The sequence below is a fragment of the Macrosteles quadrilineatus genome, unplaced genomic scaffold (assembly GCF_028750875.1).
Source record: "Macrosteles quadrilineatus isolate MER2022 unplaced genomic scaffold, UCM_ALF_1.0 Scaffold_9__3_contigs__length_116548681, whole genome shotgun sequence".
Lineage (NCBI taxonomy): Eukaryota > Metazoa > Arthropoda > Insecta > Hemiptera > Cicadellidae > Macrosteles > Macrosteles quadrilineatus.
In genome coordinates, this window is record NW_026542602.1 from 90,444,455 (window position 1) to 90,732,812 (window position 288,358).

Sequence of the window (288,358 nt, forward strand, 5' to 3'; positions counted from 1 at the left end):
ACTGTATAGTGCTTCGTTTCAGTGATGGTGTTCCTTGGTAGTTGTTATTGTTATTCTTAAGTTCTTATATTCCTCGGTAGCTATTTTGGTTTAGTTCTGATGTTCCTTGGTAGGTGTTTTGGTTCATTTATGCCGTTTCTTAGTAGCTTTTTCACACTCCTGGTGTTCCTTGGGAGTTGTTTTGGTTTAGTTCTGGTGTTCCTTTTTTGGTTCACTCCTCATGTTCCATAGTCATGGTAGCAGTTTTGATTATACCTCCCGTATTGGAAGTCAATGAGAAGTATGATTGCTTATTATTATCTTTATCGTGATGTCTCAGCGCTGGAAGAAAAGCAAAGCAATTCATCGACGTCGCTTCGGAGTATTTTATACCAATTAATTTTATAGCATACAAATTTATTTTGATTTACATGTTGTGTTAAACGTTCGTGCTGTACCATTTTTGTATCCTTAAACCTAATTATCTAGCTAAATATATTAAAATATTTAAAATCGTATGTAATTTTACGGATTCAAAAAAGACAATTAAAATATTAGACTTTGGTAAAAATTCTGCTACCCATTAGGCCGGGGTAGCGGAATTCTACCCCCGGAAATTTACCCCCATGAAAAAATGCCTACGTCATTTTGACGTCACGAGGGTCGGGACCTATGCACGGTCGAGAAACAGCCCGAGACTGGAAATTTACCAGCAATATATTATTAAATAATCAACATGTAATTGTTTGCTCATAAAGTGATTTGCCATACCACGGGATTATACCCCCGGGGTCGGATACGCTAGGTATTGACCAAGATTCATTGATTATATTAATTGGTTTATGTAAATGAACAGCTCTTCGGTTAATCCTTCTAATATCCAATATTAGTTTGGGCTAGGTTAGGAGACCTGTGACGTCAAAATGACGTAGGCGTTTTTTCATGGGGGTAAATTTCCGGGGGCAGAATTCTGGCGACAATTCTAATATTTTTATCTAACGTTTAACCTCTGAAAAATTATGTACATACATACAGCGTATAAACACTATAAACACTTACAACTTATTAGGCAAACTACCTGATTGGCTTTAAAAGTTTTTTTGTATATTTTATAATGATTTCAAATAGCAAAAGCTTTAGTAAATTCAGCCGTCTAAAAAATTTTTGCACTCCAATAAAAGTAAAGTTACAAATCCACTACAGTACTTAAATCTTGTAGAGCGTTACAACTACTGTATTGTGAACGAAGAATGCAGTTTTGAATATGGATGTAGTTATTACCGAATGCATTAAATTTCCTTTTGTATTATTGTAAATTGTGTGTATTGATCAAACTTAAACTGGTGGTTTGACGAAATTAATTATTCAAAAATAGATCAAATTCTGCCATTTCCCTAAATTTTTTAGTAAAAAAATATTATTTTGGTTTGTTTTTTATATGTAACATTATTTTTTAAGAATTACACTAATAATCCATTATTAACATTTTTGTTACAAAATTCTTCGCTGCGGACAGGATTTGAACCTGTGCGGGCAAAGCCCATTGGATTTCGAGTCCAACTCCTTAACCACTCGGACACCGCAGCTTCTGGTGTGAGTGTAATAGGTCCTGGATGAGTCTGTAATATACTTGAGCTACCAGTTTCTTTAATCCAATGTTTAATCTAGAATGTAGGCCAGGCCTTGTGGGGTACTAACATTCATTGAGCAAACACAAGTCATGTAAAAATTCAACGTGTAACAAACAATACCATTTATGAATCTACTGTATTAAGGATGGGATTTAATTTAGTGTAGAAAACTCTCCAAAGAGTGTGAATAGCATTGTGCAAGTATTTGGCATTCAGTGGAATATGCTTGTTAACAGAAGAGTAGCTCGAATGGTACGAATTTATCAATCTTGCAATAACGTCCTTCAGGGGGTTTAAAATATCATCAGAACTAGATGATATACAGTTGTTAAGAATCCTGTTTGCTATATAGTAAAAAAACACGTTTTTTTATCGTCAATCATGTTAACGCAAACTGCCAAACATTTAACATTGATGCTCTAAAAAAGTGTAAAGATCATTTTTATGTTTTTTTTTGTTGCGTTGAGTTTAAATATGTGTAGACGTATACGAGATGAACAAGCTGTTAGCATTGTTAAATGGTCAATTGACAGAGTTTGCAGAACTTTAGATATAAAATTACTTTTTACCGGCTTTGGAATTATTTTACCCCTTATTTATGTTACTGTTATCGTTCATGTGATATGGAAAAGTAGAGGCTAAAATTTACAATAAATTGACGATTCAGTCTGGGTTCGTATACATCATTGCATCTCATCGGTGGGTTAATTCAATTGCGTTCATTTTCATTCTAAAGCCGGCCACAGCTTTAAGTCATGGAATAAGTTAAATCCATGATCAAGGATTGTAGTTAGTTGCTCATTAAAAAATACACTCCTCATAATAAAATAAGAAAGAAACACCTAACTCGTTTTTGGGCTGTATACGTCTCTTTACATTATGGTATCCTCTGAATCCCTGATGGGTAGCAGGATATAATATATTCCTATAATTCGAACTTATTCTTATTGGACAAAATCCAGGTAAGACTTATTTCATTATTAGTGAATAGCCCTATCAAAGGATTTATTTTCCAAACGTAAATCTCTTCAAGTCCGTGGCAAACCGAATCCTTACGAAGTCAATACTCCCAGGATCACGATCGTTGCTTCCTTATCTTCACTTCCATCCCGGTACGACGTCCATAGTCCAGTCACATCCTTGCCGGAAATAAAGGGCGGAGAAGACACCGGAAGTACTACCGTTGCAGATGATAAACACCTCTAGTAGTTTCCCTTTTACACCCCAGATTGCCGATTGCGCCACCATAAGCAGATTGCAGAGCCATAAAGAGCTTGCTGAAGCGTACACTTTCAAACTTAACTACCGTTCTACTTGTCGCTGAAGAGAAACTTGGACTTTCTTGTCACACAAAGTAACTGCTCGCTCATAATGCATACCAAAACTTCGAGTAGATATTTCACTTTCTGGATTTGAACATAGTGTTTTCGGCGAGAAGCATCAGTGTTAAAATAAGAAGTGTTTCTTATACTCGGTCACGGCAACTAAAATTCAAACAATAAATAAACCTCAATTCCTCTCGAAAGGACTCAACAATCATAAGAAATAAGTGGATGTGCAAACGACAATTCGTTTATGACAATACTTATAAATGTCCCGAATTTTAACTTTTTAATCAACAAAAAACTGATTCAACAATCATAAGAAATAAGTGGATGTGCAAGCGACAATTCGTTTATGACAATACTTATAAATGTCCCGAATTTTAAGTAACTTAAATCAACAGAAACAAATTACATAGTATTTTTTATCGTCCCGTTCATATTGCATTCGTAAGTTCCCTTTGAAAGATAGCTGTCACTATTGTTGTAACTCAGGTTTGAAACAATCATCCTGAACGGAAGTATCAATGTACGTCTCAATGGAGGATACCAATGGGGGGCAGGGGAGGGGGTAATTATTGTAAAACACACAAGTGCGTTCCACCTGAGTATACGGGGATGCATATGTGTGACTCCAGGGCCAAACTTGAACCCATGGTGGTCCCCGCAGTAGGTTGGTACTTGAACTTTCTGCGAGTTCCTTGTGTAGATCACAGAGAAAAGGGAAGCTATTAATTGTCGTGTCAAATGCAACTTTTAGAACACTCGTTAAGTTTTCGTATGCTATTTACACAATAAAACAAAGTTTTAACCAATAAGTCCTGGTTGACAGGATAACGTTCGTACACAGATAATTGTTAATTTTATTACGTTTTATGTCATCAAGTCGTGCACACATCGCAAAAGCTAGGTTTAGTCTGATTTTATTAACTTAATTGTTTATTAGTGTATTCAGGGAGCCGTTTTCCTTCACATGTACTTGAATTTCCTTTGACAGCGAAAACTAGTGATTTTATTACAAATATTAAGCACGATTACTAGTAAAGAGTAGATTAGGTTTTTCTAGAATTCGTGATATCAAGTAAATGATTGTAAACCGGAATATGAATCTGGAACTTGAAACGTATCCGAAAAGCTGGGAGAGTATTTGAAATCTAGTCAATTGTGAAACCTTACTTAACGTTTCGATTCGGTACATCACAAATTCAATAAATAATTGATCGATTCTATGATAGTGTTCTATAAAACATAATATTGACCGTTTTCGTAAATACTTTTGCTTATGATAAATAATCAAATTATACATACTGTAATAATTTGAAGAAGGTAAGAACAATTTGAGTTCTTGTGATATGAAAGACTACATACCACGAAAGCTAGGCCTACAACGATGGGACAAAGAATAGTAAAACACATAGGACATTATGAACGTCCCTGTTGTCACCATTCATCAGTGCCCATATGGCCCGGTACCGTACTCTAACGAAGGCCCGCTCCCACATTTCATGGTACTTTATGCGGTGATTTTTCGAAAGTAATGAAATCGTGTTCTCTGTCTGTCGCGCCGATCGTAATTTGAATTCGGGAATTTTTAAGCGGCAAATAAATAACAGGGTTAGTTAAAAAGCCGCCGGTGTGAGTAGTTCCTTCGATCAAATGTGTGTTTTGTCCATGGTTTTGTCCAGGGTTGGTTATTCGGCCTAGCCAATCAAAATATCACGAATTGCTATGGGTAAACCACGATGTTCAATTTTTATTTTCTCTACGATATAGATAATATTTATGGTAAGCTAGATTTTTGGTGAATTAAGGTGTAAGTTTATTGATATCGTTTAAAAAAAAAAATGAATTGGGTACACTATGTAAAATACATAATCATCGATATTCGCGAAAATCTCGGGAGGAAGACCACCTTATAATAAACCCCTTGACCCCTTACTCCAAAAATTGGTTTACTATTACTGAGTTGTTGTTTTGTGCAAAATTAATCTAACAAACATTGGTCTTGCTTGTTCATTATACACTTTTCCCAATTCTGTATCCATCCTGGTCCCTGGATATGACAGGGATCGGTGTTCAGATTAAATCACGTAAAATATTATTTATCTCCGTATTCGATGTTTTCACATTTAGTCATTATTCGTGGTATAACATAATAGAGTATCCTTGACGTAATTTTACACCTTATTTGTATACCTTACTTTTATACCTTTTACCTTATATTTTATTCGGGAATGTTTCAGAAAGTGTTACGAAGCGAAATGGATTTGTATCCTTGTACCGGATCCTCCTTAGAGGATTCAAATTACGATCCTCCTTAGAGGATCCGGTGTGTTCTATCAGATCTTTGACATAACATGATGTTCAAGATTGTACAGTAATAATTGAACTATTAATCAGCAGCAAAGAATGTTCAACTTTAAATTCTCCATCGTCAGACCAGAGCCCATTGTTCTACTCAGTGTGACATTGGAGTTTTTATTGACAGATAAATCTCCGTCTTTTATAAATACAGCTATCTCAAATGATTTTTAAGTTCAGGAATTCGTTGCGTTTTTATCTTAATTCGCTTTCAAATATGTGGTCAAGGAGATCCATCACCGTGCTCCATTCTCTGTTTAATTCAAGGGCTTGTTGGCGTGGTGACTTTGAAGTTACTCACTGATCGACAAATATCCTATGTCATGAAATAAATCTTGCCTTCTCAATTCTCTGTTCAGCCGGTTGCTGTAGATGTGGTGATCGGCGCTGACTTATCTAGTTTTAATAATCTATCTATATATTTAATACGCGACATAAAACTTTGTGAACAATAAGGCTTTTTTATTTTAAGATTTAACCCCACATATTATATACCAAAATGTTCGGCTAGGTGTGTAGATGTGCTAACTGGCTTTATATTTTCGAAATATATCTTTTTAAGGGCGTGGGCTACCCTCAAAGTTCCTTCCATAAGGATGACATTGTGATTGATTTGAATGTTATTATATTCTGAAACAGATGTCAATACATTAGTTTAAAAAAATCCCAGCTGTTTTGTTTGGTTTTAAAGTGTAAACAGTTTGCAGGTTTTTAAAAATAATTAGAAACCCGGCAAATAAGTTTTACCAATAGGACACCACAGGAGAATGGGTAGTTTTACTTTTTTTTACATGCCAAGGACCCGACGACAAATAAATATTGCTGGTCGGACACGGCGAGTCAACATAGGGCAAGCAATGCAAAACGTAAGGAGCCCAGACGAGGAGCTGGAACAGTTAGTGGCAACGTGTACTTACAAAATTACACTGACAAATATCAGAATTCATCAGCATTCACTTGGCGAGATGGCATTAAAATGTCAGAAATGTGATGCGCTACATTTTAAAGAAGAACAAAGAGGACGAGGCGAAGGATTTTCATCCTGCTGCCATAAAGGAAAAGTGAATCTACCACCATACCGAGAAAGCTATTTATATCCAGAGCCTATACTTAATGGAGCAAACCATTTGAGCAGAAACTACAAAGAGAACATTAGATCGTATAACTCTGCGCTCGCAATGGTCAGCCCTCGGACTAAAATTGAAGAACATAACGGTGGAGGGCCTTTCGTGTTTAAGGTGCACGAAACAATTCATCACTCAATTGGCTTCAACCGTCAGAAGGGAAGCATCCCACATATGCCCAAATGTATATCTACGACGTCGAAACCGCTGTTCAAGAAAGAATGCCAAACAAAGCTAATGGCTCTTGCAGCACTGAACTCATGCACATTTTGACTCAATATTTGGTTGATGATACGCGCAGGTTTTCAGCATGATGAGCTCCGTCCTCCAAAATACTCCTACTGAACAGCAAAAAGAACTTAAATGCATATAGCCAACGGTCGAGCTCAAGACCAACGTCGATACAACGACGCAACTTCTAATGACGTTGCTATAATATCCTAACTTATTATTCGTGCGAAATCGCACGGGTTCACCTAGTTTAATAAAAATGTCGAAATAACTGATCAGTTTAGTCCATCATACAAGTCTTCATTCAAAATCAGCGTTCATGCAAGTTAGAATTACTCGTTGTTCTTGTATTTGGTCTTGGTGACATTGAAGCCTTCATTTGTCAACAAATGTTCGTCAACAAAAGAAGTATAGCCAATCTCTGTTTAGTTCCAAGAGTCGAATCTCCTGGTATTTGGTCATCATGGAGTACTGGATTTTTAGCTTATTGATAAAACAATGTTTTATGAAAAAAAAAACTCCTAAATTATCTGTTCGGTTTTTGGCCTTAGGGACATTTTAAGCATACACGCATTGATAAACCTTCCTAGGTAAAGTATATTCATCCCAATTATTTGTTCAGTTTAAGAATATATTTGTCTGACATTCATTTCTTGCGATCGTGTGATCATAAGTATTAATAAATGGCAAACCTATGTTCCATGAAATATGAGCAGGTACTCTCTACAGTGCTCTTTTCAGTGTAGAAGCCCATCTTTGAGAATCTTTCCTTGAATGTTTTTGGCTTTTTTGGACCCAGGGACTTCGGCTGTCTTAACATAAGTTAAGGTGGACTACCATTTTAGAGTCTTCGTTCTCAGACAATTCAGTGTTTAAGGTCCTCCTCTTTTCGACTCATTGTTCATTTCAGCTCATCAGTCTGCTGGCCAGTCTTGTTACTACTGCGGTATTTGTCTCCTCCTATCCTATGTGTTGAACTTCGGCCATCTTCAACATTTTATGGCCATTCTCGCCAGACTGTCTGCTCGGCTGACTGTTGACCTCATCCCAGGAGCCGGACAGTCGTGGTCGGCAGACGGGAACCTCGACCTAGCCTAAGCTGCAAATTGGCGCTATTAATGAGCGACGCCGGAACCATGGCCCGTGCCTCTGCGTAATTGAGCTAAGCTGGGATTAGAGCCCACCATCAACCGGTAGCATCCTTACCGTATTTTGCCCACTTCAGTGACGGCTGGAATAAACTTACGTTTCCACTTTGAAAATTTTGTTCAATCTCAAGACAGTAATCCTCCCTATGAGATACCATCTTCTTGTCTGGATAATAACTTTCCGAACCTGGGTATTTGATGACAATATTCAAGAATGTTGACACCAACTGTGATTTTAATCACCTTTAATCAGCCTGCAACCAATCAGAGTTTCCAGTTCTAGCATTGTGCTACAAAGATGTAAGGAGACCCGAGAATACCTATGCGAATTTACCCTACATCTACAAATAATCCTTTTTAACCAGCGTGTGTTACCTTAATAAATCCTGCTCCTGATCCTGTATGCACATCACTTATTCTCTTACAACCTTTCTGAATAAGTATACAATCGCGATTTGTACAACATATTGTATGCTGTATATCCACGTGGGATGACTTTAACACATCAGAACCATTGCACTGCTAACTCTGCACACTCATAACTCTTGATTTTCATGCAAGATTCTGCAAGTTCTAACAAACTATCCCTTGGACTAAAAATCATAATCTTTCAGGATTTGCTTCAGCGAATCGTGGCAAAGGATAGATAACTTATTCCTACATTAATACTGTTGAGGTTTGTTATAAGTTAAATTGGATAACGTTTATAAATTCCCTTTCTCCGCAAGCCTTCTCTGCTTCATGGTAGATATGAATTAAGTAATTTATGTTCGTCCCTTTTATTTCTACTGATTGTTTTGACTATGAGAAGACCTCGTGCGGGTGTTATTTTTCGTCAATATGTAGGTTTTTACACGTTTTCAGTTATGATTCTCTAAATGATTATTTCCTCAATGCAAAGCAACGATCATGTGATCGTTGGTGCAAAGCAATAGAGCGCGGACAGTATTCCTGTGCACGGCTGGCGTCTGCGTCGAAGCCTCGTTTCGCTACTGCGCATGCGCACGCACTCCCGAGAAGTGGCGTGGCGCTGATATCTCTTATCTCTTCTGATAACTGTGAGTTATTGTCCTCATGATTACCAACATTCCAAAGCGACTTTCCCACATTATCCCGGCTACACTCCATTACCAGTATCGTGTCTCTACAAGCGGTCCAAATATTATCTGGCACGTTTGTTTATTTGTTAAATAGCAACAAACAGCGGAACTAAACAGAATCTAATGGACACTGTCACTGGGAAATAGATGCTTCTTTGCGTCTTCAAACGGCTTTAATGCAGTCGAGTTTTGTGAATAGAACGAGCATTGTTCCTGAAGTAAAGCTGTTGAACCACATTAGAGGAGGCTGTGGTTGAACGCATTGTGTTGTTACTACTGTACTGTATCTTGGTTCTAAACAGAATACTTTTGAAGAGGACTTTGTCTTGAGTTTACGTTAAGGATCTCATCATTACAACCCTTTAGCAGTTCTTTATTTTTCTTTTGTTAAAAAATATTCTAAATTAGAAATTAAACTCGGGAAAAGTACTTAGTTGGAAAATACAGCTATTCTAAACCTAATCCCCAATTACTTAAACAAACACAACACTAAGACCTAAGAACTAAAGCTCTTTCATTTCTGAAGGATTACATCTTCACCGACAACAAAATCGACATTTGCTCATGTTTCTACCGATGTCGTACTACGGGTACGCTTACGACTGGAGTGTGGAGAGCGACAGAGACGGAGATAGTGCGTATAGTTGGGTGAATGAATGGTTGCTATGTGAATGGAGCCTTCTCCCCTCTTTCTCTTCTCTCTCACGCCCTCGTCACATTCCAGCAGTCATAGTCGTGCCTCTCGTTCGCGCCGACGTCGACTCTGCTCTCCCTCTCACTCCCTCTCGCTCTCTCCGGTGAGTATACCTCCCTCGCTCTCTCTCTGTTGCATTCCAGGACGGGTGAATGACCTTGAACCATGCGGCAACTGGCCGGACGGTCAACAATTCCGATCGTCCAATTACCGGCATATTTCACTTGTGCATGATTTTTTTAGAAAATAGTCAACATTTGTTAGATTTTGGTGTAGGAAAGTGTTTTGGATATTATTTTCGATTTAGGTTTACATGCTTGTTCATTCGGTAGTGAAGGGTCGAATGGTGGTTGTGTCATAAAACATTGGTTTTTTATAACTATATCAATAAAATTACAGTATTGTTTTGTCTGCACATAGCGTAGAATCATAAGGTTTTTGCTTATTTTTACGCGTTATATCCTGAAATCCGAAACTAGTCTTATCTTAATTTCTGTATGTTTGTCTGTCTGTCACACTTTTTATGTTAAAGATTCGATTTATGGGGTTTCACGTCATACCCCTTAATTCTGCTCTTTACAGTGGGGGGTTTCTACTATTTATTCTGTGGTAATATTGCGTGGAATATTTACTGTTCTTATGAATTTGTAATGTCTCATTCTTCTGTAGTTCATCGTTGACTCTTGATGTTGATGTACAGTATATCATCCAATGTTGAATAGGAATTGTTTGCTATGTGCATATATCGGCACAGAAGACATACTACTAAACCTATAACTAAACTAAGGCAATAGTAGTATGTTTTCTGTAATATCGATGACATTTGCTCGTATTTTACTAGTTAATCGGTCAGATAATCGAATGATGATCATAGTGTGTAACATTTAAAAGTGTTTAATCCAAAATGTGTTACATCAAGTTACAAGATCAATACACTGTATCGCAATTCATTTTCACAATGAGAAAAAACATCTTGCGTCTGCCCACGCTAGAGTTCGTTGTTTATCGTGGTTTATCTTCCTCTTCATGTTCTCCTTGGAATGTAGACTTTACATTATCATCAGAGGATGTATCTGGCTCCAATTGTACCACGATGTTGCTTATACCCTTTAGCAACATCGGAGTTCTTCTGAACACATGCATTTCACCTGACGTTCAGTCAGGGCACAGACTATAGAATACTGCAATGTTTCTATAGTCTGTGGTCAAAGCACTCTAAACTCCAATGTTGCTAAGAGTATAGAACAGAAACTGTATGGATCATGAGCATAAACAAACGACGTCACTGGACCGAATCTTACACTAATAACAATAAAATGGTTTGGACGTTTTTCACAAGGTCCATTTACACAATAGTACAACAGACATGTTTACTTTCGTGCCAGTGAGGTGACTATACGATATGTACCAGTTTCTGTTCTTATATTGGTGATTTGTACTGATACTTAACTGTTGGAAAGTCAAGCGGTCTCAGTTCTGCCATAGATGAAGTCTATGGCTCTGCCAACTGAGGGGAGCGAACAAAGATCTATTTAGGGTTTAGGTTAATAATGTATTTTGTACAAAACTAGCTTCAATTTAAACGCAGTAGTATCGCTTATGAATGAAATGCTGAAAGTATATGGAAAATATTTACGATTTTCTATTCTAATTTATTTTACTCTGCAACTAACACCGAATAACACACATGTAAAATATAGCTTACACATAATTTAAAAATTCCACCATTCCACGTGTAATATAGCAATGCCACATGTAATACTGTATAGCAATCCCACGTGTAATATAGTAATGCCACATGTAATACTGTATAGCAATCCCACGTGTAATAACACAATTCTACTTGTTATATAACAAATCCACGTGTAATATAACAATTCATTCCACTTGCTATATGATAATCCCACATTGAAAATGTGAATTGAAAAATATTCATACAACAATTCAAATTATGAATATACCAATTCTTCATGGAGCAATTCAGTGTCACTGAAGCTACGTTTCCATTCCTACAAATTTGTGCCGGGCAAATGTGCCCGCCGTGTGCCCGGCACAAATCTCCGAATTTGTAGGAATGGAAACAGCCTGGCACAAGTCGCGGCACAAGTGCCCGGCACAAATTTGTGCCCGCCGAGTGCGCGACAAAACATGTGCCCGAGTCGCGGGCACATGTGCCCAGTTGGAATGGAAACGGCCGGGCACATGTGCCTGCAACTCGCGCATGCGCAGTTCCTCCGAACTACCGCATGTTCATAGATAACAGGTAATCATAACTTCGAATTTCGTTGGAGGAAATTATGATGCCACTTTGTACGCGCAAATCTCTCATTAATGAATTAAATGCGCCTTCCAATGGTCATTTAGCCAAAAAATTCTTATCCACCATCTAGGTAGTTTTCGTCTTTTTCTTCTAAGTTCATTGTATCATTGTATGCACCAGCCATAAATAAAAAAAGCAGAGGCTGTTATGTCACCCATGGTGATTTGTAGAACACAATATAATCAAAATCAGCTACCGAACCTCACCACATCACAAAAAGAGAGCAACTACCTTGTCTGCCAGTTGTAGTCGCGGGACTTGTGCCTGGAATGGAAACGGCATGACAAACTACGTGCGACATGTGCCGCAACATGGTATTGACATGTGCCATGACTTGTGCCTGCGACTTGTAGGAATGGAAACGTAGCTTGATAATTCGGGTGACCGTGTAGGTTACATTAATAATATACAGGGTGTCTTGCAACCAAATGTGTCACTTTATTCAGAATGTCAAAAGAAACAAAAAATGTAATATAACATGTGTCCTATCTCATTCCGTTTTCGGTCTATCTGTCTGTATGTTGACGTACGATGATTAATCATCTAGAATGAAAACCTATCAATATATTTCCTTATAAGTTTGCCAAAAGACTGTTTAATAATTAATATATAAACAGTCATATGCTTTTCAATTGTTTTGTTAAAAAACAGTAAATAGTTTAGTGTGTTGTTTGGTTGAATGAAATAAAGAAGACAGGTTTTTTTGTTAACATTTATTTTGTCATTTCTAATGTTTCATATTAAGTAATCGTCCGTGACATCAAAGTATTGAATCACGCACAGTGATGACTTCAATGTATGTGCTTTTTACAAAAAAATGTTAACTCCTTAACTGTTTGAGCTACAGCGTTGAAATTCTGTAAACATGTTAATCTTATTGACCACTAAGTTTGTATAAAATATGGATACAAACCCTTGAAACATTTATATGTTATGCTAAATTCCGTGGAAACCGTTAATTTTACAAAATATTTGCAGGACATGTAAAATCTAGTAAATTTCATGCAGATTACAACGATATCTTATAAGCTTAGTTTGGACAAATAATAACTGAGAAAATAATTTTTGTCTTGCCATACCTTCAGTTTTCATTATTAAACAATAGGAATTTGGCATAACATACTTTAAAAAGCCGCCATTTTTAAACGGTTCAAGAATTTTGATTCATATTTTCATTGACTATACACCTTTTTGCACAAACATAGTGGTCAATAAGATAAATATTTTTACAGAATTTCATCGCTGTGTCTAAAACACTTAAGGAGTTATGAATGTTAAAAGTAGTAGTAGTAAGTACATTTGTTGATAATTGTCGTCACATTTTAAAACATGAAGACAACATAAAATGCACAATTCGTGATCAAAGTATCTTTTTTTAACTCGATAACATCGATTCAGGCTCGCCACTTTGCTCAGTAGTTGTACGTATGAATATTTAAACACACATTGCAAAATTTATAATTAAGTCTTTTTCAAAACTTGTCGAGTAAAGTTTAAATGGCAGTTCAAAACACGAGCATTTAAACAGGTTTGGAGCCCTCGTTTGCGCCCTTTGACACCCATTTCGTGGCACTGGCAGTCGCAATTCGTTGCGTCACCGCCATCCCCTGTATTGCACAGCGCCCCTGTCGTGGGGTGCCTAGCCCTTCTTGTTATTCCCACATAAAAGCAGTTGCTTAGCCAATTCCATGGCCTCATTTCGTGAAATGTAACTCGGCCGATTATTTGTACTAATTTGAACTTTTCTACTCTATATACTAATGATTGTTTGGTAAATTACCTAATAATAAGTAGGTATTTTTTCTTGTGATGTATTGATTAACAGTGCAATACATGACAAGAAAAAATCTGTACTCCTCTTTAAAAATTAAACCTGTTAAAATAGAGATACAAAATTGTAGTGATCACAATTTGAGAATCGTAGTGGTTATCATTTGAAAAACCAAAATCCGTGGTTTTTTACATTTTAAATGAAAAATTCTACTAATTACAATTTTAACATGTTCAACATAGTCGAAGCGATTTATATTTACAATGCTAAACAAATTTTCAATGTTTTTTATGTTGAAATATATTTAGGGATATTTTAGACCTATCATCTGAAAAAGCGATCAAAATCAACAATTACAAATAACTAAGAAATAAATGCACAGCCTGGAAAAAGAATATCTTTCTTCTTTTAATCATTTAGTAGCCTCTAGAATTGCCAAATAAATAATCAAAATGACATTTCTTCAATGGATTGAAGGTAATTCACTCCTGGAGGTAATTCCTGTTTTTAGTACAATGACTATGTATTTCGGTATTATAATACTACACCAGGTCTTAAAAAACTTGATACTTCGTCACTTGGGCTTACAACACATACATAAAAACATTTAAACATCAACTTGTACTACACAAAAAAACTTAAAAAAAATACAGGTTAAACGACGATTCTGTGACGATGATGTTCGTGTCTTTGAAGACCTGGCGATAGAATTATAATCTTAAAATATAAGGTACATAGTAATTTTACTAAAACAGGAATTGCTTGATTATTAAAATTATTGCTATTGATATTAGGCTATATATTGATTAAAACAGTTATAACAGTTATTATATGCAACTTCATTATTTATGTTTTTCTGTTCAGTTTACTTTTACAATTTTCATTTCCGTATAGAAAGACTCTATTTCATACTCTATGTTCCACTTAGACCAGATTTTGTAACAGATCTATTTATTTTTTCCATTATTTACTTGAACAATATATTCAAACTGATATTGAAAACTATTTACTTACATCACAGAGCACACCTGTTTAAAAACTAAACTTAGATAATAAAACCAAACGATTTCCACAATGTAAAGAAATACGATTGAAATTTTTCATTTAGATAAAAAAACCGTTAGTTATTACAATTATTATTATTTATATTGGAATTATTTAAAATATACACCTTATTCTGTATTCAACATTGGAGTGTATTGACTCGTTAGTATGGTAGTAAGACTATGATGTAAGGGTTGATGTTGGGGTGAAGGTGAGCAGGGCAGCTGCAACGAGGGGGGCGAGGTCCTGATCTCACCTGCTTATTCTGAGTGTCCTTAGTAGATCCTGGGGTGATTCTTATCCTTCTAACCTCGAAGTAGCATTCATAGTTATGTAGTTAGGTAGGTTCATTAAAAACATTACTTTTAGCCTTCATTGTGTGTGTATTTTATCAATTTCAAAACTAACACAACTGTATTTACCATCTATTATTAGCCATAATCCTTAACTTTTAGAGATAACAAACGTGTAAATCTATGTTTATTCTAACTGGTTCGTAAGCTAGAATGATTGGACAATAGGAACGGGGATTCATGGGGTTAAAATTGTATTTACCCATTTTGACCTTTATTAATAAAATTTTGCAATTATTTCCAAACAATTTGTGGAGCTTAAAAAATTTTATTTTGAAGCGTTGCTGCGCATGAGAAAATTAAAATAATATTGAACAATTAAATCCTCTTGTTTTTCTTATGGAGAAACATTAACTGTTGCAGTTTGTTTGTTAAGAGATATAGGGTATTTGTATTGATTTAATACCTAGCTATTGACATTTAACTAAAAAAATAAACGGTATTACCTTCCATGTATCAGCAAACCTAAGTATTCATTAAACCTAATGCTATTTGAATATGGAATACATCTGACATCATTAAGGAAAAATGTAATTAAAATCCAACAGACAAACGGAAATTTGCTTAGTCTACAGGTTTGCTGCAGCGGGGGTATTTTTATAGTTTGCCAAAGTGTGGAATCGTTATACGAAGCCTCAAAGTTCAATAGATGATAAGACAAAGATAGATCAAACTAAGAAGACTTCTATTGGCTGAATCCCTCGTCCAATGCGCGTCCTGATGGCGTGTTGTATCATTGTTGTCACCATGGGCGAGTGACATTGCTAAATCAATCGTTGCGCAGTTCAGTGGTCTGCTCGACTTTCCGTTAGAATTTGCACATTTTCGGAAGATTCTATTCTCAGTGAGGACAGCTGCTTGGCGCGTGCCGAGGCAGATGCTAGCGTCTCACCTGCCTCCAGACACCCGGGACATCTGTTGAGGGCAGAAGGAGAGCGGAGGATCTGACAGAAGAACAGAAATAAAAACTAAATCTTACTGGAGTATAGGTTTAGGAGGGACAACCCGTCCCAGAAAACCTGCAATACCCTGTATATTTGCTTAAGAGTTAAGTTAAATTCCATTTGACTAAATTCATAGATTTGTCGAGATATAAGTATGCCAGTATGTGGTCCAGCTATATTTTTTATTAAAAAAAAAAAAAAAACACATAGTTGAACGAGCCATTCATAGACTTAACACAAGTAGACTGCTCAGTCCATTGTAAAATCTGAAGCTTTTTTTTTCGTTTTTCATGTCTAGTTCATGTTGGTGACACTGTGCGCTGGTGTCGACAAAGTTTTGTTTCTATTATTTTAGGGTTAATTTAATGATTCGGAATTAACTATTCGGTTACATTACTAGGGGACGAGTTATTATTTATGGCTGTATAGTTTTATTTGGTTAAACAAGAGGTAAATAACAGTAAAATAACAATAAACAAATAGTAAACAAAAACACGATCCTAGCCGCACCGGAGGTAACTAAAATAAAATTTTCCTCACCTGATCCATAAGATGACAAAATCTACTTCGTGAGTGTGATAAATCTGTATGTTTAATCTATGGTATGTAATATGTATATAATCTAATGGTGCTGTTCAACGTTTTCCCATAGTGTTTGGGAAATAGGCCTAGTGATTTACGAAACGTTCTCAGAATAATCCAGACTGAACGTTACGTAAAACTGTTTTTAGCTGATCGACAATGCATATATCTACGAGGATAATGCTTAATGTATGGCTTTGCTCTACAATGTATACACAATGGAATGTCAACTAAAATTTATACCCAAATTTGTCAAATTATAGAATTTATATCACAAAAATAAATTTATCATGACTTATCAGTTTTATCAAGTTAACACAAATTCCAAAAAACAATTATTTGAAACTATATAGGCAAGATATTTTACATCATAAAATTTCAGAAGGTAAATAATATTGAAGAAAATCTTAACATCATTGACTTCCAATAATACAATTGACCTTCTCATACCATTTAAACCGTAAAGCATGTTTTAACGTATACTGTACATAAATATTGTAAAATGTACATGGATTTGATAAATTTGTGAAATAGGCCTAACAAGAAGTAAATTACAAAATATTTAATGTTTGCATTTACAATCAGGCGTTTGTTGTATTGTTGCCAGCAGTGTGCTGTTATTTAGCCATATCTTTTGCTGAAATATTATGGCCTACAGAAGGCAGTCATGAGACGTCTATAGCGGAGATTTCAACAGTCGGGAGAGCTAAAGTCGCATGCCTGAAATTGAATTGATAGACAGAACGCTAAATTATTTAAAGTATTTTGGATTTTTATTAGAAATACGACCCTTGCAACAATATAAATCATGCAATTGTTGGATTGAAATGTAGCTTAAGAGTTTGGTTTACATCTGGATACTTTCAAATCATCATCATTCATGTTCATTGTGTAAAAAGTTTTTAACAGTTACCTTTCTTGGCTTTCAGACGAATTCTTCCAAGTTGGTTTGATTGGAATACATAGCACCCTCCTTGATCCGGAAACCTGAACTATGCGTAAGTAACCAACTTCAGTATTGTTGTGTTTCCCTATACATGTTATGTTTATAATTCTTCCATAATCTTATGTATTGACCAAATACAAACATGTATTGATATTTAAGTGTTTATTTGCATGCATTAAACATTTCGAATTTTATATACTAAAATCATTAAAAATATTTAATGAAATTATAAAATAATGGTTTTGAATATGTAATTTAGTACGTGGTGACCTGTGTGCAAATCGCACATTTTAATAGAATCCAAAACTTGTTTGCAAGGTATAAAGAAAAATACGTCTTATTTACCTTTCAAAGCTTAATTCTCTTGTACTAATACTAATTTAAAAATGATATAACCCAACGTTTCTTAAAAATATGTGAATCATTAATAAATTTTAAAAAACCATGGGTTTTGTATATCTATCTCAAATAGCTTGTTAATTCAACAGGTCATATTTTTTATTTTGATCAGTTTGAATAAACCTAAATCAATGTAGGTTGAAATTATAATTTCTTATGGATCTTTACTTATTTTGTAAATTTATCAGTGACTTTCATTGCAACACATATAAGTTAAAGTCATCAACCCTTCCCTAAAATTATGCATCCCAAAAATAAATAACGATAAAATACATCTGTGAAAAGTTTGAACATTTATGAACTAATATAACAATGCAACACAGTTTTACTATCCGCAAAATTAAAAAACAAACTACAGAATGTTTTTGATTGAACAATAACACGATTATCATTACAACTTTAAGTTTTCTAGGCTTGCACGGTTTAGATATCCAAGCATTGTATTTTTCTACCCCATTGTTAAACATCATTACCCTTGATATGCTAGGAGACGACTCTGAACACTATCAATTGATTCCTGAACAAAATCAAGTTTTCTTTTAGCCGACCTGTAAGATTTTGATATCTCGTGTGTTTTTCTACCCTAATTTCACCGGGCCAGAACACAGGACGCAGGATGTGAGTGTGGTACAATAGAGCATCTGCTTACCTAGACTTGCTCAACATCTGCCCTCAGAGCAGCTGGTGAAAAACCACGTGCTGCTCTGAAACTTGTTCGAAGGAGTTTTAGTTTGTAAAACAAGCCGGATCAGCAATCTGACTCACTTTCTCATATTAGCCTGACTATAATTGAACGCCCACTACTTTTATAAGGAAATATTCCGTCGGGAGTAACTATGGGTTTTATGAATAAATTCATTGCAATAACTTTTGAACCGTAATTTTTACGGCATTGCGGACAGTGTCATTTTTTTCAGAGTTGGAAGTACTAAATTATAATAAATTTTCTTCAATCACTCGAGCCATTTTTGTAAAAAATCAGATTTTTCCGTTCCTACGGGGTTTTATAGAAAAATAAATATTAAAAATTGAAATTCAAAAATAACAGAAAAACCTGGGTATATCATGGTTTAGTACCCGAACACACAATTTCATCAAAATCGGACCACACTTGTAGTCTGTAGCTCGGTGCACATCCACCCACACAGAACACCATTTAGAAAACCTCTATTTTTGTTCAGGAGGGGACGAGTATTTCCAACCAAAACCCAAACTCGAAAATGTTGACGAAAACAATACTTTCTACATACATTATGTATAGGGTGAGGTTCAGTGAGCACAAATCAAACAGGGTGGCCAAAAATAAGGTCTCATCTAAATTGCTGCTTATAATTTTATAATTTTAGTGGACATCACTACACAACAATGTTCAGGAATTGTTGAAAACATGCAAAGACGAATGGAATATGTAATAAACAATTAATTGTGGAAAACATCATACTAACTACTATCATACTACACAGAAAAATTGGTACATTTTAAACTCATAACACAATATATTTAGGACATAACATAAATTATAATATTAAATATTTCAGAAAATAAAATAGGCCGTTGCATTTAGCTGTTTATTTCATCAGCAGACTAAAGTGCACGGTAGAAGTACATTACGTTTTTACGTTACTTAACCGTGTGTAGGCACGGAAAAGGGCAACTTTCCAGCCTATTAATACGAGTGGAAAAGTACCTGTTGCTGTGTATTACGATGTAAAGATATTTTACAGTATCAATTACAAAGAATGTATCAGACAATTAATCATATTACATTACAGATTTACATGTATTACCTGTCAAAGTTTTCTTGATCAATATCTTGTCACTTTTACTATCAAAGGGTTGCGTAGTACAAAATGATTATTTAAACTACCTCCGATATCCACCTTAAATAATCCACCTTATCCACCTTAAACCTTTAATCTATCCAGTAATAATAACTTATACCTTTTCTTCTATTAGCCATCATATTATTATATTAATAGTCTCTTAGATTAAACAAAAGATACGTAGATAAATTATTACAAAATCAATTGCTTTAAAAGTATTTAAATTTTTAAACAAATCTAATTTCATGAAATTATTTTTTTAGTCAGAATTCTTAAAACCTTACTGGACATATTTTAAATTACTACGTCTTTTTAGGGCTGGAATTCCTAAATATACATATTATTGTTCCAAACATCTATATATCCTTGGAATTGTACGTTTGACACCCAGTTAGGACGTTCCCGGTTATAATAATTAAGCAATTGACGTAACAACACCGCCCCTATACTCTCAGCGGGGTTCTAGGGGAGAAAACAACAGGGGTATCTGATAATTTACCAGTTAAGGAGTCGTTTGGTACTCCATAACAGTGGTAGTGTTCAATAATTGAATATAGTGTTGTTTCTTACGTTGAAGTGAATCATAAAAATATAGAGTTTTAGGCGATATTTCTTTCAACCAATAGAAGAAAACCTGTCTAGTGAATTGTGACTGAGTTTAAGTGCCAACTGTTACTAAACACAATGCTTCTCCCATTTGATATTTAAAATGTAAGTGATTTTCCTTTTTATGGAAATTAAGTAACTGTTGTAGTTTGCTTGCTTATGAATATATGTTGATCAAATTTATTTATTTCACCCTTTACTGTTAACACGAATATTACTTATTACCTTCCCCATAACAACCTAAACCTAAGTACCAGTTAAATCTAATGTCATTTCAATGGCAAATAAATACGTCTCGTTTATGGATTATTCTAGTATGAATCCAATTAGATCAATTGAAAATCCCTCTGCAGGTTTACTCGGGGGTATTTTAATTTAAAGATTCATTCTTGTAATTTATGATGGCATCCTTAAAAGCCGGGTTTACACTATGTAGCAAAAACTGCTATATAACTATTGCTATATAACATTGTTATATAACTTTTGCTATATAACATTGCTATATAACTTTTACTATACAAAAAAGTTACAGACAATTTTGTGATTCCGGTGCCCGTGCTATATGTTATATGTAGCACAACCTCATTTACATTCTGTATCGAAAATGTCGAGCCGAAGAGACATTGTTCGAGGCAGCTATCACGGTGATCGGAAGTCAGAAGCGGAAGCGATCCATAATTAAAACGCGAAATAAGGCGGTGGTAGATTCAAAAACGTTTTACGTATGACCACAACGCCGGTTGTCCACGGAACAGTTCAATTAAAGTTTATAATAGCATCCCGATCCCACGCACTGTCGCTTTAGTCCTTCCATTGTAAACAAAGATCCCCGAGCAAAAACGTCCGTACACAGGAGGCTACAACTGTGAACTTTTGTGAACTGTTGACACTAAATGCTACATATAGCAGATGCTAGACGAAAAAGATTTGTATAACATTGCTACATATAGCAATGTTAGATATAGCACGCATTTCTTTTGATCTTTACCGACTCCTGATGGATAGCACAATTTTTGCTATATATAGCAGAATCTGCTACATATAGCAGTGTTATATAGCACTTTTGAAAAGTGACTTTTTCTACTTCTAGCAAATGTTATATAACATTGCTAGATGTTACACAAATCTGCTATATAGCAGGTTTTGCTACATAGTGTAAACCCGGCTAACAGTTATTCCCAAAGGCAAAGCGTTTAGTAAGCCGTCACAGCATTATTGCTATCTCTTTCCCTATATCCTTGAGGGTGTCAAAACCACTACCACATCTGGAAAGGATTCTCCCTCCCCCTTAGCTCGTGCTAGACCGGAAGTTGTGGGGCAATCACCCCCCCCCCTTACTATTTCCGGAACATCTTTCAACAGAAGGGTTGGGACCGCGTTTCACAATAATTCCGAAATAGGAGCTGCTACATCCTAGAACTAAACTAAATTTAACACAATGTTCAGCTCTTTGTATTTTCATTGTTGTAGAATGTATTCTAATTAGAAAAGGTGTCTAATGAGGGTGGATATCTTTTTCCATATACGTAAAATTTAATTTAATTTTGAATAGTTCGATTTACAAAATTTCAATAAAAGTTTATATTTATCACTATCATCACAAGTACACCTTCATGTTTGGAATTCCTTTTACGAACATGCATTTAATGGAAGAAAAAGGCTGGAAAAATTAAATAGATGTTTTATTTCTATTTAATTGGTTTAATTGTAACGATATTTATTATTAACCCAACTGAAGTTTTCAAATGAAAAAGTATTTTGAAAAACGCAAATGCGCATAATAGTTGACGAATTTGCAAAATGCACTTTATTACTCAGGAAAATTACATAGGAAAATTACATAACAATTTTACCTTAAAAACATTAAAAATGTAAGTTTACCATAAATAAAGTAAACGCGGCCCTATAATCACGGCAAACTAGCTAATAACTTATAGCATCTTTCTATTTGCGTAACTTTAAGCTTCACTGTGACAAGTCAGTGTATTTATAAATTAAATGAAGTTCCTAGAATTCCTTAAACCGTGTTGAAAAAAATACTAACGAGGAGACCCGTGCGAAAATTACGCTTTTTAATAGGGTTCGATTTCAAGACAAAACGAAAAATGCAATACCGAATTACTTTTAAAACAGTATGTTTATTTTTTTTAGTTATTAGGCGAATAAAGTTATTAATTTACGATAATTTAAATTTGCTGTTTTTAGATCTACAACATGAAGATGGATTTATCTACCACAATAAGGTTACAGTTATAAAAAAATAGCCTATTTTAAATCCATCTTCATAAAATGTATTGTCTTTTGTTTGCAATCTGACTGTGCTTAAACATTCAAATGAAAGAGCAGCTATTTACATACCATTATAAATATAGTTGGACAGTTTTACTGATTTTTTAAAACCCTCTAGTGGGGTAAAGCCCTGAAGGAAATGATCTTTTTCGGTATTTTTAGTCACTCCACTAGATCATAAGCTTTACAATGACATTTTTACAATGGTAAAAATCTGTTTTGTAGGACAGCTGAAAAGGGGATGTTACAGAAAAAACCCTTATTGTATTAAGTATAGATTTCCGAGTAAGATGATCTAACTCAATTTCAAATAATGAAATTTGCAAAGTGTTATCTATTATATTATTAAAGTGATACAATCAAATTTTATGTAAACGGTTAAGGTCATTTACCAAATAAAAATATAGGCATATGGCACATCAAAATGATACTTAGAGTGTGTAGATTTGCCGAAAAGTATTGATATGGACGGATATACTTAGGGCTCTGCCCCACCGGCTGATTCCCAAAGGGCTACGTCTGGCCTTAATTAAATTAAATAGAATTAAATTAAATCCAATATTTAAGTGATTTAATTTAATTTAGTTAAAGAAACATGCTGTTCAGTTCAGTACAATGAACTGGTGATTGTTTATTTACTCGAAAATATGTTTGTGACACTTTATGTAGATTGAGGAGGGTTATGTTTGGGTTTAAAGTGAGGTTGTATACGTTTTGTAAAGTATTGCTCAAAGTTTCATATTTTAATTTATATTTAGCTACATGTGAAGACGCTTGACTAAAATTGAAGAATTGTGGTAAAACATGTAATTCATGAAGCATCAATAGGAATCGATGCTCTTACTACACTAAGGTATGTTGTCATATTCTTACGGATTTATTAACTTCAAAAGAAGAGGGTTGAAAGTAGTAGGTAGGTTTACGCTTTTAAATCAGGTTAGCCTATATTTTCAAACTAAATCATAGAGTTGCTGTATTTTAAAACACACATCAGCGCCAATTTAATAGCTCTTTAGGTCACATTTTATTCCAGTTGCAAAGCACGGGTATAGCAGCTTGTTTAAGTTTATTCCCTAACAAGGTCTATTCTAGCTATATGATTAAACCCAAGGCCCCAATAAAATACACATGTTTACGAAAATACAAATAAAAACGATGGGATGGTAAAACAGTGCATCAAGAACATAATATATAACTCTGTGTACAAAGTATCTAAAACTGAGAATTGACGTTCATAGATAGGAAAGGTAAAAAACAGTTCCGACCCGTTATAATCCAATGCAATATCATCGAGGTTGCAATATCCGATTCATATAGTGTAGCTAAAAAAGTATCAAAACATATATAAATAAATACTTTTAGCTATTTCAGAAACAAAAAATGAGAATATGTCTTGCGTCTTCATGGCCTAGCTAACAGAAAGAAGGATGAACGATAATTTTGTATACTTTTTCCTGGAGTTCATGCGAATTTCAGCGGTGGGTGGCTTTTAAATTGAAATCAGATCACAATGCAGAACACGGCAATTTAAATCACATCAGCTGCAGCCACAGAAAATCATGACCTAGCGCAACACAACACGAGAAAATGTGAATGTTGCATGTTGAATATCGTTTAATGAACAGAAGATGTCTTCTGTAAGGGAATCTATATATTAATTTGAAACTGTTTTTCTATGTCACAGCTATTTTAAAAGAACGGCTGGGCATAGAAACTCGGTAGAGGTGTCTAAAGAAAGGTCTTGGTCTGTAGATGAGCCATCAAAAGAGAAACATGGTGAATTCCCTTGGGGCTCTGCCCCCGTGGCCTTTAAATTCCTATCCCATGTTATTCTTATGGAGGAAAACGGGGTTTTTGTCACAGCTAATTTGAGAGAACGGCTGGGCGGAGAAACTTGGTAGGGGTCTCTAAACAAAGGTCTTGGTCTGTAGATGAGCCATCAAAAGAGGAAAGAGGTAAATTCCCTTGGGGTTCTGCCCCAGAAGCCTTTAAAGTTGCCTCTTCAGATTTGTTTACATTACGACCATATGCATAATTCTACACTACTTTTTAATGCAACAGCTGTTAATATTTAAATTGTGATTGACTGAATTTGTCAAAATGAAGTACAGTATTTGCAATCGATTTTTCTGATTTTAAAATTGATTTTCTTCTGCATCGTGTCATGTTTTGCAATATAATGTTCTATTACCAAATCAGTGAAAAATCCTAACATCACAGTAACTTTTAAAATTATTTCTTATGTAGTTAACTTATATCTATTGTGTGGGTTGGTTTCTGCCTTTTTTACCACTTCTTGGAGATTGTACGTGGGTGATATTCTTTGGCATATTGCATCTGTAGACGAAACTTGGGTTGGTGTAATAATTACAATGGAAAAGAGTGAGAACTCCTGGACAATTTGATATAGGCTCAAAATAAAAAATTGCTCGAATTCGAGCAACAGGTACACTAGTTTCTCACATTAATCTATTATTTTAGCAACTATTACCGTTGGTTTTATGATAATACCAAGACCCGAGACAAATTTGTTTGTCCCCAGAGACAAAAAAACCATCCGTTCAATTTCACACACGCGTAGCGTTATTGATGAATCGATACCGATAGATAGATAGGTATAAAACAATCTGTGAATTATTACATAAACTAAAATGATATCTATATATAAAGCCAAAAGTACCCATGAACTTTTGAGAAAACTAAAAGTCACACCCCCATAAACCATATACTTAAAATGTTCGTCATGACGAGAAACCTATCTCAAAACCATTATTATTATCCATTATTTCATAAATTTCCCTTTAAGGTCGTAATTCCTTTCTAAAGAGAACTTTCCACATACCTAATGTTGAAAATATCCCGGCTGTACTTATTTGTTTGTATTACTGTATTCTATTTTGTTTAGTTCAGCAACTCAACCAATCAATAATTGTATTAATTTATGAAGTCAAACGGGGTGAAGCCCATGGGTAACAGCTAGTTTTTGTAAAGTGTAGTTTTATTTAGAAAGTAATGGTTAGATAATGGCTTTGACTATTGATACAACTATGACACTTTAGTAGATTTTCCATTAGTCAATGATAATTAATAGTAAACCTATTTTAAAATAAGAATTTTATCCAGTAAAGTAGGTTATTTTAGTGTTTGTTAGGGTGTTACTTATAGTAGTTAAACCAAAACCGTTTGTAGTTTTGTGGAACAATGTAAAACTGTTGCGGAAGAGTGGACCTTTGGTCTAAGCCAGGGCAGGATAAATAAAGGAATTATCATATGTTTATCTTTTAATGAACAACTTAATTGTTGCAGTTTTTTTTTATTTGTGGGTTTTATTTATTTAATTCATAGTAAGTTATTGAAATTTCATTAGGACACTTATCTTGTTGTTGCAGAAAAGTTAAGTAACTACTGTTTAGCAATACGTTATTTAAATTAGTAATAAATCGGCTTTGTTTGAAAATGTTTTAATTAAAAACCTAATAAGACGATGACAATTGGCAGGATTGCTTTCGGCCAGTGGTAATAATTATTTTCACATTTTATCTGTACAATATAAATCGCATTTCGCTGCACTTTAGTAAATATTGCTGGGTAGCTCAATGGTAATAGTGCCTGGTAATGCAAAGGTCGCCGGTTCGATCCTGAGTAAAGTGTAGCTATTTGATGGTTCGAAACTGGACCCAGCTGTCCTTGATAATTATTGAGCTTTCATTAAATGGCCCTGACTAATGAAATAGCTGGTTTTAGCCAGTAACAAGACATGACACTCCGTTCTACACTCATCCTTCACTCATATTTGGGTTAAAATACGAACATAGATGGCGTCCCCATCTCAAATGAATATGAATATGAATATGTGTGTTTACAAACCAAGAACTCAAAAAGCTTCAGCAAACCAATCCAGAGCATACTGCACTGGTGTTACAAACCTCGAACACAAAGAACTACAGCCAACAAAACCAAGAACTCACAGCAGCTTGCATTAGGCTGAACTTTTAGTGTGTTCACAAACCAAGATCTCACAGCATACTGCACTTTATCACAAACCGAGAACTCTCTCAACTGTAGCCTACCTAACTAAATTCACACAACTGTAGCCAACCAAACCATGAACCCGCAGCAGGCTGCACCTTGCAGGAAGGCCAAATTGGCGGCACGAGTCCCCTAATTAATGTAGATGATTGTGAAGATGGCCCGACATCCGATGTGGTGTGTGTGGTGGTGTGCAGAGCAGGTGAGGTAGTTGCCATCTGCTGATGTCTGACTACCTACTACAGGTGTGATGGGTCAACTACCCCGTGCTACGTACTACATCTGCACACTAATGATGGGTTCAAGCTTGATGGAAAACCGAGGTTTTTAATGCCTTGGCATGTCGAGGTTACCACAATAGTGTTTTGGGTCTTTACCAAAATACTATCAATGTATAGAAGTCACTTACGTTTCCTCGCTGTTTGGTGCAGTATTTCAATTTATGAATCAAACTATTACGATTCCTGGTCATCATTGGGGTAGCTGAGTGGTTTGCTCGCCTGGTAATCAAAAGGTTCCCGGGTCGATCTTGAGAAAAGTCAGTAGAGTTTTGATGATTCGAAACTGGACCCAGCTGTTCCTGATCAAATAAAATGATCCTGATTGATGAAACAGCTGATCTTAGTCAGTAACTGCCAGTACCTACACAAATCATTATTACATTCCATTCTACACTCATCCTTCTTTCATATTGGGTTACGCACATACTGTAGTTGGCGTCCCCATCATAATAATTGATAATTGAAATTGAAAAGAGAAGTTCGTCAAGTTTGGTAGAAAACCAAGATTTTCAATGCAAGAGAGGCTAAGTTTCTAGTTTTTTCATACGTGGTTTTACCTCATGGATAAAACTAATGTCAACCATGGTTGGTCAAAGGAGTAGACAATTGTCAAAAAGAAACTTAGCGAGTTCACGTTTGATAGAAAACTAAAGATTTCAATGCTAGAATCACAAGTCCCATAGACTTCTCGTGTTTGTGCAGCATTTCAAGCTATGAACAAAGAATGTCAAACCTAGGCAGCCGTCAAAGGAGTATTGTCAAGGGTTTACATAATTTTGTCATGGAATACATTATCTAGAATCAGGGGTACATTTTTTTCATATTTGACAGCATTTGCTCTACGAACGTCTAATAAACTCTCATTCACTTTTCCCAAAGACACAACATTATAAGTGTCAAATAGCAATTTTTTACGTTTTCAAAAGAGAAATCTGTATCATTTTCTGGCAAGTCTCTAATGAGGGTTGTACTTCTAAACTAAATAAAACATATACCAATTACCGAGGTGGTGTTGGAACGCAGTGTAGTTTTATTCAACATCAGGCCTCTCCCGTGCAGGTATTCTGGTTTGGAGTCTGCGTCGGGCAAAAAACCAAAACGGATTCTCGGAGCGCCTCTTTTGAGGAGCCGCGCATTCCTAAGGGTGATTCCGAGAAGGGTAAGCGCCATCTCGCCCCGTAGTTCTCACGCCCCAACCCCCTTCCCTTATATATCTTCTCTGAGTTAACAAGACGATATGTTGTGGTGGATAAACTGACGAATAGGTCAACCGAAGTTTGTCTTTGGTATTCAGCTTAAAGCTACAGTTTCAAGAACTGACATGAATACACTTTTTTATTAAAATTATATCTGTGTTTGTAGTAGATAATAATTGTCAATTTAATTTATTTTACTAATTGGATTACACATATTTATGTTGGTTCCGATGGTTAAAGATTTACTTTGAAAAATGTAGCTGTTACACTACTACGAAGTGCGTCATCGATACGGAAAGTTAACTTTTTACCAATGTATTCTACACTGAATGTGTAATGCATGTTTGGCCAAAACACTTTTATGACCAAGCCAACAGTCAATTTTGCATTAGATAATTTTCAAGTTCTTTATAATACGATTCAAATATTTCTTTTGTTTTTTAGTGTTTCTACACGAGGCTCACTCAGATGAGCTAAACGAGCACCAAGTTAATGTTTTTTAGCAACAAGATTATATTTCAGGTAAGGGAATTTGGAAATAGATTTTCATGATGTCGACACTTTTCATTCCATTGTAAATGTGGTACTGTAAAATTGAAATTACGTAAACTAGCTGTTACCCACGGGCTTCACCCCGTTTGACTTCATAAGTATTAATAAAACTATTGATTGGTTAAGTTAAGAAGCTGAAATAAACAAAACAGAATACAGTAATAAAAACAAATAATCACGCCAAACTGATTTTAATAAGGTAATGGCATAGATAAGTAACATTGAAAGAATATAAAACAAATAAGTAGGCTACAGCTGTGGTATTTTTGACATTGGGTGTTAAGTTCCCTTTATAAAGGCATTACGACCTTAAAGGGTAAAATTTATTACATAATGGATGGTTTTGCGCAAGGTTTCTCATCATGACGAACATTTTAAGTATATGGTTTATGGGGGTGTGACTTGTAGTTTTCTCAAAAGTTCATGGATACTTTGGGATTTATTACTAAACAGGTGTTTCGATGCATAATAGACGAAATAGTATATTTCGTACCTAGGGCCGAAAATGAGGTTTTGCCGGCTCGAGATAGTTTTTAAGTTCGAGACGAAGTCGAGAACTTAAATCGATCGAGAGCCGCAAAACCATTTCGGTCCGTGGTACGAACGCTATTTTTCACCACACTATACCCTATTACCACTATTCACCACAATAATAATGCACACTGATAGTCAACACAACTACAACTTTAAGGTTATGTGAAGAAATAATTTGAGGAATCAGCAAAAATAAAAATATATAGTTGCTAGGCAACGGTGACAATAACACAATTCTATTGAAATGCTATGGATTTTGATTATGTATTTAAAATGCATTCATGTTTTAAGTAAGTAAGCGGACAGCTGATTTCGCGGCCCCGGCCTGTAAAAACCTGCTCGGTCCCCAAATTATGGACAGCTGGCATCGCCAGCAAAACGTAACTTTCGGCCACCAATTAACGTATGTAATACAGCCAAAAACATGATAGTGTGGTGAAAACAATTTTTAACATTCTCACCACCAACACTGATAAATTGGAATCCAAGTTTAATGTACATTGCTGTCCACCTTCAGTCATTTTAAATATTCAGTGAATTGGTGAATTACAAGTTTTGTGTAGTTGCATGCTATATGAGAGTTCCCTACATTGTTGTATCAGGTATCATTACTTTAATGGTCAACTAGCTTTTCTCTTGTTTATATTGATTTGATATACACTTTTGTTAACTACATTTTGTAACCTGTATTTTTGGCTATTTGATATACACTTATTGCTATCCCTTTTCTATTTTGAACACCATAACTTTTACATTATACTGACCTATTTTGTTTCGGTTATTATTTAAAACTGATTAAAAGTTCAGTTAAAACCAGATTAAAACCAACGAAATTATAATGCCGTACATTATAGATTATGTGAATTTCACGACTGTTGGGATTTTTCGTGGGATTTTCGTGCGGAGGGAGGGATTTATTCCCCGGATGTGGCTGTGCGGTGTGTGGGGCTGCCACCCAGAGGCCCCGCGGCCCCTGTGGGCCCCCCAGTCACTGACCTCGCTCTACCAGCGCCTTACCCACTAACATATATTGTACATACACCATCTCCCGAAACTCAACTCTACACCACTCCACCATACGAACCTGGGATAAACTTGTAGAAATAATTAGATATTTTACGCAAGTGTGAAATAAACTCTGTGATTTACTGTAATTCCAAAGTAAATTTCAAACTTGTATACATGCACCATCTTCTGAATCTCAACTCTACACCACTTCACCACACAAACCTGGGATAAACTTGTAGAAATAATCAGATTTTTTAACGTAAGAGTGAAATTACAGTAGACCCTGTGGATAGTGACAGCAAGCGATATTTACTACAATTCCTAAGTAAATTTCAAATAATACATAAACATTCTTCTAAAACTCAAATTCTATGCCTCAAGTCTGAACCAAAAGTAGAAATTACTTGATTCTTTATGCAAGTATGAAATAAACTCTGTGAGTTACTGTAATTCCCTAGTAAATTGCGAACTGATTTTATATAAACCATCTTCTGAAACCCAAATCTACGCCTCTCAAACCGGGGCAAAACTTGCACAAAAATTTGGTTTTGTCGTTATTAGTTAATTAAAATTTGTGTACAACTGTGTATAGAGACAACACTGTTAGTTGTATAAATTAAACACATTTTACAAAGTTTTTTTTTACTTGTAAAAAATGGTCTGATTGATACGTTGCGTGTGAATAAAACGTAAAAGTTACCTCAAATAATAAAAATATTTTAGTAAAGCATAGGTGATATTTTACGAAGAATTATGTTTTGTCTATTATGTTTTGCACCCATTTCACAACTAAATACAAACCAAGTGGCATAATACATTCTATTTATATTATATTATATTAATATTCTCATTTATAGCCGTAGAAGTTAGTAAAAGTTTGTATTTAAAGAAATTTATTTGTAAGGTTTTTATCTCTCACAGAAAACACAGCACTGCATTGAAGTCTGCGTCACTTTGGCATACGGCGTCCCCTGGGAAAGAATAAAACAGATTTTATTTAACTTTTATATCAAACAACGTTTTCAATATTTTAACACACCATTTGCAAGCTAAGCGATAAAGTACATGTATAATATTACAGAGTGAAATGCCAAAAGTGCATTTCAGTTCAAGTTACAAGTAAAAACTAAAGTACATAAAATATATTTATTATATGTTATGTATATATCTACCAAAAAGGTGTATTTTATCTATCACGAGTATATGAGCTATAAAATGTACGTATTTAAATAATCTAAATAAAATTTTCATTTAGATATTTGAAAGCGTTTTTACACAATCTTTAACTCAGATTAATTCACACTAATTTAGTTTTATAAAGTCTGTGCAAGAATTAATCTTTTTCTCTGAAGTCACACATTTAATTTATGTTGAGAATATAGCAAAAAATAATGAATTAACACCATAAAAGACATTTACTCACGTATTTAATCCAGCACCCTGCTTATATTTCTTCCTAGAGATTTTTCGCGCGGATTAATCGATTCTTTGACAATCCAAAGCATATTCTTACAATACAATACGTATTACTTTATACTCATATACTTTTTATATTAATACTTACTTTTAAGAGTTTTCGCAGGCTGAAGAGGATATGGTCCTGGAACATCCTCAGTTCGGTCGGTTTCAGCTCCCTGGACTACAAAATTACGAAACTAAAATTTTACAATTGAGTACCTAGTATTTTCGTATACCACTTTATATGTCAGCCTCCATTTTTGTTTTAATAAATGCTATAGATATTTTAGAACAGTAAACTCAGTTAAATTCGGTATTCAAAATTAAAAACAGGATTTTTAATAAAGTAGCACTAAAATTACATTGTAAAATCAAACGTTCAAATGTAAAATCAAATTATTTATATTACTTCTGTGTGGTGTTACTGTCAAAATGTGCACAACCTGAAGACCCCAGCTTGGCCTTGAGACAAGAGAGGGACCTGATAAGGTGACATTGGTGCTGATAAGAGGCGAGGTCAATGACCTCGTATGTCTAAAACACATGTGTGACTAACGCATGTTCATGCAGCCTATACGTGCACGATTGATACCTGATACAACAATGTAGGGAACTCTCATATAGCATGCAACTACACAAAACTTGTAATTCACCAATTCACTGAATATTTAAAATGACTGAAGGTGGACAGCAATGTACATTAAACTTGGATTCCAATTTATCAGTGTTGGTGGCGAGAATGTTAAAAATTGTTTATGTCTATTATGCATCGAAACACCTGTTTAGTAAACTTTAATGGTCAACTAGCTTTTCTCTTGTTTATATTTATTTGATATACACTTTTGTTAACTAAATTTTGTAGCCTGTATTTTTGGCTATTTGATATACACTTATTGCTCTTCCTTTTCTATTTTGATCACCATAACGTTTGCTTATACTGACCTATTTTGTTTCAATTATTGTTTAAAACTAATTAAAAGATCTGTTAAAACCAGATTAATAATTTCGTTGGTTATTTTTTATTATTATTTTTCAACGCCAGTGGCATTTCACGAGAGAGTCACGAGAGAATAAATGTTTTTAAATGTTTTAAATAAATAAACAAAAACGTTAAATCAATAAATGTTTTTTTTATTAATCAATTGACGGTCTTATTGACGGTAAATAAATATGCTCTTGTTTAAATGTCAATAAATTGGTTAAGTTTAGCTTGTGTGTATTTAAACAGAGTTAAATCAATAAGTTTTAGTGTTCAATTTATCACCAATAATAATTTTTGTGAAACATAAAAAGCTCAATACCGATAATATAATTCCATTGATTGAAATGAAATGAAATGAAATGAAAAATGTCTTTATTTAAGAGGCGAAGTTAGGACTAGCAAGTCCTCTCTACCACTTAACCTCTAAAAACATAAATAAACTATCCACTTTGATTGGCTTTGATCCACTATTGATTCGAATTCGTCCATTGACATTATTGTAGAATTAATTTGAAAACTGTCTCAATCAACTTTACACATTAAATAAAGCAGTTGTCATAATGAGCACAAAATTTCAATCTATTTTAAACCATTGTATAATCAGAAATAGACTGCGATAGCATGACCGCGATTCTCGAACACGCTTTGAGGAGATGTGCATTTTTTTAGCTCATTAGCCATAAATACCGCCGAAGGAGAGGAATCCGAGAGATATGACGTCACACCACGACTGATCCATGGGGTCAACATGTAGCGAGAAACACATTGGTATCAGGTCCTTATCAGGTGAATCATTTCAGGGTGATTCATCATGTGAAAAACGGGAACTTTGGTAGTGAAAACAACATTTACGATTTCTTAGAAAAATCAATGTAGTTAAACATTTGATTCAACTAAACTTTTATACTTTCTAAAACAGTTTTCTATGTTTTTGGTTTGAAAAGAAGAACGTCTTACAGTCAATACTTTACTTCATCACAAATAATTTGTACATTTCCCTCAATATACATTTTTGATTCTCACTAAAAAGAACCTACACCAATGTCAATCTTCACCTACTCATTAATATACACTACGTAACAATTCACATCTTAAATTGCCATCTGACTAAACAAAAGAGACACTTCCATTACAACAGCACCACCCTTCAGCTGGAGTCGGACTTGAACCGCTTAAAAACGAAATACAGTAAAAAGATACTCTTGGTCGAGGGTTACTACAGTGTTCGAGATCGTGTCGCTGATGGGCTTAGTTATTATAGTTACTGTAGTTTTTTTAAGAAGTAAAATTGGTATAGTTTTATTAAACACCATAGTTTATTTTTTATTTTTTATTTTAGTTGTTGATATTAATTTACATGACTAATGCAATTTTTTTATTTGTTATTTTGGTTCAATAAATGAGTTATTGAGTTATGTAACTTGACTAGGATTACATTTTAGTGGAAATTGCCGTTTTGAATTATGAGTAGTCAGAAAATTCAAACGAAATTTCTCATTTGATTTGTTGTCTTAAAAACTAAATACTGTAATCAACGGTGAAACTATTAATAGATATTAAGTTTGAAATTAAATAAGTTGCATAGATGGACCTGGTTATAATAAAATGGACCTGGTTATAGTAGGCCTACAGTAGTTGCGCAAAATATAAGCCTACTAGAGTACAATAACATACTGGATACAGTAGTAGTGTAAGAAAACAAAATACTAATGCAATACATAAGTATATCTTAGAGTATATTGTAATGCAATAAAAATTCTACAAATCTAGGCTTACAATAAAACACATTGTAGCGTAAAACAATGCAACTTAATAAAACCATGAATAACCTACAAGGTCTAAATATCAATTACGTTTAGGAGGAAAATATTATTGACAAATTGTTAACGCTGGCGCTGGCACTTCTCGCGAAATAATATAATTGCCTACAATGCAATAAAATTAAACTGAAAACCAATGCAATCTAGTACAAAAAATATTGTTAACTTTGGTACCGAAGTAGATATCCCATATTCAGTACAGTATACGGAAAAAACTTACGGATTTTTTCTTCAGCACACTTGTAAACTACTGTTAATTTAACTATCGTGGGAATGTCATGTCTGGCTCTTATCATATAGTAATAATAGTCTTTTTTGTATATGCACATAGCAAATCAGTTCCGAAAACTCTTTGCAGATTTAACTTATTACTAGTTGCTCTGCCCATGCTTCGCTACGGGGTGAGAACGCAGAAAAGAATAATTCGGTTTTACTTTAAAAGATACTATAATCTACTATGATACAGTTACAACACACTTACCAGGAAACATATAGGCAAAGGCTCAATCGTGCTTATTGATTATGAAGATCTCTTAATGTATTACAGTACCGGTACTATAATTTTATATAGTGTATAGCATTTAAAATATATTTAAAAGTATAATTTATTGACCACATTGAACCGAGAAACATTTTTCCTTGTAAATAAATTAAATACAGAACAACATTTCTGACAACAGCTGGAGTTTAGAAACAATATTTGTTTCCCATGTTAATATTATGGAGAAATATGAAACTTTGAAGGGCCCCAGGGCCTCACTCTCTAATTATTTCCCTAAAAAGAAAGTTTCCTGCACAACTTTACGTTACGCTATTTCCAATGACACCAAAAACATGTCAATCGGTTCAGTAGTTTTGGAGGAGTAATTGTCACAAAAAACCTGCTTGCGTATTAAATAAGTAAATAGATTTTAAACTCCAACATGTTAAACGGCCCCACTTAATCCTACTGTTGCAACAGTTTTTCTTCGCACTTTTGCTAAAAAAATAGTGTTATGTAAATGTACGGTTGCGATGTCGGGGCGGTAGACCGCAGCGTGTGGTTGCGGACACGGCCGACCGCGTCTGTCTGGCCGCCGTCTAGACTGGCTGTCGACGATCATTATGATTTATCCGAAAATACTACTTTCTGACAAGAAACACATGAAAAGTAAAATATCTGAGCACGTCATTGTGTCCCCTCCAAAAATAATTCTTAATAAAATAATACAGTACATGGAAATTACCAAATGAGCATGGCTATTGTGTTTTCTCCAAAAATTCTGCTGAAATAATAAGTGAAGCTACCTGAAGTGTAACCGTTTGTCCGTTTATCCAGAAGTACTACTTGCCTGAATATCACAAAATACCCAATTATCTGAAGGATGTATTTAAACTATGTTTTTCATAGTTATAGATTTTCGTGATTTTTTATGTAAAATAGTTAAGTCTTGTTAACTTTTGTACATCAGGAATTGAAATATATTGGCGACGGATGGCTAAGCGTAGTTTTATTTATTGTAATGCAGCGTTTGTGATTTTATTTCATTTTAAGTTTGCGTTTTTTAAAACAAAAAACACCGGGTTAAAATAATTAAAGTTTATTAGTTCATTTTGAGTAGCATAATTGAATAGTACAGTAAAGGGACATTACACAATCAATTGGACACTTAAGCCTATTGACGATCATCATGTTTTCACAAAAATATGCTACAGTACTAATAAAATAACACGTGAAAAACCAACTACTGTATCGTAATAAGTATACAAACCGAAACAGGCTGTCGACGGTATTTAGTTTTTTTCTACAATAGTGTATACTACCATTGACTATATATACCTACAGGCATATATACTGCAGGTTATATATACCTATAGGTATATATAGTCAATGATACTACTTATTAAACTGTTCACCAAATGGAACAAGCCGTCGACGATCGTTATGTTTCTCCCTAAAAAAAACTGATTAAAAATACTATTACTTTTTCATTCTGACAAATCAAACAAAATGGGCAAGCAACAAAATTATAACAAAATCTAACAAAAAAAAATGTGATTTAGCCACTAATGGATTATAGTGTAAATAGGTGTTTTGAATCAAATTAATTTTATTTATGATTTACTACTATCTTATATAATTTAAATGCTTTAATTCTGTTTACTTATGTAAAAATATAAAGATTTAAATTTAAGTTGTTTTTAAAATAAAAATAGGCCTACTCTTAAAAAAAGCATAGTTTTTTTATTACTATATTCGCCCTTTTGTTCTGGTTGGTCGAAATCAAATGGGACTCGCTGTGTCTGCTACATTAGTTTTAGTAAATACAATGACATAATATGCAAGTTGATAAATACTTTTTATATTAAGAACGACAAATACGTACCAAAGAATATTACCATATTGATATATTACATTATTGATATATTCACTTGTTTGAATTGTGCAAATAAAATGACACATAAATGCGTAGCTTTATTGCGAGTTTCGTAAACAAGTTATTTTATAGTGTATAGGCAATTGTTTGGAATTTACCATATTAAACCGTTTAAATCTCACGCTGCAATCTTATTGCATTGTAAAATATTAAACCGTTTGTTGGTGTTCAAACCCAGAAGTAACACTGTATATTATGTTCACTGTATATTCTTCAGTTATAAGGCGCGTTGAACAATAAATTATTTTCTACCACTGCATGGAAACGATCCCATTGCCATGCCTGTAAACTGTACGGTACGCAAAGTAGCTCATTGCAACCATGCAACTCAAGAGCGGGATGTCGTTTCTAGACCAATCACAGCCACAGATCCGGAACTGTAAACCGGCAAGCAAATAACATAACCTTAAAAAAGCAAACATAAACTAAATACATCCAAAAAGTTAATTTGTAATATGTTAATTATGGTGGTTGGAAAAATCTTCGCGCTCTTAATAAACATGTCTAATGGTGTACAGTTGGTGAAATAAATACAAAGACATCAACACACCTGCTTCACCAGACATAAATAAATCATAATTTCGTCTTCAGTCACTAAGATGACTAAATCGATTAGACACCATTTTTAATACGTACAAGTACTAAACTGTGCTATACGTACTATTTTGTGCTATATTGTCGATGTATTTAGAATGTAGTTTACTAGCTTTTAAGTGCTTCTCCAATCCCAAACAGGAAGTACGTGGGTGGGCTGTTAATATATGTTTATATTTAAATCACCTCAGAGGAAACTTTCGTACCAGGATTCCTGAAATTCTCGAGAATCTTAAATGAGGGCGATAACGTCTTTGGGCGCATTCCTTGTCTGGTAAACAGAAACACAGAGGAAGCGGTTAGAACAGACTGGTCTAGTGGTAGAGCGCGGGGCTTCGGTGCCCGAATTCCCTGGTTCAAATCATGCCAATCACCAATGGATTTTACCTAGGTTTGTGCAAGAACCTTGCGTCCTAGGATGTGAATGTGGGACATAAAAAAGTAAACAAATTTAATTTTACTCCAAACACTTATTTGTCTAAGAGGTAATAAAAATGTTGATCTATTAGTTTGGGAATGGTTATTAATGAAATATTTAGTTAAGACCCATATAACTGTCACTACTTACACATATTTAGTATCAAATACAATTTTATACGTTTCTTTATTGAGTTAGATAAAAATTCACACTCAAGGTTTCACTATTTTGTCTTCCAACGTCCTCATATTAATTGATACGAATTTGTTTTTAATGGAAATAAAACTGAAATGTCAAATTATTTTTAAAGAAAAATAAGTAGTATACATATTCATGTTTCCATTGTTAATAAACATACATATTATCATTGATTTTAAAACATTATATTGATAGCGTAACTTGATATGATCGTCTCCAATAGGTTATACAGTATCATTATTCAATAAGCAAACATACTCTGCTTGATGTCAAACACTTTTTCAACAGACTATAAGCAAGCTTAATTTTAAAACGTTATATCATCGGCAAGCAAAATTCTATGCTCGATTTTATATACGATACTAATAAGCATATTCTTTGCTCGGTTTAAAAATATTATATCAATGAACTAAATACAATACCCAATCTTAAAACAGTATGTCGTCAATCATCAACATGGTATGCTTAATTTTAAAACACGATATAAAAAAGCTCGTATCCTTTGCTTGGTTTTAAAACATTGTATCAACATCAACACGGTATACACTATTATGAACAATTTTAAAAACATTATATCGAAAACAAAATACAATGCTTGGTTTTAAAACACAATATCAATTATCTCACATTCTCTGCTAGATTTTAAAACATATCAACAAATTAACATACTACGCTTAAATTTAAAACATACCGATACGTTAACACACCGTACTCGATTTCGAGTTACAGATTGACTCGTGAGAATATAAACGAGCGATAAATTTTCGTTATTAATTAACAGCTGTTAGAATCGTAACAAGCGTTGGTCGGCCACGGCCTGGGTGTTCGCTGCTAACTAGAGGCAAGAGAGCTGCCCAAGTGCATTCCTTTGGCGGCACCCCCCCCCCTCCCCTCCCTACCCCTGATGCTGCATTCCTGCATCCTCCTCTGTCCCGGTCCCGACTGCAACGGTGGGAAACGGGAAACCTTTGCTGGTGTGAAATGACGATCCAATGATACCGTTTTCTCTTTGGCAATTTATAAACCTGAGATTTCCACCTCCGGCACACATTTAAAGTCGTCACCAGTTTCAGAATACAGTGATGTATCTAGTTTAATCAAGCCGATGGCGCTTAAGTTTGTTTTATTACTTAGAATACAACTATTTTTAAGGAGAGAATATAGCTTTAGACTGAAGCGTCCGCTGAGTGGCTTATCCAATTATGTTTTGTTTTTTTCTTCAATTAAAAGGCTACAAATGGTACACATACAGTGGAACCTCTCTGACAAGAATGTCAAGGGGATTATGAAATAAGGCTTGTTATCAAGGTTGACTTCTAATCGAGGTTTGCAATAACATTTCGATCAGGATAAAATAAATTCAAGGACATTTGAAAACTACACTAAAAATCGATTACATTAAAATTGAAATTCCACTGATATATACATGGAATGCTCCTTGTTCATTTGAGGTAGTATTAAAAATAGGTAAATAACAATAATCAAACAGTAAACAACAAAGTTAATTACTGTAACAACAAACAGTAAACAAAAACGCCCTATCAAACCAATCAGATTGTGTTCACCCTTAAACCTTTAAATTGTAGTCAGCTGAGCCAAGAATTATGATTCTATAAGGCAAATTTACTATTGTATATGTATGTTATTCTACAAGGCAGTATCATGGTTCTACTTACGTCATAAATGTGTTCAAGACTCATATAGCCTCATCATTATCATATTGTGATTTCAATCCCATCGGGAATTACTGTACTTTGTTTTTCCATATTCTCACTTATTACGTGTGAGAAATTCATCAGTTTTTTTAAGTTTAAACGTTACTATTAAATCGCTTCAAAATTGTGCGTGTTCTTTCAATGTGTAAGCAGAAACGATTTCAAAACGTATTCAGTTTAAACGAGATTCAAAAGTTTTTTCACACACTATTTATATATAACACAGTTTTCGTACTGTTTTAGCAGAACAGTTTATATTACGCTCAATCATTAATTTCTAGCAATTTAAAGAGAGGTTGGTATCAATAAATTTAGACCGTGTACAATCAGGTGATCGTATGACTATACATTTATTGATTATACATTGAAAAAAATGGGTAAAGTTTACACTTACAATTAAACAACAATAGGTACTAAAATTAATGTATTCATAGCGTTTGGATGGCGTTACCTCTTTACTCTAACATGGTTTAAAAATCAATAAATCATTTATATTCATTATTTTTCAATTTGTGTCGGTTCAGTATGAAACATATTTAAGTTTTGATTTGATACGATAACACATTGAACGGTGTATTTTTTCACTTTCCGTTGCTATTAATTCATAAAACGAAATTTCTGATGAAACAAATGTAATTACGTTTTCTAAATTAGCGTACGAGCTACGACTGTTAAGTAGAATTAAAATATTTGGTTTTGTTAAAAAAATAGCTTTTTAGAAACGTGAACAATGTAACTTAACACAAAACTAAAATTATCTTTTAGTAGTTGTTAATATACCATAATTACTTTTTTAATTATTAGCTAAAAGGTCGGTCACTACATCGTTTTAATATACACAATATTTTGCTAAAGTTCATCACAAGAAATTGGTTTTATATTTGCCTCTCCCAACGCGCGATAACAATTGTTAAAATTTTAAGTTATATCTGGTCTAAAATAGTTTTTTTCTACATACATTTTTTATTTTCCATACAATTGTACAGAATTTGCATTGAATTTGAAACAAAAACCTTAGAGTGTGTAATTTAGCGATGCATTTTGTATAATTGTTTATTTTTAATTGATTTGAGCATGAAAACAACACAATTAAACATGAAGAAACATTTTTCAATACAATTTACGCATTACATCGACATAAAAATGTGTTGAAACATTTCACGGCTCACTGCCGCCATTTTAGGCGGCCTCGACGCGCGCGCCTCTAGCGGACGACAGACGCACTAGTGACAACTTCGCAAATTAATATTGCACTTGAATTTGCCAACACTAAAATATGGCGGCTTGCCGTAGAATATCTGCGAAAATCGGCGAATCGAGGACGAAATTCGGAATGTTTGGTGATAATATCGATTTAGGAGTTGTTTCTACGTCGTTTTATACAAAAAAGGTTACTGGCACTAAACGCCCTTCGTCGTTTTCGAGTTATTTATAATTAAGTCCCACAATTGGGGTTGTGTGAGGGTAGTTATAGTCTTGTGCATTTCAGTATTGCCTTCCGCTTTATTAAAAGGTATAAATGTTAGAAATTTTTATTTTGTTTACTTAGCATAGCTGTTAAATCATTTGCAAATGTTGCCAATAAGCAGCTAAATGGAAATTAACGCAAATATTGAATAAATTGATTAAAGTGAATCTTTACAATTTATTACCAAGCGGAAAGTGGTAATACTGATTTTTATTTGAAAAATAATTAAATAATTTGATACTTTACTTAGTTATGTTTAGTTAAATGATTATTGGATAAAAATTTCGTTACGTACCGATGAGGATACACAAATACTAGTTTTATAGAAAATGTAAGTGTGAAAATAATTAATATGAAATGAATACTTATCACTAAGTGTGAAAATATTGTTACTAGTAAGGTTTTTTAATAGTACAAGATGTTTGGGTTGTAGTAAAACGTTGCCTAAATTGAAGACCTAATTGTTTTTTTTTATTAATCAAATGTTACTGAATCTAATGTTAACCAATTTATAAGTTAAAGGTTTAAAGAACTTACTACTGGTCAAATTAATTTTCACCATTTTCTGGAGTCAATCATTCAGAGCAAGGATAAATCATTATTCGATAACAGTAGGCAACACGGTAACACGCATCGTAATCTCTATGTATGAAATGCGTTTTTAGAATTATTTACTATTTTTTTACTTCAATTTAATTTTAAATCACATTTATGCTAATACAGTAGGATATTAAAAATGAGTTTGTTTGATGTCAATCCTCAAATATATTGTACAGAAATATGGGATGCGGGTTCTTTACTGATGGGGTACTGCCGGGCCTCTTAAGTTTGTTATCGTGAAGAAGAAAAATCTAAAGGGAGAATTTAAAACATATTTTTAAACATCCAAATTAAAATTACGTCATCAAATAATCGTTGTTATGATAAAATATAACAAAATGTTATCAGTAAACCACAATTTGGAGCAGATATTTCGTTCCTATGTCAAACATTTCTCAACAATTATTATGATTGTAAAATGTTATGTAATATGGGAAATAAATTCATTTATTCATTTATTCATTCATTTTATTCAAGTCGAAGTCATTTTTATAATATAAAAACTTGCATTGTTTTAAAGGATACTTATTTTATTTTAAGTTGAAATCGTTTGACCTTTCCCATCGTTACACATTAATATACGTTTTGACACATTAGTAACAAAAAAAAAATATTAATGTATAGACCAACACAACTTGGAGGCATGGTTAATTATAGTTGTCACTATTCTTTGGTGTTTTATCACCATTGTTATGGTGTATTGTGTTTGTTGTTATTAATATGAAAAAGTGCAGTTAAAGGTAGGTCAATTGAATAGAAATGGAGGGTTAGAATTAAAATAGCGTCACTTGAAAACTGAAGGAGTTTCCTTACCCCTCGAAATGTGCATACAAATATACCAGGATTGTATTTATAGCAGTGAAAACCAGTTGAGCGGAGTGATAACGATTAATGGTTTTTAATAAAGCAATAAAATAAAATTATAGATATAATACAAAACACAAATATTTCATCTATTTAACTTATAAGTTTCGCTCAGAACTATCAACATAAACAAAAGTTTCATAAGCAAAGTAAGTCCTGCATGGATCCAGACGATTAGAAGATGTAAATTTTTAAAGACTTGCCTGCTTTTATTTGAGAGAATTTGCACAAATAGTTGTCACCATGCCTTATGAGGTTTTGTTTCCTTAAATTTTGTACATTTAACGTAATTAATTATGAAAAGCATTGCTTTCGAGCAAGTTTTCCACATTCAACTATCTCAAAACATTGCCAGAAGTAGTTGTTCGTGCGTTTCGGGTATTTATTGTTCGTCTTCATTTTCTACATCAGGCAGTTTTTGAGAATTCATTAAGAAATTTTCCTGAGAATTTTTTCTGAAATATGACACCCTAATGGGAAGGTATTTTCTTGTAAAACGAAAACACAAAAAATACTCTATCCTTCTTGGGCAATAATAGTTTTGCTTATACAAGAAATGATTCGTCTTAACATTAATTCATGGATTAATCAGGCCTTACTCAATAACTAGTACCAATAAACCATTACACGTGATGTATAGAAATTAATATAAATAATACAGTTTTATCTTAAACTGTATAAAACCGTACTGAAGACAAGGCAGGCCTCAAGGACATGCTATGTAGCCTGATGCGCCCGCGGTCGCTGTAGTTGCATAGCTGCATACAGAAACCGGTTACAGGTGTTTTCTTGGTAAAGCATTTGCTTGGTATTTCTATTTATATCTCTGTTGTTTTCCGCTTTCCTGCCAGCAGTTTCTGTTACGTATTATCATGCATATCCTTCTTTTCCATGTGAAGTAGATCATTATAATTCAAAGCAATCATACGTGTTAAACCTAAATAACTGAGCAGAAGAAATTAGTCTGTGTAAATTTTAACTTTATTGAAATTACCAAACGCAGATTCATTGCATGCCATTTTGTTAGACGGATACGTACATTTTTCTTACACTGTATTGTACTTTTAGCAAAGTAACACGTTTAAGCCATTTATATCGATTTGGTGCCTTTTTAGAAAGTTTTGAAACTTAAAACTTGCAATACTCGTAACAACGCGTAATTTCATTATTAACACCAAATAATTATTAAAAATTGCAATACTATTGATTTTAAACAAGTATATATAATTGTATTGGTTTTTATGAACTCTTGTTTTGTATGCTGCTGAAGTTTAGCATTCTGAGGAGTTATTAAATGTAACATATTAGTATAATTTCGTGCAGTATGAGTTGGCGATTTGGCATCGTTCGTGTTGTTGTTAAATTATCCACGAATCACTAAAATAAAAAATACACAGACTATTTTTATCATGCTAATTTACTACGTTTCTAGTGTTTTATTAATGCCATGAAGAAACGTGCGATGGGTTATTTTACGTTTTCAAGGTTTTACGTATTAACTTCCCAGAAACACAGCACAGACAATGGAATAAACCTAAATGAAATTAACATTTAAGTATTATATTGTCTGTGAACACAGTTATAAACTAACCAATACACATTTAAAACGAGTGATGGAATCAAAGTGACTTGGTCTACAGAGAATAGTTATGAGTTGACTAAAGCCAACAGAACAATAACGATGATGAGAAGTTTCACAGTCAGTTGGTGATGCAAGGAAAATAAGGAAAAGTTGGTATTGGTTTTGATTTCGCATCCGAGATCTTTACCAATACACTAACAAATTATAGGTCTTTAGACATTTCAGGTAACTTGTTACAAGTGAAACATTTGAACAAAGGGCTGATTCACACAGCATCACCTCAATTCCCTTAAATTTTGCAACGTAGCGGAAATGCTTCAGCAATTAAACAATCTCCTCAATTGCCGCCTTCCCAGCGCCGGAAATGCATTTTTCCCGCCCGTTGCATTGTGGGACCGGATGCAGTGACACTGGCGCTGCGCTTTGTTGCAGTAACGAGTCATTTAATGTCTAGGGGACATACAATCATATCCCAAACAATTGCACAAGCTCAACGTGACTACAGTATGCGAAAGGGTTAAGAGGTTGCTGTTTGGGATTTTAAAAGTAACGACGGCTTAAGTCCATATACCAAACTACTGTATACCAAAGCTCTCGAATGAAATGGAATGAAGTCTGTCCTCGTCCTCGAACCTCTGCTGTTGTGTTCCTGCCTGTGTCAGTGTATGGCGTATGCTATATCTGAATTTGCTTGTCGTTATTTATTTACTGAAAATATACAATTAGTTTCTATAACATTTAACATTCTACTGTAAATATTATGTTAGGTAATCACATTAAGTTTATTATTTATCTTAAATGTCCAAATAGGGTTAAGCGTAGGAATGAGCCATCCCAATATGTCCCATTACATGTTAAAATGTAGAATGTGTTATTTCAAAGTTCTCCTGATTCGTTCGTCTAAAAGCGCAGATTCTCAGTAGATTAAACTCATATTTTCATTTTAATTGGTGTACATGACGCAAAAATGTATTCCATATTTCTTGGAAAATGAATCAAATAAACTGCATCAGCAATATGACAAATATTTTCTCCCATTAGCTTGTCACTAACCTTTTATCATAGCGGTGGGAGTAACTATGACAATATATGTAGCATATCACAACAGTTGCAATAACTTAAACTGTCAATTTGACGGTAATGGGCGTTGTACCATTTTGTTTACAATTATAAGGATTAATGACTAAATCTTAATGAAGATTGGTCGAACCTTTTTTTGAATTTGGATTTTTGCTATTTTATGGGTATTTATGGGAAATCCCCATTTTTGTGTTGGGGTGGAAAGTAAAAATTATATCTACCCATTAGTAAAAAAATGAGCACATATATTATTTTATCTATTCTTAATTCGTTCTTCAAGTTTTATAGTTAGTAATTTCAAATACGATCCAGATAAGGTAAATGCCTTTTCATACAACTGGGACAGTGACAGTGACACCATTTAGTTAGTGATAAACACCCTGTAAGTCCCACTAATTTACGACGAGGGACATTCCGGATGCTATCGTGTCGCTACCGGAAGTTGCGGCAGGAGCTGGTGCGCGTGATCTGATAAGGTGATAACAGAGGGTGTGGCGACTGGGACATGTAGTGCGGAGTTGTGCAACAATCAACTTGCATTGTTGATAATCTTTTTTGCGCTAAATAAATAGTCTAGTAAAATTATAATTTGACCTGGGCAAAATTGCTTCATAAGCCATTGAAGTGGTATTCGACTCAACAAATGTTACTTTACAACATATCCAAAATCCGACAAAATCCGACCATGGGAAAGTGTCTAAAAGCTAGTTTGTGTATTCATTGCTAAAAGTAAACTTTAAAATGGCGGCTATTTTTCTTAAGAGCCATTTATTTTAAAACACCAATAGTCAGATAAATATGGGATATGGCCTTTAAGGCAAGAAATCATTGTACGGTTTTATTTGGTATAGTGTTAGGTGCGCAGAGTGACGTACTAAAAGTTGCCAAAAATCGGTCTACAGGAAACCCCCTCTAATGACGATTAAAAATGGCAGTTATCCCCAACATTGGACACATTAAAAAATATATCACATGCATTTTCATGCATATTTTTGAGATGTTCACTTATTTGTTATTTTGTTATTTATTAATTGAGATTACACCGATATTTATTGTGTGGTTAGTCTTTTAATATGATAGGGAACGCATTTTGGCCGCCATCTTGGATCTGCCATATTGGTTCCGCCATATTGGATATAAATATATATTTTTAAACGTAATGATAGTGTTGTGACACATCATTATAAATTAGATTTTCACGCTGATTTCAATGCTAAAATCCGTTTTTAAATATATTTTTTTCGTTTTGAAGATATATTCAAACGAAAATTCTCCCTTATCCATTTCTTATGGACGTTACGTAGTTTGAACATTTTTTAAGATAATTTTTCTTATATCTCTAGTTTTTACTAACGCTTGCAGTTTGTTCTAGCCTTAAAATAAAAATATTCGGTGATAAAAGTGTTTTCATTTGATCTATTGATCATTAAAATCTGACGTGTTATAGACGAGCTACAAACCCTAACACAATATTAAATTTAACTTTTTAAAAATATTTTTTTATAAAAAGATGTATATCTCGGGTTGCTAATATGTCACCAAGTTCTTTCTTGTCTCAAATTACTCAGTGGATGTTTAGCTTTAATTTTATGTATCACTTAATAAAATCCGACAAATTTAAAATGAGTCATGAATCTTTATTTAACAATAAATTATTTATTTAAAAAAAATTGTCTTTAGTTTAGGGCATTTATCCCCAATTCTAATAACTCCCAATAAGTAATCCATAGCTAAAACAAAAATCAATAATGTTACTATGTATTTAAGACCTTAAAGATTTTTCGAAGTTATTTAGAATTGGGGATATGTGTCTGAAACTAAAGACAAATTTTGAAAAACAAATAATCTACTGTTAAATAAAGATTCGTGACTCAATTAAAATTCATCAGATTTTAATAAATTGTTAATAAAATTAAAGCCAAAGATTCACTGAGTAATTTGAGACCAGAATGAACTTGGTGACATATTAACAACCCGAGATATACATCTTTTAATACAAATGTATATATAAAAAGTTAAATTTAATATTGTTATAGGGTTCGTAGCTCGTTTCTAAATCATCCGATTTTAATGATCAATAGCTCAAATGTAAACCCTTTTATCACAGAATATTTTAAGGCTAGAACAAACTGCAAGCGTTAGTGAAAACTGGAGATATAAGAAAAATTATCTAAAAAAATGTTCAAATTACGAAACGTCCATAAGAAATGTATGGGGTACGACTTTTTGTTTTGTTGTCTTTTTGCATTGCCTGTTTTGATATGTTTTATGTTTCATACTATAGTATTCATGTTTACTGTTTCCTATAATAGTTATTTTTTCACATATTTGTTCAAACGTCTGCGAATAATGTCCTTCTTGGTGCAAAAACTCGTACTGCCGTACAGTATCTGAAATACCGCCAACCCTAGAGTGATTATTGAAACTGGTCCATTCTTCTTTTATAACCCATTGCGCAACTGTGGATGTAAACATTATGGCCTGTATTGTTCTGCTTTTTGAGAGGAGTGCCAGATCAATGAATGTAAGATTAAGAACATTGAAACAAAATGATAACAGTTATTTAAATGAATAGTTTGTCCAAGAAAACCTATTAAATTTAGTTCTTTTTAAGTAACTATGGAAACTAAAATGTACATACAAATATGCCCTTGTCGTTTTAATAAAGTCTATTCTTGTAAATATTTGATATTTCAACATCCATTCTGATATTTAATTTATGTATCTGTGCTTTCCGTCATCCCATACCGCCAAAAGTCCTAAAACAAATATCACAAAAATATGAAATTTTGCCGCCATTTTGAATTTGATTTTTTAGTAATTTCCCATGGTCGGATTTTGTCGGATTTTGGATATGTTATAAAGCATTATTTTCTGTGTTGAATACCACTTCAATCGCTTGTGAAGCAATTTTGCCCAGGTTTAAGGGTAATTTGTCGTATTTTTCCTGGACTAAAAACATTACAGACGACTATGGTTTAAATAAGCAAATACTACGTAAAGACATAAATATCGGACAAATCAACAAACAAAATATATTAACAGCACTGGTGATCTTCTTTGGTAAACAACAATATTTCCTAGCTTACAGTATAAAGTTAATTCTTCTGTTCAACATATGGTTTTATAATACCTGTTGGTATTGTTTTTAAACAAATATTTGCACATTGTTGTAACAAAATGTGTATTCGTTATGTTGGCGTGCGAAGTTCATTCAACGTTAAAGATATTGTTCAAAATATGGTTTGATGTATTTCCTGTTAGTATTAATGTGAAATAAATTGTTGTACTAAAATTGATTATTGTTTTTGTTGTTTCCGCTTATAGTTGAAATTCTTAATAATGTCAACATATGGTTTTATATTATCCGTTAGTATGGTTGTGAAATAAGTTGTTGCGCATTCTTGCACAATCAATACTACGCTCGTCGTTTAAATTTGAACACCAACCAACATTGATTGGTAAAACTCGGAACATTAAATATTTACAATAAAATGTTCCATTATTGGCAGATAAAGGCATTACGCCATAAACTGTTTTATATCAATCACACATTTTGTATTTAGAATTATTGTAATGCCGTAGTTTTTCTTAATTATACCTTAAGCCTAGAGACAATATTTACTCAAAAGCTAATCAACACTCACTACCGACTGACTAATAATTTTACTTCAGTCAGGACTTAACGCACACGTGAAAACTTGCATTCACATTAACTCGAGTTATGCAAGAAAGGGGGACTTCAAGGAATCTATTGAAACCGTTCAATTAGGTAACATTCAAAATAACAATAATTTTGAAAATTCTAAATAGCGTTTGTGTTTAAAATATAAGAAGCTCTGTAAGTATTAACTCGCCATCACCAACAATGAACTTCAAACAAAGACCTCTGTAAGTATGTTTTCATTACTAGAAGATCATAATACTAGTAATATTTAGTTACATTAATTATTACTACGTTTAGAACATTTAAAAACAATAAAAACGACGCGTATGTGAAGAAACCCGTTAAGAACCCCCCAAAAAATGTTGGACCTTGGTAATGACGTAAGAAATAACACATTCTACCCAACCTGTGTAAATGCATAGACAAAATGTTGTCTATGGTAAATGTACTGACATTGTTTGTACACTATGTTTTTCATAATTTCGAGCAATGTTCCCTGGGGAATTAGTTTACAGTGTATATTGTCAGAATTAATTCGCTAAATAGCGTACAATACAGAAACTACCACAATTTCAGATACATCAATGAATTAGATGTATTGTTATGGGAAAACCTAAAGAGGTGGGATTAGGAAGTACTGTATAGCGTTTATCCTGCTACTTACCGCTTTCTAATTCTGCTATGATGGAAAATCTGTGGATGTATGAATTATCATCAGTGAGAAAAAAAAACACAACCGTGCAATAAGGGTAAACTTACTTCCTAAATAATCAATTAATTATAGTCTATATTTATGATTTTAAAATGGCCTAAGAGCCGAAACTTATTAAGTTTTTATTAAATAATTTTATACTTAAATGCCCCTGCTGCGAAAAACCTGCAGGCTAAGCAAAATTGATATTGCCTGATTGGTTTTTCACCAAGATACGCCCTTCGAATAGTCAGATTTTTTCCCTATTTTAAAAACATTGGGTTTAACGAGTACTAAGGTTTGCTGCTACAGGAACGGTACAACAAGTACACCAAAACAGAGTACCTATTCCTTGGGAATAACACAAGAATTTTAATTAAATATGAACTTTTTTCGGGGTTTCCCCCTATCCATTAAGTGCCCAATAAAGCTTCAATATACTAAAGTATTTGTTATTTCAATCTCTACAACATGGTTTCGAAAGGAATTGCAAACTTTTATATTTTGAGGGTCGAAAATGGAAAACACGAATTTTTATCCTATAAACAAATTTGTTTGAATTAACGTTTTTACAATTTTTTTCCAAATTTAATTAGAATCTCATGTTTGGTCTAGTTATCGTGCAGATAGACATCTGAAAATGAATTTGAACGCATTTTTTTCTGAGTACATTGGATGGAAACAGTAAATCGGTCCCGGGTCCAGGCCTACAATGATACTGCAATAGATTATTCCCTATACAGTACGTTAAATTCGCCTAAAATAGTACTCAGTTCTTCGATGTTTTTATTCATATATTGTAGCCCATTGCTCTATTATTTATATTATGGCTATTTAATAATTTACCATCAACTGGTGCCAAATGTCTATTAGTTCTATTAAGACACGAAAACAACTAGGTTTATATTGGATATATATTCAGCTAGAATATTATTAACTTTTTCATAAACATTAATGTTGATCAAGAGGTTATAAGAAAGTAATATGTATTCTATGTTACAGGGCATTGATGGTAATAGACTTTGTGAAACTACGTTTCCATGCGGTATTTGGTAAGTATTGTATTTCATGTGTAAATTTATTTGTTGTTTCGTTCTATTGATACTAATAACATGTGTAAAAAACTTCAACAAAGTAGTTGTTAGCCAATTACTTATTCTGTAACTTTACAAAGCAATAGGCTTACAAATTGATAGCTACTTTTGTTGACTATATGAGTATAGTAAAGTAGTATAATATATCTATAAAATAATATTGATTTCTTCGAGAACTTGTTATTTTAATACACCCCTTTTCGTCGTCGAAATACGCGATTCAATTATTTAATATTTTACTAGCAGAGGACCCGTCCTTCGTCCGGGGTTGATGTATGTTAAAATGGTGCTTTTTGAAATCTGCCATGAAAAAAATAGTAAAATAAGATTAAATTCCAATAAATGTACCTATCAAAAACTTTTAACTTACTAATTGCATAAAAAACATTTTCAAACAATAAAACAAATAAAAAATCTTAACTTTATTTCTTACTTAAAACAACACTCAAAATGTTTATGTTTTGATTTAGTACTGGCCTCTTGATATTCTATACATATAATTTTAATCATACTAATAATTATTGAGAAAAGTTGGATGCTTTTGATTGTGTTTTATTTTCAGCAAGAGCATTAGTTTTTGTGAGCTATTTATAAATAGCGTTGTGTATAAATATTGAAAGGTAGTATACGTTTTGTAAACGTTTTCTTATAGTTGCCTGTGAAATTTTTTTATCGAGCTACAGGTAATGGGGATTGAGTATAATTGAAGAATTAGGGTACAATATCTTTATCTAATAAAACATCAATATTTAGTATTGATTTTATTGCCATACTAAGATATGTTGTTACTTTCTCTTGGATCTCTTGACTTTTATAAGCAGTGTTCAAAAGTAAGGGAGTCCACACTTTTAAATAAGTTTATTTTATCAAAATAAATGGAATATTGTCTATAGTTATAGCATTTTAAAACGCGCATTGGCGCACACATAAGTTGTAATCAGTAGTTATATTATAGCGTTTAAAATGTTTAAAACATTTACTCAATTTTATAGAAAATGAATTTTACTTCACTAAGTAGTAAAATAAATCTAGGATATATGAGTAACTACTGTAAGGACACCATTGATTGTCGCACCCTCTTCCTGTTGCGAAGCACAAGATATAGCAGCGTAGCAGCTTTGATATAAATTAATAATCAGGAAATAGCTCACGCACAATACCAAGAAAGCTTGTGAATATACAAAAATAAATTAGGTTGTCCAATGTGCTTGAATTTTAGCATTTACAATAAACTCAGCTCCACGACAAAACCTAAACATTTGGGAGGTGTTTCAGTCTTAGTCACATAAACTCAGTGTATCAAATGATCATATGTAATTTAAAAACATAAAGTATATACAATGGACAGTAAATAATACGTTCAGTATACTAAAGTATGCAGTATAAACACCAAAATTACCAAATTACATTTAATTTCTTTCTTTTATTAAAGCTGTATTGCGCTAAGAGACAAATTTTAAATAAACAATTATTTCCTCTCCGCTATCGACGACTGTGACGTCACGTCACTGTCGCTTGTCGCTGGTCGCTAGCGGTTGGCTGGCGGAGTGAGCTAAGTAGGCCAGGAGGGGCCTATATTAGGTTAGCGGCCTATTATCCTAAACACCTTGTAAGTCACGTGACATTCTAGCGCATGTGCCGCTCTAGTTTCACAGTCGGCCGCCGCACGACCCTGGCGCTAGTGTCGCCGTCGACACAATGTAACTACGCGACGGCGACGTGTTTTGTTTGCATTTTGTCTGATGTTGAAGATGTTAAGCACAATCTTGCATCACGTCGGTGTTGCTGATTTTTATGCAGATTGCTGAAAATCATAAGAAGACGTTTGAATGGAAATACAGTACCTAATTAATTAAAGAGGTGTATATATATTTTTGGTAAACGCAATTACAGAAAAAAATGTACTAAGATGATGGTTCAGAATATTACATGCATATTCAATTGAACTACTAGTCAAATGTGTTGAAGACAAATTAAAATTATTGTCGTTGTAGAAAACATTTAACATCAAAAACTTGTTCATTCCATTTTATTATTGAGAATAAACTTTGTTATATTTTAAATTTTAACCATCAACAATGTTACGGATGAATAATATTCTTGTTTATATTTACAATAAATGCTATTTCAAAACTTCAAAACTGGACGTATACAATTTTATTCAAACTTATAAGCTAGCCGTTAGCGACTCCTACACGTACGTCGCCACTCCACCAATGCTGATGTATATCATGTACCAAGTTATAACAAGTTGCCGTCAACAGTAGTCAGTGCCTGGTGTCACCCCTGGTAGCCCCTCAGTGTAGAGATAACAGTGATAAGCCTCAGCCACTCGTACGTCTCCACTCCACCAATGCTGATGTACATCATGTACCAAGTTATAACCAGTCGACAGTAGTCAGTGCCTGGTGTCACCCCTGGTAGCCCCTCAGTGTAGAGATAACAGTGATAAGCCTCAGCCACTCGTACGTCTCCACTCTACCAATGCTGATGTACATCATGTACCAAGTTATAACAAATCGACAGTAGTCAGTGCCTGGTGTCACCCCGGGTAGCCCCTCAGTGTAGAGATAACAGTGATAAGCCTCAGCCACTCGTACGTCGCCACTCCACCAATTCTGATGTACATCATGTACCAAGTTATAACAAGTCGACAGTAGTCAGTGCCTGGTGTCACCCCGGGTAGCCCCTCAGTGTAGAGATAACAGTGATAAGCCTCAGCCACTCGTACCTCGCCACTCCACCAATGCTGATGTACATCATGTACCAAGTTATAACAAGTCGACAGTAGTCAGTGCCTGGTGTCACCCCGGGTAGCCCATCAGTGTAGAGATAACAGTGATAAGCCTCAGCCACTCGTACGTCGCCACTCCACCAATGCTGATGTACATCATGTACCAAGTTATAACAAGTCGACAGTAGTCAGTGCTTGGTGTCACCCCGGGTAGCCCCTCAGTGTAGAGATAACAGTGATAAGCCTCAGCCACTCGTACCTCGCCACTCCACCAATGCTGATGTACATCATGTACCAAGTTATAACAAGTCGACAGTAGTCAGTGCCTGGTGTCACCCCGGGTAGCCCCTCAGTGTAGAGATAACAGTGATAAGCCTCAGCCACTCGTACCTCGCCACTCCACCAATGCTGATGTACATCATGTACCAAGTTATAACAAGTCGACAGTAGTCAGTGCCTGGTGTCACCCCCGGTAGCCCCTCAGTGTAGAGATAACAGTGATAAGCCTCAGCCACTCGTACCTCGCCACTCCACCAATGCTGATGTACATCTACCAAGTTATAACAAGTCGACAGTAGTCAGTGCCTGGTGTCACCCCTGGTAGCCCCTCAGTGTAGAGATAACAGTGATAAGCCTCAGCCACTCGTACGTCGCCACTCCACCAATGCTGATGTACATCATGTACCAAGTTATAACAAGTTGCCGTCAACAGTAGTCAGTGCCTGGTGTCACCCCTGGTAGCCCCTCAGTGTAGAGATAACAGTGATAAGCCTCAGCCACTCGTACGTCGCCACTCCACCAATGCTGATGTACCTACATCATGTACCAAGTTAAAACAATTCGACAGTAGTCAGTGCCTGGTGTCACCCCGGATAACAGTGATAAGCCTCAGCCACTCGTACGTCGCCACTCCACCAATGCTGATGTACCTACATCATGTACCAAGTTAAAACAATTCGACAGTAGTCAGTGCCTGGTGTCACCCCGGGTAGCCCCTCAGTGTAGAGATAACAGTGATAAGCCTCAGCCACTCGTACGTCGCCACTCCACCAATGCTGATGTACCTACATCATGTACCAAGTTAAAACAATTCGACAGTAGTCAGTGCCTTGTGTCACCCCGGGTAGCCCCTCAGTTTAGAGATAACAGTGATAAGTCTCAGCCACTCGTACGTCTCCACTCCACCAATCCTGATAGCATGCGCCATCTCCACCATTTTGGATAACAATGCTGATTTTATAAACAAACTAGCTAACCACTAATACTAAGCCTATAAACCTACTTAAGTTTGTGTTTTACTGGGTGCTCATTTTTTGTTTTTAAATAGTCCGTTGCCAATGTTAACCTTACTTTACATTTAGAAAAATACTACTGTATTTCACTTTCAAGTAATAATTTTTTCTACAGTTACCTAACAATGTACATGTTCTCTCACTGATTTGAGAAAGCAAAGTCCAGATTTGCATCAGTGAGACAATGTTAACATTGACTCACTCTAATTACTTTGTTTCACTCCAGATTTGCAACGTGAAGGCACGTTTCTTTACCAATTTATCTGTTTTATGGTAACCGTAGGAAAAATATAATGTGCAACTCGAGTGCAAAGTGCAATTGCCTCACTCGAGAGAAATCCTTACTCACGAGCCGTCACTAGTTGCACAAATAACTATACTTCGCTCTAGAGGATTTAAAAATTGTTTAATAACTTTACGTACTGCATTTTTTGCTTGTTTTGACCTCTCGAAAGTCAGTCCAAGTCGAACCTGGACAGCCTGTATAATTGCATTTTTTTCATTGTCTAAGTATGCAATGATTGTTATAATGGCCTTGATATGCTGCAAACTTAAATTCATGGCAATGTTAAAGCGTTAAAGTTAAATATCGTTAAATTATAAAGTTGATATCTATAATTTGTTGAAATGATATCGATGCATTATTGAACCCATACAGTTATTATATGCAGTTATTATATTCGCCAAGGAGTAAAAAGAATTGCAGGTACAGTACTTTATATTAAAGACTTTTCAATACAGGTTCTAGTGCAAAGTTACCTGGATTAAATTATTGTTTACAAAGCGTGCACACATTTATAAAGAAAAGGACACTAATTGCTTTAACGTCGTGAAAACCATTTTTTCTTTTTTCAGGATTAGGAAAACTAATGCCCCTAGATAAAAGCAATTTTTATTCGCTACAAATTCAATGTTTTAATAAATAAAACAGGGGGATATATTGTAAAAGGGAAGCTATTTTGCTACACTTGAATTAGAATGCTCATGCAGCCTACGAACCTCATTCACACCTACATCATGCATGATTCACTGTCAAGACTTATATGACTATCATGCAAGTGTACCAGTGACGCGGATGTGCTGTCATATTCGTCTCACTAGTACAGTATATTCTAACACTATTCCGCTCTAAAATAACAACAAAAACCCGTAAGTTAGGCGATTTAAACTTCTTTCGCTACTTCTTTTCTTCACTTATTGTTTATCTTATGTACACGATAGATTTTCTAAACGAATAACACTTTAACAGAAGTTTGAAGTAGGTTTCGGGATTAGAAAAACACATTCGGTCTTTGTGATGAATTATATTTTCGTCATACTGTACCATTCATTAGGCTAGATAATTCACATAACATAAATTTCATTTTTTACCTTCTTTAGCTTTTAAAATTGTATCTTTCCTATTTTGATAGCTTTACGAACCGTTAGGATGCACGTATTACTCGGCCAGCTTAAAAAAACCCCTATGAAAATTATTGACATTCTTATATATTAAACATGTTTAACTGTCGATAAAGGGGTATATTTTGTATAGGGAGATCTACAATGTAACAATGAGCCTAACAATACCATTGTTCATCGATCATTACTATTTTCTTCCATAAAACCACCCCAACGGAAAATCTTAAGCTATAAAAAGTCTTGTTGATGTACTTAATTACACTTGATTAATTTTTTACCTAGATGAAAACAACTACACACTTTAACGCCGCAACGCATACATTGAAAATTAAACGCTGGAGAACAACGAAAACTGTTCTGGGAAAGTCCCAAATTATTATTTTTTGTATAGTCACGTTAAGTTAGTTTCCCAACCGTTTTCCGAACTTATTCGTCCACCCCCCCACCCCCCCCCCCCCCCCCCATTACAGGAGTGGGACAGATCTAGTTAGGCAAATCAACTCGTAAAACTTGTTCAAAACTATGGAGGTCCACTCTGAGGACCAGGTCTAGGGCTAAACATTTACAAAATCGTAAAGGAGCAACATCACTGAAATTTACAAACCTACATAATATTATAAAAAACATATAACGTTGCAAATTGAAATAGAACTTATGTGGTTGAGGTTTATTTAATTTTTACTTCTAGATAATAATTTTCCACAGCATGTTGTGAGTAAGTCTATGGTTATACACTATATACACATCAGATGGATCTATTGTATATGTATAAAAGAGATGCTATCTATACACAGGATACAGGTTTTCTCTGGTCCATTTTTCTGCAGTCAAACTATACACCAATCTTGACTATTGAGGTGTAATTGTAGTGATCTAGCGAAGCCAATGAATACACAAACTATATATAGTAACTATATATACTATATAGTTTGTGTATTCATTGGCGAAGCGGAGTGAGACTGGCGAATGGTAACTAAAAAACTATTTCCTTTAGGGCTTCGCCTCCCTACACTCAGATTCTTTAGAGCTTTCAAAGATTCAGTGATGCTGATCAACTTTCTTTACAGCGGTTTAAATATGAAAAGCTGATCTTCCAGTTGAATTTTAACTAACATTCACATAGTAAACAAGAGACAAAACTATTTATGAAAATGGATTATAAACAGACTATTTGTTCATAATTGTAACCGGATTGAAGCAGGCAAATCACTCTTCATGTGGTAGATCTAAAAGCAACATTTAGTTCGTTGTAAATTCGTAGTTTTTCACATAAACATTTTCTCAAACAAATATAATCTTTGAAAAGTAAAAGGGTTCTGTATTGCATTATTCGTTTTGCCTTGGAATCGGACCCTTTAAAATGCGTGATTTTATATTTCCAATAATAAACAGTCGGTCTAAAGATAGCAACATTTATTGCCTAAATATATTACCATTAATGTAATAAGTACATAATGTAGGTAATACAGTGTTTGTTGTGAGACGGAATCCATAGTGGGGAAAAGTCACGATAACTGTGTAAGCTTCATTGTCATTAAAGATTAGTTATTCAAACCGTGTACTGTCAGTACCTTTAATGTGTAAAAAATGTAAATTTAACTATTGACTTTAAAATATTGCAAGTAGACTTCCCATCCTATAGTAAAATTTGCAGCCTGTTTTATTCTAAAGTTATATTTTAATTTGTTATATTCTGTTTAGTTATAATTCGATAAGACAAGCTAGTGTTTATATTGCAGAGTTGTGAATTTGTTATATAATAATTAAAAAAAACCCATTCCGTAAAATTGACGGAAATAAACTTAAAAACAGTTAGTATGGGTGATAAATCTATGGAATAGTATGGTTTAACCGAGCCATTTAAAAGTTCACAATTCGTAATTTGGATACTTGAGAGCACCAAATTGTGTGCAAAATAATTACGCTACCTAAACTAAGCAACTACATGTCAAAAAGGTTTGTATACATTCGTGAAACCGTTGTTTCACTAATTTAAATTCAGATGGATCGAACCAAGATGAAACCCTAGAGTTTAATTTGGCCATTCACCACTGAAAGGTGCTCCTTACAGGTGCTAATGAAAACTTTATTGGACACAAATTATTTGATTTATTATATGGATTGGAGCATACCGTAACTTATCATATTCCTTGACCATTAAAATTACAAATTACTTAAATCTTATTCAACCGACAGAAAGATTAGAAAAATTGTACAAGTCGGGTTCAAGTTCTGGTCCAAGTCTTCAAACTATCAGTTGACATACACGTATCCGGTGGTTAAAATAAAGCAGTTTAACCAACAAGGGGTTAGCGTGTTCTGTCACTGTACAATTGCATAATACCGAGCAAGTAACTCGTCATTATAATGATCTAATGACAGATGTAGAACTACATCGCGTGTCTTTGGTGTATATAGAGTTCGCGTTGTTCTTTTAACTGTTTTGGTGTTTATGCTTGTGAACATGGTAGTTTGACATTGACAGTTTTCAGAGTCGAGTTGCAAAGCTATTTAGGAATTGCATTTGAATAAAGTTAGAGGACTCGAGTTGAATAGTGGTTTGTAAAGGGTTATAATGTGTGTTCTGTTAATTTTAGTTTATTTAGGGGGAAATTGCTTTAATTGTATACTTAATAAAGCATCCTTGTAAATTATAAGGTTGAACAAGTAGATATAGTCACTCTAAAAGTAACTGTTTTGAATTTACTATTGAGCCACTCGACACCCTATAAATTAACCCTGGATCTTTTCCCACGTCGCAAGTTTCCCAGGAAGGCTGTAACCATAACTGGTCCACCGGGCAGGATTTCGGGGGCGGCGAGCCTACACGGCTGTATACATACATGGTGTACTACACACTCACCTGCCAGTCGCCCACCACCTGGTGACGTCACACCACTACGTCTTATATAGCAACATACACACCCAGCTGTACCACTACGTCACAACGTACACACCTATGATTGCAGCTGCACCGACCAGGTGACGTCACTGTATACTTGTGGACGTGGTTCTGTATAAACTCAAATACAACTGGTTTTATGACGTTACCTTTTGGGTCACACACAGTTCCTTCGTCCATAAAGAGCTTGGACCAACCTTCTACCCTATATGCAAATGTTTGTTCAGATCCTGATAAAATCAGGGAATGTTACGATTCCTGACCAGGGTAAACTAGGGAGTTCAAGGATCGGTCCAATTCTTGACTCAGGACTGAATCAGAATCAAATCAGAAGCTGATTCAGAAATTGATTGTTCTTTTTTCTGATTCCGATTCTGAATCAGGACTGAGTATATTATAAATTGATTAGAAACCACGAGAAGGTTACAATTCTATGGGATATTGTTTGTTAAAGGTACCTATTGTTATAGAAAGATACTGTATCATTGTTTCGACTATATTTCATAATGTCCAAGCCTAATTTCCAACACTACAGTTCGTACTAAAATAATAAACTAAAGAAGGTACTATATAGCGTACCAAATAATCTCGTAATGACCAATACCACAGAAAACATATTACACTAGTAGTATGTTTTCTGTGCCAATACCAAATCAGTAATAAGTCTCATAAAGTCCAAGACTAAAGCGAGATTGTTTTGCAATGTCCAATTGTCGTAGCCAGTAATGTTCAGGCTTGGTAAGTTTGATGTTGATTTGTAAACACTTTTCAACATATTCAGCATCTAGAACTTGTTAAAATACATAAGTCTTAGCTGTACTGTTTACCTAACATAAGATGTTTCATTTAGTTCGTAAACCAAATGATTTGGTAAAATATATAAAGCATTTTTCTCCATCGTCATTTGACAGAAATATCGCGTACGCCGCGCCGCGCCGTCGTGAGGTGTCGGGACGCAGCGCCTGGCGTCGTGTTGGGGCGTAGCGACCACAATAGCAACGCCGACGCTATTCCTGGGCCGCGACGCCGCTATTTTGGCCGCAGCGTGTGGGATAGGTCAGCCAAACTGACACGTGGCTAAGGTTTCATGGTACTAGTTAGCATGTGAAAGGTATAATGGAGTTAAGTTGTTAAATTACGGAAATCACACATAACTAAAGAAAGCAGTTCGATTGGGCCATAGATAAGTGGGGTGTCTAAATCTCCATCAAGCCATATCTAAATTTAACATCAAAGCAGAAATTGCATAGATATCATTTCCATCTAAAGGCAAATTATACAGTTAAATAGGGCCATAAATAAATGTAGTGACTAGAACATTATAACCCACATTACTAATTTTAAGTTAAAACCCATCGTATCCTATGTTCTAGCGCACTTTACGTAATTAACTATATTGTTAACCTAATAGTAATAAGCCCACCAGTGCACATTTAGACACATTTAATCTCGGTGGGGTTCCATCAATGCAATAATTACTGTTTTCTGTTGAATTTTGGACAAATTAACGTCCAGCTTTGTCAAAGACCTTCAATATCACCAATAGAAATGCAGCACAAAACAGCGTTTGCTATTTGGCTGATTGGTGGCTATGGTACGTGTAAGAATTACAATAGATTATCTAGCATTAATTGCATTATCTAATTAAATTTTACGTTTTACAAGGACTTAGGGACTAAAAGGTATTTTGTATTTGAACTCTTTGGCTATGCATAGCTAAGCATAGGCTACTACCATTGACTATACCACTACTCTACTCTTTAATTTACAAATTGGATTTGTAATTTATATGTTGTGTGCTTATATCTATTTATATATTCCTGTAAATTTTATTAGTTCAAGATTACCAAGACAACCAAGGCCCGTATTGCCGTGGCATTGCTATCTTATACCTAGTTACCTTGGTTATTTACAAAAAAATAAATGTAAATACGAAACATAGTCATCTTTCCAATATATTCTTTTTCCTACAGTCACCTGACAAAGTGGCCTTGCTTGCACTGATTATAGCACAGAAAGTTGCTAATTGCTGCATTTACTTACTTTTGCCGCACACTTTTTACTTTTGCCGCACACCAGTATTCCAACCAAAAAACACAAAACAGCGTGCTTTTATTAGGCGCGTAATACGTGTACGCTTGAAAATAAGTTGGCAACACTTGGGGACTTTGTGACATTACGTTACGACTACGATCCCAGTTATTGGTGCAGCGTTTCCCATTTCTTTCAATGTTTGGATTTAACCCTAACCTAAAAACGTGTTGTACAGTGTATGAATGACTAATTATTTGTATGTATTATAGTAACTGTAGGAAATAGTTATTTGTGTAACTAGTGGTGAAAGTGGCACTTTGCTGCACACGAGAGCAATGTTTACGCACGAGCCGCAGGCGAGTGTGGAATGATCTCGAGTGCAGCAAAGGCCTTTTTCACTCGTGTTACACATTATATTTTTCCTACAGTCACTATAAAGCATATAAATAATTAGTCTTTCAAACACTAGGCAACACGTTTTTAGGTTCAGCTGGCAACACAAATGGTGCCCTAGAGAAAGTAGTACCCGCGGTCCATATCACTCCGCTATTTTTCCTCGGCAAGAAATGTGCTCCGCGTTTTGATAATATAGTTCCGTATGTTTTTGTAATTTGAAGTGGTTTCCGCGCCTAAAAAAATGCTTAAAAGCTAATTTCTTGTTTATTAAGATCGTAGGAAGGTTTTAAAAACGTTTAGAAAAGTCCAGAAAGTTCAGAAATACCGAAACGGTAACTATAAACACGAAATGACAGGTTAAATCGTAGTTATAATAGTCAATCAGCTGCTCATAGTATAATTATCTTTAAGTGTTGCCAACCTATTTCCAAGCGTACACGGATTACGTGCATAATGGAACCACGCTGTTTTGTGTTGTTTCGTTGGAATCCTGATGTGCGGCAAAGTATAAACCGTACGGCAAAGTATAAATATGCAGCAATTAGCAGCTTTCTGTACTATAAACAGTACAAGGAAGCCAACTTTGTCGGGTGACTGTAGGAAAAATATAATGTGTAACGCAAACTGCCTTTGCTGCACTCGAGAAACTCTTAAACATTTCTCTCGTGTGCAGCAAAGTGCCTCTTCCTTCGCCCACTAGTTACACAAGTAAATATTTCGTCATACTACAGCAAAAACAGCTGTTTTTATACATGCGTTGTAGGTCTTAAGTATCATTAAAAGCCCCTTTTTAGTCCCTATAAAGGGACCCGTAAACGGATATTCTTGTCGACATATCGATGGTATAATTTACAGTAACACAAATCATAATAGACTAATTGACTGAATCACTTATTAAACAGTTGAATATTTACATTAGCAGAATTGAAAACAAGTCGTTTTGAGAGCTTAGGCCTACTTGAAAAGTATTTTCCTTTACGAGCGACTACGACGAAAAATGCAGTTTATCACGCGGGCAAAAAAGTGTCTTTTCAACCTTCGTTTACATTCCGACCTCGGCTTCTTCTTGATCTTAAAACTTGACCTCGGGTCGAAAAGAGTCACTTTACGCCCAATTGATGAAATATACTATTTCAATGCATTTGACATTACTATCGGCCGATAAGACAGTTTGCCAGTCGTATAAATAACACGGAAACCTACCAGGACAGGCACCTGATTGTAGTGTTAAATAAAAACTTTATCGCAGTCGTTACAGATTCAAGTCCATTTCCTGTATGGGTTTATAGTTTTTGCTTTTGTAACACTATTGAGATAAGGCAACCTATTGTTATTATCAAACACAACACTGTACTAGTCTACCGCACACGAGAGACTTTTTGTATCGGTGTTTTTTAGTACTTCTTCTTTGTTGCCTGTTGTTGGCTGTAGTTGTTGTTTGTCTTGTTGTTTAAGTTTTATTTAATACTTCAACCAGCTATTTTGGTAAAAAACAATAGTCCATTACTCTACTACTTTTACTTATTTGTTTAACCTATAAAATGTAACACGAAGACACAACAACATTCTACCGAGAGCCCAAATTAGCTTTCTGCAATATTGTCCCTTCAAAGAACTTGCAGGAAACATGAGTCGAGTATAACATTATGACATCATCGATTCATCGAATGATGAAAACATAATATGTCATGATCAAAAATATCAATGATGTCACGGATTGAGTATTTGAAATGTTCTGATGAATTCCATAAAACAGAAATACATACATATAGTTTTATAACTCTTTAATATAGCCCAGATTAACTTTAGGCCTACTCCTGGATCGAAATGTAATGTTCGGTTCATAATTTGGACGAGTTAAAGTGATCCTACTTTGCGTTGTTGGCCCGAGCCAAAACCATTGGCCAGTCCCCAGGTAGACGGTCATGAGACAGGTTTCACCATACAGTGTATACAAACTTCAAGGAGATATATGTACGTAGACTCCTTGTACTGCTATTGTATCTGCTAGTAGACTTTATAATTTCATATGATTGCCGAGCTATTTTGGCTCACCAGTAATTGTAATGCTAGAAAATCTCTGCATATTACTTTGATAACCGAGCTACGCTACACTATATTCTACACGAAAGCTATGCACTGCTGAGAATTTGCAATATTACAGTATTCTTTCTAGTAAATTTGCTAAAGCATTTCTTGTATAATCTCCATATACTGTAGATCCGATATTGCCTGGCTAGGCTAATCTACATAGACCGATCCAATATCAGACGCTGAAATCCTGTAAGACACCAGAATTGCGCACATGGTGGGAGAAACCAAGTGCACCTGAGTTCAGGGAGCATCGTCTACACAAAGTGTGCAATTCCGGTGTGCGCTGTATCGTCACATGTGGTAATGGTAATGAGACATTCCAGGGGACCTGGCTCTGTTATGGTGGGCCAGGTGCGCAATCCCGGTGAGTGTATATAAGGATTAGCACCAAGTGCGCAATTTCTACCTACCAGCCTATAGACAACCCCTGTGCTACTGGAGCCGGGAGCGTACAGTATGTTGTCTGGTGAGTCTGCCAAAGTTATTCTCGCGCGCCAGACATGTTATATATAGTAACTGGCACAACGTCTCCGCACGTGGACCCCCTTGGGCTTGGCGACCCCGAGCCAGAAATATTTTGTGAAATCCCTCGAAAAAGCTACGGTGCCGCAGCATCCTCTCGCCTCCTGGGACATCGACCCTGCTGGCTGCTGCACCGAGCCGACGCCGACGCCGGTGACGAGGATCAGGTTACACAAGAGAAATATGATAAATTTGCATCAAAGTCATCGGCTTCAATATTGCATTCGAATGTCTACATATGCCTTGTTTCGATTTATTACTTTCTCCTCCTCCTCCGCCTATACGCAATATATGGTGAAAGTATTGTTTTCATCATTGTTTTTGAGTTTGAGTTTTGGCTGGATTTATCAGTTTTGGGTGCCCCAGACCCCCAAAAAATTGTTTCCAAAGTGATATATTTAATATATATATGTAGGATATATGATATATATGTATGCGTGTGTGGATGTGAACAGAGCTACAGACCACACCTATCGGAAACAATCGTGTGGTCCGATTTTGATGAAATTTTGTATCTGGGTAGTGATGTTTTCTGTGGTAGTGGTTAGGCGTCTCCAGGCATTACCGTGGCTTCCCCAGGCGTTGTTTTTATTTTTTTCAAATTTTTATTTTTAATGGTTAGTTACTTACCTATAAACACTCATAAAAAATTTAAAATCGGATTTTGAAAACCACTCAAACGATTTTGTTTTGTATTTAGTATGTTGTAGCTCTCTTCATTCGAAACAAAACTGCACAACTCCACCAAAAAAGCTATTGAAACTTCTTTTCCTATACTGCCCATAAAATAACGTGTCATACGGATTTTCACAAAAACGGCTTCACCGATTTTGATTACAAGTAAGCTATGTTATAGTCCTTTAACTCCAAACAAAATGGTATACCCCCCATTGGTGTAAAAATTAATAATAAAAGTTATTGCAACTTTTGTGATTCGCCTTAAAAAAATATTTTTACTCCCAGCTTACCCGTCATAAGAGAAGCAAATGGGAGAAAGTATGTGTCAGATTGTTGACACCGTTTATTCAGTATAGATTTAAGAAACTAAATGTTTTTTAGGTTGCGTTTTTTATTTCTTTCGTTCAAATTTTTGTATCTTTTGGCAGAAACATTAGAGTTCTTTTTACTTTAGTTTGAGGGTAAATTGACATAAAGTTTATGCAATTCAATATAAAAAATAACAATGATTATTATTGGCATTTTGTAATGTATATGTGATAGAATGAGAATTGATACTTCGTCATGTTAGTCAAAACTGTTGATTCCCGTGGGTGTTATCGGTGTTAATATAATTGGTCAAACTAAATTCAAACAATATAAGATCGTAGACCTATTTCGTAAACGTTTTTTTAAACATAATTAATTGAATCATCATAAATTATTACATGTTGTGAGTTGTAATACTTTTTCCTTTTTATCTGGAATGTTTTTTTTTTCACTCAAAGCCTTTATTTTACCCAGGGGACCAACTGTTTGTTGCGATAGCATGTACAATTCTACAACTGAATTACAACAAAGTTAACCGATAATTCTATCAGGAACAGGGGCGATTTGGTACTACCATAGATGAAAGGAGTAGATTCTATATGTCTATACTGCTTTTATCTATGGTACTACTGTACCTTGGTCATGCAATGCAATGCAACTCGGGATAGATCAAGAACAAACCTGATCCAGTTTTGAGGGTTTGCGAACAATCGTGCTCGGAGACCTGTTTTGGGCACCTGCCCCCCCTCCCCCTCCCCTCCATCGGTGTGAGAATTTTGAGTCTTGAGTTCCCACCAATCTCTCCCACAACATACAACCCCTAGCAAAGCGAAAAACAGATCTGGAGGACCAAAACACGTGTCGAGATTATCATAAATAGGAAATGAGATCGTTCTAACATAGGACTTTAAAAACCTCTGACGCAAAAAAAATCATTATATGAATATGTCACCATATATTTTTTCACGTGAAAATCCCGAATAATTAATTCAAATCAATTGTTAAATATGTTTCGAAATTTGATTATTTTTTAGTAACGATTGATTATAGGCCTACTCTTGCCTAACATCACTCCTTAACCTACTGTATTAAATTATATTATAGAATTAACTGTTGAATGACAAATGAAATTTCATTTACATAAGAAATAGCGGTTCACCTACCATATTTTTCCAGCTTCGCTTATAACATTTCGTTATAACATTCGTAATAACAGATTTTTTTTTCTGGGCTCCATCTTGTGTTAAAGATTTCCCACTACTCCACAGCAGCGTTGACCATGCTCCACAATCCCCAATTCCCCAAGTCCAGTGTGTTCCTGTGTTCCTCGTCCACGTGGAGACTCGCGCGCGTGTGTGGGTCGGTTTACCGCCATCCGGGACTTTATGCTTGCCCGGCTTCCGGGAAGGCGTCCACGGCGCTTTTGCGGCGACTTGGTCACATAAATCACCGAATAACGGGGTTATTGTCTGACCGGTGTCGCAACAACCGTGTTTGGGCTCCACGTAAACAATGGGCCTGCCTAATGGAATCCTTCCGCGGCCACTTGAAAATCTCACAGCGCTTTTGTGAAGAGGACCAAGACGTAAAGAAAAGGAAACATGAAATCGTGTCATTTACGGTGGGAGATATGAAAGATGTCCAGAAGTATTGACATTTTGTTGCTGCTTAGGACCTTCTTTTTCTCATAACACCGGGACAAGAGTCCAATCGTTGACTTTTAGTAGAATACATAAGTAGCCATTTAAAAAATGGACGAACTATTGTTGAATTGACGGACTATTACATACTTTAGCATAAAAACTAAAGAAGGGAATCTAATTTTTATAGAAGCCAAGGAAAAGTAATAGAAACACAGTATGTGAGTGGATAATTTACGTACTGTATGTTTTTATTGAATGAAAGATGAAAGCTGCCACTCGTGGATGGGATGTCTACGTCAGTATCCGAAATTCAATCGTCCAAAACAAAAAAAATAGAAATACTGCTTCCAGCTTATGAAGGACCTTATCCAAACTTCGTGCATGTCCTCATTATTCAAGCTCCTTATACATTCACAACCATCGTAAAGCCCATGTCACTAATTCGCGATAGCCGTAAAAAGCTAACGTTGGCCTTTGTACAAGGAAAGTATCAGGGAAGCCCACAATCGAGTGGGTTTATTACACTCGTGGTTGGGACTTAGCATTCAAATTCTGAGAACAATCAAGTCGGACTAAGTCACGGATTGAGTCAGTTCCAAGTCATATGACTCATTCTGGTTGTTCTCTGAGTCATAAATACCAGTGCCAAAGAAATAAAAAAGACAAACAAATCAAGGTTGTAATGTGATTTTAACACGTTCAACAGCCGTCTGGTTCTCTGGATGGCTGGTTCGGTGCTTCCTGCTTGGACGTCAAAACTTGGTTTTGCTTGTGTGTAAATACGACGACAGAAAAACAAATGATTTTCGTGTTCTGTTTCATTGGAACTGTTCAGCGTTTTATTTTAATATAAACTAAGCAAGCATCAAAGTTGATATTTGAAGTGACAAGACCTTAGTAAAGAATTTTACTTTTTGTTAGCCCTATCTTCTGGAACCCCTTGTTCCCGGAGTTGCTCTGATAAAAATAAAATTTATACAATATTTTGTACCATTGTTGTACCTTTTTGTACAGCAAAAAAATTGTACCAATTTGGCGTAAGCCGCCAAAACACAAAACAAAGGGCGGGGAAAAGTGTTGCACCTGACATCGATATTTTCAAAATCGAATTATACCATATTTTTGTAAAAATGTTTAACCCTTTTTGTACCGCAGACTAAAAATGTTGTACCACTTCCTTTCACTGACAAAACACGCGTCACTTGATGGGGATACAAAATGTTTCCGTTGCCCCCAAAATAATTTTTTTGGGGTTTTCGGATGAAATTGGGATACCAACAAAAATGCACTATTATGTGATATAGAGGTGTGCAGAGTTTGGCTCTCCTAGTGTAACCCATTAAAAAGTTTACACTGTACTGGGGTGTGCATACTTTTGCCCAACCCTGTATAGTGACTTTATGGAGATCAAGAGAGATTTAAAATGTTTAGTTTGCACTAAAAATAGGTTCAAAAATTGTCAATAATGAAATTAAATATAATTGGATTTTAAATTATCAGTGTTGGGTGCAAGTGTCCATTTGTTACCCGCACTTTATTTTGTGTTTTGCCAGCGAAAGGAAGTTGTACAAAATTTTTAGTTTGTGGTACAAAAAGGTACAAAAATATTACAAATATATAATATTATAAATAATTTATTTATAAAAAAATTTAGAACCTAAAGATTACAAAGTCGTGCTATAAATGCACACGAATTGAGAACACACTCCTGTTAACGTATAACTATGTGTAATCCCTGTTAACATGCATGAACTGAAATATCCATAGGAGTGCATCAGTGACTGCAATGTAGCCTACAAAACTTTACTCAAATTTAAAAGAAAATCGGGGTTCTCTGTAATGTGATAAAATTGGCTATGAAATCATTTTCTCCGTAATTACATCTTGAACTCAGTCCTATTAATATTGACGAATGTAGCCAGAAAGTGAGCTTAAGATAGTGTTTTGGACCACAGTTCTGGGAAACCTGTAGGAGTCGCGGTCTGTTATCTAGTGAGGTCAGACTTCCTGTCTTATCAGTTACTGATAAGAGTCCATTCATCACGGGTTTGCCTACTACAGAGAGACTTGGCGACGAGAAACATGAATGAAAGGTCCAACCACTACGACACATGCATTGGGATAGAGAATCTTGGTATACAATACTGTAGTGAGAATGAAATGTTGATGAAGTGACTGTCCTTGGTAAAGTAGTTGTTATAGCATTGTAGGGGAATTCACTCCACTGTTTTGTTTAGCCAACCAACATTTTAATGCTGGTGATAATTTGCACATATTTGGGAAAAGAAAACTGTGTTAGATCCATAAAACTATCATAAAGGCTACCAACTAATTACAGTATAAAACTAAATTACTGTAGAATGTAGTAAAATGTTGAATTATTTCCCTATGTATATGGTTTGTTCATTCCCGATATTCTATGATCAAGGATTCATCACATTCCTAAGGTTATTAATAAATCTACTGTAAACAATAAACTCTGAAGAAATTTGTTTTGACTACTTCGTGAGGAATTTGTTGTTGATTACTGAGCCAAGTTCGAATGACTCATGCTAATAATACGTATTATTGAGTCACAATAGAAAGTCTCTATTCAAATATATAAAATAGAGTGTTAGACTATTACCAAATTACAAAAACATTCATTATCATCTCTCCTGTAGCAGTAAACCTTAGTACTCGTTTAACCTAATGTTGTTTGAATAGGGAATGAACAGGACATAATTAAGGGACTTCATAAACTACTATGAGGCAAATGGAAATTCGAATTATCCACAGGTTTGCTGCGAGGGGGGTTATATAGGTTTACTAATATTTGCCTAGGAATTAATTCTTATGCTATTTTCAGATTTGCGTGTCTGTTTGTAAGATTTTCACACTGGCTATTTTTAAACGTGTAATTGCTTGGAGCTCAATGAATGAATCATTAATTAACTGCAAGTCCAAGTTCATTTGGTTGACGTAACCGTCAAGTTGAGTCACTGTAATTGCACAAACTGTTGCAATAGTGAGTAGTGGAATCTTAGCCATCTTCTGCCTAGTATCATTAGTATGTTGTCAACAGTTTTACACGGGTTGATTTCTATTGAAAAATGTGTTATCTAAAAATTAATTATCAACACTAAACAATGAAGACGACAATGCAACAATACCAGCTGATCAGTAATTAAGTAAAGGAAGCAGCTGTAAACAGTGACTCTCTGTGCCTTGTAATTTTAAGTTGCGCTGTATAAAAAAACACCCTTTATAGTGGGTCAGTAAATGTTATCAGTGTGCCTTATTATTCATTTGTCCTGACGATATCTATTGCATTTGATGCCTAAGAGAAAATAAAGCATTTTTAAACCGAAAATGTAGTAGGCCTAGATCATAATTGAATTCCTTATTTTTCAACAAATCATGAGTTGAATTGGTTCACGATTATTGCTAAGGTACATTATATTAGTGTGTCGTTCTAGCGTTGTGCTCGCTAGTAATTTGCAATATGCAAGTTGCAAGGTGCATCAGAGGGGAATCTCAAAGGGATTTTCTGTCCGGGATATTAATAGCCGGCATGTTGGCAGCACTTGTACTGACGTCATGGACTTTTATAGTTAAAAGCCGCCGCGGCGTCTCTTGTGTTGCGAAACAGTTTCCCAGTATTGTGCTGCGGGGCCCGAGGCAGCGAGCCTCTCTTGGCGCCATGAGCATAAAGCGATAGTAACCATCATATAGTAAGTCCATTGCGGAGTGAGGATAGGATAGCCAAAGCTTACAGAAATGTTGACTATACTAGGTTGGTAGTCCCTCGTGCCATACCCTGTCGAACGCCTTGCTGACATCGATCAGGATGGAGGTAGCGTGGAACTTCTTCTGAAGGGCGTCAGAGATGTGGTTAATGACTCTGCGGAGTTGGAGTGTGGTCGAGTGTCCCCTTCTGAAGCCGTACTGCTCCACCCTGATCGAAGTGAAGAAGTCCTCGGGGAACCTCGCTAAGACGATCCTTTCAAAGATCTTCGAGAAGACTGGCAGCAGGGAGATGGGCCGATGATTTTCCGGGAACAGAGGATCCTTGCCAGGTTTGGGAATCATGATGACCGTCGCCTTCTTCCAGATGGCCGGGAAGTGTGAGAGTCGGAGACAGGATGTCATGACAGCGGCAATGTAGACTACTACCCAAGCTGGCAGGTTCTTCATGGCAGGGGTCCCAAGGGAGTCCGGGCCGGGAGCCTTCCGTGGTCGAAGGGCCCTTATTCGTTCAGCAACTTCCTCGGTCGTGACAGGGTTGACTTCATCCTCTTCTACTTCCGGGTCATGGCTGTCCAGAAAGTTCTCGACGGTCTCGCAGTGGTCCTCGTCATAGGTGTCAGCGTGCGGGGTGAATTGATCTTCCATCGTGTCGGCAAAGGCCTCCGCTCGGGCCTGTGGGGAATACACAAGTCCTCTTTGGCCGTGCAGTGGACGTATGGACCTCTTCTCTCCTCGTAGGGACTTGGCAATTTTCCATACTCCATTGGGCTCGCCGGCACTTTCTTCCACGAAGCCTTCCCAACTCGCAGTTCTGTGCTCCGCCAGAAGTCGAGAGCAGCGTCTGGCTTGTCGTTGGAAGACGGCCTTCGCACGCGGGCATCGAGATCTTTGGTATTCTCTTCTCAATCTGCGTCGCAGAAGAACTTCCTGGCGCAGCTCTGCAGGTAGAGGTTGAACTCGGTCCGCCTTGGAGGGTGGGGATGACGAGGCTGTGATGGCATCCTGGAGGAATGTCGTCAGCTCCTCAACTTGTTGGTCAAGCTGATCAGTTGTCTCAGCCTGCGGAGGGGGCGGGCGGCAGTGGTCTGCTAGATAGTTTGAGTACCGAATCCAGTTGATTCTCTGGGCCCTTCTCGGGGGGTATGTTGGGGCTCTGTCGTCCGGGAAATCAAAGACGACGGGGATGTGGTCTGAGGACAGGTCTGTCACAGCGAAGATCTCTACACGGCATCCCAGAGCACTAGTGAGACCAATGTCCAGGATGTCTGGAAGGTCGCCTCTTGTGGGCCAGTGGGTGGGCTCCACAGGAGCCAGGAGCTGGACGTGAGGGCGGGTCCCGATGAAGTTGCGAAGCCGCCGGCCTGAGGCATTGGTGACTCGGCAACCCCAGTCTTGGTGTTTTGCATTTAGATCCCCAGCGACCAGGGCAGGTGAGTGGGGCGTCAGCAGCACATCTAGTGATTGAGGCTGGAGTACTAGTCCTCTTGCAGGCTTCCTGTAGGCAGAGGTTACGTGAAGTTCTGCACCTCCGTAGTGTACAGCCACCGTTGTAGTTTCGAGTCCAGGTAATTGGTTTACAGGCACCGGTCTGTGTGGAACTCTGCGGTGAACAAAGATCGCCGTTCCGCCACTGGGCCGAGCTGCACCTTGTCTGTCCGTGCGGTAGCCTTGGTAGTTGGTGAGGTTGAATGGTGCTCCAGGACGAAGGTGTGTCTCTTGGATTAGAGCCAGGTCTGCGTTAAGGTCTTGTAGAAGTTGTGTGATTTCATACTTCTTGTCAGCTACCCCGTTGGCGTTGAGTGAAACGACTCGAAGCTTACCCATGGTGTTGTGTAAGTGACTCGACCAGGCGTTCCACGACGGACACCATGCTCCTCAGGGTGGAGAGTAGTTCGGAGAGCTCTGTGGCACATGCTGGTCGCTTGGTGGACTGGACTGAGGTGGACTCCTTGGTGGACTCACACTGTGGCTGAGCAGGTCTGCTTGAGTGCCGGGCAGGGCCGCTTGGCTGCTGGGCAGGGCCGCTTGGCTGCTGGGCAGGGCTGCTTGGCTGCTGGGCAGGGCTGGTTTGATTTTGAGATGGGACCTCAATGCGTTGGCGAGGAGTCATCCTCACCCTCGGGTTAGGAGTCTCGATAGCTGGTTGTTCAGTCTCGATAGCTGGTTGTTCAGTAGTAGCTGGGACTTGAGACCTGGGGCCGGGTAGTCTGCCCCGGTTTGCCGGGTTCCTTGGTGCTCGTTGTCTCCTCCTTCTCTGGGTTTGAAACCCCTCTTCATCATTTGCATGAGTGGTAGCATCTTCGTGATCTGGCTGGGTCTCTGCTGGAGTTGAGGATGGTCCAGGGTTGACGGCTGCCTGTTTGGTCGTTGGGGTAGCTCTTGTAGCTGCTGCGTAGGACATCTTTTGCGCCTTGAAGGATGCGCAGCCTCTGTAGTTTGCCGTGTGGCCTTCACCACAGTTGCAACACTTGGCTTTGGCAGTTGGCTCTTTGAAGCAGAGTGCAGTTGGATGTGATTCTCCGCAGCGGACGCATCTGTGTTGTCGGTGGCACTGGCCGGAACCGTGGCCAAAGCCCTGGCACCGGTGACATTGAATTGGTCCATCTGGGCGTTTGTATCTGCGAATTTCCACCTTGCAGTAGAATAATCTTCGGATGCCGTAGACTTCTTCTACTTTGGCAGAACCCTCTGAGTTCTTGACGGTTAGCAGCCATAGATTCGTCTGATTTCCTCGGCGGGTCTTCAATTGTTTAACTTCCACAACTGAGAAATCGCTGAACTCCGCTGCAATTTCCGCTGGTGTGAGAGTAGAAGGTAGGCCTTTTATCACTACTTTCAGTAGCCGCTCATTCTTCAGTGCGAATGTGTGAAAGGCGATATGCTCGTCCTGGAGGTACTTTTGCACTGCTCTGAAGTGTCGGATTGTGTCGACTCTAATCTTGAGCGTCCTTCCGGTACAGGCGGCGTTCAGTTTGCCTCCAACAAGCTGTCCTAGGGCCACGCAGTGCATTGGCCAGCTTTTTGGTATGTCGAGCAGGATGGGTGGGGGTCTCGGCTCTCTGCGAGGCGTGTCGGAGTCTTCTTCCATAGAATTGTCTGCTTGGTCTACATCAGAGGGTGTTGTCACCGTGGTATGTGAGGAACATCGTTATCAGGGCCGCTGCAAAAGTCCCCACCATCAGGGAGTACGTAGACGGGCTGACGGAGACCTTCGAGCTAACGTCAGAGAAGACGCAGTGGGAACACGTCAGAGACCTCCTCCAGCAACCAGTCCCACAACTGCGACGCAGAATGGCAGACTGAACTCGGCGAAACTCCAACAACACCATGACAGGCAACTAACCAGTTGCCAGGGCTAAAGGCCCACAGTTGTCCTGAAGCCATGACCCCAGGAGGGATCGACACTTCAACAAAGTCGTAGAGGAAAACTACAGTCACAAAATTGGTTGGTTGGTTACTAGGTTGGTATACTTGGTAAATCAGCTGATAGCTGGCGCAGTACAAGTGGCGATCTTTGTTATGATTTTGAGGAGCAGCCTTACGTCATTCCTAAACTACTAATAGAGATGTATTTAGAAAACAAAAATTGACGTCGAAGAACGTTTATATTTTCAAATCATATACAGTATTTTGAATGTTTATAAGAATTGAAATACATGAGAAGAGCGAAGCTCTGATCAAATTGATCTTTTTATAACAAAAATGAGCGATGTGAATGCAATTTCAGCTGTTTAGTAGATAAGGAGATGGAAGAATGTAGAGTTTGTGATAGTTGTCAACGTAAATGGAATGATCACCTAAGCTTCTAAAGAGTAGATCGAATACGGTCACATGAAAGTTGAATCAATGCTATAAAATTTATATTGGACTAAACAAATTCCAGATATTAAATTTATATTAAAATTAAAATAATTGCGCTTTCTTTTGTCCCCCTAAGTAGCTAAGTAGGTAATTGTTTAATCATTTTGTTAATAACTTTGTTAATCCTTCAGCTGAATAAACGAATTTGAATTGAGGTACGCCTGGGTATTACTGAATAGTCCGTGGTTGTTTAGCTTTGCTCGAAGTCAGTGTACAAAGTAGTGGTTGGCTCAGCACCCAGCAGTGGCGCTGACGAAGGTCACGTGGTCTATCACCGATCACGTGCCCACGAGACGCTGACGCCGTGGAATGTGCTGAGACAGGAAACGGAAGCTGAATTACTCTTCTTGTTCTTCGAACCAGACTCTTTTTGAGTTGATGAGACATGATTGTGAATGTTGACGAGTTGATAAATCAAAAAACTAGTATACACTGTACAGTATTCAATAAGTACTGTAATAATAAGTGCAGTGCATTTTGTATAAGCTATGTTCTTATAATATTGAAAGGAATACAATACCCCAATCTCCATACGGTGTTCGTAACTATGTATTGTAGCTTTTTGAAATTGCTACAATTTGAGATACTGCGAGGACTTTAACGCTATTGCAACATTACAATCGAAATACGCTGATTTCGATTACTTTCTAATATCACAGTGCGCCAAACTCTTTTGCATTACGTGCATAGACAAGTAACGGTTTACAAATCATGTAATTTGTTCTAAGTGTACTTGAACATTACAGTACTTGAATCATTCTTTGCAAAATTGTTCAAATTGACCAAAAGTAGGTGGACCAGGGTTGAAGTCACAATAAAATTATGGAATAACATAAAGCTGCCAAAATTCTCATAGGGATTCACATATTTTTAACAGACTCCATCAGAGAAATAATAATTGTTACATGTAATTGTTACATCTCAACGAATATACATCAAAACGGTACCGACTCATTTATCCAACTTGACAGGAATTTCGTCACATATTCGCCACCTGAATCAGAAGCCAACAGTAGCCACCGCTGTACAATGTCCGGCGCACTGACCGGATACGCTGCTATCAGCTGATAAGGTTACCGGAAGTCCCTCTCTTCTACGCCGTTCATTCACGTACTCACTCTCTCATTCATGCAACATCCAACTGTACTTTGGTCCGAGTTGTCAGTTTGTGAAGACTAGCGTTACATCGTAGTTGGTCAACGGTTATTTAGGGGAAAAACGTAATAAAAATTAATTGCAAACGAGCTCGATTTGATAACTATGTGCGACTTAGATTCTTTCCTTAAAGCTTATAAAAAGCCAAAAATAACTTACACATTTATAACATGGAATAATCTTTCATTTTTTCTATTAAATCTATGATTCGTTTACTGTCGTATGCCTACATATTTAATAAATAATAGCTGTTATAGTTATTTTTTATTAACTATTTTATTTACAATATGTTCAGCTTTTTGAACATTCGTCCAATAGCCAATGACTGCAAATGCAATTAAAGTTAATAAAACGTTAGTTCTCTATCCATCGACAGATCTAAAGAGAGGCGCAGTGTAGTGGCAATGGCTTATTAGATAGATACTAATACCAAAGACTGGATACATCGGATCATCCTATAGATAAGTCGAGTTTTTAGTGAGTGGCGCAGTGTAGTACAATGACTGAGATAGATACTATAGTAATACCACAGAATAAAGATTGTAGATACATCGGATCATCCGATAGATAAGTCGAGTGTCTAGTTTTGAGTGGCGCAGTGTAGTGCAATGACTTAGATAGATACTAATACCACAGAATAAAGATTGTAAATACATCGGATCATCCGATAGATAAGTCGAGTTTTTAGTGAGTGGCGCAGTGTAGTACAATGACTGAGATAGATACTACAGTAATACCACAGAATAAAGATTGTAGATACATCGGATCATCCGATAGATAAGTCGAGTGTCTAGTTTTGAGTGGCGCAGTGTAGTGCAATGACTGAGATAGATACTAATACCACAGAATAAAGATTGTAAATACATCGGATCATCCGATAGATAAGTCGAGTGTCTAGTTTCGAGTGTAGTGCAATGACTGAGATAGATACTAATATGTACCACAGAATAAAGACTGTAGATACATCGGATCATCCGATAGATAAGTCGAGTGTCTAGTTTTGAGTGGCGCAGTGTAGTGCAATGACTTAGATAGATACTAATACCACAGAATAAAGATTGTAAATACATCGGATCATCCGATAGATAAGTCGAGTTTTTAGTGAGTGGCGCAGTGTAGTACAATGACTGAGATAGATACTACAGTAATACCACAGAATAAAGATTGTAGATACATCGGATCATCCGATAGATAAGTCGAGTGTCTAGTTTTGAGTGGCGCAGTGTAGTGCAATGACTGAGATAGATACTAATACCACAGAATAAAGATTGTAAATACATCGGATCATCCGATAGATAAGTCGAGTGTCTAGTTTCGAGTGTAGTGCAATGACTGAGATAGATACTAATATGTACCACAGAATAAAGACTGTAGATACATCGGATCATCCGATAGATATGTCGAGTACTCGAGTGTCTAGTTTCGAGTGGCGCAGTGTAGTGCAATGACTTAGATAGATACTAATACCACAGAATAAAGATTGTAAATACATCGGATCATCCGATAGATAAGTCGAGTTTTTAGTGAGTGGCGCAGTGTAGTACAAAGACTGAGATAGATACTATAGTAATACCACAGAATAAAGATTGTAGATACATCGGATCATCCGATAGATAAGTCGAGTGTCTAGTTTCGAGTGGCGCAGTGTAGTGCAATGACTTAGATAGATACTAATACCACAGAATAAAGATTGTAAATACATCGGATCATCCGATAGATAAGTCGAGTTTTTAGTGAGTGGCGCAGTGTAGTACAATGACTGAGATAGATACTACAGTAATACCACAGAATAAAGATTGTAGATACATCGGATCATCCGATAGATAAGTCGAGTGTCTAGTTTTGAGTGGCGCAGTGTAGTGCAATGACTGAGATAGATACTAATACCACAGAATAAAGATTGTAGATACATCGGATCATCCGATAGATAAGTCGAGTTTTTAGTGAGTGGCGCAGTGTAGTGCAATGACTGAGATAGATACTATAGTAATACCACAGAATAAAGATTGTAGATACATCGGATCATCCGATAGATAAGTCGAGTTTTTAGTGAGTGGCGCAGTGTAGTACAATGACTGAGATAGATACTACAGTAATACCACAGAATAAAGATTGTAGATACATCGGATCATCCGATAGATAAGTCGAGTGTCTAGTTTTGAGTGGCGCAGTGTAGTGCAATGACTGAGATAGATACTAATACCACAGAATAAAGATTGTAGATACATCGGATCATCCGATAGATAAGTCGAGTTTTTAGTGAGTGGCGCAGTGTAGTGCAATGACTGAGATAGATACTAATACCACAGAATAAAGATTGTAGATACATCGGATCATTCGATGGATAAGTCGAGTGTCTAGTTTCGAGTGTAGTGCAATGACTGAGATAGATACTAATATGTACCACAGAATAAAGACTGTAGATACATCGGATCATCCGATAGATATGTCGAGTACTCGAGTGTCTAGTTTCGAGTGGCGCAGTGTAGTGTAGTGAGTGTGGGACTATGAATGAGTGCAGTTTTTGCGGGGTCGTGGGATCGTACTGAGTGAAAAAGTCGCACGCTTGCCTCGCCGCCGCGTGGTGTTGGTGTGTCGAGGCTCAATTGGAACTGTACAGTGTCTACTGTTGTAGACGAAACTTACATATTGTGTCAAAGTAGTCACTTAGACGTATTACTTAATCACTACCGGTACTGTATTTCATACATACTCGGTTCCAACGTTCCGTGCTTAATAATTTAACTGCATACTACAGACAGTTTACGCAACGCGTCTAATTATAAAACTATCCAAAGATTTGTTATATTCTACAAATCTTTCGTACGTATGATATAATTGTCCAACAACAATAGTTTTGGCGTTGAAAGCAAATTTTATATTTATTTAAGTTACAGTAGTCCCGAAAAATAGAGATGTGGATCCAACATGGATGATTGTGTGGAGAGAACTGAAGACATCTCATTGTGTACATTATTGTGGACTGCCTTTGTACCGTATTACCAATAATGTCGAAATACTGTTAAAAATGGAGCTATACTGCAGTTACAATTACACTTTCTATAGTAATGGTATTTCGTGAGTTATGTTTCAAACAGTACTGTACATAAAACAATTCAGCGAATTACGAATGCTAACTCGTAAAATGTAATGTTAAAATTGGAAATCAGAGGATCTATATTTTTCCAGAAAAATATTCCTAGTTCAAAAAAAACGTCACCTGTATCACACAATTGTTTAATGTAATCCATAGAGTGTGTACGTGTACTCAATCAGTATGGTAGTATGCTTAATCAATGTTCCATAAATAAATAATAGTGCAATAAAAAATTCATTTCTCGGCCGTGTTTTTGTATTTCTTCAAAAATCTGTAAAAGTCTAAGTTAACATTTTACACAGTGTTTCAACACACTATCTTACATTACACATTGATTGAGTGACTTTTACAGATTGTCACCAGATTGGTCCTAACCAAAATGTGTGCATATCTCTTTTATGTATCCGTGAGTTAGCGAGCTCAACGATATAAACTCTTTACATCGTTGAGCGAGCTATCCTGCTCGTTTAGAGAATAGTAGACACGTTGACTCTATTTTAGTATGAACCTGAACAATACCAAAGTTTACACTGTAATTTTGATATTCTGTATTATCGAATTCTCATTCCACAACTGAAGTACAGTTGTAGTGTTATTGCAGTATATATGCCCATATAAGGTCGCCAATACTTCCTTATGAGAGAATCCCACCCTAACCTTGACGTGACAGTCACTATGTAACTATGCGAGTTTAATCAGCTATTTCTTCGACTTCATTCATTTCTAGTCAACCGTCTCCATAAAAGGCTTTACCTCGTTATGAATGGTTCAGGGTCACACCTATATGAGTGACTACTGCATTGTTGACTACATATTGAACTTCGGATGTTCATTACATAACCACGTGATTTATGTAACCTTTCGCAATTTTAACTTTGGATTCATATTTTTCAACCTTTTTCACTAATAGTCCCGAAAGTGACCTTTTTCCGAGCAAGATAGTATCGTAGTTTACGAGCGAAGCGTAAGCCAGTGCGGATAATGAATGACGAGAAGTGAACAATAATTTTCACCACGATAGAAATAATCGCATAAAAGCTTCTTGGCTTTAGATAATAAAACAATATTTCATAAACCAACAATTCTTTCAAAAACTTATTGAAACATTGTTTTACAATAATTGATTTAAAAGTCAACTATTAAACCAGATTAATAAGAACACACGCATTAGTGCTCCTGTTGGGCTATAATCTGGAACATAATTTGTTTAGGACAGACAAAATCATATGTTTTCATGGAATGGAAAACGACGATTTTCGTAAAGCTCAGTTGCACGTAACAACTATTTTCTTATAATATTACTTATAACTAATTTAATAATATTTGTGTCTGTAGATTGGTCAAATTGTCCTCTTTTATATCTACGATTTGTCTTAAAGCTTTGCTACTAAATATTCCACAAAAATCAAACAATAAGTGGGCATTTTTAGGTATGTAGCTTTTTACTCGATCAATCAGCTAGTTATCCTCGACGGCTGTGTCTTGTAGCATGCAGTTGTGCAAGTCAAGAAGACATTGCAGCGGAGAAGAAGAACTGAGGAGAGGGCCTTCGAAGGTCGAATTCCTCAGGAGCAGGAGCGGGAGCGGGAGCGGATGAATCAGCAGGGAGCGGCTTCCTGTTGGACTTGGTCCAAGTCCAGAAGTCGGAGGCAGGAATGCTGATGGGGGAGTGGACTGTTAGAATGTCATCGGTGACTCCGAGTCCGAGTTGAACATGTTTAGTAAGATTTTGAACACATGGATTCTTATGTATGCGAAGTCTTATTCGTAGCTAGAGGAGGTTTGGTAGTGGGTTGATGTGAGTGCAAGACCCCGCTAAAGTGGGGTATTTGCGTGGCGAGTAGGTTTGGGCCAAATTTCTAGACAAGGAGAACTCCGTGGATGAACTAGAGTGGGTACTGTCCACTGGGTAGTACTGGTACAGTGAGTAATGAGTAGTGTGGTGTCCATAGCTCTGGGACAGAGACAGGGATAATTCCCCCGGATGCTTGTGTGTGGCGAGTAGTGAGTAGTGCGGGGTCGTAGCCCTTACCTACTGTGCTAACACTAACCATTTCCTCATCAACTCGCTCTACTACCGCTACCACTACTCCACTAGCGCCATTCATAAACTCAACCATTCATTTTCAGCTAACTACACCACACAGTTCGTACTTTTGTGTAAAGATACTAAAATGTTAAATTATTTACACTTTAATCCACCGGGAATAATAACTTCATTCACTTTTTAACTTTTTGATAACCATACATTTTCAACACGTAAAATATATCCGGATAATTCAAGGATATTTAGAAAGAAATTAAAGTAAACTTTACTTTATTAATAATTTAGATGTGTCTGTATAAAGAGGTTTTACAGTTTGTTTTATACATAGTACGTGATTATGCATATATACAACAATCAGACTTACTTATAATTGATTTGTTGTTTTTATTTTTAGTTAAATTCAGTGTCATTATTAAGATGTAGTGTAAAACATATATTTAATTGCATAAGATTATTTCCAAAACAAAATTTCACTGACTTCTTAGTTTACTTTCCGTCTGAACTCATAGATGTATTAAGTACACACTAATTGGAGGAACTAATAAAAACCTATGTTATCAACAAAAAATTATTGATACAGTACAGGATCGCGTTATTTAAGGAACGTCTCAAAATGCTCTCCATCCCCAAATAACTCTTCTTAGATGTTTATTACAAAAATAGGTAATAGGAACGAAGTGGCGATTTAACGAGCAATATAAAAATTACACAAATCACTAGGGAAGCTGAGTATGAAATAAGGGAGACTCAATACTCGATTACGTCTTTGCACAGAATAGAGAGAGTTGTCTAGGTTCTGTGGTCATAGGTACTAGTTAGATTTGTCGCAGAAAGTAGAATTTGAAAATCCACAAAAATTAACCTCCAAGATCTTATCAAAGTTCAGAAGGAACCCGACAAGAGAACAAAATTTCCTCCGCCGGATGTAGCTGCTCCCACAGGAACTTCTCCGCGTCACTTCCGGTCTGCAGCAGGAATAGAAAACGCTTCACACGTCGGCAGGAACACCGAGGAACACTGCAGAATACGCGGGATGCTGTCTCTGAATTGGCCTAGACTTTCAAATACATCATAGCACACAATACCTGGAGCTAGAAGATTGCATTGTGAACTACGTTGGTGCATTACTACAGTAGGCCTACTTACGCTCTGTGTCCAACAGAACATAGGAGAGGGGTTTTTAAAGAGTAGTCTGATAAGCTCAAGGGTCTCACACTACAGGCTGGACACCTGTGTGCGTAAAAGCATTTTACCAGCTCTCTCTCTCAAAAAAAAAAAAAAAAAAAAAAAAAAAAAAAAACACCACTGCTGTACTTCTGAAGGAGAAAACGTTTGGACACTCGAGTTCGGAGCTCTACCTACTTTGGTAACAAAACTACTCAGAAAAACGCAGTTCACCAACATTTTTCCATCGTTAAATTACAGACCTTTTAAAAGAGCTTAAAAACAAATAATTTAGTATATCAAAATGTTTTTGTACGGTAAATGGTTACGGAGAAAATTCAAAAAAATGTTAATTTAAAATTCTTATGGGGAATATTGTAAAATGTTGTAGTTCCACCCTGTATATAAGTATGTTTGGGACATTTAAAATCCATCGAAAGTGAAAACCCAATGCAAAAAAAAACAATTGTCGTTACAATAGTCCTATATGCCCAAATTTCAACTTTTGGAATCGTGAATGAAACCAATCTACAACTTAATACTTCGGACGATAAGGTACAAGTTTTTTTTTATTCTCGTATGAAATGAAACAATAAATAAGACTGCTATATGGGTGTTTTAATAACCTTTTTCATTTCAAGGTTTAGTGGCTACGCCTTTGTTCACCCACATCGCAGGCCCCACAAAAAGGAAGATTGGGGGGGGGGGGGGGAGAGAAGGGGGTTCAAAAACGACCGGAAGACAGGCCAAAGTTCTGTGATTGCGATAAAACAGTCGAAAACAAAAACACCGCGCCTGCCCCAGTTAGCCAGCGCGCTCTTTATTTCTTGTGTGGGCAAAACTTATATACAGTAGAACCTCGATAGCAAGACTCATAGGGATTTTTTGTAAAGACTTGTTATCAAGGTTTACTTCTTTATCGAGGTTTGCAATTGCATGTGATTAGGGGAAAAAATCAAGTGGGTTTGAAAATCAACACTTGTTATAAAGGGTGCCTGTTAATCGAGGTTCCACTGTATCAGTATATTTTGAGGTTATATTTATTATGTTTATTGAGTGGTTTAAGCTAATAATCGAAGTCTCATTACGGTGTGATTTATAATATGGAAACATTACATTTAAAATTCATCTTAAGTAATCTTTCAGAAATTCAATTTACAAAACTGTTCTAGCCCCCATTATGTTCATCATCGATGTAAATAGTCTTATATACATCGATTATGTACATAGAGCATTTTTTACATTAGTATATTAGAAAATTTCTCCTATAGGGATGAAGTTAGTATGGTAGGTTTTTTACAAACACCTAGACCCAGGGCTGATTTTTTTTATTTTGATAGCCCCAGAGGCAAAAACTCTATTCGTTAAAACGTTATTTATAACTTAACTTTATGTGTGTCCTTGAACACGATAACGGGTAACTTTGGTCCCATTTAATGAAATTTGTCACTGGATGGACTGGAGTGAGTTCGAAAACCAAATTGGGCCAAAGGGACGAGGTGTAATCGAGTTTTGTTTTTTGGTTTTTTTCAATTGGGGGTTTTTCATTAATTTAGTGTTTTTAAGCGCTGTTGTACGGTTATGGAGTAAATTCCCAAAATAAGAATATTTAAAATTTCCACACGGTTGTAGTTTATGGATGTATTTCGTACAAATTTGGCTAATTCATACCACAGACAATATAATGGCCATACTATGCTATTAACATTGTAGACTACCGAGAAAAAAAAACCCACTTTTCCCCGTATCAGAAAACCTTAGTAATACCTCAGAGTAATTAGAACATGGTAAAATGCATCTTTAATTTAATTAAGAATCCGAAAAAGTCTAATTTTTTTGTTTTTTGGTCTTGTAAAACAGTAGAAAAATGAATAATGATGTTTGGTGGCAAATCTATGCGTGCATATCTTTATATAAGACCAAAATTATGAAAACCGGTTGGGTAGAAGAGCCAAACGAATTCGGAAAAGAAAAACCAATATTTTTGAATAAATAGATGTGATTTTTGAAAGGTATCCACGCTTATCATGATAAAATCTTGCGTTTTGTCCAATTATGTCAAATGTTTACTATTTTGTTGATTCTAGTAACGATATCTTAATATGATACACGTTTATCAACAATTTTGTATCTAGTCTGGGTCCCAGAGAAGTTTATTTGTTCTTGGGCGAAACAAAAGTTCGCCCAAGACTTGGCACCGCCCTCTTGGTTTTAAATAGAAAACAGTTAGACCTAGACGTAGACTCTATTTTGGCCATTGCGAAATGTAATGTGGAGATGTGTTTGGTACTTTGGGGCGTTCGAATTGACTTTGAAATTGGTTTTGTGAGTTAAAATTTACCTTAAATTTGCCTGTGAGTTAACTTATCTGGAGGTATTTTTTTTCAAAACACTCATATCGTGTAAGCCCAGGAAACACATAAAGTGAGATTTAGCTATGGATTCAAAGAGTTTTGATATGTAAAATTATATATTTTTACGTTACAACGAGTCAACGATTTTATAACTACATTTCATATTAAATTGCTGTAAAATCTTTATTCACATCGTACAATAGTTTATGAAGTACCTGTATTTTATGTCCTCAATAATTGTTTGCGGGGCACAGCTCAACTTATCAATATAGACGATTTCACTGTATAGACGGGGCTTTGCTAATTTGTCCATTTTCATTCGATATCATAGATGTTTCCTAAAACATTGTTTTTCTTTGGTAATTCCTTAACGTTATTTCTGCTTGCGAATATAACACGAACATAAATCTCATTGTACCAGAACCTAGTGGACACCATTGTAGAACTTGTATAATAGCTATCAAATAAGCAAATTTCTTGCAGTTTGATTTATGTCATTCTTTAAATTTTTATTTTTGTCGTTTCTATTTTTTTATAATTGTTTTAAGTAAACTTACCCTATTGTAGTATGTTATAGTCCTTTATATTCTGAACAAAATGGTACAAATCCCATTTCTGTAAAAATTACGGTTCAAAAGTTATTGTAAATGATGTTATTTTCCCATAAAATAACTGGAAAATCGGATTTTCACAAAAATGGCCCGAATGATTTTGATAAAAATTTAGTATGTTATAGTCCATTAAATTCTGATCAAAATTGTACTAATCCCATTTCCGTATATTTACTCTCACCGCTTACACATAATAAAGGTTGTTGACAAACTTATTGGAGAAAGTGTGTGTCAGAATGCTGATACCGTTTATTTTATAATTGTTGAAAGTAAACTCACCCTATTGAAAAAACGACGCCTGCTTTAATTTGTGTTTCATTTGGATACGTTTGAATGTGATGATGTCCGACATTTCTTATTCATTTCAGAGTATATTTTACGTTTTGTTCTTTACTCTTTCTATATGCGAAATGTATGAGTATTTATAGGTTATTGTTTACAGGTATTATTATTTTTCTTAAACTACCCTTTGATTTCTAGGAGTAGAAGAAAAAACATCTGAAACCAAAACGAGTCAAATTCTTAAGAAACTAAAATTTGTTACCATTAACGTTTTAATGGAACTATATACTGCATTTACTGCACAACAAATATCTATCGATGCACCAAATTCGTCTGTGGTTTGAAGACTTCGTAGATTCGTCATAGAGTGGGCGATGCCATAAAGGGATTCTGCGGCCTGCGTGGGATTGTTTGTTTTCTATTTTGGCATCACTGTCAGAACGGAAATACGTAATCGGGATCCTGTGGGAGCGATATCCGGGATTCAGGCCTGATGCTGATTACATGGAACTGTTCAGTTTTTGGGAAACCCGCTAGATAAAGATTATTTATGCGTTGCTCAAGTCACTGTTCTTGAACGAATCCGTGTAAAAAGTATAAGATTTTTACTCTTTAGTAGGCTTATCCATAAAATAAATAACAAAAGTCATCAATAATTGATTTAAAACAATTTTACCCATACGTACTATTAGAGCCTTGTGTTAAAACTTGTTTCTGAAAAAATACTACAATGATTTCAAATATTAAAATGTTAGATATACAATTAATTAGAGAATATAATAGAAATGTCAATTAACCCCGAACGTATTACTGATATAACTACAGTACTGATAATACTAAAACAACTGATTATCTAATAGCGACCAACTCCAATAATCGGTTAGCAATCTAAAGCATTTTGTGTCACATAAATATATATTTTCGCACATAACTTACTGGTATTAACTCCATGTAGTTGTCTGTACAATAGGTTAGTGTATTTTATTCGCTCGTATAAACCTGTAAATGTTGAATAACAAATTAATAATTTATAGTAACTGTCTGTTAATCATTATTCATATCATATAATATGCTTTAATTATTGCAAGTGTAATTTATAAATACTATACAAAGTATTATTTTTCACATGTATTTTAAGATAATGTTTTACGCTTTGTTCTGTTTGGAAATATTGAATAAATTTAATTAAGTTGAACATTCTTCCGAATTACATACAATCATTGAGTATACAATATACATTTCTTCTTTATTAAAATCGATGAAAATGTGCATCTTTATAGCCACCCCCATTAACATTAACACCTATAGAATTTATCCTCGTCGATAAAATTATGATAACAATCAGAAATATAAAATGTCGTAGTATTTTTGTATTATTTCAGGACAAGGATCATTTTCGGTATACAGTGAGTGACGGTGCCGAGTAGTGCCGAGTGCGAGACACGTTTGGTTCTATTTGAGAGTCGGCGTCAGACCGGAAGTGACGTCAAAACGTTCCTGTGGGACCCAGCTACTTCCGGTGCCCTCCCCCTCACTGACACATGACATGAGTCACTAGTGATAACAGGCTCGGATGTGCTGATAACGGAGAAACAGCTGGAAAATTACGTGGAAAACTAGACTTTATCAGATTTGATTGCTATGGTTATACGAACTGTGACGTATGTATCGTCATCTGCTACTTCTGTCCATTGTAAACAATTTGTAAAAAATGTCTGTTGAATTATAGATTTGGTTACAGCATCTTTCTATTAATTAAATGTTTGAAAATAGCAATAAAAATACCCCCACCACAGCAAACCTGGCGGGATCGTTAACTTCCATCTTCTTTTCAATCCTGCTAATTATGCAGAGCTACAGAGTTAAAATACAAAAGAAATCAAATAAAAATATTACCTTTTAGTCCCTACAACTCTCTACCATGCTTTATATCATTGAGCTTTTTGTGACCCTAGTCTTTGTAAAACTTAAAATTTAATTACATAATGTAAAAAATATTGTAGTTCTTACACGTACCATAGGAACCAAACAGCCGAATAGGTAACGTAATTTTGTGCCGAATTTCTATTGGTAATATTGAAGATCTTTGACAAAGCTGGAAACCCAAAAAATCTTCCTTCGTTATGCAAAATTCAACAGAAAACAGCAATTATTGCCATTGACTATACACCTCTACATTGACGGAGCCCCACCGTGATTAAATATCTCCAAACATAACAATTGTACATTAGACTGGCAGGCTAATTATTATTAGGTTAACAATATAAATACCCCTCCACAGCATACCTGCAGATTAAGAGAATTTCCATTTATCTGATTGCATTTTGACTAAAACATTTCTGTAGAATTGTCAGACTCCCTTTTAAAATAACGGATTTCGAATAATTACGTTTGCTGCTACAAAGAAGGAAGCGTTTTTATTTATTTTGTAATTTTGCAATAATAGTGCGCAATGAGATAAATGAATTCGTCAAATTTGGTCAAAATATATTCATACATTCAATTTTATTTACAAAATTTTCTTGCCGGCCTCCCGTTTTTCCATTTGAATAGCATGGGAATTTTAATGAAAGCCTACTGTACAGTTTTTGGATCTTCCTCCGTAACTTTTAATCCTACATAGCTTCAGGCTTTAATACAAAATTGTTTGTTTTTAAAGCTCTACACGGTCATTGTAATTGAAATGGGGCATTTTTATGTTATAAAGAGTAAAAATTAGAAAACGCCCTTTTAATTTCAAAACTTTATAACACTTTGTGCCCATGACCTGATCTTGTTTGTTCACAAACTCATTCAAGGATACAGCCCAGCCTAGGACGTTCACGCTTTTAGACAGACGTCTGTTTAGGCTATAAATGTTTGTTTCCTTCAATGGAAGCAATATCATACTCGATTTAATTGTTAGTGTTCCTATTTAAATTGTAGTACTGAACCGGTCTATCATTGGACATGATTGATGTCTCGAACATTTTCATAGAATGCGAGTGTATTTGTTGCGAATACCCGAGTGTATTGATTGAGTGGCACACGTCAACCTCAGAAAAGCAGCAAAATAGTGAACTTTTCATACAGTATTGACTAAAGTTCTATACAAGCATCAATAAAGTAGGTTTTCATCATACTTCTCCATTAGGAATATTCTCTTTTATGAGAGTTTCTATTTTCGCACAACGCTAACATACGGAGCGTACTGCTCCATACAAAGTTAACACTGGAACACTCGGCCATTTAAACTTTAAACATCTGAAGAGGTTCGCTTATCACCACAGCCTCTTATCACTGCTTGGCTAGCGTTTACAACGTACTTGACTAGCGCCTACAGTCTGCGCACGCAAATACAGCATTGGCAACGTTGTTGTAAACTGTTGAATTTATAAAGTACCCTTTCGTTGTGTTTAAAATGTTTTAATAACGTGATGTTTTCCATTGATACAACCAGCTGTGTTGCCAAATCGTACCTGCACGTACTCTGGCACGAAAAACGACATCGCTCAGAATATATGATGTTTTGTCTGCGGCGAGTCCTGAATAACCAGCGATCTACACATAATTAGGATGAGAACCTTCGCGTATGAATAAATTGTAATAACATGAATGAACGTGCACGTGTTGTGATGTATGTTTAAACAAATAGGAAATATGAATGAGCCAGGAGTTGCCTTCAGTTTGAGCGAATTTCCCCTGTAGAGAGTAGACGCACGGTGTCCAAGTTATGTATAATATTATATAGAGTATCTATGAATGCGATAACTTGAGCAGATTTGGTCAAATATTTATTGAATGTGGATTAAAAGTGTATTGGGCTAGATAAATTTAAATAAGTTCGCGAATCAACAAGATCGGGTAATGGGACTGGGGGTTTATGGGGTGTTAAACATTTAAAAAATACTGGTTTATACATACGTACGTTTAAGGTTACGTTGAAAATTACAAAAAACTCAGTGCATTTAACACTGAGACGACAGTGCATTTAATGAGTGATGCTTGACTAGTTATTCGAATAACCACAGACTGTAGAACCAATTAATTAATTAATTAGAACCATTTAATAATGGTCTATTTTCTGTGCTGAAACCAAAAACACATCCCTTGTGTTGGCTTTGTATCATACAACTCCTCAGCATCACAGAAAACGTACAGTACGTTTTCTGTGTCAGCATGTACTCGGTGTGAGAAGATACTGTCTTCATTTTGCATTTAAAAATATTTAGACCACAATCTTTTAACAACAGGTAGAAATAAATGTGTTACTATACACTTTTAATCATTATCTCATCCTACTGAACTACAATCTTTTACCCTATATATGTTAATTTATTTTGTTGAGAGTACATTTATTATCATTACTGTACTTATTGTTACTTTGACATTTGTATTGTTTCTTTTTTTGGCACAACACATTGGGATACAACACAAGAAACAATATTTTTTATTATTATTTCGCAATCTTTTAAAAACCCTCGACATTATTACTATCGATTCAACTTTTCCCTTAGAAAACTCTCAGACTAAAAAATACCTTAAACCCTATTTTAGTAGATTATTTATACCTTGCTTTTACCATTTTTCTCATTTTGAGGCGTTCATTCACGAATTTTCACTGTTAGCCTATAACTGATTTCTAGATATTATAAACTGCCTAAAAATCTAATCCAACGTTTTCTCCTCAAGGTTTTCTCGTTCCACCCTACTGTACACTGTTCAGACAACAGACAGTCCTCTCAATTTCCGAAGGTAAAACCTTCTACCTTCACCTTCCCGTTTTTGGAATCCGCATTTCGGATCGGCACGCCCCCCTCTCCAAGGCACATACCTTCACGTTGGAGGTCGTCGACCGAGAGAGGAATGCGTCTGTCCGACGGTGGCGGCGGAATCCAAGGGAATTGTGGGGGAATTCCTCGTTTCGCAACTGTTTTGGGGATGTTTCCAGCCCCAGGGGTGGAGAGAAACTACAGTTATTCCGACAGGTGGGGGTTGTGTCTTGAGTGAGTCAGTGTTTGGGAATTTCGTAAACGTAAACAAGGAAAACTGTTGGTAGAGATTAATTGGTGTTATTTTTAGGGGTGTTGGTACGTAATATTAATAAAGTGGAACCTCGATAGCAACACTCTGGATAACGAATCGCCTTTGATAACAAGTGGCATTTTTAAGTACCATAGAATTTATTTTACCCCTAATCACATTTTATTGCAAACCTCGATAACTCAACCTTGATAATCCCCATTAGTCTTATTATTGAGGTTCTACCGTATTTCGATTCGAACTCGCAAAATGCAATAGAATAGAGATTTGTATTGTCATTGAATTTTTATTAACTGGTTATGGAAAAGTAAGCTGTATTTTTGTAAATTTTTATACCTCACCTATTTATCAACCAATTTCAACAACTGTTTTGTTTTGCTGCAAAATAACATTTAATGTTAATGGTGTTCGTGGAGTAGTTATGCACTGTAATGGTCGATTTCGATAGACATATCTATTCGTATTTATGAACACTTACTGCGGACATTGTAGGCCTACAGTTTAAACTTCCGAATAGCATAGCTAACTTCAGTTTGTACAACAATGTGCGCCGTTCGAATCAAGCAGTTGCTCTAAACTTATAATTTGAAATGCAATTGATTATAAACGGAAATTATCACAAATTTCATTGTATAGTATTCACAAATAATAAACAAGGCATATCTTTTTCATTGTTATGAGAATGAAATTCATTTTTACCTTGTCAATGAAAAAGGTACCTACATTGTCAAAGTATCATTTTCAACCGTTTACATTTTACTTTGTTAAATTGAAAAAAATACGTTTATCATATTGCAATATTGCTTATCTACTAGACATCGCAGAAGCAACCCTGTTGTTAAACATTACTGTGGATTATTTTCACCCCTCCCCCGGACACCAGCAACACCCCCGAACTGTCCGGACGACACCCGGATGCGGCGGCGACGGCCTCGGCCCGTACCGTTGCTCGAATGCACCAATTTTCGTTATTCGGCGTGGAATTCCACCCCCCAAATCATCTAGGTCAACGTCGGGAGGGCGTCGGGGAGGGGGGAGAGAATGAGTGACGTCACCGCAGTGTCAATGAAGCGCCGGTGGTGGAGGGGTGGGGGAAGCGGCGGAATGCCCCCTCCCCGTCCCCCTGCCTCTTCCCGTCTTCACTTCAGTCGCTCGCCAGTTCTCGCCAGTTGTACCGCGTTCGCGAATCCTTCGACGGTGATGATTTAATTGAGTTGCGATTACGCGTTAGTGTTGCGAGGTGCGACCGTCGTGTCGAGTGTACGAGGATGTCGAACAGTCGTGGATTGTGTCGGTGTCGTGTCGACTGGCGACTCAGTGACAGTGTCAGGTGTTGTGCGTGTGTGGGGCCCCTGGGATATGTGGGTAACCTACCAGACACTCACCGCAACAGTGTACAAATATCCATCACAGAAGACTGCAGAGTGCAGGTCCGCGACAGTGGACAGTGTCGTGTGCCGACTGCAGAGTCGCGAGTGACCGTGGGAAAGGAATGTGCCCAGCCTACGCCGAGACCAGCCCTTTTTTGGAAATCTAATTTCTACTCCTACGTTTTACTCCAGCGAGTCCTAAAAGTGCGTAGATTCGTCGATCAAAAGTACTCAGCCGAAACACACCCCGAAATCCCACTTGCGTATCGACATTTCGAGCCGAATTCCTGTGGGAAGCGGCCGTGTGAAAATGCCTTCCTTTTGCTCTTGCATTAATAAAGTGAGTGGTTGGCGGTTTTGCCGCTAGGCGGTAGCACCGCTCGACTCTCGGGCGGCCACGGTTTTTGCACGGGTTTTCATTTCCTTCGCCCTTTGCCCTTACTCTGGTTAACTCTTGTCATTTAACCCGATGATAACTTATTTTTACATTTTACACGAGTACTTTGCCCCTCAGTTGTAATGCGGTGGAGTTGTGCTGGGTTTTAACTCGGTTAAATGCCGTTATCGCAGTTTAAATGCCCGATACCATTTAATTTTTAAATACCCGCGCTCTTATCGCGCTTGTGTAATTTGCGTGTATCTCTTTAGGTATTTAACCATTTCCTTTTAAATTTGTAAAATAAAATGTTTTATTTTACGAGTATGTATTTTTCGTGTTACATATTACTAAAAATAAACTTTTGAAGTTGAACTATAAACTTAATAATTGCATTTGGAATATAATATATTTTCCAAACAAAACTATCCAATGTTCTATTAACGTTTGTATACATTAAAAACTGGTGTAGGAAATCGGGCTGATTTAACTTATAATGTGATGAGGAGATGCTTTATATCAAGAGTCAGAAGTTTTTTTTATAAAAAAGTAAGCTCCAATGATTTTCCAGTGGTTTTCCAATAAGAAGTTATTGTTGGACCAATAAATTGTAAGTACAATACATTCCATTAAAATGCTCTAAAATTTACTTTGTATTCTCATAGACCTATTTTGTTTGTACACGTAAAGGATTGTTTATTAAATTTGCCACGGTTTCCTATAGGCCTAATAATTTTACCCTCTTGTAAAGAAGAAGAAGATGTTGTTTTACATTGATGAACAACTGTATTTGTGTTAGTAGTGTCGAAGAATTTGATTAATTTATCTTTCTTAAAATATGTATCAAAGATTTTGCCAACTAGATTGTAGAACCAACCGAAGTGCTTGACACAATAAAATTAAAGGCAGAAGGAATGTATGATAAATTAAAATATTTTTACAATAACTATATGATAGGTGTTCGTCAACGAATTAATGTACTTATCTAGTTAATTACTATAGTATTTACTTTGCAAATGTACGTAATGGTATTTTTGTCCAAAACAGAATTATTATAATTGAATCACAGAAATGCTCTACTGTACGTAGGTATATTTAGTTTAAGGTATTAACATTAAGGTTAGTTAAATGTGTTTCTCATTGCTCTAAGCTGGGTTTCCTCAAAGTTTAGTTGAATATAATAACATTTACTTTATATTCATTTCGCTGTAAGAAAAAAAATTGTAGCCAACGATTTACATACCGGTAACAGTGTTTGAAATTAGCAGTACTAGATACGTTTATTTATGTTTTTCAAATGCATCGCATCTAAATAACATGTAATTTACATACGAAATTAACGATTTCCTATTTTTACAATAAGCTATCCGAATGACTAAAAATGATTAAGTATCAGCCGTCAGAGATTATTCAAGCAAAAAACTATTTAAACCCTCTCAGTGCAATTTACTAGTGTTAATTTGTCTTAAACAAAGCATCATATAAATAAGAAGGCTGTCTCTTTATGTTAAAGTTAAATAAAAGGTGCCATTTATTGTCTAGTTTTTCCATGCTCGGAAGACTGGGCAATCATATATAAATCCATTTAGAGGTCAATCATCTACAATGTGATTCATGTCAAATCATTCCCCATTTCAACCTTGAGTATTCGGGCTACTTTTTCCACCCTTAAAGCAAAATGAAAACATTTGAGCAAAGTCCACTTTTATGGTTCTTCCTACATACACCCAACGACAGATCAGGTATCAAGATGTTCTGGAAAATCTTTAAGGAGAAAAATAATCGTCTAGAGGAAAATTCAGTGTTCTGTTGTGAGTTTGTTTACTAAAGTGGTTTTCGATACTTGAAATTATCAATTATCTTTGGTCAAGATTATTATGAATTATAAATGCGTGGATACAGTATTCGTTGCAATACAGTGCCTCTACACGTTGTGTGGTTGTGTGCAATTGTTTGCTCAAAACCCGGAAGTCGCCGGCTGTTCCATCACACTTGTGATACCCCCGTTGTCAGCTTGCCTCACAGAATCAAGAGTTTAAAACAAAGTTTTTGCGTATGTTTTGAATTAAGCAATTTAAATGTCCAAGGTTACTGATCGAAATTATGTAACGGTAAAAGTATAGTTAAGCAAGTTTTTTAAGCAATTTATTTTTTAGATTTTAACTATATTGCGGCATGTTATAGTGTTAGTATAAAGCTATATTATAAGCCAAAAGAAATACACCATCATTCAGTACGTAATGCTATATAACGTGAGGAACAAAATTAAAACCACTTGTTGACTACAAAAAGTGGGTTACAAATAAAGGTTCGTGAAAACCAGGAATTGTTCCTTGCCATTATGATAATCATGGAATAATTATGTTTCTGGCAAACATAACCTCTTAGTGTGTCCTTTTTACCTGTAGTTTCTTTTAGCGAATTTCCCATATAGGGAATAAGCTATTTTATTACTACTTTGGGTTATTCCAATACTCCATGGTTTATAATACCAAAATCTTAAGTTCCTAAGTGAAATTTTAATTGAGTTAGGGTATAAGTACGTAAGTACCTGTGAACAATTAAAATATTTAGGTGCTTCTAACGCTGTATTACATTTTAATATATCTAAAAATAAGAGTCATAGTTTAGATAAGTTATGCTATACTAAACTGAGGCCGCAAGATATGATGTCCAGATTCCGAAGCAGGACTTCCTCCCATGAGTGTACAACTGCCTCGGCGAGCCTTCTCTTGAAACGCAGAACTGGTTTTCATTGTGATCTTCCAGAGTTATTTAAAATCTGAGATCATAATGAAAGCTAATTTTGTTATCAGTTCTTCAAGAACTTCACGTCTTCGTTTCTACAACACGTCTACGGCAATTTTAGTTCCTTGAATTACCTTTATTCATTAGACTAGGCCCTAGTTAGTTTTATAAATATTTATTGCAAAGTTTCAACTTAAGTTTGTGGTATAGCATATTTAAAAGTTATTGGTGTTATACAATCAGTACCGATAGCTGTTATTTTATTTTAATTAGTATAATAATGGTTGTTTAGTGTTTTATATGTTATATAGCCCATATATGAGTCCTTACTCGTCTGGAAAATCGTAATTGCAATTTATATGAAAATTATCTATTTATGGTTTCAGTAAATATATTACTCTTATTGACCATTAAAAAAATAATTAAACATGTTTAAAATAACGTGTGTGTTAAAAGAACACTACACCGAATTTCGAGTTTGATTTTTATCGTTCAACTTTCAAAAACGTGTTATTCCAAATCCAAAGAAAGTGAAGAATGTATGTAGTTTTGATTTTTTTAGTCCTAAATGATTTTATAGCCTAATTGTTTAATGTTTAGAACCTTTGAAATCAATTTTACATTTTTATTCATGCTAGTTAAATATCGATTGCTAGTTAAGCAGTCAATAATTTGTTTGCCTATTACTTTGGAAAGTGTAATTCAATAGTCAACGCCTTTATGTTTAACAGTTCACTGTGCAGTATCTTTGTGTATTTAATTTGTTTAGTAATGTAATGCACACTTATAGTTGACTTGTAAATGATTTATTTGTACACGTCTTATTTACGTTCAAGTTATAATAAACATAAGTTTGTTTTAAGTTCTAGTTTGGATTTTAGTGTGGAGTGTCAAATGTGCATAAATAATAATTACTGCATTAGCTTTCGAATTAAATTCATACATTTTGTGAATATGTGATTGGAACTCTGTTGTAAAATAATACAGGACTTGACATTTGAAAGGAGTTGTTTAAATTATTTCTGCCGTGTGCAAAAAAATAACTAAGTTTGGTTCTGGTTGCATAAAGACGTGTTTCAAATTTCCGTTGTTGTAACCAACTACTCTACTGTATTATTTTCATTTAAATCTTCATGACATGACAAATGTTAGTTATCATAACATGTACCTTTCTTGTAACAAAATAAAGGATTCAATTTTTTTTTGTATTCTTGTAAACGAACAAGTTATTTTTATACGTAATTATTCTTGGTGGGATGAATTAGATCGAAAATTAAAATTAACTACATGTATCGACTAACTACATATCTAATATATACTTGCATATCTGAGTTTGAAAATTAGGGCCTATAGTTTTTATAAATTAAATTTTTGCATCTCGGTCATATACTTAACACAAATTCAATACACAAAAACAACATTTAATACATTCCAGGCCACACAGCGTTATAAGGTTACGTTAGATTACGTTATGTTAGAAGGATTTTTATTTCTTATATTATACGAAATAAAAATCCTTTTTGAAAACAAACTTTGATGTTGCAAATTAGCCAATATTAAATATTCCACTCGTAATACCAATTAGAGATCTGTGCATTTTCTTGTAGAATTGTGCTTAGGAATAATAAATGATAAAGTCAGGAGCCCTCCAAGTTGATTAAATTTTCTGCTTGAATACATTTTTTTTTCTAAATTAAGTATATATTTTTTAACTAATTTTTTATAAGCTTTACTCGTTTGGTAAATGATTATTGGTAAGCCTACCTAATTTTCCGCATGAATTTGTACCTACTTATTTAAGAGTTAAATTAATCGTTAACTAAGTTGCAAACGTGTAAGTTAAGTGATAAATTTGTCGAAACATCATAACGGGTAATTACATTACTGTACGAGACATCTTATCACCTAGTCTAGCCTACTAGACCGTTATCTAAAGGACAAAATAAATAGTGTGGAATTCCTGAAGTAAATAAAACAGGCGCCGTTAGATATGTGCAAGTCAGTAGTTGGAGGTTATCTAGGCGCCAGACGCGTTCAAACCGCTTACCATTAACAATAACTATTAATTTAGTTAATGTTCGGCATATAATAGGGGTTATCTATGTCTGGCCAATGCTCAGTTGCTGCTGTTGTCTGATAGTACCTCTATTTGCAGCTGCTAAACGAGAGCGCTAGTTTAGCAGTTCTTGGTAGTGCGACTACTTGCCGCCATTAAACGAGAGAGCTAGTGTAGCAGTTCCTGATAGTACCACTACTTGCTGCTGCTAAACGAGAGCGCTAGTGGAGCAGTTCATGCTAGTACCACTATTTGCAGCCGCTAAACGGGAGCGCTAGTGTGGTTGGTAGTTCTTGGGTTCTCCGCTGGCTGTAGGAGCAGCACGGTACGGGACCCAGTTTGCGATAGAAACCTGTGTTTAGAATATGGATGTATCGTGCAATTAATTGATATTTGAATTATAGGAACATTATATCACAAACCTCCATCATATTTCGTATGTGTTTAATGTCATATTAATGTAATATTGATTCATCGGGAAAGGGAATATCGAATATAAATATTCATAAGTGAAATACACCACTAACAACAAACAAAATAGTGCTTTATTCTCATTATTAGTATACTGTCTATGGTCACACTTATGTCACTTACTAGTCCTGTAAATAGGCGTTTACAAACATTTAAACATTATGGATAATGTTTTATAGTCAAATAAGAATAAATGGGAACACGTTTGAAAAATAAATGTTATCAGACAGTAGAAGATTAATTTCATGATTTTTCGTGTTACTGTATTATGTTCACCTCATTTAGTATTACAAATCAGAAATGTAGAGGCTCCTTTGTAAAGTAGAAACCATTTATTGGTTAACTAGATTTAATCTATATATATAAAAGGCAAAGCCCTCACTGACTCACTCACTCACTCACTCATCACTAATTCTCCCACTTCCCATTTACCTAGAAGGCTGAAATTCGGTACACCGATTCTTTGGGCATTAAATAGGAAAACTAAGTAGTTTTTATTCTGATCGAGCTTTCGGGCTCCGCCCAAGTGGCTCTGGATTTTCTCATGTTAACCTTATGAGTACTCATATTTAAATGGAATTAAAGAATCTTAACAGCTGTTTCAAATAAACAAGTTGGTTCTGTTCTTTGATGTTCAATAGCATTAAAGTTACAAGGATTACCAACAGGGTGCAGCACTATTATTTCTTTTACATTTATGACAACAGCTAATTTGCAACCAAAAGGTGAGTGAGCATAGCGAACGAACTTCAACCTGGAGGCAAGTGAGCGCAGCGAACGAGCTCCAACCTAAAGGTGAGTGAGCGTAGCGAACGAACTTCAACCAGGACGTGATCAAGCCATGCGAACGAGCTCATCTTGAAAATTAAGAAGTTAAACGGGGCAAAGCCCGCGGGTACAGCTAGTATATTATATACATGCTAGATTTAATATATAGCTAAAGCTACTACAACTACATAGTACACTGGTAGTCTCCTATAGCGCATATTGCCTTGTGCCTGTCTCATTTTGGGTTACCTCTATATCATACTCTCAAGCTTGACATACTGAATTTGCTACAAAAAAAAAACAATTTAAAGCGGATCAGCATTTTGTCTAGGTTGAACCTTTTGCTATAGGGTTTGTGGCACTGTGTTTTTTTTCCCAATAGAGACCTTTTAATTTAAGTATGGTTGTATGGTTAATAATTTTGTACCTATGTGATACGCCACCATCGGTCTATGCTCTCATTTAAGATTTTCCTTACAACAGTATGCAAGAGGAGTCTTGCTTGGACTGTCCCCAGCATGACGGAAAACGTGTATTCCTAATCTATTTGTATAAAAAATAGATTTTTAGGTTTGTTACTTATCTGAAAAGCTTTTTTGCGCTATCTGCAATGGTCCTAAAAAAATTAAATACATTCCCATAGCGTTTTTGTTGGAACTATATTATGTTTAAGTTCTGTTCTAAATTCAATTTTTACATGTTTTCATAGTTCGTACCTCATTGAATTAAGCAAACCATAATCAATGGTTTTCTTTGCATTGAGTTGTGGAATTCATTACAGAGAGAAAGAGATTGTAACTTCAAATAAACTATAATTCCGTGTTCTCGATTTAAGAAAAAAGGGTTTATACAGGTTTTAAAGTTATCTACCAGTGTTTTTTAAAGTTCCAGTGAAAAATTTAAGTATTCTTGGTTCTTTGTTATTACCACAATATATATTATGTGATTTAAGACAGATAACTTAGGTAGGTACTGATTTATAGATTTTTTGTCAAATCTGTTTCCATGCAGTACTTATGTCAAACTAAGTATCCATGCATTGGAATGTTTTAGGGAACATTTATAATTTATCTAAGTCAAACTTATATTAAGGGATAAACAACAAGAGCTTAAACTGTCCTTAGAAATCACCACTACATTTTTCAAAGCTCATATGAAGACATGAAACATCCTATAAAAGTTAGGAGCGGTTCTTTCTTAAATGACCAAAGATACATTGTTTCTTATCACTAAAATCAATCAGCTGAATGCTTCAATTAACTTGAAGTAAACAAATACTGCATAGGATTATTAAACCAGACTTATATTTAGCTTGGAATGCGGTGGTTAATATTTTATTACTTTATTTATACATGTAATCACTACGATCAGAAAACATTTCGAGGCCGACTGAAAATAAAGTCTCGTGCCAAAATTTGTTTGTATTTCATCAGACTTGCTGTTTGATGTCAGAAACAAGGTTGTTTGATATAACACTACTGTATATGAATAAATTGTTATACCAAGGAAAAACACACGTGATATGTTTTGTCTAAAATTTAATGTTAATGGTACCCGGTACGGTTCTATAAAAATTGTTTGGCCTGTTAAAAAAAAATAATTTTTTGTTTGTAAAAATAGCTTGTTTGAAGTTAGTTTTTGGCGAAGGTGAGTTTTTTATGTTTTTTCAAGGATTATTGCAGACATTTTACATCACAATTAGTAAAAAATTGTGATGGTAAATGTATGTTTCGGTCAGAGATTTAGTAGTACCTATTTAGTACCTGAAGTAACATATTTCATTCATAATATCATTTAAAATTAACTGACCCAGCATTGACAAAATGTGCAATGTAAAATACCGTGTTTCCCACACACACCAACTTATTAACCAAGCCAACCCGAAAGGGCTTCTTGTATATAATATTTTTTTGCATAACTATTTGAACATTAAAATTAAAAAAGGGGAATAAACTACAATATAACACATTTGATTATAAAAGGTAATTAAGTAAAATAATTCTTCTTGAGTCTAGAGAACTGGTTGTAAATTGTAATTAGTCCATATAAATGGGATGTGTTTTTCAGTATACTAGTCAATGGCAAGCATTATTCATTTTGTAATTTATAAGAGTCGAAAAATATTATTTTATTCACTCAAAAACATTTGATATGTCCCACTTCTTAAACATAAACAATGCATGTTGAAAATTCAAAAGTAAAAAGAATAATATATCAAATTCACATTTTAACAAATTTTAATAAGATTAATACCCCGCAATAAAGATCAGTTTTCCAGTCAATAAATTTGTCACATACAATTATTTGATAAGGATTACAACATTCTCTTAAACTGTTTAGGATGCTTGATCAACGTTATTACATAGGTACCTCAAAGCAAGTAAAAAGCTACAGAGCTTCTACAATTAAATGAGAGAGTGTAATATTTATTATGATTTCATTATAATATTGAAAAGGGGCTTATTACTTAAAAGAGTTTAAGCAAGCATATACTATAACAAATTGCTTTCTTCACTAGCATATTCAGGATTTAACCAAGAACCGAAACCATGATAACTGTTATTGCTGGATCCTGGATGGAAAAGAACTTTATAATGTTTATACAGGTGTTCCACATTCATTCTTCTAAGGGTTCTACAGTAGATGAATAATACAAGCCAGAGGTTAGAAAACTCCCAAATCTGTGGGTATTGGAGTCATCACAACTTCGCAAATCTGAAACACAAACATTTTTAATTTAGTTACAGAAGCTTTTTGAATAAAAATATCTGCTAACACGAATAAAAGAGTAATTTACCGATTTTGTATGGTATAAAACTCTACATTCTAGTGTGCAAAGGTAGCTGTAACTTTTTAAACAAATTAATGTTTAACTGTAGTTGAAGAGTGCCTTCCTTCAAAATCAAAGTTTGCCAGTCCAATCCTGGATGTATCGTTCTTAGACTCAGTCACACAATTTCTTTTAGGCTATGAATCAATGATGCTTTGTTTCCGATGATAGGTCGACTTAATATATAACAACAACAGGGTCTCAACCCTTCCATAAAAAAAAACAATAAAAAAAACATTATATCTTGTCTTGGAAGTTCTGAGATGTTTATTTTCATTTAACTTCAGAAACTTGATGTATTCACACTGAATGTTAAATGGTTTGTTATTTTCTCTTACCATGAAAACTTATATTTGCACATGGCTAAAAAGTTGAGGTTTTACTTTTGTTATATTTGGCTTTATTTGATCTCAAACCATATTTAAATAGAGACTGGGTAGGGAGAGGCAAGAGTTACTTCGTCGGGTTTTTAAAGCTAGAGAGGTTTAGATAGCGATATGAACTAACCTGGGCGACAGAAGAAGCGGAGAGAGAATCTTCAACCACTTTGGCCACATCCTTACTCTTCAATATAGGGATCTTGTTCTCCAGCCCTTCCCACTGAGTTCCATTGAATATTTCTGTTTCCACTGGTCCAGGACTTATGCTCTGGAAATATTGCATAATCGAGATAAAGATGATACATATACCGGTAGTAGAATAGTTATAGAATCAGTAAAATGGCTCTTGTTGAAAAAAATCATTGTATTTGGTCTTTGAAAGCTACGATTACCACGGTACTATACCTTCAGACAATTTATCAATTAAATTGAAGGTGGGCACCTTAGTAAGTGAAAATTTTATTGTTTGGTTTTTGATTGTTTATTTTTATTGTACTCATCATGAAGGTTTATTTTGAGTCTAAAATTAAAATTAACAATATAGCTATTTATTGATGTCAGCATTCTACCTTTGCCCCACTACCGCATGTGCTTCATCCTATTCACGGTACAAGCAACAATGCTGTTTCATCTAATCTAAAAAGGCCGATCAAGGTCCCTACATGCATTTCATCCAGAGTTTTTTTTTCACACCCCAAGTAGTATAGTTTTCCTCGTACACTGTTCATATTCAGGCACCTGATAAATAACTACAATCTACTGATCAACTCTTCCTCAGGCAGACGACTTTTTTTTTAGCACTCCATAAAGTAGTTCTCATTGAGCTACTGTATAAGCAGCAAAACAGCAGACACTTTAGCAGTCTCGCTTCACACCTACCACATTCCCTGTGCAACAGATCTCCATTATGCAGATGTGCTTCTGATGCTTTCTGATCTGTTCATGTCCAGTGATTAATTCTAGCACTAATAAGGTTTATGTTACCTGGCTTCTGTCTCCGATCCACGGTAGTTTTAAGAAACTACAGCTGTTTCATGCCTTCTACTGGCACATCCTCAGGTTTGGTGAACGCCAGCTTTTCTATAAAATATCCCTCGGTGTTGAGATCGTCATGGTTTTACGAAGTACATGTAGACATTTACACACACGAAAACACGCACAAAACATTTAAACACTAATTAAGGAACAACTGCGAAACGATGTGCCAGTAGAAGGCACGAAACAGCTGTAGTTTCTTAAAACTACCGTGGATCGGAGACAGAAGCCAGGTAACATAAATCTTATTAGTGCTAATTTTAACGATCCAGTGGCCAACCATCATGAGATTAATTCTATCATCCGTCTGTATCCAAGAGACAGACCCAACACTTAAGTAACCCATACACACAAATCATACACTTGAGCTTGAGTATCCAACCTCTAGATGTCCAAACTAAGCTGTTTGGACACTGAGTAAATGATAAGGATGCTCTCTTCACAGAGAAGTAAGATACAGAGGAAGCTCGCGTATGGTACGACCATGCGGTTTCAGCTCTAATGTTGTGTCAGAAATATATTTGAAACGAGCAAGGAAGAGCCCGATCGGCAAGCACTGTGCGGAAATTCCTATCACACAGGACCACAGAAAACATATTACTATAACCCAGAATGCCAACCGCATGGTAAAAAGCATTAAGTGTTTTGAGAGAGCTTTGCCTGTCAATCGTAGGCAGCGCCACCAGCGTTGCCATGCACTCAGCTTTTTACCATGCGGTTGGCATTCTGGGTTATAGTAGTATGTAGTATGTTTTCTGTGCACAGTACACAGGGTCTTCCTCCATCGTGCGCGTTGTAGTACATCAGAGCAAGGGGACGGTGTTGGACTTTTCCCTAGACACCACATAGGTGTACCATTGGATGTTTCCTCTGTACTATATCTCTGTAAAGAGGACCTTATCATTTACTTAGTGTCCAAACAGTACACTGTGTTTAATGGAATTACTTCAGTCCCACTCCTGTGGTCTTCCTTGGTTCAAGACATGATGGAACTTACATGACATGATGGTATACTTACATTGAATCCCACAAAAAGGATGGGGACCAAACGGTGTCGTTGGCTATTAGAAAGTCTGTCAGCAGTTTCCAGGCACCTGAAAGAGTGTTTAGATTTCTCCTTCTCAACTGTGACATGGAGGTAAAGCAACCATAGATGAGCTTAGAGTTCAAGTCTTGAATTTAGAACCTTCAAAGTTGCCTGTTTGTCAACACTCTACAGATACGGTACCTTCTACCTCTGATCAGTCCGATCCATCTGTGGTTTTCACAGGAACATACCAAAACTGCAATGACTACTGCTCCATCAAGTGTGCTCCTGTTAGAAGGCTGAGGCCAGCATCTTCTGGTCCCCAATGTACCTCAAAGTCTATGGTGTCCGGTCTTATCTATGGTTCGTTACAAGCAGTTCATGTCAGCGATGGGGCGAGATCTCTTTACATCAAGCCATTCATGTCTTGTTGGTATACTATACTTTAAATGATTCGCCAAAGGAGTATTTTAAGGACACACAGTACAATGTCCATCATGTTTTAAATCAAACTTACAGTAACTTTGATTGTGCTCTTCTTGTCAGCCAGCTCACGTCGTAGGCACATGGTCATGCCTTTGACTGCGTGTTTGGTCGCTACGTACATTTGGAGTTTTGGGTATTCTGTAAGATGACCTGCAACACTGGCATATAACGCATGTCATCACTTATGTAACAATAAAAAAACTGAAGCAAACCACAGAGAAGTAAGGTACCACTCAATGGTACACTTAAGTGTTGTCTAGCTATCAAACAGCTTGAGCGCAAGCTTTTCTTAGAGAACCTGGTCCCCCTCCTCAAGTCCAGAGCCTACTACTCCTTAAATGAATTTTTTGATGACAATTTGCCAAAATTTTTTTACTGACCCGCCTCCACATGCCAAAGCTTTAAATGTATGTTTTGTATTTATGTGAGTTTGTTTTAAATGTATGAAATTTGTGTAATTTGAAAGTTTTAACGCCATCAATACCTTTTGGGTAAAAGATGAAGATATGGTAATAGGTAATGAATGAATGAATGAATGATTTATTCCATTAAAATCAGTCATTCATTAATAGGCAATAGTCCCTGGTGTCTAAGGCAAAGTCCAACACCACCCCTCTCGCTCTCATGCACTACAAACTACAACGCTCACGGGGGAGGAAGACTCTGTGTCCCAAGGGATAGGAGTTTTGACACAGTGCTCTCCGCTTGGACTCGTTCTTGCTTGTAACAAGTATATTTTTGGCACAACAAACTAGACATGAAAGCGCACGGTCGTCCCGTAAGTATGAGTTTACCATAAGGATAAGCTAGGATTTTTGTACTGCCACAACATAGTGGCCTGAACAAAGTGACTGATTTGAAAGAATCAGTTTAATTTCAAACACTTACATACTACAACACACATACAGTACTACACTTTTTTAAGCTAAGTATCAGGCAATCTGTCAGTTACTGACTAACTTCAGAGACAGGAAAAGGAATGTAGAGTTTGGGCAATAATACCCTATTATGTGTTTCAATTTTAAAAATTAAATATATTAATGCATTTTCTAAATCATCCTAGTTACTAGATGACTACCAGTGCCATCTGTAGATGAAGCTACATAGCTCATTAATCCCACTTTTTTACTTCCTTGGTCTCATATCACCTTGGTTAAGCCTGGTACCTGTTGATCATAAAAATATGTCCCCTCTGGTTGCCCCTCTTCTCCATTGACCTCAGGTATTCTCGGGTACAGAATGAGACAGCAAGAACGTTCACATCGAACATGGCTCGCCACCGATCTGTCTCGCCCTCTAAAAATATATAGGTACAGTATTATGTATGTTTTTGAGAAGCAATGCTGGCTTAGTGTTTTTATATATATTTGTGTTTTTATATCTTTTATTGATACCGTATTTGTTTCTTTAGACGTAAACTCTCCTCAATTTGAAGTCGTGTTTGATAATGGGTCGAATTATAATCCAAAAATATAGTACATGGTAGCAGCGGTAAGCTATAGAGGCTAGTGTATATGTCTTGATAATTTATACTTTGACTTTGTATGGTTAAAATTAGAAAAATCGTCTCTATCTATAAAAGAAGAAGTATGTATGTATGTATGTGTTGAAGACTTCTTTCTTGATAATTTAAATTTTTTTACATTTCCCAATCCAACAGTATATGTATATACCCTATGGACTCCAAAACCGCTCGACAGATTGTAATCAAACTTTCAGAAATTATTACGCATTATACAAGGATGGGTTGTGTGAATTTTGGTGCATATCTGTTAAAAGGGCTTCGCCCCAGAGGGTTTTAAGGGCTCCAATGTCAGACTTTTCGAACTATAATGTTTACAAATAAATATAACTAGCAGTTACCCGCCGCATGTTGCTGCGCTAACAACTATTATTTTAAATGGTAATTTGTTATTTACAATCTATATCTTTATATTAGGTGCATAAATATATAAGTTATTACTTAGATAAAGGTTTTTACGTTTTTTTAGTTGGCTGGGTAGCTGAGTGGTTATAGTGCTCGCCTGGTAATCAAAAGGTCGCCGCTTCGATCCTGAGAAAAGTCAATACCGGTAGTTTTTTGATGGTTCGAAACTGGACCCAGCTGTTCCTGATCATTGGGCTTTGAATAAATGATCCTGACTAATGGAAACGCTGATCTTAGTCAGTAACAAAGCTACACAGGTCATCACACACCATTCTACACTCATCCTTCACTCATATTTGGGTTAAAATACGCACCTAGGTGGCGTCCCCATCTCAATGATTGATAATTGATACGTTTTATGTAAGACACAAGGACAATCCCTGACTATCGCCGGTTAAAATTTAGAAAATACATATTTTTCACACGCTGTATGTTGCGTGCTCACGTGGTGGTAGGTACGCCTAAAAACTTATACAGTATACTTATACACCTAATGAAAAAACAAAAAAAACTTTTTTTATCCACAGCAATTAAGTAAAATAAATATTCTATTTTTGTTTTTGGTATATTTTTATTATTTATCGTAAAGAAAAAAATACCATTTAAAATAATAGTTGTTAGCGCAGCAACGCATGCCGGGTAACTGCTATTAGTACCTAAAAATTAAAGAAAAAAGTGAAAAGTGAAGCACTGTTATGCTGATCTTTTTAGGACTATTGAGTCCCTGAGTCTGCCATTTGAAATACTGTACATGGCTTACGGATACTTCATACTGCACCATGAGCGTGGAATGGAGCTCAGGTTTGTATAATGAACACCTGGACATTACAATAAGAATTAGCACTGTGCCATAATCACCAGGTTAGTGAGTTGTACGCAACTCACTCACATGTTATGTAACTCACTAAATAATACCGCAATTATTTGTCTAATCTGTAGATTACAAAGGATGTATTAAATGATATATAATTAAATACATCTTTTGTGGTTTTTAAATATTATCTTGCTTAGGCCTACACTTTAAGTTGCAAAAAATTTAAAATAACGTATTAAATGCATTAAGCATTACAAAATATACTGTATTACAGTAGTTTTAGCATTTAGTACCTGTTTGACAATAATTTTACAATAATTTATTATAATTATTTCATTATTTGATAAAGATGCTGCCAACCTGACATGCTACTCTCGTAGAAGATGCCAGCATTGTTGACAAGGATGTCAGCCCCCCCTAGAGATTCAACCCAAGCAAACGCCTCCAAGATCGCATCTTCACTCCTGAGGTCTACTTGCCGAGCGTACAGCTGTCCTGGTTCTCCAGAGGTGGACAGCTCTTCAGCCAGTTGCTACAAGTTGATTGGATGTTTTATTAGTCGGATTGTTATTTGAGGTATTTATGTTGGTCTCAGATTTATTGTATTTGCGTTGTTAATTTTGTATCACCACATCGGTATTTGTTCCTGTTCGCTAAGATTATCTTTTCTTGTGGCATACTGTTATATTTTTAATGATTTTCCATAATCTTTCAGGGTTATTATGTATTTTAAAACAAATTATGTCAATCAACACTTTTATTTCATGATAAATGACAAATAATTTTCAGAATATATAAATTGATGAATTAGTCGCTGAAGAAGGTGCCAAAGATATATTATTACAGAACAGAACAAAGTATTCCTCATATTGCACACGTAAAAAGTAATAAAACTGTTTGACATTAGTTGAGTTTAAAAATGCTAATACTACACATACTACTACTATGCACACGTGTGCAGCTGTATAAGGCTAGAGCCTCATGGGCAATTTTTTCACGCACAAACGCAATATGAAAACACGCGAAAAATTAGAATAGCATTGAAACGAATAGGCGCCACTGCGGGAAAATTACATTTAATGCTTCTCATATTTTTTGTGTGTTTTCACGCTGCTCTTGTGCGTGAAAAAACGCTCGTGTGGCCGCAGCCTGATAAAAAGGTAATTTATGTGTAAGTTGGGTTATGCTCAATATTGGGAGAGAAGAGAGGGCTTAAGCCATTTCTGCTCCAGGGTGCTTCAAACCTGGCTACGACACTGTGTATATTTGAACAAAGTTTTGTCAATATTCACGGGGTTGAGTTCAAAAGATAATATGTGTTCTTTAATTTTTTTTTATCTTGTATTGAGCGTACTTTTGCAAAATGTGTAAAAGATTTAAAAAAAGTTTGGCAAAAGGAGATGTGGAAGGGTATAAAAGATGAAGATAATAATTAACGGGTCCCAAACAAAACATTTTTTAAAGAACTTTTAAGTGGTTATAAAACTCTGAAAAGTACATCACAGTAAGCTTCAAGAAATTGTATTGCAAAAATCAATTAGACAGTTCAATAGTGATATCAAATATTTATGGTGACAATGATATGATTACTTAAATCCAAGTTAGAGAGAGGAAATACAAAATTAGAGATACCGTACTATACAAAAATATTAATCTGTGTATAGTCAATGGTTATACTTAGTTTATATGACATTTCAAAGCCGTTCTAGATTGTTGATTCATAATGGATTACATTAATAGGCGTTTACATTGATAAATGGGGATTTTCCTAAATGCAGTTTTTGGTTAATTATGATTCTTTAATACAAACACGTTGTTTTAAAATCAACATTATCAAAGAATATTTAAGACTTTCGGAAGGCATTCAACCCACTTTTGGTCAGTTGCCCTTGAGGTAATCACTTCAAATTAGTTAATCACTGGCCAATAAAGAAGTTGACATTCAAGGGCTATCTGAAGCTTATCTGTGTTTGTATGATTCTTCTAAAAAACTCCAAACAATAATGCAATAACAAAAATGCAGAAAATTATCTTAAAATAAGAATATTACTTTCTAAATACATCAAAGTCAGTTATTCATCCAGTGACAAAGCTTGTACTTACAAGCTTGACCTTGGAGTAGTTTCAAGTTAAATTATTGTTTAAAAACTGCAAATTAATGAGACAAATAAAACTAAAAATTAATTAAATCGTTTCCGTACCTGAACCTTGTCCACTCTTCTAGCCAGACCCACAACTTTGAGTCCATGGTGGACCAGAGTCCTGGCAATGGCTGCCCCTATACCAGAGCTAGCTCCTGTCACTACAGCTACCTTACCTGCCCAGCTGTCCATGGCTAACTAAAGCCAACAGCTGATGTACAAGGTTGCCACATTGCACAACAAAAAGTCCTTCAACAGTTATCAGATCCAACAATGAGTCCTCTATTATCTCCTTTGCAAAAATTACAGTACTGTTGTGATCAGTGTAAAACGTATCTAGAAACTTGAGGAGATTAAATGAATTCCTTGTGTTGAATTGTTTGAGAATTTGCTCGTCTGTACTCCCTCAACATCACTTTTATGACAAATTTGTAAATATATTTGGAATTATTGGGGTTCAATGATAAGGTAAAAATCCAAACTCAAACGAGTCACACACACACCACATTTTTATTTCAAAAGTACAAATCACTAGAGACAAAGGCAACCATTACAATTTTTATCTTGTGATGGAGAAAGTTGAAGGAGATTAACATTTTAAGTGATTACTCAAGTGTTAAATTTTGAAGTGCTTCCAGGTGAGATTGAATGGTTACAGTTGAGCTAAGGTTCTGGTGGTATTTCGTCTTGCATTCTTGTCAGAACGATGTTCCGATCAGTTTGGGTAGAAGGTTCTGCTCTTCCTCCGGTTGACAATCTAGCTCTGAGGTCCAAACATCTCAGATCTGTTGTTAATGCTTGGTTTTTGTTGTACAACTCTCTGTCAATCACCATCAATTGATCTTCCAACATGTTGTAGGTTGCCCTGTAATTCAGGTTTGTAAATGTTTTGCCATAACTAAATACTCAATGAAGTAGATTAAAAAGTATGTATAAATTTAATTCAATGAAACATATTCCTGCCAAGGAATTTTATCGAAAGTTCATGCAAACTCCTAAAAAATAAGATTTCATCAAACATGTTTGGTAAAAAGTGATAAAAAGTCTAACAAAGATTAACATTTCTAGTTAAGTTGATAAACTCGACTAATATTGACTAGGGCTGCTTAAAACATTGTATATTTGATTTGTTTGCACAGTCACAATTTTCTCCAACTTAATTTAATTTGGAGAAAACCTTTTTGTAAGCAATCGGACATGTAATTTAATGTTTTTTTTGACATGTTTTATTCTCAAATTTTTAAATTAACAAAATTGGGAAATTTTTCTAATTTTGTCAAGAGTATACATTTTTTGTATGGGGAACATATAACTCACTTGGCCGCATCAATTTTGTTCTGAAGGTCCTGCTGGGTTTTGCGCAGTTGACACACCTCATCATGCAGACCCAGCATAGGCTCGTCCCGGCACAGCTCTGCGCCAGGCCGGTACAACCGGTTCTCACACCTCGTCTCTGCAAGCTTCAACGCGTTTGTCTTGTCCAACAAAGCCTGCTCCAGGTTGTCAATTTCCTTCATCAGTCTGTCCATATATGGTAGTATCTATCGACAGGAAACCATGAATCAGTAATAGCTTAGATTGAGCACCCTCCTAAACAAAAAAGAAGACAACAACAGCTCTACAATTTTTGTATACAACATTGAAACTAAAACTAGAAAGACAGCGACAAACTGTCAACGGTACAGAGATCAAACACATCGTAAACCAGGAATGTCCAATCCACCACGTGTCCAAAGTCACATTTTCCGATAGACTCTACCACAATATACTAGTGACTGTGTGCGTGTGTAAATACAGTATAGACATATAGTGTTAGTGATAAGAAGACCCCTGAAAATGCCACACAAACTGACAAAATGCATAAAGGTGACATAACATCAAGATCTTCAGACTACAACAACGAAGATAATCTAATAAAATTAATAATAGCATTGGATCTTTATGGTTGGATTAGACAGATAGATTCACACATCAAAGTGGCTATATTATATAACTAAAGCTGGCCATCTTACGTTGAATCTCTGCCAGTCCAGTTCGTTCTTGATACGTTGAGTCTCGTAGATTCTTTTCCTCAAGGCGAAGTTTGTCGCATCGTTCTGGGCTTTCATGTCGTTCTGGGCTCTCTCTCTTGGGACGTACATGGATTCTCTCAGCTTTTGAGCCGCAGCCAACTCATTGTCTGCCCTCAACTTGAGGTACTTACAGTGCTCGAGCCAGGACTCGTAAGATATCAGTCTGAGAAAAATTCATAAAGCGTGAAAAAAATTGATTGTTTGGTTTTTTCTAGGCTATGTTTAGAAAACACTTATCTTGCTTTAATAGCAATCTTTATCTTTAAAAACTATACGATATACTACCTAAACGTTTATTGTTAATTAGCACACCTGGATCTGAAGGTGTTTTAAAAAGAATATTACAAATACTGCTTTTGCAGGGTTCCAAATAAAATAAGTGAGCAATGCTATAATAAGTAGAGTAGTTCCGAATGAAATGTAATCGGTAATAAGCAAGTTTTTCATTTGGTACAAGTAAATATTCTCACATTTTTCATAATTCTGTTCATATTCAAGGTTTTGTCTACCAATCAGTTCAGGCGAGCCTCAGAAATAAGAGAAATGTTTTTACCACAGCTTGCCTCTTACCTTCTCTTGTCTTACCGTTCCCTCTGTTACTGGATAGAAAGATATGATAACATGGCTTTAGTCAGTCTTCTGTTATTTCAGGCTAGACACATTTAGCTGCAATAAAGTGACAAGTTGAGTACTTTACTCGGTACGTTAGGTATTGAGACAAGCGGGGTATCGAGTTGATTTTATACTTATTATTATTTATAACAACGATACTCAAGTTCTGCAATTGGTCGTTAGTTTTTGAATTTGTGGTCACACTATGCCTTGCGCTGCAATTAAAAACGTCAAGTGTTCAAGTTTTTGTATTGAATATTTGTTATTATAGTTTCAGAGTTTCCACTACTGGTTAACAGCGCTGAATACCATACAATACAAAATCAAGTAGGAATAATACCCCAAGTTTCCACTAAGAGTCAACCGCGCCACTAGTGAGTAGATAACTGTTGAAGTAAAATTGAATACATTTTACTCAACTTGACCACAGAGAAGTAATGTACAGAGTAAACACACTATGGGACAATGTGCGCTCTCAGCTCTGGAATTTTGTGCCAAAAATATAATTGTAACGAGCAAGGGAGAGCCCAAACTGCCGGCACTGTTCGAAAAATGTCTATCACATAGGATCTTTTCTTCCTCCATCCTTGTAGTACACAACAGCAAGGGGGGGAGGCGGTGTTGGACTGTATCCTAGACACCACTTAAGTGTACCATGGAGTGTGTCCTCTGTTCCTTACTTTTTTGTGACTTGACTAAAAACTGGACTCGCCAAATAAGTTGTAATATTGCCACTGACTTGTTGGGCAGCCGAAGCGGGTTTGGCTTGTAGCTGATATTAGCGCAGTTCTTGTCCAGCCCGAGACTGTTGCGGCAGATCTCCAGAGCCTCGTCTTTGTCCAGCAGATCCTGCTGCAGCTGGAACCTCACCTCCTCCAGACGGTTAATCTGCTCCCACGCTGCGGCTGCCTTGTCCGTCAGCATCTTCTTGAGCGACTCCAGCGTGCTCAACTCCTGTCACCACAAACTGCTTGGTTAAAAAAGCACATGATTTTTTGTGGGTTTTGGCACCATTTGAATGTTTTACGCTTTTTGTAAGGAAACAGATAAAAACCTGTATTTTTTACTTCTGAACATCAACATTTTGTTAGAATAAAGCATCATCAATTGCCTATAATGAAAAATGGTGCCTGGGCCGAGGCTCAACTTTGCTTGGGATCAAACTTTTTCGAGGGTTTGGATAAAAGTTAGACTGTTCATTCAAGTAACTCAACGACCTTTGGAGGGTTTATACAATTTAAGTTAAATTTGTTTGTGTCATTCGACAACTTTTGCTCAATAAAGGATGGTATTCAAGTAATGTAGGTTTGGTAACTTTTATTGAAAAGGGTTTCTGAAGCAAGTATTCTAATACGCCCTAACACTAATTTAATTTAAACTTTTTGTTATTTTCTTTTGCATCTGCGTATGCTATTTTGTAAGTCAAGTAATCTAAGTAATTATATAAAATTATACATTTATACCTATTAATTTATTTAGATAAGTGACCGTCACCGTGGATAAAGAATAATACTCATCCCTTAGTAGATTTCTCATCCTTATGGAACAGCTGAAACCAATTTTGTTGTTAGTTATGTCCGGTGCACTGTAGAGGTCGTGTTTTGTTTACAGTTTGTTTCTTTTTATTTCAGTAATTTAAAACCCCGTATAAAAAAAACAAAAAAAAAACAAAACAATCTAATCATAAACAATAACTCATTCCCTAGCTATATACAGTAAACCACAAATCATTAAAACAACCCTAAAAAATATAGAAACAAAATTTCTTCGACATTAGCGATCAGTGTAACCCGGACATAAACTAGACACAAAAAATAAGCTTCAAAATTTACAATGGGGTGAGAAGTCTACTTTTGTTGGTTAGTCTATCCTGTTACTTGATAAAAGAGTACTGCAAAGCCATACGGTACTCAATTTTTTGTTAAACCATTAACTTTTAGTGACTGAAGTCACAGATTGTGCTAATGTCTAACATTCTATTTTAGACCATATTTTTTACCAAGATAGATGATGTGACATAACATGCTATAACAATATAACTTGTTGTATCAATTTGACTTAGACATAAATCAGTAGCCTACGTCTTTATAGTTCTATCACTGCTAAGTTAAAGGTTAAACAAAAAGTACAGTTGTTAACTTAGGTGTCGGGAGTGTTTCTAAAGAATTGTAGGTGAGGGTAAAATATAGTTTTTAATATGCAGTGCTCGATTTGTAAAAAACGAGGTGCCCAAACTGTAATCTATTTAATGTGATTAGTAGCTATATTTATGCAAATATTTTTTTCTTTAAATAAGGGAGGTACCGGGTTGCTGTTCCGCCGCAAACCGAGCACTGGTAATATTTAGTAATATTTAACCTCTATCTCACATGTTTCAGTTCCGCCTCCCCCTCGTCCCTACACAGGTCGGCTCCTCCCCTCTGGTCTCGCATGCTTAGACACTCGTTGACAACCGTGAAGTTCAAGTTCAACCTCTCTATCTCTGTCTCGGTAATCTCCTTCTCCGATGACAACTCAGCGATTTCCTTCTCAATGGCTTTGAGACAACTTTCAATGAGTTCTCTCCAGCGAGAGACCTCTGTGATTCTGTAAAAAAGATAAATTCAGCACAGTAGTTAGTTTTTTATATATATATATGCACATAGGTTCCAGTACCATTCACCCTTTGTGATTTTGTAAAATTGTGAATAAATGTTGCAAAATAGTTGACAGGAACACTATTTTTAAGAGGATTGGCGGTGTTTTTAAATCCTGTATTTTATTTGTCCACATAGGCTAGACGGACCTGAAAATAAAGGACTCCCCCAACAAATAATCTCAAGCTACTGAGTATTTTACCAACATTTTTTTGCAAACTTGAATCCAGTGTGGTATTTACTCTCTATTAATATCTGAAAATGAAACAAATTTAAATCTCACCAGCCAAGGCTAGCTGGCTACATCGTTTTTTTGTATTCATAAATACAATCTTTAGGTATCTTATTCTTGAATGACACTCAAAATCCTATCTAGGTATTTCCCTATCTGCTTATCTTACTCCCAACTTACCGATCAGCCAGTCGAACGTTGTTGTGATACGTGTCCCACTGAGTTTTGCAGTTGGTTTCATTCCGCAGCTGTCTAGCTTCATTCCAAAGACTGAACGCATCGGCTCTCCGAGAGTCGCAAGTCTGTCGTAGCTCTGCTACCTTGCCGTGCCAATCCGGCAGCGCTACTTTGGATATGGGCTTCTCAAACGTTACTACCGACATCATCTTGAACTGCAGCTAAGAGTTCACTTGAGGAGGCTAGACTGTAGAACTTAAATTTTATTTGACAAGTGTATTAAATACCGTACAATTATTTTTATGAAATTTGGGATTAAAGTTCATGAATTTAATTCAATCAGACGTTTATATTTAGTTAAAAAACAAACTCATTATTTATCTTCTTTGGTAAAAATAAACATTAAACCAACTGTCTTATATAGATTTATGATCATTGGATCAGCTGAAGACTATTTTAAAGTTAGGTTCCTTCCGGTTTATACAGGTCTTTTCCCCAATAGTCAATGGTTTTAGCTATTTATCTATCTTTAAAACACTGGACCGAGGCCAAATAAAACTATCTGATTGTGAACAGATTATAGGTACGTTAACCAAACAAAAGCACAAAATGTAAAATCTATCCTGAAATAAAATAAAAACATTTAATCCATATCAGCATACTGCACAATACAAAACATGAAATACATAAAAATAGGCTTTAAATTTTAGAGTAGTATAAGAAAAGTCTATTGGTACTATAAAAATAATCAGTTTTATTGCTGATCACAGCAGCAAAAATTTTATTAAGGTTATCAATAAAATTATTAACAAAACATAAGTACAGAACTTGTTTATTGTAACATCAATCATCACATTGTATTAAGCCCCCTCTTCAAAATTTTACCCAACAAACTATATCAAACATGAAATTAGATAATAATGTTCAATACAAAACATATTAGACCTATTAAGCCAATGTTAAAATACCACGACATTAGGTATTGTATTTTAATCGGATTAAGACATTTAATATTAAAAACTGAAGGGTATAAGATATCTGTTACCAGTGCCTATAAGTTTTATTTTCATGATTGATAAAGAATGAATATGAAGACCATAAATGGCATAAATAATGTGTACCAAGCTATCCAAAGCTTTACTGTGGACGTCTTAATTAACATGGGATGTTTTTATTTCTACAAATAGGCCTGTAAAATCTTCAATTTTTGCTCTGCAATCTTTTCCTCTTTGTCATCTACCTCAAATAGGCAAACCACTTGTTAAAATTAATGTTAGTAAAATTTTGTTCATATAAGTTACATTTTATGCACATACAATATAATGGTAATTCGGTACGGTATGTGTACAAAAAATCTAACTGGTAAAGTAGCAATTTTCGAAGCTGTTCAAGTTGATGATTTACCAAGGTATGGTTAAATATTGAATAGTAAGACCTATTTAAGTTTCAAGAAGCATAAAATTAATATTTTTAACAATGAATAAATTTAGCAGTAGCTTAAATTATCTCGGATTAATGAGATTAACTGAAAACCCCCCCAAAAAATCACTTTTGTAAAATACCTTTAGTAAGGCATGTCTAAAAGATTCTTGGCAACAGTAACATAGAAACAACAAAAGAAGAACATTAAAATATAGTTCCTAATATTCTAGAATAAACTCCATAATTGATATTTTTAGTGTGGAAAGAAATAATTATGGTTTTAAAATTACAGCTAGGCTCAAAAAAGTACCAAAAATAAAAATATGGCTGAATGATGTGTACTTCACCGGTCACTCAACTTTTCTTGGTGCAATCTGAATGCACAAGATGTGTCAATAATGAGCAGGGCATTTAAATGGTTGCTAAGCAACAGCCATTGTTGTTCCCATAGAGACCAAATGCCAATGGATAAAACTACATTCATTTACTCTCCCATCCACATACCACCCATCCACATAATAAGATTTTGTATTAGGTAGCTGTTCACAAATCGTAACAATATTAGTCCAATAGGCCTTATTACTGAATAATAAATTTTTAAAGATCAAAAATTTAATCTTTTTTAACAGTCTGATAAGACTATTCAAACTGTTAACAAAAATGTCTTATTTTGCTTCAGATAAAAAAAATATATTCTTAAACATGTTTCCTCAGTTTTGATCCATAAGGAATAAAAATCTTTAACAAAGAGTACATTTTATTTACAAAATTAATTTATTTTGCTCAATCCATGATTGTTTCTTATTCCCCTTCCCCTCTTCCACGGCCGCCTTTAACTCTAGGCCGCGGCCTTCGAACTGGCAACGTCGCAAGTGGTGTTGTAACAGATGATTTTTTTGGAAGCAACTAATGGTATTTATGTATTTATGAAAGGTTGATTACTGGACTATGACAATATTGACTCCGCTTAAAAATGTACAGATATAGATTTTACTTCATATTGTTTCAATTTTCAATTATGTATGTTTTATTTTCAATATTTTAATAAATTTATGTTCATAAATTAAAAATTAAATCAATAAAGTGCGATTTAATGAGCTGATGTCACCTGTCTGCCATGTTATCTTATGGGACGTCTGTCACTGAACAACACCACTTGCGATGTTGCCAATTCTACCAGGCCGCGGCCTGTAGTTAAAGGCGGCCGTGCCTCTTCCCAATACAATTCTTATATTTAATGATAGTTTTACATTATCCTTTTAATCAAGCCTCACTCAATGCTTACAAAAAACAGCTGTGCACCATTGGTCGACAGACAGACAAAATGTCAACATCAACAAACAACACAATCAGCTGGTTGGTATCGGTGTTTTGTAAATAAAACCAAAGAGTATTTGTTTAGTTTTGACTTAAAACTATGTGTTGAATAATTTCAGATTTAACCAAATAAATTAGATTAAGACAATGGATTTGAGAAAAGTTTTAATCCAGTCAAGGTAAGGATTTTCGACCTAGCCTAATTTAATCAATCTGTGAAAAATAATGTTAGGTTAGTGTTCCAGCTTACTTTTTCTTAAAGCATTACAATCTAAGGCTCCATTTAGGTTAATAATATTTTTTAGGCTTTATGGTACATAAATTTACCAATAATCTCTGAACCTCACTGTATAGGCCTAGACATAACCTCTGAAGAGCTCTGTAGTTATAGGCCTTCTTGTGCACATTCAAAAGGTTACTTAGTGCAAAAAAATAAGTTCACATCAATCAAATTTCCTTAAATCATATTTGCAAAAGCATTTAAACCCTACCATGTATGTCTTAATTTGTTGATTAACTTTGCTTTTCCATAAGTTACTTAGGTACAGTAAGTTACAACCAAAGATTGTTTTTCATGTAAAACAATTTGCGTGGCTGGTGATCTTACAGGAAACTTCCTGCCCAGGACGTGGAAAGATTGTGGGAAAGCATATACAAACATAATGTGAAAGCAGAGATTCTTAGCTCTATCTTAGCCTTTTACCAACATCACAGAGTGTACCCGCCACCTGTACAGAGGGCGTTTGACTCTCTTCTTATTGCGTTCACTGGCGCAAAGGTGCCTCGTAAGCTACGGACACTGCTCTTCCAAACAGTAAGTTGTATTCTAAATCTACAATTACACCAATCGCCCAAAAACTGTTTATGAACTTGTCAGACTAGCCGGGAATTGCTTAACTTATAAGGCATATAAGTTATAAGTCACTGTAAGCTTTATCTCTATAAGATAACATTTCAAATGTACTGCTACTTTGTTTGAAATAGGAGTATAAATGTAAATGATAATACTTATATACATTGTTTGAAATGGGTATACAAATTTAAAAGTTTGTAAACTATATTGATTTCAAATAAGTTAGATTATTTAAAAGGAATAACTATAAACTTTATGTGCAAACATCTAATATATAAAATTTTCGTGTCACAGTGTTTGTCTGCAAACTCCTCCGGAACGACTTCACCGATCGTTATGAAATTTGGTGTGTAAATTCTGTAGGTATGCGAATCGGACGTAAACTATTTCCCGTTTCGAAATTCTTAAAAGGGCTCCGCCCCAGTGGCTCTGGAGTTTCCCATGTTAACCTTATGAGAAATGGAATTAATGAATCTTAACAGCTGTTTCAATTAAACCTGTTCTATGATGTTCAATAGCATTAAAGTTACAAGGATTACCAACAGGGTGCAGCACTATTATTTCTTTTACATTTATGACAACAGCTAATTTGCAACCAAAAGGTGAGTGAGCGTAGCGAACGAACTTCAACCTGGAGGCAAGTGAGCGTAGCGAACGAGCTAACCTGAAGGCAAGTGAGCGCAGCGAACGAGCTCCAACCTAAAGGTGAGTGAGCGTAGCGAACGAGCTCCAACCCAAAGGTGAGTGAGCGTAGCGAACGAACTTCAACCAGGACGTGATTGAGCGATGCGAACGAGAGAGGCGAGTGAGCGTAGCGAACGAGCTAACCTGAAGGCAAGTGAGCGCAGCGAACGAGCTCCAACCTAAAGGTGAGTGAGCGTAGCGAACGAGCTCCAACCCAAAGGTGAGTGAGCGTAGCGAACGAACTTCAACCAGGACGTGATTGAGCGATGCGAACGAGATCATCTTGAAAATTAAACGTTACGGTACTTTCTTTCCATCGGTCTGTCTTAGGGGAAACCTATAACTTAGGCGATACGAAGTTCGCCGGGTCAGCTAGTTTATTTATAAATACTTGTTAGGTGTTATAGAAATGCATTAAACAACAACAACAACATTAAATTACACAAAATTAGGTTGCACAGATGTGAAAATAGGCCTAACATTATATTGGCAACAAGCAGTGTTCTTTTTCATTCTGCATAGTGATAAAAAAAAAAAAAAACTAGCCTTAAACATGTTGGCCTACAGTTTTTATGTACTTTCTTTTTTTAAATTAAAAGTATGATATTCGTGCACAATATTGTACAAGTGTAGTAGCTAGGCCTACCTCTTCCATTCGGACTGGACCGGACCGAAACTGGCAAGTGTAGCCACTGCTTTACTCTCTGTGGATTTTTTCACTCTGTTGTTCGGTAAAATTGTGTAACCTCAGGCAAGAATATTTCTTACAAATTGTCTTCTCAAGTTCATCAAAATGATTTTCACCAGGATTTTGACTTTAAAAAATTACTAACCCTATCTGGGGCAGTAGGAATAGACAGGCCCTGATACTTCCTTCACCACTGTAGGCCCTGCCACAACTAGCGGCTTCAATTCGCAACCTACATTGCCAGTTGTTTCTTAGTCACTGGTGTCTACTTATGTGGAATTAATTTGACTTAAGAAGTATGACAATTTTTGTTAGTCATTACATTTTACAAAATACACACCTCTTTTTTAACCGTCTAAAACCAATTTCCAATATTAACATTTAAATAATCTTAGGTTTTAAGGATAATAAGCTAGATAAGATAAAATCATAAGCAAAACTGTGTACTGTTAATATTGATCAACAATATACAAAATGTAATCAGGTGGAGGAGATGTGTCATTGGCTTAGTCCCTCTTGTGTCAAGGACACAGTAAAGCTGTCAATGAGTCCTAGCGTTGTGGCCGGCTTGTTGCCGTGTTTCCTCATCAACAAGGACATTCCTCTACCCTCACACAATGCTTACGAGTGGTTGATTGGGTAAGTATTGGTAACAGTAACCACATGTAAATTGTAGTTGGAGATTATTTGCTCCTGATAATGTTTATTTTTTTTTGTTTATTTAAGTTTCCAAAATAACTTCTTGATTGACATCGTACGTGTTATTAAATTACCTGAAAGTACAAAAATATGTCAAATAACACTTGTAATAGTATATTTACACTTATACTATTCACGCTAAAGACACACATAAAAGATGGTAAGTGGTGATCGCTTTGCCTATTGGGTATGATGATTGGAGTGTCCAATCAAAATCGATCACCACTTACCATCTTTTTTATTTAAGCCTATATATGTATTTACCATCTTGTGAGAAAACAGTTTAAATATATTACTAGTGTACCGGTTGCTCGAATTCGAGCAATTGCTAAGTATTACAGGCGTTATTTTAAAACGAATAACAGTCATGATTTCTGATGACATTAAAAGATTCGACTCAAAGATTATGGAAATACTCAAGATGTACATAACAGTTCGATACAAAAGTTGATCTTGTTTTTAGTGTTTTAGTTTTTATATGTCCGTAAATTTTTATAGCAAACTGTCAAATTAGCAAACTTATTGACTGTTTACAATTAACATATGTTCTTCTTCTCACGTTTAATTTCTGACAACAGCTGGAGTTTCATTACAATGTTTGTTTGCCATGTTAATCTTATGGAGAAATACAAAACTTTAAATGGCCCCAGGGCCTCACTCTCTAATTATTTCCCTAAAAAGAAAGTTTCCTGCACAACTTCACGTCAAGCTCTTTCCAAAGACACCAAAAACATGTCAATCGGTTCAGTAGTTTCGGAGGAGTAATTGTCACAAAAATCCTGCTTGCGTATTAAATAAGTTTAGATTACAAGTGTTATTTGACATATTTTTCTACTTTCAGGTAGAGTTTTCAAGAGATCATTTTAGTACCAAAGTGAGATACTTAAAATTCTGTATACTGTATTGTTAATGTATTGTTTTTCTCAAAAGTGATAATTACTTAAAAAAAAAAAAAAAAAAAAAAAAAAAAAAACTGAAGAAATCAATTGTTAATGATTGTATCTACAAGAATTTTAACCCGTAGCCATTGTAGTGGACCAGATAGCTCTACAAAATGGTTTGGGGCGAAATTTCAAAACTTAATGTTTGAGGGTCAAAAATGCAAAAAGAATTTTTTAAATACCGTACTGTTAACTGATCTGATAGTCCCTGTTTATTCTAGCTCTCTGACAAGTCCAGGATTGTGTTTAGAAGACAGAGCTAGAGTGTTGAGATTTCTAATGACAACACTACCAGGTGATCTGACCCCTTCACTCAATAAACAGCTGATCTTGTGGCTCTCCTATTCCCGTTCACCGCAGACGACAAGTGGGCTGTTCAGATCAGCTGATGTCACTGAGCTGGATGGTTCTTCTGCTGTGGGCATATGCACAGCTTTCACCTTAGGTAATTTGTTAAATTACAAAACAATTTAAATTCAGACCTATTATACAAGTTTGAGTTGTAGCCTTTAATTGTAAATATTTGCTGTGTGTTTCTGATGAGCATCTATAGAATCATTAGCATTGACTAGCCAGCAACTGTAAGGTGGCATCGCTCCATATGTTGCTACGAAGAAAAATTACAAACATCTACCTACTTCTTACAGATGTGCAAAATGTTCCTTGACTTTAAAGGTTACAATTAGCATAGCAAATAAGTAACCTTATCAGTTTCTTTTCCTCAGCATTCTCTGAAGCCTCCAGAACCTTAAGACTTCAACCTTAAATGCTTATAAAATTGGACACATTAAAGATAATCCGGGATAAAACTTTAACTTTGGTAGGCAATTATTCTCAGACATTAGAAAACCACTAGAAAACTTAAAACCCATAAACATGTAAAAACTCAGTATGAATTTTGCTCCGTCCAAAGCAACCAATCAAACTAGATTCATCTTATGCAGTTCAAATGAACGAAAATGTTTATCCAATTTAAATAACTAATTAAAAAAGACAATTTTAAATTAACCCATTTATACTTATGAAAGCAAATAAAAAGGTTATATTTAAGAAACACTAAATCATTACATCGTTAATCAGGTTTATCCTAAAAAATAAATGGAGTAAATGAACCAAAAACCACGCCTATTTTATGTAATGTTTTAATACTTCGCCAAAAATAATCTTTTAACATTCCACTTAACAACTGATGTGCTACCTTTTACCAGCTACTAAGCAAAAACTGATACTACAATTTTTATTTTTCCTAAATTATCCTTATCAGTCAGCAGATCAGTTAACAAGTGTGTAATAGTTTCCAGTATCAGTGAACTGCACTATCTGAGCCTAGTGGCGTTTTCTGGCATTAGAAAATACCTGCGTCGTACCAGGGACTCGGTTGATACAGCCCTGGTCAATGCTGTGTGCAGTTACTGCAGCACGCTGTTGGCACAAGCTGGCAAGCGGCCTACCCAACCACACGACAAGCTGGTAGTGGCAGCGGTAAGTTGCATTATGCAGTGTAAAATATATAACTAACTACAATAATAATATAGTAAATTTATTCCTGATTGCAGTTGGTACCACCTGTTTCTTTGTGGAAAAAAATATCACTCGTTTAGGATTTTTTGAAACGTACCGTGTTTGGCAGTTTTGTGACGCGTACATGGTGCAACTGACTTTGCTTGAAATTTTTGTTCACTTTAGTGCTCAATTACAGTCATACCTTTGTGAAATAAAGTTCATCTTTGAAACAAAGTGTAAGATTAGAATCTTTATCTTTCTAACGGTGTAAAAATTATTCCATTCTACAATAGTTTTTAACCATTTATTTGGAGTTAACCAAAACCTTGCAAAACGTGATTATGCCAGTTAGAGGGTTAAAATGCATTTCGTATACCTAGGCCTATAATCGGATGAAAGAAATAGGTGGTCACATGATATTTGTTTATAAGATTATTTTTCCTATTAAAACTGCCAGAATGTTTCTGTATGCTTGTAAACTAGCTGTTTTATATTCAGTTTTAATCAACTACTGGATTCCTGTACGTAGGACAGGCCAACAGCTAGTATATTGTTAAAACATGTAGCTACCTCCATATATCAGAGATTCTCGGTAACTGAGGTAGTCTTGGTCCCAACCAGGGCCATCACGTGGTGTATTCGCACCCAGGGCGGGATGTTGTTAGGCTCCCCCCTTTCCCCAAACACACAAGGTTGGGTTGTAGGTTGGGTGCGGGATCAGGTGACTAGGAAGCTGCTGCCTCCTTCACATCCCCTAGCAGGTCATGGTGGTTGCCTTCCTTGAATGCCTTGGTTCATGCGCTCTCCCAACCAGCCTCCTTCCTCCCATCTGGCAACAGACCGGTGTGCCTCCTGATAGGGCCTATGAGAACAATGCTGCTAGGAAATATGGAAAAGAAAGACAACCAGAAATAATAGGCAGTGCCAGAACAAAAGATAGGAGGAACAGTGCAAAGGAAAAGAGAAAGTACCTTTGAGAATGTACAATTAATTGTCTCAGAGAAAGGAGAGTTTCCCTCAAAGAAGGAGAAGTGTTCTTGAGATAGAAGAATCATCCATAAGTGATGGTCATTTGTGAAAGATAATCATTAAAGAAAATAGGTTTGCCCAGAAAATAAAGCCCATGAAGAGATAAAAAAGTGCCTCTGAAATTACCTTTCTGGATCCTGAGATGAACTGCTCGAGCGTGAAGGAAACAACAAAGCAACCTCCACACATGGAGAAAGAAATTAATGCAGAGATTAACCAACAGAACAGACTGGAAAATCTGCACGAATCTTGTGTCAAGTAATTGAAAAAAACATTGACTGAAGAGGGGCTTTTTTGTCAAGCAATTCCTAGGTGAACTTGATTATTTTGCCTACTTCCATCAGAACTGTGTCAACCAGTTGATCTACAGAAATTAATAGCCAACACAGTAGTCTTGCAACCCCAGGTCTACTCCCTTAATATTCTGGAGTGTTCTATTTCACTCACTGGCGTACAAACCTCTCATACATTGAGGCATGAGATGGAGAACCCTTGATTATGTGATAAAATGGGATTTCTTATCAATGAATGAATGAAATTCCTTCTTTATTGAAGCGAACTTAGTACTTCATGGTCCTTTCTTACAGTCAACCTCTAAAAAACGAATAATAACAACAAAATAATAACAAAAAATACAATTAAGTTTGTAACATAACTAGTAATAAAATAGCATAAATTTGTTCATCTTCCCTAACATACAGTTACACACACATACACCCTCTGCTGTATCTAGGCCTAACGCATGCTATCAGTAGAGGAATAGAAAGGAAACGGTAAAGAAATAATATCAGTTAACATTAAATTATTGCAAGAGTATTGGATGTTGTGTCTATTGTTATTTTTTTAATAAAGATCATTGTATTTTTTAGTGAAAGTTGATAATGTAGGTTGTATAATGGTAACGTTTAAATGTGTTTGTCTTTTTCAAGGGTAGATTTTATTTATTTTTTTTTTTTACTTGTTATAAAACTGGAGGACAAGCAAGAGCATACTGATGTATTGTTATGTTTATATAAATTAGTCCTCAGTGGATACAATCTTTGAGTATTGAGGAATTGGTCATTCCACAATATTAAAGTTGTCACCAGTTTTTTAATCAAAATTAAATTAGTTGAATCGAGCTACCGACAGGGTGTGCTAATTTAAGTTACTGATTTCTGTAAATTATACCAACTTTTCAACCACGTCAAACATACAGGATAACTTGTAAGCTGCATCTTTTTAATAGTTAAGTTGCTATACAACTTTATACCTACGTAACAATTTTCTCTTAATGTGTAATAACCTTTTTGTAAATAAAATAGATAATATTAGTTTATATTTGATAATATAACACACAACCAATTTTCCCAAATGGTTGGCCCCTCTGTTAATAAATAAATTTAATAAACATAATTTATAGGTGAGTTAACAAAGAACAGTTTTTGCACCACTGTCCATTTTATTAATAAAATAAGTAATACTAATTTATATATGATGATGTAACTCTTCTTCAGTTATTCTAGTTCTGTTCCCATTTATTAATAGATAAACCAGAACCACTTCACCAGAGGTACTTCAGTACCTCTTCATGCAATACTAATATAGGCTATAGTCAATTATTTAACTACATAATTCATGAACAGTTTCTCCTAGTAATGTCCCTTATTATATGCTATAAATAAAATATATAATTTTAGCATTTAGTTAATCATTTAACATTTTAACATTTTCTTTATACACTTTATTAATTTATAGTTGATGATGTAACACGGCTTGACAGTTATGATAGTTGCTCGACAGTCAGCAGTGACACAGTACCAGGAAAGGCAGGTGCAGGTGCAGACATGCTAGCTCAGCACAGTTGCTATCTTACTCGCGACACTGTGTGACTCAGTCAGTGTCAGCTATTCAGTGGTCGCAGTCAGTCGCGAGTCACTTCACTAGCAACATGATCACTTCTGTTACTAACAAGCTGCACCAGCTGTACTACACGTCTGTTCCAAAAGTGTATTTCGGATTTCTCTATGCTATCTACTTTCATTTACCTTTCCTATTTTTAATGTTGTGCTCTGTTCTATTCGCCACTGAATGTATGTACCCACCGATACTTTGCATCTCGGATGTAGACGACAAGTCCCAGAAGGCAAAAGTGACTTTTTGCTACACTCAGGGAAAGTTGACGCATGAAATGGAAATACCGGAGCTGCTGACTGTGTACCAGATTGGAAAGGACGATGCTATGATGCTTCACGAACACTATGTTTGGGTCAGTCTCATCATGTTTGAGGCTTTCCTCTTCAGTTCTTCCGGCCAGTTGGTTTACTACTACTTCGGTGGACATTATCTGGATCAGATTATCAGAGCTGCGAAATGGGCCGAGAACTTGAAGAAAGAGAAGAGTCTGAACGGTAAACGAATGGCAAAGTCTGAAAGAAACGTTGTGAACGAACTGTTGTCTCTGCCACGGCTACATGCAGAAGCTCATCGTTGGGCTTTCAGTTTTGTAATGTATGAAATAGCAAACTGGTGTATTCCATATGTGTTGTTCAGTATGCTGGATTTCATCATGAAGGGTAGATTCCAATCCTTGGGCACTTACTTTTACAATGAAATAGAGTTGGAAACTATTTTTCCAACAATGGCTAAGTGCTATTTCCACAGGTATAGTCCATCGGGAATGCTTGAAAATCGAGACACTTTTTGTTTTCTTCCGAGAAACATGGTGAATAAGTGGATATTCCTTCTGGCTTGGTGGTGCTTGGCTCTTTTGATGATCATTTCCCTGATTGCCTTCTTGAGAAGAATCACTTCACTCTGTCTTTACAAAAGTGAATATTTCAATTCCTTGTTGTGGAAGTTGTCTCACTGCACTGCTCCGAGAGAAAGTAAAATGCTTTTTATGAAACTTTTGAAACACATTTCATACTCGGAATGGCTTTACTTGGTTAATGTAAAATACAACTTGGACTCGGCGGTTTTGCACTGGTGGCTGAAAAATTTGTGTAAAAGTTTTGAACTGATAAGTGTTAATGAGGATGAGATTGAATTGGTAGTCATAGACAGCGATGAGAGCAACGGTGCTTAAACTCAACACGCTGAAGAACCTTATATCACAGCTATAACATTCTCTGTACCATAAATCTAGTGAGTTTTTTAATAATCTGTTTTATCAAACATAACTGAAGAAAATAAGTACGGCGTTTTGTGTTGATAAATTAAGAGTCCTGTCACCATTTGACATCCTGTCTTTTCCCGACCATTTGTTACACTCCTAGATAAGTGAGGTTTGGCTAGGATCTAGTATTGGTAGTAGATTTGTAAACACTTTATACAGCCCAAACATTATGTTATAGTGATACTGTTGCACTTATTACTAAAACAGGCTTGTTACAAATTGATTTGATAGTTTATTTTCACATTTTTGAAGTTTAAAATATTTAAATAAATGATAAAAAAAATTAATTAAACTATATGTAGCCCACATAAAACAACACAACCTTATTCACGTTGATTGGAAAACCTAGCTTACATAAAAAATATATGTTCTATAAATGCGCATCACCAGTGCTCGATTTAAAGGGGGACGCGGCGGAACGGAGCTTTGATACCTCTCTTAATAGAAAAGATAAAATATTGGCATAAATAGGTACTAATCACTTTAAATAGGTTACAGTTCCGGCACCTCATTTTTTACAAATGGAGCACTACGCATCACTGATTATTTAATTTGAACCTTTATGAAATCACTTAAACATCACGCAAGTTTGCCTTTATCCTAGCTTTTGACTGCAACCACCCTCATTTTTAATGGCAAAAGGTTAAGTTCATTCTGTGCCATGTGCCCAACAAAATATTTAACAACATTACAAAGATTTTGGTATGAAAAACTGTATTTTTTTACTACTTTTTAAATTAGTTAAAGCATTAATTATTTTAGTTCAAAGAAAAATGTTTTAGAGTAAAGTCAGTTTTTTTCTAAAACCCTAGGTTTACCTTTGTTTTCCGTCGTAAGTGAGAGTAATTTTAAATATATTGTAATTACTCCATATTGCCTAAACCTTATTTTATCTCTTTATCATCAATAAATCTTTTTAAAATTTCAAAAATTTTATTACTTTAGACCTAAATATCTTCTTTTCCTACAGTCACCCAACAAAGTTGGCTTCCTTGTACTGATTATAGTACAGAAAGCTGCCAAATGCTGCATTTACTTACTTTGTCGCACCGTTTATAGTTTATACTTTGTCGCACGATTTATACTTTGGTGGACACTAGGATTCCAACCAAACAACACTAAAAAGAGTGGTTTTATTATGCACTTAATCTGTGTACACTTGGAAATAGGTTGGCAACACTTAAAGATACTACAACTATGATCAGCTGAACAACTACTTCTGGCAATGTTTTGAGATAATTGAATGTAGAACACTTTGCTTGAAAACAATGCTTTCCATATGTTAAATGTACAAAATTTAAGAAAACAGATCTTATAAGGTATAGTGAAAAATATTGGTGAAAATCTCTCAAAACAGACAAGTCATTAAAAAATTAAATTTTCCTACCATGGATCCATGCAGGATTATTTGCCTGAATTGCCAAATCTGGCCAAGCTTGAGAAAATGTTGATTGGTGGGGTACTGATTACCTCCTCTTCGTCTTTGACCAGCCAGGGATGGACAGCGTCAAACTGTTGGTTCTACATACCAAAACTGATGGTTCACCAGATGAAATTACCAAGCAAACATTAAAAAAATACCGATAAACGATATCAAACTTATATAATGTTCACATCTCTAACATATACAACTTGTTATAGATGTTGACAAGTTAATTTGATGAAATAGTTGTATTATATCTATAAACATTGTTTTAATTTATCGCTTTACTAAAAATCATGAAACATAATCGCACCGCTCAACTGTCTTTCAATACTATGAAAGCAATCCTAGTTAAATTGACCTCCACCTAAAGAAAGATATGAGTAACAGAGGAGTGGATCTTATTATTCTTTAAATAAGTAGTAGAAACTTTGGGGATCCAATGAAACCAGGAGCTGTCAAAGACAGTTTTTAATAAAAAATGCATAAATAACACTATTATTTGGACACTCTCATAAACTTTACACTATTCATGGACGGAGTGAAGTATAGATAGAGCAATAATTATTGTAGAAGTAACTTTTACAACAGATCGTGGCAATGTTTAGCTGATAATTTAAAAGGTCAGCTTTATAGGCGACCTATAGATCTCAAGTCACTTACAAATACTGTGGATTTTATTAGTATTTTATATCTTAACATATTGGAAATTATTTTAGTATTGATCGAGTCCACAATATTTGGCTAGTCCATTATTCAAGTAAAAAGATGAAACCCTGGATTTTGCAACTGTCAGTTTGAACGATCCAGTCAAGTCAAAAAGTGCCACTTCGTATAACTAACTATAGATACTTTGTCAGTTTTATTTTGCTCAAGCGTCGTTCACACAAAGCCAGTAGGAAGGCAGGTTACCTGGCTCTAGAGTATTTCAAGCTATTTTAGGTTGGTAACGGCTTTGCACAAGGCCAGTAGCACAAGCAGGCAATATAAAATGTTAAAAAACCATCTGTTTTAGATAATTCAAGTGAACAAAATGTCTCTTGGTATAACAACTATAGGCATAAATACTTTATCAGTTGGCTGTGTTAGCTGTGATGTTATTGCACAGACGTTGGAGGAGGTGGTGATGGTGTTGGCTGCAGTAGGACAAGTAGACCCGAGTAGCTCTGGGAAGTGTCAGCTGATGACGGGGAGACTGCTACACCTGGCGGATCAGCTGAAACTCACATCGCTGCTTGTCACTGTTTGGCAATACCAGATAGAACAAGGTGCTGGACATTTGTTTCCACAAAACCAAATAAAACTCCGCTGGTAATCTTTAAGTAATCTTTTTTGATCCTGCATGAATGTCACGAAAATTCTGTTTTATCTTCCCCTTCCTAGAAGGAGCAGGCCAAAGCCTCTAGAATCTTCATCCAGAGAAAAATCTTATTTTATCTGCCATGAATTAAATTTAAAATCCGGTTCTATAACAAACAATCTTTTTGACTTATCAGCATTTTGTTATAGTCCCTATGAAAAGTTTTTGACTTAATTTAATATGGATTTGTGTAGGTAAGGAGAGCACTCTGACAGATAGAATATTGGGAAACACCGTCAAATCAGAGTTCAGCCAAGGTCATATAAGCCACAGAATAGCCACAGTGTTGGCCAGATTCGGCCATGATGTGCGTCTAGCCAGCCAGGTCGCTCGCTACTTGCCCAACATCCTCAAACTGCTGGCTACTCACCCGTCAACACTGGTCGAAGAGTTCATGGTCATCGTCTCTTGTGCTACATCAGATATCAATCTTATAACCGAGGTATGTTTTGTCGAGTCAAAGACCATACTTTGAGGAACTTCCCATACTGAGACTATACTATAGACTATTGGTCTGTGGTATGATATAAAGACAGTAAAATAACATGAGTCGTATGATGGGTGACGGTAGAAATAAGATAATGCATGCAGTTAGTCATTAACCAGCAATGTCTGACTTATCAGTCCAAGAGGCTACTATTAAGCTTTACTTCAAGCCTTGTTTGTTAGCTCAATACCTAACTACTCTTTTTGTGTTTTATAGGCCTACTATTGGATTCACACATTGAATTAAACTACAGATTTAATAAATCCCATTGCACATGAGAGTTTTTGCAATGTAAACTTCTTACCCAATTATAATGTTAAATTCCATTCTTTGTAAATCTTTAATAACATTTGAACAAAAGAAGTACTTTTTCATTTAAAAATTAAAGTAAATTAATCATCTTGTGAATATAAACAATGAGTCTCTTGACTACTTGTGGACGGATTTAATACTGAAGTTAAATATTTTTTTTCTGGTAATAACGTTTTTTTTTGGAACTAAATAAAGAGCAAATTTAATTCTTCAAGAAAAATGGTAGGAACCCCATGCTTCCTTTGGCGCCTTAAGTTTGAAACAAGTCAAGAATCTTTAAACTCTTTGGCCACTTGGAACTTTTGTTGAGCTCTTTCATCTCTGCTGTTCCCAGACACTTCATTCTCTGCTTGATCTGCCGGCACTCTCCGCCTCAGTATGTCTCCACGAGAGTTCTCTCAACATGTTGGTGCAGGCAGGGTTCAAAGTTCCGGTGCTGGTCTCTGCTAGACAACAGGTGGAGTCTGATTCTAACCTCAATTCTGTCTACATTCACATGATGAGAACAGAAGCAAAAACAGGGGAAACTTCAGATCTGCTCAAGTTGTAAGTTATATTTAAAAAAAAAATTGTAAATTGATACATTATTACTTATTCTATCAATTTTGTATTTCACTTAATGAATTTATATAAATTTTGTATTTTTCACTTAATGAATTTATTCTAATGAAGTTCATAGCATGACTTAATAAATTTGCTCGATTTCACCATTATTTATTTACTTATCATAGAGTTGAAAGTAATTGTATATTTTATATAATAATATCAATGTCTCTGTTTTTTAGGTATCCTAACTATTGGTCTGTGTTGAGAACGTTGTTTTCTTTGGGGTTGGTCGACGTATGTTCGCAAGTTTCTCATCTTCTGCTTCAGGTGTTCTTGGAATCTGTTTACAAAAACAAGGAAGCCAACAAGCTAATTTTCCCTGTATTGTTGTCAAGAATTCCCCTCTTGTGTCCAATTCCTGCTTATCAGAAGTCTGTTTATGGGTAAGTCATGTTTTCATTTGATCTTTATCTATAGTTTTTTGGCAATTATTTTTCATTGCTTCCTCTTATAGTTGTGCCACAGAATGGAAGTAGGATTGGGTTAAATCAATATTTTCCTGCATTATTATGTCATTTTTACTATAGTTTTTATGTTGTATAATGCAGTGTTGGTACTGCCATTCTACCTGAAATATCAGTTTTATGTGTTGTATTAATCTCCTGGGACTCTTTATTCAGGCGAGTTAGTCCCAATAATCTACTCTAGGAGATAGTTAGGAGAATCTTTCCTTTCTCCTTAATAACAACTCTAAAGTCAAGTTTGTTTGTTTCCCTTTAAAAACTACTTATTTCAACCTTTTATTGATTTACAATAGCATAACAACCTGATCCTATCTTCACCATGCAAAGTTGTGTTAATATTTCTTACAGTAGGCCTACTTATCAAATGTACGTTGATTATTTTCAGTGTTTTGTCCCAGTATGTATCGAAGGTATCGTCACTACAGCCTGAACTGATGGAACTAAGCTGCATTAGTCAGTTTCTATCAGTGTCAAATTATTGTCAACTTTGTCCACAACTGTTTGGATCGTTGGTTGAAGCTGTCGGTAAACATGTTAACACGTAAGTGAGATTTTGAAATTTAAATCTCTAGAAACTGTATATCCATCCCAATTTAAATAATCCAACTAAAATATATAGTGTTTTAAAAGTGGGATACTCTCTGCTATTTCCCTTAAAATATAAGAAGAATTGTCATAAATGTTGTCTCATTATGGTTCTTACTACATTTTCATAACACATATTTCCACAAACAATTTTATAGTTTTAAAGCTTTTAAACGTTAAACAGTTTTGACTAAATATCAAGCATTCTAGTCTGTACTTTGACTTTTTACTGTTTTTATCCACACCATTGGCATTTATTGCGTTTTGATTGGGATCGGTCTACACCTTGGTGTTGTTACTATCTAACGATAATAATACAATGCCAAATGGCATATAGGCAACGCTTTAAAACCGAACTAGCGACCTCCAGATCTGCGAGCACTATAACTACTCGGCTATTTAGACGATTGACTTAACTTAAAAACTAAACCAGAGTTAATTATAACGGTGCCTATAATGCCTACTTTAGTTTAGGCATTGTCTGTAGATTTGGCTTAGCATAGACATGCTCAATGCTCATATTTGATGACAAATTCCTGTCTGGCAACATCAGAGTGTCCTGCAGTCAACAAAATATTGCTCTCTTGTTTGGTAAAAGCATAGATTTTACATTTAATGCAATAGTTTTGAGATTTAACCTTAGACTATGACTATTTTATTTATCCTTGCAGGCAGAAAGTCCTCTCAAAGTTAATATATCTATATGTGTATCATCCTTTTCAAACATATTAAATACCATACAAAATTCATTACAGGGGACAAAATGTCAGTGAATGTTTTGAAACTCTAGAGGCTATCTTACATGAGTTCTTGCAAGAAAAGGCTACTAAGGATTTGAAGCTGGAGACTTCCTTATGTGACTCCCTTGCTATGGTAAGCTCTTGGAATCGTACACAGTTTTGTTTATTATGCTTGGATTATAGTGTGAATTTAGATTTAAGGGGTTGTATTATTAATTTTTGTAGATTATACCATAGTCAATCAACTACTAGAGTGATCTAAATGCCACAACTTTTTAATATTTTTTACAGGATATTGGTAATTAACTGAGTAATGAAATATATTTTCATTCAATCACAACATTCAATTTAGAGAAAATGTCTCTCCAACTTTCAATCCCTTTTGAAATGTATTGGTGTGTATGGATCAAAATGTTTAGATTTTTAAAAATATGCTTTAGTAGCGTGAGGAGTTTGCAGAAGCCTTACACATGTGCACGACAAAGCTAGCTCCTCTATCAGCTTGGAAATCTCTTGTCACACCGTGATCTGCATGCCCAATGTACCTCTTGCCTAAAATAAAACTAACGGATTCATAACATTTTGCTTATTTCGGGTATTTGATCTCATCTAAGTGTTTAAATATTTCTGATATAACATAACCCTTTTTACAGTTGACTTGCAGAAGTCCAGGATTGATCCCTAGAGCAATTATTGCCTTCGAAAAACTTATAAAAAAGCAAGAAATTACTCCTGGAGAAGACGAAGACACTTTTTTACAACACACCAAAGAACTCATTAGGATTTTAAAAAGTCCAAGGTAATAATAACCTGTGTAGCCTAGTACAGGTTGGTGATTTAAATGTAGAAGTTCTTTTCATCAATGCTAGTGCTTAAATTAAAGTAGCCTTTAAACAACATAAGAACTTTCAATTTTACTGTTAATTTCAGTTTTTGGCGATAATGGAAAAAATGACAAAAAAACAGTGATACAGTAGACTCCCTCTTATCCGGATTCCTCGGGACCAAGGCCAGTCCAGATAGCGGGTTTTCCGGTTAAACCGACGTCCCCAAAAACTCGTTAAAACGGACCGTTTACTGTGATATTCTACTTAAATTCAGGAGAGCATTGTATTTAGACACGTGATCACTGGTCTCAAATCTTTCCCACAAGAACAGTCGTTTCAGTACCGCCGACTTCCTGCCGATCTAGTCCGGTTAAACCAATGTGCTGATAAAAATTGTCCGGTTAAAGAGATGTCATTTCCGCCGAGTGTAGTCCGGTTAAAAGGTGTCCGGATAAGACGGAGTCTACTGTAGCAGTTTTACCATGTATAAACTACTTTTTATGACATGAAAATGATTATTATTCCCATTTAAAATATAATTTTTATGAAGTGTTTCTTTGTTACAGGTTAGCTCACTTAGTGTTGACTCCATCATGCAAAGAAGACAGCACAATCGCATCTCTAGTCAAGGTCTTGCTTCAGTTCACAGAATAGATATTAAGTATATACTGTGATAAAACTATTCCTTCTCATCTAAATATTTTAAGCCCTTGATACCCGACAATGTTGGCTTCCTTGTACTGTTTATAGTACAGAAAGCTGCTAATTGCTGCATATTTATACTTTGTCGTATGGTTTATACTTTGGCGCATATCAAGATTCCAACGAAACAACACAAAACAGCGTGATTCTATTATGCACGTAATCCGTGTACGCTTGGAAATAGGTTGGCAACACTTAAAGATAATAATACTATGAGCAGCTGATTGACTATTATAACTACGATTTAACCTGTCATTTTGTGTTTATAGTTAACGTTCTCTTTTCGTTTCGGTATTTCTGAACTTTCTGGACTTTTCTTTTAAACGTTTTTAAAACATTCCTACGATCTTAATAAACAAGAAAATACCTTTAAAGCAATTTTTTAGGCGCGGAAACCACTGCAAATTAAAAAAATATACGGAACTATTTTGTCAAGTCGCGGAGCACATTGCTTGCCGAGGAAAAAATAGCGGAGTGATACGGACCGGGGACTACTTTCTCTAGGGCACCTATTTGTGTTGCCAGCTGAACCTAAAAACGTGTTGTATAGTGTTTGAAATACTAATTATTTTACATGCTTTATAGTGACTGTAGGAAAAATATAATGTGTAACACGAGTGCAAAAGGCCTTTGCTGCACTCGAGATCATTCCGCATATAGGTAAACGTTGCTCTCGAGTGCAGCAAAGTGCCCACTAGTTACACAAATAACTATTTCTATTGTCAATGATGTGCCTTAAACTTTTAAGAACCATGTATTGTGACAAAGTCAGCAAATGTGAATGTAGGAGTTGTTCTAATAAGTTGCAACATCTCAGAGCTAGCAGCATGGTAATTGAGAATAAAATGGACAAGGACAAGAGTGTACTTGCCATGTAAAATTTTGATCAACTGTCAACTTAGTTGAGTTTGTGTACAACATGAAGTACTATGCTGTCACCAATAAAGCTTGTTCATAAAACTAATTGTACAAAATTAATTCTATTATTTTTACAATTTGCTTAACCAATAGCCAAAAAGTACTATTAGATTTTTAAACAGTTTTTTAAGATAATATATTTTTCAATATATATTCTATTTTCAAGAGTTGAACTGTGGTCTACATATCCTAAAGGTGTAGCGGTGTAGCTCATAATTTCATACCTTTTGGTCTTTAAGAAAGTTTTTCTATGATGATATAGTATTTAAGACTGATATGTTAAAAAATAAGTTATTCTATCTTTGCATTTCTACTTTGTTTGTGTGTTTACTAAATTTAGTAGACTGCAATTATAATATTTTATTGTTACTATTCTAAATTTTTTATATTTTTATTACACAACATTTATTATATATTGTTAATTATGAAATATATAATATATTTGTTCTGATAAATATTAATTTTCCTTTTTTCTGTCTACCTTCTCGTTCTATCCTACCTCTAGCCCAGGACTGTTTTACTAAATGCTGCAAGCTAGGCTAAAATAGTTTCTGCATCATCACGCTGATAAAAATGTATCGGTGATAGGCGAGATTTGAACCTGGGACCTCAGAAAAACGAAGTCCTGCACTCTACCACTAGACTAGCTCACTCTCGCGTCACGATGATTAGGCTTTCTTTTATTCTGCCTTTAAAATGCATGAAAATTAGCCATAGTTTTTACAGAGAAACCCCTGTTGACCCTTATCCCGTCAAATAAGTTACTCATGTGTTTAGATTTTTAACGAGAAATCCTATCAATTTTACGAGTAAGGTTCGCACGCAAAATGATCTCAAAAAGAGATCTGATTTCTTCTAAATTGTTAGAATATTAATATAAAAATGGGATTCATGCTAGGCTGTTCTGGAATAAATAATTTGTAATTTGTCAATCTTAAAATTACTTTTTTAGGCCTTATGAGTTCCCAGGTAACCGTTATCATTGACTTTATATCTCCATTATGGTTATGATGAATTAGCAAGGAAAACGTAAAAAAAATAATTATAAGATTATGGACATGGTTATAACAAACCATCTACAATATAATAGCAAATTACAAAATACAGTACGGTACAAAAGAAAAGGACATTCGGACAAATACCATTGAGCATACATCTTTTTTGGAAAAGGATATGTAGAAAAGTACAATGTTGGTGTGCAGAACATTTTATTAAATGTTCAAATTACAAAATGAAAAAAAAACACCGGTTGATAAGTAAAAGTAAGGCTAATAATATTAAGCTTAAATTAAAGTTACAGTATTTCCATGATTCCTAGTGATATCCAAGTTACAAGAATGAGCAGATATTTTTGCAATCTTGTTACTTGGTAAAATTTACTTTATATTTTGCCACTTAGGTTTGACACTGTCTTGGTGAAATTGTAACATCTGATGAATATATTGTTAGTTTATTGAGTGGCGGATTACTTACACATGTGACTGAAAAGTTAACCATTTACCTACCCAATTGTACTGAATTTAAACTGGGATGCTCCCTTGTTTAGAATAGTGAGAGCTTTTTTTACAGGAATAAAAGTAAAGAGTATACAGAGAGTAGTACAGAGAGAACAATTCAATTTCTTTACCACATACCCAAACCCCAAAAAACCAACATGTAACTAAGATGTCTCAAATTATTAACAATTTAGAATGGATTGCAAGGTTTATTTATATCTTAAATTATTATCAGACAATTATAGACAAATATTTCAAAGTTCTTTCAGATTTAACGCCTTTCAAGATCATTTGAAAAATAAAGAATTGTGTAATATGTTAACAAGTTTATCTTACAGTTTAGAAATTTTGCATGTCTTTTAGACTATTCTGTATCCTTAAAACCATTCTTTATCCTACATCACAGTCCTTTAATCAGTTCCTACACATGTTATCACATTTTATAACCATACCATGGGCGTTTCCTACATGAATTCTCCTTTGGCGAGCAAGTTTACCTGCGGTGAAATTGAGCTAATGAGATAAAACGATTCAACATTATGTTGAGTTGTACACACTGTTCCCGAACCTAAGCCTAACTAACTGATGGTCCATTTTTTACAACAGATATTTGTGAGAATGTACATACTTATACCAACTATAGAAGGTAGTGGTGATATAAGTGATTAATATAATTATTAAACCACTAATAATATATCTACAATTAAAATGTTCGAGGACTTTCAAAAATATCTATTTTATTGTGTTTTTGTGATTTTTACTGTTTCATCCCCAGCTAAATTTCACCTTGGGTACCTGCACCTGATGTTCATAGCAGTGCTCAAAAAATTCACAGTTATAATAAAAACCCTCCGTAAAAATTAGAAATGCCCAAATGTATCACATTAAAAAATCACATTTTAAAAAGATCACACAAAATATTTGGTATCGCTCAATAACATTTTCTTTAATCTTAAAAATTTAATAGAACTTTCAACAAATTTAGTATATCCAAGGAAGGGTGTTCCATACACCAATCAATCCTGTGAGATACTTTCATTACTTTTTTGGATACCTTTCTTAAAAATAATTGAATAGTATTACTAAGTGATATGACAATAAAATTACTTCCTTTTCATCACAGCCTCAGCAATCAATTTTTCTCCCTCTTCTTTACTGCAACAGTCTCAATCTAAGGCATTGAGAGTCTATTCATTTCATACAACATTCAGATCTCTCGACTCATTTCACAATCATAGAGCCATCGTTTTACAAATCAAACCTCCTAACAGTAATGGTACATTCATTTTACATAACTAAGTTTACATATCAGAAGTTGATGTAAATTATCACTTCTGTTAACAGAACTCAGCTTAATCTGAGATAGTTTAAGTGGACGTCACTAAGTGTGTAAACCTGGGCCATTGAAACAACAATTTCCTTTAGTTTCCATTAGGGGTGTGCATGAATACTCAAGTTGTGGAGTATTTCAGTACTCAACTCAAACTTTTAAGAAAATTCGTGAGAGTCGAGTTTGCTGAAAGGATTTATACTTATTTGTATGACAGAATCAAAGCACGATCTCTACTCTATCGCAAATTAATATATTTTTTGTCATACTAAAATAAACCAGCCGTTTTTAATGCATGTGTTGTGGGTATGAAGTAGCATTTTTCACTCCCTATCGTTTTTAGCCCCTAGGGAGTAAAAATCAGCTGTTGTCAACTCAGTTGTAAATTTTGATTGTAAACAATTGCATATGTATTGAAAGTACGTATCAATTGATTAATTGAGAAGTACTATAGTCGAATCAGGCATCACTTATTACAAACATTACACTACAATCAGCGGATGTATTAAATCAATAATATAAAATACTTTATTATATTTTAAGGGTGTAGTTTACTACTCAAAGGCTACTGAGGTTTTAGAAGGTGAAAATAACATTAGTGTGGCCTAATTGTAGAGAAAGTTTAAAATTAGGGATGGTCAAGTCTCGAAATTTCGGGAAATTTTTGGGAAATTTTACATCTCGTTACACGAGACGAGATTTCTTTTTGGCCGAGATTTTTATCGAGACGAGAATAAAAAAAAAAAAATTAAAAAAGCCTAGAGAAAGTCAATGCAATACCCGCAATACAGGAGCGTGTTGTAGTTGCGTTTCCTTTAGCAAAGGCGTTCTTATTTAATTAATTCTTTAAATGTAAATATTATTTTAATTATTTCAATAATATTACTTTTATAACATTTGAGAAGTTTTGTTAAGTGTAAGCAGAGTGAGGAATGTGTTATTACTATAAAAAGTCAAAACAAGTAACTATTTTATAAAAATTAATATTGCTTTTATTTTATGATTTATTTTATTTTAGGATAAGTTGAACTCTATCCTAACTGATATCACTATGTTTCCTAATCTTAGGAATTTTTAATAAGTTAGGCGTGATTAATAAAAAAATTTTATGCTGATGCTTTTTAATAAAAGGTTGTAAATATTCTTGCCTATTATCATTATTTTTGTATTTAAACAGTCATCTAACAATGTTACAAAATCAGGTAAAAATTTTGAACGTGCATTTCCCGTTGTGTATGAGAAGGGAAATCCCGTCTCGATCTCGTCTCGAAATTTTATGAGAAATAAAAAATCTTGTCTCGTCTCGTCTCGAACTAAAAATCCAATCTCGTCCATCCCTATTTAAAATAAAGTATTATAGCAGAGCACTGTATTTGTCTAAAAAAAATTTGATCCGTAAGTTTTATTTTAGATTTTTATACCATGAAGTGCCTGCCCATTTCATCATTTTGGAAAGCTTTATTTTAATATTTTGAAGCATGAATGTCACTTCACAATAGAAAAACTTAACTTGACAAAGCTCAATGCTAACAAGTTTTTTGTAAACTCGACTCAACTCATGAAATTCACGACTTGCACACCCCTGATTTTCAGTCATAAATGTAAATAACCATAATAGAGATAAGGAAATTATTGCGATCATGGAAAAAAAAACAAACCAATTAAATAACTATAATACTTAGCACAATACTACTGAGTATGCAATACTCAAAACATACTTTGGTTCTTAGATTCTCTCACAAAATAAAAGGAACATTGTCTCACTATCGCTTGGTAGAAAAAAACCCAACATAAAACCAAAAATAAATCCAACAAAAAAAAAACTTTCTCTTATGAAAAATTTGTATTTTTTCATAAAAATTAATTTTAACACTACTACTAACAACAAAATCACATAAAATTTAAATCACAAAACAAAAATTAGAAAACTTAACAGTGCTGTAAACCCTAGGAACATCAAACACTTTTGATGAAAGTCTTAAAAACTCCACCGAAACTTGACCTAAACTTTTCATCACAGAGTGAAATTTCAGTAAACAGAAATACTGAGTGAAGCGATTAGAAAATCACAGACAATCTCTACTTCTTTGGTAAAACAAAAGTTTTAAGTCAAGGCAGAAACAAAGTCTAGTAGGCAGGGCCGGAGTATGGTGGTGGTGGGGGAGGTGGTCTGCTGAAGTTGAAGTTTGGATACTGTTGTCTCGGGACATTGTTGTAACTGTTAAAGTTTCCTCCGCCACCTCCACCGCCTCCAACTCCTCCACGTCCCAGGTTTCCTCTTCCCCTTCCTCCTCGCATATCCCCGCCTTTTCCTCTGTTTCCTTGACCTCTAAACTTATTTCCTCCACCTCCAAACTTATTGGGTAGCCCTAAAATTGGAAGCGCAGATTAAAATAGTATACAGTAAAACAAGTTTGATATAAAACTTAACTAATAATATTTTAACCATGGATAACAAATTATCAATCTAAGTATAGCCCGTCACCGTATATAGTCGTACTGCTAACCCAGTGGCCCTCAAGTAGTACATCGAATCTAACTTACAGGTGCTAGTGTTGTCGTGTGCTTATACTGATGAGTGTAGTGTTGAGGTCTTTCTTTCTAGGTATGCGTGGGTTCGAATCCCGTAAATTTGTGATCCATATCTAGCCTCCTAATGTGTGGGTCCACCTTAAATAAATGATGTCCAGCTTAGGGTTTAACACCATAAGAGAGTTTAGTAAGAATTGCACACGACACATGTTTTACTTCTTTTTACATTGAGAGGACACAGATTTTTCTTCTTAGGCTTTTATTATATGGACGTACGTGTCTTGTTAAAATACATATACAGTAGACCCCCTCTTAAACGACCTCGCATTAACCGATAATCGGATTATCCGCACTCAATCGCAAAATGTTCATGCTCGGCGATGAAAACCATACGCTTATCTCCACAGGATGTGACTAAGAATAAGTTATTTTGTAATATAATCTAGAATTATCTTATCGCTAGAGTAGACAAACAATACAACTTGTAGGGTGGGCAGGGGATGGGGGTTAATTACTCTAAGAACATGATAGTTTTTTTGACTCTGGCCTCCAGTGACAGGCTATAAATAACCATCCTGTCTCGTAACAAAATGGTTGCTTGTATCTTTCATTTCGACAAAAATTTCTGTACTGTAATACAATAGATTTGGAAAGCATCAATTTAAGGTATTTTTTAAGATAACATTGTAACAACCTAATATCCCTCGAGGGGTAAAAATCTGTTTTTTTTTAAGATTTATTTACCTTTTGTTATAACATGCTTACCTAAATAATTAGTACATTTCACTATTTCTGGCAGCATTTTCAACTAAGGAAGGTAAAAGTTGAAGAGAAAGTTTCTGCTGTCAGAGACATCAAAATATTTTCTCCATTCAGGTAAGCCTGATATCCTCACAAACAATCTGTTAATTTTAGTTTCTACAACTTCAACTTACCATTTCGAGCCATCGTAGCCATCTCAGCCAACTTGGGGTTGATGGTTTGATTGGCTTCTGTTAACACACTGACCAGGTCCCCGGCATGTCGTGCGTTGCTGGGGGTGAAGAACGCGTACGCTGTGCCTGTCTGGTGTGACCGCCCGGTGCGGCCGATGCGGTGGATATAGTCTTCCGACGACTGCGGATAGTCAAAGTTGATCACAAACTTCACATCTTCCACATCTAATGAAAATACATTACATATTAATAACAAATCTCGCAGATCATAAAAAAACCAAAAAAATGTCTTTAAAATGTAGCTAATAGATGAATCAAAACCTTGAAAAACATTAACACATTGTAATTATATTAAAAATGCATTCTTGATTTTTAATTTTGTGTTTGTTTTAGTAAAAAAAATGTTTTAAATGGTACAACTATGAAATTTGGTGCGTTTTAACAAATTTTTGTTTAAAAGAGTTCAATATACTTCCAGTTGTTTATCAAGTTGACGTAAAGGATCTATTTGATGGTAAAACTTACCTAGACCACGGGCAGCAACATCTGTAGCAACCAGAATAGAAGCTCGACCACTTCGGAACTCTGTTAAATAGCAAATTGTTATTATTTGCAAATTTTTAAGAATGCTCATCTAATGCTAACCTTATGTTCCTCAATGGAACTTCTGTAAAACTGTTTTACTATATTTTTGTGAAATCTTATGGCTAGCAGCAATTATTATGACTTATTGAGGGATTAAGGGAGAAAAAAACATACCTTGTAGTACATGATCTCTTTCAGTCTGATTTTTATCTCCATGAATACTTAAGGCTGACCAGCTGAAAAAAAGAACACGATTTTTTACAAGTAGTAAAAAAATTGCCTAAACTATCATGAATAATCCAAGTGTATTTTAACATTATAAATACTGTAAGTATATTTATTTAGCTAAACAACTCAAACGTAGAACAGAGAAAGGAAATGCAGTAGTTTTTGCCTGATTACATAAGTACCAATACTGTATACACTAAATGCTCAATCAACACATGTGATGGGTGCAAATTTGACAAACGGTAGAATGGTTTCAAAACTAAAGCGTAGAGCACAGCACAGTCCAACAATCTGCATTACCAAAATGGAGGTTACAATAATTTTGAAAATTGACCGCTAGGAGCGTCCTAGTAAAGCACTTCCCTTGAGGTAGGGATATAGAGAGCCCACGAGGAGTCGCACGAGGAAGCTCAAGTTAACGATAGTCAACGGAAATCAACGTGATGTTGGTAAAACACCGTAGTTCGAGTGCATACTACTCATCAACTGTCTTCTATCGACCTATGTGGAAGACATTGATCCACTTGTAATCGGCTCGTGATATAATGTTGGTATAATACTTAAGTGACTGTAGTTCGAGTAGCTTACACCCCGAGTCACCAATTGTTTCCTGTCGGCGTGAGTGGACGAGAAAGGACCACGTATAATACTTCGACCAATCAATCTATTTCTCCGTCGGTCAGTAGACAGACTTCTTTGGTGAAGAAATAATATGTTCATCATCGGCATCCACTTTCAAGGTCACGAGGACTTATTCGGAGGGCGGGACTCTGGTTCTTCGGCGGCCATGTTCCAGTTCACGAGACATCAAATGAGTAAATAAATTAGATCAAAACTCTCATCAGAACACTATTCAAGTAGGATAGGCTATTTCTATTTGTATTATTTGCTTATAAACTCAAACAGTTAGGTTAGGTAGAATACCTTATTTAGATAAAAAAAACATGGATTTTTGAATTTGATTTTTAAATAATAAAAGAAAAGTGTTATAAAATTATTTAGTTTTATGATTTTTCACATCCCATTAAAGTGATCAAAATAATATATTACAACTTTAAAGAAATTGGCTAAAAAGTAAATAGTACAAATCATAAAGAAGGTCACAAAAATTACCCATCTCTCCTGATGCATCTTGTAATATCATCCACTTTCCGCTTGGTCTCGACAAATATTATTGTTTTGTTCTCCTTTTCAGATCCAATGTCTTGCAACAGGCGTCGTAATCTGAAAATTACTTATTTTAAAATCAAACCATAGACCTTCTAATTGCCAAGCAAATCCTAGAAAATTAGCTAAATAAAAACAAACATAGAAATTTGGCTTGGAAAATTAAACCTTTTGCGTAGCTATACACCAGTGGTTTTAGTAAACATTTCTTCTAAGGGTATGATCCAAACTCTAGTTATTACCTGCACAGAGAAGTAAGATACAAACATTCAATGTTACACTTAGGTGGTGTCTATCACCAGTTGCTGGTGTCTAGGGTGAATTCTATTTGTCGTACCCTTCTGCTCTCCTTTACCCATTGCCAGCACGTACTACAGCAATGACGCTGTAGGAAGACCCTGTGCGCTACAACTGCTGTAAAACATGCTACATGGCCATCACCGTTCGAGTTCTTCCTTGCTCGTTATGAGTACATATCCTTCTCAGCATACCAGTGCTAAATTTTTTTTTATTTTTTTTTTTTTTTTAAAGAGGTTGGCGGCCGCTTTTAACCTTGCATTTGCCCGTCCACATAGACTAAGCGCCCGTGCGTGGATCGTTTACAGCAAAGCAAGGAGTGAGCCAGTACAGTACAAAGGTGAACCGTACTGAACCGTGAAATGTGCGTCTTGCTTCTCTATGCTACCTGGTATATCTGGTATAGTATAATTAACAGCCTGAAAACTGACACTGGTTGCAGAATGGATACTTCTTAGGAAAAGTTCTTTGGCACACGTTGGCAAATTAAATGTAGACCTCCACAAACACTAAACTGAAGGACCATTTTTGACTGGTATAAATTGTTGTATGGTTAGAGTAAAAAAATCAGAAAAGCAACAAATTAATTTACAGTGAGGCAAAGACAATACAGTACAGTACTTACAAGTAACTGAATATTTATTAAACTATTGATTATACACAGAATAGTCAATGATTGAACTGAAAGACGTCGAAGGGCATTCCGAAGAGTCAATAACTGGTCACATACGGAAAGTTCTACTGAGCCATTAATTCTCAAAGTGCCACAAAACCAGGTATTATCCAGGTAAAAAATCAAGTTTATGGATGAAAAAAATTCACAAAAGCTTACTTTTGCTCCTTCTCATGCTCTTGGCAAACGTCTACAATCTGCAGAATGTTGTGGTTGGCAGCCAGAGTGAGGGAGCCGATGTTCAGTTGTATGTAATCCATGAGGAAGTCCTCAGCTAGGGCCTGCACCTCCTTGGGCCAGGTAGCAGACCACATCAGTACCTGTCTGTCAGGCTGTAACACCACAAATCATACATCACTATCTGTTGTAGTTAGTTCAAAATATTGCTGAACACATAGCACACATTTCATGATCAAAACGCAAATAGGATAGTAAAAACTGAACATTAACATTTTGCAGGGAAAGGTGTAAAGCACATCATTAGGCCTACATGTGTACTACTATCTCTTTCATGTAATAATAATTTGGATTATATCTGCTGTGTTGAATTTAAGAAAATTTCTTAAATACCAAGAAAAGTCAGACAATGAAAATAATACTTTACTTAACAAGAGTAAAATATCAGAAAAATGTGAATAGTATGGCATATAAAACCATCACCCATTCACATTACATTGGGCGTATTCTACAATCATTAAAGGACTGACCCTGATTTGTCCAATGATTTTCCTGATCTGTGGCTCAAAGCCCATGTCCAACATGCGGTCAGCCTCGTCCAACACCAGGTAAGTGCATCGTCGCAGGTTGGTCTGGCCTCGCTCCAAGAAGTCTATTAGTCGGCCGGGTGTTGCTATCAACACCTCCACTCCTGACAAAACATATTTTTGCATAATGGACAAGCGTAGAATATTAGGACATTTGTGAGATACACACAAAAAATACCTTACCCCTCTTATGGGACGTCCAACCTTAAAGGAATTTGGTTTACCTACAAAGCAATCAGAATCCCAGCACTCAACATTATTAAATTCCCACATTTGAATGGGAATCAAAACTCAACCTACTTAAGGAAGTTGTAGTTGTTTTTGTAAGTCACTAAAAGAGCCAAAAATAGGAATTCCTGTGTGTCATCAGGTGAACCAATTTCGACATGCCAATGGGTCAAGAAAAAAACCAATCTTGATAATTGGCATTTATGGTAATACCACACTCTCCAACCCCTTTACCCTTTTGGATTGTCAAGGTACATACATATATGTTGTTCTTATTTTATCAAACTATTTGTGCTTTCAGCTTAAGACATCTATATTTAAATATTTGCAGACTATTCACCTTGCATTAGGGCGTGTGCCTGAGGCCCCTTGGGAGCCCCACCATACACCACCGCGTGGCGAGCCCGTCCCGGCGTCGTAGCAGCAAATTCAGCCACCACCTGCTGTATCTGCTGAGCCAGCTCTCTGGTAGGAGCCAACACCAGGGCTATAGGCCCCTCGCCTGGCGACACTCTCGGCTGGTTACTCACATGTACTATGGCTGGCAGGATATACTGCGAGGAATACAAAAATAAAAATATATGAAATAATGTTTAAACCATTATTTTGTAGACTGTATTTACATTATAAAAACTCACGCCGAATGAAAATAGTGTTTAACAACTGCTGAACAAAGAATAACAATTAAAGCTCATGCTATGAATTACATTGTTTACTGGGCAAGCCTAAATGCTACACACACATTTCACTCTGTCAGTAATCTCTTACCATTTTGGCACTTTTCTAAAAAACTTGAGCTGAACCATAGTCTACAAAGTAATTGACATTCATAAGGATAGTTAACATTTACATATTTAGGCCCGGTTTCCCCAACTCATTTAAACTTAGTTTTAAGTTAAACGGTGATTTAAACGTAGTTTAACTTTGATTTGTGTTTCCCCAAATTTAAACTAGGTATTAATCTAAGTTCAAACTAAACCACCTCTCGACTTGGTTTAACTACTGGGGATAAATAAACTGAGTTCAAATTAGTAAATTACAACAGTAACATAACCTCAAATCAAAACAAAAAGTAGGTGTTAAAACAACAATAATTGAAGCAACTACAAATTCATTTGGACGAAAATAGGCTTGGTTTAGGGCTAGCTTATAAGTTAAGTTTTATTTATAATTTATTGTTTTTATTGAGTTCTTTTTTTTTGTACATTTGATTTTATTTCAAGTTAGGCTACTGTTAATTGCAGTATTTGACCCTTAACTGAAACGGAAGAGTTTAATAGACATTTTCGAAGATGAAGATTATGACACTTTAGTACCTAGAACAAGAGGGCCTACTAAAATAAGGGACAGAATTGACCATTTCAATAAATGGAATGAATCTGAATTTGACAACAACTTATAATAACTTGATTTGATAACATAACCTTAAACGATGCTATTCTAGCTGCATTCGCACTTTCCTGTTCTACTGAGTTGTAGCGCAGCGTTGTGGTGGTCGTAGGAAACACTAGCCCAAAGCCCACCGAAAATTCCTTACAAATACACATTCAGGATTGCCAACCGCTCGAATTGCCGTTTATCTTAAACGAAGCCAGAAAAATGTTGGAGAAACCGAACACACATTTTAAACGGAGTTTAAAAATAAACTAGTTTATTATAAACGTAGTTTACACCATTTTGGGGAAACCGGGCCTAACTAATTCACAATTATTTAATTCTTTAAAAATTATAATTAATTCTTAAAGCTACAGAAACAGTCATAAGTTATATGATAGGCTTGACCTAAATTTCAAACTAGATTTCAAGAAACAATAACTCTTCATAATTTGCTACAATACAAACACAAAATATGTTCTTCTACGGTCAACCTAACAGTCTATAATATAAATTATATGAGCTGAGTATACAAAGATATAGGTAGTAGAAGCGCGAATAAGTAAGTCGGTACGCGACTCCTCCATTCACTATAATGGTAAGACGATCGCGCGCCAAGACACAAATGCGACGTTGCCAGTTTTCGTTCGCCGCAGCCTTGTGTACCTACTAGAGAAGGCTATGGTTAGCCACTTAGTGTCACAATAAACACTAAACTATTGTAATCAGTTTGAGTGATATGAGACTAATGTAGGTACTCACCGCCAAAGTTTTCCCAGAGCCAGTCTTGGCTATCCCCACCATATCACTGCCGCTGAGGGCTATAGGCCAGCCTTGTGCCTGGATAGGAGTGGGGGTGGAAAATCCTTGTCTCCTACACAGCAATTGCAATTTCATTTCAATCAACTTAAAAACATAGTTACCCTATAACTATTGATTTATGAATTAACAAAAATGATTACTAACTAGGCCTATATAGTGATAATACAATAGAGTACATTGCATAAATGCTGCATAAACCCCGGAAATCAGGTCCAGAAAGAAGCATAGTTTGTGGAATACATCTAGGCTATCAATAAATGAGAAAAAAATTACATGGCCTATTAATTTTTATACTTTTAACATTTGATCCCTTAGTTATATATTATATTCATCATTAACAAAATATACCTTAAATTTAAAATCATTTTATTACAAGATACGTACCATAAGGTTAATTGGTAAGTACTATAACTTCTGTGAAACTTTTGAGAAATATTTCTGGTTACAAGTACCTAATTTACTTTTCTACTGAGGTGGCTGCTCAGCTAAACATGTCTGCTAAACTGCTGGCTTGGAAAGTAAGAGATCACAATTATGTCGGTAAGAAAACACAATCCTGTCAAAAATATAGGTCTAAACTGTTCAGGATTGAATTCAAATTCAAATTCAAATTCAAATAGTTAATTGCCATTAAGTATACATGTCATACAATAGGCCAGGTCAATGGAGATAATATACAATTCAAAGTACAATGTACAGAGTCAAGTGTAAATAGATGAACATGCTATACTAATAAACTAATAATACTGGGTTTTTGTACAAAAGTATTTGAGATGTATTGATAATGATGATAATAATACTGTTTATAGTTAAGCAAACAAGTTGGGTAAGTGCCTATAACAAAATAATTACAAGGCTAAAATTGGCAGAGAGATACAGCTTAAAACTAAATAACAATAAATTTTTAAATAAAGTTCACAGAAATAACATTATTATGAAAGACTATTATATCACAGTTCATGAAACCATTATTACATACTTTAGAAACAATACCCTACTTAACAATTAGAATTTTACAGAAAATCATCATGTTTGAAAGATAAAAATTCCTCGATAGAGTAGATAACCTTTCTGTTCAAAAAATCGGTCAATACATTTTTCAGTGACTTAATAGGCAAGTTGCGTACATTTTCAGGGAGGGCATTGAAAAGTTTAAGTTGTAAATATTTATAGCTGCGCTGTGTTGAGGCCAGTCTTAAGGATGGTAACTCTAAATTATTCCTTAGTCTGGTGTAATGATTGTGAGTTAATGAGCGAGATGAGAATTGTTCAATATTTGTTTTTACAAAAATGATATTCTGCAAAATGTACACACTTGGTAAAGTGAGAATTTTGTATTCAGGAAAAAAGGTCTTACAACTAACTCTACTTTTTATGCCAGCTAGGATACGGATTGCTTTTTTCTGTTTTTTAAAAACGTTAACTGCCCCGCTACTACTGCCCCACAAAATTACCCCATAAACTAAGTGACAATGAAAGAATGCATAATAAACATTAATTAACATACTTAAACTAACATGATTTTTCAACCTCCTGAGCAGAAACAAAGAGTTACTTAACCTTGCAACAACCATTTCAGTATGACTACGCCAAGATAACTTACAGTCTAATATGATTCCTAGCAGTTTAGCATTTGATACTTCAGATACAAGATTTGTCTGTGAAAAAATAATTGAAACAGTTTTGTCATTGTTTACTGAAAATTTATTTGCCTTAAACCAACTATCGGCTGCTATTTTCATCTCCTCAGTTTTAATTTTTACCTCTTGCAAAGATTTGCTTGAGACTATTAAGGAGGTGTCATCTGCATACAGTACTGATTTTGAAGGAAGATTAGATGGAAGATCATTTATTGCAATTAAAAACAAAAAAGGGCCAAGTACAGAACCCTGGGGTACTCCTGCTGTGACTTCTTTCCACTGAGAGGTTTTATTGTTGGCTGATACCATCTGATATCTATTTCCTAAATATGATTTAAATAGATCTAAAGTTTTATCTTTTACACCATAGTAACTTAACTTATCAATCAACAGGCTATGAGAAACACAATCAAATGCTTTACTTAAATCTACTAAAGTTAACTCTAAAAAGGTGTGTGATTCAAAAGCATTCAGAATGTCATCAACAACTGACTTACAAGCATCGATAGTTGATAAACCGGCTCTGAAGCCAAACTGGGAGTTGCTTAGAAAATTATGATTACTAAAAAAGGCACTTATTTGGTTATAAATACAACACTCAATAACCTTAGCAAATACCGGGACAAGCGCAATCGGTCTGTAATTTGATGGACATGAAGTGTCGCCTTTCTTGTGAATAGGCACAACTTTTGTAAGCTTAAGATTATTTGGAAAAACACCATTTTGTAAAACTAAATTGATAATGAATGTCAGAGGAGGAACAAGAGCATACTTGAGTTTTTTTACAATGTTTGTTGTTAAACCATAACAATCCTTGCTGGTGGAGTTTTTCAGATTATTGATGATTAAGTCTATATCTTGTGGAAATACATGCTCCCACATGAAGTTAAGATTTTCAGTATAACATTGCTTTGGATGATTATTAAGTAAATCAAAAGAACTAGGCCTATTTGAGTTGCAGAGTGCATTGTTGTTTGAACCATCAAAATTTGCTACATTGACAAAAAAGTCATTGAAGTTGTCAACATCTATAATAGGGTTGGATTTATTTTTTATTAAAACTACCAGATTCAGACTTTATAATATTCCAGGCCTCCTTACTTTTGTTATCACAAGTATTGAGTTTATGGTCATTAAACTTCAGCTTTGCCTCTTTGATTTTGCTTTTGTACATTTTTTTGCACCTAACATAAAACTCTCTATTTCTATTTATATCACCTTCTACCATTAATCTGTTGTGAAAAATTGTCAAAAACTCCCTTATCTTTGCAAGTTCAGGTGTAAACCATTGTTTCAGGAATTGTTTCAGGAGTACTGTGTAGATGTTGGAAAGTTGCCTTAACCTTGAAGCTAAGTAAATAAATAAAATATATATAAGATACTAGCTGACCCGGCGAACTTCGTATCGCCTAAGTTATAGGTTTCCCCTAAGACAGACCGATGTAAAGAAAGTACCGTTACGTTTAATTTTCAAGATGATCTCGTTCGCATCGCTCAATCACGTCCTGGTTGAAGTTAGTTCGCTACGCTCACTCACCTTTGGGTTGGAGCTCGTTCGCTACGCTCACTCACCTTTGGGTTGGAGCTCGTTTGCTACGCTCACTCACCTTTAGGTTGGAGCTCGTTCGCTGCGCTCACTTGCCTTCAGGTTAGCTCGTTCGCTACGCTCACTCGCCTCCAGGTTGAAGTTCGTTCGCTACGCTCACTCACCTTTTGGTTGCAAATTAGCTGTTGTCATAAATGTAAAAGAAATAATAGTGCTGCACCCTGTTGGTAATCCTTGTAACTTTAATGCTATTGAACATCATAGAACAGAACCAACTTGTTTAATTGAGACAGCTGTTAAGATTCATTAATTCCATTTCTCATAAGGTTAACATGGGAAACTCCAGAGCCACTGGGGCGGAGCCGTTTAAGAATTTCGAAACGGGAAATAGTTTACGTCCGATTCGCATACCTACAGAATTTACACACCAAATTTCATAACGATCGGTGAAGTCGTTCCGGAGGAGTTTGCAGACAAACACTGTGACACGAGAATTTTATATATTAGATTTAAAACTTTATGTTCATCCTAATTTTTTACAAGGTTCCTAAGGTTTGCTCAATGTGTTTCTAGCTCAACCAAGATCAGGTACCGGTACCTAAAAAACTTTTTCATGTCAAAAACTAAATAATTATGTTACTTGGAGAGCTAAAAAGTAAAATAATGTTTCAAATTGTCTGTAAATATATAATATATATTGAAAAAAAAAACACATTTAACTCAATGTTATGCAGGCCCACCTTATACTATCCATCACATAAGGAGGAAAATTTCCTTCTTCAAAATGCTCAATAGGATAAGGAACACTGTTGCCCTTGATGGTCATCTCATTGCGTGATCGGAAAGACATCACATCATTAAATGATCTGAAAAGGGTATACAACAAAATTAATCAATTGCCCAAATAAAAAAAAAACCCTGAGTTAGAGTGTGCAAAGTCACTTCAAACCCAGTGTTATTATTTCTTGCAGTAAAACACATTACAGTATATTTTTCTGTAATCTTAAAAGCTTAAAATATTGTGACGACAATTTAGTCACAGCTGTGAATCAGCTGCCTTTGATCTTTACTTTGTTTTTATTATGTAACAGCTGTTGCTGGATTGTTAAAATGTTTAGTTTTATTTATGTCATAATTTACCGGAGTTTAAGATTTGTTAGTAGGCCTAAATAAAATGTTCAAAATATGTTCATATAGTGGTGCAATTATTTCATACAGATTAAACATCACTATAGATTGGTTACCCCAAACAACGACAACAACTACATTCCTTCCTCGATATTATCAATGTCGCTAGTATAAAATGAAAGCTCAATTGGCGAACCTACGAGGGAAACAAAATAAACTCTCCACCAATGTTCAGCAACGCAACGATTCTGGTATGAATAATTGCACGATTATATGAACAAATATTTAGAGAACATTTTATTTACATGCAAATCTTTAACTCTGGTAAATTTTGACTTATCAAAAGAAAACTCTTAACAATCCAGCAAAAGCTGTTACATAATAAATATTCAAATAATGTAAAGATAAAAGGTACTGTAATTGATTCAAAGCTGTGGCTAAGTTGACACAAAAATATTTATATAATTTAATTAAGTGTGATGAGCCTACCTGTTAGTGACGTTACTATGAGGTGTGTAGAAATCCTTGCGGAAGGATGGTAAGTTGTCCCACCGAGGAGCTCGGAGCTGACTGCCTGGCTGCTTATTCTTGAAGGAATTGTTGCCAAATGTTCCTCCACGACCACCTCTTGGGCTACCCCTTCCCCTGTCTCTGAAGCCACCTCGGCCCATACCTCTACTGCCTGTTCTGTCTCGGTACCTATAACAAGAGTTTGTTTCATTTGAGTTATAACGGCAACTCTTATGTATATACAACTAAGCTGGATGTGTAACTGGTAAAGTACCTATACAAATGTTTACCCACTTATTGGTTAGCTAGAAATCTGAAATTGTTGACAATTATAGGTAGGTATCGGTCCTAAACCACCACGAAAATTGCTATAACTGATAAACGGCAAGAGCTAGCAAAGATTTGAATCTTCATGGTCAGGAAGAAAATCTCACAGCTTCACTTTCAAAAATCATCCTACTTCTAAAATTTGTAAATTTTCTTGGTATTTTAACGTAGGCCTACAGTATTTTTAGTTCTAAAAATTACTTTTTAGAATAGCTACACGGGGTTGAAACTGGGGACCATTCTAGGTCTTGGTCTCAAATCACCAGGAAAATTTCCAAAAGTGACATTTTCAAATCTCCAACTCCTAAAAAAATGTATATAGGCTAATGGGGGATTTTTTTTAATTATAAAAAAGGTGACTTTCAAAACACCTATTGCGGCTTAACCCCTGGTCTAATCGAGAATGCAGAGCACTTTCCGCGATTACATTTAGACGGGCTAAAACTTTGTATTATAAAGTTTTTTCCTATCTCAATTCCTTCTCCCTTATATATCGCTCTAAACTTCAAATGTTGCGATTTTTCCCTAGAATTTCTTTGTTTAAACGTCTGTCACAGCTTGACCGTCCGTCTGATCGAAAAAAAGAGAGGACTTACAGTCACTACTTTTAATGATCTACAACTTTGTAATTTAACATTTTTCCCCATCCCCCAAATTTAGGCTTAAACTTGAAATTTGTCCTGTTTCAAAAGTGGGGGGATGATTTAAAATAAAATCAAAAGTCCTATTTTTGAATATTCCCTTATTTAAAAGTACATAAACGTAAGACTATATGACATTATAGAAATGTTTTGTACAGGCCCTACTACTTTTTAAAGTGCACATTTTGTTCTATTACGTCTTTCACCTATCTTGACTCCAACCCCCTTCATAAAACCCCATTTTGATTGTTGTATCTTTGGGATTTGGGGATATACCCATAAACATTAGAGCTAGAAATTTGAAATCTTGTAGAGGGATGGTGATCTTCAGTACCTTAAAGAGTTTACGAATCGCCATTTTCCCAATTAAACCCCCTCCATGAGTTAAAAATATCAACCCTTTAACCCTTAGAGGTCAAATTTTTTCCCCATTTTTCAGCGAGTATAGTTTACCATTCGAGCAGTCGGGAAAATGGTGCCCGGCGACCTATAATCGCCATTCCGGAATTAGCCAAAATCCGTCAACTTATGATCTTAGTACATGATCGCTTCAAAAGTTCTCCTGATGAAGATCAAAAAACTCGTCTCCTCCATCTTTACTGTAACATTAAGAAGGACTACAGTTCTAAAGTTAAAAGAGCAAGGAAAGATTATAACGCTAGCTTCATCATGAGGTCCTCAAACACCTGTAAGGCTGCTTGGGGAATTGTAAATGAGCATAGGAAATCTAACGCCATCCCCCCCATTGTGGCTACGCCGGATGATTTTAACGACTATTTTGCAAAAGTAGCTGATGACATAATTAAAAGTATGCCTCTGTTACAGCACATGGACCCACTGGACACTATAGCAGACATCTCACACATACACAACCTTACACACTGGAAAGAGGTGAGTGACAGTCAGATTCTTAGCATAGTTAGGGGTTTTAAGGATTCAAACAGCCAAGATGTAAACGGTGTCTCTTGCTCCATCTTAAAGAGCACAATTGAGTTTATACTAAAGCCTCTGACTCGGCTGGTAAATCTTTGTCTTAAGTGTGGGGTTTTCCTGACTCCCTAAAGGTAGCAAAAACTATACCTATATTTAAGAAGGGAGACCCATCGTTGTTATCAAACTTTCGTCCTATTTCTATACTCCCAGTCTTCTCTAAGGTGCTGGAGACGGTCATGAAAAGACAACTCATGGCCTATCTTGAGACAAACAACATTCTCTCGAGTGCACAGCATGGATTTAGAGGGGGTAGATCTACAACCACCGCACTGTTGAGTCTTGTTGAGACAATTACTGACGCCTTTGAACATAATGAGTCAATCCTCCTCAGACTTTGCGATCTGAGCAAGGCGTTTGATGTGGTGTCCCATAAGCTACTGATAGGCAAACTAGCAAAGTATGGTGTGGGCGGAACTGTGCTGAAGTCCCTGTCCTGTTATTTGGCAAATCGCAGGCAAGTAGTTGTGATAAATGGGGCCTTCTCCTGCGTTAGGAGTATCTCACATGGAGTGCCACAGGGCTCGGTGCTCGGCCCTCTCCTTTTTAGTGTAGCGGTGAACGATTTGAGGCTAAATGGCACCACCCTCCTATTCGCTGACGACACCACTCTGATATCTAGAGGAAGCGACATTGAGCAACTGCATATTGAAGCTGACCATCTTTTGGAGCTGGCCAAGAACTGGTTTACAGCAAAACGCCTGAAATTAAATGCAGCTAAGACTCAGTCCTTGCTCTGCACACTGAAGCCACTAACCGAAAGAGATGAGGCGGTTAAACTTCTAGGTTTCTGGTTGGATCCCAAACTAAGCTCGAGCTCACATATTGATAGGGTATGCGCACGGCTATCTAGGGTTATTTGCCTCCTAAGGAAACTTCGGAACATCATCCCGAAGCAATTCTTGATAACTGTGTACCATGCTCTGTTTCATAGCCATCTTATGTACGGCTTGGTACTTTGGGGTCATTCACCAGCAGCACAGGACATACTATTGCTCCAGAAAAAAGCTGTAAGAATCATAATGTCAGCCGACTACAACGAACATTGTAGGCCCCTTTTTAAAGATCTGGGCATTCTTACAGTCTTCAGTCAATATGTATTGAACATCCTAATACTCCTGAAAGAGAATGTCCATCTGTTTGACCGAAGAGAAGTTCACCACCGCTATGACACCCGGCAAGCACTACACCTTGACATGCCGCGTTGTCGTCTCACCCGCACCCTCAAGAGCTATCCCCGCTATGCCATACAGCTTTTTAATACCTTGCCGGATAAGGTGCGGGATATGGAAATCACCTCCTTCAAAGCTGCCATCAGAGGTAGCTTGGTGGATAGGCCACTGTACTCACTGGAGGAGCTGAGTAAAGAACCCCTAAAAGTCACATAAAAGCCTTCATTACAAATGGGGAAAACGTTTTATTTACCGCCACAGCCTGTTTAAGTTGTTTTGTATATGTATGTAAATAGTAGTGTTTATTTTTAAATGTATATAATAACGCAGTCTATCCGACATTGTCGGTCAACGACGCAGCACACAAGTATCAAGTATCAAGTATCAAGTATTCGACCGCAAAGGGTTAATCTTATGGTGAATAAGCGTTCGGAGAATAAAATGCTGTTTCAAGCATATTAAGGTCTTGGTAAACATAAGTTGGTCATGTTCGTATATGATAAAAAAAGTTAAATAGAGACCAATCCCATCTTAAGCCCTCCCCCTACAAAATCCCTCCTTTAGAAAATTGATGTTTAACTTTTTCTAGATGTTCTAGTTATTTTGAATTTTTGTTGGTTTGATTGTCTGAAACGGTAATTTTTAAATTACAACCATTTTGAAATACAGTACCCGTATATGTTAATCCCTAATATTTTAACCCCCCTCACTCTAGTGGAAATGAAACAAGTGGCAATAAAAATATCATTTCTAATATGTGTATGTGTGTTAGTTGTATGTGTAATATCTTTTCTTTTTTCATCACAACACCAGCGTGGTGTGTTCTTCCTACCAATGATGTCAACCCACACCCCCGAATGGGATCTAAGATAATTAAAGATATAACCTCCACCTAACTCCTAAGGCTTTAACTTTATTGCTATAATTATTGAGCTAAAGGAAGTTTTGGAGTTAATGACTCAGTGAATTTCAATAATTAGAGCACCAACCACTCATTGGGACTCTAACATGTTCGGACTTGTTTGCTATCCCCCACAAACAACCTCCCTGTGAAATAATTTGGAACTGCAAAGTTATCGTTGATATTTAACACATAATAAAAATTCCACAACAACATCCTCTCCCCCGTGACCATATCTCATCATCGGGAAACAGTAGAGCATTGGTTTCCACAGCGTCTACCAGATCATTAATGAAGATGTTAAGTAGCCATGGGCCTAATATGGAGCCCTGAGGGACGCCAGAAGATTGAGCAAATTGTCCAAATTTTGTTGCCAATTTTGACTACCAGGGAGCAATTGGACAAGTAATCCAGGAAAACAGGGGGTCCGTAATTCTGTACACTCTTAATTTGGACACTAAGATGTTATGATAAATTTTTTCAAATACTTATTTAAGTTTGTCAGGAAGTGTAAGAGAGGGCCATGTGGCCCCTTACTTTCGCCTGGTTAAATAAAGAATTTTTCATTTCATTTCAATGTTTTGGCTATGTCTATTTAGGTCATATCAATTTGATTATCGTAGCGGAAGGCAGAGTGTACAGATTCTTGAAACAGTAGCAAGCTGGAGACTGTTGACTTCCCAGGTACGAAATCATGCTGAGCAGGATGAATGCAGTGCTCGATTTGGGGGGAATGCGGTGGAATGGAGTTCCTTTACCTCTCTTTCAGAAAGATAAAACAAATATTGGCATGAATAGGTTTAGTAGCCTATACATAAATAGGTTCTAATCACATTAAATAGGTTACAGTCCCAGCCCCAGCACCTCATTTTTTACAAATTGAGCACTGGATGAATGATTCCTGAAAAATGGTATCTAAGTCTATCAGTAACAATGTTTTCAAATATTTTTCCAACAGCGGATAGGGTAGTGATTGGGCAGTAATTTTTACATCATTCGGGTCTCCTTTTTTGGGATGGTATTATCATAGACAATACCCCCGCCGCAGCAAACCTGCAGACTAAGCGAATTTCAACTTGCCTGATTACATTTTTACTAAAATATTTCCATATCCTAAAACATAAGTTATATATTTCCAATTTAAATAACATTAGATTTAACGAGTGCTTAGGTTTGCTGCTACGGGGAAGGTAAAGTATTTTTTGACAATATGTCAATAGTATAGGATGAAATAAATAAATTTGCCAAATTTTATCAACATTATATCCATAAACAAGTAAATTACAACAGTTTTCATTTTCTCCATAAGAATAACATGGGAATTTTAAATTACACTTTTTTTTTTATTTTCTCTGTGACCGTTAGGTATACAACAGCGCTTCAATATACTAAATTATTTCTTTACGCTCTAGCCTACAAAATGGTTGAGAAAGAAAATACAAAATTTTTTGTTTTTAGGTTAAAAAATGGGAAAACCCCATTTTTACCCCATAAAACCCCCCATAAACCCGTTCCCATGGTCCGATTATGCTGGTTCGCGAACTCGTTCGAACAAAACGTAGGTTTACACGTTTGTACCAAATTTCATCAAAATCGGATCATTTTTGCTCGAGTTATCGCACTAACGGACACATAGGGGCCTATATAAATATATATACAGGGTGTCCCGGAACTCTCTACCAATATTTTAGGGCATTGCTCCTGGGTAAGAACCATACCTAAATATCATATTTAAATTGTCCGGAAGTCCTTAGTTACTCACACAGCCGCCATTTTGTTTTTTTCAGTTATTAATTTTTTTCTAAAGAATGGTTAAACATATGAAATTGAAACTTTGCACAAACATTTAGGACAACTAGACAAAGCTACAAAAAAATTATGACGATTTTTCAAATTCATAAAACAAAATGGCGGCCATTTAAAATTTTTATAAAATCAACGGTTTTTGAGTTATTTAACACATTGGGTGCGGCGGTATCCATATGGATACCTGGAGTCCATCACGTAGAGGCGGCGGTATCCATATGGATACTTGGGTCCTCCTGAACTTCAATATTTTCCTGTGGCTCAGCCGTTTGATATTTCGAACTAATACTTTGTAGCCACCTGCGTTGACACAGTTGAATGACCGTGGTGACCTTGGTTTCTATTTTTGTCGCGTTATCAGTAGGGGGGGCGGGATGGGGGTGGGCGAGCGTGCCACTTGCGTTTGTTTACGACCCTTTGCAGAATGTTTCCACGTAAGCGTGTAGTGGGTGACTTGCTTTTTGTTGTGTTGTAGGTTGGTAGTAAAATTTCCCCATAAAATCCCCGTCTGGCAAACTTAAAAATCAACTTTTTGTCCCGTCTTTCTCCCTCCAATTGTTAATACGATGGGACCGGCTACGTTCCAAGCAGTGCTGCTATATGTGAGTGTTTAGCGAACTACGTCGACTCTTGTTATAAAACAGGACATCACCGCACGTTATTTGCTATTCGTCATACCGAAATATGAGAGCCAATCACCCGGCAATCGGGTTTGTTCGACGCTGCGGGCTGCGCCGCACTGGGGCTACGCCTGCTGTTTGATGGCCCGCAGCGAACGTGTTAAGAAACAAAATTTTAAATGACCACCATTTTGTTTTATGAATTTGAAAAATCGTCATAATTTTTTTGTAGCTTTGTCTAGTTGTCCTAAATGTTTGTGCAAAGTTTCAATTTCATATGTTTAACCATTCTTTAGAAAAAAATTAATAACTGAAAAAAACAAAATGGCGACTGTGTGAGTAACTAAGGACTTCCGGACAATTTAAATATGATATTTAAGTATGTTTCTTACCCAGGAGCAATGCCCTAAAATATTGGTAGAGAGTTCCGGGACACCCTGTATATATATAGGCTATATATGAATTTGAACGGATGGTGTTTTTGGCCTCTGGGGACCTCAAAACGAAAAAGTAAATCGGTCCCGGGTCTAGGTCTTACCATGAGACCTACGGTAATAGCTTATTCCCTATATGGGAAATTTGCTAAAAAGAATTAAATATAGACCGACAGCAGTGCTGGGTCAATCCATTTCAAATCATCCAGCAAAAAAAGAAAATGACACCCATGTTCTCAGATTCTAATGATTTTTTTTTCATGTGTTCCTTTTGCTATTCTAATTATGAATACCAAATTTCATTTTGATATCTTGAATACTTTTTTAGTAATGAATTTTCAAAAATTGCTAAAAATAAGCGTTTTCCCGTTCCCGCCGATTATTTGGAGTACGAAATTGTTTTAGTAAAAAAATCATTACTCAGTCAGTATTTATCATATCACAATGGGACTTTCACTAAAATGTTCAGAAAATCTTGTAGAATTAAGGAAAAATATGTTTATGGGGGTGGTCATTTTATGTTCCATCCAGTAATCCATCCAACTTTAATTTTGGTCTACTCTTTAGCAAAAAAACACAAAATTTTGAAAAATTTGTGAAAATTATAGGCACTATGTAAACCAAAGGTGTTTTATCATATTTATGTTCCTAAGGACATATACTAACAGGTTATTAAAGAAAAACACTGGGATTTTCACTGCTTTTTAATTTATAACTCATTAAACAGAAAAATATAATTTTCATAAAAAAGGCAGAGTGGGGACAGTTAAACCTGTACTAAGAATCAATAGCTACTTCAGAAAGTGTTATTAAAAAATTATCAAGACCCATTTATAATAAAGTAGAATTATAATTTTGAAAGACAGTAAAACTGAATTTTAAAAGCACTGACCCAAATTGGTAGGCCTACAATGTCAAGCTTAGTACAAAAAAGACGCTTGAAAAAATATGTACAGTATTAAGAAAATATGAAAACTTCTTACCACTAATCCTTAATGAATACAATTTTTGGAGATACTCAATCTGCTTTTTACATGAAGCACTTAATTTTGTACTTGGTTTTTTGTCAACATTCAAGTTTCTGAACCTAAAACCGCCCAGACCCCAATTTTTAAGGACCTCGGTCGTCCGTAATGACGTTTTTTAAATGGCGGCCGTAAGAGGATGCTGGGTCCCCATGAATTGGCTATAACGACCGAATGCCTTAATAGATTTTCATCAAATTTGGCACACAAGTGCTTGAATACATTATCTCGGTCTGGGTTGAAAATGCTCAAGTTTCATCAAGTCATTTCAAAATGGCGGCTGTTCAAAACTAAAAAAAATATGAGGAAAATAATTGTGAATTGTTTTATACAGGGTGAGTTTTAAATGAGTTCCCCCCCCCCCCCCACTTTTTTATACATTTCTTAAGATATCAACTCTGAACCACGTCAGATCATTGTAGAGTAGCAAGTGCTTCATTTTGACTGGGTTTAAATTTTTGGCCGCCATCTTGGATCCGCCATATTGGATACGAAGTTATTTTTTCAAATGTAAAGGTAGGGTTGTGACCCACCGTTTCAAACAAGACTTTTACGCTGAATACGATGCTGCAATTCGTTTAAAAAAATGTTGATCCATTCTAAAGTAATGAGAACTTTTTATAAATTAATTTTTAGTCCATTAACATTGTGCATTTACAAACTAAGGTCATAATCTCAAAATAGTGCTAGACAAAGATAAGTGGACACCACCATTCATTGTTGACCTATTTTCACTCGGTTATGACGGATGTATTTTTTTCAGCCGCCATCTTGGATCCGCCATTTTGAAATGTGATCAATTATTTTATAAGTTTTTTGTTATCAAGCTTTCTTGATAAAATATTACAATTATTTTGATTTAAAATGTCAATATTTAAAAAACCAAATATTACAATAAAAAACGGATTGCGGCATTGAATTCAGCATAAAAAAGTAATTTAAAATGATGGGTCACAACACCACCTTCATATTTAAAATAATTAATTTAAAATAATAATAAGGTCTGGGCGGTTTTAGATTCAGAAACTTGTATACTATAACCACCTAAAATTGCAGCCTCTCTGCCAGAACTGAAATATTTTCCTGCTACCCAACCTGACTAAATGTATTATTTCCCGAAAAAAGAAATGGATTTAATTGAAAAACAGTGCCAAAACATGTTGACAAAAAACCAAGTACAAAATTAAGTGCTTCATGTAAAAAGCAGATTGAGTATCTCCAAAAATTGTATTCATTAAGGATTAGTGGTAAGAAGTTTTCATATTTTCTTAATACTGACATATTTTTTCAAGCGTCTTTTTTGTACTAAGCTTGACATTGTAGGCCTACCAACTTGGGTCAGTGCTTTTAAACTTCAGTTTTATTGCCTTTCAAAATTATAATTCTACTTTATTATAAATGGGTCTTGATAATTTTTTAATAACACTTTCTGAAGTAGCTATTGATTCTTAGTACAGGTTTAACTGTCCCCACTCTGCCTTTTTTATGAAAATTATATTTTTCTGTTTATTGAGGTACAAACTAAAAGGCAGTGAAAATCCCAGTGTTTTTCTTTAAGAACCTGTTAGTATATGTCCTTAGGAATATAAATATGATAAAATACCTTTGGTTTACATAGTGCCTATAATTTTCATCAATTTTTCAAAATTTCGTGTTTTTTGCTAAAGATTAGACCAAAATTAAAGTTGGATGGATTACTGGATGGAACATAAAATGACCACCCCCATAAACATATTTTTCCTTAATTCTACAAGAGTTTCTGAACATTTTAGTGAAAGTCCCATTGTGATATGATAAATACTGACTGAGTAATGATTCTTTTACTAAAACAATTTTGTACTCCCAATAATCGGCGGAAACGGGAAAACGCTTATTTTTAGCAATTTTTGAAAATTCATAACTAAAAAAGTATTCAAGATATCTTAATGAAATTTGGTATTCATAATTAGAATAGCAAAAGGAACACATGAAAAAAAAATCATTAGAATCTGAGAACATGGGTGTCATGCCCTGGATGACTTGATATGGATTGACCCTGCTGCGGTTAGCATATGTTCTGGCATCCATCTTGAGTTTTATGTAGTTACGGCGCACACCGCTGCAGCATCTGCTGGTAGCAAACGGCAAGGAGACGACGACGGCAGCGAATCAAACACCGAGTACGCTCTAGCAGCATATCCTGGAACCTTCCTCTGACAGTCTATACCTATTTATTAATGGCTGTTAGAAGTTGGCCGTCATAGAATAAGAAACTATTTCGTCTCCATGTACATATAGCTGCTAATATTATATAATGAACGACTGCAGTATGTCTATACCGTTTGCGTGATTGTCTGTTGTGTGCATTATGTGTGACAACGAATGAAAATTGGAATGCTCTCACTGCCTCACCCTGTACAACAAAAGAACGCAGCATTAACTGCGTGTCAAAAATTGAAAAAGAGCTGTTTACAGTTATGACGTTAACTGTGTAGGTAGACCCTAAGCGGTAGAAACATTAAATCAAATACGGGTCAAACTACCTAGGCTAATCAACACAACAACAATAATCTAGGCTTAGTTAATTTTTGTTATTTTATAGTGGTGGTAAATATACCACTCTCGTTTGTAAATATATATTCCCAAATGATTTTTGAACGCATTTGTCCGCCATTTTGGATTTTGGTGCCGTGTATGGAAATTGTTAAGAATTCTTCAAATGGGCTCCTAGGCTAAAATTAATAAGTAATACCATAGACTAACCAACACAAGTAGACTTCTCATCCCATTGTAAATTTTGAAGCACGTTTTTCGTGTCTAGTTCATGTACGTGACACAAAGGCGCTAGTGTCAATGAAACTTTGTTTCCATTATTTTAGGGTTAATTTCTTGATTTGTGCTTTACTGTTTGGTTATATAACTAGGGGACAAGTTATTGTTTATGATTAGATCGTATTATTTGGTTAAACGAGGTTTTAAATGGCTGTAATAACGGGAAACAAATTGTAAACAAAACACGACCTCTACATAAACCGTACATGAACTAACAATAAAATTGTCTTCAGCTGTTCCATAAGGATGAGAAATCTACTAAGGGAGTATGTTTTATCTATGGTAATACCCTAAGGCACCTTCATGCCAAATCTGGTGCTTTTATCCGCCAGGTACCAATTCTTAAAGTAACTAAAGCCTTAAGCAACCTCACTATAAAATTGGCTAAATACATTGGGATTTTGATGGCCTGTGGGAAATTCACCAAAGGAATTGGTGAAAGGGGGCATCTACACAAACAATAGGCCTACTTCATTTTGACAAATCGTTTGTAAAAATCCGTCCATTAGGCTATAAACGGAGAAGTTTAGTGTTTCATAGAAATCGCCTTCACGTATTATATACAGGCTAAGGATTAAGTACAGGTAAATAACTTTATATGTATTGACCCATCTGGATGACGTACCTATAGGACTAGACTAAGTTACGGTAATATGTTAGCCTACGTAACATATAATATCGGGCAAATGGGAATTGGGTACAGTTTCTTAACTAGGCTACGTTAATCGATTAAAACTATCAATTCGATTAGTAAACCTTAGGCCTAATTCGGGTTTTTTTTCATTATTAGGCTAGCATGTTTGGTTAGTTAGGTTGGGTTGGTCAGTTAAATTTTATAATTGATATAGGTAGTTACAAAATTTTGATTAGGATTAATCGACATTTTCAATTGATATTAAGTTTAGCGTAGGTAGCCCAATTAACTGAAGGGGGTGGTGGGGGGAGAAGTTTATTATTCTCCATGACATAGTGTTTACCTTTATTACCTGTAAATAGGCCTAGGGCCTAGCCTATTGATTATAATCAGAAATAGTTTTTTTTTAGCACACAAGATATTTTTGCTGCCTATAAACAAATAGGTACCCAAATGGGTTTTATTTTTGTAAAACGACATAAGATTGTATTAACTTAGTGCTAGACTAGGTTTAAGTTAGAGCCAATGATTAGGCCTAGGTCTAGGACCTTCCCCTATGAATAGTTACTGATTTAGGTATTATACAGACTCGTGTTAAATGTAATGTTGCTAGAGTAGGAAAGCAATTGTTTGATTTAATAAATAAAAACAAAAAAATGTAATAAAACTAGTACAAAAATAAAGTTAAAAATTATACATCTTACATATTTGCTCGACTGCTCCTGGCCTAGGGTAACACGAACAAGTTTGACTCCTCTCCTCTCTTGCCGGTTCACGATTTAAGAGTTGGTTAAAATAACTGTTAGTATGACCAATACGCAACTATTTAATATACATAATAAGACTATGGTTTTATGGACTGGGCCTACAAGATAAAATCTAAAATGGTGTGTAAAATATAAAATAGGTTTCGATTTTCTGCTGCAAGTGCAAGTGAAATTAATTTTGCACAGCACAGACAGACAGAGTCAGTCAGTCAGGCTCAGACAGACAGACAACAAACCCAGAAAGAAAAGAAAAAGAACCATTCTCATTGCCTTCTGTCGGGTCTGTAGCTCAGTGAGTCTAACTTACGGGAGGTATAAATGAGGAATATTAGTTAAAAATTCCCGCGTGAACAGCGCTGTAGTATGGAGCCTTTGACTTGGCTAATGAAATGAAGGTTTACTAATCGAAAAAATAGTTCTGTTCATAAAATAAAATTATAAATGCCTCAGATTCAATTTTAATTTTTTTGGATTATGAAATTAACTGTCATAACCTAACTAAACTAACCAATCTTGCTGATAATGAAAAAAATGTTAGACTAGACAAAAAGCTAGTGCTACAGGTGGAATTCGAACGTGTTTATGGATTGGATTGGAATCCAATCCATTTGGATATAAGTGTCAAGACTGTCAAGTGATCACTAACATTGTAAACAATCTAGCAAAAGCAAATTGGAGGACATTTAATTTTGTTGTTATATATACAGCTTTTTTACCTGATTTTATCTGGTTATGAGCATGATTTTTATCATGGGCAGGATAGTGTTTAGGTTTAGATGCGGCACATAGGCTATACCTAGCCTACATTCGATTTGTATTTGTAACGTTATGTAATAGGTTAGGTCATCCACTTTGAGACTTTGAGTAAAGTCCTTCCTAATCTCTTGATGAACTATGTGAATTAAGTTTATGAAGTAACATAAAGAATACATTTTTGTCAGACATAATTTATATTGTAACTTAATCATGGCAGATGATTTTCTAGCAGAGAACAACACTTGTGGGCAGGTATTGTTACGCCTAGTATCTAGAGGCAATGCTATTATCGCAGAGCTCCTTAGACTGAAAGACTACATCCCCCCTGTATTCAAGTAAGTATTTGCTCTAAATTAACATCACTAGACATTTTATTTAAATGGTGCTTGCCTAGGTTTACCAAGTTAATGTAATTTCTGTTATAGGCCTAGCCAAGGCTGCACTTTACTTGACGTCCTACACTCATTTGATTGTTTTTTTCGATTCGATATTTTCATTCGATTGTTTCATTCGATATATCGTTTGGTTAGTTAGGTTAGGTTAACCCTAGGAGTGGCGAGACCGATTTTCAGTATGTGCTTTGTGGAGTGGCACGCTCATTTTGGTGAATTTGTAAGGGAGTTCTTGAAAAATCTGTATAAAATTAGTATGTAGAGATAAACTATTGAACCGTATATTCATTTTGTTCGTAATAGTCAGTAGAATTCAAAAATGGTAACACAAACCAATTTTAGAAAGGTTGATTTTTAGAAAAAAGTAAAAAAAATAAAATTTATAAATTTATCAAATTTTATTTCAAAAGCAAACACGTGTCACATGTAACGTAATTTTTTATTGCACAATTCAAAATATGCATTTTGTTCAGAATTTATTCCTCTACATAGACATATCATAATTTACACAAAATAATTATTTTTATAGATTTACTAGCAATAATACGGAAAAATTGGAAAACGTCAAATTCTTCAACTACACGTTGATAGATCCACAAATGCCCTCTACTAATATATCAATATGATAAAACCATAATTTTTTTTGTAGCCAATAATATCATTCTATATAAGAATAACTAAATAAGATAAGTAATAGAATATTTGGTTTCACAAAAGCAAAAATATAAACAAAACAACTGATCAGCTGTTATAGCCCACAAAACTTCACTGACTTTTTTCCTATTTTGGATCACACATGTATAAATATTTATGCAAAATAATGCATAAATATTTCGCCTAATACAAAATAATAAACTAAAACGAACATTACAATGTAAAATTAGGGATAAACCCACACTTCGTCTTTGTTATCGGACAAAAACTCACGACGACGCCGCCATTTTAGGTTAGACGATGACAAGTGTTCTGTTCCATTAGCTTTGAAAAATCAAAAGCTTCTATTTGTGTGACCAGCCTAACAACATTGAATTCTACTGTCCTTCGTCTACAAGAGAGTATATAAAACAACGTTTTTGTACTTTTCACATTGTATATATATGCGATTTAGAAATCGACATTTTATGTCGATCCGCCACATGAACAATACGTAAAAATAGGCTATTTACAAAAATTGTTTATCAGCTGTTGGAATGTATTATGACGTTATACTTTATACAGAATAAAAGATTTCTTCATGCTTGTTGCAGTGGTACCACTTGCTTTTGTCAGAGACAAAAATTACGTCTGCTATTTGTTTTTGAAATGACTCATCATTTACGATTGCGCAACAAAACATGGCGTTCGCGAGTTCGCGCGTATTTTTTGTTTAAATGTAACTCATTATAAGAACGATATATTTATGTTATAAGGTTCATTCTTATAATAAAATGAAACTACGGAATCTTATCTTTCCATTGGTATAAGAGTTATGTCATTTCACCGACTTTAAATGTGCTTAACATGCAACTGAAAAAAACGTTACATAAATCGACATATTCTGTCGCCCGCCACTCCAGCGGCACATTTTGAAATCGACATTTTCTGTCGATCTGCCACTCCTAGGGTTAACCTTACCTAACTAACCAAACGATATATCGAATGAAGCAATCGATTAATCGATATATCGATCGATATTTTCATTCGAATGAGTGTAGGACGTTAAGTTAAGTGCAGCCCTAGCCAATAAATAAAGCCGTGTTTACACTATGTATCGAAACCTGCTATATAACTTTTGCTATACAAATAAGTTACAGACAATTTTAGTGATTGCGGTGCTCGTGTTACCTAAAACTTATGCTATTGGTAAGTTAGCACAACCTCATTCGCATTCTGTATCAAAATGTCACGCCGAAGAGATTGTTTGTGGCAGCTATCACGGCAATCTTAGGAAGTCAGAGGCGGAAGGTTTTAGCAAGTTTTAGGTTCGACCGCTTCTTGCTTTGAGAAACAACTTAAGTTCAAGTACAGTGTAGTAGATTTATTACGGGACCTTAATGATGACGATCCATAATTAAAGCACGAAATAAGGCGATGGTAAGTTAGCTTCAAAAACATTTTACGTACCGCATGACCACAACGCCGGTTGTCCACAGAACAGTTCAATTAAGTTGATAATTGCATCCCGATCCTACGCACTGTCACTTTCGAGTCCTTCCATTGTAAACAAAGATCGCTGAGCAAAAACGTCCGCACCCAGGAGGCTACAACTGTGAACTGATGACACTAAAATAATGCTACATTTAGCAGACGAAAAATATTGGTTACAAGTTACTAGTGTAGGCTACCTGTTGCTCGAATTCGAGCAATTGCGAAGCATTACAGGCGTTATATAATCAAAACTTGTAAATATCTTATCTTTTTTCAAAAGCTGACTTTGTTTTCTACAAATTTTCCCTACTTATAGCTGCATTAGGTTGTCTATAATACTTACTTACTCTTACTTACTTACTCTCAGGGCCATGCATATCTAAGGAGATATTTGGCCGCACCAACAAAGCCTCTCCATCTTGCTCTATCCTCTGCATCCTCCTCAGTTGCTCCTAGTTGCTCCATGTCTTTCCTTACTTGGCTCCACCATTTTTGTTTTGGCCTTCCTCTCGGTCGTCTTCCTTCGGGATTTCTTAGTAAAACTAATTTTAACTTATTTTGCTCCTCTCTTCGTAAAACATGTCCAGCCCATCTAACTCTTCTACACTTAAATTCACATACCACATCTGGATCTCTGTAGAGTTCTCTCAGTTCTCTGTTGTGTCTCTTCCTCCATTCACCACCTTCATAAATTGGTCCATAGATTTTTCTTAAAATCCTATTTTCGAATGTGATTAACTTTTTTTCTTCTTTTTTATTTGGTTTCCATGTTTCAGCTCCGTATAATAATACTGGGCTGATTATTGTCTTATAAATTCTAACTTTGGTGTTTTTTGACAGTAACTTAGAGGACATCAGTCTGTTGCAAGCGTAGAAACATCTGTTTGCCAGATTTAGTCTATTTTGGATTTCTATTTCTTCTTTGTTTTCCCTGGATAAGATAACCCCTAAGTACTTAAAATGTTCTACTTTTTCAAATTTATGGTCATCTACCTGCAGTGGGTCTTGGGCTATACCTTGATTTCTTGAAAATTGCATATATTTGGTTTTCCCATCATTTACTTTTAGTCCTAATTGTCCTGTTTTGTCCATAAATACTTTTGTTAGTTGGCGTAGGTCCTCTAAAGAAAAAATGACGACATCGTCTGCAAACGCTAATATGTTAATTCTGGAGCCAATTGAAATTCCCTTATCTATTGTTGCCACTTCTTGTAGAGCTTCTTCTATTGCTATGTTGAAGAGGATTGGGGAGAGCCCATCCCCTTGCCTTACCCCTGCATTTACTGTAAAGGGCTCCGAGACTCTCCCATTTACTTTTACTGAACATGTGGAATTTGCTACAGTTGTTCTAGCAAGGTTTATAAGTTTGGTTGGGATTCCAAATTTGTCCATCTTTTTCCACAGTTTCTCTCTATTTATGCTATCATACGCTTTTTGGAAATCAATAAATATTGCAAAAAACTCCCTATTAAACTCCCAATACTTCGATATGACTTCTTTAAGGATAAATATTTGATTCATTGTGGACCTGCCTTTCATGAAACCAGCCTGATGATCTAGGATTAGTTCATTTGTATATTCTTCGATCCGATTTAATACTATCTTTGATAAAACTTTGTACGGTTGTCTATAATAACGATTATAAATGAAAAAAAAACAAACATTATTTCTATTTCTTCTACACTGTACTTGGTTGTGTTCTATGACTTTCCTGTTTCTATTGTTTGCAAATCGGCTCTTTCAATTATTGCTCAAGAAATGTAGCACAGTGTTAATTCAGTTTTATTTTTAGTATATTAAATTGTCCAGTATTTCTCACTTTTTTCCGTTGTAATTTTTAAAATTACACCAACCAAGTATCGTCTACTACAGATGCAATACACCAAAGAATATCGCCTACGTGTAATCTCCAAGAAGTGGTAAAAAAGGCAGAAACCAACCCATACAACAGATATAAGATAACTCCATAAGAAATAATTTTAAGAGTTACTGTGATATTAGGATTTTCCAGTGATTTGGTAATAGAACATTATATTGCAAAACATGGCACGATTCAGAAGAAAATCGATTTTAAAATCAGAAAAAAATTGCAAATACTTAATTTGGACAAATTTAGTAAATCACAATTTAAATATTAACACGTTCGCTGCGGGCCATCAAACAGCAGGCGTAGCCCCAGTGCGGCGCAGCCCGCAGCGTCGAACAAACCCGATTGCCGGGTGATTGGCTCTCATATTTCGGTATGACGAATAGCAAATAACGTGCGGTGATGTCCTGTTTTATAACAAGAGTCGACGTAGTTCGCTAAACACTCACATATAGCAGCACTGCTTGGAACGTAGCCGGTCCCATCGTATTAACAATTGGAGGGAGAAAGACGGGACAAAAAGTTGATTTTTATGTTTGCCAGACGGGGATTTTATGGGGAAATTTTACTACCAACCTACAACACAACAAAAAGCAAGTCACCCACTACACGCTAACGTGGAAACATTCTGCAAAGGGTCGTAAACAAACGCACGTGGCGCGCTCGCCCACCCCCATCCCGCCCCCCCTACTGATAACGCGACAAAAATAGAAACCAAGGTCACCACGGTCATTCAACTGTGTCAACGCAGGTGGCTACAAAGTATTAGTTCGAAATATCAAACGGCTGAGCCACAGGAAAATATTGAGGTTCAGGAGGACCCAAGTATCCATATGGATACCGCCGCCACTAGGTGATGGACTCCAGGTATCCATATGGATACCGCCGCACCCAATGTGTTAACAGCTGTTTCATTCAAAAGTAGTGTAAATGTATGCATATGGTTGTAATGTAAACACATCTGAAGAGGTAACTTTAAAGGCCTCTGGGGCAGAGCCCCAAGGGAATTTACCTTGTTTCTCTTTTGATGGCTCATCTACAGACTAAGACCTCTCTTTAGAGACCCCTACCAAGTTTCTACGACCAGCCTTTCTCTGTAATTAGCTGTGACAAAACCCCGTTTTTTCTCCATAAGAATAACATGGGATGGGAATTTAAAGGCCACTGGAGCGGAGCCCCAAAGGAATTTACCACGTTTCTCTTTTGATGGCTCATCTACAGACCAAGACCTTTCTTTAGAGACCCCTACCGAGTTTCTACACCCAGCCGTTCTCTCAAATTAGCTGTCACAAAGAAAAACAGTTTCAAATTAATATATAGATTGCTACATAGGCCTATAGCAATGTTAGATGTAGCACATAGGCTATATCTTTTGATCTAGAATTAAATTAGTAGTAGATACAGCCTAGTACTAGTAGTTAATACTTATCTATAACTACTACTTAGGCCTATCTATAACTACTGTTGTATTAATAGTCAAAGCTTCTATACTAATCTCAATGGTTTGTATTCAGATTGTTATATTGGTAATGTGTGCATGAATCTTTAACCCTTTGAGCCATACATATTATTATTTTACTCAGTTATTCCTTTTACGCAATTTTTCCTCCTATATTTTAGGAAATATTTAAGTAGGTAGGCCTACATAAGTTCAAATTCTTACAAAACAAGGTTTTGAATGGACGGACACATAAATAACTTGTCAACGAACTTGAGTAGGTACAGCTATAGAGAAATGAGGTAAGTTGATGAAACACTCAACGGTACACTTATGTGGTGTCTAGCACTAAATGCTTGTGTCAAGGGCAAATTCCAACAAGCCTCCTGTACTACAAAACTCACAGAGGAGGAAAACCCTCTGCCCACTCAGAAAAAAATAGAAAAAAAAACCCTGGAAGAGAAAAAGCAAAACAAAGCAAAGCAGGGCGAAACCAAATCACAAACTGACAATTAGTGAAAACTCAACAAGAAAGCTTCTGCTTCTACTTTAAATGACTTTTAGGTTCAGGTGGGCACAAAACAGATATTTCCACCCGGATCTTCAACTCAAAGATGTTGACGGAAACAATACTGGTACTTTCTCTATATACTGTATAAGCTGAAACAGTAAAAATATTGGAAATATTGAACCAAAAACCTCTGGACTACTTGATATGGACTGATATGATAAAGCTCTGCTGCTGACCAAGACTGATAATCAATTTGTTCAAATTTTTGGCTGTCTTAAGGCTACTGACTAGTAGTTTAGCTCTGACGGAATTATACTGCCGAACTTCTGGTAACTTGGCGAGTTAGAGCCATAACCCTTCAGCTGTAAATGTGGTTATTTGAAAATGTTAAATGAAGCTTGATTCAATTGCATTTGCAGAAGATGCATGTTTTATAGTACAAGTTATGGCTTTAGATTAATAACAAAATTCATCTTATTTATCACATATATAGGCTATTTTTTAAAGGTTATTATTTTTAAGTTCAAACTAATGCAAATTATTCAATTATATCAAACAATATCTAATAATGCTCATTGTTTTAGATTCGACACAAAACAAGACCAACAAAAGTACGCAGGTTTAATACTTGACTTTACCTACTTTAAGTCACCAGAAGAATATGATAAAAAAATTGAGAGTAATGTAGTAAGTATTGCCAATTTAATTAATTGCTGTTAATCACTTTATTCCATTTAAGAAGTTTACTCTCATTAGCAAGATCTATGTAGGTAAAGCCCCCCATACACGGGCGAGCATGTTCGCAAGCATGTTGGCGAACATGCTCGGCGTTGTCAACAGACGGATGAGCATGCTCGAGAACATGCTCGCCGCTACCGCCCAGTAGGCCTACTCTTGCTTCTCTTGAGCTGTGACAGTCAAGTTGTGTTTATTTATTTAAATTTAATATTAAATTAATTTATTTTGATTAATTTCAAATGGATGCTAATGCTGTTGTGGCCATTTGTGGTGACTATATTATGGTGACGAGCCGAGCGCCGAGCCCAACATGTTTGCTGGTACGAAGGCTCGCGGATCCCACACACGAGCGAGCATGTTCGCCGCCAACACTGTCACGAGCATGCTCGCGAACATGCTCGCCCGTGTATGGGGGGCTTAAGTGTTATCAACTCAAGCTTCAAAGAATTGGGTTGCAATAGGAAACAAGAATTTATGTGGTTTCAGAAAATTCTTAAATACAAATTGGAATCATTCTTGGTCTAGAAATGCTACATTTGAAAGGTATTTAGGCCTATATTTGATATTTCAATCTTAAGATACCATGTTTTATGTACACTCTATTTCCAAATTCTAGTTTTTGAATAGCAGGCAATTAGGCCTACAAAGCTGCTGTTAAGGTACACTTACATTACTTTAATGCAATAATAATCAAGAATGAAGTTCAACAGGACTTTTTACTTCTTAGTTAACCATCCAACACCTTGGCATTTTTCATTCCCTCTCCAACAACTCCATAAATAAATAAACCAAATACAAATAAAATATTTGGCATGTAGTGGCATGATGTGTGAATGCTTCAGGTAATGCAAGACTTGGATGAAGAATTGAGAGAGAACCATATTGACTTGCTGACTAGGTTCTATGTTGCATTTGAGAGCATTCACAAGTTTGCTGTGGACATCAACAGCTACGTTGAAGACTTGGAAGATGGAGTTTACATTCAGCAGACTCTAGAGAGTGTGTTCATAAGCGAGGATGGACGACAGCTATTGGTCAGTATTAATTTTGAATAAGTAACATTTCTATGAGCACGAGCCAGTGGCATACTGTCATAGTTGGGGGCTTGGGGTGGCTTAGATGAGGGGGCCCTTTTTACATATATACATACCCTACACACATGTAATATATAGGTATTTTTGTATAATTTTTAATGATGTATTTGTATTTGTTATATATTATGTTATACATCATAATATATATTTATACTTTACAATCTTGCACAATCTTTGCAGACGCTCTTGGCGATCGTGAGGGTATAAGTTCGACTCGGAAAGTTGTCCCCTAATTTAAAAAAAATTATTAGCAAAATTTATTTTCTATGAGAAAAAACATTCTTTTGACACATCCCAGGAACATCCCAGGCCGAAGCCTCTACAACCGCTGCGCCGTGCTTGCCGTTAGGGGAATAAGGCCCGGATTTTGGAGCCTATCTTGGTGTGAGGGACCGTCTCACCCCCCGCCCACCCCTCGGTACGCCACTGGAACCTGCTGTAATTTACCGGTCTAATCCCTATTCTTGTTACCATAAAAAATTGTCTTGTAAGACAGCAGAATGTAATATATTGCCTATCAGATTGTAAGCAGTGTTAACACAAGACCTGTAGGGAGGCAGTGTCTGCACTAGGTTTTACTGACCTAGTGTAAAAGTATGGCTTTAGATGAGTTTTATATCTTTACACTTCGTTGCTAAGCCTCAATCTCATTCTTACCATTACCGGTATTGAGTAATTTAAATCAATGTAGTCACACCAATTGTTACGCTGATTAGATAATAATTAATTGTGATGCTGTATTAGCACCAGTTGTTTTAAACCCCTAAACTGACAGTATCTTAAACCTAAAGCATGTATGTGCTCTTTGAATTTTGGTTGTACAGTGTGAAGCAGTTTACTTGTTTGGAGTGATGCTGCTTGTGGTAGATCTACATATCCCTGGTGATGTGAGAGAGAGAATACTGGTGTCTTACTATAGATACAGGTAAGTAGAAAATGCTTACTATCTCAAATAATTTCTATAAAATTTTTGAAAATTTGAATGGGCCTAAAAATTTGTTGTAGCCTACAAAGCGTAGATTTATAATCTTTCTTGCTTAGCTCAAGAGATAAGTCGGTTTTTGTTTCAAATAGATGGTTAGAGGTAGGCCTACATAAAATAAATTTATAAATGTTGAGCAACCATTAAAAAAATCTTTTTGTAAATTGTAATGTTAATCTTTCAGTCAAGTTTAAAATGTGATGTACTGTTCCACCCTACAGTTAGTGTTGAAAGTTGTATAGGATTAAATATAACTTAAATAGACTGTTTTTGTGTGTTTATTTACATATCTTAATCATACGTGTTGCCAGATAATGTTAGGCTATTAGATAATTTTAATAAGCCTAAACATGTGATGATATTTAATTTACCTAAATTTTCCAGTGCTCAGAGATCAAGTGCTGGCAGTAACGTAGATGACGTTTGCAAGCTACTTAGATCTACTGGACTCATCAGCGGAAAACGGCCAACAAACTATCCTGAAGATTATTTTCGGTCAGTAAAGGTTCATTTTCACCAGTTCCTTTGACTACTGTTACAGACTAATTGTGTTTGATAACCTTGTTCCTTTTGACCATTCTAATTATCATTTAAGAGTATCATCAAAAACTAGTGTATAACAAATCTTTTTTAAATCAACGTGATCAAAATAGTTAATTTGCCAAGCTTTTTTTCGATAGAGAAATTCTTTTACACAAATAATTATTACCCTGAACTCTTAACGCTTAACGCTCCACTGGGCAGCCTGCATGACCAAGACTCATTTTAAAAAAATTCTTGAATATTTGCATATTGTTTAGTTTTGAAGTATTATTTACGTAAGTTTTTATAAATTTGTGTAAGAGAATTCCATCTTACAATTTAAAATGTAAATATTAGGCCTATATGTTCAGTTTAGGCAAAAAATGTTTTATGTGCTTCATAAGATGATATACAGGGTGTCCGGTCATAAGTGTTAAATAAAATTTTGCATTAAACTACATGGTAATGGTGACAGAATGTCGCAAATTTGAGGTTCCCAACTTCAACAGTTAGAGAATAAAAAATAAATTAAGATTTTTCAAAAATTATTGTAGTTGTTATGAAAAAGGTTATTTTACTCTGTTAAAAATGCACTTACTGTCAATTTCAATGTCATTTTCTGAATCCTCACAAAATTTTAAATAGATATAACACATAATCGTTGGGGTACGGAAAAATATTCTATTTAAAATTCTTCGTTAAACAAATTATTTTTATATCGACGAATATGTAAATAACATTCATCAATTTATTTCTCGGTTGTTGAGTTCCGGCGAGGTTATCAAATATGACTAAAAACTTCCTTATTTAAAGGGCTTTACAATGGTGTATAATAGTTTTACCGTATTTCAAATTTCCTAATGTAATTCGATCATTATTGTGAAAAAACATGGTAGGGCAAAGAAAATCTATTGTGAAGAATAATACATTTAAGTGCAGGCAACAAATAATTTGATTTTTTCTCGCATGCAACGCTTTGTTTATAACTACCAAGCTAAGACAAGAAACATAGTAGTAAAATGTTTTTGTGATAAAGTTACGGTTATCGTATATTTTTCATATAAGGTTTAAATTATCTCCCGGAATTTCTATCTTGTTGAATGGATTTAGTCAATAGATTCAGGTATTTTACTGATAACATTATCCAAGCAATAAGAAAACCAAGTGAACCAGTAGTCATATTTTAAAAAGACCTATCAGTCACATGCGGACAGTGATCGGTCAACTATGTCTTTTTCGATTCGGGAGTACTGTATGTTGAAATGCATTTTATTTATGGTTTGTGTAACGGTAATGCGTCGGCTGCTCAGAGAGAGTACCAGAATCGGTATCCTGATCGCACCACCCCCAGTACTCAGGTGTTTACTAGAGTGCATCAACGTTTGCTGGAAACAGGATCGGTTGAGAAGAAGAAGAAAGAAGTAGGACCTGTGCATGATGTTGCAGCTGAAGAGGGTGTAATTCAGAGAGTTATGGATAATCCTACTACTAGTGTTAGGCAGCTTGCCCTTGAAACTAGTATGTCCCGGTGGAAAGTACATAAAGTGTTAAAGACAATAACTTCCATCCGTATCATTTTACAAAGGTCCAAGGATTGGAGCCTCGTGACTTCGAATCCAGAAAGGAGTTCTGCCGCTGGCTTCTTCATTTTGATATTGTTGAATATCACTTCCTTAAAAAAATACTATGGACTGACGAATCCCGTTTTACCAGAGAAGGTGTGATAAATATTCACAACATGCATCTTTGGAATAATGAAAATCCAAAAGCCTCCAGAGAAGCTTCTTTTCAAAAAAGGTTTGGGATCAACGTGTGGGCAGGTGTGATTGGAGATCGGTTAATTGGTCCTCATATCTTCGAAGGAAATCTGAACGGTGATTTATATCTAGATTTTCTTCAGCACTCTCTACCTCAGTTGTTGGATGAAATTGATCCTCAACAAAGAGCTGAAATCATATTTCAGCAGGATGGTGCTCCACCACATTTTACTGAAAGCGTTCGGTTGTGGCTATCCCAAAACTACCCGACATGGATTGGACGTGGAGGAAGTGTGACATGGCCTCCTCGATCTCCAGACTTGAGCCCGTTAGATTTTTTTGTTTGGGGTTACATGAAAAGTCTAGTTTACTCAACTGTTGTAAACTCTGAAGTTGAGTTACGGGAGAGAATCTTTGAGGCTGCTGGGAAAGTAAGGGAAAAATTGACGTATGAGGTCACAGTTGGCGCAATCCGCAAAAGAGCTAGGGCCTGCTTGCGGGAAAACGGTGGGCACTTTACACCCAAACTGTGATTTGTGCTTCGGACAAAGTATGTCATTGATTTGTTTAATGTGTTAACTATCCTTTCATATTTAAATTAAAGTGTGTATTGTGTTTTTTACTAATGTGTTGTGTTTTTTAATTACAAATTTTCCAAAGTCTTAAAATACTCTTTAGTTTGATGCAAGTGTAGTCTGGTCAATCATAAATTATACACACCCTCATCATCAGTGGTCAGCTCATAAAATAGTAAGTAAAAGTTTATTATTTTTTACAATATCTGTTTTGGCTTGACCGTGATTTTTCACAATAGTGCGTAAAATTCACCATGGATTTGACAGTAGGTAAATGTTGTTATACATCATTGTAAAGCCCTTTAAATAAGGAAGTTTTTAGTCATATTTGATAACCTCGCCGGAACTCAACAACCGAGAAATAAATTGCTGAATGTTATTTACATTTTCGTCGATATAAAAATAATTTGTTTAACAAAGAATTTTAAATAGAATATTTTTCCGTACCCCAACGATTATGTGTTATATCTATTTAAAATTTTGTGAGGATTCTGAAAATGACATTGAAATTGACAGTAAGTGCATTTTTAACAGAGTAAAATAACCTTTTACATAACAACTACAATAATTTTTTTAAAAATCTTAATTTATTTTTTATCCTCTAACTATTGAAGTTGGGAACCTCAAATTTGCGACATTCTGTCACCATTACCATGTAGTTTAATGCAAAATTTTATTTAACACTTATGACCGGACACCCTGTATATTTAAGCATGATGTCATATTTGTGTCCTGACTTCTGACGTTGTCTATTTTATGTTGCTGAATGACAATAAAGACTATTATTATTATTATTATTACCATCATTCCGACCCGTGAATCATTTCGCAGACGCACACCATTGAAGGAGAGTTTGGTGGATGTAGTAATTGGACGGCTGCGGTCAGATGATGTGTACAACCAGATCGCTGCATACCCGTTTCCCGAGCACCGCAGCACGGCGCTGGCAGCACAGGCGGCCATGTTGTACGTGTGCCTGTTCTTCCAGCCGCAGACACTACACAGTCAGACAGCCAAGATGAGGAACATCGTAGACAAGTACTTCCCTGACAACTGGGTGAGTAAGATCTTGAAACGTAAAGGAATATTGATTTATATTCATTTAGGCCACATCGTCTTGTGAAAAACTTGTTACGATTGACGGTGACTATGTCCCTGTAACCGTGGAGATGCCGCAATCGCTCGTGAAGATGATTGTTTGTTTTTAAAACAAAATATTGTAAAAAAAATACTTGGATTATTTTTAAGTAGGCCTACTAGTTGCTCTGCCCGTGCTTCGCTATGAGGTGAGAATACAGGAGAAAATAATTAGGTTTTTAAAAATCTACAGAAAATGTTATAAATTCTAATATTTATTTGTATTCAACCAAATACTTAGCTTTGTATTAAACCATGTGTTGTTTGTTTAAATTCAACTAAGAACATGTACACAGGATGCTAAATATCTTGACAGTTGACACTTGAGAAATTTCACCACTGAAGTAAGATTTATTAAACAGCTGGGTTAGTAAATTTTCTTCATAAGAAATACGTTGGGATTTTGGTTGCCTGTGGGGCAAAGCCCGAGGACTTTTATTACAGGAATCGTTTGTAAAGATCTGTCTATTATTAACGGAGGAGTAGTGTTTTGTAGAAATCACCTTCACGTATTATTTATAAGGATTGTCTACGGAAGTACTTGCCTAGTAATCACTAATCATCAAGGTTGATGTAATCACTACACGTCCGATTGTTCCAATTATATTCTTTATAACAGTGACCCAAAACTTTGTATGCATTTTAAGGTGAATGTGGATGCAGGCTGAAGTGAGTGAACCATCCCACAGTGAAGTGAGATGATCCGTGTGGCACTGTTATTGACTAATACCAGCTATTTCTTAGTCAAGCCGCCTGTCCTGGATAGCTGGGTCCAGAACAAAGTTGGTAACTTAACTTTATAACGGTTGAAGAATTTACTTAAACAAAAACACTTGTAGGCTACTTAAACTATTACTTACCATTGTGTGTGTAGGTGGTGAGTGTGTACATGGGGATGACAGTAAACCTGGTAGACTCATGGGAGCCTTACAAAGCAGCCAAGACAGCCCTGGCCAACACCCTGGAGCCAGCCAACATAAAGGAGCAGTCTACCTACCACGCCAACAAACTGGTGGTGAGTCTTGGTTTGATCACCACAATGTTTGTGTCACATTTTATTAGCTTGGGTAGTTGTAAAATCATAAAACTGTAGTAGAGTCTCAGTAATCCTACCTAAACCGGCCATAATGAGGCCAGAAAAGCAGAAAGGTAAAAAATTCAAAATAAGAATAAGAAGAACCCATTTATTGTCATTTGTCAATATTACATTGCTATATATATCATCAAAGAACAAAAGAAATACAGTAATATGCAGTGTAAAAGGAAAGAATACAATGTACTTGTCAGGCTAACAGATACAACATCACAATTAACAATTAGCAACAAATCAATATAAACTATGAAAATTAACAATTAATAAATTACAACTACAAAGCTTCACTGGATCAAAGCTCATAAATATTAAGTTAAAATTCATATGCAAAAAAATCATCAAGAGAATAAAACGCTTTATTTATAAATCAGGTTGACAGTTTTGATTTAAATGGTTGGATTTCAAGGTTTCTGATCTATGGAGGCAATTTATTGAAACACTTGATCTGTAAATATTTGTGGCTGACTAATGTTTTCCACACTTTAGGAGAGGGTGGGACGATATCTTGCTAATAAAACATTACTTACAGTCATCTTGATAAGGTAAATAAATATGGCCAAAATCCTTACTGCTTAAATTCTTTGCCTTGCAAAAACATAGATAGCACCTCTACTATTTCCCTAGAGCATTGTGGCATACAATTGGGAATGAAAATTGCTAAAATAAGTATTTGACAATGTATTTCTACAAACACATTGTTGTACATGTTGTAAACAGGCCCTTGAAAGTTTTAAAACTACTGAGTTACTGTGACATTCCCATGTAAGCTTCTGATCTAAATTGACCTCCAGTAATTTAACAGGCTCACAATCTTCCTCTGAGTATATTTTTTTTCAAAGTAAAACAGATTGTTTCAGTCTTGTTGGCATTGACTGTGAGGCGTTTAGCATTAATTCTGTGTGAAGTGATAAATCAATCAGCTGTTTGATATGATACTGCATTGGTTTTAATTAATATTCAACCCATTTTAATTAATATACACTAGTAAACTCTGGTGAGATGGTCCTGAACTTTGTATATCAAATGGGATGTCTATTTTGTGTATAGTCAATGATTCAACCAAGAACTGGCTCACTCCATTACTCAGTCACTGTGGGCTTTTACATTTTTTAACACTTAACTGGTAACTGCAAAAGTGGTAAGAGACTTCCAATCTGTGCAGCCAGTGCTCCGTTAATGAAGACAATAACACATTTAGCATCATCCAAAACAACAGCTAATTCATTCAATTTATTTCTTATAGACTGGGCATTTAAATGCAACACACGTACACCAGAATCAGTTGGTTTTGGTTTACTTTTCTTTGGGATACCTGCTAAATCACATACAAGCCTGCTGTTTAAACTACAATTAAAAATAGAGCTTAAGCTATTTACCTCACAATGTATCAAGTTGTTAGATTGTGCACTTCCGGTGGAACCTTTTCCAATGTAGGTCCTTCTGTTGACTGCTTAGGGCTTGATATGATGTCCATCAGTGCTGGTTGCCACTGATATTTAATGTCCTCCGTTGCCGGGGATGACGGGGTCTGTCTTGCCACTGAGGTTGCTGAGCCCCAGTAAAAACCCATAAATAGTAATGACATTTACACAAGAACCAAAAAAAAATATCTCACAATAGTCATATCATATTTTCTTTGCAGAAACTGATAAAGGACACACAACAGTTGCTGACGGAGGGTTCTCTAGTTAGAGACAACATCCTAGACCATGCCAACAAAGTGATAAATTTGATCAGAGAATGCAACGTCTCACTACGTTGGTTGATGCTTCACACTGCGTCTAGCCACTCTGGTAAGAAAAATGGTCACATCTGTGAAACATTCAAGGTAGAGGTCTAGTTATTGATATCAAGAATCGGTCTTCAAGAGCTAATTCTGATAACCAACACATTTACGAAGACTGCACCATCGAAAAGTTACTCCTTTGGCCCCAATCGTGCATAAAGACGGTGATGTTTCCTGATCGTGGAACTGCAGACAATGTTGATGTCTGGCATGGGAGATGAATAGAATTTGGCCGCAACGTTGGAAGATGACGATGATGTCCACATGATCAAGCCAGACATTAATGTAGATAATAAAATCATATAAAAAAAAATAAAAAAAAATTGGGAAAGTAAAAAAATGGTATTGGTATCGAAATTGATTTTTTAAGGTATTGCTATCAAGACTAGGATTTAGCAGTCTTCTTTGACCAGGAAAGCCTATCTACTAGCTTGGTAGGTCTACTACCCGATAAAGATCAAATTAAAGATCAAAGATGAAGACGGGGCCTACTGCTCGCTTAAGATTATTCTTTCTGTTGTAGTGGCCGAAGTGGGCAAGAAGTGTCGACAAGTGAGGGATCAAGTGATGGCCGATGTGAAGCACTCCTCACTGACTGTGTTTAAGTTGTTGCTCAACACAGCCGAACTAGAACTCAAGGTTAAGGACTTGTTTAAAACGGTAAGTAACTACCCTGTTAAACTGAAAGGAATTCATAATACTATTACTCATATTCATAATTATGGTTACTTACTGAATTCAACCCAATAAATCAAGTGGAGTAAGAAAGTAATACAGTTTGAAACAAGACAGTAAATTTTACTGCACCTTAAAATTATGTTTTCACTAAATGACGTTTTGTAGACAAAGATCATCTTAAAGCTTTCTTAATTTGAGATGCCTCCATTTTATTTATAAGGTTATTTCTAAGGTTGTAACACTTTTGAAATACTGTAAAATCATTGTTTATGATCTTGAAAACTCATTTAGTCATCAAGATTCTGCAGTATCCCCATTGCGTTTTGGTTCCGCTACAACCTTAAAACTTAATTGCAAACTTTCAATTGGAAACTTAAAATTCAAAACATTCTTTGTTTTGAACTCAACTGAAATGGTTTGGTGTGTTAAAGGTCGATTACTGGAAGTTGCAGCGTTTCTGCGTGTAATACGTACGTACATGAGAGAATATGTTTGCTTCATTGTGTTTATTTGTCTTGTCCACAGCTGTTGACGGAGAGAGAAGAGAAGTGGTCCAAGTGTAAGCAGGAGGCTGGGGAGAGAATGGCTGAGTTGGCTGAAGTGTTCTCAGGAACAAAACCACTAACCAGGGTGGACAAGAATGGTGAGTTGTACACCTTGGTGTTACACTTACTAATCATGTTTCTTGTTCTGTATAAGTTCTTTTAGTTGTTTGAATGTGGATTCTATATACTTAAAGCTCAGGCCACTTAGGTAACCGTTAAACACATAAAAGAAATTTGTTAACTTAACATGTAATGTAACTTAACATGTAACTTAACGAGGCCGTCCCAAACTTAGATGGAAGGATCAAGTACAAAAAGATGTAAGAAGACTGGGAAGGAGTGAAAATGACACCAAAGACAGAGACATCTGGAGGCAGTGTGTGGGCGAGGCCAAGTACCTCTTAGGGTACCAGTGGCCACTCCTGTAAGTAAGTAAGTAACATGTAATGAGGTTCCTGAAATTATGTCAAGATATAAAAATTTATGTTTTAGACAACCTGCAAAAATGGTTCTTGGACATCAACAAGCAGATCAGCTCCTTGAACATTGAAGAACCAACTATTTCAGGCAGAAAAATAGTTCAACTGATACAAGCTTTGGATGAAGTACAAGGTGTGTCATATTTAGATTGTATTTATATAAATATTGTACATTGCATACAAATTGAAGTGAATAAGGAATGTTGTTTAAACTATTAATTTTCAATTAGTAATATTTCTAAGTAATATTCGTAGTAATATTTCAGCTTAGGCATTTGCCAAAAGTGATAGGTACGGTATTGTCAATTTTTATTGTAAGAAAAAATATTAAAATTAATTGTGCAAACTTTTCTGTCCTGAGTACTGCCTAGAACTTTTTCCCTAGTATAATTTCCACCTGTATCCATTCCTTCCTCTTTGATTCATTTTCATCTTCTACAGAAAATCCTTTGTTAGCCTTTGAATTGCCGATGTTTCACATGAAACGCAAACAAGTCAAAATAAAACAAAATGTCCTAGAATAATACAAAAAAAATATAGCATATGGATCTTCCAAAATTGTACATGGTTATAGAATTCCATCAGTTGAACCACAACTTGCAAGTGCGCCAGTTCCTGGTGGACAGTCGCAACTACCTTCACCAGATGGTGCGAGGAGTGAACGTGAAGGAGGCTGTGTTGATCAATCTGCAGATAGTGGGGGACATCAGTTACGGCTGGGAGCTCATAGACAGCTACACTGCACTGATGCAAGATGGCATCAAAACAGATCCAGGGATGGTTACTAAGCTTAGAGCTACGTTCCTCAAGGTAAGATTGACTTTTGTCCTTATTTATAGTGAATTTCCCTATCAGAAAGAAGCTGTAACATGGCGGCACAGAAATACCTAGACCCCGTACTGAACACCTGGAATGTATATTTATTTGTTTTTGTACTGATATATTATTTCATTTGTAAAACACTATTCATTCAGATTTTTGTATATTTTTCCCTATGGGGAAATTTTCTAAAAGGTTAGCATCATCTTTTCATTTTGCATTTGCCTGCTGACATAGTACTTGAGTGAAAATCAAACAAAGCATAGGGTGAGTCTACCAACAACTTACTTATAAATAGTGATTTGTTGATAACCATATTTATCACAACTCTTGATACTGAAACCTAAAAAATTGATCCTCAATTCTTGATACCGTACCGACACAATTTTATTTACTAAATTTTCCGCATGGATTGGTTACACTACACCAACCCCAGTCCTTTTGTCTTTCCATAAAATAATTTTTGGGTAATGGGGCATTATTCAAGTACCGGTAGTTAAAGAAACAATTAATGCAGCAATGAAAAATACAAATTAGCCAATTTAAGTTCAATTCAAACCCTTCTAAAAACATGAAATATAATATACCTCATGTCTAACCTCATCTGTCGTGTAGACATCAACATCAGAAATTTTCCGTTATCAGCATTGACTTTTTACAATTGATTCTCAATACCAATACCAATCAATGTCAAAGTATCGTGCTGTAAAGAATCGATACATCCCTACGTATAAATAATTAGTAATAGCATCAACTGTCTAAATATCACAGTCAGACTTTACGGACTGCTGTAGGCTATACCTCCCTGTTTGTTCCAGTTGTCGTCTGCAATGGAGATTCCTCTGCTGCGTATCAACCAAGCCGGTTCATCAGACTTGGTGTCTGTGTCTCAGTACTACAGTCATGAGCTGGTCAGCTATGTGCGCAAGGTGAGCCACTTGTGTGTGTTTGATATGTTTTTTTGGAATACTCGCATGACAAATATTCAAAATATGTAAAAAAATTACTAACTGTAAGTGTGACAGATAGATAAAGAGAGATGGAGAGCAGTTGTTGGTGCGGCCAAATCCTGCCTTGGGCATAAATGGCCATAGGAGTGAGTGAGTAAGTGTGACAGTTTTGTAAGAGATGTAGTTGCTTTTTTGCTTAAAATAATTAGTCTGGTGACTTGTAATCCCACTTGTAGACTGTTGACTGTGTTACTGACCTTAGAATCAAAAATCAATATTTTATTCCAGTAAAACGCATACATGCAGACTCTTCGTAGTTCTTCAAGTTCAAATATTTTAAACTCTCTTTTGTATAGGAAAATAACCTTATTTTGTAAACTAATGCAGGCTACCTTTAAAACCTAATAAATAACTAAGTCAATTGGTTTAAAAACCAATAAGCTGATAAGGCTCTATCATCATGGTACCTGGATCAATTGTAATTAATTGGACATTAATTGGAAATAGCACCTCAAGAAGCTAAAAGGCCTGGTGCTTTTAGTTACATCAAATTCTATATCCTTCTTGTGCCATTAATTTACACTTCCATTTTCCACTTCTCTATACATCTTGTCTTCTTTTTGCTCTATCCATCACCATCCCCATAGTTTTGATTACCCGCTTGACTGTCATGCTACTACCATTCCTTACGGCCTGCTCGCTCAAATTTCTCAAGGAAGCAGCACACAAGGAGATAATTTTCCTGCTGGTGCTAAATGTGTTAATTATTTTTCAGGTTTTGCACATCATACCAGAGTCCATGTTTAGTCTGATGGCGAGGATAGTCTACCTTCAGACTTCTGTTATCAAGGAGCTGCCGACTAGGCTGGACAAAGACAAGCTACGGGAATATGCTCAAGTGGACCATAGGATGGAGGTAATTTCTCTATTCTACAGTGGTGAATCTAACTGCTGCTTTCATTTTAGCTACATCAACAATTTTTCATTCCAATGTTGGTTTGCTGACATTGTTTTGTTCTCAGGTTGCTAAACTGACCCACCGAGTGTCTGTGTTTACCGAGGGAGTGCTGCGTATGAAGAGCACCCTGGTGGGGATTGTGAGGATCGACCCTAAACAGCTGTTGGAGGACGGCATCCGCAAGGAGTTGGTACACCACATAGCACTCGCTCTACACACCGGCCTCACTTTCAATCCTAAGGCCAAGGTAGTTTTGTTAGTTTGGGATTTTAAAGCCATATTATGATTCAAGGTTGGTTGCATTGTTTTGTGTGTTTTGTTTTTTGTTTATTCATAATGGCTCATTGAGTGTTTTTTGTTTGGTTTGGTATCACATAGGACATAGGTATTGTAGGATTATTGTTATCAGATGATATATGTGGAGTTATGAATGTTTACAAAAACAATAATAATATAAGCAACTATTTGGTTTGCTTATATTATTATTGTTTAAGTAAATGAATGTTATTAACTGAGTTAACTTAAAATGTGTTTTTAATAATTAACATTTCCAAAAGACGTTTCTCGTTTCCAACGGATTTTGGGGAAATAACCAGGACCAAGAAGCGTTGCAAAATTGTCGGTTCTTCAGTCCGATGGTTCCATCAACTACTTTACGTATTTAGTCCTTAGAAAGATTAGTTGTATTTGGTTATTTAAATTTTAATTACTACCCTCTAAAAGCTACGATAATAAAATATAAAACTCATAAAAATACAGTTTTTATTTACTGGAACCATGATCCAAAACAGTTTTTGGCCAAGAAATGAACCCTAAAAAATGTAACCAACTTATCACGAATTTTTACTTGAATCCAGAAAATAGATTTCTTCTTCGTTAAGGCAATCAGGCAAACATTTGCTTCAAATCTTCGAGGTTTGTTGTGGAAATGATTTGTGCAGTAAAATATTAAAACTCTTATGCCGATGTATGATCTTTCTAAATGGATACAGTAGCAAAATGTCATTTTCAAGTCAACATATATCTAATGAAAGGTATATCAAGCAGAATCTTTGTATATTTATGCAATCCTTCCATTTGATTAGAATGAGATTTATTTAATTGTTAAATAGGCCTAATCTGTTTTTAGGAAGGCTTTCATTAATTTGTCAAATTCTTTGGTTTTCCACATGCACTATTGCTTTTTGCATCGTAGGTGAGTGAACTCAGTGACAAGTTGACAGCTCTGGGAGCCATTATGGATGGCCATCGGCGCTCCTTTGAATATATCCAAGACTATGTTGGCATCTACGGTCTCAAGATTTGGCAGGTTAGTATTGGTGTCAACTGAATCCTATTATTATTGTTTTTTTAAGGGAAATTGTATATTTTCTCAAATGTTATAAACTTTAGAAGAATTACATTCACTTTAAATGGATTCATCAACTAGACTAAATAAATTCCAGCTTTACAAAACTTTTTATACTTTTCTCTTTTAAAAAGAGAGAAAAAGAAAATACCTATAATTAATAACTTCCTACTCTGTTGAGTGATCTGAAGTCAACTATCCCATAAGTACTCTTGAAAGCCAATTTGTTCAGTCTTAATTAGCAATGCCTGGCTAACAGCCTCAGCGGTAGCTTTAGGCACCGTCACTAAAAGCTACTGGGGTTGGTAGCTCAATATTAAAACTCTTCTTCAACAAAAGTTTCAATGTACATCTTCATTAATTGATTTTTGTTTGACAGGAGGAGCTGTGCAGAGTGATTGGCTTCAATGTAGACATGGAGTGTAACAGTTTCCTGCGAGTGAAGGTTATGTCTTGGCAGAGTGTACACCAGAACAAAGCCATCCCTGTGCCACTCTTCTCCCCAACTGATACTCAGTCTATTACCTTTGTTGGGCGACTAGCTCATGAACTTATCCGTATCACAGACCCAAGGTGAGCAATTTGAAACTTTCACACCTTTTGCTGTCAAGTCACATTCCCCAGAAATTAATTACCTGTAACTCCGAATGTGGAATTAATACAATTGACAAGCTTCCATGACTCATTTGCCTGTTCTCTTGTGGAAATTTAATTGATATATTTGCTTTATATTTCCATACTAGGGCTCAAATTGCTGTGGGCTACCTCCCTTAGGACACTTTGGGACCAGACCTTTGCCCAAAATTAAATAAGAACTTGATAGAAATCACTATAAAAATGAATGATTATGTTTCAAACCACACATTATACGAGTCAAGAGCTTGATTCATGTTCATGTGGCTTCAAAACCAAACAAATTTGAATAGAAGAGATTCTACTGTAGTTTAAGAATTCCAGATTATTTAAATTACATCCACCTGAAAGTACTGTGACTCTTTCTTACCTCCTACTTGGACACCCTGAAGAAGCTGATTTTTAACAATGCATAGCAACCAACTAATAATTAATTTTTGCCCCCAACTTGGTCACTCTCATAACATTATTTTTTACTATACAGAACGACCTTGTACGTGATGTCAGCAACGTCCTGGTTTGACACCAAGACACAGAAGCAGGTGGCAGGTCTCAACTTGTTCACCAACATCTCCTCTGCTGTTGGCATCTCGGGTATCACAGGATTGGACCGTCTCATCTCCTTCATGATTGTCACTGAGCTGCAGGTGTGCCAACTGTTAATGTCAATTTTAAATATAATTTTCCATCACCTTGTATACAAAAAAACCATTTGTTATGGCAGCTGATGTTGAAAATTACAGTTTTCCCAAGCTCTAATTTTGAGTAATGCAAAACAATCAGCTGATTTATCATGCTCAATTTATCCTCTGTTGTTCTCAGTAATATTTTTTCTTCACTCTCTAATGTTTCTTCTCAATGTATTTTGGCATTTGTGATAAAAGGTATCATTTTTAAGTTATAGCCTATAACCCTCCACACTTAATTATTCCTACATTATAATATTATTATTTGCTTTGCCTCTCATCTGGAACTTGTTTTCCTGTGACTAAAATGACACAAAATAGGCCAAGGATTTCAGATAATGCATATTGCGGTACCAGTATCATAACAAAACATACCATTTCTACCCTACCACATTTAATCATAATATGATTCTTTTTATACTAGTTTGTACGTTTGTTTTTACTGTTATAAATAAATCTTAAAAAATAAAGGGTGTCCCAATAAGAACGCCGGATTTGAAATGTTAACAAACCATATATATTCATGCTAAATTTACAATATGAAACATGAATCTTAAAGCATAGTATCTCCGATTAGTAATTGAGTATTATGTCTTGTAAGTGTCAACCTGCCAAATACTGACAGGCCCGACATCTCTTGACAAAGTTTTCCGTCATTTTTTCTTACACTTCCTGTTGAATTCCATTAATGGCACGAATCATTTCCTCCTTCAAGTCTTGGATTGGTTGAGGATTATTGGCGAAAACAAACGACTTTAAATACCCTTGGAATAGAACTGAGCCAATTTAATCGAACTTAGAAATCAATCTTCGGACAGATGGATCATTTGGTGCATTGTCCCGGCCGTAAATAGTGCGCAGCTTCCGTGCTTGTAGTGCACTTTAACTATGACCACGCGTTGTTCCGTCGTGTAGCGGTTCATGACTACAAATGGGACCTAATACTGATAACATTGCTGATAATTTGGGAATTTATATTGAAATACAGATAAGGATAAGACGCTCCTCAAATCCGGCGTTCTTACTGGGACACCCTTTATTTTTGACACTTCAATAATTATTTCAGAATTTCCTGTCTGTGCTTCAAAGAGGTGTTTTGAAAGATAAGAATTGGCTTGAACTGTTCGGTTCAGTAGCAAAAGGACTCAGCCCTAATGATCAAAATGTTGGTAAGTAAATCATGAGAATATTTTTAGTGTTAGATACCAATAAATTGTTCTCAAATTTCATCTACTGACAGGTAAAGCATCTTTATGTTGTTTTCAGCTTATTTGGTCAATTACAGACCAAATAAGTTAAGGAAGAAATTTGATGTGTTGCGTACTGTTTGTGTGCTATCAACTGCTAGGAACGAGCAATTGCTAAGTATTACATGCGTTTTTTTAAAACGAATAACAGTCATAATTTCTGATGACTAAAAGATTCAACTCAAAGATTATGGACATACTCAGATAGATATTTAATTTCAAACAAGTCAGTAAATGTTTGAAGCAAACTCCTCGTTCCCACCACCACCCCTGGCTTAAGTCTGGGACTTATTTGCCACCTGCCAATTTCCCGTGAAAATCTTCTTTCTTTTTAGGCTTCAGCCACTTTCAATCCTCGTCCAGACACATTATGTGTCCAAAAGCCTAACAGAACTACTCCCTTCCCCATACCGCCCTGAGCGGTAGGGACCATTGATATTCGCTCTAACCTTTCCTCTCCCCTTCATGGGCAAGTTTTCATTCCTTTTCTTTCTTGGTTTTTGTTTGTTTCTTTTTTTAAATTTAAAAGCCTGTAGCCTATGTATTCCTGGTTTTTCCTATTTCCCTAGTTACTTTTCTAAACGTCTCAATTGTTTCCTTGCCACTCATCATGTTTTATTTTCTCATCTCTAGATCTCTTTTATTCAAGACTTATTCCTGTTCTCTCGTATTTGTCTTCTGAAGTGAACAATTTACAAATACGTGACTCGTAGTTTTTATTTCTCCACATCTACATACTTCCTCTTCCAACAGGTGAAATATCCACAAATTTGCCTTGAAATTTTCCATGTCCTGTGACAAACTTGGTTTCATAATGGCCCATCTCCCAATCTTGTTCCTGTCTCTTTCTGATGTTAGGTATATATCCGAATCGTTTACCTTTAAAACATTAACATAAAACACTGCTCCTAACGCATTTGCCACTCATCTAATACCTCCTCTCTTCTGTTTCCGTTGTAGTCCTACCCGCCCCCTTGTCTTCCAAAATCAACAGCTTATGCAGCGATTATCCAACAGTCCTAAATTGAATGTGAAATATTCAGGCGGCTGTTTGTATTTCGTTCGCGTCTACCAGTTTAAGTTCGTCGGCCTCCTCCTATTGCCCGTCCTGAACGACGTCTTATAGTCTCCATTATGTCAAAAGTTTTTTGGTTATGTTTTGATTTTGTGCAAATAAAAACTGGTTTAAAACAGTGAAACACCAATCTTTTCAACTAGTCTAATAAATCCTTATAGCACATGTCTCCAATTTTAGTATAAGTTAACCAGTTGTTTCAAACATTAGTGTCAATTTCAAAGTATTCATATGTTCAAAATGTAAACAAACATACATTTTCTCCCTAAGAATAGCATGGGAACTTTGAAAGCCACTGGGGCAGAGCCCTGATGAAATTCCAAAGTTTTTTTGTTTGATGGCAAAACTACATGCTAAGACCTTTTCTAACGACACCTTGGACATGGTGATTGGTAGCACCACCGCTCCAAAACAATTATGACAAAAATATGCCTAGCGTATTAAATATATAGATAAACTAAAACAGCAAAACATGGGAATTCGAAATTTGCAGTTATTTAGAATTTTATCTCTGACCATTAAGTGTATAACAAGCTTCAATATATAAAATTATTTGTTTTGTTAACCTCTACAAAATGGTTTGGAAAGAAATTGCCAAATTATTATGTTTTTAAGAAAAAAAAATGAAATTTTTACCCCGTAAACCCCTGTTGGTGTCATGCTAGTTCGCGAACTTGTTAGTATAAAAATGTAGGTTTACACATTCATACCAATCATAAAATAAAAATAGGATCATTTTTGATAGAGTTATCATGTTAACAGACATAAATAAATGTATGAATTATTTGTGACAAATAGCTGTAAGATATATGCTTTAACAATATTGTCTGTTTCCCCAGCCAACCCAGGCAAGGTGTATACTCAATGGACGAGCAGAGCAGGCAAAGTGTGGCCTCAGGTGTTGGAAACAGTACTCAAGGTCGGACAGCTTCAACTCATCAGGAAACACATTTTCTTTGAACTTCGCACCAGCTGCAAGTTTGAATCTAAGAACCTTTCGTCCACATTGGAAAATATGAACCAGTATGTCAAACTTGTAGTTATTCCTTGCAAAAGTTGAAACTGTTCTTTGTAAAGATGTATTATTTATTTTCTGGAAACTCAATCTAAGTTTCTTAAGTTGGATTGAAAAACAATTGATCTAAAATAGTTGGATAGCTTAAAATAGTGTTGCATTGTAATGCTCACTAATTAATCTGAACTTAGGTTTAGTCCTGGGTAAATTCTACAGTTTTTGATGGTTTGAAACTGGACCTAGCTGTTCTTGCCATTAGGCTTTCAATAACTGAGCCTGTGAGCGCTAGAATTGACGTGTGTTTATAGTTCGGCCGATAGTGGCATTGTAGATCAATTTTTTAAGGAACTGCACTGACAAAACTATCATTTAGGTCTGAGTAGATATATAATCCTCAACTTTGAAAGCACGATATATGAAGACTACTACATATTGGTGTTGAGGTGCGCTGCCGTGACAACCTTGTCTGGGTTGATTGATTTGTTGCCGCCGACAGGCGGTTGTACTCGCCGTGCCCGACTACAGGGGTCTCCTCAGCTTTGATAATGTGATATTTGGAGACTTGTACATATTGGTGCTGTCGAGACGGCCTTGTCTGGGTTGATTGAATTGGTGCCGCCTGGCTGTCCTTGTGTATTTGCCGTGACCGGGGGTCACTAAATTAAACCAGTGTATATTTTGTTACAACATGTACAACATGTGACCAACTGCACTAAATGCAACCAGGGAGAATTATTGATAAAAGACTTATTGATAAGAAACCCATTTTATTCTATCAAAAACGTTCACTTGAATTCCGGATACTACCTAGTTTTACTCTGACGTACCCTTCTAAGATTTTGTGATTTTTTAAAGTTATAGCACTCATTTTTAGTTTTACTATATAGATCCTTTGTAATGAATGATTTTAATTATTCAGTTTATAATTTTTGTTTATGTTAGTTTAATGACGCTATTCAAGACATATTGTCTTAACTTGAATAAAGAATATTTGATTGATTGATTGAATTAGGTGACCGACTTGCAAAGTCAGGGTAAACTTCTTAGTGTGGATTGGGTATAAATGCATGTAGTAAAAATATGTGTATACGGATATGCAGTCACATCATGTCACAGTTCGTGGTATTGTTTAAATTCGAAGAGGAGGAGGAGGCGAGTGCAGCTTTGAGGCATCTTCAAGCCCGCTATACTGTGAAGGAGTCGAGATCTTACGAGAACACCGAGGTGGTGACCACAATATCACTCATGTTGTGTTCGATACTCCAGGTTAGTAAATAAGTAAAAATTACAATTCAGAGTATTTATTGAAATATTTTAACATTAGGTGACCTTCCGGTCTTGCCAGTACATTTAACCCTGTACCCGTCAGCCGCAATGGAGTCGATCTCAGCTTGTGTTAGGTTTAAAGCGAACCGCTTCGGTAGAAAGACTATATGTGGTGTCTTGTCAAATATTATATCCAGAATTGAACTCGCACCGTACTCCCAGTGAGAATGTAGCCTCGCTCCAGTGATTGGATATCCAGCTGGGTCGATTAAATCCGATACAGCTTCCCTCGGTGGACCCCTTGGTGAAATTGATGTTCTGTCCATTTTAAATGTTCATTCATATACAAACCCAGAAATTTTATGTTTTCTGAAGCCTTGATTTGTTCCCCAGAACCCAAGCTGATGGTTACCTTTTCTGTATTTAACTGTGGATTGTGAAAATGAAGTAAGTGTGTTTTTGAACAGTTGAGATGAAGACCATTTTGTTTTAACCAAAGTTCTATTTTGTTCAAATTTTCCGATGCTTTGATAGACGCTAGGGCAACAGATGGGGCTTTGACCAACACAGTAGTGTCATCGGCAAATTGTATGATTCTGGAATCCAATGTAGCAGCTAGATCATTTATGTAAAGAATAAAAAGAAGAGGTCCAACTTTAGACCCTTGAGGAACGCCATGAAGAACCGGACACCAGTTTGAGAAATTTTTAATGTTAGATTTATCTTTGATGACAACTCGTTGATAACGTCCCTGAAGATAGCATTTGAACCAGGCCAAGGAAGAACCAACAATTCCATATAGTTTAAGTTTTTCCAGAAGGATGTCATGCCTCACACAGTCGAAGGCCTTGGAAAGATCACAGAAAACACCAATTGCCCTCTGGGATCTATCCAGGGCCTCCACAGTATCAGAAATAAGCTCAACTATTGCATCTGAGGTACTCCTATTTTGTCTAAAACCAAAATGATCTTTGTTGAGTAATTCGTTTGTTTCAAGGAATGGAACTAGCTGTGATAGAGCAGCCTCTTCGAACAACTTTGAGATGACTGGCAAAAGAGCGATTGGTCGATAGTTAGATATTTCATGGGAGTCACCTTTTTTAAATACTGGTTTGATTTGTGCATATTTTAATTTGTCTGGAAAAGAGCCTGTTAACAGTGATATATTGATACAATGAGTTAAAGGTTTTAAGATGCAAGGAGCTAAAGATTTTATAAGATGTGCTGGAATTTCGTCCCATCCTGTGGATGGTTTGTTTTTGAGTTTTTTTATACATGAAAAATCAAAAGATTCTGATACCGGTTGAAACTTGAAAGAATTAGGAACTTTTAAAGATGCCTTTTTTGCGCTCTTAACAGATTCTGCAACAGAAACATAAGAATGAAAATCTTTTGCTACGCTTGTAAAAAAATTGTTCATACTGTTAGCTACTGATATTGGTTTTACTACCACCTCCCCATTAATTCTAATCTCTGGACACGACTGATCTTCTACACATTGCCCTAACTCTTTTTTAACAATATTCCAAGTTGTTCTAGTTACATTGTCACTTTCTTTTATCAAATTAACATTATACAACTTTTTTGCTTCACAAAACTACTTTTCTAAACACCCGTTTATAATTCTTAAAGTACTCCATAAAAGCAGGATTCGAATTATATCTAGAGATTTTATACAGTTCCCATTTCCTCCTACTCGACACTTTAATTCCCCTTGTTACCCAAGCACTTTTCCCTTTATTATTATTAACAACTTTTGTGGTGATAGGACAATTATTTACAAAGGAGCTATATACAGTATTGAAAAAAACATTAAAACTCTCATTACATGTAAGCTGTGACATACAATTATTCCAATTCTCAGCTGATAAGCAGTTGTATAGGGATCTGATATTTTCTTGACTTATTATACGTTTTGAGGAATACTTTTTTACATTACTACAGTCTAACCTTGATATAACGAACCTCGATATAACGAATTCCTTGATATAACAAATTTTTTTTAATCCCCTAGTACTCTCCATAAGACACAATGTATATTTTACCTCTACATAACGAACAAACCATAACAACAACCTTGATTTAACGAATTTTTTGTGATTTCGGCTAAAATAAGACACCTCAATATAACGAATTTATCATTGTCAGAGCCTCTACATTGCGAATTTAACCTCTGCATAACGAATTGTCTACGTCTTTCCTTCGAAATAACAAATCCCAAACCCAATTATTGTTTTGGGAAAATCTGTTTCTTTATCAAATGAAATGGAAAGGTCACGTCTTCGCTTGCGCTAACATTCGTCTGCTCCGTTTTACATCTTTGTCTGCTGTCGCTGCGCGCGCTATGTTGCAACTGAGAACTGAACTGATTTCATTCACTGAGGACTGATGACGACGTAATGTTTAGTAAGCTGTGATTGGGCAATATGGGATAACTATGGTAAATTGTACAATTTTCGGATAAAGAGAAAACTAAGAAAGAATATAAAAACAAAACCAAAGAGAAAGAATAGCAACATCGTTATCTTAACATTCCTTTTAACGAGTGTTTTTATTATCCTTAAGTTGGCTATGATTATACACTTTTATAATGACTTATCTAATAATTTATTGTTTTCAATACGATTTGTTTCAACTAGCAACACCAATGCTATAGTTAATGATTATTATTGACATTCCTCTGTTGTGATAAATCAGTACTGTACTGTAAGTAGCCTACCGGCCTATCACGAGCATTAGCTTACAAAACTTTCTACTGTTTTGTTTTGTTCTTTACATGGTTTATGACTACGCAATACAGTGTTTGGCTAGGTTTTAGGAGGGTTAGAACAAGCTGTGATTTTAAACTTGCAGTTTTTAACCTGTACCAAGGCCAAAGCCAATGTCATGATTGCGCAATATTCAAGATCCCTCCCCTTTATTTTGCCGGATAATTTAGGTTCTACTTTACAATGTAAACACTGTACTGTAAAGTATTGTAGCGTAGCCTATGCTACTTTAATTGTATTTTAATGAGGTCAAATCCCGACCTATATTGACCGACGCTGGTTCTGAACCTCGACTTAGCGAAATTCCTGCAAACCTAACCTCTATATAACGAACCTCGTTTTAACAAAATCCTTGATATAACGAATATTCAGTTCGGTCCCTTCAGATTCGTTATACTGAGGTTGGACTGTATTTACAATCTCAGCCTTGTGGCAAATTATTTGACCTAAATGATCAGAAATTCCAAAATCTACTGTTTTACACATACTTTCATCAAAAGTTAAATAATTATTGGTTATGATGTTGTCAATACAGGTTGCTGTTGTGGGCGTTTTTCTGGTGGGCTCATTAAAAATTATTTTATAACCAAAGGACAAAAATAGCATTCTAAATCTGCAGCTTTTTTCATCATCAACTAACATATCGATATTGAAGTCACCACAGATGTAAATACAATTTTTATATTTACCTGCCTCAAGATGTTGCAGTAGCTTTTCAAAAAACAAATTGTAATTGTAGTAGGGCTGGGAAACTTAAATTTATTAATGATCGTCGCCAATAGCTTACAAACAAGGTTTCCACTCATTGACGGCGCTTCAATGGCGGTTGTGTGAAGTGTAAAGTAAAAAATCACAACTGCAGTGGGTGATTGTAACAGAGGTTTACGGATGATGCTAAACTCGCTTTTCCAATGTGTCACTGATTCTACTCACCGTGTGATGCAATCGCTGGACCATTCAGCCAATAGGCCCATAGCCTAATCTCTTGGGTATGTACGCCTACCCAATTATTCATAACAACCTTTTTGACCACGATCCTTGAAACTGGTACTTCTCCTAAGAATACATGACCTACCTACTTAAGAAATAAAATTGCAAATGTCCAAAACCCAACATTGTGCGATTTTTGTCACATTTCCTTCTAATGTTAATACATATACTAATCATTGTTTAGAGAATACGTAATATATTAAATTACAAAAAGTTGTTTGGATAAGGTTGTTTTTTTTTTCAAAATGACATTGATAAGTTTACATTAAAAGTTGTTTACAATAAAAAACAATTAAAGTGATTTCCGACAACTATTTACGAGAAAATCCAAAACCAAGAGATCAATAACCTCGGGACTTGATTAATGCATTAAATTGGTAGGATGTGCTGTAGTTCTTAATTGTAAAAGTTGGTTTTCGGTACTGGTTCTTTTCCTTAGAACCGTTGGTAACTGAAAGAATTATCAAACCAACACATCACTGTAATTTACAAATTAGTTATCGTTGGTGTTGCACCTTAGTTATTACAGCCGTGTTCAATTTAATTGATGTCTCAACTGTATAAGTTTAGCTTTTTCTGTCTGTATTCCAAAATCTTAGTTTATGCTAAGAAAATGATAACGCATTTGAGTAAAACATTTGTTATTGTTGAGCAAACCATCATGAATTGTTTACGCTTTACGTTGTTTATGTATCAATAGTACGTGGCCTATTTTGGTAATTTTTATTCTAAATTACCAATCTAAATCGTCTATAGTACTTCATTTCATATAGTAAGCCGTCATTTCGACAGCATTTCGGGTCATCTTCGGTCCAAGCAAATATAAATTGTTATGCTAAAATTTGATGACATTAACAAATATTTCAATTACTAATTTTACATGTACTTTGTTATGCTTAAAGCGTAGCAAATTCCCTAATTAAGTTCTGTATTTTTGTGTGTATGTCTGATGATAACGCATTAATGTCCTTATTTCTCAGTGTTTCTCAGAAAGGACAAGAGAACCTTTGATAATGAAAATGTCAACAGGAATAAAGTGTTAAATGGTGGGTTTGAGGTAGTACTTTAAAATACTTTTAACCATTGTGGAAGGTAACTTTCAATTATAGGCCTACCTTAGCGCTATGCCTCATGTATCTTTAAAGCATTTTTTAGTTTAATAATCGGATTTAACATATGGACCAACAAGATCCGGGTGACATTTAATTGCGAAGCGTTTTTTTTGGCTTGAACTGTCAGATACTGTATTTGCGAAGGTATATGTACCTAATAGTTTTGCCAGCGTATCTGAAAATATGCAAACCAACTGCTGATATTAATATTAGAAGGTTTCAACTGAATATTATAAGATCCCTGTGCGTAGAACGGGCACACAGCTAGTTGTCTAATACAAATTGTAAGTGTATATCTGTCCAAGTAGAGAATATATTTTGATTTTGTTTTCACTACTACTGAGTGTATTCAAGATAATCGTAGGGGGGAAAAGTCTGCCAGTACATGGTGGTAAAATATATTATGTACAACTTGTGCGAACAACTATTAGACTTATGTAAAACAAATACAGATTTCAAAGTATTTTATGTCGATAAAAAAATATATATTTACTAAAATTTTGTTTCAATATTAAATGTAGTGAATGCAACTAATAAAATTATAGAACTCTTAAAAAATAGAACATTGACAATACCAATATAATAAATACACGAGTCCCCTTAAAGTATGTACATTTGTTAGGAGTACGGTTCACGTATACATGTTTAAAGTAAATCCAAAACGTTTTTTTTTCTTAAAAATTAAAAATCTTTCTTTGTTGATAAAACAAATATATTTTTACAAAAACTTTGTTTATATATTAAACGCTTTAAGCTTAATGGAATGTCAACAGTTGACAATATCAATACAATAAATACATGAATCCCCCATACTTACCTTAAACAAGTATGTACATCGATTAGGAGTATTAAAATTATAGGAATTAAAACCCGACTCAGAAAACAATAACAATACAAAAATACTAAATACACTAGGCTTAACAAGTGCAAGGATAACAGTGGTAATGTCTACATAGCTTTGTATTCTGTCAGTCAGAGTAAGTTGTATAAACATATTTATTTCTTTCAGCGGGATTGATGGCAGCAGTGATGCGCTGCGAGACGACCCAGCGATACGACCCAGCGATACGAGGTGGAACTCGGCAGAAAGAGAAAACCTACAGCGGTCGTAAGCGGTATTCCAGCTGTGCGTCGGAGATTTATGCCTCCGCCGGCACCGCTGCCGCTTGCAGCAACCGCACCGTCACCGCTGCCGCTGGAGTCAGTTCCACCGCTGTCGCCGATGCTGCTATTTCCACCAGCTCCACTGTCGCCACAGCCATCAACATCTTGGCATACCCCGCCGCCACCACTTAACCACTCACGCCGCAGCCGTCACGGCATACCTCGCCGACACCGCTTCCTCAACCACTCATGCCGCAGCCGTCGCGGCAAACCTCGCCGCCACTGCCTGAGGATATGGTTGAGGAACCACTCATGCCGCAGCCGTCGCGGCAAACCCCGCCGCCACCTCAACCGTCACCAGAAATAATAAATATCTCCTCTGACGAAGATAGTCTAGACGAAGATAGTCTATTAGCTGAAGCTTCAGCTAGTAGTTCATCTGGCTATGCTTCGTTAGAGGACGATATTTTACTTGAATTATTCAATTAAAAAAAAAAACCCAACCAATAGCTGTTGTTATTTCTTATCCTGTCAATAAGTAAGTGTGTACGCCTGTGAGCAGAGTGTACAGTATCAAGTATTGTCAAAGTGTAAAAAGTTGTGAGTAGATGTAAAAAGAGAAACCAGTAACACTTACCAAGAAGGTGTGCAGCGGATGTGTGCCAAGCAAACTGTGCTTTCGTAGCTTGAACCGATAGTCTTATAAACCCGCAGTTGAGGCCCCCCCTCCCCATTCCGGGGTTGGGCGACCCACTGATCCGAATAAAATTTAGGACATGGTCGAGGACTGAAAATCTAGATCTTGGTCAGTAGGTTGAGGACAGATTGAGGTAAGTAGGTCGAGGACTGATTGTGGTCAGTAGGTCGAGGACTGATCCCGGCCAGTAGGTCGAGGACTGACTGGTTATATTGATGTCAGTAGGTCGAGGATTGAGAATCTAGAACGAGGTTAGTAAGTGAGGTAAGTATGTCATGGATGTGTAATCACAAGGTTGGTCCACCCTAACCACCGAGCATAAAAGAGCCGAGCAGTTCTGTGGATCGGCACACAACGATCCGCAGAGTGTCAAGCGACACATGGATTTTTTAGAGTGCACCATATGCCATGATGCATACTTCTTAACAGAGGAATCCTTAGCGAGGCTCCAGCAAATGTGTCTTGCTACCAAAGGGTACACGAGCCGATTCCGAAAATTATGACGACGACGCAGCCCTGGCAATCCACCTCCGGCCAAACAATCAAAAGGAGTAAGGAGTCGCAGCAGCAGCAGCAGCAGTCCACAACACAGAAGTCTACAACGCAGCAGTCCACAGCGCAGTAGCAGTCCACAACGCAGCAGTTCACAACGGAATAGCAGTCTTCAACGCAGTAGCAGTTCAAAATACAACAACAGTGCTCAACGCTCACAACATAGCAGCAGCAGCAGCAGCAGTATACCATCTCCAAAGCTGAAATGGCATCTCAAACGTGGTCTTCTAAGCTGTCGTGACTATACGATTGACAACCCGGACAACTACTACAAAGACTCAAAGGAATTCCTAGCATCGGCTCTTCCTCTGGTTGAAAAACTACTGCGTGAGGAGCTGAAGACAACGCATAGCCTAAAATTCAATTTGGTGTTGCTGTCCTACTTCAACCACGAAGTGTGGTAGATACACGAAGGCATCCTAGAGGAATTCAACTTTAAAACCACAACTAGGGCTATCTACGGGGGCTCTGACGATCTCGAGGACATGCTGGCGCAGGATGGTGCGAAGCTGCTTGCGGAACAGTCCGAGTTTGAGGGCAAAGGTAGCGGCTGGAGTCTGGATCATCCGTCTAGCTTAACTATAAGAGTAAGTAGATTTACATTTAAGAAACCCACAGGGAAATCATATATTAACCTACCAAAAAGAATCAGCCAACGTAAAGCAACCACAAATATCCAAAATAGGGATGAAAAATGTTTTATGTAGTGTTCTTGTAAAACACCTACCCGATGCAAACGTTAACTCTGTTTTAAATTAGAGTCACTTTAAACAAAGACCACTATGATTTTAAATATCTTAAATTTCCAGTGTCAGTATCGTCCATTCACATATTCCAAAGGAACAACCCGAACACATCAGTGAACGTATCGAAACAGCTCCGGGTTGTGACATAGCCCCTTTTACGTGTCTTTGATGAAAAATACGATCATGTTGATTTATTGTTATACCGGGCTGATGCTAACACCTCACATTACGTGTACATTACAGACTTTGCAAAGTTGATCCATATCATGCAGGTGGCAGCTGGCAACAAACAAATAGACATACCTATGTAAAAGGTGCTCGATACACTGAGAAGTTAGAAAGTGTAAAATGGGTCCCAAAATATGACTTGAAGAACATTTGCGTATTTGTAAAAAATTCAAACTCGCTACCAAACGTCTTCCGAAAGAAGGGGAAAACCTATTGAAATTTGAGGAATTCAAATATCAAATTCCGGTCCCAATTATTGTTGTAGCTGACTTTGAAGCTACGCTAGTGCCGGTCTTGGAGTCTTATTGTTCGTACCAGTGTCACGAACTCAACTCTTACTGTACGCTAGTGAAAACCACTCTACCTGTTGAGATGCTGCAAGAAGTAGGTATTAGCACGGAAGCGGAACCACACCGTTCTCCCAATGCTGCACAATCTTTCATGATCCATATGCAACAGCTTGCTGCTCGTGTCGAACAACTGTACACGCGACAAGAACCGTTAAAAACACTAACAGCGGAAGAAAACAATCAATTTGAAACAACTGCCGAATGTAAATTATGCAAGAGACCTTTAACGACAGCCCTTGTAAAGTAATTGATCACTGTCACATGACCGGAAACATATGACACATTCTCTGTAGCAAATGCAACTTACGATGTTCCACTGTTAACTTTATATACTGGTATATTGGCACAGTATGTCTAACTATGATGGACATTTCATAGTAAAAAGTCTTTCTACAGTTCCGGATTGTGAAGTTAAAGTAATTCCATGCACTAACGACAAATGCATTGCCATATCGGTACGAGTAGGCAGGATTTGGATCCGTTATTTAGATTCCTAGACTCACGTCGTCAAGCTTGGCCAAACTGGCAAACATCTTGTCTGAAAGCGAAATCATCGAGTCATCAAAATTGGTCCCGCCGCATAGGTATTTACTCATATGATTTTGTAACCACCACAGCGGTCTTTGACCAAACTGAGTTACTGTCACGGGACGCATTTTTTGACAGATTGAACAATGAACCGTGTTCAGAAGAAGATTACGAGTTTGCACGGTCTGTGTGGCAAAAATTAAAGATGAAACCATTTGGTGAACACCACAATTTTTTCTTAAAACTTAGATTTGTGTCTACTTGCCGACATTCTAACATCCTTAAGTCTCTCGAAACATCACGTTTTCAAAGCTAAGGAGACCCCTATACACGATCATGGCGAGTACAACCACATATCAGCAGCAACGACCCAGATAAGGTCGTCTTGGCAGCGCCCAAACACCTCAACACCAATATGTACTAGTCTCTATATATCGCGGTTTAACACGTTGACTGCGCGTGCCGACTATACAGGCGCTCCCCAGTGGCGCGCGAAGCCCCGGCGCGCAACCGAATCAGCGAACGCAATTGGCATTCAAATATTTCAGTCTGACGAATCACAAAAGAGTATTGGTGACTGTGCTGCGTTACCCCGCAAGTGGATGTAGTTCACTGAAACACCCAAAGGTAGCAGCACTGCACGGATCCGTATCCAGTGCCTTTGTAATGTGGGTTGAAAAGAATAAAATCCCTGAAACCGGGACAAAAGCATTGCCAGACAGGATTTTACGGGAAATTTTAGTACCAACCTACACCAAAGTAAAGCTCGCATTCTAAGCTGGCAGGCTGGCAACGATTATAACGTCTCCGTCTGAGGCTAAGCTCACACTGACTCAATATATTTCTGTTGGTCTGGTGCCGACTCTTGTCGGCGCGCGCCACCTGGGAGCACTGGCGACGCCGAATAAAGTCGGCATGTGCAGTCAACGTGTTAAAAGCTGAGGAGTATATATCTACTGGTCTGCCTGCATGTAATTATTTTTTACAACACTTAAACGAGTCAGTATTTATTTTTCCCATAGTTTTGATGGATTGAAATGAAATGAAATGAAATCAACTTTATTCATAATTTGCAAACATGTGCACGAATGGCGTCATTACATTGATTGATTGATGGATAATTATTCTTTCAGGGTGTTATTGAATGAGATCAAAGATCACTACAAGGATCCGGCAACCAAACCTTATCCTCGTGAAGACAGCCAACTGCTTTTGGAAGTAAATATCACAATATCACTACATTTCCAGTACCGGTATTAGATTCTCAAAATATTATTACCATCTCATAGGCCTACTGGTAGTTTCAGCAGTAAAAGCTCCTCGGTGATTTTCTTAATTTGTGCTTTTGCAAAATTTTACAAAATTGATTTGTAATTTAGTTATTACATTGTCATTTGTCGAAATCAAATCTTTTCTGAAATTCATGATTATGTCTAAAAATTATACTAACAAAACTAACAATCTCTTTCCTGAATTATATTCTACAGATGACTTCCATACTTTCAGATCTCCACTTACCTAGACTGGACTGGAATTGGTAATCCATTTGCTAAGATCTACATCACAACCAAGAACCTCCAGTTTTTCTCATTGTTTACCTTCTTGTTTGTGATTGCTCAACTTAGTCGGCTTCAGTATTCCAAGACATTAGGTAAGATTATGATTTTTGATTTTAAATAAGCTACAGTAGACTCCCTCTTATCCGGACACCTTTTAACCGGACATCGGTTTAACCGGACTACACTCGGCAGAAATTACATCTCTTTAACCGGACAATTTTTATCAGCACATTGGTTTAACCGGACTAGATCGGCAGGAAGTGGGCTGTACTGAAACGATTGTTCTCGTGGGAAAGATTTGAGACCAGTGATTACGTGTCTAAATACAATGCTCTCCTAAATTTAAGTGAAATATTTGGGTTACATAACGAGTTTATGGGGTTGTCGGTTTAACCGGAAAACCTGTTATCCGGACTGGATAAGAGGGAGTCTACTGTTATGATGCAGTATGTCTGGCTTAGTCAAACCAAATCTTGACTGATAAAAAAATAAATTTACATTCTCATTCTGTCAACCTTGACATTTCAAAGTCGCTCCATGTGAACTAACGCAAAAGCACTAGCTCTTTAGGCCTGGAGTGTAGTGTTGCCATGTTTCTCTCTCCACTGCTCAGTAAGAGCGATTCTGTCTCAAAATATACCAATAGTTTTATGGAAAATATTTAATGACTTTTAAAAGCCCCAAAACTTTGTAAACATTGACAACTTTGTTATCAGGTACTCTTATATGGAAGAAGGCGGGTGAACCGTTGGATGGAATGCCTTTCATCGTTGGACTACAAACACTGTTCCGCCAGTTCCATCCAGAGATCAGGGATCAGTTTCTGGTGTATATGGCGCAGTATGTCAAATCCCACATTGAAGCGACTGTCACGTGAGTAACTTTTTTCAATAATCACTCACAGGCAAAATCCGATTTGATAATTGTGCTTGTAATTTAAATTAGTTATCAGCTGTTTGCTATTGTGAAGATTTTATTTGTTTATCTTTGTTTATGAATTTGTTTATTTACCAAATCTTAAAACAAAATTACACAAGATAAAGTTAAGTTAGCGTTACCTAATGTTAGTTAAGTAACCAGTGGGTTGGTTAAGTTATCGTGATATGTCATTCCCTGGAAGAAATTCTTAGTACTTGGAAAAGTACTGGACGTTCAAATGTTTGTACCAACCATTCATTACCAATAAGACTGGGCTATTTGCGGCATGGTCTGATGATGGCAGCTAGTGGCCCCTATTTAAAAAAATGTACTACTAGAACTTAGATAGTAATGTCACTGGTACTGAAAACTGATTTTGTTAAGAGAGTGGTATCAACTTCCAAAAAGAAGAACTGTCACACCACTACTTAGTTATTGAAGGCGAGAAGACTAAAAGTTCTTTTTCAGCTGTTATGCGTAATGTACAGAAGTCATTCATTTATAATTTCTCATATTCTCTGTCTAATTTACAGAGGTTCCAGCAAGTCAGAGTTTCCACCTGAAGTAGTGTCCAGTCTACACTTCCTGGTGTTGTTCTCAGACATTGCAGGACTGCCTCTGTCTGCTGTCACTCAACACATTCCAGAGACCATCTTCAACTTGTTCCATCACTTTGACCCCAGTACATAGAGGGCACATGCCAACAGTATGTCTAGTATACTCAAGAGATAGGTTCGGGATGGGAATCATTTTTGGGTCAATCTCGGGTTATCTACATTGTGAGTGTTTGAGCGTTTGCTGCAGAAAGTCTATATGAAGATAGTGCTATTGAAAATTGAGATGTTCCTGATTGCTGAAGAACTTCACAATATCATTATTTACAGGAAACATTCACAATTTTCCCTCGACCACGGGAGTTGTTGGTAAAGCAAGATTTTTATTTTATAAACTGAATTTAGTTATAAAAAAACCATTAACTAAAACAATACCTTCCAAAGCAACCCCATTTTTCCCAAGACCCAAAGGTAAATATTTTTGACCACACCCAACCCAAAGTAAAAATGTCTCATCCGCAGACCCCTGGTAAATGTCATGCATTCAACCGAATAACTCTCTCCTACTAACCAGAGTAATAAAATAAAAACAGCTTAACAGCGGTTGCGTAAAGATAGTGTTAACGACACGAGTCAACAATTTAAGGTACGAGCTTTGGTGAGTGCCTTCAAAACTTCTACGAGTGTTGTTAACACTATTTATGTGAGTTGCGTACACTACTTTACCTATGACAGTGTTTTAATTACAAAAAATCACTACTCATATCATCTAAGAGAGGTTATGTTTTTGTTTATAACCTCTTATTGCCACTGACAGTGATGCAACGAATCATTGTACCAAACACTAATTGCACCACTCAACAATTAAATTGGCCTGAACAGCTGTTTATGAAGTTCGAATCATTACAATTTTACTTCTACTCTTTCAATCCTTGAACCTCATTGGTCCGTTACCCGTGTTTTTATGTAAAACTATGCAGTTATGAAAGTAAACAATTCTGTTATGAGAAACTTTTCAATTCTAAGAACTGAACTGAAATGGATACAGGAGAACTCCAATTATCTGAACTCCAATTAACCGAATCTCCGATTATCCGAATCGCTATTTCAACAATTTTAAAAACGTAAAGCTACAGTAATAATAAGTTTCGCAAAATATCAAAGAATTGTTACTAAACAAATTTAGCCAGTGTGTAATTTTTGACTTTGATGGAACACTATAAACTTAAGAACATGTATAGAACACTTGTGCTATGAGCATTGTAAACTGTAAAAATGTTCTGATTTCATTTATTATTAATTTAGTTCATTTATTACCGAAAATGAGAATTTTTCTTGGAAATTCCCGGAATTCCTGTTAAACTCCGATTATCCGAATGTTCGATTATCCGAATGGGGGGGTCTGGTCCCAATTGATTCGGATAATCGGAGTTCTACTGTACTTTAAACAACGGTCGTAGGTAAAATAAATAACAGATGTATCTAAATGTCTTGATAGGTTTTGACTATCCCTTACATGTTATAAAGACCATATGTTTCCGTGTTATCATAGAATTATAAAAGTTGTAGGACGATAAGAACATTTTAGAACTGCGAGTTGGTGCCTTTAAACTAAGATTCTCAGTATGTATCTGTTATCCATGAGAAAGCATTGAAACTGGGTTTCAAATTCTATTGCCGAGTTTCTGAAACACCTTTTTATCTAGAATTTGGCTTCAGCTTGGTTTAATAAACAGTTGGATGTCATAAAAAAATGTGTTTAATTAAGTATTTACATTATATTATAGACTTATATAATATAATATAGTATGTATTGAAAAATGTATATCTATATAATGACTGAAAAAATGAAACAGTTTTGACTAGCTTTAATTTTGTTAATTTTGTACATTTATAATGTTATATAATATGAATACTGTAAAACAACTGTTATACTTTTATAGACCAGGTCCATAATTATGAAACCCATATCTATAAAGTGCAAGAAGCATTTCATGTAACAATTGGGGAAACTACATTTTTAGGGTAATTCGACCCTGCTGAGTACGAATTTGCCTGTTGCCAAAGCGAAATTTGAACTGGAAGTGCGGTATCCAAAATGGTGGCCAAACCCTGTTTACCCCATATCCATGTTGTTAGTTTGCCTAAAATACTGGTTTAAACATCTGCATAGGGGTTTTATCAGATGCCAAACATATTGCAACACTCAAAATTTATTTACATTACCTTTTGGAGGCATATGATCCAAGATGGCACACAATATGGCCACCAAAAACCTTGTTTCCTTATATCTCCCTTGTTTGTTTGTTTGAAATTATTATTTAAACGTCTACAAAAGTATTTTATCCGATGCCAAACAGATTGCAACACTCATTATTCACTTCCTACGATTTTGGAGGACATAGGTTCCAACATTGCCGCCAAAACTTCCGTCCTCGGAAGAGAACAAGGAATATGAGAAAAAGACCAGTTCAGATATAAAATACTGTTAATTGCAATATTTCAAAGAAGATATGAACAAAATTTACAACCATATAAAATGTTCAAACATTGTCAAGAACGGTGGTACAGTTTGGTGCAAGTCAGTCCATTCTTCTTGCACGTGCACATTGTAGATAGACACTTGGATAAACAATTACAGGCTAGGATATATGCGGAGGCTTTTGGGACGGGCTCAATGCTCAAAAGGATGGGAAGTGCTGGTTTTGGTGAAGCCCCCAGCTATATGACTCGGAATCCATCATCACCGGTCGGTCAATATGAGAAGTTTCCAACACGTTCAAATGGAAAGTTTTTAAAATTGTCAGTACAAAAAAATCTATTGGTTTGTAAAACCATTGAGTACCGTATGCCCTCACTTACAATCGTGTCTTTACCTAATGACATCTTAGGAGTTGTAGTCGTCACAATACATAGCTTGTTGGAGATAATAGTCGGCTTCCAGTTTTTTTTCATACCACCAAAAAGAAGTTTTGTTCCAAGCGCCCCAAAGTTATGATGGGGATTTTTTTTAGAGGGGTCTCAGGTCTCACTGCTAAAAGTTTGGGAAAATTTTTTGCACTGAGGAAAACAAGGCTGGCCTTGCCCGCTTCGTCTTTCAAAATTAATAGGCCTTTATCAGGTATTGATTGTTCAAAAGATCAGTTAGACTACAACATTTGAATTAACTGCACTTGAAATTTTCGATAATTCAGGACCACATTGATGAAGATGATATTGAAGATGTACTCGCTTACAGACAGGAATTAAAAAAAAATCATAAAAGACCATTTTTATTCCAAATCTAAACAAAAACAAACAACTATAAACTAAGAACTGTATTTTAACATGTGATTTCATGCATTAAGCAATATTAACTAGGAGTACGGTGCGCTCCGAAGTCACATATGAGAATGAACGAAGACCATTTCATACATACCAATACGTTATTTAACAGTAGGCCTACCCACATTCATATCATTTTGTATCAGCTGCTCAAGCAGTTTTTAACTTCATTAAGGCACTAAGTTACACCAAATTCATAATATTTTTTTCACCGAAGCACTTTCTTTACTGCACTTTGGGATTGGGCTTGCGTCATTAAAGCAGCACCAGGAAAATGCTTAGGGCCCTTTCACACGAGGCCACTGGTGGCCGCCACCGGTGGCCTCCACTGGTTGCCCGCCACAGCTTTAACATTATTTTAAATGGGACCTTTCACACGAAGCCACTGTAGTTGCCCTCCACTACAGAGTGGCCGAGCAGTGTCTCCTCGCGCAACTGCTAGTCGGCCACCGCCGGCAACTGCAGTGGCGGCAACTCGTCGCGGGGCATTGAATTAAATGGGAGCTTTCACACGAAGCAACCAGTGGCCGCCACCGTGGATGAGCACGCAACTACTATTTTGAATCAGTTCACGTGCAGACTGCAAAGACAAACGCACTATGGTAGTTGTTGATTGTTTTCGTGTTGAATTGTTTGTTTTTTTGAAAATGAGTAATCAGAAGAAAACTATAGAGGACGTTGCTGAAAAAGAAAAGACTAAGGAAAACAACAGAATAAGAGAATAAACGAAATAATATAAGACAAAGTGGATACTGACGATCTAATTTGCGAAATTGAAAATTAACCGGCAATTTGGTATAGTACACCTGTGTCTTTGCCTTATTTTCTTTATTATAAACGCGAGAAGAAGGAGATGTTCATTGTTCAACAGCATTTTCACAACTACCATTGTACAGTGGCTGTAGTAGAGTGGCTTGTAAGTTGCCTGTACCATCCACTGCAGTTTCCCGGCCGGTAACTGGTGGTGGACACCGGTGGCCGCCACCAGTGGCCTCGTGTGAAAGGGCCCTTAGCTTTTTTGAAAATAACTTAAACGGTAAGGAAATCAACCAAAGTGTAGATGATATTCTGAAAGAGAATAAAATTTCCAACAAATTGATACCAATATCCAAGAAAAGGCAGCCAAAAGGTGCCTTTAAAAAAGAAAATGTGAAGTTTTCAAAGTATTTCTTAAGGAAAATATGTTTTTTTTTTATTTTCAACATAAATCGTAGATTTTCAGAACTGATGTAAATATAAGGAGATTGTGTTAAATATATGGATAGGTCGATATTTTACAAGTTCTCTACCTACAGATTATGACACCGTTATTTACCTATACCCGCGTGAGGCGTACATATATTGTTAATAGTTTAACAAGAGATGGGACCATCTCTGTCTCTTTCTAAAAACATTTACAGCTTCTACTCAGCTCGTTGTGCTAACCCTACAATCTGTTAACCAACATATGCGTTCTGTCTGTTTCTTATCTACACCTCTGATAATTTCCTCCAAACAATAACACTGGGTTCTACGTCAACTGTGCCCAAGGCTATGGTGTATAAAATAAGAGCATGATCGTTGTGCTTTCGAATTTTAAAAATGTCAGACTTTTTATAACTGAACTAAATTCAAAGAGAAAATAATAGAAAAAATAGGGTTTTAGATGTTATTACATCTATGTTCAAAATGTTGACTTCTGAGCTCTAGAACAAAAACCAAGTTCAAGTTTACACCCAGGAAACATCTTTAATCCAAGACTAAAATGTCTCAAATTAGGAAATGTATCGGTGTTAAAACACCATCCTCAGGTTTAGGTGTTAGTGTCATATGTTTGTTGTTCTTTTATATTTATTTAGTTATTATTAAGATCATCTGGAGATTGTTGTTGTTTTGTATTTACAAATAATTCAGTTGGTAACATTTTATTCCTAAGATAAAAATTGTGAATCAATATAAAACTTCTTTATTTGACATGGTGGCAGCGGTTTAGTTTTTTTAAAAATGCCAAAAAACAATAGATTATCAATCAGAGGAAACAAATCAAATCAATCATCAGAGACACATAATGTTCTAGAACCAAGACAGCAGCAAAATAGGACTAAATCAGTCATGTTTCAACCTCCTGAACCTTTTGATTCCAAATATCCAGAGTTATGGGAAAAGTGGTTTAAGCGATTTGGAAGGTATAGAATTGCATCAGGACTGGACAATGCACCTCAAGTAAAACAAGTAAGCTGCTTGATTTACTGTATGGGGCCTGATTCTGAAGATATATTATCAACAGCACACCTCTCAGAAGATGACAAAGCCTCATATGAATCTGTAACAGAAGCCTTTGACAACATATTTACTGGCAAAAGAAATGTCATATACGAACGAGCAAAGTTTAATTCAAGATCACAACAACCAGATGAATTATTTGATACATTTCTGGCAGACATAAGCTCAATGGCCGAACACTGTTCATTCAAGAACCTTAAAGCAGAACTAATACGTGATAGAATTGTAGTGGGTATAACTGATAAACGTTTATCGGCCCAATTACAAGAAGATTCAAATCTTACATTGGAAAAAGCAGTTCAAAAATGCAAACAAAAAGAGTCTATCAGCAAACAAGCAGCTGCCAAGGAAAACATGCAGAAGTTGACCGAATCAAATCAGACCAAAAACAAAGTGCAAGATTTAACAAAACCCATGATTTAAAGACAGCTAGGAAAGAATGTTGTTGGAACTGTGGAGGTCCAATGCACCCCAGGCACTTATGCCCTGCTAAAGATTTAACATGCCATTACTGCCAAAAAATCGGTCACTTTGCCAAACATTGCAGAAGCAGATTATTAGAGACTAAAACAACGGACAACACGAAGAGACTCAACGAAATAGGACGTTTGGACAAACCTGACAACACTGAAGCTTCAGTAGCATATTTAGGACCTGTGAATGCTTCATGCTATGACTCCAGTTCTTGGTATGTAGAAATATTTATCAATAACCAGTTAGTTAAAGCGAAACTTGATTCAGGCGCAGAAGTTACAGCCATTCCTTCAAATGTAATTAATGCAAAACTTATGAAATCTGACCGTATACTTAGGAATGCTGATCAGAGGGAACTAGATGTAAGAGGTATGTTTATAGCAGACATAGCTTACGATGGGAAAATGGTAAAAGAAAAGGTGTATGTTGTTGCAGGATTAAATGAACCTTTACTTGGAATTCCTGCGATTAAATCTTTAAATCTCATAACCCTCAGAAAACCTGATACTGCAGGACTTAACTCAATTACCTTAGACTCTGTATTAACTAGCCACCCTGAGCTTTTCATTGGTCTGGGTAGCATTCCAGGAGAATATAAGATTGAATTGAATGAAAACGCTCAACCGTACTCAGTTCGTGCTCCAAGAAACATATCAATTCCTTTACGTTCAAAAGTGGAGACAGAATTGAACAGAATGTTGGACTTAGGAGTGATAGAAAAAGTAGAGTCTCCAACTGACTGGTGTGCACCAATAGTACCAGTACTCAAGCCCAATGGTAGTCTACGTTTGTGTGTTGATTACACTGAACTTAATAGGAATGTTAAACGGCCAAAGATAATACTACCAGATGTAGAAGAAACACTAGGGCAAATTGGACGCTCTAAAATATTTTCAAAACTAGATGCCCAGTCAGGGTTTTGGCAGATAAAAATATCACCTGACACAGCTAAACTAACTTCTTTTATTACTCCATTCGGAAGATTTTATTTCAAGAGATTACCCTTTGGCATTACAAGCGCACCAGAGTTTTTCACTACACAGATGTTTAAACTTTTAAATGGTATCGATGGGGTATTATGTCACATGGATGACATACTTATACATGGCCGAACACAAGAGGAGCATGATTACCGGCTCACTCAAGTATTAGATCGCTTAAAAAAAGCAAAGGTTGTACTGAACAAAGAAAAATGTTCTATTTCCCAAACATCTGTGAAGTTTCTTGGAAACCTGATCGACTGTGATGGTATCAAGGTCGATCCTGATCGTATACGAGCACTCGAGGAACTTCCCCCTCCTAAAGATATTGCGGGAGTTCGACGATTAAATGGTATGTTGAATCAACTGAACAAGTTCATTCCAAACTTAGCTGATAAAACTGAATCATTCCGTGAGCTTACTAGAAAGAATAGACAATTTTGTTGGACAAGTCACCATCAAGAAGCCCTTTCAGACATTATACAGACCGTCAATGAATCAATATCTTTAACTAAGTATGATGTAAATGCTGAAGCTATTGTTATAGCCGATTCATCAGCATATGGATTGGGTGCAATGTTACTTCAAGTTGAAGATAAATCTCCCAAAGTAGTGATGTTTGCTTCAAGGACCTTACAGGACTGTGAAAGACGATATGCCCAGATAGAAAAGGAAGCTCTTGCATGTGCATGGGCCGCAGAAAAGTTTTCTAAGTTTTTAGTTGGAAAAAAATTTAGAATCCTAACAGACCACAAACCATTAGTTTCACTCCTTGGAAGCAAAGACCTAGACACAATACCAGCTAGGATTCAGAGATTCAAAATGCGATTGATGAAATTTGACTACTCCATCGAACACATTCCCGGAAAAGAAATGTTTACAGCAGACACATTAAGCCGAGCGCCGATCCCAGATTCTACAGATGAGTTCACAAAAGAGGTAGAGGCACACATTAAGGTAATATCTTTAAACTTTCCAGCAACACAGTCAAGATTGGAACAAATAAAGAATGCCCAGATCCTGTGTGAAGAATGTCAGATGTTGGTGAAATACACAGAAAATGGATGGCCTAAATATAAGAAGGATGTGCCAGAGAGTATGAGAAAGTGGTATACCTTTAAAGACGACCTATCTATAATAGAAGACTTGATATGTTATAAAGAAAGAATTATTATCCCATTTGAACTTAGAAAAGATATCATTAATAAACTGCACGATGGTCATTTCGGGTCTACACGCACAGTCCTCCGAGCGAAACAATCTGTTTTTTGGCCAGGAATTACAACAGAGATACATAACTTGATTGAAAATTGTGACACTTGTGCTAAACACCAAAACCAAAAGTTAGAAAAAATGATTCAATCAGACACTCCTGACTATCCATGGCAAAGAATAGCAGTTGATTACTTTGACTTTGCGAAAGGCAAATACTTGGCTGTTGTGGACTATTATTCACGGTACTTGGAAATGATAAATGTGTCCACAATGACTGTAGATGAACTAATCAAGAAGATGAAAGCCTGTTTTGCTCGACATGGGATCCCTGAAATCGTAATTTCTGATTCTGGCTCACAGTTTACAAGCTCAGAATGGAGAGCCTTTGCAGCCGATTTTGGGTTTAAAACTATTTGTTGTAGTCCCTTACACCATCAGGCAAACGGTGAAGCTGAAAGAGCAGTCCAAACGCTTAAAAAGATGCTTACAAAGAACAAAGACCCCACTCTTGCATTACTGGAGTACAGGTCAACACCAGGTCCATCAGGGTACAGCCCTTCGGAATTGTTGATGGGAAGAAGACTAAGAACCCGAATACCGTCATTGACGAAAGATCTCAAACCTAAAATGGTAGATCACAAGACATTTAGAGAATTGGACAAACTATATAGAGCAACTCAAGCAGATTACTTCAATAAACGGCATGGAGTGAGAGATGAAAAGCAATTCACTATTGGATGCAATGTGTATATTCCTGATAGGAGAGAAGATGGGAAGATAGTTAATAAAGTAGCTCCAAGATCATACACAGTTAAGACAAACGAAGGCATGTTACGTCGCAACGGGGTAATGCTAAGACAACTACAACCCAAAACATCTGATGACCCTGGAACTGAGCCTAATTGTTTTTCCTCATTTGGTAGACAAATAAATCCACCAAGAAGAACATGTCTTTAAAAAAGGGAAGAGAAGATGTCATATGTTTGTTGTTCTTTTATATTTATTTAGTTATTATTAAGATCATCTGGAGATTGTTGTTGTTTTGTATTTACAAATAATTCAGTTGGTAACATTTTATTCCTAAGATAAAAATTGTGAATCAATATAAAACTTCTTTATTTGACAGTTAGCAACGCTGATCAGTTGTAAACATTGTAAAAAGATAAACACAGTACGACATGAAAAAAACTACTGTACAAAAAGAAACATTGACCAATTTTTATAAACAGGGCTGTTCTAACCAAAGTTGACCAGTCGCACAGGTAGATCGGTTAGTCCTTATAATTTCGCAGGTAGCATATTATCACAATTTTGTTTAAAACAAGGCAATCGTAAATACGTGCAGATAACCTAGCCTACAGTGCAGGGTTCGTAAATGAGCAATTGAGCAATATTTTGTGTGTGTACTCACTTGGATGATCAAAAACAATAGTCCTCAGATAGTCTGCAATTATTCAACTAACGGTCATTTTGTATGTGAGGCGGGTCATAGCAAAACTGGCTAAGTGACATTTTTTTCGAAATTGAGATTTTAACGTTTTATTATTCTATGGGAGTCAATACACCAGACCGTGTGCTCACTTTATGTCAAAACTGGCTATTTCCTATTTAAAAATCGTTTTTAAGTTTAGTGGTTGCAGCAAAACTCGCCATTTCCATCCCGACTTTTGTAGCAGAACTGGTCATTTGCTGCCCGACCAATGGTAGCGCAGCTTATGATCACGTGACTTTCAGTTTGTGTACACATCAACTTTTGAAGAGTTAGTCTTGATTTTTAAAATAATTGTTTCACGTCATGCTAATCTAGGGAGTTAAGAACGTTATTAAAAGTTTTTATATGTCAAACCTATGCTTTTATTTTATAATCCTTACAGTATATGCCATTTTAAAATGTTTGCCGAAGCAAAACTGGTTTTTTTATAACAATGGTTGTTACAAAACTGGTTACTTTTAGTCTGTCACAGCAAAACTGGCTAAGTGGTATGTTTAATGTATTTTTACTGGCTAGTTAATAGTAACAGCTGAAAAATATTTGTTTCCCAAGATATTTAAGTACTTAATGTACTTGCAAAAAAAATTACAACTTAATAACTTTAACAGAACAAAAGATATATGTTTTTTGTGCTTCCTGAAAAATTTATGTATTTTCACTTAGCCAGTTTTGCTATGACCTGCCTCATGTGTCCTCAGTGCGTTGTACTATTTTTATGGTCCTCACAAAGTATGGTCCGTAACAAGAAAACTCAAATTCAACGAACGAAAAAAAGGTTTTAAATGCAGTATAATATTGATATTTACAGCAAATTGTGATGCATTTTAATACGAAAACATCAATATTTCGTGATGTCCTCAGAACGTACGGTTGCTGCTGCGGTCCTCAGAAAGTTCTGTTTACAAACCTGTGTGTGTCTGGATGTGTACAGAGCTAGAGACTACACCTGTGGTCCGATTTCGATGAAATTTGGTATGTAGGTTCTAATCCATTGTATCTCCAGGCGTTTTTTTAATTTTTTAGAAATTTTTATTTTTAATGGAGATTTTCCCATAAAAAACCCATAATAAACGGAAAAATCGGATTTTCTCAAAAATGGACCGAACGATTTTGATAACAATTTAGTATGTTGTAGCCCTTTAAATTCTGACTGAATAAAATGGTACAAACCCCATATCTGTAAAAATTACGGTTCAAAAGTTATGGTCAAATATGTTATTTTCCCATAAAAAACCCCATAAAATAACAAAAAAATAGGATTTTAGAAAAAATCCGGTTTTGATTTAACATAGTATGTTATAGTCCTTACAGTTTTGATAGTTTTTTTTTAATTTTTTAGAAATTTTGTTTAATAGGAATTTTTCCATAAAACCCCATAAAATAACGGAAAAATAGGATTTTCCCAAAAATGGCCCGAACGATTTTGATAAAAATTTAGTATGTTACAGTCCTTTATATTCTGAACAAAATGATACACATCCCATTTCTGTAAAAATTACGGTTCAAAAGTTATTGTAAATTATGTCATTTTCCCATAAAACCTCCATAAAATAACAGAAAAATCGGATTTTCCCAAAAATGGCCCGAACGATTTTGATAAAAATTTAGCATGTTATAGTCCTTTAAATTCTGAACAAAATTGTACAAATCCCATTTCCGTATATTTACTCTCACCGCTTACACATGATAAAGGTTGTTGACAAACTTATGGGAGAAAGTATGTGTCAGAATGCTGATACCGTTTATTTATAAGTCTACTGGTTACGTGGCAGTAAAGGCTCATATCTATTTATACTTGTTGACCCGAGAGTAGGGCCTAACATCGTTCAAAATGACAAATGGTAACTTGCAAAATATGTTTTTTGAGTGAAATCAAAGGTATCGTTGTTATATACTAAAATACAAAGCAGATTTTTTTTATAATACACACTACTAACTAACATTGACACCATAACCATTATGTATTAACACATTTTGTACTTATTAATAAAACCATGTATTAAAACCAGATTATTAAAACCAGAGTCGAGCCGATTATAAGTTTAATTTGACAAGAGAATCATGTTTCTGTGACAAACCAAAAGATATAAAATATGGTAAAATTGTTTACATAATTCTTATGGGGCTAACTCTCAATATATTTCAAATTATTATCAGTATGTATTTGATTTCGAAGTTAACGTACGGCGACCTGTTAATTTTACACAGATGAGTTTTATTACAACTCATTAGTTTTTTCTCTCTCGAAACAATAATGTTTTACACCCGATCAGCATAAGCCGGTCCTCAGGTAGAAGGGATGGACATCAACATTTCCCCTCATTTAAGTGTTAGTTGGTAGAATGTCCACAAGCTGCGCCACTAGACAGTCAGGGCATTCTACAAAACTGCGGCAGATGCAGGTCAGAATATATACAGCCCTGAGGCAGTTGCCGGCCTGGACTGGCTTCTGCCTTTAAACGGACCGACTTGTGCCTTCGGACCGGCATGTGCTTTAAGTTTGTACGTGAAAAACCGGCTTATGCCGAGGTGCTAGACATATATATATATATAAATATATGTACATATATCAAAATTTGAACGAATGGTGTTTTTGGCCTCTGGGGACATCAAAATGAAAAAGTTAATCGGTCCCGGGTCTAGGCCTTACCGTGCCACCAACGGTAATAGCTACTTCCCTATAGGGAAATTCGCTAAAAGTCTTATAAAAAAGTCAACCACCATAAATGCTTTCATACATTTTTATCACACTATTTCCAAGCAAGTATTTTGTAATTGTATAGTTGACCTGGCTACAATGTACATATTCACATATTTCATTACGCTGGAAACCATTTTATTGTTCAACCTGAATTCAACTGAAAAGGTTTAACTTTTTGTTCTAACAATAATCAACCTTAGTTGAATAACAAGAACACTTAACTTCTGCATAGAATCCAAGAAGCTTCGTTTAGAAGCGTTAGTTTACTTAGAAGCGTTCCACAGAGGCTTCGTTTAGAAGCGTCAGTCGACTTAGAAGCGTTCCACAGAGGCTTCGTTTAGAAGCGTCAGACCACTTAGAAGCGTTCCACAGAGGCTTCGTTTAGAAGCGTCAGTCCACTTAGAAGCGTTCCACAGAGGCTTCGTTTAGAAGCGTTCCACAGAAGCTTCGTTTAGAAGCGTAGCCTACTGAGAAGCGTTCCACAGAAGCTTCATTTAGAAGCGTTAGCCTACTCCACTTCCAACCTTCCGATCCCTTAGACCAGCATATCCTTCTCCTTTTGAAATGGACGCCCTAAGGAGGGCTTGGTAAGTACTATTTTCTGGCTCTATTATGCAGAATATTAGTAGTAGATCTAGTACGGAGAGTTCTTAGTTATTTTAATTATTGAAAAAAATAAGTTTTAGACCACGTTTAGTTATTAAGCTAAAAAAACCTTACAGCGTCTAACATATTCCAATCAGTAGCCATTGAATGTAAAACAATGTGTGGTTAATGGTGATGTACAATGATTAATAAAATAATATAATTAGTATTTTAGAGGATTTATTGTCTGGACAAAAGGTACAAGATCAAAAGAAAGAAAAAGGTAAACAAGAAAAGTAAATATTAGTTAACAATAATTGCTAACATGTGTTTTAAGTTCAAATCAATTGAATACTGACAGATGGTTAGGTACAGCCACATAACATGTGTTTTAAGTTCAAATCAATTGAATACTGACAGATGGTTAGGTACAGCCACATACTCCCCTCCCAGTGACAGCGCAAAGTTTCATGTGAGGTATTTGGAAGAGAACCTCACAACACGTCCCGAGCAGGTTTTTCGTTCAGGGACAAGTCCAGAAGGTCCAGGTTGGGCTGAAGGCTGTTGAGCCTTGATGTTTCTAGGTCTCGTTGGTGGTGAGTCTGTTTCAGGTTGTTTCGCCAGTTCATTATCTGACTCCATTGTTTTATCCATCTGAGACTGTGTAGGTTGAAGATGATTTTGAAGAATAAATGCTGGTTTCAGCCGATCAATAGAAACGGTATCTTCACCCCGTGGCAATAATATGTTAAAATACTTGTCACCTCTTGAAACAACTTTGAAAGGCCCTTCGTATGTTGGTTGAAGAGGCTTTCTTATTGCGTCATGACGAATAAAGACATGAGATGAGGTCATGAGATCAGGATGGATGAAAATAGATCGTTTGTGATGATGGCGAAATGGTACAGGACGAATTGATTTGACATGGTCTTGAAGTCGAGCAAGTAGTTTAGGGATGTCATTCGGCAGCTTGGAGTCTTCAAAGAAATCAACAGGGAGGGTGATTGGTTCTCCGTAGACGAGCTGTGCAGGTGAAACTCCTATTTCTGGTATTATGTTTGAATGAAGTCCAAGCAGAACTGATGGAAGTTTGGAAACCCAGTCTGCTGTTAGTTGTGCTTTGAGAGCCGATTTTAAGGAGCGATGCCACCTTTCAATAGCTCCATTTGCAGCAGGATGGTAAGCTGTAGTTTTTATGTGATTTATGCCAAGCATGGCTGTGAATGATGAAAACAATTCACAATCAAACTGCCTTCCCCTATCAGTAGTAATAAAACGAGGAACACCGAAGCGAGATATCCATGAGTGCAAAATAGTGGAAGAAACTTCTTCTGCGGTGATGCATGAGATTGGTATCGCTTCAGTCCATCTTGAAAACCTATCGATGATGGTTAACAGGTACTGATATCCTCTTGAAGGAGGTAAGGGTCCAACAATATCAACATTCAAATGAGAGAATCGTTTTTCGGCAGTAGGGTAGGCACCGAGTTCACTAGAAGTGTGCCGCCATGTTTTACAGCGTTGGCAAGGAATACAAGTTTTGGCCCACAATGAAACATCACGTTTCAGCGAAGGCCAGCAGAATCTCTCTTGAAGTAGTTTGACTGATGTGGCAATTCCAGGGTGAGATAGATTATGAATGGAGTCATAGAGAGGTCTTCGGTAGGCATGAGGGATGAAAGGTCGTAGAGTTCCAGTCGAAGAATCGCAAATCAATTGAAGTCCATTATCAAGAATCATAGTTTTGAATGTAAATGATGATAAGTTGGATTGTTGGATGTGTTTGAGTTCATTACATACTTCTTGAGCATGAGCGATGTCTGTAAGTGATACAGTTGATGACAGTTCAATTTCTGTAATCCTAGAGCATGCATCTGCAGAAAAATTTTGTTTTCCGGGAATGTAACGGATATCAGTAGTGAATTGACTAATGTAGTCAAGATGTCTTTGCTGCCTAGGGGTCGCCTTTTCAGGGCGCTGTTCAAATGCGTAGCTGAGAGGCTTGTGATCCGTCAGAATAGTAAAGTGACGGCCTTCTAGGTAATGTTTGAAGTACTTGACTGCTTCATATGCGGCCAGAAGTTCACGGTCATAAGTGCTATAGTTCTGTTGAGTTTTAGTGAGGATTTTAGAAAAGAAACCTATTGGTTCTGGAGTATTTCCTCTCATTTGCTGGACAGAAGCCCCGATCGCGAAATTTGAAGCGTCAACTGAGAGGATGATGGGAAGATTGCTGGAAGGATGGTAAATCAGAGTAGCATTAGCCAGTTATGTTTTCAACCTGTTGAAAGACTCTTTGGCGCTATCGTTCCATTGTATTTTGCTTTTGTCCTTTCGTTTGGGCGATGAACAAAGGTCGTACAGGGTCTTTTGTGTTGTTGCTGAGTTTGGTAGTGATCTCCTATAGAAGTTAACGATTCCTAAAAATCGTCTCAGTTGATCAACTGTGTCAGGAAGAGGATAGTTTAGTATCGTTTGAACACGTTCAGGTAATGGAAATATTCCACTTTTGTTGATTCGATAGCCAAGGAATGAAATCTCCGAGACAGGAAACTCACATTTTGATGCGTTAATGCAGAGGCCGTGTTTGGATAGACATTCAAAAAGAAGGCGAACATGTTGCTCGTGTTCCTGTTCAGACTCAGAAGCAATTAAGATGTCATCCAGATACGAATATGCAAACGTAAGGTCTCGTAAAACATGGTGAATGAAGCGTTGGAAGGTTTGACCTGCGTTCTTTAATCCAAATGGCATGCGTAAAAACTCAAACAAACCAAAAGGAGTAATAACAGCTGTTTTAGGTACGTCATCTGGATGAACAGGAATGTGGTGGTAGGCTTTGACAAGATCTATTTTAGAAAATATTGTCTTGCCTTCAAGCTGTAAGTTGAAGTCTTGTACATTAGGTATCGGATACTTATCCGGAACGGTAATGTAGTTTAGGGCTCGGTAGTCACCGCATGGTCTCCAGGTGCCGTCCTTCTTTGGTACCATGTGCAACGGACTTGACCAAGAACTCTTAGAAGGTCTACAGATACCTAAATCAATCATTTTCTGAAACTCTAATTTAGCCTGAGAGAGTTTGTCAGGAGCTAACCGTCTGGCTTTAGAGGTAACAGGTGGTCCATTGGTACTGATTGTATGGAAGAATTCAATGTCTGGTGTTTTATGTCCAGGTATGTCTTTCAGTAATTCAGGAAATTCATGTAATAGGTGTGAGTATTTACTATTTGGGTCAATCAGATAAATCTCAGAAGATACTGACGGTGATGGTGTTGAGCCACATTGAAAGAGGTTCGTTTTGTTGTCTATTAACTTTTTATTTTTGATGTCAATTAAAAGGCCGAATTCTGCTAGGAAGTCTGCACCAATTATTGGTTGTTGGACGTCTGCAATAGTGAAAGGCCAACAAAATGATCTGCGGAGACCTAGGTCAAGTTGTAAAAGTTTCTCGCCAAACGTGGGGATATTTGAACCATTAGCTGCATAAAGTAATTTGGCAGATGGTTTTGGCTTTTGTTTGCTATGTGCAGGTAACACAGAAATATCAGCACCTGAATCAACAAGAAATTTTGTATTAGTCAGCCGATCGTAAACAAAAAGACGGCGAGGTTGATGTTTTGCGCTATCTCCCGCCGAATCAAGATAGTGCTGAGTTAGTTTTCCGAATTTTTGGACGGGGAAGAATGGTAGTTGCATGGAGTTGTGCATCTTGTAGCGTTTTTACCGAATTTCCTATGGTACCAGCAGACAGATTTATTACGTTGAGGAGTTGCGTCACGGTTCTGATATTGGTAAAGTCGAGAACCAGATTTCGAACGGGAGCGTAAAGATGAAATTTGGTTGGTTAGTTCGGTGATTTGGTTTTCTAGGCGAGATAATCTATCAGGTTGTGAGCTTGTTGATGTTCCACCTTTCAAGGAATACATGTGCTGAGAATGAGTGGGAGAGTACTCCATGATTTTATCAGCCATGGTTGCTAGATTGTCTAGAGAGTCGGAGCTAGATGCTAATATTGAGCTGATCTGAGGGGGAAGACGTTTAAAAAATAATGTTTTTAGGAAATCGTCTTTAACTTGGGAACCTGCAAGAGTACGCATTTCCCTAAGAAACTGAGAAGGTTTTTTCGAACCAATTTCTAGTTCGTCAACCAGTTTAGTGAATTTTCTGCTCTCAGGCGATTACAAAGGTCTTGATAAGGTGTTTGGCTAAGTGGTTTCTCTAAAAGATCTGAAAGCAATTCGGCAACATCGGTATCAAGATTTCCAAGAATGTGGTAATATTTTGTTCGTTCTTGAGTGATATTTTTTACAATGAATTGTGCCTCAACTTGACGTAACCAGACCTTGACATTTTTCCTCCAAAAGGGTGGAATTTTGACTGTTAATTTCGAGAGATTATTTGAATTGGTTGGTAAATTGGGATCAGTGACATTTTCTTCAGTGTCTGACATTTTTAGGTCTAAACTAACCTGGTTTTGTTCTGACTGACGAAAGTTGAGGTTTCTTGGAGATGCTGTCCTGTCTTGAAGGATTTACTTTTATGTTGCTTCAATTATCACGTCGTTGGTCACCAGTGTGGTTAATGGTGATGTACAATGATTAATAAAATAATATAATTAGTATTTTAGAGGATTTATTGTCTGGACAAAAGGTACAAGATCAAAAGAAAGAAAAAGGTAAACAAGAAAAGTAAATATTAGTTAACAATAATTGCTAACATGTGTTTTAAGTTCAAATCAATTGAATACTGACAGATGGTTAGGTACAGCCACATAACATGTGTTTTAAGTTCAAATCAATTGAATACTGACAGATGGTTAGGTACAGCCACATAACATGTGTTTTAAGTTCAAATCAATTGAATACTGACAGATGGTTAGGTACAGCCACAAATGTACTAAACAATCTTCGTTTCCAAGTACGTTTGGTAAAACTGTATTACAATTAGAAAATTTGGTCTGTTTCTTTAGGGAGGAGCATGGTGCCCTGTTGGCCGTAGGGGGGCTGGGGGCCGTTGTCACTGTGGTGTCGGTGGGTATCTGGCTGTGGGGTAGGTGGACCGACGACCCACCGGCACCATCCCCCCCGAGATACTCGAGCCGGTTGTTGATGACCCCACCACCTACCACGCCACAACGAGAAGTCACAATAGCAGTGATCAATATGGAGCCGGACTGAAATTCATCAATTTGGAAACAATCTATGCTAAATCAATTTGTTAATCAAAAAATCAATAAATTTTTGTGACTTTAAGGGAGTTTTTTGATAGCTTCTAAACAGTTTTTTTTTTTACAAACACATCATTTGCCATAGGCTTAAACCACTGGCTTTCACATTCGTCAGGTATACCCTCTACATAATTTTGGAATACGTAAAGTAGGGTAAGTCAGTGCTTCATATTATACTAGGCGTTTAAAAAAGTTAGGGACATAGTTAAAGTAGTGATGCTTTGGGTGAATATAAGCAAAATGTTTATTTGGAAATATGTCATGATGCGTTTTGTTTAGCCTCTTTCTGTCCGTATAGGTTTTTTTTACAAAAACATTCTATTACATTATAAATGCTTGTTTATTCCTATTAAAACATTTTATGGGTTTATTAAAACCTGCATTTATGTGAATTATTGACTAATAATTAACCAATCCCTTTCCTAATAATGTTTACAGAACATAATTAAGTTAATTTGGTAAATTATTTGGCAAAAAAGTATCAAGATCTATGATAATGTAATGTTTAAAGTTACATACAAAATTAGGTAGTTATTCTATGTAGGTACGTATGTTGATTATCCACTGTTGGGTAAAATGATGATTGGTTGGAAAATGCTCAATATCAATTGAACATACAGCATTAAACAAACCTATTGTTATATAAGCGCACTAGAAAAATAATTTCTTCAATATCAGAAAAAACCAGTTTTTTTTGTCGGCCATTTATGAGTTTGGTTGTAAGGAAAGGATATTTGACTGTTGTCTAATAACTTCATTGTGAAAACCTACAAAAAATATTTTTATTTGCCTGATTTAAATTATTAGAGATTACTTTGAACATCAACTCAAATGTAAGGGAAAAGTAACAGGTGTAGCTACTTGATACTAATGAGCCCAAACTTGCTATTGTCACTGGTTTTGGGTTGCTTCTTTTATTACTGTCAATTGAACCCAAACTAAAGACGATTTAGGGAGGTTAATAGTGGCTAGAAATTTTCTTTCATATTACAAATCAAAATAAAACAAGGCAACATTGTGCTTTCTCTAAAGATTTCTGTTAATTTTGTACTGTTTTGTAATGTTAATTTTGATTTAACATTAATATAAATTGGCCAACATATAATTACTATTGTTATTTCCATAGAAATCTATATATATAAAAGGCAAAGCCCTCACTGACTGACTGACTGACTCACTCACTCACTCATCACCAACTCTCCCACTTCCCATTTACCTAGGAGGCTGAAATTTGGTACACTGATTCTTTAGGCATTAAATAGGAAAACTAAGTTGTTTTTATTCTGATCGGACTCTCGGGCTCCCCCCAGTGGCTCTAGAGTTTCCCATGTAAACCTTATGAGTACTCATATTTAAATGGAATTAATGAATCTTAACAGCTGTTTCAATTAAACAAGTTGGTTCTGTTCTGCGATGTGCAATAGCATTAAAGTTACAAGGATTACCAACAGGGTGCAGCACTATTATTTTTTTTTAATTTATGACAACAGCTAATTTGCAACCAAAAGGTGAGTAAGCGTAGCGAACGAACTTCAACCTGGAGGCGAGTTAGCGTAGCGAACGAGCTAACCTGAAGGCAAGTGAGCGCAGCGAACGAGCTCCAACCTAAAAGTGAGTGAGCGTAGCGAACGAACTTCAACCAGGACGTGATTGAGCCATGCGAACAAGCTCATCTTGAAAATTAAGAAGTTAAACGGGGCAAAGCCCGCGAGTACAGCTAGTAAAAATATATTTACGTTAACCATTTTGTGTGGCATCAAATCATCTGGAATTTTAAGAGGAACAAAAGTGTCACATTGTTTTATTTGTATTCGTTATATGAATTAGTTTACTTGTCACTATTGGGCTCCATTATACTTTCATGGAAATGGCAACCATACAAAGTAGGTATTTTAAGCCAAGTATGAGTGGAGATGAGTGTAGGATGAGTGGCGCCCCAGTCCCCTTTAGTAGGTACAAGTTCAGTTGAGAGCAAGGACCAGTGAACCATAGGCAGCATAGGATAAGGAGGCTCAACCCCTAATAACTATAGCTTGTTTTTCTATGAGAGGGCTAACGTAGGTCAGTCAATCATCTATATTAGACAATTAATTATTCTTTAACTGATAGTTTTATTTTTTTATCTAGCTCCAAACCATTTACCTATTATGCAATGTTAGTCTAATTATAACTTTGAATTTGATAAATTCGCTTATAGAAATATTTTATACACTCAATATATTTGGGGTTAAGCCCACACTAGACACCCCTTATGGGAGTGTTAATACCCATATCATAGATTTTTGCCAAATTGTATTCAATAAAAACCACCTTATGTAGGTCTACTTCAATAGGACTTATGTAGGACTTTCAATAGAAACTGATATAAAGTGTAAAATAACGGGTTTCTCCACGGTGATTTAAAAAGATATGGGGAGTATATAAGGCTCAAGCTTTGACGATTTTAATTTTTGAATGAAGACGAAGTCCTGTCTTGGATATTCCAAGGGAGGGTGTGGAGTGTAGGAATGTTTGTTTGTCAATAGCTAGAACCTCAGGCTCAGGACCGAGGTAGGTCAATAATCCGATGATATGATAATGGTATTTGTGTTTGTTTATAAAACATAACAGAGAGCCCGACAGGAAATCGGTCAACTGATCCTATGCCAACCAATCCAGCCACTGTTGTGTTGAGTATTTTCTGAGACCTGGATATAAATTCTACATTAATATACAAAGTTTCTGTTTGGAAGTTAAAATAGAATTTTTCTAGCATTTTCAAAGGAATATAAAGCATGTTATAATTTAATTAGCCATTTAACCAACCAATTATTTCTTTTGTTCTAAGTTGTATCTAATAATCAGGAAACCCTCTAGAAGTACCACCCTATGTATTATTAACTTTTTGTTTTAACTATGTGCCTACTTATCAATGGTTATGTCTACAAATGTTTAATATGGTTATTCTTGCATTTTGGTTACTTAGTGATTTTATTTGTTTCTTTTAAAGGAACTGTTGTTTTTGCAAAGATGGCATTAGTGGAATTTTAGTTTCAAAACCAGCCCAACTAATTTTACAAATTTTATCAAAGGTGGTCACATACAGATAACGTATACTTACAGACATGAAAATCTCTGAGTACCTCTCATGCACCAAATGTAGTTTTTAAATAGAACACTCTCCGTTAAGATGGAACATTCTATGCAAGCAAAACCCTTTTGAGCCTATAATCTGAATTTCTCTAAGAAAAAAGGCGTCATAGGTAGGGTAACTCCAAAACCATCTTATAAGAAAGAACAGATTGTGAATGGCCTTTTCGTCATACTGCAACAAAAACAGCAGGGTCTAAAGTACCTATGTAGCATTTTTACTCTCTTTTAGTCTAGGGAGTAAAAATCAGCTGTTGTAAACAGTTGTAAATTTTGATTGTGGCAATCGTATAGATTGAAATTATTTATCATTTGATTTATTAGGTAGTGGTTTAGCCTATTGTTGTCGATTGCTCGACATATCGATGGTATATTGTACTGTAACACAATCGTAATAGACGAAATAATTGAATCACTTACTAAACAGCTGCTTACTTGCATTAGCAGAATTGAAAACAAGCTGAAAGTCGTTTTGAGATTTTATCTTTACATAAAAATTATTTCGTTTTATATAGTTTGTTAATTAATGATGCAATATGACGAAAATATAGTTCACCACACGGGCAAAAAGTGTCTCTCTAACCCTCGCTCATTTTCCAAAAAACCTGACCTCGGGTCAAAAAGAATCACTTAATTAAATTGCCCTAGTGATGAAATATACTATTTAACTACTGTATAGTAAGAAAATTCACCAACTAGCTAATTTTTATTTTGATTAGGTAGGCCTACCTATTAAAAAAAATCCAAAATAGTTCTTATAATTTAATAGATTTTTTTTAAGAAAGCCTAAATATTTTCATTTTGATTAATCACCATTGAGCGGGGTCCAAAATATAGTGACAATGATTTGAAATAAATCACTCTCCAGCCCGTCATAACTGTTTAATGAGGACGCCACATAATTTTCATAGCTTTCGTCTCACATTACAATATTCATAAGTCATAAATATACAGTGATGTGGAATCATTAACTATTCCGTGGTGATCATCATAAATTACTAGTTATTTTATAGTCCATTCAGTTTTACAATTAATTGTTTCTTTCCTACTTAATGAGTCCCATCGATATGAAGGGGTTATAGTTTATGGATATGCGAGATGGGATGAGAGAATCGTATTTGGACTAGAATAAAAATATCACCAGGTTTTGAGGCCATCACCTGTTACATTTCGGCTGCCGTCCGCGTATATTCACTGTTGACCATAGTTGATTTCTTACTGTTAAGCATGCACAACAATGCACTTTTACTGTATTGGTTATAACCGTTAAACGAATGAATAAATAAATAAAAGACGATAGAACAGTTACTGATTGCAAAAGCCATAGATTTACTCTATCCACTGCGATTCCGTATTGCATTGTTGTTTTAATGTAGTTGCTTTATACAGGGTGTCCTTAAAAAAACGTTTCAGGACTTTGGGAAATGAATCCCCATACTAAAAGGAAGAAAAAAGTTTATGGGAAGGTATGTCCAAAAATCCATATTTACCCAGATATCCGCCATTTTGTTTTTTATACAAAAATATTTTTATCTGTGAAGTTTTTTATTCGATGATTATGAAACTTGGTAAACATGTTACCATACACAAGACCTATAATAGAAAAAATAATAAAGTTGTTCCGATTGTAAATTTCAAAATGGCGGCCGTTTGAATTTTTCTAACTTAAATAACTCGAAAACGGCTAATTCTATGAAAAAATGTCAAGAATACTTTTTTTAGCATTTTTAATTTCCTATCAAACGATACCAAAATCAAAAATATCGAACAAAAGATAACTGAAATATAACGGTTTTTGTGTAAAAATAAGGCAAAAATTAAGGGTTTCCCAACTAACTTTGCCTTATTTTTACACAAAAACCGTTATATTTCAGTTATCTTTTGTCCGACATTTTTGATTTTGATATCGTTTGATAGGAAATTAAAAATGCAAAAAAAAAGTATTCTTGACATTTTTTCATAGAATTAGCCGTTTTCGAGTTATTTAAGTTAGAAAAATTCAAACGGCCGCCATTTTGAAATTTACAATCGGAACAACTTTATTATTTTTTCTATTATAGGTCTTGTGTATGGTAACATGTTTACCAAGTTTCATAATCATCGAATAAAAAACTTCACAGATAAAAATATTTTTGTATAAAAAACAAAATGGCGGATATCTGGGTAAATATGGATTTTCGGACATACCTTCCCATAAACTTTTTTTTTCCTTTTAATATGAGGATTCATTTCCCAAAGTCCTGAAACGTTTTTTATGGACACCCTGTATCAAACATGGGGCGAGATCTGTCATAACCTTAGAATTTCACAGACCAAAAACAATAAACAACTGCTAAACACCGTTGAGTGCTAAATCCGTTAAACATGAAATAATACAATGCAGCTATAACTTTCCGAACATTTATTTTCACCACACTATGAGGTTTTTAGCGGTTTTACAAGCATTTTAAGCTGAAAGTTACGTCTTGCTGGCCATGCCAGCTGTCATCGTCATTTGGGAACCGAGCAGGTTTTTACATCCCTAGGGCCGCAAAATCAGCTGCCCGATTACTTACTTAAGACATCAATTCATATTAAATACACAATCAAAATCCATAGCATTGCAATAGAATTGTTTTATTGTCACCTTTGCCTAGCAACTATTTATTTTTATTTTTGCTGATTCCTCAAATTATTTCTTCACACAACCTTAAAGTTGTAGTTGTGTTGACTATCAGTGTGCATTATTATAGTGGTAAATAGTGGTTATAGGGCATAGTGTGGTGAAAAAAGTGTTCGTACCACGGATCGAAATGGTTTTGCAGCTCTCGATCGATTTAAGTCCTCGACTTCGTCTCGAACTTAAAAACTATCTCGAGCCGGCAAAACTTCATTTTCGGCCATAGGTACGAAATATACTATTAATCGATCACCTGATGAAGTTAACTATTACGTTGTAGTCGACCGCAGTCAAGCAATGCCACAAAAATACGTCCAACTCTTTATTTGTAAATGGTCTAATTTCCTCACGGAGCGTCCAAACACAAGAAAGCTCATGTTTCATCCACAAAGTTGATTATGATTATGACATTAGGAAGGATTTATTATGCTTAGGAGTTACTAGAGAATATTTCAATTCCCTTGACAAAGAAAGATGGAAGAAGCACTGTCAACATTTAGACAGACAGACAGACAAACAATTGATAAGGGAGGCGAGGCAGATAATCAAGGAATGACTAAGTGACTGGCTACGGTGGAACAGGTACAGTTAGATTTAATGTTCAACTTATTTCTAAGTGAAATGTTAGGTTGTTTAGCAATTAATTGGTACAAGTATACTTAACATAAAATGTGTGTGTTGCTTATTTAGTGGAGATATTATTGAATTTCGGTATGTTAAAAAATAACATATGTATGTTAAAACAATTCACAAGTTCGAACAATTTCCCCATAAAATCGTTGATGATTAATTCATATTAAAACCACCGACGCTGACACTATAACAATGCTAAAACACAAAAATCACAGTTGTCCTTCCTAGTTGTCCCACACTATTAAAGTAGTTTAGAAAAAAAGGTACACGCCGGTTTAATATTTAAGTTCCTGCGATACATTAACACTTGGCCAAATAATTATCTAAGTCTTTATCGATTTCTCATTTGAGTGCTTAATAGGCCTATTGGCACTGCAATTACGAATTAATTGTAAACATGCGAATGTTTAATGAAAATATTATCTATAACCAAAAATAGGCTACTGATGATAAAATGGAAATTGTAAAAACATTGACTTGTGATAACGCTGGTACTTGTTAACCAAACAAAACTACTGTCAACGTTTTTATGACCGAGAAGACCCTGAAACAAAATGTTTCAGTATACTTTTCACTGTTCCTCTTATCGAAGACAAGCCTCAAACAACCACAGAACACCTGTTAACGTGACCAATAAATACGACAATCTCCAGCAGTCTACAAGCTACACATGCTGTAGTGTAGTGATCAGTGATCAGTGATCACATAAGTTATGTAGAGTGGATATCTGGCCAGTGGCAAAGGCATTAGCATATTCATCGTGTCTAGTTTATATACAGACGACACTACTTTGATTTAGTACCTTCTGGGCTTTGAGCAAGGAATTTGCTTCTGTTGTAGGTACTGTACCTTGTATGAATTATCAATAAGTGATCAAACATTTTAAAATTTCATACTGCAAATCTGCTGTTGAGGGAACAATCCATTAAACATTTTATCATGCCGCAATTTTATAAATTAATTTAAGGATGATTTTGATCTTAGTTGTTCTAGACTTTCCGCTTTTGGCGTATTGACGACGAATACCTAATTTATCTCAAAAATTCACTAAGTATGTAACAAAGCGATCAAGAAAACATCTATATCCAGGGAATAGTCAGCATTCAACGGCTCGTGCCTATGTAATTAATATTTGACTTCTTTAGATAATTTCTCAAATTTTTTTTGATGATTCTAAAATATTTTTGTGATATAAATAATCCAAATAAATAATGATAGGAAATTATTAAAAAATATGAGGGGTGATAAGCAAAAACTGTTGGACCCCACAAAAATGTATGTTAAACTGTGGTTACAGTAAAACATTTTTATATGAATGTACATTTTAAAATTAGGACCATTGTGTTTCGTGGTGTGTTACTTTATATCCTCAGCGATAAAGTACTTTGCATAAATATTGTCTTGGTCCATTCACCTTGTTTTTGAGATTTATTTGATTTTTTTTATATTAGGGGATAAACAAAATATATATGTACTAACCAATATGCAGCTAACTTTTTTATTTTACTTGTTAATAAATATATCACGAAGACACATTTTATTAGATCTAAATACTTTTGGGTTGACTTAAACTTAAAAACACTTTATTTGATAAAATATTGGCTCTTATTTTTATAAAATAAAAACTCCAAATACTTAAATTATTAATAATATTCCTGATTACCATCTCATTCCCTCTCAAAAAGATCCCCAGTCCATTCAATCGTTCCGAAACGGTGTCAGGCGCTAACACTTTAGAAAACAAACGATCTGCTCACATGCACTGGCAGCATAACTCTTGTTATCTAAATCTAACATCTAATTGTAATCTACATCTGTAATCTACACGAGCACTCAGTTGGAATCCGACCCGGTCACTTAATCTACTAATTTTTTTTGTGGGAGGCGTTGAATTGATTGCATTTAAATGATAATTAAGGGGACGTAGCGTTACAGGAAATTGAATTTGGATGGGTATTTGAAAAATTTGAAAACTGTAAAAATAGCATAAAATATTCACCTTCAAACATTGTCTAAATATGTTGCGTTGTGTGTAGTACGAGTATAGTCTTACATAAATGACCGGATAGTCTTAAAATTCTTCCATGAAGGTCCTGGACTTGCCTCACAGTGGCAACTGTACTGATAACTCACATCTTCATGGGGAATCCCTTAAAAAAGGTAAATATAGGTAAGAGATAATGCTTTACAGCGGGTGTCATCACCGAGGATAACAAGTAACATGATATGGTTGTGAAGGGTCCCAACGTAACAATATGGCGTCATTATGAATATAAATTACTTAATTTTTAACAAGGACAAGCCCAACTTTCGGGCATATCAATTATAGATTTTATGACATAATACTAGACTTAATATTATAGAGATTGAAATTTTAAAAGTAGGGTACTGTAGTTTTATTTGTCTCCATTTTTACTGATTTCTTTGTCTATGTTTTACCCATAGAGATCGACGGTTTTACCATGGACATTTTCACGTTTTTTAGAAAATGATCCAAACCCTGGTTTTGTTACAATGTTGAACTTTCATAAACAGTCCAACAAGTGACAGCTGGGTCTAGAACCGTGATCGCTTGGGAAGGCGCTTGGTATAACCGCTTGACAACCTAGGCAATAATTACAAAATACAGTATGTGTTGCAACTCTTTCAGTTATATTCAAGGGTTTCAAGCAAACAAATCAAGTAATAAATGAAGAAAACACTTAGAAAAGATAGTTTAGAAAAGTACTTCACTTGATGTTTTGGTCTATTCTAACAAGTAATCTAGTGATACCGATGCCAAGTATTTTTCACGTTTTAATCAGTTAAAGAAAACATGTTTGGCAATTAGACGGTTCAGTGATCAAATATCTGATTCCAACATCTAGTATCAAAAAGAAGTGATGTTTGATTCAAAAAGGTGACCATGAATTCCTTGCCAATTGATATTCACTCATAACACAAATTTTAAATGTTTGCTAACAACTCTTTACACTTTGAGCCTTTAGGACTTTAGGTAGGATGAGAATGTAGAAGATATAGGAAATGAATAGATTAATGGAAAATGTAATACACAAATGAAATACGATTCACCAAGTAATGTGATTCGATTGAGTAAGAGTTCGGCATACTTGATATAAAGGACATTTAAAAAAAAAAACAAGCTTACTGAGCGACTAAACGCAATCAATCATCAAAGGATTAATCCCAATCAAAATGCACATTACGTAAAAATCTGAAATAAATATTTCGGAACGATTTATCGCTACTCTCGATCCAATCAGTCAAAGTGACAACGATGTGGTATTTAAACACCTTCACTCACTTGTGTGTGCGTGCGTGTGAGTGTGTGTGTGTGTGTGTGTCATTACAATGGGATCATTATGTTCCAATGATAGATGATGCAGCTACATTCCCCTGACATATAACATGGTCCTACAACGAGCTAGCTATATACTCTGTGGCGGCTCTACAGTTTATCATAGCCAGTATCGGTGCATTTAATTCAATAAATTTAATTTTCATCTGTGAGAACTCAGTCTTTTTGGCAGTCGTTAAAAAATATTTCATTTTTTATTTTTAAGACCAACACACGATTGGAGGTTAGGATTAAATAAGTCATAATAGTGAAATAATTCTTGTTCATATTTTATTTCTTTTAACAGAATATTCGATTTTATTGCAGTAAAAACATTTTTTTACAGCGAAAACATTTAGTTTTTATTCGTTAGACTGTACAATAAAAGGGATAAAAAAGTATATATATAAAACCAATCAACAAAAGTTTTTTTTAAATTATCATTTTAACCATCTTAATTATTAAAATTATCATTATCATTATAATCATAATAATCGTTAGGCCTATCATTATAATTTTTAATTGAGATGGGGACGCCACAGTTGATAGATCCTAGTGAGATAGATACATTGGTTACTAATAATAGAACTACTCCACTGTTTTTAACCATGTTCATTTTTTGTTGAGTTTAACATGATCCTATTTTCTCATTTCACACAACTTAAATTCTTTTTTACCTGATGGACTGGGAAGCCCCAAAGTTTGATATCCGCCCAGTACATTCGTCACATAACGGAGCATTAGTGGATTACCATTTACAACCATTATTTAGAATTTTCCAGGCTCATCATTAGAAGATAGGGATTATCCCATAATAGAACACAGTACCCCAAAGTACACGAGAAACTGAAGAAATAAAAAACTAACCTGAAACAGCCTCACTCAAATTACTATTTTCGAAATAGCTCTAATCAATATGAAATATTTGAATTGTAAGACCACTGATCCAAAACTATAAGTTAATTAATTCTACCCAAGTGTCTGACGATTATGATTGACTGGAGCACAAGTACAATAGTTCACTTGATTAAACTTTCACAATTACAAATACCAATTTTTTAAATCGAATGTACAGTCGAATTTTCCAGCAGTTGCCAGAATGTATTTTTCCCTCACAACGAAACAATGTCTCTGTTGTGAGGGATTACCTTACGTGTCCAATATAGCCCAGTCAATGAATGCAATAAAACACCCTTTTTCGCAACTAAATGGTGGAAAGCTGGATTTTTTATATGTGATAGAACCACATGAGAGGTGTATTTTCCCAAAAGTCCCCACTTCTACCCCTTGAGCTTTCCCCCCCACCCCCCTCCAAACATAGAAATTGCAGTGTTTTACTTAATTAGTCATAATTTGAATGCTATGAAAGCTATCGAGCTGCAATTTGTTTTGTTTTATTTCTGATTAGTTTTCCTACAACTTTTGTATTTACAACATTTTTCTAAAACCAATACTTAGGGAGATATAAAATTTAAACTTCGTTAAAAGCTTTGTTTCAGAGTGCAAAATTTTGTTTTTCTCTATGTATATTTTTAATTAGAAATAATACGCAAATATGGTTCAAACAAAAGTTTTAGTACGTTTTTCAAGGTTTACAAATATATTATTGGTTAGTCATCTAGGTGACCGGGTGAAGAGCTGGGCGTCGGCAAAGAGAGCGCGTGCGGGCTAGTTCAACACCTCTGCGCTGCGTCATCGCACCTACCCCAGCCAATAAACGCACAAACTGCCTTTTTCCGTAGCTAAATAGTGGAAAGCTGAGTTTGTTATATGTAATGGAACCACTTAAGACGTGTTTTTTCAAAAAGTTCCCGATTTTCCACCTTGAGCTTTTTCCCTCAACCCCTTCCAAAACTGGAAATTACAGTCATTCACTTTACTGGATATAATTAAAATTCTACGCATGCCATCGTAGTGAAATTTGATTTGTATTATTTGTAATTAGTTTATCTTCAACTTTTGTACTAAAGGTGTTCTTATAAAACTATATCCAAAGAGATATAGCATTTTAACTTTTTTTGATAATGTTTATGTTTTAGAGTACACAATTTTGTTTTACCCTCTATATATTTTTTCCAAATAAAATGCGAAAAATGTTTCAAACAAAGATTTTGTGTATGTTTCTTGCGGTTTATAAATATATATTTGGTTAGTCGTCTGAACGAACTGATGTAGTGTGGTGCGTTGGCAAAGAGAGCGCGTGCAGGCTTCTTCAAAGCATCTGCGCAGCCCAGCCCCACCCGTCGATGCGTCGCGTCGTAGGCACCGACATCGCTAAGTTCTCAAAGGCTGTATACAGATGCTAAGGCTTTGTACTTTGTACTTTACTACCAAAACAAGCTGTATCCAAGCTTAACCTGAACTGCAAAAACAATTATTATTTAGATGGAACCCAATAATTTACTTTTTTATAACCAGTTTTGGTTCAGGTAAATTAATCTCTACCTACTTACTTGTTATACTTGCAATACTTGTAATACTTGATTTCTTCATCTTTGACCAACGGAAGCTTGATAGATTGAGGTATAGAACACTAGGTCTCATAAACACTTTAAAAATCATTACTATAAACATACTCTTTGCTCTTCCTTACGTTACAATGTGCTTTCCATTATCTACCACCAATGGGACTCGCTTTGTTCCGCAAGATTTATACTAACTGCACCTCGCGGTCAGTAAAGATCTAAACAGTAAACTGCAAAAAAATAATAATTAGATTAAACCTAATCATTTGTACATTTCTTAAATTTATTGTTAGTCTTAACTCGTTTCTCATTTGAAATAATAATTTATTTAATTATTTCTGTCAACGGCTACACCTATTGACAATAATATACATGGATACATATATTACATTACATAAAGCTGGGTAAGAAACATACTGAACCCAATGATGAGATGATGACCCAATTCACCTATGGGTCTGAGGATGATTGCAGTGTCGAATCGAAATCTACCACCACTTACCATCTTTTATGTATATTTACAGTATTGTGAGTAACATTATAAGTGTAAATTTATGTTTTAAGTGTTAGACTATTAGACGTATTTTATTTTATTTACTTTCCAATTAATTAATGTAATAAGGCATATATCCAAAAGTTATAAATAAGTAAGTAAAACACTGTATTTGTGTCCCCATACATGCAGGCAAGACTATTTACGGGATACATACAGGCAAATTATTCAAATTTCCTTTCTTAACATATTGTGAAGAGGTGTCAACCAAATTGGTTTTTTTTCATAATCCTGGTGACGTTCTGTTCTCTAATATTTGATTGTTTTCATGTTATCTTAAAAATGAGTCAGCATAATAGTTATTTATTGGTTAGTGGTAGACATTATGCACACGTTTAACATCGCTAATAAAGATGAAGGCGCTTATTAAGAGTTTTAAAATCTCCTCTATATAGAATTAATACAAAAGTTTGTTTTAACATTGACTGGTTTTAATTTGTATTCATTATCATGATTAAAAATGGCTTATAAAATAATATTACCGACAGTTTTCTATACGTTGTTCGTGATATTATTTTAACACAGGCTTACAACTCGTGGCAGAGCAGAAAGCTAACCCTTGCTAGTGGGAAGCGTGAAGAGAGGGACATACCAATAATAGGACGCAGTTTGTATCAAGGATTAGTGGGTCAACGAAAACTTTTTACTGACAGCGAGAAGCTTCATTTAGTCACGGTTTAGCTTGGAAACAGATTCTTTTGGTAGTAAACTAGGCTACAAATTAGGAAGTCTTAGGATTTGTATGAAACAGTTGAGAACTTAGCGGTGCCGGTCCTTATGCATCGACGGGCGGGGCTGCGCGGATGCTTTAAGAAGCCTGCACGCGCTGTCTTTGCCGACGCCCACACTACATCAGTTATTTCTGATGACCAACCAAATACATATATTTATAAACCTTAAGAAACATACTAAAATTTTGTTTCTGACACATTATGCGTATTTTATTTGGAAAAAATATATCGAGGGTAAAACAAAATTGTGTACTCTAAAACATAAACATTATCAAAAAAAGTTAAAATGCTATATCTCTTTGGATATAGTTTTATAAGAACACCTTTAGTACAAAAGTTGAAGATAAACTAATTACAAATAATACAAATCAAATTTCACTACGATGGCATGCGTAGAATTTTAATTATATCCAGTAAAGTGAACGACTGTAATTTCCAGGTTTGGAAGGGGTTGGGGGAAAAAAGCTCAAGGTGGTTAATCGTAAACTTTTTGAAAATACAAGTAAGTGGTTTCATCACATATAACAAACTCAGCTTTCCACTATTTAGCTACGGTAAAAGGCAGTTTTTGCATTTATTGGCTGGGGTAGGTGCGATGACGCAGCGCAGAGGTGTTGAACTAGCCCGCACGCGCTCTCTTTGCTGACGCCCAGCTCTTCACCCGGTCACCTAGATGACTAACCAATAATATATTTGTAAACCTTGAAAAACGTACTAAAACTTTTGTTTGAACCATATTTGCGTATTATTTCTAATTAAAAGTATACATAGAGAAAAATAAAATTTTGCACTCTGAAACAAAGCTTTTAACGAAGTTTAAACTTTATATCTCCCTAAGTATTGGTTTTAGAAAAATGTTGTAAATACAAAAGTTGTAGGAAAACTAATCAGAAATAAAACAAAACAAATTGCAGCTCGATAGCTTACATAGAATTCGAATTATGACCAATTAAGTAAAACACTGCAATTTCTATGTTTGTAGGGGGGTGGGGGGGAAAGCTCAAGGGGTAGAAGTGGGGACTTTTGGGAAAATACACCTCTCATGTGGTTCTATCACATATAAAAAATCCAGCTTTCCACCATTTAGTTGCGATAAAAAACATTTATTGACTGGGCTAATAACCCAGTGGAGTTGACCAGAATTTATTTCTGATATTTCAACGATTATAATGTAGAACTGTGGGGTGAAAATGAATCGCCGTACGTGTTCAATAATCCAGTGAAGTTTGCCAGAATGTATCCTCGCCTTACAACCCTGATATGGTGATACCTTATTCTGGCTCACGTACTTGAAGACGCGCGTGGAATAAAAACCCATTCTTATATTTATGTTGGCAAATCCAGTAAATTTATTCAGCAAAGAGTACGCTTGTTTTTATAGACTTATGATTTATTCGTGTAAGGGAGCTATATATTTTGTAGTCTAATGCTTGTTGATTCAACAACTGATTCTCTTAAAATACTTGTTTCTATCTATTAGGCCATCTTATTAGTAGGAAAATGTCTGCTAAAAGAGAGATATATTATGTATGCAAGATGGTAATTTGTTTATAAAGTTATACACGTTTGTGTTGTTTTGACTGAACATAATTTACGCACATACCATCTTACAATCTTATTCTAATTATAAGTTGCATTAACTCTTGAACCGTAATCTTTACACCAATGGGAGCTGTACGATTTTGTTAAAAGTTAAAAAGCTATAAAATAGTAAATTGTAATCAAATTGAGTCGAGTTTGTTTGTAAAAATACGATTTTTTAAATTATTTTATGGGCTTTATAAAAAATCACGATAAAAAACAAAATAAAATTTTTTTAATCCCTGGAGTCTCCAAAGATTACCAAAAACTTCATCGAAATCGGATTTAAGTTATTGTTTTGTAGCTTTGTACACATCCAAACACACAGACAACACTTTTTTGGTTTAGGGGACCCAAAACGGATATCTCCACCCACAACTTAAACTCGAAAATGTTGACGAAAATAATATTTTTTCCATATTCATGGAGAGAAAGTAAAATGTCATTATTATGACTATTTCAACCACTTTTGGTTACTGTAACAATACTAAACATAATCTTACCATTTTGTTATCTTATGGTACACATTAGTAGGAATTTCAGAAGTTTTTTGTAAGGGAAGAAACCCTAATTCTAGTTCTTTTCTTAAATAACATAGTAAATCGATAACCAAAATGATTCAATCGTCCCTCATGAGGATTAAACCAATGGCCTTCAGATTCAAATGCGAGCGCAATAACCTCTACCCAACTGTGGGTAGCTTAGGTCTACCCCTCTTTGTTTGAATATGAAAACCAAGCAAATATATATTTGAAAAAGCTCATATGTGATACATACTTATATTGAAGTAAATTGTAAAATTATTGTAAATCATGAATTGGTTCAATCAGTATTGAGCAGGCAAACGGATAAAACATACATCATGTCTTAAAAAATTAGAAACATACGTAAGCATATTGGTCGTATAAAAAAATAAGAACCTTTTATAATTTATTGCCATCGTTATTAACCTTAAGCCTTGCCTTCCAATTGAAATAATCTCACTGTTTTCTGAATACAAAACCCGATTTATTTCTATCAATTTAAGAGTTTACATTACCCAATCCGGATTTACACTTCGGCTCAGTTTGTTTAACTGGACTTTAACGATCGACGTCCCGGAAGATCCTGTAGTTGACTGTCAAATTAATCTCGACAGTTGTGTATATGGCTGAATCATTAGGACTGTTGATTAGTTCTTTGGTTGTTTGACGTTTGAATTTTACATTTGAAAGGAATAAAAAAAATTTGGCTAATTTCAACGTGTACTTAAATGTTTTAGACAAACTTAAATATATTTAGTAGACTAATGTTTTTCGTTCGTGTGATGGACCAATGGTATACAAATGTAAGCATATTTATCTTCCTTTGTACTCTCATTACAGCAGTTCAGTAGTATATAGTTTCGAAGGTAGTTGCTCTAAGGATATTATCCTGCTCTGGTAGACTATAAACTGACTTGGTTCGCTACCCACTAAATGATACTCACAAGAGAAGATATTTTTTCACTCTATCTATTTTTTTTTCTTACAGCATTTCCCCTCTTTGTCGGGCCATTTATAAATACAATCTTCCTAATTATACATTCACAGTTTATTTAACATCGATAGTAGTTAATGTTTAAAAAAATCTGGTATAAATAATAATTATTTAAAAAGGCAAGTGAAACAGCAGCTTGGTACAAATAATAAGCAATTCGTTTAAGCTATAAATTAATTTTGTTTTAGGCATGTCTACAAAATCAATTTACGAAGACAAATCCTTAGATTCATTCTATAAAGTTTCTTCCGAAACACCATACACTTGTAGAACACGAGTAAATAGAACACAAAGCACTCTTTGCCTGAAAAGTTGACCAACTTGACTTTAACTTTGATCATCTGATGCTTTATCTCAACTCTTGTAAGCTCCGGACTTCCTGCTAAACTTGTACAGCTGTTCGACGTGTATAGGAAGCCATTAACAGTTTTATTGTCAAAGGATGTCTTTGAAACGACAAATTCAGTATAAAACCCCTTTTTCATTACGATACAAAAGTTACTACTTTCAACTTTAAATACTTTTTTTATTATTGTTTGGTTTCTATTGATCAAAGACTCCAAAAATATTTTGGGAAACACTAGGCTTTATGAGAAAAAAACCAGTCCCAATATGAATTTCATAATTTATTTTCATACTTAGCATATAGTACTTTTCTACTCTGGAAAATATTGTTAAAGATCTAAAATATTTGATTCCTAGGCGTTGTTATGCAAAAGTATTACTGTCAATGATTTCCAGAATTTGGACATAATTTTGAACATTTCGAAGGTATAAAATTGTAAGTTCGTTGACAGTCGATCCAAGAGGTAACGGCGACTTTAATGTATTGATATCAGTAACCATAACCAACATTGCATGCTTACGTCATGTATACCTATGTAAATAATATACACTATGTTAAACCAATTAAACGTAATTTATATCAACAAATAGTATTGACATGTTTAAAAAATGCTTAATACAGTTTAATACAATCTGAACAAACATCGTATCCCAGAATCAAGTTCAAAATAAACAATTACTGTTTAAATTAGCATTTGATTATCAAATCAACTGTACACGTATTCTAAATAAGCAGTTTGTTTATTTAGTTACAGTAATTGTAAATCAAAATTATTCATTTTACCAGGCTAAAAATAGTTTGGGAAAAGACTCTACTTTTGGTAAATAATTTATGTCTAATACTAATATGTGTGTTGTGTAACATTTATTGGTTATCGAAAATATACTCATAATCAAATCGTTATGGTGTTTACAAAAAAGTCACAAAAAATTATTAAGCACAATAATAATTTACTACTCAACATCTGTTACATGTCTGTACCTGTTCTAGATTACTTATAATTACTGAACAAAAAAAAAAAAAAACGTTATAAAATGCGTTTTTATTATTTTTTTTAATTTTGTGTGTCGTATGTTTCAACAAATTATTGTAAGGGGATGTTCTCTTACTTCTACAGTTTGTTTAATAGAGTCATCAATTTATAGCATTAAGACAAATGACAACTGGACCAATAACATACCATGAAATCCTACTAATCTCGCCTTGTATCAAAAAAATTGACAAATATATCATATAGTTTACATCGTCAAAATGATCCGGAGCCATTGAGTAATTAAATCTCCGTAACAACCCTTCAACCAATCAGAGATCACGTCAGAATGTGAACAAACGCTGTAAATTGACATGTATTAATCAGCTGTGGTTTGCCGCATTGTTGAGCTATGAGCGAGAGAGATGGAGAACTTTAGAGAGAGAGAGGACGCGTCTACCTACGTCTAGACGTAGTCTAGTATCTAGAGTTAGTGTTACAGTGTGTCCTATCTGGTGCGGTCAGATAAACGGTGTTAGTGTGAGTGTTAGTGTCTAGTGTGTGGGGAATATAGCAGGATGGAAATAAGGTAAGTTATAATAAGTTTACCAATTGTAAATGGGCAAAACGAATCCATTGTGTGATTCTTTTTGACTTAGTGTACTCAATGTTAAATAGTTTGAGTATGGATTTTTCAGGTTTATACATGATTGAATACCTATATTAATTGTATAAAATTATTGGAATTCGCATTTCCTAATGATAAATACATTGTTGCAATTTGGCTAATCAAATTTTGACAACGTGATTAACTTATTAGCTTGTATGCATAGTGCATTGTGATATAATGTTGTATAAATTGTAATTTAATGAATAAATATTAAATAGACGGTGCATACTCGACATTCATATAACTTACATGATAGGCACGAGCTGTGTTTACTTTCTTTACAATAACTGTTTATCCTAAAACTTTACTTGAACAATTAAATATCGAAGTAATGTAAAGTTGCAAACATGCGTATTTTAAATACCTATTTTAAATCTGCATTATTTTGGCTGTATGTTTTAGGAGAATGTTCATGTTTTAAGCTATCCAAAAAACAAATATTTTACATCCTAGAACTTACAGAGCTAAAACAATTTACATGAAAACACCATTCCATGGGGAGATTCAAGAATAAATTACTGTTACATTGGTAAACTAAACAAACAATAAATGCAATATTTAGTAGCATCATGTGGTTACTTTCAGAATTGTTTATTTATTAAATTTTACCATATAATTATGAACAAAACATTACTGTATTATACATCACAATTTATTTATATGACTCACAATTATAACATGAAAGTAACTATTGAGCATTTCTCATAGATGTTAGGATACACGCTTCTGCAAAGACGACTTTGGTATTTCTTACCAGATTTATGTATCCTTCATTTAACCTTTTATGTTATGCTCTATGTTCTATTAACACGATTTTGAGGAATTTGTATTTTTCATCCAATGTGACTTACATAATAAATAACCTCAATATATGTTCAAATGGGCTGTGATCGCTGTTTCCCCTCATTTTCATAGCTAGTTGTAGAAAATCTCAGATATTTGGTCTTCTATCCATTACTATTAATCGATTTAGGCTTATAGAAAAAATTAACACTGCTACTTTTATAAGTTTATTTTCAGTTGTTTAGGCATGTATCATCACTTAAGTAAGGTTGTCATTGACTTAGCTGGACGTTATTTACAGGTAATAACATTAATAACGTAATTTAATTAAGACTTAGTTGTACCGAAATATTACATAAAACAACAAAACAAAACATTTTACATAAAAAAATTGGTTTGATGGGAAACCATTGAAGGATTTATAAGAAAAAATTTACCTCAAGGAAACAATGATGTGTCATTAAAAATTGCATTCCATACAACTGAAAACAACCTGGTAAAAAGAAAGGTTCTGTAGAATCTGAAGTCAAGTCGGGGAATAGAGCGGCATGAACGGGTTAAAATGGGCGGGTAGGTCCGTACATTAGGGTCTCATGAATAAATAATCACTGAGGTTTAATTACGATTGACCCTCCCTTCATTACTGTCGCTGGTGTTACAGTACACCGGTCCGAGGTAGGCTCATGTTACATGAAATTACCTTCAATTCAATCATTAAGCTAGTGATGAATTAAACACTAAATTTAATTATTCTTTAACTCCTTAATCTGCAATGGTGACCATACGAATGTAGGCATTTTGAGCCAAGTATGAATAGAGATGACAGTTTTGGATGAGTGGTGCGATCTTGTAGTCTTGTTATCGACTAGGCCAACATGTTCCTTAGAAAGGACTGTTATATTGGCCCATACAGCCAATGAACCCAAAGGGACCTACAGCTTATAGTGGAGTCCGAACATTTTTGCCTTGTAATTTACGAACTCGTATAATTATCAGGATAGTACTGCGGATAGTCGTAGTACTCACTAGTGCAGACGTTAATCCACACCAGGGAGTATCGCATCCACAAATCATACCTATAAATATCTACAATTCGCGATCTCACAAACGGTGCACAGATTACTGTAATTAAAAGCTAATGTTGTTGAGGACATTATATTTTTATACTAACCTAACGCCTATTAAAGTGACTGCACAGAAACCGTCCAATTGGAGTATTAACTGATGGTTGAAGGTGTTATTGTATCATGTATTAACTGGAACTGGCAAATCATTACATTAGTTGTTATCGAACCATTTTCATACGGTTTACCAAGTCATGTTTGTTATTTAAAAAGGAGCACACGCGTAGTATACTAGTCTTATTTTATCGCCTTCATAATATCTTGTTCAACCATCGAACTAGATTATTCCTCCTCTATAAACGTTTAGCTGAAAACCATACTGTGGCAAGCTGTTCTATCATTGTACTGCTGCATTCGATCACAGGTCAACTGATGTTGGTTGATAATTTCATACCTGTAGGGTACTTTAACTCTTATAAACAAATACTGATCTTCCTGCAAGGCCAAACAACGCCAAACGTGAGGGAGAAGTCTTCACGCTTTTCTTTATCGAAAGAAACAAAGATTGGTTAATTGATTAAAGCTTAAAGGATGTTAAGCCATAAACCCCCCTTAGTTTGCGTTTAAGAACACGAATAAAACAATATTCGAGTACTGATAGTTTTAAAGGTAGACTTTATTAAAACTAACAATAACTGTCGATATATTGTTCGCGATATTCAATTGAAAGGTTTTCAAAAAGACTCCACAATTATTTTTTGGAGTTACATTGATAAAAACATATGCACTTGAGACATAATAACATTTTATATTATAACCAGAGCTTGAACTAACTATAAAAAAATACCTATTAAATAATCATATAATAAAAGGCCGACTTACTACTCATTACTAAAAGGAAGGAAAAACTAGTCTATAAAGAGATAACACAACCACACCAAATGTTTATAAATATTATTATATACAAGTAAACTTTTGTACGTTTGTTTATCACCTGTCGAACCCGTGTTACATTGGAGGTTGAGCTCATTTTATGGCCGATGAATAAATATGAATGATAATGAAGACCCTCTTGCTATTTATTAGCCAAAATCCAATAGCTGATTTGCATAATTTATTGCCTGTTACTTGGGCGTCTATTAAGTCAAAGTGAGTGATTCTAGGCGGCCGAAACGTTGATTGTTGCCAATGGAATATTAATTTATAAACCTAACAATGGAATAAGGTTAAAAATATTTATAATTTCATGTCTTAGGAACACGTTTGGTGATAGTATCACTTATAGACTTAAAACAACATTAAAGTCTCTATTAAAGATTTTTTAGCCTGTAGTGTTATGTAGAAAACCATTTTGTGACTAAAAATAGCCTGTTCATTCCAGTAACAATGTTTTAAAAGGATAAGAAACAAAACATTTTCGTGAAATCAATTTCGTACACACCTTCTCTATAAGTATAGCTACTTTAAAATCATCAATGATTTCAATTTTAAAGTATCACTTAATTCTTTCAATACTTGGCCCCATTTTGTCTACAGTCTGGACAAATTTTTCAGCCCATTAATCAAAACCATATTTAAAAAATGAGTTAAAAGTATTAAGAAATTCAAATTACATGAATATCTCAAGTATGAGTTACATTACCTGATAATAATACTAATAAGTAATTATAGATAATAATACTGATACTAAATTTATTGTAACTACTAAAACTCCCAAACACACTTGCATTTCGAAGCCCCGCTGTTAGAGCAAGGCTTGTGCAAAGTACATTTGACAAACCTAAGCCTAACTAATTTGTGATGACAATTTAAGGATTTTATCCCAAAAAGTTAATACAACAAAGAATAAGTATAATTACGTTGTATCTGAACTCCAGTAGCTTACTACCTCAATAAACTCTCTCTGGTCATCGGTCGTATAATATGTAAAGTGGGTAGCGTCTGTTGTGTGGTGGGGGGTGGGGAGGAGGGACATTATCATATTCATGATGTGGATGTGAGACAATAATCACGATATGAAGAATGGCTTGACATCGGCATCATGTTGTATCAACAAATATGTTTACAGGAATGTCTCCTAGATGCATCTCTGTTGTTGGAAAATAAATATATATGCTATGAATACATTGAGATATCTGTTATAGACTTGTGAAATGGTTTTTGAAGAAATAAGTGTGGTTAAGGTAGTTTGTTGTTTCAACGGTGATTTTATTTTAAATATTGGCTCTGATATACATACAGTATAGTTTTAGTAGGGTTGAATGTTGACTTTGTTTTAGTCTTGAACAGTGTACTGTGAAACATAATTTAGTTTCCGTCACGAAGGAATAGTTATATCCTACAATTTTAACGATTTACTGTTCAACCTTTAACCAAAACAGGCAGTCAAGTGCCAAAGAAAGTATGTTTTGTTAATTTTGAAGTGTGTTCTGGAAACCAGGTTCAAATCCTGCCAATCATCAATGGATGTCAGCCGTATGACGTTTCTGTGGAACGGTGTTTACCACATAAAGGATAACTATACTTTTCCTAGTAACTAAGAACAACTCATTACTAGCCTTTCTCTTTCCCACTAGGCACTATCAACCAGCCACTCTCCATTGGAGGCTTATGGAGTTTAACCCTTATCTCCAAGACTAAGTCTGTCATAGACCTGTTCGTAGCACCCCTAACCTTGTTCTGAAACGAGACATGTAAGTCATTTGAGTAATAATGCTAAAGTTGGAAAAGTTATTATTCAAAACCTAAAAAAAATAAAAAAAAAAAAAAAAAAAAAAAAAAAAAAAAACAGACACGACAACTCAGTGGGAGCGTACAGACATTCGTAGTTTGTGACAGACCATCCTGAATTATCTTATCACATCAGTCTCTATTGGGATTGCCCAAGTGACTTATACCTTTATACTGTAATGCCACTTCACTATCATGATCACCACTCACACCAGTATAGCAACAAAAATTATATGTTAAACAAATTATTCAAAACTAATACGTCTTTCAACAAAAAAATTTGCTCTTTATAAATATTGCTGTGTTTGTGGATGATACAATTTTTGAAAACTTATTTAGATTGTTTATACAAAACTAATACTTGTTGAAATGAGAGTACAATATAAAGTAAGTTTGATGCATCGAAAATATCTTACTAGAGTGGTTATAGAGTCATAACAAACAATCTTTAAGTACAATTAATTTAGAATTTGCAATGATTTTATTAGAGACCGTAGGCCTACACCATTCCGTGCCCCGACTTTTAGTGTTCAGCCCTGGAAACGACGAAAAAAGTGAATGAATGAAGTTAAATAGTTCAGGTGGACTTAAGTGTAAATGTTAAATAAATAAAGCTATTTTTTTAGTTAATAAAACTCCATCAAAAGAACAAGAGGTCTCGTTGAGTATCAATTATGCATCGATTTTTAAAATAACATAAAAAAACAAACGAAAATGTATTTTTTTAAATATTGAAATTGATCTGTAGAACAATCAGTTTAAAGACTACAAACAGGGATGATGAGTTTAAAACCATCTCTACAAACAACAAGACCTGAGAATGTATTGATCGGCTCAAATTTCAACTGAAGACAGCGGAAAGGTAGATTATAGGTTAGATCTGAACGCAGATAGTTGGATAGGATTAGAGCGTATCATTAGGTCCATTATAGGGAGTCCCTTTACTTAACAACATAAGCACTGTACAATAGATTTGTGTTCTAAACTGTTCCGGAACTTGAAACAGAATACGGGTTTCTCTTGAAATGCTGTTTACACTACTCAGAATAGTCCAGGAAATTAGGAGTAAATGTTTATACTGTCTGCTATCGTTTGTTGCCTAATTTATTGTTTAGATTTCATCAGTTATAGATTATATCCACTTACACTCTTTTATCTTTTATGTCTATTTGTCCTCATCCACCTTTATTTCTCATAATACCCTGAAACATAATTATGTAAATTAAAAATAATCCACTGCATACACTCATTAGATAATAAAGGTTGATGGAATCACTATAATAAATTTTTGCCTTACAATTTTCTGTGAAATTCTATCCGAATTAGTCAATTGTATTGCCAGAAGTAAATAATCCGTAGAAGCAGCGCTCTTTATTAATTTTCCAATAATTACAATATATTTTATCTTTATGATTATCTTGACACCCAGTGGAACGGTGGCCTCATCCAGCCTTCTCTTTGTTCATGTGAAAATACATTGGTAAAGAGACGTACATTGGTGCCATACTCGTACCACAATTTATTAGATTTCTAATAATGTTGCCGTGAGGGTTGAATGTGATCATATTAAGGGACGCAACATCAGTGGCCAACAAGGGGTGCTCGAAATTGGCCTCGAGGTATGAATAAATAATTACTTAGCTTTAATTGAAAGCAACAGTGGCGTCATTTGGATATAACTGTGGGTTCTTGAGGCTTACGAACCAAGCATTGGTTTACGTAACGGAAAACACAATTCATGGGGACAATTTGTGGAAAGTTTTATAATAAAGTGTAACTATGTTTATCAATATCAAGAATGATAGTGTCTATTAAAAGTTAAAATTTAAAGAAAACACAAAGGAAAATAAACATAATTTAATTTGTTTTCATGTTTGAGTAATAGGAAAAATATTTAGCAACTCGTCTACAAGTGAGTGTGTAAAAAGTAAGATCCTTATGGTCGTGGCCAAGGTGATGAACTAAGAATTAATTCTAAGAATTAAGAATTTTAATTTTATACCACATTGGAATAGGCTATAATTTTTTCACTGAGCAGGCTTAAGATCCCTTTAACAAAACTGATAAAAACAGGTTAAACTTTTCCCAGAAATCGAAATTGTTATATTAGTTTTATCTGTAAAATATTTTATCCTCACTTACCTTGGTATCCTATATGTAAGAGTTTATTAAATTTAAAACATGTTTCACAGTGTTTTGGCTGTTGAGTAAAAATAGTTCTAAAACCCTAATTCACAAAAATATAGTGTACAGTAGAAGTCATTAACTAGATGTATCGCACCTTTAAAGCTTAATCCGTGGCGTTTCAATGGACCAATAAAGCACACAATGTTTCAATGGGACGCTCTTTATTGAGTTGTAAATTCACACAAAGCCGCTCTTCTCAGCGTCAGCTTTACTTGCCAGCGTTATTACTTATTGTTTGATTATTAAGTTAAAAATTGTATCACCAAAATATACTTAATTTTTTATTTATAAAGTAAATTATTAAACATTTTTTTCTGTCTTGAGGTCTCTGCTTACATTCTCCCGTAGGTATTCGTATCTGTTTAGTAGTTGTTTGGCATTTAATAATTAATTGATTGATTAAAATGGCAATTACGGTAGTAAAGCTTGAGTAGAAAAGCTCTTTAAATTAAACCTTAACATTTCATGGTTTTCACACAACAACCAAAATCAGCTACAAAGTCGGGGAAACCTCATATTTAATATTCTCTGCGCTAAACAAAAGGAAATTGTTGTCCATAACCCCAGGCTCAATATTAAAACACCTGGTTGTTTTTACGCTTGAGACAAAATATTGTCATTCTTTTTTTTATTTAATGTGACATATTTGTTTAACATCACACTTTTATCACTAATATTTGCTTTGAATTTCATGTTAAAGTCGTTCCTAACAAAATTTCCGGTCTACGAAATCACAAGGTGGTTACCTACGAGCGGAGGGCTGGAATGAAAGGTTGTAAAAGTATTTGATAATTTAGTTAGAATTTTGAAATACAAGCTTAAACACACTCAGGCTTATTTCTATCAGTTGTTTAACAGTTAGGGCATTGTAGTATTTTAGTTGGACTCTCTCAAGGGATCAAATGAGTAACTGTACTTTGTGTCACCAAGGTAATTTTGAACCTATTTGGGACTAATCCAATATAAAGACTTGAATAGGCCGTTGTATAAAATATCCTTATGACATATTTAAGCTTACTCTAGACAGTTTCCGTTTGCTTAGTTGAAAACACATATAAAAAAACTGTAAAATTAAAAATATTATTACTTTCTTAAGTATTAAAACGCGAATACAATGTCAATAGTCAACAATTAGCCCTATGTGAACAAAATGATTTTTAAGTGGAAAATACAGTTTGTATGGTTTAAAAATCACTGAGTAAATAAGGTAATGACAATAATCAAACAGAAAGTAATACAGTTAGAAAATAAAGCCCACCGTTATAAGGCTTTGTGTGAATTTACAACTCAATAAAGAGCGTCCCATTGAAACATTGTGTGCTTTATTGGTCCATTGAAACGCCCCAGATTCAGCTTTAAAGGTGCGATACATCTAGCTAATGACTTCTACTGAACACTATATTTTTGTAAAAGCTTCATTAGGGTTTACGGTTTTAAAAGTCTTTTATTCATTGAGCAAAATGTCGGTAATCGCTTCAAAGTTTGATGAATTAGGTGAAATGTTAGTTTTTGTCTAAAGCCAGCTATCTATCCTCACATATTATTCACAGAAAACACCTCTTTCATGTTTGATTAGTTATTTTTTTTGAGAGTACCTATATAATTTATATGGCAAACATAAAAATTAATCAGTCTTAAAGCTGTTATAATCCTTCAATATTTTAAGTTTATATTTTTTATATGTCATTGGCAACCTTATTTTTTAATGCAGACGTGTTTATTTTTATAAATAAATTCTTTTCTCTCTAGATAAGATTATTTCACAGAAATAAAATGTGGAATAAATATCTTACTCCGACACGCTTATAATAAGAACAATAATACAAATTTATATCTATAATTTCATAACCAGGACCTCCCATGTATATCGTTAGCGCGCTGATATGGGCTGAACGAACACGTTTTCATATAGCCCCGATAAATATCGTATGAATTTAATGGATTGAGTTAGTTCTACAATACAGCGATTTATCTCATTGTCTGAAACACATACTTGGCTTTAGACCATGTTTTTCTGAGTGATGATTTTTCAGTTCGCGCAAAACGTTGGGTACAGTTGTAAATATATTGTGTTAAAATATTCGGTGATTAAATTGTTATATCCAAACGGGATCAACAAAATCAGTGGTAATTTCAATATCGGCATCACCCCCCTTACTTACAAACCCACTAAACAAATATTTCTATTGCTCTTGAAATTTAAAGACTTTCGAACGGATTAAAATTATAAAAAAAGTAACGTTTCATTCCGTTAAAAATACGGAATAGGTTGTAACAATGGATGGATGGGTTGTAACAATGGATCAGTAACTTTTTCGATCCAAGCTTACAATCAAAATGTCCCAGATATGTAAGGGCTTACTGGCTGCTAATATATTTAAACACTTTTATGTTAAAAAAAACATACGAGTTTTAAGCTATTTTTTAACCGCAAACTATTTTTTAACCATAAAATATTTTAGCCTTTATCTAAAAATTTGCTTACAAAATAAACAAAAATAATTTTTGTCATATATTATAAACTTAAAAAAGGTTAATAAAATATTGAAATTTACGTCTGAAAGGAAAGGAGAGTCTACAAGAGTGATTCAAATAAATATAGACCATTTCCTCTCCAATCGCCACCAAATGGTAGACTGTAAATAACATTTCGATGTCCTACGATGCCTTGCTTCGTCGAACCTTTTTCAGATCCTTTTTAATACTGTTATGTTTTGGAGAAAACTTCCCTGAGAAAATAATTTTAGAGAATTCTTTTCTTCTTACCAAGTATTATATTCGAACTGTTAACTTTTTATTAATTTTTGTCACACATAACAAAGAGGTTTGCTATCATTGAGATTTTGCCTGAATGTGAAGTGAGTCTATTTTGACTGATAAAACCCCATATTTATTAAATTATTGTATCTAAAGTACGCAGTTTAGAAAAAAATATCATCCCTGGATCCTTGCAGCTTAAAATGTAGAACATGTACCAAAGTTATGACATGGAAATGTTTAGAAATATGTTATCTAAGACAGGAGCACTTGAAATGTATTTTTCATGGAAAGCCTTCTCTGTGGTGGTAAGTTGTGAGTAATTATATTGTCTTCATTGAGCCTAATATCTCTGATGAATAATGTAACTTATTCCTATTTATTGACTTCCACAAAAATATAGAATGTTTATCCATTATTCCGAATTTGTTTTTGGTTATATTCTTTTGGTGGATTTGTAACGAAACTGAATGGTTTTATTAATGACATTTAATTAAGTTTTATTTAACCTAAATGAAAATAATTATCAAATCAATATACATATATAAAAAATACAAATCACCCTGTAACGACCTTTATTTTAACTGTTTTTGTTTTCTATTTAGCCTCACCCATATCTCCTTCCGCTACATCCTCCGACCTTCCCCTTACCTCACGTCTCCTTCCAACACGCCACGTTTCCTTCCGCAGCATCACGTCGCCTTCCCCGACCCAGCGTCTCCTTCCGCTACATCCTCCGACCTTCCCCTTACCCCACGTCTCCTTCCAACACTCCACGTCTCCTTCCGCAGTCCCACGTCCCCTTCCCAGACCCAGCGTCTCCTTCCGCTACATCCTCCGACCTTCCCCTTACCCCACGTCTCCTTCCAACACTGCACGTCTCCTTCCGCAGTCCCACGTCGCCTTCCCCGACCCAGCAGTTCCTTCCGCTACATCGTCCGACCTTCCCCTTACCCCACGTCTCCTTCCAACACTCCACGTCTCCTTCCGCAGTCCCACGTCGCCTTCCCGGACCCAGCGTCTCCTTCCGCTACATCCTCCGACCTTCCCCTTACCACACGTCTCATTCCAACATACCACGTCTCCTTCCGCAGCCTCACGTCGCCTTCCCCGACCCAGCGTCTCCTTCCGCTACATCGTCCGACCTTCCCCTTACCCCACGTCTCCTTCCAACACTCCACGTCTCCTTCCGCAGTCCCACGTCGCCTTCCCGGACCCAGCGTCTCCTTCCGCTACATCCTCCGACCTTCCCCTTACCACACGTCTCCTTCCAACATACCACGTCTCCTTCCGCAGCCTCACGTCACCTTCCCCGACCCAGCGTCTCCTTCCGCTACAACGTCCGACCTTCCCCTTACCACACGTCTCCTTCCAACACTTCACGTCTCCTTCCGCAGTCCCACGTCGCCTTCCCCGACCCAGCGTCGGCTTCCGCTACATCCTCCGACCTTCCCCTTACCCCACGTCTCCTTCCAACACTCCACGTCTCCTTCCGCAGTCCCACGTCGCCTTCCCCTGACCCAGCGTCTCCTTCCGCTACATCGTCCGACCTTCCCCTTACCACACGTCTCCTTCCAACACGCCACGTCTCCTTCCGCAGCCTCACGTCGCCTTCCCCGACCCAGCGTCTCCTTCCGCTACATCCTCTGACCTTCCCCTTACCCCACGTCTCCTTCCAACACTCCACGTCTCCTTCCGTAGCCCCACGTCGCCTTCCAACACGTCACGTCTCCTTCCGCTACATCCCTCGACCTCCCCCTACCCCCACGTCTCCTTCTCCTATCCTACGTCACCTTCTATCGCCCTACGTCGCCCCCTGATATCACCGACACCATTCAACAGTTTCCAATCCTGTCCAAACCTGTTCAGCCAAACATAACCTCAAAATGTTCCCAAAAATCAATTTCCAATGCAAATAGATTGTCCGATCCTCACCCCTAAAAGTCCAAGACATGACTAACCATTTCAGGACTACTGCGCATGCGCGGACTACCCCCACCAGGCTGACCAGGTTTTCGCATAAAAGGAGGGCTGCTCGGGACATCATTCTCATTCGCTCCCGGGCAGCTGACCAGTACACTTCGATTGTAAGGTGAGCATCGCCCTAACAGTGCTAGAGTAATCTTAGCATCCGATACCCAGTGCTAGAGAAATCTTAGCATCCGACACCAGTGCTAGAGCAATCTAAGCATCCGATCCCCAGTGCTAGAGCAATCTAAGCATCCAAATCCTGTGCTAGAGCAATCTATGCATCCAACCCCAGTGCTAGAGCAATCTTAGCATCCGATCCACAGTGCTAGAGCAATCTAAGCATCCGACTCCTGTGCTAGAGCAATCTATGCATCCAACCCCAGTGCTAGAGCAATCTTAGCATCCGATACCCAGTGCTAGAGCAATCTAAGCATCCGATCCCCAGTGCTAGAGCAATCTAAGCATCCAAATCCTGTGCTAGAGCAATCTATGCATCCAACCCCAGTGCTAGAGCAATCTTAGCATCCGATCCACAGTGCTAGAGCAATCTAAGCATCCGACTCCTGTGCTAGAGCAATCTATGCATCCAACCCCAGTGCTAGAGCAATCTTAGCATCCGATACCCAGTGCTAGAGCAATCTTAGCATCCGATACCCAGTGCTAGAGAAATCTTAGCATCCGATCCACAGTGCTAGAGCAATCTAAGCATCCGACTCCTGTGCTAGAGCAATCTATGCATCCAACCCCAGTGCTAGAGAAATCTTAGCATCCGATCCACAGTGCTAGAGCAATCTAAGCATCCGACTCCTTTGCTAGAGCGATCTATGCATCCAACCCCAGTGCTAGAGCTATCTAAGCATCCGACACCAGCGCTAGAGCAATCTAAGCATCCGACTCCTGTGCTAGAGCAATCTATGCATCCATCCCCAGTGCTAGAGCAATCTTAGCATCCGATACCCAGGGCTAGAGAAATCTTAGCATCCAACCCCAGTGCTAGAGCAATCTTAGCATCCGATACTCAGTGCTAGAGAAATCTTAGCATCCGACACCAGTGCTAGAGCAATCTACGCATCTGACCCCAGTGCTAGAGCAATCTTAGCATCCAATCCCAGTGCTAGAGTGATCTAAGCATCCGACTCCAGTGCTAGAGTAGTTTTAGCTATAATTTGTTTCTTTACTACAGTGCTAGAGCAATCCGAGCAATCCCTACTTCCCCACCCACAAACGGTGATGATACTGGCACCCCTGAAGTCTTAGAACTTATAGCCATATATCTGAGTTTATCCTTTTCCTTCCCATAGACCCCTGGAATAACCAACCCAGCGACGACTGAGTCATCCGTGGCAACGATTGAGACGACCTTCGTGAAAGTACGTCACACATTTTGGCGCCCGAACAGGGACTGTTAAACAAACAGTATCTACGAAATTAAAAAAAAAACAGGAAACAAAAATGACCGAGAGTGACGATGACCTCGAAAACAAATCTCTTCAAAAAAGTGATTTTCCACCGTTACCCCAAACACACGTCACCACAATTACGCTCACAACCACGACCACTACAACGTCTTCATCACCTCTTAATCTTCCTCTTATGGCTACGCAAACGACCAGTCAATTGGACAATCTAAGTCAGCCACAGGATGAGCGAGTTGGATGGATCTATACACTGCCGAAAACGAAACTACAAGAGGAATGCCAGATGAGAAATTTGAAAGACTCAGGAAATGTAAGAGATTTAAGAAAACGACTCGTGGATAATCTTAGATCTACGAACGCAACCTTAGAAGGGGAGACCGACACTTTATCAGAAAAGGACGATCACACATCGATGAATATGGAACACCAAGAACATCTTGGAGCCATACGGAAGGAACCCTCGCAAGATAGAAAATCATCAGGAAGAATCGGGGAACAAGACGCTATCGATAACCTAAAGGAGATAGTTGGGCTACCCCCAAATGTAGATCTGAATACTCGTAGACACAGATTAGTGGATCTTGTTAAAATTGAGACAAACAAACCAGAAATCGTCCCCCTACCCGCAAGGGAACACAGGCTCAACTACAATATAAACAATCGCCAATGTCTTGACTATGTCCAGTTGAACCAACTTCCCAGTTCTTTTCACCAGGGAGCCGCCAACCCTCCGCCTATGGATACGGCAAAGTATTACTATGTTGAGGAAAACGAGTTCGCAGGCCAGAAACCTCAAGTTTTAAGTCAAACCGCTACGCTGTGTAACCATGTTCGGAAATGGAACATAAAATTTGATGGTTACACCGACCCTGTATCTTTTATGGAACGCTTAAATGAACTGATTGAAGCATACGCAATACCCCTAAATCATATCCTACGAGCATTACCAGAGATCTTTAAAGGCAACGCTCTGCTCTGGTGGCGAAACAATCATGACGCCTGGCGGAACTTCGCTGACTTTCAAACTGATTTCGAACTACAGTTTTTACCATCCAGATACTACAAAAATCTCGACAGAGAAATCCAAGACCGAACCCAGGGAGAAAAAGAAAGCTGTCGTCAATTTGTTATAGCCATCTCCACTCTTATTCGCCGACGAGGAGGATACAACGAAGAGAGGAAACTGGAGAAAATCTACGGAAACCTGAAACCTGAGTACAAGTTCTACATTCGCCGTCAAGACATCAAAACTGTGGCAGATTTACTGACACGAGCTGATGAATATGAATCAATTCTCCGAGACAGGACAACTTTTCGGCCTCCACCTGGACCCGCCCAATCTTTGACACCGGAGACTGCCTACCAACCAAGTGGAAAGAGAAGAAGTGATTCTACAGAAGTAGTACGTCTAGAAGAGCTACTTCCCGTCCCAGCCAGTAGAGCTGAACCCAAGATGGATAGTAACAGAAACAATTCCACCAGCAAAAATGGGGTCCCCTGCAGCGGATATATCTCGAATCAAACGACGAAGGGTCAACAAGCCGAACCTCACCGCCAGCTAAGGAGTACCAGCACCTTCTATACGCCACAGAGAAATACGAATATTCCAATTTCATTAAAAAATACCCCATCAATCCCAATTTGTTGGAATTGTAATATGGAGGGACATATGTTCCGAGACTGTACCAAACCCAGAAAGATCAGGTGTTATTACTGCAAAACTGAAGGTCAACTGACAACCACCTGCCAATGCCGGGCGGGAAACGGTTATCCGGCCCCGAAACAGGGAAGTCAGGAGTGCCGGAAACGATTGTAAAATCTTCCCAAAACTGGCCTGAGTGGTTAAACTACGTAGCAAATTTTCATTTAAATGCCACCCAGCCCACTTTGGTATGTGATAAACGACCCTATGTTGAGGTCAGTATTTTATACACAATATATGTGGCACTCGTGGATACTGGAGCAATGATGACATTTATCTCGGATGATGTAGCCGACCATTTGAAGAAAAATCAAGTCAAGTCTACGAGCCCTAAGGTTAAAATACATCTTGCCAATAAGACTTTAGCAATCGTAGAGAACAGTTACACTTTTCCTATCAAAATAGGTACCAAAGAGTGCATAGTTGATGCGATTCATGTGACAAATTTGTCTACTTCCGTGATATTGGGAATTGATTTGCTACACAAACTAAATCTCATAACCATAAATTGTCCAAAAATAAGTTACAATGTGGAACTTGACAAGGAGAAATCGGAAACTAACCTCTCAGGAATCAGTACACTTACTATTGAAGAGGAAAGCGCCTTGAAATTGTTCTTGGACGAGGAATTAGCAAAATTTAAGGACGTCCCTGGGAGAACAAACCTGGTGGAACACGAGATACGCCTCAAGACCAGACATCCAGTTAAACAACGATACTACCCGCGCAACCCAGCCATGCAAGAAGTGATGAAAAAGGAAGTGGAGGAAATGCTACAAAACGGAGTCATAGAACCATCTTCAAGCCCATGGAGCTCTCCTGTGGTCTTAGTAAGAAAACCGTCAGGAAAGGTCCGCTTCTGCATTGATTTTAGGAAAGTGAACGACCTATCCATCAAGGATGCCTACCCTCTACCATACATCAGTGGGGTTCTTGACAAACTCCGCGAGGCAAATTACATTTCTACTATTGATCTGAAAAATGGCTACTGGCAGATTCCCCTAAACGACACAAGCCGACCTATCACTGCATTCACCGTCCCCGGAAAAGGTTTGTTCCAATTTAAGGTGATGCCATTTGGACTTCATTCCGCACCAGCCACGTTTCAAAGGTTACTGGACACTATCATAAGTCCTGATCTAGAACCAAAAGCTTTCGCTTATCTGGACGATATAATTGTTCTTGGTAAGACTTTTGACGAACACTTGCAATTACTAAAAGAAGTATTTCGACGACTGAGGGAAGCGGGTCTTAAACTAAATCCAGAGAAATGTCATTTTGGTAAGACAGAACTCAAATACCTGGGACATATAGTCAATAGAAATGGAGTTCATACGGACCCTGAAAAAGTGCGAACGATGCTCGAGTTCCCAGTACCTGAAAATCAAAAGTCATTGCGCAGGTTTTTGGGTTTGTTGTCATGGTATAGACGGTTCATAAAAGATTTTGCCAAGATAAGTAGTCCCATGACCTCTTTACTAAAGAAATCGGCAAGGTTTGAATGGAACGACCATCATCAAAGAGCGTTTGAACGGCTAAAGGAAGAGCTTAGCAAAGCACCAAACCTTGCATGTCCTGATTTTACACAGGAATTTATACTGCAAGTAGACGCTTCAGACTTTGGCGTGGGAGCAGCCTTAACACAGAAACAAGATGGTAAACAGGTTGCCATTGCATTTGCCAGTCGACTGTTATCAGATTTAGAGAAAAAGTATAGCACGACTGAAAAAGAATGTTTGGCATTAGTTTGGGGCATTAAGACATTTCGGCCATATCTCGAGGGATACCACTTCAAAGCAGAAACTGACCATCAAGCGCTAAAGTGGTTGTTATCTATAAAAGAACCATCTGGGCGACTAGGAAGATGGATCCTAGAAATTCAACAGTACAGTTTCGACATCTGCTACCGTAAGGGCATAAATAATACTTTAGCAGACACACTATCTCGTTTTCCAGCCCAACAGAACGTCGAACAAAGCTTTCTAAATGAATTAGAGGTTGAGAGTTCTGGAACACCAAATCCCGGCCAGAATGGAAATCACACAAATACAAATGTTCGAAGGGCTCGCAACTGGTATGAATCACTGTTAAAGAGAGCCAAGAAATCACAGCTAGACAATTATGTGGTGAAGGAGGATAAATTGTACAGAAAATGCAGGCCAATGAGAGGTATTCAAGATCCAACTACATTGTGGAAACTCTGCGTTCCCGAGTCAGACAGACAATTAGTTTTGGAAGAGACCCACGATAGACCTACTGCTGGACACTTAGGAACCAGAAAAACGATTGCTAGAGTGAGACAACGCTTTTATTGGCCTGGCTGGAAGAAAGACGTGACAGAATATGTGCGGAAGTGCACTGTGTGTCAAAGACACAAACCTGAACAGAAACCTCCAATGGGGTTAATGCATTTTAGAAAACCAGAAGGCCCGTGGTACACAGTGGTTGCTGACTTGATTGGACCTTTTCCTCGGTCTACAAAGGGTTTTACCTCTGCCCTGGTTATCCAAGACTTATTTACCAAGTGGGTTGAGATCGTCCCTTTACGTAATGCTACTGCCAAAGAGATCAAGGAAAAGTTTAAAGAGGTTATAATGCTGCGGTATGGTGCCCCTGCAGTCATCCTTACGGACAATGGTACACAGTTCACGTCTCGAATATTCGGCCAATTAGCAAAGGATTGGCAAATCGAGCAAAGATTCACAGCCCCTTATTCTCCACAATCCAATCCTACGGAGAGGTGCAATAGGGTGATAAAAACAATGATACGGCAATTCATAACGGACAACCATAAACAGTGGGACATGAATAACGAGGGTTACTCGGGAATCAAATCTTGGGTTAAAGAAAATCCTCTTATTCAAGATTTTTTACTATTCCCCGTCCACCTGCCGACAGGAAGTGGCCATTGGGCATTAATAGTGGTCCGACCAAAGAATAAGGACATTACAGCATTGGACTCGATGGGTGGCGAGCACAATACCCGATTGACACAAATCAAAGAATTTATCAAGATGGAATGTTTACGAAGGAAGAAAAGGTTCGTCGCTAGTGAATGGGTAACACTCAATACATTAAAAACGTGCCCACAACAATCAAATGCCCACGACTGCGGTGTATTCGCTTGCCTATACGCAGACCTATTAATAAAAGAGAAGAGTCTGAAGAATCTTGAGCACAAATCATCGAGGGAGTTGCGGGACATTCTGAAGAGGGAAATAAAGTGGATGGGAGTAGATTTACATAAACCAGCCAACCGCAACGCAGTAAAATCCAAGACCGTTGGAAAAGCTCCGGTAACGCGCCCAACATACCCTGTAAAGCGGCTTCAACAACCACGCTGTCCTTCTTCGAAATCGACTAAAGTCACGAGCAATCGAGAGGGGATCACTGTGACAAAAGGAGAGCACAGCAAACATGTTTCCGCCAGCGATTTCCTGGAATTGGTACTTAACCCCGTCTCCCCAGTCCCTAAGACGCCCGATGAACTCATTGAAGAATTGGATCAATTCATTGATGATCAAGACATTGACAGGAATTTGTTCCCGAATCCACCAACGAAAACTTCGACCGTCACTGAATTAGTGGCAAAAATGGATCTAAAATCCCCCAGTGTGGAAACCCCATCCAGCAACACTACTGCCATGGAGCTCGAGGAAACAAAAGAAGTACCATCCCAAAGCCACGCCAGCAACATTGTGCCCACGTTCGACGGCTCTACGGAAACCAGGAAAAATGATGGACGCAGAACAAGGGGACAAACCATCCGGAAACGGGTCTTCATCGATGGGAGATACGTACGAATGAACAAGAGAAAACTACGAGAGTTACTAAAAACCCCAAATGTCGACTGGTCTGCTTTGGTAAAAGAAAGGAAAAAATAACCCTAAGATAAGAAAAACGACTTAAGATTAAAAGACTGTTTTTAAAAGACTGATTTTAATGTAGGTAGTTTTAGGTAAAAAAAAAGAAGAAGTTTAGTTTATTTTCTTTTATATAACAAGACTGTGATTTATGTTTAGTTCCTAGAAAAAAATGTTTTGTTAAGTTTGAAAAAAAAAATGTAAATTTTGAAATTAAAGTAAGGCGAAATAAAAGTTTTTATTTTTTTTCTTTTTCATGGTTTTCTTTTTTTTCCCTGAAGTTAAAAGTGGATGTAACGACCTTTATTTTAACTGTTTTTGTTTTCTATTTAGCCTCACCCATATCTCCTTCCGCTACATCCTCCGACCTTCCCCTTACCTCACGTCTCCTTCCAACACGCCACGTTTCCTTCCGCAGCATCACGTCGCCTTCCCCGACCCAGCGTCTCCTTCCGCTACATCGTCCGACCTTCCCCTTACCCCACGTCTCCTTCCAACACTCCACGTCTCCTTCCGCAGCCTCACGTCGCCTTCCCCGACCCAGCGTCTCCTTCCGCTACATCCTCCGACCTTCCCCTTACCCCACGTCTCCTTCCAACACTCCACGTCTCCTTCCGCAGTCCCACGTCCCCTTCCCAGACCCAGCGTCTCCTTCCGCTACATCCTCCGACCTTCCCCTTACCCCACGTCTCCTTCCAACACTCCACGTCTCCTTCCGCAGTCCCACGTCACCTTCCCCGACCCAGCAGTTCCTTCCGCTACATCGTCCGACCTTCCCCTTACCCCACGTCTCCTTCCAACACTCCACGTCTCCTTCCGCAGTCCCACGTCGCCTTCCCGGACCCAGCGTCTCCTTCCGCTACATCCTCCGACCTTCCCCTTACCACACGTCTCATTCCAACATACCACGTCTCCTTCCGCAGCCTCACGTCGCCTTCCCCGACCCAGCGTCTCCTTCCGCTACATCGTCCGACCTTCCCCTTACCCCACGTCTCCTTCCAACACTCCACGTCTCCTTCCGCAGTCCCACGTCGCCTTCCCGGACCCAGCGTCTCCTTCCGCTACATCCTCCGACCTTCCCCTTACCACACGTCTCCTTCCAACATACCACGTCTCCTTCCGCAGCCTCACGTCGCCTTCCTCGACCCAGCGTCTCCTTCCGCTACAACGTCCGACCTTCCCCTTACCACACGTCTCCTTCCAACACTTCACGTCTCCTTCCGCAGTCCCACGTCGCCTTCCCCGACCCAGCGTCGGCTTCCGCTACATCCTCCGACCTTCCCCTTACCCCACGTCTCCTTCCAACACTCCACGTCTCCTTCCGCAGTCCCACGTCGCCTTCCCCTGACCCAGCGTCTCCTTCCGCTACATCGTCCGACCTTCCCCTTACCACACGTCTCCTTCCAACACGCCACGTCTCCTTCCGCAGCCTCACGTCGCCTTCCCCGACCCAGCGTCTCCTTCCGCTACATCCTCTGACCTTCCCCTTACCCCACGTCTCCTTCCAACACTCCACGTCTCCTTCCGCTACATCCCTCGACCTCCCCCTACCCCCACGTCTCCTTCTCCTATCCTACGTCACCTTCTATCGCCCTACGTCGCCCCCTGATATCACCGACACCATTCAACAGTTTCCAATCCTGTCCAAACCTGTTCAGCCAAACATAACCTCAAAATGTTCCCAAAAATCAATTTCCAATGCAAATAGATTGTCCGATCCTCACCCCTAAAAGTCCAAGACATGACTAACCATTTCAGGACTACTGCGCATGCGCGGACTACCCCCACCAGGCTGACCATATTTTCGCATAAAAGGAGGGCTGCTCGGGACATCATTCTCATTCGCTCCCGGGCAGCTGACCAGTACACTTCGATTGTAAGGTGAGCATCGCCCTAACAGTGCTAGAGTAATCTTAGCATCCGATACCCAGTGCTAGAGAAATCTTAGCATCCGACACCAGTGCTAGAGCAATCTAAGCATCCGATCCCCAGTGCTAGAGCAATCTAAGCATCCAAATCCTGTGCTAGAGCAATCTATGCATCCAACCCCAGTGCTAGAGCAATCTTAGCATCCGATCCACAGTGCTAGAGCAATCTAAGCATCCGACTCCTGTGCTAGAGCAATCTATGCATCCAACCCCAGTGCTAGAGCAATCTTAGCATCCGATACCCAGTGCTAGAGCAATCTAAGCATCCGATCCCCAGTGCTAGAGCAATCTAAGCATCCAAATCCTGTGCTAGAGCAATCTATGCATCCAACCCCAGTGCTAGAGCAATCTTAGCATCCGATCCACAGTGCTAGAGCAATCTTAGCATCCGATCCACAGTGCTAGAGCAATCTAAGCATCCGACTCCTGTGCTAGAGCAATCTATGCATCCAACCCCAGTGCTAGAGCAATCTTAGCATCCGATACCCAGTGCTAGAGCAATCTTAGCATCCGATACCCAGTGCTAGAGAAATCTTAGCATCCGATCCACAGTGCTAGAGCAATCTAAGCATCCGACTCCTGTGCTAGAGCAATCTATGCATCCAACCCCAGTGCTAGAGAAATCTTAGCATCCGATCCACAGTGCTAGAGCAATCTAAGCATCCGACTCCTTAGCTAGAGCGATCTATGCATCCAACCCCAGTGCTAGAGCTATCTAAGCATCCGACACCAGCGCTAGAGCAATCTAAGCATCCGACTCCTGTGCTAGAGCAATCTATGCATCCATCCCCAGTGCTAGAGCAATCTTAGCATCCGATACCCAGGGCTAGAGAAATCTTAGCATCCAACCCCAGTGCTAGAGCAATCTTAGCATCCGATACTCAGTGCTAGAGAAATCTTAGCATCCGACACCAGTGCTAGAGCAATCTACGCATCTGACCCCAGTGCTAGAGCAATCTTAGCATCCAATCCCAGTGCTAGAGTGATCTAAGCATCCGACTCCAGTGCTAGAGTAGTTTTAGCTATAATTTGTTTCTTTACTACAGTGCTAGAGCAATCCGAGCAATCCCTACTTCCCCATCCACAAACGGTGATGATACTGGCACCCCTGAAGTCTTAGAACTTATAGCCATATATCTGAGTTTATCCTTTTCCTTCCCATAGACCCCTGGAATAACCAACCCAGCGACGACTGAGTCATCCGTGGCAACGATTGAGACGACCTTCGTGAAAGTACGTCACAACCCTCCATAAGAATTTGTTTTGAATATATTTTCCATACTTAACCTAGATTCTTATGTAAGCTTTACGATAAATACAGATTTACTTAATATAGCCTTTGTAAGTTGTGAATCAATCAAGCCTAATAATATTTTTACAGAAATTATGTTATTTTCAAGACAATTAATTGTCACTTTTATTTTATAGCTATCAATCGTTGTTAACTATTTGTATATAAGAAATGGATGGAAAAATGCATTCGCAATCATAATAACAGTAAAACATTAGATTTTGCCTGAATGTGAAGTGAGTCTATTTTGACTGATAAACCCCTATATTTATTAAATTATTGGATCTAAAGTATGCAGTTTCGAAAAAAATCATCCCTGGATCCTTGCAGCTTAAAGTAGAACATGTACCAAAGTTATGACATGGAACTATTTAGAAATATGTTATCTAAGACAGGTGCACTTAAAATGTAATTTTTATGGAAAGCCTTCTGTGGTGGTAAGTTGTGAGTCATTATGCCTTCATTGAGCCTAATACCTCCCATGAATAATGTAACTTATTCCTATTTATTGACTTCCGCTAAAATATAGAATGTTTTTGTATTATTCCGAATTTGTTTTGTGTTATACTCTTTTAGTGGATTTGAAACGAAACGAATGAACTATCAATGAATATTCAACTAATTTCACTTAACCTAAATAAAAATAATTATCAAATCAATATACAGAAAAAAAATTTAAATCACCCTCCATAAGAATTCGTTTTGAATATATTTTCCATACTTAACCTAGATTCTTATGTAAGCTGTACGATAAATACAGATTTACTTAATATAGCCTTTGTAAGTTATGAATAATCAATCAAGCCTAATAATATTTTTACAGAAATTATGTTATTTTCAAGACAATTAATTGTCCCTTTTATTTTATAGCTATCAAGCGTTGTTAACTATTTGTATATGAGAAATTAATTGAAAAATGCATTCGCAATTATAATAACAATAAAACATGGCACTTTATTAATTTGTATCATTTATATATTTTCAATTTGGGACAATGTTCAATGTACTTGTTTTTTTTTCGACAAAGCTTGTGTTTACAATTTATTTGTACTGATTGTAAGAGATTGTGTTGGTTTCAACAATGTTACAATGCCATTTTGTTGGTACTAAAATCAGATTGGATTGAAAACTACTTTGCTTTTATTTCCAATCGTAAATGTGAAACATGTTCTCAATCATGTTAAAAATACAGGGTATAAATTTGAATCTAATTGCATGTGTGAATCTAATTGCACTGTGATCATATTTTAAATCATCATTATGAATAATGTTTTACTGTTATTTTTTTTTTTTTAATTTAAAGAGGTTGGCGGCCTCTTTTAACCTTGCATTTGCCCGTCCACATAGACTAAGCGCCCGTGCGTGGATCGTTTACAGCAAAGCAAGGAGTGAGCCGGTACAGTACAAAGGTGAACTGTACTGATAAAATGTTATCGGCAGTGACCAGGATCCGAACCCACGACATCGCTGCCTTGGGCCCGAAGTCCGCGACGCTACCGACTGAGCCACCGACTCACTAAATGACTATTATGACTATAAATGACTAAATGACTATTATGATTGCGAATGCATTTTCCATTCATTTCTTATATAAATGAACAAAAATAAAACTTTTTCACTGAAATAAAATTGCACAAAACTATTTAATACAAAATCTTGTAAAACGGAATAATCTCCATAGCTATAATTAGGGTAAAGGCTTCCACATGTACATCTCTAATACGACAGTATTAGCTCAGGGTAATAGTCATAGTATTAGGTCTAATACTTATACTTATTGAATACAAATTTTTTTATGGAGGCAATTCTTAAAAACCACACACTGAAGATTTCTTAAAAACCAGAAAATATTTTTACATTGGTGTCTAAAAAAGGCCTGTTTTACGACTGATTAAAATAAGTATGGACAATTTCCTCTCAAATCACCACAAAATGGTAGAATGTAAATAACATTACGATGTCCGTAAAATGGTTCTTGCTTCGTAGAACCCTTTGGACGGTTATAAATTTTACAGAGAAAAGTTCCTAAATGAAAAACATAACCATCCTAAATATGGAACTCCATACAGTATTTACCTAAGTATTTATTATATTGGAGCATGAAAATTTGTATTTCATTGCATATCCTACTAATAAATGCAACAAATTTTAGATGAAATTAACCTATACCATGGATAATAGTTATTTGTGCAACTAGTGAGAAAAGTGAGCAATTGACTCACTCGAGAGAAATCCTTACTCACGAGCCCTAGGCGAGTGAGGAATGGTTTCTCGAGTGAGGCAATTGTACTTTGAACTCGAGTTGCACATTATACTTTTCCTACAGTTACCATAAAACAAATAAATTGGTGAAGAAACATAACCTATTTTTACACAGAAGTGAACTTTTAATATAACATTTAACGTGAAGTGACAAATACAACAGTACAACAGCTGACCAGCTGATTTACAGCCAGTGCTGCCAACGTATTTCGCGCGCATACGGCGTTGCCTGCATGTTACGCGCTCACTATTTCGTGCATTCACGTTGAAAATCTGGAGTGAGACAAAGTAATTAGAGTGAGACAATGTTAACATTGTCTCACTGATGAGCGAATTGGCCACTTTGCTTTCTCAAATCAGTGAGAGAACATGTACATTGTTAGGTAACTGTAGGAAAACTATAATATCTGAGTCTTGTTTTAAATATAGAAGGAGTTATGTCACGGCAATACAATGAAATATCACAGAAAGTTGCACTTAGATGTAATTTTTGTTGAAAGCCAGGCCTTCAGCGGTAGGTTGCGAGCCATTATTTCTTGACTTGCCACTTTATTCTCTTCTTTAAATATTAAATTTATTATTCCTAATGGTTTTGAGTTATTTTTCTTCGAATGGGGTTTGAAAGAAACTTAGTGTATGTGAGGTTATATTGAATACAAATACAATTACTTTTTATTCGATTAACAACGGACATTTATTTAATCAATATTCATAATTTAAGGAACAAAGATACTCAACATACTGAATTGATTTTCGTAGGCTATTAATGACTAGTCGAGTCTATGGATAAATTTGTGTACAGTATATTTTATTTTCTAGATAATTGTCACTCTAATTTAAAAACAATCTAGCGTTGTTAAACTATTTATAAAAGAAATGAAATGTCAAAATCAATCCATGATCAACGAGTATGTAAAACATGTCACTTCTTTTATTTGTATCAATTGTATGTTGTCAACATGGGACCATGTCAAATGTATTTGTTTCGCTTACTGACAAAGCTTGAATTTGCATTGCATTTGTACTGATAGTAACCATTTGTATTGGATTGTACATTGTTACAGTGCTGTTTTGTTGGTAAATAAGAGTAGAATGAACGTTAGTTTTATTCCCAAGCGCTTAAACGTAAAACAGTTTCGAAATAAAGCTTTTCACCTCTAACTTGCATATATATTTTATCTCGCTTAACATTATTAGGTCAAATATTATTTATTACTGTTTAATTATTAAAGATCTTAAGCAAGAACATTTATTTTATTTGTGAAAAAAGGTAATTATTAGTTAAATAAATTATCTATCCAGCCTCTAAGCTTATTAGAAACTAAAATAAAAAACACAAAAACATAATGAGTCTTACCAATGAATACAAAAGGATTTGTATTCATTGGACATACATTCAACATATAAATTTCATTCACAAAAAGGAAACTACAGGTAAAGAATCTTAATACAATTCACTTCAAATTTTGTAGCATAGGTTTTCGTGCAGGATACTTGTAGGAAACTTTTTACATTAATTTATTAACTAAAAGTAAAATATTTGTATTGAGGTATAAATTTGAATTGTACTTTGGTCAAAGGCTTTAAAAGTTAAGCAAATGGAACATTTTCGTTAAAAAAATGTTTTCGTTTATGAAAAAGGCAGTTTCAGCTCATACAGTATCGTAAACAGTTCCTGGTTATATAAATTGAATTTTAGTAGTGTTATTCGATGTGGCTAGATATAATGTAATACATATCACTATTAACTCCCCCCTTTGGCCAGTGCTCTCAATGGTTTCTTTAACGGGCAAGATTAGATACTTTCACTGTGACTTAGTGCCATTGGAGTCGACATTTTCCTTGTTATATTTGGCAACTTTAACATGGGAATGGAATGTGTAGTAGTTTTATAAGTCAACGGTTATATAAACTTAGCCCCTATCAAAAACAAATGCTAATTTAATAATTGAGTGATCTGTTGGAAACTGAGAGAATGAGAAAGTGGGGAAATGTACAAATCAAACCTCAATCACTGAATAAAAAAATCAAAGTTCTATTTACGCCAAAAATAGCTGCTAAAAAGTATTTCAAAACGCTCATCAAAAAACATTTAAAAAACAAACACAATGTGCGAAATCTCTTGAATTAGCCCAAATGAAAGGATATATTATGATGTAAGAATATGTTTTTCAAGCGAGGCAAATCCACCTTAGAGATCCCCCAATGAGAGATTGTGCTTTGCGTCAAGAAACACTTAAGGAAATTGCTGGTTCTCTGTGATGTACTGCCCCCCTTCTCATTTGATTTAGTTTAGGGGATAAAAACTAAATATTTAAATAAATGTCTATTTTATTCCCGTGAAAACAAGGCCATGATTTAATTATTTAAATAATATTCAAGACAGATGAAAATTTTCCATTTCAAAAGTTCTAAAAAGAGAGGACGGGTAGAATGATATAATTTAAGAACTATAAAGGTTTTTTACAATACAAAAAGCCTAAGTAATATTCAATATTTAGATCAAAATAAAAAGTAAAAATAAAATAATGATTTCATAAATAAGAGAATATGATGAAGTGATAGAAGTAATGTGAAAAATATTGGCCTCAGTGAAGATATGATGTGCTTCACAGCTTAAAACAGAATATCTAGCAATTTTCTTTTTTTCTGTGACTAATCTTTCAATATTTTAATTGACCAATATTTACCTGTTCTGATAATTTGGTTTAAGCTTTCTACCTCGGACTGTACTATTGGTTCCTGAATCACTTTTCACATGATCAGCAGATCTTATAAACTAATTCTTAAATGAATTTAAGAAATAGTAATTTTTGTAACTAAACAGGTTTGATTTCGAATTTTAAACCATATTTGATATATAATAGTAATGATTTGATATGCAGTGAAACATATTTAGTGGATATTTAATACTTTATTTAAAAGTAATCTCAGATTTAGTAAATTAGTAATCATCCATTAATTTTAATAAAATAAAAGAGGTTTTGTTTCGTATAATCAGTAATCCAGTAAAAGTGAAACTTCAGTAGTCAATAAGAAATGACGTGTTTAATCTTTATAAACTATCTCTATTCAATGTAAACAAACCATCAAAACCTAAGAGCTACGAGAAAATAATAAGACCTACTCGTAGAAGATTTCAAGGGACTCGCCAAGGCTTGTACCTTAAATCTTTTACTTGTGTCGTTAAAAATACCTTTACAAAATCGATGCGCAAACTACTATTACGTAACTAGACTGGATTTATTTTTTTTATGAGTGCTTTGGATTAAAAATATGTTATGTCACAAATATGAACCAATGTTGGCATCCAAAAGGAAAGGACAGTCCATAAGAATGATTCAAATAAATATAGACCATTTCCTCTCCAATCGTCGCCAAATGGTAGACTGTAAATAACATTTCGATGTCCGTACGATGGTCTCGCTTCGTCGAACCTTTTGTTCAGTTTCTTATCAATACAGTTATGTCTTTAGAGAAGTAAAAGGTCTTCTCTACAGGTACAGGTCTTCACTAAATGAAAAAGTACTAGGAATTCCATCCTTGAAACCAATCATTCAAGTTTGTCATTAAGTTAAATTTAAGTTTGACCTATTACTAGTACATTTTGAAAGGTCTGAAAATAAATAGAAATTATAGTCCAGTTAGATGTTTTTCCCATGCCTAATATGAGTTTCCTTGTATCGAGTTATTGCCTAAATATGAAATAGTATCCATGCTAGTTAATTGCTAACATTCAATATTTATTGAAGTATTTGTAAGCGGCGAACAATGAAATGATACATCCTCACATCCGTGTAAGTGATAAATCGAACTGAATTAAGTGAAATTAATTTTTCAGTTCCAACAGGACTTACCATAACTGGGTTCTTACCGTTTCCGTAAAATACAGAACGATGAATGGAAATGCTTTGAAATAAATTAGCTCGCACAGTTGCACTTAAAATACAAGTTTTATTGAAAGCCAGGTCTTCTACGGCAAGTGAGTTATTATGTCTTCACTGAGCCTAACATGCCTTAACAACATGTTTCACAAATTAATGGACCTTCAGCAATTTTGTTGTGTACGAAAATTTATAGTTCATTTTGATTATTATATAAAGAAATGTTTTGCGCTGTTATTTTACTGTTAATAGGTTTAACGATTACTTTGTATATTTTATGGTAAAGTAAAGTATTGAATTATTTCAAAATAAAAATGAACCCTTATCTAATCACTATTAAATATCTATTTAAGCTTCTAGCGTGGACAGTTTTTCATTGATTGCTAGGACAATGCTTCTCCTGGGTCTGATAAAGATCTTGTTTAGAACGAATTTAGTTCTTACTCTTAAGGCTATATATATATATATATATATATATATATATATATATATATATATAGTATATTTTATATATAGGCACGAGCCTGGGATTGTTTTTCACATTACTTCAGGCTAGACCTAGGGGTTGCGGCATTATCACTTAGATAAAATCCATTGGTGACTTGGCGGGGATCGAACCTGGGACCTCTTGGACCGAAGTCCCGCGCTCTAACCACAACGCCAGCTCGCTCCCCCATAAGGCTACAAGAGCCATGATTATAAGCTAAGAGTGTGTTATTTAAACAAGGCAAATCTTAGTGATCCATCAGCGAGTGATTGTGCTTTATCGTCAAGAAAAACTTAAAGGAATTACGTGTTCTCTGTAATTCATTGCCCCCGTCTCGTGGACTTTGTTTAGGGGAAAAATGAATACACAAATAATATGTCTTGTACAGTAAGTTTGAAAACACAAGGTTGATGTTGGCCTCCAATTTTAGTACCTAAACTGTGTTAAATGTGCTATGGTGGTTGATATGACGTATTGAGCAGTCAAAATCAGGTATTACAATCAAAGTGGAAACCACAAATAAAATGTAATAGCGAAACTTTTACATTGTAATTACAACACATACTTATGAAATGTTTATGTGTTATTTCGTGTTTGATGTGTTTTGCTAGAATAAAAACGGTTACAATTGAAAGTATTGTCACCCATGTTAAATTAAAGACACGTTTCAAATTACAAATAAATTAAATAAATTTTCTTGTATGAAAACTGTTAAAATAGAAACATTGACAGTAATTTTTAGTTAAAGTTGTAGTTTAACAATAACAGGAAAAGGCAATTAATGTATTATTTAAGACAAGGGACACTTTTTCTTGTAAATAGTTCAAACTCTATTTCTCCTAAAAGAAAGGATGGTTTGAACTGTAAAATTTTATTACAATACATAAATAAGTAATAAATAATAATTGATGTTGATTTTTTGTTTTGGGTGAAAATAATTAGATACCGTAGTTAAATGATTTTAGTTTACATAGTAGAAACGTTTAACAGGGTGTATAAATGCTAAATATTATTTGTTTATGTGATTTATTTAACGAAAATAAATTCAAATTTGTTGATGAAATTGTTTTAATTATTAACTATTTTTTTTATGAGGGTAAAGAATACATGGTTTTAAATGTCGCAAATAGTACCACACATGGCTTAATGTAAATTAAGTTAAAAAGAAGTTGGCTTTATCACACTTGTAAATGTCTAAGCTTGCTAAATTGAGTAGTCTATAAAATGTTCCTATCTGTATTCAGGAAAATATGTAGTCAAACGAAAATAAACCTTGCATTTATAATTTACATAACTCAATAAAGAGATATACGGCACATTAATGAGACGGAAATATTGGTCTCAGTGAAGACATAATGGCGCAACTTACCACAGCAGGCCTGGCTTTTAACAAAAATTACATTTTGAGAGCACCTGTCTAAGATAATGTATCCTCTACTTTACCACGACAGTAATTGCTCTATATTTCAAAGTAACAAATATCGTTGATATTAGTCAATGTAACATTTAATTCAGGTTTTAATGCAATCATGTATACTTGAAGATTTACTTTTGTAGGTACAATGCAACATAGAATGTTCAAAATATGTTTTCCTGTTTTGTATAGATAAGGTGAGTGTATTCTAGTACTATTTATCCCAAAACATCATAGATTGGGAAGATCTTTTTCCACATAAAAAATACTTCAACAAAAGTCATGAGAAAGCAATAATCACTATTAATCTAGGAGATAATACAACACTATGTAAAATGTACAACATAAACATATAAGCAACAAGAAAATTACCAGAAGTCCTGTTATTATGATCTGTTCATCAATAACGTGGTCATGAACAGCCATATTTCAGTTATCGAGACATTGAAAGAAAGAAAAAATGAATGGTGTATTTTATTATTTAGTTTAGTCTCACCATTAATTTGGTATGTTTAAAATACCAAGGTAATAGACATATCAAACCAAGACTGTCATGTGGTACTGTATCAAGTGAAAAAGTTGTGTCAACATGTTTTATTATCATTCAAAAATCAGCTGTCTAGGATTTTGCTAATGAAATATATCAAACATCGTGTTGTATTGTCTTGCATTATTTTCATAAACAGACAGAACAAGTTATATAATATTTTCTTAATACAAATACATTATGACCTGGTATTTTATTGTTTGAGTACCTTCTTGCGTAAATTACAAAGAATTATTGTAGCAACTATACAAGAAACATTGTTTGTGGTGTCGACAGAAATAAGATGGTAGACAGAATGATAAATGAGGTTGCTCATAAATTTGTCTCTCCTTTCACGGGTTAGTTACGCTGTTTAATTCCATGGCTTCTCCAACTCTAAAAGGACACTCTAGTGCTGAAGATGTGCGAGTCATTACAAAATATAATATTATTTGTGTATCAACTAAACACTTTGTTCACGTTAATTCGACTTAACGAACTCACGAAGGTTTTCATATATGCGTCTAGGTCTTAAGAAGGATCACACATAAAAAAGAACCAAATTACTTTTATATTTATAACCGATGCAAAACACGCTTTTAAGGAAAATCCATTCAAAATTATAATATTTTTCCGTATTCCTTACCCATAAGCAAGTGGCTACTAATGCAAATTTCAAGGCAAAACCTTTTTCCTGAAGCTTTGTTGTACTTTTAGCGAATTTCCCATATAGGGAATAAGCTTTTACCGTAGTACTCATTGTAAGACCTGGACCCGGGACCGATTTACTTTTTCGTTTTGAGGTCCCTATAAGGGCAAAAACCCCATCCGTTCAAATATATATATATATATGTGTGTGTGTGTGTGTATGAGACCGTTACCACGATAACTGTAGCAAAAATTATCCGATTTTGTTGAAATTTGGTATAAACGCGTAAACCTACATTTATTCGAACGAGTTCGCGAACCAGCATGGGGTTTTCCCATTTTGACCCTAAAACATAGAATTTTGCAACTTCTTTTAAAACTATTTTGCAGAGCTTAAAAAAACAAATAATTTAGTATGTTGAAGCGTTACTATGCGCCTAATGGTTACTAGTAAACTGTTGTAGTTTGCTTGTTTATAAACATAATTAGATCAAATTTGGAATATGCATTAATTTATTTCTAAACTAATAACATAAAAAAAAACTTTTTACCCTCCTTGTTGCAGCTAACCTAAGTACTAGTTGTTAAACTAATTCTAATTAGGGAATAAATGTGATATTTTTAAAGAGACATTTAGGGGTAATACAATCAGGCAAATGGAAATTCGCTTAGTCTGCAGGTTTGCTGTGGCGGAGGTATTTTCATCTATCAAGCATTAATAACTATACAGTATGAGAATTTGTCAAATTTTATTAGAAATATACGAATGCAAGTAATTAAGGGTCTGCACTGAAAATAAAGTAAGAAAGCACCCTTAATTATAGAAAACGATTTATGTTTCATAATGTGAAAATTATTGGTTTCCGCATCTCAAACCTTTAATGCCGTGCCGCTGCCTTTGTTATAACAGATATTCTGTTTGCCCTCCAGAACTTCCATACTGGAGGAGGACATCTTATGACAGTGGATTGACGTATGAAATTGCACGTTAGGGAAAGAACTCATACCTTACGAATGGAAAATAAGTCATAGAGTAGTGACACCCATCCAAAAGATTATTACATGTTGTTATATACTATTACACATTATTTATCAGTTTATAACTTTGCTGATACGTTAAATGTTGGTCAACAGATAACGTTCGATTGTCAGCTTTAGAATTACAACCAATCCGTACAATCTGTCACCAGGCTGATGCGAGGATTACATGGGATTGGAGCTCGCCAGCGTTCAACGGGTTTTAGAATAAATAGAGGCTAGCTAAATAAGTATTTTCAAAAATGAAAATAAAATATTACATAGTTTTAGTTTACGAGCTATCTGGGAACCAGTTGTCATTTGGCTTAGGTTCTATTTTATTAGGTATTGTTATAATCATCAACCTTAATAATCATAAGTGGTAAGTTAAAATACAATTTTCCTCCAAGAGCTAGATTATTAGATCCTTCCCTCATAAGCGTAACGAAGCGATATTAGCATACAATTACTAACTCATTGGCAACGGTTATTAAGAGAATCTGACCTCAAGCCTATTAAAATGTATTCTCGATTTTTTATCATTATTTTAAAATCTTAATAAATAGTAATTTACTTGAAAATTATAACCTTTATAATGTAAACGATGTTGAGGTTTAAAACGCTTATACAGGGTGTTCAAAAAAAGGTGGAAACATATTTTACGTACTAGTTCCTTGGGGCAAAATAAATAGAAAATCAAGAATAATTTTTTTTCGAAAATCGCTTCGTTAACCAGATATCCGACATTTTGTATTTTTTACATAACAATTTGTATTATGTTTGATTTGTTCTACTGATCTTTATGAAACTTAGTATGTATGTTAAGATAGAAGAGAATCATCACAGAAAAGAATTTCATCTCGATTGAACTAAAAATTTCAAAATGGCGGCCATTTGAATTTCTTTTAACTTAAATAACAAACAAAATGGCTGATTTTATGCATCAATTTCTAGGATCTTTTAATTTAGCATTTTTAATTCCCTATCAAATGGTACCAAGTTCAAACAGATCGAATAAGAAGCTGAAATATTACGATTTTTAGTTGTAAAATGGGGAAAACCTGACTAGCTTAGCCTTTTTATACCACATTTTACAACTAAAAGTCGTAATATTTAAGCTGTTCTTATTTGATCTTTTGGCACTCGGTACCGTTTGATTGGGAATTGAAAATGCCAAATAAAAGTATCCATGAGAATTTTCATAAACTAAGCCATTCTTTGGTTACTTAAGTTTAAAAGTTAAAATGGTCGCCACTTTGCAATCTTAAGTTAAATCGAAATGAAATATTTTTATATGATGGGCCTTTTCCATATTAACATACATACAAAGTTTCATAAAGATCGGTTGAAAAATTTAAAGATAAAAATATTTATGTAAAAAATACAAAATGCCAGATATCTGGTTAACGAAACGATTTTCAAAAAATGTAATTCTCGATTTTTGATTTATTTTTGCCCAAGAAAACAATACGTACAATATGCCCACACCTTTTTGAACACCCTTTATAATTGCTGGTGGTAGTTTAATAAAAGTAATAATTTTAACTGAATCGACCAGACTTGATCCTGTTTGATCCTTTGTATTCTTGCCGAATGTCGATAATAGGAATTTAATAAACGAAATTCAGGATAAACAACCCTTTTCATTATAATAAAAAAATCTATTCTATTTTTTATAAATGACAGCTATTTTGAAAATTGTTGAACAATTAACACTAGAGAAGGTGGCTTGCCGTGTCATTTTGTGAGATTAATTTCCAATATAAGCCATCTTTTTTAATGTTAACATGGTTTAGTTTCTATACGAGTAGGCTCGGATCAAAATGTAAGGAAAACGCTTTAAAATAAAATTACAATTTTAAATCCAAACACATAATAACATAAGGAGGACGCACGTTAAAAAAATCAAGTTAGCCACCATAAAAAATAGGATTAATTTGATCGATTATGATAAAAAACGAAGCCCACCTTTACGTTTTATCCACATCTAAAAGTCTCTACATCTACATTAATCTAATCTTTTCTTTAACATTAATGTATGGGATATAAATGGTGGCACAGTCAAGTTGTTTACACTACAACACATGTTTCTAGATGGTGGTTAAAAGGCATAATTGAAAAGGCAACTCACTTAGTATGTGGAATGAAAATTCATTAACCTTTTTCCAAAATTACCTTCATAATATCCTTATGTAAAATGTACAGTAATGCATATACCCTAAACTACTAAAAAACCTACGAAATTCTTAGATACTTTTATTTAACTTATCTAAAAAGATTAGTCAATTGTTTGAGATTATCCTTTCCACTAAACGCTTCAACTGAACACAGCCAACCCGTAAAAGTGAATTCTTCTGGAATGAGACAATCAACTGAGTTTTATCGACATCACAGCGCCTTCTAGTTAGTGTCTCAGTCAAGACAAACTTTCTAACTCTTTACAGTCTTGTGTTGTGTAAAATAGCTTTCAACCCTTTTCGTTATATATTATACTTAAATATTAATATATTAGGGGCAGATTCGGGCGATAATTATTGTTATCAACACGTCACTAAATACACATTATAATGGGTCAACAGGGATTTTAATGGATAAACATTCCCATCGTCTGAGCATGTTTGTTGTTTGCTTAATGAAGAGCTTATAATAAGCACAGAACCACGTGGTCCCACATTATTAAATTAATATAAACAACGTTCTCTTTTTGCGTGATTGAAACAACAAACCTGTGTCAGCTGTTACGTCACATTGTAGAGAGGTGTCTGTGTGGTTACAGCAAGGCATTATGTCAGTATGATATATGGTACAGATACAATCCCGTCAGATGCCACTCGTCCCTGTGTTAGCAGCTACGTCAGGTAATAACTCATAAAGGTTATACTTAGTTGAATGCAGGTAGTGTTAGTGGCCTCTATCGATTTAGAGCAACTAAAAACGCTTTTATTCAAATTTGGCTATGCAATCAGTATGTCATGGTGTTTTGGAACATTCCACTAATTTTTGGGCATCGCTTTTAGGCCATGATCTTTGAACCAAGGAGTCAAACCAATCACCAGTCATTAAAATAAAGTATTTTCCATCTAAAAGGTATTGACAATATCCACTAATCATTAAATAAAAGTAATAACGCTGGAAAGTAAAGCTGACGCTGAGAAGAGCGGCTTTGTGTGAATTTACAACTCAATAAAGAGCGTCCCATTGAAACATTGTGTGCTTTATTGGTCCATTGAAACGCCACGGATTCAGCTTTAAAGGCGCGATACATCTAGTTAATGACTTCTACTGTACTTACTATATTTAAGTGAAAGCTTCATTAGAAACTGAGGTTTTAGAAATCTTATGTTTTGTCAATAAGTAGATAAAACCAATTATAACTTGTAATGTTTTTGTTTTTATAGCCTATATACTTATAATACTTTTACGTTTAGTGAGTAAATCTTAGAGTAATTATTTATTTTTTACTTTATCTCCAGGAATATTAGCTGATAGTTTCTACGCTTTATATTTTCCTTAATCATTTATTCCGACAAAAATGTAAAAAAAATTGATATAAAATAAATAGAAAAAAATATTATTGAAAATAAATTATGACGTGAGAACCTCCCTTTGTCATTAACCATTACATGATTTTAAATGAGTCTCGAAACGGAAAGAAAAGCACTCTCAACATGTGAGTGAAAGGTTTTTGCAGGATGTCCATATTATTTAAGCTTCAACAGTGACTTGTACTTAAATAATAATTTTGAGCTTGTGAACCATGACGCTTTTCCCATTTTACGAAATTATCAGATGATTTGTATTTTATAATTTCGGAGTTGAAGTGCCATACGAAACATGTATTGTTATTGCATAAAAAATTTTCAGGTTAAGAAAAATGAATAAAAATTACGTGTTGATCTTTAATTGTTCGGTAAAGAGGTAAGGACAACTTAAGTTTAATTTACTAGCTGTTATGACAAACGTTATAGTCAATGGTACATATCTTAGGTTTTAAGGTTTTAAATTAGGAATGCAAAGAATCATAGAATTTACTTTTACATTAAGTTGTGGTCTGTAAAAATAAGGATCTACTCTAAAACAATCACCTCTCCTGGAATTGGCATCTAAAAGAAAAGCACGATTCAAGTATACCGTTCCCTCCAATAACCACCAAGTGGTAGACTCCAAATAGCACTTCGATCTGTGCGATAACCCTTGTTAAGGCTTCCTAAATATTTTTGTCTGAAGTATAAAGTTTTTATGACTAATCATCTTATAGCTTTTTGTTGCTGAATTATTAGCATAAGTGTACCATTTTATAGAAATTGAACATATTACTCAGAAAAAGATAATTAAAATTTTAGTATGACTAATAAAATAGGTCCATTATATTATTTCTCTCTCTCTCTCCCTCTTTTTATTTTTCATAATCTCTTATATAAAAATGTACGCTTATAAACAATCTCTTTCTCTCTCTTTCATAATCTTTTATATGAAAAAATGTGCGCTTGCCAAAAAGTTACGTATTAATTACATTTGAATTACTAATTATTAATTCGTCAAATTGTGAGTTTTTTTTTTAATTTTCATAGAGTTTTTCGTCTTAGAACTTTTTAAAGATTGGTCTTTAGTTTCCATCCCCCAAACATAATTAATTGCTGAAAGGGAGAGGCAATAAATTACAAAGAACAAGTAATTTCCTTAAGTGTTTCTTGACGCGAAAGCACAATCTCTCATTGGTGAATTACTAAGATTGATGTGTCCTGTTTGGTTTTTATGCAATTAGCTTATGAAAACTCTGTATTGTACATTGAATACGTTTTGTACCTATTGGAGATCGTTATAGTAGTATGGTGGCTAGTAAAAATGGCTTTTTGTCTTCCTTTATTTTGTTGTATATTTGCACGTAAACAAAATACTTAGGCCTACCTTAGGTCATGTAAGTGTAGTAAAATTGAAAATTTACCGTAAGCCTGTCGAACATGATTATTGCTTCAGCTTTTTAATTACTCAAAAAGAGTAATTATTATAAAACGTGACTTAAAAAGTCAATAAATTTCCATTTTAAGTAACTTATTTACTAAAAAAATATTTACTATCATCTAGTATTTGGCTTTTGCTTTGGTATAAAACTTTGTGCATAATTTTGCTTGTGTAAAATCTATGTAGAACTTAAGTGAATTAAAAGTAACTGGTAAGCGTGCTGTATAGTGTCATACAGTCATAATCGTAGCCATAGATGAATGTAGAAAATATTGACAATGGCAAAAAAAAACCACTTGATAAAACGCAAGAAGACGTGACATCCCCAATGACACTGGGTCCCAGTGAAAGAGTCATTTAGTACCAGACGTTATAGGAACTGTTTGGGACAATGGCCAATGATCGGAGTAAGAAACATTTTCTTAAGAATTTCTTTTTATTCGCAAGAGAAAAAAATTTTTAAAATAATATTATTACATTATATAACTTCACTTTTACATTGTGTTATTTTAGTTATGTTCAAAGCGGGAATTCTATCTATCTTTAACTATTAATATTTTGATCGGTCTCTCGCAAAACGGGAATACGAACCTATTATTTATTGCCTTTAACTGGGTTTCGCTAAAAATTCCCTACTTAAGTAATTTTAACCGGTAACATTTTAAAATTTTTAATTAAATGTTTTCTTGTATGTCGATTATACTGTTTCAATGTTCCCAATTTGATTGGACAATACGTTTAAAGATTTTTAGGTCAAACACACTCAAAGTAAATAATTTTGAATTATGCATCTATTTTTTTATATTTAACAATGGACTATGCTGAAAATGTCAATCAGATGAAATCATAATAGCCAAACTCGTTTAGTAAATAAGATTGCAACTTCTTTTGCAAAGATGTATATACAATTAAAATATATATTTAAACATATCTTTCAACGCCATTCGATGTTTTTACTCTTACTACATTTTCCATGTTAACAGGAAAAGTGTAAATAAATGGAAATCAAAGAATTTAAACGCAATAGTTAAACTTATTTATTTAAATATTAACGTTTCATTTTGAGCATATAGAACTGAATTTACTAAATAAATACAATGATACTTGAAAACGTGTATTCACTTTGAAATTCTACGAACGAAATAGGAATATTGGATTAGAGATCATTTCATTAAAGTCCTTTGTTTAGATTCTCATTTTCATTTGGTGAACGGAATGTAGAGGTCGAATTGAAATTCAGCGTTTATTGGAAAGTCTGTTATATTCACAATAATGTAATAACCGAGATGACAATAATAATAATTATATAAATACAACGTAATATCTCAAAGAGGCACTACTGACAAACGACATTGTTTACAGAATGCAATCCAATACAATTGCTTACAATCAATATAAATGCAATGCAAATACAAGCTGTGTTAGTTAACAGCAACAACGAAATTTAACTTGGTCCCTTGTTGTGAACATAACATTTACATAAATAAATTATGTGGTATGTATATTTTGCATCTTTGTCAATATTTACACCTTTTCCTGAAAATAATGTATGGTTTGCTATATTTTGTCATATGAGAGTAACTATTATCATTTGTAACACTAAACATATAATATATTTAGTATGGTATACAATTTATAACTTTAAACCAATGTAATGCCCAGAAACGGAAATAAAAATGGAGCTATCTTCATTGATTCTTAAAAAATACTTTCTCCAATTATTACACTTCAACTATATAATCACGGGGAGGGGGTGTATAAAACCTGCTGATAAACAGTTTTACCCGAAGTTCATGTTACAGTATTTGGAGAACACCTTTTTTCGTGGACTCACTGGTCTTAAAAAACAAATATCTATTTTAATGATATTTATCACATAAATGAATAACTTAATAAGATTTTTATTTTAGGTGTTGATGTTCGATTTTGTGGTGCTACAGGGATGCCTAATTAACATGAAGATTTTCAGGTAAGCTATACACCTAAGTTATGTAGTAAAGACAGATTTCATGGAAACCAATTTTAAAGTAAATTAAAAATAATCCCGAATATTTTACCTTTATCTAAGTGTATAGTGGCCACTACTGCCAACTTAAAAAGTACTTGAGTTCACCTAAAATAAGTAAATACCTTAACTTAGCTTCAAAATATAAATCAAGATCGTTAGGCTGAAAAATAAAACTAGCACTATTCCCAGTATCTAGTATTTTTAATACAGTTTTATAGTAGCAAAAATTATTTTGAAATTAAAGACCCTAAAATAAGTAATAAGTCACAAAACGTAATATCATGCAGTGTGGTTGTATCATTTAGGATCCCCAATAAAGTGGAGAAGGTATATTAATGTGTAAGAAATATTGGCCCCGGTGAAGACGTAATGACTCACAACTTACCGCTAAAGGCCTGGCTTTGAACAAAAATTACATTATGAGTATGATATGTTTATGGTCCCTCATTCTGAATCCGTGCTGTATTTAAAGGTACCTTATACGGTACTTATATAAGGTATTCCCATGAGACGGATATTCCCAATGAGAGATATATAAGGTATTCCCATGAGATGGATATTAAATATTCCGATGAGACGGATATTCCCATGAGATAGATATGAGCTATTGTTCAGTTCTTTTATTTTATTCTCTCTTAATATTTCATTAATAATCACAAACACTCCACATTATTTAATGGTCCTTCGATCCAAGATATTACTTAAGTGATTTGGAATTACTTTCTTTCACTAAAAGTCTTCATCAATCAATATTTCCTCATTTTACCAATTGTTTTCTGTGAACTCTTATTTCCACATTGGAACTCTTAACCTTTTCATTTAAACTTTGTGAATTTTTAACATTTATCTCATCATCTTTGTACAATGGCATCTCCAAATAGTGATTTTGAAATTGAGACTTACACTCACATCTTTTACTAAAGTTCGTATGAACAAAATAAAAAACATCATAGATCAACTTGTTGAACAAGAAGAAACATTAACATTTGTGCAACACGAAGCCTTACAGACTCTTATGCAAGAAACCCAGAAGAAGAAAGAAGACTTTAATTCTTATTTTTATCGAATTATAAGTACATCAAGTGAAGATGATTTGAACTTATTGATTATCTATATTCCCATGAGATAGATATTCCCATAAGATAGATATTCCCATGAGATAGGTATTCCCAAGATTTTGGTATTCCCATTAGATAGATATTCACATGAGATTGATATTCCCATGAAATAGATATTCCCATAAGACGGATATTCACATGAGAGAGGTATTCCCATGAGATGGTTATAAGGTATTTCCATGAGATAGATATTCCCATGAGATAGGTATTTCCATGAGATGGTTATAAGGTATTCCCATGAGATAGATATTCCCATGAAATAGATATTCCCATAAGACGGGTATTCCCATAAGACGGGTATTCCCATGAGATAGATATTCACATGAGATAGGTATTCCCATGAGATAGCTATAAGGTATTCCCATGACATAGATATTCCCAAGATTTTGGTATTCCCATGAGATTGATATATGAGGTATTCCCATGAGATAGTTATAAGGTATTCCCAAGAGACAGATATTCCCATGAGTTTGGTATCCCCATGAGATCGATATATGAGGTATTCCCATGAGACGGATATTCTCATAATATAGGTATTCCTATGAGATGGATATTCTCATGATATAGGTATTCTCATGATATAGGTATTCTCATGATATAGGTATTTCCATGAGATGGATATTCCCATGAGATAGGTATTCCCATGAAATGCATATTCCCATAAGATAGATATTCCCATAAGGCAGATATTCCCATGAGATAGGTATTCCCAAGATTTTGGTATTCCCATTAGATCGATATATGAGGTATTCCCATGAGATGGCTATAAGGTATTCCCAAGAGACGGATATTACCATGAGATGGATATTCCCATGATATAGGTATATTCCAATGAGATAGGTATTCCCAAGATTTTGGAATTCCCATGAGATCGATATATGAGGTATTCCCATGAGATAGATATTCCCATGAAATAGATATTCCCATAAGACAGGTATTCCCATAAGACGGGTATTCCCATAAGACGGGTATTCCCATAAGACGGATATTCCCATGAGATAGATATTCCCATGAGATAGGTATTCCCATGAGATGCATATTCCCATGAGATAGATATTCACATGAGATAGGTATAAGGTATTCCCAAGAGATGGCTATAAGGTATTCCCATGAGATAGATATTCCCATAAGACGGGTATTCCCATAAGACGGGTATTCCCATGAGATAGATATTCCCATGAGACGGATATTCTCATAATATAGGTATTCCCATGAAATGGATATTCTCATGATATAGGTATTCCCATGAAATGCATATTCCCATGAGATGGATATTCCCATGAAATGGATATTCCCATGAGATAGGTATTCCCATGAAATGCATATTCCCAAGATTTTGGTATTCCATTGAGATCAATGTATATTTCTCGCCTCGACTACTCCCTTCATCACTTCCTACGTCGTGGACCTGTTTCCCTCCCTTCCCATAGCATTTTAGAATTTCAAATAGATTAATTTAACTTTCACAAAGGGTTCCCACACTCCGGACTGCTCGCCTCAACTATTTCCTTCACCACTTATAATTCCCATGAGATGGATATTCTCATGATATAGGTATTCCCATGAGATGCATATTCCCATGAGATAGATATTCCTATGTGATGATATTCCCATGAGATGGATATTCCCATGAGATAGATATTCCCAAGAGATAGATATTCCCATGAGATTGATATTCCCATGAGATAGGTATTCCCATGAGAAAGTTATTCCCATGAGAAAGATATTCCCATGAGATGGTTATAAGGTATTCCCATGAGATAAATATTCCCAAGATTTTGGTATTCCATTGCGATCGATATATAATAATTCCCATGAGATGGATATTCTCATGATATAAGTATTCCCATGAGATGCATATTCCCATGAGATAGATATTCCCATAAGATAGATACTCTCATGAGATAGGTATTCCCATGAGATAGATAATCCCATGAGATTGATATTCCCATGAAACGGACATTCCCATGAGATGGATATTTCCATGAGATGGTTATAAGGTATTTCCAAGAGACGGATATTCCCATGAGACGGATATTCCCAAGAGATAGATATTCCCACGAGATTGATAGTCCCATGAGATAGGTATTCCCATGAGATAGGTATTCCCATGAGATGGTTATTAAGTATTCCCATGAGATAGGTATTCCCATGAGATTGATAATTCCATGAGATGTTCCCATGAGATAGGTATTCCCATGAGATAGGTATTCCCATGAGATAGGTATTCCCATGAGATGCATATTCCCATGAGATAGGTATTCCCATAAGATGGATATTCCCATGATATAGGTATTCTCATGATATAGGCATTCTCATGATATAGGTATTCTCATGATATAGGTATTCTCATGATATAGGTATTCCCATGAGATGGATATTCCCATGAGATAGGTATTCCCATGAGACGGACATTCCCATGAGATGGATATTTCCATGAGATGGATATTCCCATAAGACGGACATTCCCCATGAGATAGATATTCCCATGAGATAGGTATTCCCATGAGATAGGTATTCCCATGAGATAGATTTTCCCATGAGACGGATATTCTCATGAGATAGATTTTCCCATGAGACGGATATTCTCATGAGATAGGTAATCTCATGAGATGGATATTCCCATGAGATAGATATTCCCATGAGATGGATATTTCCCATAAGGTATATATTCCCTTGAGATAGGACATATAATAATCCTATCCCCCATGATTAGGATTCATAATATCTATCTCATGGGAATACCTATCTCATGGGGAATATCTATCTCATGGGAATATGCATCTCATGGGAATACCTATATCACGAGAATATCCATCTCATGGGAATTATTATATATCGATCTCAATGGAATACCAAAATCTTGGGAATATCTATCTCATGGGAATACCTTATAACCATCTCATGGGAATATCTATCTCATGGGAATATCTATCTCATGGGGAATGTCCGTCTCATGGGAAAATTTATCTCATGGGAATACCTGTCTCATGGGAATACCTATCTCATGGGAATATCTATCTCATGGGTATATCTCATGGGGAATGTCGTCTTATATATATATTTTAATATATTCCCATGATATATATATTCCCATGTAACGGACATTCCCATGAGATGGATATTTCCATGAGATAGATATTCCCATGAGATAAGTATTCCCATGAGATGGATATTCCCATTAGATGGATAATTCCATGAGATAGGTATTCCCATGAGATGTATATTCCCATGATATAGATATTCCCATGAGACGGACATTCCCATGAGATGGATATTTCCATGAGATGGATATTCCCATAAGACGGACATTCCCCATGAGATAGATATTCCCATGAGATAGGTATTCCCATGTGATAGATATTCCCATGAGATAGATATTCTCATGAGATAGGTATTCCCATGAGATAGGTATTCCCATGAGATAGATATTCCCATGAAATAGATAATCCCATGAGATTGATTTTCTCATGAGACGGACATTCCCCATGAGATAGGTATTCCCATGAGATAGGTATTCCCATGAGATAGGTATTCCCATGAGATAGATAATCCCATGAGTTAGGTATTCACATGAGATGCATATTCCCATAAGATAGATATTCTTATGAGATAGTTATTCCCATGAGATAGGTATTCCCATGAGATGGATATTCCCATGAGATGGATAATTCCATGAGATGAATATTCCCATGAGATGTTCCCATGAGATAAGTATTCCCATGAGATGTATATTCCCATGATATAGATATTCCCATGTAACGGACATTCCCATGAGATGGATATTTCCATGAGATGGAAATTCCCCATGAGATAGATATTCCCATGAGATGTTCCCATGAGATAGATATTACCATGAGATGTATATTCCCATGATATAGATATTCCTATGAGACGGACATTCCCATGAGATGGATATTTCCATGAGATGGATATTCCCATAAGACGGACATTCCCCATGAGATAGATATTCTCATGAGATAGGTATTCCCATGTATCCATGAGATGCATATTCCCATGAGATGTTCCCATGAGATAGGTATTCCCATGAGATGCATATTCCCATGAGATAGATATTCTTATGAGATAGTTATTTCCATGAGATAGGTATTCCCATGAGATGGATATTCCCATGAGATGGATAATTCCATGAGATGGATATTCCCATGAGATGTTCCCATGAGATGCATATTCCCATGAGATGTTCCCATGAGATAGGTATTCCCATGAGATGCATATTCCCATGAGATAGATATTCTTATGAGATAGTTATTTCCATGAGATAGGTATTCCCATGAGATAGATATTCTTATGAGATGCATACGATTTTTTGCTATACAACTGTGAAATTATCTGTTTTCATTACATGTTTATCACCGACGAAAATTCATCATTTAATTTTTTACTATGGAAAATAATGTTAACTATGTGAAAGTAATGTTAACAACCTTTTTGGGGTTTTGCCGACGTAAATAAACAAAGATTAGTTAATTGTTTTGTAAAAATTTCAATTATTAACAATCAAACCTGTACAACCAAAGTAAATATAAAATGTAATCTAAAAAATTGGAATGAGTTTTGTGATGTTCCTGATTGGAATTAAGAAAAATATCAAATGTACGTTTTAATCAAGAAAATAATCAATCTTTGTAGAGTAGCGAAAAGTAACGGTAAAAACACGAGTGAAAGTGGTTCTATATACATATTCTCGACCATTTAAAGTGCTTGACAAATCTCGTACTTCAGCATGGTCTCAAATATGTAATGACTCACTTTATACTCTTGTTATAAATATAATAAATCTTAATAACGGTAGTAAAAAATAGTTAGTTATCTGGGTATTTTGTTTGCTAAATATATTGATTGCAAATTGGTTTTACTTGTTTGGTTTTAAAATACTTTAGTGTTGGTCAACAGATAACGTTCGCTTGTCAGCTTTAGAATTACAACCAATCCGTACAATCTGTCACCAGGCTGATGTGAGGATTACATGGGATTGGAGCTCACCAGCTTTCAACGGGTTTTAGAATATTGTAGCGTTTTTCTAAGTAATAAAAATGATAAAAAAAAACAAAAACAAAAACAAAACATAGAAATATTACCTGAAGCCTCCTCACTCAGTGTTTTTATATGAGATAATTGAGTAAGATTTTTTTATCCCTTGGTTACCATTTAGTCCATGCATTGGTTAAGTATAAAACATGTGCATTGGTGAATTTATCTGTAATGAAGATCTTATTTGGGCCTTTTGAGTAATTTCTAAGGACCACTCAAAGTTAGTCTTACAGAAACATATAAAAATGCACATTTAATCAAACTAATATTCAATGTTTTAACAGTATCGATATAAAAATGTAGCATTTGTGATAACACAGTGTCACTCGCTAGATAGATGAATAGATTTGCTAAATTTTCATTTTCACTAGCTTCAATTAAAAAAAAAAAAAAAATAAAACCATCCAATCTATACTATAATACGAGTAACGTTTGCGGATAATGATTTAAAAAAGCCTCCTATGATTTCAGGCTAAAAACAATATCCATGCCACCCACTGTTCTTGGAAAATTAGTTTTCATTAAAAACGAAATTTTAATATTTTTAACGGTCTAATGTAAAGATAGGTAACCATGGCAGTTTTAAGAAAATGCAAATAAATGAATTGTAATTTTAATGCTTATAACAAATCATCTACAATACAGTGGCAAATTATTAAATACAGTACAAAAAAGTACATCCATATTATCTAAATCCCAAAGTACCCATAGACTTTTGAAAAAACTACAAGTCACACCCCCATAAACCATATACTTAAAATGTCCATCATGCCGAGAAACCATGCGTAAAACTATGTTACTATGCAAAACTAAGGGAACTTTCCATATACATAATGTTAAAAATACCTCAGCTGTACTTTTTAATTTATTTTTATTTTATTTTTACTGTAATTTATTATTTTATTAAAACCAGGTGTCATTATTTGTTTGTATTACTGTATTCTGTTTTGTTTATTTCAGCTTAACTTAACCAATCAATAGTATTATTAATACTTATGAAGTCAAACGGGGTGAAGCCCGTTGGTAACAGCTAGTTCCCATAAATAACATTTAGCATTGGTTATTTAATACCTTAGGGTGTTTTATTAAGAAACTGGATAATTATGACTGTTAAAAATCGTAGAATATTTTACCGCAAAAAACTATATACTAATGCTGAACAAAGAGTATTGAGAAAATCCCAAGGGCTTTCTGTATTTTTGACGATGCACTAGCGGAATTGGCGCATTGTTTGACGATCCCACGGATTATAAAATATAAATGATATGGATCATAAACAAATAAATTACCTGAAAATTAACATTTTCATAGGTGTGTTGCGTTTTATTTCAATGCAACTGTTAAAAAG

General features: G+C 35.6%; 6 protein-coding genes and 1 non-coding gene across 9 annotated transcripts; 3 read left to right on the forward strand and 4 right to left on the reverse strand.

Moving 5' to 3' along the window:
• Positions 1 to 1,483: 1,483 nt before the first annotated feature.
• Trnas-cga (transfer RNA serine (anticodon CGA)) lies at positions 1,484 to 1,565 on the reverse strand. Its single transcript has one exon. It is a non-coding gene; the product is annotated as a tRNA-Ser (tRNA).
• Positions 1,566 to 98,983: 97,418 nt separating this feature from the next.
• LOC129003890 (dehydrogenase/reductase SDR family member 11-like) lies at positions 98,984 to 108,890 on the reverse strand. The gene is made up of 6 exons (XM_054432228.1): positions 108,732 to 108,890; positions 106,891 to 107,062; positions 104,956 to 105,085; positions 103,821 to 103,947; positions 101,369 to 101,509; positions 98,984 to 100,746 (listed from the first exon to the last, which is right to left on the reverse strand). The coding sequence occupies exons 1-6, from the start codon at positions 108,861 to 108,863 to the stop codon at positions 100,696 to 100,698; spliced, it is 753 nt and encodes a 250-aa protein (XP_054288203.1). The 5' UTR covers positions 108,864 to 108,890; the 3' UTR covers positions 98,984 to 100,695.
• Positions 108,891 to 109,169: 279 nt separating this feature from the next.
• On the reverse strand, positions 109,170 to 114,627 carry LOC129003889 (tektin-2-like). Its single transcript, XM_054432227.1, has 6 exons — positions 114,404 to 114,627; positions 113,725 to 113,941; positions 112,095 to 112,309; positions 110,684 to 110,906; positions 109,989 to 110,212; positions 109,170 to 109,536 (listed from the first exon to the last, which is right to left on the reverse strand). Exons 1-6 carry the CDS (start codon positions 114,607 to 114,609, stop codon positions 109,335 to 109,337), a joined length of 1,287 nt encoding a protein of 428 aa, XP_054288202.1. The 5' UTR covers positions 114,610 to 114,627; the 3' UTR covers positions 109,170 to 109,334.
• A 2,588-nt stretch (positions 114,628 to 117,215) lies between these two features.
• Positions 117,216 to 135,450, forward strand: LOC129003886 (AP-5 complex subunit zeta-1-like). The gene is made up of 13 exons (XM_054432223.1): positions 117,216 to 117,318; positions 117,749 to 117,953; positions 119,849 to 120,003; positions 121,226 to 121,449; positions 122,299 to 122,486; positions 129,225 to 129,384; positions 129,671 to 129,918; positions 130,610 to 130,821; positions 131,061 to 131,264; positions 131,731 to 131,886; positions 132,686 to 132,803; positions 133,324 to 133,469; positions 134,064 to 135,450. The coding sequence occupies exons 1-13, from the start codon at positions 117,287 to 117,289 to the stop codon at positions 134,149 to 134,151; spliced, it is 2,136 nt and encodes a 711-aa protein (XP_054288198.1). The 5' UTR covers positions 117,216 to 117,286; the 3' UTR covers positions 134,152 to 135,450.
• Positions 135,451 to 136,308: 858 nt separating this feature from the next.
• LOC129003887 (probable ATP-dependent RNA helicase DDX5) lies at positions 136,309 to 164,695 on the reverse strand. The gene is made up of 12 exons (XM_054432224.1): positions 164,438 to 164,695; positions 152,352 to 152,561; positions 151,475 to 151,600; positions 147,489 to 147,600; positions 145,693 to 145,906; positions 145,068 to 145,228; positions 144,520 to 144,692; positions 143,337 to 143,447; positions 142,170 to 142,231; positions 141,936 to 141,995; positions 141,411 to 141,635; positions 136,309 to 140,312 (listed from the first exon to the last, which is right to left on the reverse strand). Coding segments are annotated over exons 1-12 (1,698 nt in total). The 5' UTR covers positions 164,440 to 164,695; the 3' UTR covers positions 136,309 to 140,070.
• A 468-nt stretch (positions 164,696 to 165,163) lies between these two features.
• Positions 165,164 to 223,372, forward strand: LOC129003883 (WASH complex subunit 5-like). Of its 3 annotated transcripts, XM_054432213.1 has the most exons (25): positions 165,164 to 165,591; positions 172,176 to 172,278; positions 173,172 to 173,363; positions 174,248 to 174,348; positions 174,790 to 174,900; positions 178,091 to 178,316; positions 179,271 to 179,411; positions 181,132 to 181,282; positions 181,799 to 181,935; positions 182,479 to 182,596; positions 182,991 to 183,110; positions 183,552 to 183,787; positions 184,615 to 184,725; positions 185,522 to 185,662; positions 185,769 to 185,951; positions 186,900 to 187,013; positions 187,432 to 187,625; positions 188,170 to 188,332; positions 189,438 to 189,540; positions 191,533 to 191,716; positions 203,183 to 203,267; positions 203,556 to 203,700; positions 204,325 to 204,481; positions 205,060 to 205,232; positions 223,086 to 223,372. In XM_054432213.1, exons 1-24 carry the CDS (start codon positions 165,467 to 165,469, stop codon positions 205,214 to 205,216), a joined length of 3,498 nt encoding a protein of 1,165 aa, XP_054288188.1. In that variant the 5' UTR covers positions 165,164 to 165,466; the 3' UTR covers positions 205,217 to 205,232; positions 223,086 to 223,372. The 3 variants fall into 3 exon arrangements, with proteins under 3 accessions (XP_054288188.1, XP_054288190.1, XP_054288189.1); XM_054432215.1 differs by lacking the exons at positions 203,183 to 203,267; positions 203,556 to 203,700; positions 204,325 to 204,481; positions 205,060 to 205,232; positions 223,086 to 223,372 and adding exons at positions 192,809 to 192,974; positions 198,854 to 198,953; XM_054432214.1 differs by lacking the exons at positions 203,183 to 203,267; positions 203,556 to 203,700; positions 204,325 to 204,481; positions 205,060 to 205,232; positions 223,086 to 223,372 and adding an exon at positions 192,809 to 193,125.
• LOC129003625 (uncharacterized protein K02A2.6-like) lies at positions 211,131 to 214,292 on the forward strand. The gene has a single exon (XM_054431923.1). The coding sequence runs from the start codon at positions 211,131 to 211,133 to the stop codon at positions 214,290 to 214,292; it is 3,162 nt and encodes a 1,053-aa protein (XP_054287898.1).
• Positions 223,373 to 288,358: the final 64,986 nt, after the last annotated feature.

What these genes read in the sequence shown, in the direction of transcription:
- LOC129003889 (XM_054432227.1), bottom strand. Translation starts at nt 114,609, where the DNA reads ATGATGTCGGTAGTAACGTTTGAGAAGCCCATATCCAAAGTAGCGCTG. An exon ending in AACGTTCGACTGGCTGATCG is followed by an intron (nt 113,942 to 114,403) that starts GTAAGTTGGGAG and finishes TCTTTTTTACAG; the next exon opens with AATCACAGAGGTCTCTCGCT. An exon ending in GGGAGGCGGAACTGAAACAT is followed by an intron (nt 112,310 to 113,724) that starts GTGAGATAGAGG and finishes TTGTGGTGACAG; the next exon opens with GAGTTGAGCACGCTGGAGTC.
- LOC129003883 (XM_054432213.1), top strand. Translation starts at nt 165,467, where the DNA reads ATGGCAGATGATTTTCTAGCAGAGAACAACACTTGTGGGCAGGTATTG. An exon ending in ATCCGTATCACAGACCCAAG is followed by an intron (nt 187,626 to 188,169) that starts GTGAGCAATTTG and finishes TTTACTATACAG; the next exon opens with AACGACCTTGTACGTGATGT. An exon ending in CCCTAATGATCAAAATGTTG is followed by an intron (nt 189,541 to 191,532) that starts GTAAGTAAATCA and finishes CTGTTTCCCCAG; the next exon opens with CCAACCCAGGCAAGGTGTAT.
- LOC129003625 (XM_054431923.1), top strand. Translation starts at nt 211,131, where the DNA reads ATGCACCCCAGGCACTTATGCCCTGCTAAAGATTTAACATGCCATTAC.
- LOC129003887 (XM_054432224.1), bottom strand. An exon ending in GAGCATGAGAAGGAGCAAAA is followed by an intron (nt 143,448 to 144,519) that starts GTAAGCTTTTGT and finishes AGTAATTTTCAG; the next exon opens with ATTACGACGCCTGTTGCAAG. An exon ending in GGCTACGATGGCTCGAAATG is followed by an intron (nt 140,313 to 141,410) that starts GTAAGTTGAAGT and finishes TTCCAATTTTAG; the next exon opens with GGCTACCCAATAAGTTTGGA.
- LOC129003886 (XM_054432223.1), top strand. Translation starts at nt 117,287, where the DNA reads ATGGATTTGAGAAAAGTTTTAATCCAGTCAAG. An exon ending in ATATCAATCTTATAACCGAG is followed by an intron (nt 129,919 to 130,609) that starts GTATGTTTTGTC and finishes TGCTGTTCCCAG; the next exon opens with ACACTTCATTCTCTGCTTGA. An exon ending in ACTTCAGATCTGCTCAAGTT is followed by an intron (nt 130,822 to 131,060) that starts GTAAGTTATATT and finishes TCTGTTTTTTAG; the next exon opens with GTATCCTAACTATTGGTCTG.
- LOC129003890 (XM_054432228.1), bottom strand. Translation starts at nt 108,863, where the DNA reads ATGGACAGCTGGGCAGGTAAGGTAGCTGTAGTGACAGGAGCTAGCTCT. An exon ending in CATATTTTTATGATCAACAG is followed by an intron (nt 103,948 to 104,955) that starts GTACCAGGCTTA and finishes GTTATATGCCAG; the next exon opens with TGTTGCAGGTCATCTTACAG. An exon ending in CCGCTTCTTCTGTCGCCCAG is followed by an intron (nt 100,747 to 101,368) that starts GTTAGTTCATAT and finishes TTTGTGTTTCAG; the next exon opens with ATTTGCGAAGTTGTGATGAC.